Source organism: Denticeps clupeoides, chromosome 1, assembly GCF_900700375.1.
Source record: "Denticeps clupeoides chromosome 1, fDenClu1.1, whole genome shotgun sequence".
Taxonomy (NCBI): Eukaryota; Metazoa; Chordata; class Actinopteri; order Clupeiformes; family Denticipitidae; genus Denticeps; species Denticeps clupeoides.
Window position 1 is genome coordinate 36,537,542 of NC_041707.1, and position 262,816 is coordinate 36,800,357.

The 262,816-nt window shown below is 45.9% G+C and overlaps 25 protein-coding genes and 1 long non-coding RNA gene across 50 annotated transcripts; 14 read left to right on the forward strand and 12 right to left on the reverse strand.

Annotated features, from left to right (window-relative positions):
* Positions 1 to 6,420: 6,420 nt before the first annotated feature.
* Positions 6,421 to 35,813, reverse strand: LOC114801567 (insulin receptor substrate 1-B). Of its 4 annotated transcripts, none has more exons than XR_003751600.1 (5): positions 35,306 to 35,813; positions 24,816 to 25,072; positions 21,490 to 24,682; positions 18,806 to 20,384; positions 17,879 to 18,718 (listed from the first exon to the last, which is right to left on the reverse strand). XR_003751600.1 is itself a non-coding variant. In XM_028999615.1 (5 exons), exons 2-5 carry the CDS (start codon positions 35,652 to 35,654, stop codon positions 20,230 to 20,232), a joined length of 3,954 nt encoding a protein of 1,317 aa, XP_028855448.1. In that variant the 5' UTR covers positions 35,655 to 35,671; positions 35,769 to 35,807; the 3' UTR covers positions 17,879 to 20,229. The 4 variants fall into 4 exon arrangements, 3 of the variants coding, with proteins under 3 accessions (XP_028855462.1, XP_028855448.1, XP_028855446.1); XM_028999615.1 differs by having other exon boundaries at positions 17,879 to 20,384; positions 35,306 to 35,671; positions 35,769 to 35,807; XM_028999629.1 differs by lacking the exons at positions 17,879 to 18,718; positions 18,806 to 20,384 and adding an exon at positions 6,421 to 7,799.
* Positions 35,814 to 36,563: 750 nt separating this feature from the next.
* LOC114801656 (arf-GAP domain and FG repeat-containing protein 1-like) lies at positions 36,564 to 49,669 on the reverse strand. 3 transcript variants are annotated; one of them, XM_028999808.1, is made up of 14 exons: positions 49,475 to 49,669; positions 48,747 to 48,840; positions 46,365 to 46,480; positions 46,012 to 46,159; positions 44,941 to 45,061; positions 44,737 to 44,832; positions 44,595 to 44,627; positions 42,454 to 42,648; positions 41,360 to 41,438; positions 41,206 to 41,252; positions 40,586 to 40,675; positions 39,657 to 39,797; positions 38,468 to 38,538; positions 36,564 to 37,557 (listed from the first exon to the last, which is right to left on the reverse strand). In XM_028999808.1, the coding sequence occupies exons 1-14, from the start codon at positions 49,639 to 49,641 to the stop codon at positions 37,510 to 37,512; spliced, it is 1,446 nt and encodes a 481-aa protein (XP_028855641.1). In that variant the 5' UTR covers positions 49,642 to 49,669; the 3' UTR covers positions 36,564 to 37,509. The 3 variants fall into 3 exon arrangements, with proteins under 3 accessions (XP_028855641.1, XP_028855649.1, XP_028855659.1); XM_028999816.1 differs by lacking the exon at positions 44,595 to 44,627; XM_028999826.1 differs by lacking the exons at positions 48,747 to 48,840; positions 49,475 to 49,669 and adding an exon at positions 46,977 to 47,024.
* A 4,033-nt stretch (positions 49,670 to 53,702) lies between these two features.
* Positions 53,703 to 73,144, forward strand: acap1 (ArfGAP with coiled-coil, ankyrin repeat and PH domains 1). Of its 2 annotated transcripts, XM_028999656.1 has the most exons (24): positions 53,703 to 53,793; positions 53,886 to 54,293; positions 56,379 to 56,436; positions 57,925 to 58,044; positions 58,407 to 58,460; positions 58,546 to 58,601; positions 59,109 to 59,292; positions 59,782 to 59,826; positions 59,908 to 60,003; positions 62,021 to 62,095; positions 62,285 to 62,397; positions 62,521 to 62,572; positions 62,673 to 62,773; positions 63,030 to 63,141; positions 63,740 to 63,939; positions 64,231 to 64,300; positions 64,440 to 64,534; positions 66,394 to 66,587; positions 68,578 to 68,628; positions 68,715 to 68,887; positions 69,253 to 69,362; positions 69,919 to 70,029; positions 70,130 to 70,191; positions 72,693 to 73,144. In XM_028999656.1, the coding sequence occupies exons 2-24, from the start codon at positions 54,241 to 54,243 to the stop codon at positions 72,791 to 72,793; spliced, it is 2,286 nt and encodes a 761-aa protein (XP_028855489.1). In that variant the 5' UTR covers positions 53,703 to 53,793; positions 53,886 to 54,240; the 3' UTR covers positions 72,794 to 73,144. The 2 variants fall into 2 exon arrangements, with proteins under 2 accessions (XP_028855489.1, XP_028855500.1); XM_028999667.1 differs by lacking the exons at positions 53,703 to 53,793; positions 53,886 to 54,293; positions 56,379 to 56,436; positions 57,925 to 58,044; positions 58,407 to 58,460 and having other exon boundaries at positions 58,544 to 58,569; positions 59,036 to 59,292.
* A 651-nt stretch (positions 73,145 to 73,795) lies between these two features.
* Positions 73,796 to 82,879, reverse strand: slc16a13 (solute carrier family 16 member 13). Of its 2 annotated transcripts, XM_028999788.1 has the most exons (7): positions 82,633 to 82,879; positions 78,046 to 78,096; positions 76,857 to 77,072; positions 76,628 to 76,771; positions 76,121 to 76,377; positions 75,228 to 75,765; positions 73,796 to 74,785 (listed from the first exon to the last, which is right to left on the reverse strand). In XM_028999788.1, the coding sequence occupies exons 3-7, from the start codon at positions 77,068 to 77,070 to the stop codon at positions 74,463 to 74,465; spliced, it is 1,476 nt and encodes a 491-aa protein (XP_028855621.1). In that variant the 5' UTR covers positions 77,071 to 77,072; positions 78,046 to 78,096; positions 82,633 to 82,879; the 3' UTR covers positions 73,796 to 74,462. The 2 variants fall into 2 exon arrangements, with proteins under 2 accessions (XP_028855621.1, XP_028855629.1); XM_028999796.1 differs by lacking the exon at positions 78,046 to 78,096.
* A 1,639-nt stretch (positions 82,880 to 84,518) lies between these two features.
* bcl6b (BCL6B transcription repressor) lies at positions 84,519 to 91,867 on the reverse strand. 5 transcript variants are annotated; one of them, XM_028999745.1, is made up of 15 exons: positions 91,228 to 91,867; positions 90,923 to 91,005; positions 89,854 to 90,744; positions 89,520 to 89,577; positions 89,216 to 89,434; positions 88,730 to 88,963; positions 88,194 to 88,355; positions 87,747 to 87,873; positions 87,423 to 87,634; positions 87,182 to 87,309; positions 86,961 to 87,098; positions 86,752 to 86,882; positions 85,783 to 85,920; positions 85,536 to 85,643; positions 84,519 to 85,270 (listed from the first exon to the last, which is right to left on the reverse strand). In XM_028999745.1, the coding sequence occupies exons 5-15, from the start codon at positions 89,431 to 89,433 to the stop codon at positions 85,226 to 85,228; spliced, it is 1,641 nt and encodes a 546-aa protein (XP_028855578.1). In that variant the 5' UTR covers position 89,434; positions 89,520 to 89,577; positions 89,854 to 90,744; positions 90,923 to 91,005; positions 91,228 to 91,867; the 3' UTR covers positions 84,519 to 85,225. The 5 variants fall into 5 exon arrangements, with proteins under 5 accessions (XP_028855578.1, XP_028855586.1, XP_028855609.1 ...); XM_028999753.1 differs by having other exon boundaries at positions 89,854 to 90,525; positions 90,602 to 91,005; XM_028999776.1 differs by having other exon boundaries at positions 85,557 to 85,643; positions 89,854 to 91,005.
* Positions 91,868 to 94,235: 2,368 nt separating this feature from the next.
* LOC114801615 (thyroid receptor-interacting protein 6-like) lies at positions 94,236 to 102,952 on the forward strand. 4 transcript variants are annotated; one of them, XM_028999731.1, is made up of 11 exons: positions 95,426 to 95,671; positions 95,791 to 95,995; positions 96,192 to 96,408; positions 96,690 to 96,811; positions 97,005 to 97,109; positions 97,511 to 98,089; positions 98,757 to 98,847; positions 99,810 to 99,979; positions 100,526 to 100,704; positions 101,130 to 101,250; positions 101,401 to 102,952. In XM_028999731.1, exons 3-11 carry the CDS (start codon positions 96,201 to 96,203, stop codon positions 101,530 to 101,532), a joined length of 1,707 nt encoding a protein of 568 aa, XP_028855564.1. In that variant the 5' UTR covers positions 95,426 to 95,671; positions 95,791 to 95,995; positions 96,192 to 96,200; the 3' UTR covers positions 101,533 to 102,952. The 4 variants fall into 4 exon arrangements, with proteins under 4 accessions (XP_028855543.1, XP_028855554.1, XP_028855564.1 ...); XM_028999710.1 differs by lacking the exons at positions 95,426 to 95,671; positions 95,791 to 95,995 and adding an exon at positions 94,236 to 94,360; XM_028999721.1 differs by lacking the exons at positions 95,426 to 95,671; positions 95,791 to 95,995 and adding an exon at positions 94,251 to 94,368.
* On the reverse strand, positions 102,941 to 103,674 carry sst5 (somatostatin 5). The gene is made up of 2 exons (XM_028999960.1): positions 103,522 to 103,674; positions 102,941 to 103,402 (listed from the first exon to the last, which is right to left on the reverse strand). The coding sequence occupies exons 1-2, from the start codon at positions 103,654 to 103,656 to the stop codon at positions 103,217 to 103,219; spliced, it is 321 nt and encodes a 106-aa protein (XP_028855793.1). The 5' UTR covers positions 103,657 to 103,674; the 3' UTR covers positions 102,941 to 103,216.
* A 1,664-nt stretch (positions 103,675 to 105,338) lies between these two features.
* LOC114801671 (zinc finger protein 3 homolog) lies at positions 105,339 to 108,512 on the forward strand. The gene is made up of 3 exons (XM_028999840.1): positions 105,339 to 105,963; positions 106,763 to 107,053; positions 107,561 to 108,512. The coding sequence occupies exons 1-3, from the start codon at positions 105,618 to 105,620 to the stop codon at positions 108,142 to 108,144; spliced, it is 1,221 nt and encodes a 406-aa protein (XP_028855673.1). The 5' UTR covers positions 105,339 to 105,617; the 3' UTR covers positions 108,145 to 108,512.
* Positions 108,513 to 111,938: 3,426 nt separating this feature from the next.
* Positions 111,939 to 114,426, reverse strand: LOC114801681 (probable E3 ubiquitin-protein ligase RNF144A). Of its 2 annotated transcripts, none has more exons than XM_028999878.1 (4): positions 114,250 to 114,426; positions 113,242 to 113,330; positions 112,745 to 112,894; positions 111,939 to 112,528 (listed from the first exon to the last, which is right to left on the reverse strand). In XM_028999878.1, the coding sequence occupies exons 1-4, from the start codon at positions 114,356 to 114,358 to the stop codon at positions 112,472 to 112,474; spliced, it is 405 nt and encodes a 134-aa protein (XP_028855711.1). In that variant the 5' UTR covers positions 114,359 to 114,426; the 3' UTR covers positions 111,939 to 112,471. The 2 variants fall into 2 exon arrangements, with proteins under 2 accessions (XP_028855711.1, XP_028855701.1); XM_028999868.1 differs by having other exon boundaries at positions 111,939 to 112,554.
* Positions 114,427 to 114,492: 66 nt separating this feature from the next.
* LOC114801714 (bolA-like protein 2) lies at positions 114,493 to 115,539 on the reverse strand. The gene is made up of 3 exons (XM_028999972.1): positions 115,329 to 115,539; positions 114,847 to 114,944; positions 114,493 to 114,735 (listed from the first exon to the last, which is right to left on the reverse strand). The coding sequence occupies exons 1-3, from the start codon at positions 115,389 to 115,391 to the stop codon at positions 114,636 to 114,638; spliced, it is 261 nt and encodes an 86-aa protein (XP_028855805.1). The 5' UTR covers positions 115,392 to 115,539; the 3' UTR covers positions 114,493 to 114,635.
* A 302-nt stretch (positions 115,540 to 115,841) lies between these two features.
* Positions 115,842 to 118,615, forward strand: slx1b (SLX1 homolog B, structure-specific endonuclease subunit). Its single transcript, XM_028988561.1, has 5 exons — positions 115,842 to 116,180; positions 116,256 to 116,307; positions 117,364 to 117,687; positions 118,161 to 118,376; positions 118,453 to 118,615. The coding sequence occupies exons 1-5, from the start codon at positions 116,008 to 116,010 to the stop codon at positions 118,483 to 118,485; spliced, it is 798 nt and encodes a 265-aa protein (XP_028844394.1). The 5' UTR covers positions 115,842 to 116,007; the 3' UTR covers positions 118,486 to 118,615.
* Positions 118,570 to 121,088, reverse strand: LOC114795376 (uncharacterized). Its single transcript, XM_028988575.1, has 7 exons — positions 120,986 to 121,088; positions 120,684 to 120,808; positions 120,077 to 120,187; positions 119,878 to 119,931; positions 119,481 to 119,633; positions 119,277 to 119,399; positions 118,570 to 119,190 (listed from the first exon to the last, which is right to left on the reverse strand). Exons 1-7 carry the CDS (start codon positions 120,990 to 120,992, stop codon positions 119,149 to 119,151), a joined length of 615 nt encoding a protein of 204 aa, XP_028844408.1. The 5' UTR covers positions 120,993 to 121,088; the 3' UTR covers positions 118,570 to 119,148.
* Positions 121,089 to 121,173: 85 nt separating this feature from the next.
* Positions 121,174 to 128,124, reverse strand: cd68 (CD68 molecule). Its single transcript, XM_028986214.1, has 7 exons — positions 128,101 to 128,124; positions 127,857 to 127,976; positions 125,400 to 125,797; positions 125,173 to 125,292; positions 123,416 to 123,485; positions 121,951 to 122,124; positions 121,174 to 121,734 (listed from the first exon to the last, which is right to left on the reverse strand). Exons 2-7 carry the CDS (start codon positions 127,900 to 127,902, stop codon positions 121,595 to 121,597), a joined length of 948 nt encoding a protein of 315 aa, XP_028842047.1. The 5' UTR covers positions 127,903 to 127,976; positions 128,101 to 128,124; the 3' UTR covers positions 121,174 to 121,594.
* A 3,075-nt stretch (positions 128,125 to 131,199) lies between these two features.
* acadvl (acyl-CoA dehydrogenase very long chain) lies at positions 131,200 to 144,038 on the forward strand. The gene is made up of 20 exons (XM_028985970.1): positions 131,200 to 131,512; positions 131,711 to 131,780; positions 132,179 to 132,256; positions 133,285 to 133,357; positions 133,442 to 133,506; positions 133,594 to 133,728; positions 135,163 to 135,307; positions 135,478 to 135,607; positions 136,530 to 136,655; positions 136,939 to 137,137; positions 138,470 to 138,574; positions 139,336 to 139,422; positions 139,517 to 139,579; positions 140,595 to 140,696; positions 140,796 to 140,893; positions 141,831 to 141,903; positions 142,204 to 142,276; positions 142,376 to 142,448; positions 142,799 to 142,874; positions 143,020 to 144,038. Exons 1-20 carry the CDS (start codon positions 131,439 to 131,441, stop codon positions 143,155 to 143,157), a joined length of 1,983 nt encoding a protein of 660 aa, XP_028841803.1. The 5' UTR covers positions 131,200 to 131,438; the 3' UTR covers positions 143,158 to 144,038.
* Positions 144,039 to 144,087: 49 nt separating this feature from the next.
* Positions 144,088 to 146,254, reverse strand: LOC114793900 (odorant receptor 131-2). Its single transcript, XM_028986090.1, has 2 exons — positions 145,228 to 146,254; positions 144,088 to 144,991 (listed from the first exon to the last, which is right to left on the reverse strand). Exons 1-2 carry the CDS (start codon positions 146,166 to 146,168, stop codon positions 144,931 to 144,933), a joined length of 1,002 nt encoding a protein of 333 aa, XP_028841923.1. The 5' UTR covers positions 146,169 to 146,254; the 3' UTR covers positions 144,088 to 144,930.
* On the forward strand, positions 144,705 to 146,794 carry LOC114794146 (uncharacterized). The gene is made up of 2 exons (XR_003750309.1): positions 144,705 to 144,976; positions 145,185 to 146,794. It is a non-coding gene; the product is annotated as an uncharacterized LOC114794146 (long non-coding RNA).
* A 1,812-nt stretch (positions 146,795 to 148,606) lies between these two features.
* On the forward strand, positions 148,607 to 152,446 carry ponzr1 (plac8 onzin related protein 1). 2 transcript variants are annotated; one of them, XM_028986424.1, is made up of 4 exons: positions 148,607 to 149,653; positions 150,635 to 150,733; positions 151,756 to 151,904; positions 152,142 to 152,446. In XM_028986424.1, the coding sequence occupies exons 2-4, from the start codon at positions 150,637 to 150,639 to the stop codon at positions 152,274 to 152,276; spliced, it is 381 nt and encodes a 126-aa protein (XP_028842257.1). In that variant the 5' UTR covers positions 148,607 to 149,653; positions 150,635 to 150,636; the 3' UTR covers positions 152,277 to 152,446. The 2 variants fall into 2 exon arrangements, with proteins under 2 accessions (XP_028842257.1, XP_028842170.1); XM_028986337.1 differs by having other exon boundaries at positions 148,629 to 149,562.
* A 17,795-nt stretch (positions 152,447 to 170,241) lies between these two features.
* On the forward strand, positions 170,242 to 175,551 carry LOC114795987 (uncharacterized). 3 transcript variants are annotated; one of them, XM_028989780.1, is made up of 2 exons: positions 170,242 to 170,301; positions 170,379 to 171,810. In XM_028989780.1, the coding sequence occupies exons 1-2, from the start codon at positions 170,293 to 170,295 to the stop codon at positions 171,312 to 171,314; spliced, it is 945 nt and encodes a 314-aa protein (XP_028845613.1). In that variant the 5' UTR covers positions 170,242 to 170,292; the 3' UTR covers positions 171,315 to 171,810. The 3 variants fall into 3 exon arrangements, with proteins under 3 accessions (XP_028845613.1, XP_028845604.1, XP_028845596.1); XM_028989771.1 differs by lacking the exon at positions 170,379 to 171,810 and adding an exon at positions 174,040 to 175,551 and having other exon boundaries at positions 170,291 to 170,301; XM_028989763.1 differs by lacking the exons at positions 170,242 to 170,301; positions 170,379 to 171,810 and adding exons at positions 173,826 to 173,960; positions 174,040 to 175,551.
* A 6,200-nt stretch (positions 175,552 to 181,751) lies between these two features.
* On the forward strand, positions 181,752 to 200,867 carry LOC114800418 (breakpoint cluster region protein). 5 transcript variants are annotated; one of them, XM_028997781.1, is made up of 23 exons: positions 181,752 to 181,768; positions 186,202 to 186,257; positions 186,411 to 186,532; positions 186,777 to 186,878; positions 187,336 to 187,563; positions 187,663 to 187,770; positions 187,847 to 187,901; positions 188,012 to 188,064; positions 188,301 to 188,438; positions 189,331 to 189,446; positions 192,568 to 192,724; positions 193,076 to 193,195; positions 194,110 to 194,185; positions 194,419 to 194,514; positions 195,335 to 195,409; positions 196,714 to 196,811; positions 196,895 to 196,999; positions 197,374 to 197,540; positions 198,960 to 199,099; positions 199,168 to 199,302; positions 199,384 to 199,510; positions 200,022 to 200,163; positions 200,254 to 200,385. In XM_028997781.1, exons 2-23 carry the CDS (start codon positions 186,206 to 186,208, stop codon positions 200,341 to 200,343), a joined length of 2,502 nt encoding a protein of 833 aa, XP_028853614.1. In that variant the 5' UTR covers positions 181,752 to 181,768; positions 186,202 to 186,205; the 3' UTR covers positions 200,344 to 200,385. The 5 variants fall into 5 exon arrangements, 4 of the variants coding, with proteins under 4 accessions (XP_028853614.1, XP_028853605.1, XP_028853624.1 ...); XM_028997772.1 differs by lacking the exon at positions 181,752 to 181,768 and adding an exon at positions 185,988 to 186,103; XM_028997791.1 differs by lacking the exon at positions 181,752 to 181,768 and having other exon boundaries at positions 186,110 to 186,257; positions 200,254 to 200,867.
* A 4,278-nt stretch (positions 200,868 to 205,145) lies between these two features.
* ntn5 (netrin 5) lies at positions 205,146 to 219,021 on the reverse strand. Of its 2 annotated transcripts, none has more exons than XM_029000130.1 (7): positions 218,841 to 219,021; positions 211,660 to 213,026; positions 210,428 to 210,616; positions 208,710 to 208,859; positions 207,149 to 207,202; positions 206,848 to 206,928; positions 205,146 to 206,231 (listed from the first exon to the last, which is right to left on the reverse strand). In XM_029000130.1, the coding sequence occupies exons 2-7, from the start codon at positions 213,011 to 213,013 to the stop codon at positions 205,546 to 205,548; spliced, it is 2,514 nt and encodes an 837-aa protein (XP_028855963.1). In that variant the 5' UTR covers positions 213,014 to 213,026; positions 218,841 to 219,021; the 3' UTR covers positions 205,146 to 205,545. The 2 variants fall into 2 exon arrangements, with proteins under 2 accessions (XP_028855963.1, XP_028855972.1); XM_029000139.1 differs by lacking the exon at positions 218,841 to 219,021 and adding an exon at positions 214,949 to 215,109.
* Positions 219,022 to 222,182: 3,161 nt separating this feature from the next.
* Positions 222,183 to 224,347, reverse strand: cnpy4 (canopy FGF signaling regulator 4). The gene is made up of 6 exons (XM_028989289.1): positions 224,144 to 224,347; positions 223,928 to 224,054; positions 223,415 to 223,511; positions 223,153 to 223,275; positions 222,762 to 222,879; positions 222,183 to 222,690 (listed from the first exon to the last, which is right to left on the reverse strand). Exons 1-6 carry the CDS (start codon positions 224,331 to 224,333, stop codon positions 222,578 to 222,580), a joined length of 768 nt encoding a protein of 255 aa, XP_028845122.1. The 5' UTR covers positions 224,334 to 224,347; the 3' UTR covers positions 222,183 to 222,577.
* Positions 224,348 to 226,950: 2,603 nt separating this feature from the next.
* Positions 226,951 to 237,382, forward strand: LOC114792071 (calpain-5). The gene is made up of 13 exons (XM_028982901.1): positions 226,951 to 227,657; positions 228,981 to 229,146; positions 231,012 to 231,143; positions 231,218 to 231,429; positions 231,509 to 231,701; positions 232,620 to 232,810; positions 233,283 to 233,360; positions 233,447 to 233,897; positions 235,601 to 235,720; positions 235,867 to 236,063; positions 236,155 to 236,273; positions 236,547 to 236,683; positions 236,806 to 237,382. The coding sequence occupies exons 2-13, from the start codon at positions 228,982 to 228,984 to the stop codon at positions 236,977 to 236,979; spliced, it is 2,169 nt and encodes a 722-aa protein (XP_028838734.1). The 5' UTR covers positions 226,951 to 227,657; position 228,981; the 3' UTR covers positions 236,980 to 237,382.
* An 8,000-nt stretch (positions 237,383 to 245,382) lies between these two features.
* LOC114795923 (cytidine deaminase) lies at positions 245,383 to 247,401 on the forward strand. 2 transcript variants are annotated; one of them, XM_028989664.1, is made up of 6 exons: positions 245,383 to 245,436; positions 245,708 to 245,856; positions 246,037 to 246,147; positions 246,252 to 246,363; positions 246,635 to 246,692; positions 246,781 to 247,401. In XM_028989664.1, the coding sequence occupies exons 2-6, from the start codon at positions 245,850 to 245,852 to the stop codon at positions 246,910 to 246,912; spliced, it is 420 nt and encodes a 139-aa protein (XP_028845497.1). In that variant the 5' UTR covers positions 245,383 to 245,436; positions 245,708 to 245,849; the 3' UTR covers positions 246,913 to 247,401. The 2 variants fall into 2 exon arrangements, with proteins under 2 accessions (XP_028845497.1, XP_028845503.1); XM_028989670.1 differs by lacking the exon at positions 245,383 to 245,436 and having other exon boundaries at positions 245,604 to 245,856.
* A 159-nt stretch (positions 247,402 to 247,560) lies between these two features.
* On the forward strand, positions 247,561 to 249,833 carry fis1 (fission, mitochondrial 1). Its single transcript, XM_028989124.1, has 5 exons — positions 247,561 to 247,637; positions 248,073 to 248,205; positions 248,561 to 248,637; positions 248,721 to 248,826; positions 248,909 to 249,833. The coding sequence occupies exons 1-5, from the start codon at positions 247,593 to 247,595 to the stop codon at positions 249,007 to 249,009; spliced, it is 462 nt and encodes a 153-aa protein (XP_028844957.1). The 5' UTR covers positions 247,561 to 247,592; the 3' UTR covers positions 249,010 to 249,833.
* Positions 249,834 to 251,486: 1,653 nt separating this feature from the next.
* On the forward strand, positions 251,487 to 255,176 carry cldn15a (claudin 15a). The gene is made up of 5 exons (XM_028992043.1): positions 251,487 to 251,703; positions 252,156 to 252,320; positions 253,869 to 253,950; positions 254,871 to 254,978; positions 255,077 to 255,176. The coding sequence occupies exons 1-5, from the start codon at positions 251,487 to 251,489 to the stop codon at positions 255,174 to 255,176; spliced, it is 672 nt and encodes a 223-aa protein (XP_028847876.1).
* A 901-nt stretch (positions 255,177 to 256,077) lies between these two features.
* Positions 256,078 to 262,610, forward strand: dnajc3b (DnaJ (Hsp40) homolog, subfamily C, member 3b). Its single transcript, XM_028997944.1, has 12 exons — positions 256,078 to 256,529; positions 256,902 to 257,012; positions 257,835 to 257,959; positions 258,032 to 258,106; positions 258,236 to 258,379; positions 258,476 to 258,657; positions 259,760 to 259,879; positions 260,008 to 260,113; positions 260,567 to 260,687; positions 260,991 to 261,123; positions 261,217 to 261,365; positions 261,717 to 262,610. Exons 1-12 carry the CDS (start codon positions 256,445 to 256,447, stop codon positions 261,857 to 261,859), a joined length of 1,494 nt encoding a protein of 497 aa, XP_028853777.1. The 5' UTR covers positions 256,078 to 256,444; the 3' UTR covers positions 261,860 to 262,610.
* Positions 262,611 to 262,816: the final 206 nt, after the last annotated feature.

Consider the following 262,816-nt stretch of genomic DNA (forward strand, 5'->3'; position numbering starts at 1 on the left):
AACAATCATGTACAATTTAATCCCCAAACAGGAAGACCTTTATCAAGACAGCACGAAATACCAAGGAGTCGAGCAAGAGCCAAATATTACAAATGCTCCTCAGGGTTCCATAGCCAACAGCATTTTTCAGGTTGAAGACGTCCATGACGGCGTCCACAGCGAAGATGCACTTTATTCCGAAGACCGTGGATCCCTGGAAGGAAATGAATCATCAGTTTTCAAACCGGTAAACGTTTCACATGTAACTAATGACCCCACACTGATGACCACTCAACACCAAGATGTTCTGACAGAGAGTGAGTTTTATCCCACCAGCACTGAGATGGGGTCTGCTGCCACAGATGTAGCCAGGACAAGTGTTCCAACCAAGGATGTTATTGAGGATGGAAATGAACAATGGCAGATCCAATCAAATGACAGTGGAGGTCCAGAGCAAAGAGAGAACCTTGCTCCAACGTTTGGACTTCAGCGATCAGCTGGTACACAAGGTCAGAACACTACAGGAGCAACACAAACATCTGTCACTCTTGATGACTTTGCTGATTACGTCCCCACACAGGATGGGACAATGTCAGAGGATTTGACTGGCGCAACAGTGAGTAACCATGAGTTTCCTACTACTTTTGATGTTACAGCACCCTCTGCTGGTCCAAAAGCCGAGGACGTGGATCAACCCATTACGTTCAACTCTGAACCAGTTTCAGAGACTCTGGGTCCTTTTGTGACCGCCGGTTCCGATCTGGAGGAGGACACTGTTCAAAACGGAACCAGCACCACGCAGTTCACGATCAGCAGTAACGAACCTGCTCCTGTACTTCTGCAGTTGGCAACGGAGAACAGCAAATTATATGTAAGCGAAGGAGGAGCTCTGAACGACGCGGCCCACTCGGACCCTGCGATCACTGGCTTCACTCAGATTAGAAGAGCGAAAGGTAACGTGGTGGTTGGTCAGCCAATGGTGAGTTCCACAGGGCTCTCTTCTGCAAATGGTAACCAAAAAGTCACAATTCATTTCAAGCCAGTCGGCGTTTCTGACATCACCAGCAGCACGCTTTTCACTCCGTCTAACCCCATTGCTGGATGAGCCGCGGTCTCGCAGCTTTTCCCGCCGCTACATGTGATGCGGCTTGGACTCCCAAGGCGCTGACCAATGGGCTGACACCATTTAATGCACTCATGTTCCTCTTGTATGCCTTGGAATGGAGCTAATCTGCTGCGAGGGTCACGTTTCAATAAAGCCTTTGAAATTTGAAATGCCTTCATGCTCGGTTTCCCTCTTTTCTTTCGTCTCATTCTTTTATCTGATTTATTATGGTTTGTTTCCTGCAAAACGATCGTATTTCTGTTTTTAACCCGTATTACGTATCCCAAAGACAAAAGACCACATCAGCTACTCCTCCAAAGTCTTGCAGCAACCCTCCTCTTGTTCCGGGGGTTTTGAATCTGGTCTTACTGGAAATTTGATTGTGGTTAAATGTAGAATGTGCTCCCTCAGTAGATAAATGACTGGTTTTTCCCTTTGATTGATGCGCCAACGCGAGCGTTCCCATTGCTGTTTAAAGCATTTAGACGCATCTGTGGGTGTGTGGTTCACATCGTTGTTCCTTTTTATAACTTTTATTACATTACATTTTAACATCTAGTGCAGATGGTTTTGCAGAGGATCTTTCACCACTAGAGGGAGCCTGGAGGTCACGGTTGAAAGTTGCTGCGTTGGGGGTTTCTGGGTTTGTTTTTCCATTTTCTCCACGTTCGGTTGTTCGGGGAGCGCACAAGTAAACCCTGAATACAGTAAACTGGCCAATTAACCCAACTCGTCCTAATTATCTTGATTTTAACATTTGTGTCTGATCATTTTCCCCCCTTTGTAGACCGAGGCTGGGCTCATGCGTTTTGTGTGTGTGTGTGTGTGTGTGTGTGTGTGTGTGTGTGTGTGTATATATCAGGGCGGGTCGCGACAGGCGTGGGATGCACATGCATTCGTTTCAATCCGTAGTGACAGATAAAAGCTGGACTCCAAGCCTGGCTCGAATCAAAGCGGCGACGCTCTTATTCACGCGCCGCGGCCTTTGACCTTTTCCCACCGGGGGGAAGCCCGTCACAAGCTTAGCTTTTACAGAGCCCAACTGCCATACAGGCTCAGGGGTTGAGGGAGGGAGGGTGGCATAATGGGGAGGGGGGGGGGGGGGTGTCAATCTCCGAGCCACCCGCCCTCCTAACTTTCACTCACAGACTGGCGTCTGCATCAGTCGAAGTTTGTGTGAACATGCCCCCGCTGTACTGTTTTTCCGCCCGTTTTTCGTTCCCTCCCTCCCTCCCTCCGTCCCTCGGGCTGGATAGGGGAATTCTGTACCATGAGTGCAAGGCTCTCGGCGAGCTTTCAAGGAAAAATAAAATACGGAGGCCCCACAGACGCCCCTCTTCCCCCCCCCCCCTTCGGCTCTCCGCACCCTGTAATTCCCTCTCTCCCTGCCGCTCCGTGTGCCATTTTGTGCTCTGCGAAACACCCGGGCCGCCCGTCTCCCCGACGGCGGCGAGTTTACACAGGCGGCAACTGGGGCGACGCGGACGCCGAGTCAATAAAACCCATTAAATTTACTGTCCACTTTTCCCATGGGCCAACGAGTGCAAAGAGGGGGAAGCCGGGGGTGGGAGCTGTACGGTTGGGTGGGAGGGGAAGAGAGAGTGAGTGAGAGAGAGAGAGAGAGAGAGGAAAAAAGGCTTTTTGTTTGCTAAAGTACACTATGAGAAAGAGGGGGAAGGGGGGGTCTGGGGTGATGGTTGGGGGCCGACTTCCTTTTTTTTTTTTTTTTTAATGCCAAAGCAGAAATACATGAAAGCGAAGAGCCGTCCGGGGCGTGCCGAGATTAGATTACCTCGTGTGTCGCTGTGCCCTCTCCATATTGATCGGGCACAAGTGAACTCGTTCACCTCAACCACCCCGGACCCCCATGCATAGCATTAGAGTGGCATAAAAAGGGGACACGAGCTGTGTGGGAAAGGGATTAGCATCCGAGGGCGAGAATGCCACGCAAAATGTTGAGACTTTCGGGCCTGCGAGCGAACAATCAAGCAATTTAAGCGCCCCAAAAATAGTCTCTCAGGCCCGAGGTCCCAAACGCGGGGTTTATTGTGGCATGGCTGCCTCTGGAGTGGGACGGCAGCTATTTCCGCCTCATACACTGAGTGGCCTTCCTGTCTCTTCTGGCCAAAGAGGAAGTAATAAAGTAAGAGGACTTCCCGTAAAGCTGCCAGCAGGGTAAAGTGTGTGTGTGTGTGTGTGTGTGTTGGGGGGGGCTGCAGGGATGTGTGTATAGGCGCTAAGAGATGTCTAGGGAATGGGAAGAAGGTTTGTGTGGTGCAATAATGTTTTTTTGTTTCTTTTTTTTATGAAATAGGGGAGAAATAACTTCATAGGACATAATAAAAAAAAAAAAAAAAACGGTAGTTGTGAAACATTTAATTATTTAGAACCGGCATAAACTCCTTTATTTGGAACTCCCGTCCGTTACTGTATCTCAAAACATCTGAAACAATTGATAGTATAATTTAACTCTTCAGCCCCAACTGCGTATGTGCTCTTCAAATGAACAAAATAAATATATTTTGGTTTAGTGTAACGAATAAGAATTTTTTCATTATATATATATATATATATATGTGTATATATATATATATATATATATATATATATATATTTACATTTACAGCATTTATCAGACGCCCTTATCCAGAGCGACTTACAATCAGTATTTACAGGGGCAGTCCCCCTGGAGCAACTTAACCTTAAGTGTCTTGCTCAGGGACACAATGGTAGTAAGTGAGATTTGAACCCGGGTCTTCTGGTTCACAGGCGAGCGTCTTAACCACTAGGCTACTACCACCTTTATATATTCATTTTTAGAATGAGGCTGCTTACATAATACAGTTTTTTTTTTTTTTTTTTTTGCTTTTCTGGGAGTGATTTTGCTCAAAATGGTACAGAAGACTAAACCTAAACCTGGGAGTAGCCAGATGGCCCGCCAATATACACACACACACACACACACACACACACACACACACCTGCTAACACTGGGTTGGCTAGACGGCCTGTTCTCCAAACATGTGACATCAACGTCTGCCAGCCCTCCACCATACCCAGCTTGCACAGGGGCAGCGTCTGGACTCTGTGTTCTTCACCTTGCGCCATCTATGTCCCAGAATGCCGTTCTGGTGCAAGAACTTGGCCCCTGGCACTGATCAGCTGTTCGGCTCGGGACAAAGCAGTCATTTATTTTCCTGTTTTATTCTTGTGGACGGGCCATTGTTCGTTCCCTACCCCCTCATCTGCCCTCGCGGTTTCAACCGAGCCCGAAATCTCCACACACCAGAGTCTCCCAGACACAGAGGCATTGTGGGTAAAGGCCTTCCCCATTCATCCACGTGTTCAGGACAGTAGCAGCAGGTCGGTCCAAACCCTGGGGACGTCCCTGGCACAACGGGCGGACCCCCGGGTAGAACGGGTGAACAGAAGCAGGTAGACGCACCCGAGGGAGTGTGTAGGGGGGGGTCACGGGTGGAACCTGCGCCCCGCCAGCTGCTGGGCCTGTGTCAGCCCTCCTTGTACACGCAGACGGGGCCTGGCAACAATGCGAGACAGACAGCGACAAGAGCCGGGCTGAGGATGAGCTCGAGACCGGAGGAATTCTCTTTCAGCGCCGATGTCACACGATAGCGCAGGTCAGCGATACACACGGTCACACACGCCGCCGACGCGACAGACCCGGTCCGGTTTCCGGCAGCGAGTGGAGCTGTCAGCCAACTGGCGGAGTAATGTTAGACTGACCATCCTGATGTATTACCTTGTATTGATGTCCTCGCTCGTATGTCCAGTGTAATTGATCAACTTACAACACACACACACACACACACAAAAACAAATCAGACACAAATTGGGTTTACATGGGTTGGGTATTTTTCTCCTTCTTTTTGTACAATCAACAGAGTTCAACCTGTCCACAACACAGACAGATATAATCAGTACTGTACCACGAAAAAAAAAATCAAAACTGAAAACCCCCCACCCATCGAAGAGACGCTCCCAGGACCGGGTGCTTGCACGGAGCGGCGGGACCGGGACAGGAGGACGGGCGCAGGCTGGCTACAGGCCGTAAACGTGTCATTTAAGGGCTTGACCAAAGCAACCGTCCCGGGTGTCTGCCGTGCTAATGCAGCACTCTTGGCTTTAACTGGGACACAATGTGGGCTTTTTTCCCACCTCGACGGCGGAGACCACTGAGGGTTATTGTCTAAACCAAAATCTGGATGCAATAAAGTCGGTTCGTTATGCGTCATGTCCCAGAAATGATGTCATGCGTGCTGCAGAGGCCACACAACCAGCCAGGCCAACGCGGACTCGAGTAGCATTTTCACCCCGATGAGGTCAAAATTAAACTCTGGCATGAAGTCAGTCATGAACCTTGAAAGACACAAATTCACAATGTGTAGGAGCGCTTCAAGTACCATAACCGAGCGATTAAAATAAAACAACACAAATCCGTAACAGTACACTACCTACATCAGCTCCACAGAAACTGCATTCGTTTACGGCTTAGCGCGGCTTCAGCTTCTCACATGACTGCTTAAAGATGGTTAAAGATGCCATTTTGTCATCAGCAGCTACTACAGTTGTAGAGGAGGTTTAAAAAAGAATACAACAAAAAGGAAGGGTTTTTTTATATATATATATATATATGTGTGTGTGTGTGTGTGAAAAACTGTTGATAGAATTTAAAATTTTAAGAATTGAAAAAGAAACCTGAATTCATGGGGAACACACTATTTGGGTTTCATCGGCAAGGACCTAACATGTCATTTCAAATGTATGGTTTGTATGTATGGACACAAGAATTGCAGGCATTCTGTTACAATAATTGTACAGGTCTACCATTACGGATTTCGAAATGATGTGTGCACGACTAGCCTATGCATTTCTGTCATGTGGGGCCCTCACCTTCATGCCAGAGGCCTGCAGGAGGCCAGGGCTTACCACCATTAACAAAGTTACGTTTACATGTTCCAGCCAATGGTTCGGCTCAAAGCGTTCATTCACCGGTGGCTTGTAGTTTTTAAACGTTAGTTATGAGCACGCCACAGACGAAGAGACAAGTGTGTGTTTTCATAAAAGATGAAAGTCAAAGCCGCGTGAAGACTAAGCGATGGTCAGAGCGGTGACGTCTCGGGCACACGTACATTTTCACAGACAAACGCAAAAGAGTACATTTATGAATATGTGTTTTTTCCCCTCTTTTTTTCCCTTTGGCAAATAAAAACCCTAAAGCTTTAGTTTTGGTTTAGCACCATTTGATAAACAACTTTTTGATGCTAGAGGAAAAAAATGTTAATTGTTAATAACATATATATATATAAAAAAAAAAATCCAAATGTTTGTAAGTTTATTGATAACGATGACATATTATACCCCTTTGTCATAAAATAACACAAGGATTTAGCACCAGTTTTTGCAAATGTCATAAAACATCAATTGCCAATTGCACATTCATTTAGCAATATGCTTCAATGTATTAAAATGAAACCATTAATATGTGTGATTCTTAATTTACTGTCTTTCGTAATCACTTTCGGAGTCAAAAAGGGGGCAATATAAAACGTGTATTGCGTTGCTCAATTGGAAACTCGTTGGCTGGCTCCATCTAGTGGTGCATCCATATATGACAGCGAACGCCTTCACCGAGGTGCGCGAGTCTTAACGCTTACTGCAAAATAGCTTCCGACTCCAATGGAGGGGTGTGGTATAATAATGCAAATTGGGGAAGAAAAAAAAACTCATCAAATACTTACTCATCCCTAACACCACAAAAAAAGGCATCTGACGATAAGAGGGGAAAACACACAGAGAAAGACAGAAGGCACTTCATTATTTAATGCATAGCCAAAGCACTGAAAATGTGAAATTCCGGTGGTGAGGATGAAAAGCAGTTCGGATGGACTGTGGGAGTGTGAAATTGAGGTTAAGTGCTCTGCCAAGTGTACGCTGATTGTGTTTGCATTACTGACTTTGGACGGGAGGCTATTGGCTATGGGTCGAACTGTTCAAACTAAGCACTATAAGGCCAACTGGTTGCTAATTTCGTACACATCATTCATATATTACACTATTTACAATATATATACGCTAGCGATTCACTGCGTGTTTTCTTTTTCTTCTTTGCTGATTCTACGGATGAAAGTTCTACTTCAAATTTATAAAAATATCAAACCAACCTGTGTTAAGTTTTTTCTTTTTTTCCCTGTTAAAGCTAAACTGCAGTAGTTGGTAATAACATGGCTATTCACACGAACACAAGGCACTTCTGCACAACACCAGGGGCTGAATTTGACGGTGCTTGTCATGATGCTAATGAGTCTGGGCACCAAGCACGCGCTAAAATACAACCAAAAAAAAGAAAAAAACGCCATTCAGAGGTTGCCCTGTCGCTGTATCATCGTTGGCCGTTTGAAGACTGACGATGGAATCCTGCGCCACCATCTCTGAGGATCAAGAAACATCTCTGGCTCCTGATTGGCAGTCTGTCAGTACAGTCTGTTGTTCTCAGGTCTCTGCTGCTGAGAGACTTTTTTTTTTTTTTGGCACATTTCCACTGATTGCTGTCAGCATCCACAACAACAACAACTAACTTCTAAACAGGAATAAAAGTTCTGAATCCAAAGTGCTTGAGAGATGTGTTGGGCTCCGGACCTGAGAGCTCTTCGGATGTCCAAACTCCAGGGTGAAACGGATGAGGATATTCAACACTCTGCGTAGAAAAAGAGAGAGAAAACCGGTTTAAATAATAATAATAATAATAATAATAATAATAATACGATGACGAGTAGGACATGGAAAGCGTCTGTGTGGTACGAGCGTTGCCTTACACACGTGATCTCGTCTCTGTCCTTCAGTGAACCGAAGTGGCCTCGGCGCCTTCGGTAATCAACTCAAACCGATTAGTCCTCACGAATGGCCGAGGGAGATGGAACAACGCAACAACTGCTTCGACGGGGACGTAGCGAGGAGCTCATTAACACGCCCGCCTCACACAAACACCGCGCTGTTATGGTTCCCCATGTGCCGCTGATAGTCGGGTGGTGCTCCTGCCGCGCGAATGTTTAGGCTACGGGTGGAATGCTTTTGTGCATTTGAGACGGATGGAAACGTTAACGCCGTCGTCTCCTTTTAGCTCCTCCCATCAGCGGTCGCCACAGTGGACCAGCCGGTATGGTCCCCCCTCCCCATCACCCCGGAATAACCCGGGTTACCAGGTCACTGTAAGCATTACTGTCTAGATAACGCTGAAGCAAGACGTTGCAATTAGACCGAGGACCTATTTTGTTGGACCTTTATACTTCATTAACTTCAGGACTTCATGCATGTACAATAACTCGTAGTGGTTTTGCACTGACGGATACACACAGCATCGCGCGGCACAGTGAGATATCGGTGAGAGAACGTCCACCTCCCTGATTCAGTCCGATTTCGGCCGCCACGCCCTCTGCCTGAGGAAACCCTGGTTTACGACCAACAATCTCCGTTTACGCTCGACTATATTTAGTGCACCCCAACATCGCGAACAACTTCAAACACATACACAGTAGTGCACACTCGCTCGCTGTGCAGAAGAGCAGTGCTCACCACCCCTAAACATAATCCCACTTTTATAAACGTTTAATCGTGCAAATGCATACTTATTCCTATTGGGGGCCAGCAAAATGTCCCCACTGTTGCCAAACACACACTGAAATCAGTGTAAAAAGCATGCGCTGGACTACACACACACACACACACATGTGTGTGTAGTCCAGCGTGGTAGTAGCCTAGTGGGTAAGACACTCGCCTATGAACCAGAAGACCCGGGTTCGAATCCCACTTACTACCATTGTGTCCCTGAGCAAGACACTTAACCCTAAAATTGCTCCAGGGAGACTGTCCCTGTAACTACTGATTGTAAGTCGCTCTGGATAAGGGTGTCTGATAAATGCTGTAAATGTAAATGTAACATGCATGCACACATCTATCCACAAAAGTAACCAAAGTCCTTACACACTTTTTAGATATATTGTTGTACTTAAAAAGATTAAAGGGTGTGTGTGGATTTATTAGGCCAGTCTGACTCCACATATTTCCTAAGCCTACTCAGGGAGACAGTGCATAAATTGCTGTGTGTGTGTGTGTGTGTGTGTGGAGGGGAGAGGGAGGCGGTCCTACTTCAGCCCTGTTCCTGTCAATCACATAGCTGCCTCAGAGAACGTTCTTCAAATTGTGTAAGAGTATGTTTATACAGGTGTGTGCGTGTGTGCGCGTGTGTGTGTGTGTGCGTGTGTGAGTGTGTGTTTGTAGGTGTGAGAGTGTCCCTCCCTGTGCTTGCCTCAGGTAGACAGTGGACAACTGCACAAACAGAATTGCACACACACAGTCACTCCCCGACAGAAGAAGTTCCCTTATATCACACACACGCACACACACACACACACACACACACACAGTCTCCTGCTGTTTCTCTGTCTGTCTCTGCTTTCCACTCTTACTCAATCTGTGATCTGAGCTGCTACTTCTATATGGGCCTCCCAAAGCAGTGTGTGTGTGTGTGTGTGTGTGTGTGTTTACTGATTCTCTAGTGGTTCCGGGTTCTAGTTAAGGACATACTGTACCAAACTTAAGAATGGAGCTACAAAAGACAACAAAAGTAAAGGTAGCTGGCCATAAAATTGCAAAAACTGATCAACCAGTTCTGCCACTTTCTGCCCAGACCTTCACAGAAACAGCCAAACTAAATTTACAACCCGTCCCACTACACACTGCCACTGGTCTACCCTACACGTCCACTCGTGACACACACACGCGCGCAGTAGCGCAACATGCACATGCGGAGCATGCACTCTGAAGCCGCGCCCATGCACACACACACACGCACCTCACGCTGGGGCCAGTAACGGTGGCACTCGGTCACATTAGCGGGGACCACGGCTGCGTGTTCGTGAGCAGATCCCTGCTGGACTTGCGACTCGTCAGCGATTTCGACTCGGCCCGCCCCGGGTCACCGCGTTGCTTAACAAGGTTGACAAACATTGTGCAAAATGTCCCAAAAAAAAAAAAAAAGGTGCCAGCGGCCGACGTGTTGAGCAACCGCTCGCATTTCAGAGAACCTTCGTTTGTACTAAAAACCGCCGGCAGGCGTTTTTTAATTCTTGGAATAGACGAGTGCTGCAAAATGTGTGTGTGTGTGTGTGTGTGTGTGTGTGTGTTTCCTTTTTCCTTCACTAGGAGAGAAAGGGGACAGATGTAGATGGGCCCTATTAATAAATGCATGAACTTTATTCCTTTAATCTGTCTGCTGTAGACACACACACACACACACACACACACACACACACCTTGGTCTGCTTCCACACACACCTTCGCATTTGAAGAGGTTTTATGGCGCATCAGCTCGCTGTGTGCAAAGCTAAAATAAGGCGGAACGTTTGGTGCCTGCAAGCTGCGTGTGAATTTTATGCATGAAGGTGGTCATATTCCCACTTTCGGCGTTCCCGATTCTCCACGCGAACAGAATCATACGGCAAAGACGAATAATGAAGAAACGTAAACGTGATTATTATCCAGCTGTAATTATCCACATAAGCAGTGAGTTGGTTTTTCTTTCAGGTGCGAGGGTTGTTAGTTCACAATTTTGTATATTATTCCAATATTCGAGTAGTGACTCCAAATAGAAATTTAACACACACACACACACACACACACACACCATATCCACGTGCAATTCATAATGCATAATGGACAGAGCTGACGCATGTTGTTTTGCAGCGATTAAAAGCTCGACCCTCTCTGAGAATCAGGAACATTATGTGATAAGGGAAAGAACATGTGTCTGAGTGCCATTTTTAAGCGTGTGCACACACACACACACACACACACACACGGGTGGCTGAAACATCCACATAAATATACAAGGCTGTAAACAAATTGCAGGTCATTTTGTGTTCTTAACACTCTTTAACCTTTCTGTTCCCAGCCAGATCCACAAGTGCATTTATGCATGCACACACACACACACACACACACACACACACACACGCCTGCACTCTCCATTCAACTTCCATTAATGCCGCCCAGGAAGTGCTAATGAGACGGATGGCTCACGGTTAAGTGTGTGTATGGGTGTGTCTGCAAAAGAGTGTGTTTGTGTGTGTGTGTTCTTGCTTCCCAGCATCCCTATGATTTACAAGGCCACACACACACACACACACACACACACACACACACACACTATAGCACTATATACTGTTTATTCGCTCACTTAACGTTCGCCACCGCTGTTTCTGGCACCTGGCTTGAGAACTTTATTTAATTTCAAAGGCCATATTTCAAAACCGGAGACATCATGAAATATAATTGATTTAAGTTCTTACAACACTCCTCTCCATTTCCCAACTGCTATGCATCAATATCTATCTGTTGTAAAACATAATGCAACACTAATTATTACCTAATAAAATGAATGTATTGATCACACTGTTACTGTAAGGGCTACTGTTCTTAATTAACATCATGATAGAACACAGAACTCACAGAGTTGCAATGTCACTTTTAATTGCTCACCGCTAATTCTGTACAATGTTTGGATATTTGCGTGTTCTCATTGTACGACACTTTATTTTGCTACTTGTAACATTTGTGGTTCCTATTTGCTTCCCGCATACACACATTAAAAGAATAAAATGATTCATTGCAAACTTGATTTATTTGCAAAAAATAATTTGTAGCTTTTTTAGTTTTTACAGAGTCTATATTACAGCTGTAATCATCCCTAAAACGTTCGTCCCGACACGAGTTCAGTTTGAGCCCGACCTGAGGCGACTGTTACGCTGTGTGGTGCATTTAAATAAATGTGTTTTTACTGCGCGGTTTCCATACAGCCATGACCCCGTGAGTTCTTGCAATGTTCAGCTTTTTAAAAGCCCGGCTTTCTTTGTGCGCTACAAGCACTAGATTAACCGAGAAAGGAAATGAGCGGGCATAAAAAATTGCCAGCGGCCTGCCCCCGTTTCAACCCGTCAGCATCCATTTCCGCATCTCCCTCGCAAGAATTAAAAGGCCGAGAATCGCAAATCCAACCAACGTTTCATTAAATGTTTAATAAAGGAAACTTTCACCGATCACTGAAACCAATTTACAAGTAGCGAATCATACGGAAAGGATAGGTGCTATATACTGGACGTTTGCGTTTGCCGACCCGAGCACAGCTAAGACAATAGAAATTGAGTCGACCAGCCAAAATTTACAGCTCTAGTCTATATATCACACAGGATTATACAGGATATACATTATCCTTTTGGGTGCGTTCTTGTTTCTATATTTAATTTTGGTAACCTCATCGCAGATACAATTCTGTGCCTCTCTGCGATCTCTGGCGCCCCCCGGGCACCCCAGGTCGGGGACCACTGTGTTACAGGATGTATTATATCGACCAGGTTTATTACATGTATGCACTCAGTCGCTGTCCAACACCGCTTAATCCTACTCAGGGTCGTGGCTGCCGGAAGCTTCCCCGGGACAGTAGGACTGGGGCGGGTACTCACCCAGGGGGCGGAGCACCAGCTGACATTCACAACCGTGTTAGGACGCTGTCTTGGCTGCAAAGACGTATTAAAGAATTTTATTAAAAACCTTCTTTAATGTTCATTTTGTATGAGCACTATATGAAAATACCTGTTTTATAAAACGTAGCAAGCGGTTCTGGAGTGTGAGTGAACTTTCTGACCCTAAGGCGGCAACATAAACGGCTGTTTCATGCCCAGTGACCCTGCAATGACCTCAACGCCCCTCCCCCCGCACGCACATTCACCTGCTTTACACCCTCAGAAACACACACATACACACACGTATACACGGCTCTTTAGCAGGACGTAATCAGCTTTCCTCTGTAAGCTCTTTACAAACCTGCTTTCCTGATAGATTCTGATTCATTGACACACAGACGGGGTTCTAATTGAATACCGTTGCTTAATAGAGTTCTAGCTGAGGCCAAGAGAGATCAAGATAAACCGTGTCTCCACTTATCAGATCAGATGTACCTGCAGTGCTGTGCAAACACTGGCCGTCTTATCGTCTGGACACACACATGAACTCTAAATGTGGACCAGGAAAGAGCGCGTGGCGGAGGGGGGAGGGTCTGCTTCGCCAATCCTCTTTCCTGTGGTCTGATTGGCTAACGGCCATCTGACCCAGCGTTTATTTTTCACGTCGTGTACTCAATGTACAAAGCAAGCCTTAACACACACTTAAACACACACACACAAGTCCTTTCAAGTCCAAAGTTGACTGATAAAGACAGACTAAGCGGCTTCAGGCTGAGGCCTATTTACCGATCAGAACAAGGACCTAAGTTTGTGAGCAGTTATGTCAGAGTTATGCTGCACTCGCCAAGCTTATGTCAGGGTTACGTTGGAGGTGTGTCAACAGCACAGCCTGAAATAACTGTCTCTATTGGGATTGTGATTATGGCAATTAAAATAATCGACAACAACAGAGACATTACAGGAATACCCACATGCAACACAAACGTTGTCGAGTTGAAAAGTGAAGCCATTTTTGACATTTACCTGAATGTATGGGGGGGGGGTTTGTCTTAGAAAATGGCCTGTTAAAACCTAATCCATTGTTTCCGTTCAGATAAAAAAATGTAATATTTTGACTCTCAGTGCAAACACATGAAATCTATTACAGCAAAATCTACTGACAGAACCCACGACTTGCATATACATAATTAATAAGCCCAAGCCCAAATTGCATTGCCCGACGGCAATGCAAGATGTATTTTATTTGCAGTTCTGTTATTCCTTGTGAGATCAGACCTAGAACATTCAGATGCGGGCCAGCCAGTGGACGTGTGCACCGTGGCGTCATGCGCTGCCAAACTGAATTGTGCATATATTTGCATTCAAATTTATTTGAACATGTTAAATTCCTCTTAATTATGGAAGCATGTTGGCACTCTAACTACATCCAAATAAATGGCAGATACATTTACATTTACAGCATTTAGCAGACGCCCTTATCCAGAGCGACTTACAATCAGTAGTTACAGGGACAGTCTCCCTGGAGCAACTTAGGGTTAAGTGTCTTGCTCAGGGACACAATGGTAGTAAGTGGGATTCAAACCCGGGTCTTCTGGTTCATAGGCGAGTGTGTTACCCACTAGGCTACTACCACCTTAGGATGAGGATGAGCAGCCAATAAAGGATTTGTCTTGATCTATTTAATGCATGCATTTAATTGATTCTTTCATCCAAAGTGACTCTGCGATGAGCACAAAGTCACGCACAAGCACCAAATTCTCAGTGCATTGGGTTCAAAGTAAGTGTGAGAAAGTACAAATTGTCAAATTGGGTTGTTATGGGATTAGAAGAGCAGAGAGGGACGGCGCACAAGAGCAATGTCTGTTGGGACTGTCTTGTGAATGGGGGTGACAATGTCAGGCCGTGTTCCGTGAAGCCGCTCAGGATGGAGTAAAAGCCTTTAGAAATTAGTTCAGCTAGATGGGCGTGGACCATAATGGCAATGGCCGGATGCCACAGTCGGATCGCTTATCAGCGCTATGTTTGAAAAGGAGGCCGGTCTTGCTGGTTTTTAAGATGTGTAGCATAGATAATAATCCTTTCTGAAAAACGCTCGTTGTATCGCTGCATCTCCCATCACTCATCCATTCAGTTCCTCCTTTCCCCTCCCAGCGTCCTCCTCAAGAATGGAGAAAATCAGGTGTGTCCTTCTTTACAAGGAGACATTTAAAACATGTCACAACACACACACACACACACACACACACACACACTCACTCTATCTAACTACGCTTGCCCAGACAAAAGCCAATCGTGAGCCAAGCAGCCCACACACGTGTATCCATCACCTTGAAGCGCCATTCAGAACAAAACCATCCTAAATCGGATAGGTACCGGGAACACGAGGGCCGGAAAAAAAGAAGAAGAAATCAAATGAACTCCTAATAAGGGAGTGAGCGAGAACGGCGAGGAACCATGTGAATGAATGAAGCTGGCGAGAGTTGCCGATCATTACTATGGAAACCCTGCGGCGTTCGCTTCCTCTGACGTCAGAGCAAAATCAATCGGTGCCCGAGCGCACCCTGTATTCCAGTCACTCCAATGTCTGTGTGTGTGAGATCTTTTTAAATGAAGAACTGTGCATCATTTCACGTAGACAAGGAGACACACCGCTGTGTAAGAAAGTAATATCAGTGCAACGCAAGTCAAATAAAACAGAGCTTCTTTATTCTGCCAGAAGTGAGGGATAAAGAAATCCAATGAAAGGGCCTTTCTATAGGCAAAAAAGGGCTGATGATATGATACTCTCCCTGTATGTGTGTGTGTGAGTGTGTGTATGGGGGGAGTTTAATATAGTTAGCCTATGTGGCTGTGTTGGTAGATATCTGATCTGATGCCTCTCTCTCCATCTTGCCCCCGGATTAGTGCCTCTATTCATCCATTCCAGACCCAAAGCCTCCCATTTCCTCTTTCTCTCTTGCAGTAGTCAATGGGAGATTAGAGGTCGCGAGCCACTAGTTAGATCAGTGATGAACACACACACACACACACACACTCAGTATTCCATAGTTCTCCACGCCATGAAAAGGAAAATGATCCAAATACAGCCAGTCTGAGAACAAATCTATATTTTAGCAATGGTTATGATTAATAACGAGAGGAGCTATGGCGGCCGCGTGAGCCCTTGCCAGTAATTCCCGCTCTGTTCTGGACTGAACCGGCCAGCTACGCACTGAAAGCTGCTGCCCCACGCTGGACGCACAACATCATGCTGAGTTAGGCAGATAAGTAGAGGGGCAGATGGGGCGATGAGGTGATGGAAGGATCGAGGGAAAGGGAGAGTGGGTGGAAACATAGACTCGTCCATCCCTTATGGACATTATAGAAATAGAAGCCCCAGAATTGCATCTAATCATCACGTTCAATTAAGACAGAAAGACAGATGGGTGTCATTAAATACCCATATTCCACCAAATTGTCACCAATTAATTAATATATATATTTTATATACAGTACAGGCCAAAAGTTTGGACAATGACACCTTCTCATTCAATGTGTTTTCTTCATTTTCATGGCCATTTACGTTGGTAGATTCTTACTGAAGGCATCAAAACTATGAATGAACACATGTGGAGTTATGTACTTAACAAAAAATGGTGAAATAACTGAAAACATGTTTTATATTCTAGTTTCTTTGCTCTGGTTACTGCTTTGCACACTCTTGGCATTCTCTCGATGAGCTTCAAGAGGTCGTCACCTGAAATGGTTCTCCAACAGTCTTGAAGGAGTTCCCAGAGGTGTTTAGCTCTTGTTGGCCCCTTTGCCTTCACTCTGCGGTCCAGCTCACCCCAAACCATCTCGATTGGGTTCAGGTCCAGTGACTGTGGAGGCCAGGTCTCCACTTTTTGTTAAGTACATAACTCCAAATGTGTTCATTTATAGTTCTGATACCTTCAGTGAGAATCTACCAACGTAAATGGTCATGAAAATAAAGAAAACACATTTAATGAGAAGGTGTGTTAAAAACTTGTACTGTACTGTATATATAATTATCTGTCATATACAAACTCTCCTATTTATTTAGATGGACTTTTAATATAGTCTGGAATAATATAGTCTTTGATCATTACAAATCCAAATTGTTGGGAGTAAGGGTTAAGGTTTGTCTATATCAGGGCTCAGCTGTCAGGATTGCCTGCAGCTGGGCTCCACACCTGACTCCAATCCTGACGCCCCATAAATGCCGGATGTTTCCGCCCCTTCTAGATCTCCGGCATTTTTGTGAACTTGACATTGTAACCGTGTAGGTGTTCGTAATTTCAGTTCTGCCAATCGCCACACGCCTACGGGTTTGTTTACGTTCGTTTGTGTTGTTCCCTTTTATTTCCCGTTTTTGGCCACCACGCCATTGTTTCTTTGTATTTATTGTTTGTTATAATAAATCCCCTTCCCTGCATGTCAGACCTCTGCGCTTCCTTCCCTCGTAAGTCCGTAGTCGTGACATCAGCAAACTTTAACATTCAAAGAGCCACTTGGACCTGGTTTCCACAAAAGAGAACAGCAATTTCTTTTTGACATTATAGATAAATATTATTTTTACTTTTATGCTATGTATAAAAAACTAGGCTAGCGTGTTGCTAGCCTAGAAATTTTATGCAAAGAAAATGTACGCTGCCAGAACTAGCACGAATGTGTGTAGAAGCCGATGACGTGACGAATGTTTAATCACCCAGACAAGTGTAAAAACCCAGCTGGACATGATCGGGGAAAAGTAGGGGATCTGGTCACCCCAACTTAGCAGTGCTATGCTAATGCTATGCTACACAACTTACTTATCAACTTATGCTATTCATTAAACACTAAATATTGCAAACAACTGCTTATTCAACACAAGAGGAATCCGATTTTGAAACACTACTTTAATTGAACAAACTGATTAAAGGCTCTGGTGGGACTAGCGGTCATATATATATAAAAGCGTTAAACACATTGCATTTTAATGTTGCGTGATCACAATAACCTTCAAATTCTGAGTTATAATTAAATAAAATACATTCAAATTCTGATCTATTTTCCAAAATTGCAGGGAGCCACAGTGCCCCTGTCTATAATTTGAACTTGAAGTTGAGATTTATCGTAATTTCGGCGATAAATCTCGTTACCGTTAGACGGTACATAGTGAAACGAAATAACATTTCTCCGGAACCTGGTGCTACATGTAACATTTGAATGATTAGACAAAGTTATGTACTGACATAAAGTGCACAAACTGGGCTACATAAGGTTCAAACAGGGGACACGGGCAGTGCAGGAGTAACATTAACAAAAAACACGTACACAACGAGATAGACAAGCGCTAAACAGGTAAAATGAATAAGAAATAAATGTGTGAAGTAAAATAGTGCAAATATTACTGCGCAAAATGGAACACTGCATTAGTATATTATATTACAGATAGATAATCAAACAATATAATAGAGGTAGTGTATGTGTGTGTGAGGTCTGTCCGAAAAATGCTGATATTTACTTATAATCACATAAAAGAATTATTGCTGCGGACGGACAGATAGACAGACAGTTTCTTTATTGGCTTCTAACACATTTATTTGCGAGTGAAAGAGGAGTGAAGAGGGGAAAAAAACAGTACAATTGTGTTTCATTCATTCTTATGGACAAGAGCCAAGCAAGCAAGCAGAGTTTGAGACACTGCAGTTTCTGTTCATTCATTCGGTTCGTCCCAAAACGGACCCGCATCCTACCGGCGGCGCTAAAAGGATTTGCTCCTTGGACAGATTTAGTCTCTCTCTCTACATCGTCTCCACAGCCATTCTCTTTTCTGTGTCCGTTCATTTGCATTTTCATGCATTCTTTTAGGTCTTTGAATGCTAGACTGGTGTCTTCAGCTCGATGATGAAATAAATGAGATGAAAGAGGGGGGTCGTCTCTTGCTCTTCCTCTACCCCTATGTCAAAGTATCAGATGGAGTTGGCCTGAGGTTCTCTGGGGAAATGAAGCCCTGCTTCTGCTGTCCAGCTCCTGACTCTGGCAGGGGTCCGGCGTGTTGAGCCTCAGGAACGATCTGACGTAGGAGCTTGAGCACTCGAGGGCTATGAAAGGTTCCCTGCTCAAATATTTATACACCCGCTCAGCGTTAACCACATTAAATCAGCATCAAATATTTGTCCTCTGTCTATAGTTACAGACTTACATATCACGATTATGCTGGAGACAGATGAGGAATGGCACGGCCAGTAACGTGCGCACACACACACACAGACACACACACACTGTGGCATCAGGACCAGAAGCATGCCTCACCCAGTGCCGAGACATGAGTAAACAACACACAGAGCCCGGTCCAAACCCCGTCCTGCGTGGAGCTGCATACATTAACAGGGGGACAGAAATAGAGCCGGATCACCGCACTGTCAACCCTAATCCCACCCACACACAAACACACAGTCTCTATCTCTCTATCTCCATCCCTCACTTCTTCTCTAGTCCACTCTGCCACCATTCCGTCCCAGTGGCTGGCTGAGGTCCCCTGAGGGCCAGGGGGGCCCTCGACATTTTTTTTTTGCCGTTATAAAATGGCGACTTTATCATCAATATATGCATTATATTGTCAAGATATCATTTTGTGGAGCATCTCTCATTCATTTCTAAAGGCCAGTGCTAAAAACTACTGAACGCACAGCGTGTGATGTACGCTTTGGTGTGTTATTTTCATACATAATACATAAAGTGATGACAGCATTATTGTGAAATGAGCTGTAACAGTAAGAAGATCATATTAGCACCAAAAGGCTGATGTCAGAGAGTCGAAGATAGAGCATAGAGATAAAAAATGAAACCATGCATTTAAATGAGAGAGTGTGTGGCTTGGCCGTGTGTGTGTTATATACGTGTGTGTGTGTGTGTGTGTGTGTGTGTGTGTGTGAGCATGGGGCCTAGACGGGAGTGATTTACCCTCGTCTGTCTGGGGGTGCTTCATTTTACCCTGTAATCCCGTGTTTAAAAATGGCAGGTAAAGTGTGTGTTTGTGTGTGTATTTATACGATAATGAGCTGAGAGCTCCGTTTGGCAATAAATAAAATAAATCTCAATCTGAAACGTCCTTGGCAGGATTAAAAAGAAAGATGTGTAGAGGTCTCTTGAGAATATATAGAGAATGGTGTTAAGATTCAGGATTTACAATAAATTGTAAATGATGTTAGGTTCAGGATTTACAATAAATTCCCTATGGAATTATGAACACAAATGTGTATATGTGTGTGTGCGTTATGGGTTATAATTATCAGGCAGTGTAAGGCACACGTCATATCCAATGGGCTGAAAGTGTGTGTGTGTGTGTGTGTGTGTTTGTTCTGTCTGCCACCCAGTTACATAAACAGATAAGGCACCCAGAGCATATTAGACCTGCACCATCTTTTTTCTCTCCATCCTTCCTCCTGCACTCCCACCTTCTACCTTCTGCCCCTTTTCTGGCTCACGTTCTCCTGCTCAGATGTTGAGTGCCACGTGTACCCTGCCGCCTGCAGCTCTGTGGTTAAAGCTGAGCGCACACACACACACACACACACACACACACACACTAATCTCTCTTGCTCACACATACCCTTAGTGCCTTTCCTACTCCATCTTTCTGTCTCTCACCCTCCCACGCACACACACACACACACACACACACACGTGGACGTCCATCTTTCCGTGGCTGTGTTCCACTGTGGTGCATTCCTGTGTATGATCCTCGTTTCGGTACATCTCTTCCCTCATATGTGCAAAAGCTGCCAGTTAAAAACCCCAAAAATTAGTCGGGATCATCACATGTCAAACAGGGGAACACATAAATACACGATCTAACTTTTATTTTTTTATTAGCTCAGGGTCTCTGTGCCAAGCAAAGACACACACACACACACACACACACACACACCTTTCAATACAACAACACACACAAGTCACAAACTTTTTTGGGGGGTGGGTTATGGCATTGCAGAGTCCCGTTCAGTCCTAAATCTATTTTTAATCAGGCTTCAGTGGGCTAGAAATGATGGAAGGAGAGACATTGTGAAAATAGAAAGGAGGAGAGGAGCACCGCTCCGCCGAGGTTACAACACACACATGCAGTATGGCACGCCGAGAGAGGGGGGGGGGGCAAACAAAAGGATCATTTATTGCTCTCAGAAGAGGGGGGGGGCGCCCGGTGGGTCTTTACACAAGCATGTCTCCTGTGCCAGAGCCACCCTGGCCTCCTCTCAACATTCACAGCCAGTGTGTTACATTCCCTACCGCGCATTCGCACACGAACACGCCTTTTCTGAGGTGGCTGTTTGCTCCGACGGGCACTGTTTGGAGGCGGCATCCCAAACACATGCAACGCACCCAATCCATACTATGGTACTTCCTAGTCCCGCACAACGCACTTAACAGGCAAGATCATCTGTGTAAACAACAGTGCTCAATACGCTACGGCTCCAGACGACCTTTAAAGACTCGACATGTCTCCAAAGGACCAAAATAAGTCAGGCTAATGCTAAGCAGACAAAAGGCCAGGCGCAGCGCAATCAGATCTTTATGTGATTTTGCAGCTGGAAAAAAAAAAGACCTGGCAACCCCAGGCGCCAGCTGGGTACAAACACCAGAATGCGTGGGCACAGCGTAACATTAAACTGCATTACCTTTAAGGGCATTCTCCATTTCATCTGTGTTATTTATGCAAAGCAGGGATAAACTGTGCATGGAGAGAGAGAACCTTTAAATTTGTCCCGTTTATACGGTGAGAACATAGCTGCCGTTATTATCCTTACATTACACTATTATAATATAAGCATGCGTGGAAGGACAGATTTGGTTCCGGCATCAAGATGGTGACTCTGGTTGAATACTCACCTGTACCATCCTTACTGCTGCTCTGGTGCGTCCTCAGCTCCTCCGATTTATAAAAGTCGATGCTGGCATAAGTGTTGAGGCTTGAGATGGTGTTGACCCCACCACTCACGGCTCCTCCCACTATTCCCCCACCCATCATGGACGAGAAGAGGCGAGAAGATGCGGACTGGATAGGCGGAGCTGCATCACTAGCTGAATGGTGGCCTTCTTTGCTGACCAAGTCCAAGTCAATGTAATTAAGCCCTTGCTCTACTGATGAAGCCTGGACAGTGGGTAGAGATGGTGGCCCAGGGCTACTATACTGCAAGGGAAGGTCGGACGAGGCAGAAGCTCCATTTGCCCAGTGGAGGCCATCAAAGCCAAGGCGACGAGACATGGCTTGGGAATACTCTGCGACTCCGCCCGATGTGGAAGAGCCGGACAACGATGTTGCGGATGAGCAGGACGCCAAGAAGGTTTCAGAGCAGTGGCGTCTGCGTCCTTGTACATCTGCCCGGATAACTTTAGCACCATAATCAGGGTTGGGGCTAGTTTTGCCCAAAGGAAAGTCCATAGGCAGACCCAAACTCAGGCCAGACACTGAAGACTCTGGCCTGTCAGGTGAAGTCCCTTTAGGAGAGGCAGAGCTGGTGGTAAGAGTGGGAGTGGTCAAGCTGAACGCCATCTCTGTATAGTCCCCACAAGCTGTCGGGGAGTCTGGGGCTTGAGAAAACATCTTTCTGCCCTTTGTCTGCCTCAACTCTGCCCTTTCCTCTGCCTTGGCAGACCGTGGTTGGCACTCATCTCGAGCTTGTGGGGCTACAGCTGGAGCAGGAGTTGGAGGGGTGAAGGACGGGAAACCCATAGAGTTAAGAGAAACCGGGGACGGGGACGGAGAGGGACAAAGTTCCATGTTGACGTACTCCGATGTAGCTAAAGTGAGTATCGGTGCTACAGAAGTGGCAGGCAAAAACCCAGCCAGACAGGACACAGGACGGTTCTGGGGCCGGTTGGTGGACGAGAAGGTTGTGGTTCCTTGTCTCAGTCTCCTCCCTCCTCCAATTCCATTCATGCTTTTCTCACCCTTAAACTCTATGCTAACATACTCCCCAGGACTTTTGGGTTCGGGTGGCAGTGGATTCTCCCTAACACGAGGCAAAGTGTTTGCTTTGGAGATGTCTAAAAAGAGACTAACAGGCCGGCTTCTTTGGCTCGACCCGCCTTGCTGCTTCAGTCCTGGCCCTCGCACTTGTTGCCCCTCTTTAGCTCGATCTGCCGCTCCTCCTATACTTCCCCGGGAGACCTTTTCATCACATTCCCCTAAACTCTCGCTGCTGGCAGAGCTTGATGAATACGAGGAGGACGAAAGTGAGAGCTGCCGGCTAGATGGAGAACCAACCTGCCGCTCCTGACGTTTGCTGCTTGCTACACCCCTGAGTCCTGCTCCCACCACAGTTTTACCTCCACTATTGCCACCACCCAATTTCTTCCCCCTCCCCGGACCGTCATCAAAGGGAGCGGTCGGGTTGTGCTTGTAGGACCTGGGCAGTGAGTAGTAGGAGTACACCATCTTGGGCGCGGCTTGTTGTTGATGATGGTGAGGGTGGCTGTGATCTGTTAGCAGAGGTGGGGTACTGTTAGCAGAGCGGGTGCTAATGGGAGACATGTTCATGTAATCACTGCCTGTCCGGCTATCAGCGCTGCTGCTGCCCACCCATGCCGAGGGGAGGCAACGTTGATCTGGAGAGCAGCTACTGTTGGGTGACATCATCATGTATCCATCAGTGGTGGAAGATTGGCAAATAGTCTGGGGAGGTGACACGCTGTTATTTGGTGTCATGGCCATGTAGTCGTCACCAGCAGCTGTGTTCGAGGAAACTGGCTTGGTGCCATCGGAATCTGACACAGCTACCGCAAAAGAATGGGAGAGTGACACAGGAGAAGCTGTCACCCCAGGCAACATGGACATGTAGCCATTGTCTACTGCACTAGCACCTCCAACGGAGATGCCTGGTGCGCCAGACACTCCCTTATCACCTTTGAACTCAGCAGCCACATCCAAATATGCAGTGCTGCCTGGGCCTGTCGTGACATGAGAGGTGAAGGACTCACGGCTGGTGCTTCGTGACATCACTGCGTAGTCATCCTCCTCCACCTCGTCCTCCCCTACTCTATTATTTCCTCCGCGCCTTCGGTTCGGGACCAGGCGCTCCAAGGACATGGGAGGCAAAGAAGCCCTCTTGCTCAAGATCCTTCGCTCAGCTTCACACTCGCGGCTTGAAGAACGTCGCAGCACCCGCCGTCCCTGGGGTTGGGCGTACTGTGAAGCCACAGACTTGGATGTCCCTCTCTTCTGGCCCATGAGAATGTAGTTCGCAGCCTCATCACTTGGGAAATGTTCTCCACCGAGGCTTCCCACAGAACCCTGTGGAAGGCTGGAAGTGAGAACCGAGTGCTCCCCTGGGCTGGAGCCGTACTCATCTGAGGACGCATAGTCACTAAGGGAGCCTGAGATGGACGCATGCAATGAGGGTAAATGACTGTACAGATTATTGGAGGAAGAACTGCTATTAGCAGCACTGGAAATGCTCGGTATCATTGTTCCAAACGCCAACCCGTGACCAGTAAGAGCCGATGGGCTCGACGTCTGGGAAGCAGCGGCAGGCGTGGAGCTAGACCTCATCAGGCTGTGGGTATTTTTGACAGGAGTTGGGGCACGGACAGACGTGGATCTCAGGATGGGGGTTGAAGAGCATGAACCATTAGTAGCAGGGCTGGTGCTCTGGACAGATGCTGCTCCTGAAGGAGTTACGGCAGGGCAATTGCCCCCACCTCCCCCTCCATCCTCCAGCTTCCCTCCATCACTGGGAGTCCGTGACCTGGGGAAGCTGTGACGGGGTGTGGGTGAGGCGTTAGTACTTCCTGTGCTAGCTGCCGCACCCCCTCCAGGGGTCTCAGTGCGTGGCCGCCGTGTTAGTCCAACCTGACTGGGAGGAGGATTGGGGTGGTGACGGCGTGACGGAACACTAATGGGGTTGGAAGCAGTGCCACCTCCACCAGCTCCTGCACCCGACTGGGATTTGCTGCGCTGCCTAAACTCCTCACTGAGGGCCTTCATGGCCTCCAAAAGGGTTTCATGCATGTTCTGGGCCACCACAGAGTCCTCTACTTGCATCCAGAACTCACCTGGGCCAGTCACAGCAGAACGCCCAACCTACAAAAGAAATGCCATAGTAATGAAAATGTCATAAAAAGACAGATTAATCAATAACATTATCCAGAGTCTTTCACCAATGCACAGGGCGTCTGTGAAAATAAAATGTGCTCAAGCGCCTCCACCAACCCACCTCTACAAAGAAGAAGTTCTCTGAATGACCACATCGGCGAACATTCATGAGCTGCAGGACCACACCAGCAGCATCGGAGTTCAGTTTGACAAAGTTCACCGTCTTCTCGGTCAAACAGAGGCGGTAGATGCCCACAAGGTTTTTTGCCTGGCCCAGTCCCTTGGGCCAAACCTTCACCTGCCAGACCTCCTTAAATGCAGGACCAGGAGAGGGGACGCCATAATCTCCATTGCCACATTCACCAAAGGGGATCTTGCCTAAAAGAGAAGAAGAGGTGATATGTGAAATATGCTAGAATTTTGCTGTCCATGCTGTCCTTTGAAGTGAAAGTGAAGGGATTGTCACATGATACACAGCAACACAGCACACGGTGCACACAGTGAAAATTGTCCTCTGCATTTATCCCATCACCCTGGGCAGTGGGCAGCCATGACAGGCGCCCGGGGAGCAGTGTGTGGAGACGGTGTTTTGCTCAGTGGCACCTTGGCGGATCGAGATTCAAACCGGCAACCTTCTGATTACAGGGCCGCTTCCTTAACCGCTAGGCCACCACTGCCCCTCGACGAGAAACACCATGGCGTGTTGCCACCTACTTACCCACAGGCTTAATTTCGGTGACATAAGACAACATAATGAACTTGCACAATTCCCCAATAAACAGGCCTTAATAAACAAGGGTCCAGATGGGCACCACAACAACAACAAAAGACCTTCCCTAACCTTTCATTAACCCCACCACCCTACCCTGCAGCTCTCTTCATGAAACGGCCAAGCCTCAGCAATGGTGTCCCTTATCTTGCTGACCAACATGTTGACCGTCATGCTTCAGACATGGTGGGGGTTAAAGTGAGCATTTTCCAAGTTGTCGAGGACGAATTCGGTGTTACGTAAGATACACTGATAATCTACCCAACAGGGTAAAAACAACAAACCGAACAAGCAGCCTTTGCACTTTTTTCGTTCTCCCCTCCCACCTCTAACACAGAGACTGGGTGACCCCGGCTGAGTGTGTCCGTCACCTGCACCTGCATGGAAAAGTGCTGAGGGCTTTCGCAGGCCCCTTTCATCAGACGTCACAGTGAAAATGCAACGCTTCATAGGGGGACGGGACAGAAAAATGTAATGGCCTTGCATATTTTATCTGCGTGCTCTGCTTAGATTGTCTCGATAAGTTCCCCTAAAATACAATATGGACTTACAGATAACAAGGGGAACACAGTCCAGACCTTAAACCGGCCATTGATACTGGCTGCATGTGCCTTGCTGAAGGGGTCTCAAAGACACGTCCTGCAACCACCTTAGCGGGGTTGTGACAATGCCTTGCCTTGTTGCGAGGCTGGCATGTGGGTCAGGAGGAGCCCCCAAGCAGCTGCTTTAATAAATCAGATTGACGTTGTGGAGCGAGCTGGACAAGCTGACAGTTCATGTTCTCTCCCTTTCAAAAGCAGACACGCGCACTGCCGTGATGACAAGGCATCTTTGTGACTCCTCTCCTACAAAACCCCGCCGTGACACGCCCTTACCTGTAACCGTACACCTGAATTAAAACTCGACCTCGTCCACAACCCGTCCTCGTTCGTATATGCTTGTTTTTTTTTTTGCTTTTTTTAATCTGCTGCACATATGCTTGGGTGGAAAAAACAATCATTACCACATGTGCTTCTCGCGGTCCAGCTCGTTCTCCCGAATAACGCATCCGGAGCGCTTCAGCTGCGGTCTTCCAATGGGAAACCATTATTTGAACGTTCCCGTTGCTCCGTCTCTCTTGTTTTTCCAAATGGGATGAATTCTGAATTCTGAAGCCAAGGGACCAGTGGGGTTTTCGTAGTTTTTTTTCTTCCCTCCTTTGGTGTGTGTGTGTGTGTTGCGTGACTATGTCAAGAGTTTGTAGACAGGGAAGACAGTGTCTTTGTTTTTGTGTTGAAGAGGGAGAAACCCTGGGTATTACGCGACGAGTCAATAGCAGACATTAGGTGTGAAGTGGTCTACTGCTTGTATGGGTGGGGGGCCGTTTTAGCATAAGCATGTGATGGCGCCGCTGTGCAGATCATCAAACATCTCAGATTGTCGGACAGTCTTGATTAGACCAAACGGGAACTGGAGCGAGAGACACGTTTCTCTTTACTTATTTAAGCTACCGTGTCCCAGAAACTGTTCTGACTACCTTCACCGCGATGGCATCCTCAGGACTCCAGGATGCCTTAAGCCGCTTCTCCATGCGCATTCTGTGGGTTTCGGAATTATGCAGCACGTCCTTTTTTACGGCCTCGATTCGCGAAAGCTGCAATTAGTCCTCAACCCCATCCCTGACTGGCTAATGAACAGTTCTAACATCTGGCCAAATATGTGTTCTAGTGTTCTTTGTGAGGTGAGCGGGGACTACTGTTTCGCAGTGGTGCCGTTTTCAATGACACGGGTGTTCGACTACAAATGGCTTTTTTTCTTTCTTTCTTTCTTTCTTTCTTTCTTTCTTGTCCTTTCTTCTTGGCTCTTTTTGATGCCTTCTGCCACAATGGAACACATCAATAAACCCTGGCTGCTCTGCCATGCTACCGAATTCAAAAGAAATACTAGTTCTGACAGAAAGTGAAGGGATTGTGAAGGCACAGAGAGACAGAGGGAGAAATGAAGAACCAAGGAACCAAGACCTTTATAACGGAAAGGAGTATATGAAACAAGGGGCCCAGGAAGACAGGGGTTTTGTAATAGCCGTTTATTTTTAGGCAACAGGGGACGTGGAGTATGCGCTTCGTTCATAAATGCCGGCCTTGCCTTGAAACGCTCGATTTCCAGTCTTCCTGTAAATTACAGATCACTCGGTTTATTTGGAGCACCCGGTCCCTTTCCAAAAAGGCCGCTGAGGTTGTAAACACACCACTTCACTGTCACCGGCCCTCTGAGACGCTCCCTTTGATCCCAGGACCCGGAGTTCTCCTGGGCCGACCGCAAATAGAGCACGGTGGCCAGATCATGAAGAAAAGAGAACGCTAAATTTCCAGATTTTTCGCCCACTGCAGGATGATGCTAACCCCGCGTTGGCTGGGATCTAAATGTGTGTGTGGGACTGACTTTTATTAGCACACACACACACACACATTTATTTACAGTCTTACTGACAAATGTGATGTGCTGAGTGCTGCTCACCGTCTGTTGAAAATCTGTCGGCGTGTCTGTTGTGCCTTATGTAACGACTGCCGCTCCAGTGTTTCATACCCAAACACTCACAGGAATCCTCTGTCTCTCTCACAGACAGTCACACCTAAAGGTCACTCGTGACACATCAAATGGGGACTGTGGGAAATCCTTTCACAGGGCCAGCTCTTCCAAAGATCGGAAAGTCGAGGGGTCAGAGATGGACAGTAACGAAATAAACCCGCTGAAATATCTCAACTATCTTTTTACTCCACTACGTTATGCAAAATCTGTCGTTCCATTTCACTTATGAGTTATTACGTGGTGACATAACTGCTGATCTTATAATGCACAATCTGTGCAGCTCCGTCCCAAATCTGACTTTTTTTTGTTCACTGAAAGTTGGTGGGATTCTGCTATTTTGTAAAAGAATCATTTTCAAAAAAGAGTTCATTTTCCAAAAAGAGTGAATTTTAAACATTGTGGTGTGCGCGTTACGTTATCACCCCTACATATAATATCAGCCACATTAACAGTAATGTAGTTATATCTGATCATGAACATGGACTGAGCAACAAAAAAGGGTTTTGAGACGACACTACAATACAGTGAGCATTTCTTCCTCAAAGTTGGTGTTGTAACTAAACTTTTCATCTAATGCGTTTCATCTGATGGGAACGATTCTTTTACGTTACTTTACTTTTTGTACTTAAGTACATTTGCGCTTTTACTGAAGTGGAATTTTAAAGGGAGGACTTTTACTTCTACTGGAGTAAATTTTTACCTTGTGTATCTCTACTTTACGTGAATGGCTTGTGTGTTACTGTGTTACTGATCGTATGTTATCACGGCAATTAAAAAAAAAAGGTCATGTATGGACAACTTTCTGTTTTATTTCACCATGTTTTACTGTTGGGTCCAAATTAATTAATCTAAGCATTTAATGTTTTAACTTAATGTTTTTCAGTTTAAGAACAGGCCTTGTTACTTTGCCCATACAATACTGCTTGCTGATTATATATATTCTGTGGCACGTCCCCATTAGAAGTGCCCTCAGGGAAAAAAGTACTGTAACATTTCAGGAATGACCTCCTGCTTTTGTTTCTGTACTGATGCTCGGATGCTTCCAGTCATGCGGCGTTTGGCGCCATCAGATTTCGGCTACAGTCATAATGCCCACATGTGATTAACATGTGCTCCTAAAGACATTTCATGACTGACCCGGCACCCAACAACAAAAGTCCATCCTCTTAGTCACTAATACTTAACTGCCGCTTGACACACAAAGAGCCATTTTCAGGCGAGAGGAGGAAGAGCAGGTCTCGTCCCCGTCACTCTGGTATTTCTTCAACGGCCTCTTATCTCCCCCTCTGGCAGAAAGACCGTGACCGGCCTGAAACGCACGCACGCGGAAAAAAAATAAAGTAAAAATGTAAAAATGCCACCGCCCGAGCCCTCATCTGCTGGATAATTATCAACGAGCCTGACCTGCTAAGTCCCACCGACACGCTGATCACCGCTCAGCTGACCGCCCCACCCAACAACTCACCCATTAAAAGTGAAGCAAAGTAGCAAAGTAGGTCACACACACACCATATATATATATATATATATATATATATATATATATATATGTGTGTGTGTGTGTGTGTGTGTGTGTGTGTGTGTGTGTGTGTGTGTGTGTGTATATACATATATGTGGTGTGTGTGTGTGTGTATGTATATACATATATATGGTGTGTGTGTGTATGTATATATATATACACATATGGGGTGCGGGGACGGCGGTGCTCAGGGTGTCGAAAATGGGACACGGAGGTCAAGGGGTGTCAAATGAAATGCCAGTGTGGCGAGTATTTCAGCGCGGCGTTTTTAGGGCTTAGTGAGGCTCCGGTGTCCACCTCCGAGAGTGTCGGCCTTAATCTACGTCATAAATCACCCTTGAGCAGTGTGTTCTTGATACTGTGTACGTTTCTTGTATACACAGGCGTGATGAAGTGGGGCTGAGTCATTGTGCTGGGCTGCAACATTTTTCTTTTCTGCACACACACACACACACGGTGTTTCAATGCTAAGAAAAACGTCCGTGTGTAAATAAAACCCGAGATCCGCCAGGTTGCCAAGTGTCCCTGTCCGTCTAGTGACGGCCCCTCCCCTTTCCCGCCTCCGACAAGGTCTGCTTCATGCATGTGTTTTTTGTTATCAAGGACACACACAGGCCCGACTTCTCCCTCCCTTCCACCGAAACGCTCGGCGCGGTCCCGAAAAACGCTGCTTTGTTGGCCGAGGGCAGCTACACACACACGTCTGCGCTCCTTTTTTTGGTTTGTTTGTTTGTTGGTTTGATTACGGAGAGTTGCCTTTCTTAGCGACGGAGGCTCGCTGAGCGTTGACACGATGCCAAGCCCGATGTATGGCGGCGTTGAACCCGCTGGCCTCGGTGCCTCATTTCCCGTCTCCGTTCACAGCCTCCGTCCCGCCCCGGCAAACAGGGCCGCCCAGCCCAGTAGCCCACCGCCGTAAAAACAGACGCCACACTACCCCCCCCACCCCCCCCCCCACCGCCATGTGATCCAGGGACGCGGCACTGCTCTGGAATATTGCTTTTCACCGGGAAAGGCCTGCGGAATTCCAGGAGGAGTTCAAGAGTCGGGCCTTTTGGTTAAATATATATGGCGAGGGATAAAGCGGAAAAACGCGGCTGCCGTGTACGGTGGTTGCATTATATGCCACGTATGGTAATGTCTGCCTTCCGGTTACGCCGAAAGTTGAACCCGGTGACCCCTGTGGCCATCTCGGTAGATGGATACACTTTGTTTTAATGAGCCGTGTTATTGGCCGTCTCCCCTGCCCCCCGCACAATTTAACCCGAGACCGGAAACTTCGCCCGGAGCGGGCGGGACGAGCAACGTCTCGCTCGGTGGCAGGCGGGTGCGGCTTCTGCCCTCTCGTGCCGCACACAGCGGGCAGCGTCAAGAGCGGGGAGCCGGCTGCGGAGCCGTAACTCAGCCGGGCACGCGGCCTTGCCGGAATGGCGCAATCGGCCCCATTACCAGCGCTGCTCTTCATTGGCGTCGGTCCTGTGTAAATCCTGGCCAAAAGAAAATGGCCGTCGCTCGCCCGCGAGCGCCACGCCCGACCTCAGCCACCCGGCATCACTTTCAAGTAAACCGATCCCAGGTTCCCGGGGAAAAGAACGCTTCCAGGCGGAAGGATCCCGGCAAATCCCCACCGCCCGGGAGTCTGAAATAAACTCGGCACCCTCTATCCCCCCACCCCACGCGAGACGGTAATTACGGTATAATTAGGGAGATGAGCGCCGCTTACGGAGCTTTAACCTTTAAGCGTGGCGCGCCGGGAGCCGCTGTGCGGCGGCGCTTAACACTTAAACACGCGCCGGGAGGCTGTGACGGACCCGTCCCTGTTCAGACTTTCCGTAAATCTTTTCCCGCTACTTCACTACGTGGAGCTGTTTTAAAATTCCGCAGTTTGCCTCAGCTGTTCGCAAATGCTTCAGCGGCCTCGTGACAGACGGACCGCGCGTACGGCCCTCCCACTACGTAGAGGTCATCTGCTAATTCGCTTAATAAGCAGAGTTGTTCTCGCGCTAATGGACAATCTCATTAGCACATTAGGTCCTCGGCCAGCAGACTGCGGAATGCTTCCGTTCATTAATCGGATATTTCAGAAGGCACTGCGGGACGGTGAAATACGGCTGAAAGGTTGTACCAGTTAAAACGTGCATTCGAATACGTGACGATAATGATGTACTACGTTCCTGTAGTCCGGTAGTCGGCGAATAAACTGATGTGCGAGGCTTTTCAGCCGCTGAATGAGACACTTCGTCCCCAGTCAGCGTGCAGTATTCCAAAAAGCTTAAAACATTTCTGAGGTCTGGGCCTCGGTTGACCTCAGCGTAATTACGGCCGGGCCGACTTGGCAACGGGGTGTCGTGCACCTCACCCAATCACAAAATCTCACACTGTGCAGTCGTCTGGTCATGTCTACCGCGGCCTACGGAGTCGATTTCACCGAAACTCGCTCCCCTGGTCAGTCTGAAACCCGCTCTCCAAAATTAAATTATAAAATGAAGTGACTTGTCATTGTGATACACAGCAGCGCAGCACACGGTGCACACAGTGAAACGTGTCCTCTGCATTTAACCATCACCCTTGGTGAGCAGTGGGCAGCCATGACAGTCGCCCGGGGAGCAGTGTGTGGGGACGGTGCTTTTGCTCGGTGGCACCTCAGTGGCACCTTGGCGGATCGGGATTCGAACCGGCAACCGTCTGATTACGTGGGCCGTTTCCTTCACCGCCCAGGTGCAACGCGTAACCTGCTCTTGGCTGCAGAGGTGCGAGGAAGGAACTCTGGACCCGGCGGCCGAGACTCAGACCCCAGCTGTGTAAATACAGGCAGGTCAAGATCTTACTGCCAGGCCGCTGGACAAGGACGCCGCATTTTACACCGTAGGTTAGCCTTGCACGCGTTGCCCCGCACTGAGCGCGGTCCAAGGTGTCTTCACGATTCACATCAAGAAACAGATAAAAAGCGAATGAAACTCAATCTTTATTGAAATATTGACTTTAATGTATCGACTGGCATGGGTCATCGACCTCCAACCATTTTTAAATTCTGCTTATAGAGGCGTCATCAAAGTTTGTCTTCTGGGTGGCAGGAACGGTTAGTCGCCCACAAATTAATTTATCTGTTTAAATACATCTGACCGTCTGCATTTAATTGCAATAGAATACAAGGCCAACACTTAATGCGCAGCGCCGTTTTAAAAATAGTGCCCTGGGTCTTACTGGAAGTACAGGGCCTGCATTTACAGCAACGTGCATTTCTGCCCATTCGGGTGTAAACGGGTTCCCGAGTCGCCTCAGAGTATTCAGGGATCGTCTTCCCACTTCCACTGGGATTTTGCTTTAGACAAGCAGGCATTTGCTTGGTAGGGTGGTAGTACCCTAGCGGGTAACACACTCGCATATGAACCAGAAGACACAGGTTCAAACCCCACTTACTACCATCGTGTCCCTGAGCAAGACACTTAACCCTGAGTGTCTCCAGGGGGGGGGACTGTCCCTGTAACTACTGATTGTAAGTCGCTCTGGATAAGGTGCGTCTGGTAAATGCTGTAAATGTAAACGCTTATGGATTTGACTGGCAGAACACCAGTCGCCCCTACCGGCAACTGTTGGAAATTGTACGTATGACGGCATGCCGCCTTTGGAAATGTAATGCAACGTGTTTTTGTATTCGGGCAACCAGCTTATTCTCCGTCCAAATGGATCTCGCACTGTTTGTCCAAACGAACTGGTGTGTGAGGGAATGTGTGTATGTTACACATCAACCCAGCGCAACAGGCCAGTTTGAGTTTGGCAGCCGCCTAAACTGTTGTTTCCACACTCCTCGCTGTCCAAAGTTTTTTCGGCGCTGGCTGCGAACTGAAGAGCGAAGGCTGCGGCGAAGATACGTGTCAGAGAGTGGCAAAGACTCGCGGAGCCGGCCTTCGGTCAAAAACTCTTCCACCCGGCACAACTGGTTACCCACAATCCTCTATTCTCCCCATCATTTTGACTTTTTTTATGCACCATGACCATGTTGTGTGTGAAACTCATCCATTAATAACCGAACATATTCTGCACTACACGTTTGTTACACTATAGTGACTGGGTTGTATCCCGGTAAAGTTAAAAGCAACTTGCATTTACGTTTAAGTGGTTAAATGTGTCTCAGATTGGAGGGCAGGAAATCCTCCACTCGAACCCAGTGCCCACTTTTACTTGCAGATTATGTGCATGCATTCACCGTGCCACAGCACAGAACTCAAATGGTTCCAGAATCACCCTTCACAAGCGCACTTGCAAAAGCAGAGACCCCACGAATCTGCGCGCTAAATGAAAACGCACAGAAGAGGAGGTCTCCGTTGCTGCGTCACGAAGCGGCTCTGCAACTTTTGTCAACGTGATGGGATTTTGAATGTGATAAGACTGGAGATTTGCATGCTTAGCAACGAACTCGGCCTCAAAAACCTGCACGTCCGCACCAAAACTTCCATAGGCCCCCACCGACCATCACGAGGTGACAAGATGGACGCCCACAAAGTGGCTCCTGCACCGGAGCACCACAGACATTGGATGGTAGGGTGGTAGTAGCCTACACAGACGCCTGTGAACCAGAAGACCCAGGTTCAAACCCCACTTACTTCCATCGTGTCCCTGAGCAAGACACAGCGCACAGAAGTTGACAGCGCCCACCGCGGGAGTTTTGCCGATGGAAGTACGCGATCCGCCAGGCCATTAAAGCACAGGTGTCGGAGCGCCCTAACCCGCGGAACTCATCCGGTGTTTTACGGCCGACAACTGGTCCGTTTCGGGACTATTTCCACCCCGTTCCCAACACCCCGCCAAACTGCGGACCTGCGACCATAAAAAGCCCCGGCCGAGCGCTTCAGATTTGCACCCCCTCGTTTAATCTGTCCTTTTACGCAACGGGGTCGCACCCCCGCACCTCCAACCCCATCATTTGCCAAGACGGCGTCGCAGGCCGGAGGCGGCGGGCCGCGTCTCGCCCGCGTTTACACTCTCGGGTCCCCCCGTAAACCAGCATACGTGGAATTTCAGATAACGCAGCGCGCCGCAGCGTTTTCGGTGTCGCCCGACGGTCTCCTGCACGCCCTGAAATGTGCGGAAGCGGCAATCCGGCTCAGACGCGGCCTCCGGCTCAGATGGGCCTCTGCTTGCACATCTGATTGATTTCTGTTTCACAACCTCGATCGATGATGCACGTCCAGGCGCATTTAGAAAAGAGAGAGACGGCAGCCCGAATGGACTAAGGGGGGGAAAGGGGGGGGGGGGGGGGACATCGGACTCCGATGGCAGTTGGCACCACATCGCTTCTACGCTCCTGTGGAGTCGGGGGTGGGACCGGCCACCCCAGGGTGTTTTTTTTTCTCGATGGCACTGAAAGGGACCAGTCCTGTTTCTACCGTGCCGGCGTGAGGAGAAGGGAGACTTCCACATGAGCCATTCGTGCAAGAACTGAAATATGATCAAGCAGCGCTGCTTCATAGATACTTACAATGTGATGTGTCCATGCAAAAATATAAAAACTAATATGATATGTGTCCATGCAAAAATCTAAAAACTAATAGGACGTGTCCATGCAAAAAACTAAAAACTAATATGATATGTGTCCATGCAAAAATATAAAAACGAATATGATATGTGTCCATGCAAAAAAACATGAACTAATATGCATTACATATGCGTACTGATATGATTTAGAGGGGTTCCCTAAATTGTTGATCCCTCGCACCATGCACTTTCATTCGACAACATGCACGTGTTCCTTACTTCTGCACTGCATGTCCACCATGGCCTGGAACCAGTCGTCCTGGTCCGCCTCGCTGTCCGCCGCCACGGCGAAGCTCTCGGCCCGCGTGTACAGCACGATCATGTGCTTGTTCTTGGCGTCGGCGCGCTTGTTGATGTTCAGGCAGGTCTGGAGCTCCAGCGCCTTCTTGGGCGCCGGCGCCTTGCCGCGGAACTTCTTCTCGCTCTCGTAGTACTCGAGGCGCGCCGGGCCGCGCTCGGAGGCGGCGCGCAGCACGAAGTAGCGGCGGTGCATGGACTTCTGCTTGCGGAGGTAGCCCGCCTTGCGGACGTCCTCGTAGCTGTGCTGCTCCGCGGGCTGGTTCTCCATCTCGCCCTCTTCCTGTCCTGCTTTTAAATGTGTATATATATGTATATATATAAATATTTTTTTTTATACGTAAGTGTAGCACGAGGTTGCAAATCTCTCCGCGCGGAGCGTCACCGAAAGTCGCCCATGTCCGAGCGCGTCGTGCCCAAAACAACACGCCTCTCTCCCCGCAACGTGGTGCTCCCTGCCCCCTCCCCGCCCCGGCCGGCCGGCGGCAGAACCCGACTCCGGTCCTCCCGCGCCGCGCCGACAGAGCGCGCCCCCGAGCGCGCCCCCGAGCGCGCCCCCGCCGGCGTTGTTGCGCGCGCCGTCCGTGTGCGTCGTTTTTTTTTTTTTAATGTAAAAATAAATAACAATGAAAGGTTAAGGTTCACGGTGAAATTAACAAAACTTAATTTCCCACGCTCCCAGCAAAAAAAAAAAGACAAAAAACAGTTTATTTCAAGCTTTAACGGGGAAAGTTATCTAAATATATCTAAAAGAATTTTCTACATGTTGTATTCATTCGGTCAGTTAATGGTTAACCACCCTGGTTGCAACCTTCACACTTTTAAGATTCGAGAAGAAAGTGCCATTGTTTTGCCAACCAAACTCCCCCTTTGGTGCTGTACGACCGGCCCGGTTATTCACCTCACATTTGTTCGTGGTTGGCACACCTCGCGTTCCTTTGGGAGCGCGCTGTGCCCACTTTATTCTTTCATAAAACCCCCTTCTTGACAGTGTCAGCACATTTTCCACCTAAAAGATTTGCGGGGACCCGAGCGAGTGACACACATGCGCACAAGCGACACCTGCCGGTCGCTCCGAGTATTACAACAAGACTCAAACACACACACACACACACACACACACACACAGTCTAACCTTGGCCCCCTGAATCCAGCTGAATAAAGTCACGGCAACAGTGTCTCCTTTTTAAAACAATGGGATTTAATGGCTTATGGCAGTGCAAATCATAGCCTTTCACACAAAAATAGTATCAGAGAGTAATAGAATAAAAAATAGAATATTATGTAACCGTATCAATCACCTCTTTCAGTGTGAAGCGCCGAGCAAAATAAAACCTATTTACATTTGACACTGTGGCTTTAATACGGAGACGTAAACAAACAATATTCTTATATTTATATGATATGCGTGCGGTTGCTTTTATGGTTTACTTGCAAATTATTTTTTTTTAGAAATAAAAAAAAAAAGCAATGTGTCACCAGAAATAAAAAACTTAGCATTTGGTCCATTAATACCATACTGAGATCAAAAGTAGCGTTTTACATTCAACAGCGTCTCTTTGAGCCCTCCTTGAAGCACATGCAGCCTGAGTCTATTTTTAATTATAATTTTTTTTATACACAGCTGTAACGTAACAGACACAGCGACCGACAGATGCGCGTCACCTAAAAAAAAAATACTAATAATTATTCACATGGAAAGACGGAGCCGGACGCTTCTCATCTCATACTGACATGCATTGTGAACGGGGTGGTACGTAAGTGCACGAAGACGGTAGACCGCGTGTGATTTCGCTGAAAGATGGGACAGAAGTCGGGAGGTTCAGCCTTTGTTTCCCTCTGTTTATGGCACGCGATGCAAAAAAAAAACAAAAAACTCAGTGATGGTGACGCAGAAATGTAGAAGTTGGCAACCTGAAAACATACAGTAAACATAAACACGTAGAAAACACACACACACACACACGGGCACGCGGCATGTGTGCTACGCAACTTCATCTGTTGAAGGAAACACTCCGGAGGCATTGAAATGGCAACAGGTCCTTAGGTTCAGTAACGTGCTCCCCTCCCTCCCTGTCCCCAAGTCCCCTCCCCCTCCGCCACTGTGGTGGCCGGGGGCCCCGGAATCAGATGAAAGGATTCCGCGACGTTCCTCGGCTGGGATAAACAGTCCCCTGAGAGAGACAAAAAGGGAGGCATGGAGAAAGAGAGAGAGAGAGAGAGAGAGAGAGAGGGGTTAAGAGTAGAACAGACCCCTCCCCCAAAAAAACATCCTCTCATCCTCTTGCTGCCAGGAAATCAGGCATGGACCCCGCATGTTCGGCTTTTTAACCATCATAGTTTATGATATTTACAGAGATATCAGGAACTCAGAAAAACATTGCAAATCTTAGGTCTTTTCTAAGAACCCTGTCTTATTGGGAAGCAGTAAGATAATATCATACATTAAAATGCCAAGATTGGTTCTGAAGACCCTTTATATTAGTTTATATTAGATTTCGATTAAATGTTCTAAACGCTGAAGTATTTAATGCACATCTATGACATTGGCGATATCTCAAGACCACTAGCGACGATCTGTTTCCGCTTGCAATAAAAACCACAGCAGACTGTGGCTTACAGCGATTTCAGCAAGGTTACGGGCTGGTTTTAGGCACAACATTAAGGTTTCGTAGCTTTTATTAGGCAATTAACATTTAACAAAATTCTTCCACCGTGTCCTGTTGTTAAAAAACAGATTAGAATTAGGCAAGGATCGTGGCCCATTAAGAACTATGTATAGAAATGTTTGGACTGCTTTTTTATTTTCTTATAATACCATGTCGATAAGTATGTACAAATTCAAAATGTAAATGTGACCACTCCACTCCATTTTGTCACAGTTTTATGTTTGTTCTGAGATTTCTGTACCCGTCAGGATGGCTCGTGTCTTTCCACTCAGTGTTTTGGGGCCGTTATAGATGTACGCGCCTGCATGTGACGTGGGAAGTCATGGTGAGCACTGGCATACGGGGCTCCCAGAACGATTCGAACCCTGTCCACGATTAATACGATGGGGTGCGGTGTGTGGTGCGCAGCACTTACGGTGAAGGGGTTCACCGACATGGGCCGCGGAACTTTGGATGCCAATTCAGAAGCGGGGAACGTGGCAAAACCTAGAAGAAATGCATGATGGGAAAAACCCTTCAGCCATTAATGTTCCTTTCATTCACTCAGTACGTACAGAACAGTTAAGTTTAGATGTTTTTGCTGTGCGTGTGTTCCCCAGTCATTGCTGGACACTTGCTGTGTAATTCGTTAGGCCCTTGCTACAAAGGGGCCTTCAAGGTTGAACATTTCATCCCCGGCCAAATCACACAAAGTAGCTGGCAGGTAGGTGGATGAATGTGACGGTGTGTGACTTGGCAAATTTCACGCATAAAAAAAAAAAAGATGTCAAACAGCAGACTTTCTGTGGCTGGGTGGTAATAAATTATACTTAAAAAGTTTTAAGTAAAGTTTTATGCAGCCAAACAAATTCGGCGTTCAACTTCAACTTTTTTTTCCCACCGTAATGAACCCTACTGAGTATATGCACGCTGTGTGAACAGAGTTAGCGACTGCAGGCCAAGTGACATATAAGACACGTCTGATAAACTGCGCACAGCACTGATACAAGGCAATTACACATGAAAGAAGAAAGAAAGAGGAGGAAAGTCCTCTGCATTTAATCCTCAGTGGTTCGGGGTTTGAATGATTTACGAGTCCGCGTCGTTAACACCGCTGCCCCAAATAAAATGGCCAATGTGGATGTTTCAGATGCTTGTTTCAACTAACCATCATCAAATGAGTGTCAGGATGCAGACACATTTAAGTTCACTATGAATAATTGGTATCATATTTATAGGAATAAATAGTATGTAACTGAGTAAAAATGGAGATAGTGGGGGGGCAGGGGTTGGCCTAGCGGGTTAAGGAAGCGTACCCGTAATCTGAAGGTTGCCGGTTCGAGTCCCGAACTGCCAAGGGGCCACTGAGGTCCCCTTGTGCAAGGTACCTCCCCGGGCGCCTGTCATGGCTGCCCACTGCTCACCAAGGGTGATGGTTAAAAGCAGAGGACACATTTCATTGTGCCACCGTGTGCTGTGCTGCAGTGTATCACAATGACAATCACTTCACTTAAGACTTAAGATAAAAAAAAGTTTATCTACATATATATATGTGTGTGTGTGTGTGTGTGTGTGTGTGTGTGTGTTTAAACCTCGGCATGCTTAACACCCTGAGCCTGGCTCACCGTTAGTTTCCTGCTTTCCCGCCGGCTCTTGAGAAAACGCACTCTGGGTAGAGGGCAATGAGAAGGATGCTGACGGGGGGAAGACCGAGGAGGAGGAGGAGGAGGAGGAGGAGGAGGAAGAGACAAATGCACCGGAGTCACCTGTCAGTCAGAGGGACACAGCTGTCAGTCATTCAGTCTGAGCACCTGACCCTTTAGATGTCCAATTATGGCCTGAAGTTTATTAACCCGAACAGCTGAACAATGAAGCTCTGGCTTTTAGGACGCCTGTGATAAACAGAGTTGGCCATTTATTTCCCATGAGTCCTGCCTTGTCCTGCTGGAAACATTTTTTTTTTTTTTGCAGCATACCATAGCTGTAATCATGAATAAGAGACATTTTCTGCTGGTTTGCTCAGGACACCCGTGGACCACTAATTTCTCATCAGTAAAATCTTTGGCCCAGACACATTTTTCCCAGCTCCCATTAAATAAAATTATCTGTGGGGGTATGTGACACATTTCCAACCATATTCAACATACAATTCAACATATATCCATAATGTACCTTCATAAGATAAAGTGCACTTCACCACCAAGCCACTGTGGGGCATAGTAGAATATTGTTCCAGCTGAGCCTGGCATTGGAGCCCCCCAGAGACATCTCAGTCCCTAACGTTAGTTATTTTAGTTCCCTCCGCAACAAAGGTTAGCTCGTAACTTGAGGCCGAGAGAGTAAAGTGAAGTATGCCCACTGTTCCAAGATCCAATTTTCTTTAAGCTTCAGGCCACAAACCCACGAGTTTGGTATCAGTTCCACACAGTTCTGGCTTCAGACGCGCTACCATATACAACTGATCTTTATTACACAGTAACTGCATTGTATGAAATGCATGTGTGGTCCCAGGGGTTAAAGTGCACGAGCTGCGTCCAGATTATATTAAACCCACCTGGCGCTGCACTGTTGAACGGGTTGCTTGGAGACAGGACAGGCTGGGAGCTGGCAGAGTTGGAAGCAGAGTTGAAGGGATTGGGGAAATCTAGAGAAAATGAGAGAGAGAGAGAGAGATGAAGACGATGACAGTGATGAAGGACCGTGCTTAGCTCAATAATCCTTCATTATTAAATACGGCTGCAGGTCTAATCTCGCCCGCCCTGTACTCATTCGGGTTAAAATACATTTGCAGACCACAGAACAGATTCCCCCCCAACTCCACACAGCCTCTGGCTGCATTCTTCACTGAAGCCATGTGCAGCGTTTTTAAACGCTCCAGTCTATTTTCCTAAAATGCCAAATGAGCTACATCCCCAAACGGTCATGAATATGTATCATTTAAATAAATAAAACCTTTAATGGGTTGAAAGACTAACTTGGCCCAACTTGACCATGTCTGCCAAGCCTTCTGGGTGCAGTACAGGTTGTAAATCTGATTTCTTAATTAATTATTGTGCTTAGAAAAAAACCCACAAAATCTTGCCTCAAGTTAAATTCAGCGAGAGTCCAGTTTACAGTTTAATTATTTATTAATGAATGAGTCTTTTCTGTTGCGGTACAGGGGATTTGACGTACTTGCAAATGTTTGCCCGCTGGGTGCTGGATCTGCTACACTGGCAGAGCTGAGAGGAAAAAGAGAGAGAGAGAGAGAGCGGGCCTGAGCAGAGCTCCTTAGGACATAAAGCAATTTTCATGTTTTTTCAGGTCCAATAGGTGCCCTCTACCTTACCTCGCAGTAGTTCTAGTCGACGTTGACGTCACCTTGTTGCCATACAGGGTGCTGTAATGCGGCGGACCACCAGAGGGCGCTGAAAACACAGATTTCAACACAGACCAGACTTCAGACTTCCAGCACAGTGTTTTACATTTACAGAATTTACCAGATGCCCTTATCCAGAGCAGCCCACAATAAACACTCAGGGTTAAGTGACTTGCTTAAGGACAAAATGCTACTAAGTGGTGTTTCATCCAGTGATTTTGTGGTCTTCTGCTTCATATAGGCGAGTGTGTTACCACTAGGCTACTACAACTTAATTGGTGCTCCACCCTTATCCTCCAACTCCACCATTAACAGCTTACAACCCACCACATTCATTATTAAACCGCTCCAGTCGATGAAGGGGATGTGGGATTGTATCTGCATGGGATAGGAACAACGTCTCTGAATACGTTCAGATTGTCGGCCCAAGTCTGTTTTATTATTTGTAATTATCCAACATGAATTTGATCTTCCTGATAGACTTTTTAAATAGCTAATGGTCATGTTAGAGCTGTGCATTAAGTCATATTTATCTTTCCAATTATAAGTACAAATACAATTCAATTTGTACATTTTTAAATACAATTTGTTGATGGATTTGTAAGGTACTGATCTGATTTTTGACCAGTTTACAAAGAAATCTATTTTGAAAATACCTCAAAGGCCTACGTTTTCATATTTTAATGCCATTATTTCTGTTTTAGGAAGCACAACAGCTCTATCTGTGGTCTGATGCCTGCTGTGATCTCAGAGGTTTTTGCATAGATGTTAGAGCAGAATGGAAATGGAAGCAGCGAATCCATCACTGCCTGCGATATTAACGTTTATCCCCTGAAAGCCCCTTTCAGTCCACTGACTTACAAGCATTAGTAGGATTATCGTGCAAATGTCCCTGTGCACAAATGCCATCGAATTTGGTACGTTTGAGCGCAGGCACTCAGACAGAAATTACACACAGTGCCGTTCAGGCCACACTGAACTACGTTCTGATTGGAGGTTTTAGTCCAGCAAAGTGGCAATTGGTGGTTTTAGCAGCATTTCTGGGAATATTTATGACCCCTTACCTGTGGCAGACGAGTTATCACAGAACACACTGTCAAGCTGTGACAGGGCAGCATACTTGTCCTGAACAGGCAGGGCCAGGCTGGGAGGGGTGGGGCTCAGGGTGGAGTGCTGCTGACCCAACCCCCCGAAATCCAGACTAAGGGATTTGGGGAAAGCTCTGAATGGAGCTCCGCCTCCAGCAGACACTGTACGACCTGAACCAATCAGAAGAGAGAGAGTATATTGACCAAAGAACAGAGCGACTGATATGTTGATTGACTGATTGCAGAGGCTGGCTAATTGTTTCTTTTACAAGACGCTGAACAATATGTCTCAAACAATGTGTCCACGTCACCTTATGACCGAAAGTGACCGTGCAGTGACCAAGAAGTTAAGCCTAAAAAAGCTATTTATTTACATCCATGTTTCAAAGCCAATCATCTTGCATGTTTAATACAACTGCTGCATCGATATGTGTGAATCTTCTGGACGAACCACAGAATCTGGGACAGGACGCTTGTGGATCCTACATTCGCGAGATAAGCTGATCTGGGTATGTTCAGATGGGTTTTAAAGCTCTCTGGCAGGTCATTTTCTCATCAGAGTTCTCCACACGTTCCCTGTGAAACCAGTTCAAAGAGCATGCTCAGACCCGGATGGCCTGCTGTACTCCCCGCAGGAAGAATTTAAACGTGATGGCGGGCGGGAAGGTGATGGAGTATAACCACTTAAAAGACTCTAGGGACAGAGATAAGGACAGGAAGTTGAAGCAACAGGAGCCACGGGTTCTTATGAGACTAGAGCAAATGAATCTGCAAACCACACAAAGCACTCGGCAGCCATGTTTGGTCAGGCGAGAGCAGACACCAGTTAAAAAGAATGGGGAGAGAAAGGGAGCAAACTCTATTCTCAATGCATGTGACCAGTCAAATTTGTTAAAAAGCAATAAAAAAAAGATCTGGAGGAATTTACCCCCATAGCAAGTTTGTGTCATAGACTGACTCCAGGAGGGGGGAGTTTGTGTATTATCAGTGTTGTGCTCCTGATAGTTTTTATCTGTAGAGTGTTATCAATGTATGCCCATTCTATCGTGTCCTCGTTGGGTCCTTGGACGTCCGTCTTGTATTGTTGCGTCCATCTGTTCACAGTTTGCCAAAAAAAGCTCCATATTTATTCTACTTCTACTAAATATGAATATGCAATTGCATCATTGCAACAACTAATGTTTCTCCTTAGCTTACTCCTGGTCTGCCAAGTCTAAAGAAGACCGTTGCCATTTGAGGGGATCGGTTTTTATTTTATTGCACGTCTCTCTGGCCACACTGATGCAGTAGCTGCTGTTTTGAACTGACACCAACTGCAGGCTCACTCTACCCTGGAAGGGCGTCCCTCTCTGTATCACTCCTTCCCGAGGTCTCTTCCTTTCTGTTTTTCTCTCTCCTAGAGTTTTTTTTGTGTGGAGTTTTTCCTTGTGTGCAGAAGTGTGGGGGGTGTCAAGTGTAGGGCCTGTCAAAGCCCATTGAGACATACTGTATGTGATTTTGGGCTATATAAGTAATAAATGTTGTTGTTGTTGTTGTATTGGACGTGGCTGTCCGCGACAGGTCCTTTCTTATTTATAATGCATAACGTGGCTGTGCTCTGTAAATATAATAATGTAAAAAAATACGGAGTTAAAATGAGGATTTAAACGGTTATGGATGGACATTCCAGTAGGTGGCGAAAAACTAAGCGGAGTTCTGCTCAACGACCGCGCAGGCTGTGCAAACTACATAGTGTACATCTGAAAAAAAAAAAAAAAAAAAACTTTAGCTTTTAATACCAGCCAGCACTGTGGGTCTCCTGGACCCGAGTCCGATGATGTGTGGCTTAAAAGTCTGTTTCTGATTCTGAAGTCTGCGGGCCACCTTTACACTGTCAGAGCAGGGCGACAGCGCCCATTTTCATGATAATGGAATTCATCAGACCGCCAGCTATTTCAGGAATTAATAATAAATGTGTAACAAGCACGAGAATCAATCATCAGACTATTCGTATGCTTCAGAAAAGCTGTGTTTTCATCATGATATTCAAGGTGGTGATGAAATGAATAATAATTGTGTACACAGTGCACAAGAACTTGATGATGCCGCCTTCGACTGCACCTCCAGACGCATCTTACCTAAGGTGAAGTTGTTTTTAAAAGTGCTGCTGGCTGACAGGAGGACAGAAGCAACAGAAAAGAGAGAAGACACACACCCCATTATCACGTTATTACTGCTCGTGCTGATGTGTGTGTGTTTGTGTGTGTGTGTGTGTTGTACCACAGGGCCGAGGGAGTGCAGGGAAGGACGTTGGGTGATTCTGGGTGACGGACAATGAGCCCGGCCTCTGTCTCTCAAGCCCACTCAACATAGCATCTGACAAAAGGGAACAGAAGAGACAGAAAGCAACATAATTTATCAGCAGAATCACAGCAAGAACCGAAGGGAGAGCGAGGATGTGAGCGGACAGGAACAAGAACGCACCTTTGACTGGGGGGTCTCTGAAACTCTGCGAGCGGGTGGGCCGGGCAGTGAACATGTCGGTGCGGATGTCAGCCGGGGACACGGCAGCTGATCTGTCCCAGGAGGACAGCGGAGCTTGAGACTGAAAGAAGGGAGAGAGAGGGAGCCAGGCCACGTTCAACAATAATGGTTTTTATAGTAAAGGTCTTTTGGCATCTCATTTGGCATCTTAGGAAACTGCAGCACAGCACGTGGTGACACAACGGAATGTGTCCTCTGCATTTAACCATCACTCTTGGTGAGTGATGACAGGCGCCCGGGGAGCAGTGTGTGGGGACGGCGCTTTGCTCAGTGTCACCTTGGCGGATCGGGATTCGAACCGGCAACCTTTCGGTTACGGGTCCGCCTCCTTATCTGCTAGGCCAACACTGGTCCAACTTTTGGCCATAAAGAATAACTTACCTTTAAATACGTTTAAAAGCATACTGTGACCTAAAAGGTCACCGAGATGATTTAAAGGTTTTAGTCGTGCTGCTGATACCTACTACCATTCATCGATGGTCAGTTTAGGACCAAAGAGCCACTACTGGCCAGATTTGGTAGTCGGATGTAGGTGTTATGTTGAAACTGGAAACGGATGAAGGGCAAAACACCAACAATATATGTAACAGCTTAATCTAATTTCATATATAATTCAAAACGATCCCACTATCCCATCCCATGGTCTCCAAAGGCATTTAATTTTAATGTTACTGATATACTGATAGAATAATATACCAAACAATAATCAATAAATGTGTATTTTATAACATACCCAATACTTACCCAGAGCTACTAAGTAGGCCATTCCACTAAAGTAACATGACTGTATGATCTTTACATTTTATTTATAACTTTAAATTGAACATCTCTGACTTATGATTCATCTTTTCATTCCACAGGACAACCCACTAGCTCTCGTTTTCTCTCTGTCAGCATGCCTTTCTCCGTTCTTCTTTCAGAACATCAGACTGACCCGGTGCTACTCCACAATCCATCCCACCAGCATCTTTCTTTTCCATCCCTCTCGCTCCATCGCCATCGCTCTCTCACCATTGTGCCCATCAGCCTGGCAGAAGGGGGCAGGTTATGTCCCAGAGGCAGGTTTTGTGGGGGTCCTGGGTGGGCCAAGGGCATGCTCTGCACCCCGGGGCTCCACGGACCCTCCACTTCTCGCCGGTTCTTGCTCTTGGAAAAATGCCTGGAAAAGAATAGCGTGGCCTTTCACATCACATTTAAACAAAGCAGCAGAAGGCATGCATGAAACGACATGCTGGTACGGGCTTGGCAATCTGGGCTATGAATGGCCATATTTCCTAATACGATGTTGCAACACAAAAGTATTACCATGAAACTGCTGATAAAGAGAATGTTGCAGTGAATTGTGTCAGCGGAGGGTTGCGCACCATTTTTTCTTCTCATACTTGTCCTGGAGAAACTCCTTCATCTTCTGGGAGTCGTGAACATCAAAGCAGCCGTCCGTTTTCGGGTCAAAGGTGCAGAGCCAGGTCATCTTCCCAACCTTGGACCACAAAGACCTCTCAGTTCAAACTGGAGCAGAAGTGACCTCAAATGACCGGTGACAATCGACCACAAGAACCAGGGAGGGCGGGCGGGACCGACCGGCGGAACGTTCTGAAGGCCGCAACACTAAGGAATGCATCGACGACACGCCTGGCACATGAAAGAGCGCCGATCTTAACAACACCGTACCAAACACACCGAGGAACTAAGCTGCGAGACATGAGCAGGGGCGGGTACCGGTGACACGTCAACACGCCCCCGCCCGAGGTGATATCAGAATGTCGGAATGTTTTTTTTATACGTTTCCAGACTTGTCACACAAGCAGCTTTGAGGAACGGAAGATAAGCGCCACTCCGACTCGGCGGCATCGGATAATGGGTTGTCACAATTGACAATTATCTCGGATCACGAGCCACGCGTTGAGGCGGCCATTAGCGGACAAGCTTATCGCATTACATAGGTCACACGTGGACGCAGCCCGCCCGTCACTCACCTCGTTGCCACGGCTTCTCGTGCCGCTCCACATTCTTCTAATGGCGACGGCACTAGTGTAAATTAGCGTTCGCGTGACATTCGGCTGGAGCGGGTGGACGGCATATTTTCCGAAGATCGGAAATCAGAATGCTTGAAGTGAAGCTCTGATGATCTGTCAACATGTCTGGTTCGGTCTCGAGAAGACTGTGACCTCCACTGTGTACAAGGGGATAATAAATGGGTCCCCTATCATAAAAAATGCCACTTTGTGAGATTATTGAACATTAATACGAGTTCCCCTGGCCTGTCTATGGTCCTGCAGTGGCTAGAAATGGTGATATTTAAAAGATAAAGTGAAGTGATTGTCACTTGTGATACACACAGTGCGCACAGTGAAATTTGTCCTCAGCATTTAACCCAGCACCCTGAGTGAGCAGTGGGCAGCCATGACAGGTGCCCGGGGAGCAGTGTGTGGGGACGGTGCTTTGCTCAAGGGGACCTCAGCGGCACCTTGGCGAGTCGGGATTCGAACCGGCAACCTTCTGATTACGGGGCCACTTCCTTAACCGCTAGGCCACCACTATTTGTAAAGAGATCTGGAATTTGTCTCCTTACGTCCTAATAAGGGGAAAGGTAACATGATGTCCTGTCTGCACCGCTCTCCTCCTTATTAACATTTAAAGCTACAGACACCGAAATGGCGCGTCCTGCGGAAATCTCACTGTGGGGCTGGATCAAAGTGGCTGTAGTTCTGAACCCCGGCTGAATTCCGGAGAGAGACTTCAGATCCAGTATCAGGGGACGACTAAGACGTACATAAAAGCAAAAAAAAAAAAATTATGTCAGGGGACCTTTAAATTGTCCAGAATGAGGACGCAGGAGGGCAGTCTGTCATCCCTGCAGACTCCTCCCATTAATTCATGACAACATCATTAAAGGTCATCTACCGGGCGTCAGGGATAATAGCGCACCAACCAAAATGGCCACCTCGTCAAGATACCGCCAAGGGTGGTTGTAGCCCAGTGGGTAACACACTCGCCTATGAACCAGAAGACCCAGGTTCAAATCCCACTTACTACCATTGTGTCCCTGAGCAAGACACTTAACCCTGAGTTGCTCCAGGGGGGGACTGTCCCTGTAACTACTGATTGTAAGTCGCTCTGGATAAGGGCTTCTGAAAATTGCTGTAAATGTAAAATGTAAAAGATACAGGAAATCCAGAAGACGGTTTTACATTAGTTGCACAATATCTTATCCAGCACCACAAATTTCCGGGCCAGAGCGTGATACAAGGACACCGGCCTCAGTCCCTCAAATCCGAGGTCCTGCGTCGTTCCGGTGGCACTGGCTTTACGGGAATTGAACTTGACTGAGAAGACGACTCAACAGACACGTGAAACGTTTACGGCCTGCTCGCCGGAGTGCAGTATTTGCCACCGGCCTGGCCGCCGAGCTACATTCCGCAGCAAAGCGCCAGGTCTCAGAGGGTCACGTTGGCCGCAAAGCCTGTAGCAGGGACGAGCGCCGCATCTGGTGGCCCGGTTTGACGACGGGCTCTTTCGCGCACGCAGCGGATCGCTTTTCCCCGGATTATTTTCTCTGCACTTCTGCTGAATCAGCCACTCATTTCAGACGAAAAGGCCTTCTGGCCCTTGTCCAAGACAGGAATATTATATATATATATATATATAAAAAGATTAATTCGACAACTGGCTGCCCTTCAATCAAGGTCAAAGGTTACAAGGCGGGTCTTCATCAAGAAACAGCACGCAGGCCACCTGTCACTCACCTCGTTGCCATGGTTCTGCAGAAATTCCACTTCCTGTTGGGAGAAGGTTGTCATGGAGATGGACTTGACTCTGTGGGGAGGGTTCAGTCCTCTCCTGCAAGACGCAGAAGGGGCAGAGGAAGAGAAGTGCACACACACACACACACACACACACACATGCCAGGACACAACATGAAAGGTGATGCGGTGACGCACGGACACTGGTGCACGTGAACTGATGAAGGTGAGGAGAGGTGCACTGGGGTTTTTTTGGGGCTTTTTTTTTTTTTTTACGGAAGGCTGCAAGAGGGGGAACCACCCAAGTCACCTGACTCCGTGGGGTAAAACGTGCACACAGCATGACGGTGAGAACATGTCGGTCAGACAGCAAGCCTCACTCACACACACAACGCTGCGAAACGCCTGTACGTCTGCAGCCTGGTGGCCCCCCTTCCTTCTCACTCACACACACACACACACACACCCGCCCTCCCGCTGCCCGTGACATGCACACACAGGCTGGTGCGTGCCAAACCTGGAGCCATGACGACACGACACGTAACGCGCGCGCGATTAATGGGACCCCTGCAAAATAACAGAGCGGCGTAGTAAATACACACTCGGGGGACGGGGGGACGGGGACGGAGGCGGGGTATCCAACAAAATAAAGACGCGCACGCCCTGTGATTCGTAATAATAATACAAAATAACAAGAACGCGGACGACGACGGCGGCCGTCGCCTACTTACAGCATTCCTGAGCACGACGTGCACACGAAGCAGCCCACGGTGATGTCGATGTACGTCACCCCGGGCTGGCCGCACTCGAGGCAGTGCCTGTTGGCCCCGGTCTGCGCCAGCTCCCGGACCTTGCGGGCGCAGACCTCCTGGTTGTCCCGGTGCTTGCGGTTCGACATCGCCGGACGGTCGAGGCTGCTGCGGGGGGGGGGGGGGGGGAGCGCCGAGCTGGCCCTCCGTCTCTCTCTCTCTCTCTCTCTCTCTCTCGATCTTCCTCCTCCTCCTCCTCCTCCTCCTCCTCCGCCCCTCGGTCTCCGGTCCACGAGAGTGGAGTAGATGTTACGCGCGCCGCGTTACGAAAGCGATTATGCGGCGCCGGCGATCCGATCGGCCGGACCCGGCGGGCGTGGGCACTTTCTCTCTCTCTCTCTAACTCTCTCTCGCTCCCTCTCTTTCTCTCTTTCTATTTAAAAAAAATATATTTATTTTGGAGAAGGTGCGCGTCCCTCCTCCTCGTTGCCTCCGGACTCTGAAAACCGCCCGAAAGCGACAAAATCGCTGTTTTTTTTAGATATTATTATTTACTATTGCGTGTTTTTTTTTGTTTTTTTTAATAATATTTCGCTTCGTTTTATTTTCTGTTTCGGGCCGCGTTCCGGGCTGTCAGCGCTTTATCACGCCCATTGAATGACGTGTGGGACGAGCGGCCGTCTCTCCGCCACTCCGTTAACTCTTCACTCGAACGCCGAGCGGTTCCGCCTTGTTTTTCTGCGCTTTTCGGCAATTTCTCCTTCGTTTTGGGCAACGACGAGTTGCAATTTCAAATTCCGGTCCTGCTCCTTTAACCCAACTCACGTGGTCTGATCACAGGCTGTTCCAAAAGGCCAAAAATCTAGACCCATATGAACTTAGAAAGGTAGAAAATGTTCCTCAAGCTTTTTTTCTGTTTATTACACATGGATGGTAAAGCATTTCCAATTATTTATCAGTCCGACACTCAGAAGGTTGCAGGTTCGAATCCTGGTTCTGCTCCTTTAACCCTACTCACGTTTAGACTGTATTACACACCCAGATGAACTTAGAAAGGTAGAAAATGTTCCTCAAGTTTTTTTTTCTGTATTACACATGGATGGTAAAGCATTTCCAATTATTTATCAGTCCGACACTCAGAAGGTCGCAGGTTCGAATCCTGGTTCTGCTCCTTTAACCCTACTCACGTTGTCTGATCACAGACTGTTCCAAAAGGCCGCAAATCTAGACACAGATGACCTTAGAAAATGAGAAAATGTTCCTCAAGCCTTTTTTTCTCTTTATTACACATGGATGTTAAACAATTTCCAATTATTTATCAGTTTGACACTTAGAAGGTTGCAATTTCGAATCCCAGTCCTGCTCCTTTAACCCTACTCACGTTGTCTGATCACAGGCTATTCCAAAAGGCCGCAAATCTAGACCCAGATGACCTTAGAAAGGTAGAAAATGTTCCTCAAGCTTTTTTTTTCTGTATTACACATGGATGGTAAAGCATTTCCAATTATTTATCAGTTCGACACTCAGAAGGTCGCAGGTTCGAATCCTGGTTCTGCTCCTTTAACCCTACTCACGTTTAGACTAAGTATAGACCCCAGGTCAATCTTTCTGAAGAAAACAATTTATGATGATTGATATGAAAGTGAAGTGGTTGTGTTACACTGCAGCACAGCACACAGTGACACAACAAAATGTGTCCTCTGCTTTTTGTGCCATCACAGTTGGTGAGCAGTGGGCAGCCATGAAAGGCAGTTTGGAATTTGGACCCTCAACCTTTTGATATTAAGTACGCTTCCTTCTCCGGTAGGCCAACGCTGTTTCAGAATGTACAATGCTAAGGATCCAAAAAACAAAACCAACATAGGCACCAAATCTTGATTTTTGGCACAATCAGCTGATGTACATGGTTAAAACTATTTATCATGGTGTGCCCTTGGGAAACGTGAAAGTGAAGTGCAGGAATGAAGGATTCACTGCAATCTGTTGACCATCCATCCATCTTTCCATCCATCCATTCATTTTCTACTCACTCGTCCAGGTCAGCATTGCAGGAAGGCTGGGACAAGACCGAAACAGCACCCGGAGAGAGCAATCTGTTGGCTATTCTCTCACAAATTTGGAACAAGCATCAAGCCGGATGGTTCCTGCGCTGTGATGACATCCCACCGTCACCAGGAGGAGCCCTTTGGGATGAAAAATGCCTGCAGGCAAAAGTCGGATGTTCAGATTGATGAATATATACCGGGGCGTATGCACGCACAGACAAAGTAAAAGCAGCATTGCTTAGGGTCAACAGCACAAAGGCCACAAGCTGCAGCCTCTGCAAGAACGACTGAGAGGGAGAAGTCCTGGAACGGCACGTTTGCAGAGGCAACATGTTGGGATATGGGGGAGAAAACGCTATAATTACGGACGCTTGTCACGCAGCCACAGGCGCGCTTCTGAGTGCTGAGTCGGCCCTTGGTTATGTGACGCATGGAGACGCACCCAAGGCAGTCATTATGGCCGCATGGCATAATAACTTCCAGCATGCCGTGCTGAAGCACGGCGTCCATCTCTGCAATGATCAGCGTTAGTGTTGTGCTAACGAACGGGAGGGAGAATCGGGCCGATTCCGGGCGCGCACAGACGGTGGCACGCATTATGGTGCAATATGGAGATGTGAAGCTGGAGTCCATTCGAAATGGTCACGTGACAAAGCAATTCTGGCACTAAGAAGCTCGAGGTTGAGTGGAAGGAATGAAATAGGGGAATCTAGAGCACATCTTGGGAAGGGATTACAGGCTTCCTCCACGCTGAGTGGAAACCAGCAGAGACCAGCAGGTCCCCCTGCCGGGGTTATCAGGACCGGGTGTTTATTTCTCATTTTTTTTTACTATGTTATGTTCGGAATAAAGAGACAGAGGGAAGGGAACCTCACTGAAGCTTTGATCCATCTGTACATTCTTACAGTAAATAAATGTATTCAACTTACTACCATTGCGTCCCTGAGCCCGGACTGTCCCTGTAACTACCGATCATAGGTAAGGGCGTCTAATAGAAGCTGAGAAGGTGGATGTAGCCTAGTGGGTAACACACTCGCCTATGAACCAGAAGACCCAGGTTCAAATCCCACTTACTACCATCGTGTCCCCGAGCAAGACACTTAACCCTGAGTGTCTCCAGGGGGGGACTGTCCCTGTAACTACTGATTGTAAGTCGCTCTGGATAAGGGCGTCTGGTAAATGCTGTAAATGTAAATGTAAATAAACGACGCTAACGTATTGTTAAGAATAGGGAACGTAGCGTAGCCACTGGCCATAAACTGGGGTGAAACCAAAACAAGAATTCATTTGACTGAATGTAAATTTAAGGCAGGTTCATTTAGGCACGACTGACCGCTTCGCCCTAAAGTGCACCGCCGTGCATCAAACACTGCTACAGCGCACGGCGTTCATTCAGAATCTTTTGCATCCTCACAAATTCCACAAATATGTTAAAGGTTTTCTTAGATAAAGCAGGTTTGTATTATTTCCGGGCCATTCACAAGTATTATATATTTTTTTTATAATTTGGAAGCTAATATTGATATTTCCTGGCATTTCAAATTTTGGTGGCCACCTTATTAGACACACTGACCACTGCTGACAGACTCCTATCCAACAGAGCGAAAAGTGAAATGATTGTCATTGTGAAACACTGCGGCACAGCACACGGTGCACACAACGAAACGCGCCCCCTGCTTTTAACCATCCCCCTTAGTGAGCAGCGGGGACGGTCCCTTCGGTGGCAGACGGGGATTCGAACCAGCAACCTTCCTTTATCGGCTAGGCCACCACTGCCCCGCCAAAAGGACTAGTTTAAGGGTGTGCACACTTACGCAACCAGTTTATGGCACTTTTTTTTTTTTTTATTTGATTTGATTTTTTTATTTGAGTACAGGTTCTGGGCCACATCGAAGGTGTTGCTTTTACAGGGCAGGTTAGGGGTGGACTTGGAGGGGTTCGAACGTGTCACCGTCACCCAGAAGCATCTGTCCAGCCGATGGAGGTCGCGTCGGGGCCAAATACAGGTTACGCGGGTTCGATTTTTTTTTTTTTCTCGTCTAAACACACCCATCGTCTTTAAAAACCAAAAAAAAAGACCCAGTACCAACAACAACAAAAAAATGTAATCAGGCTTTTTTTATTACGCGCGCCTGGGCAAAACGGAGCTCCCGGAACACCCGGAACTGCTGAGCCGGGGGAGGGCGCACCGAGGCGCGCCGGCCGCGGCGAGGGGGGCGACTTTTCCTGCCGATGCCTCCAGAAGTGCCGCGTTCGGTTCGTGCGTAAAAAAAAATAAATAAATAAAAAAAAAGGCCGCAGTTCGGGAATTAAAAAAAAAACAAAAACTCTTTTCTTTTTACGAACAGCTGACGTGCCGCCTGTGACGCGGGACCTGTCGAAGTCGACGTCTAGGTGACAGGAAGCATTGCGATGCGACCTCGCTTCGGCCACCGCGGTGTCCTTCGGCTGAAGTTCTTTTTAATTTCATTCGGCGGTAAAACGCGGCAACCTTTTTTATTTTGAATGATGGATTTACTTTACAAGCGACGCGTCTCAGATGAAGTGTTTGTTTTTTTTTGTAATGAACTGCGAATCGGAGCAAATGTGAAGCGAGTGAATTAAGGTTTTTTTTTTAAATTTTATTAAGGGTAAGGTTTTTTTTTTTTTTACTTTATTCCTTGGATTAATACCCGTCTTCACGGGATCCTGGTTGGGAACAAAATGACCATTAAATTGGACTTCGAAGAGTGTCTGAAGGACTCTCCGCGCTTCAGGTAGGCGGATGCGCATGTGAACCCCGTTCAAACACACACACACACACACACACACAGAATTTGCCAGATCAAGCGATTTACAATCATTTTTTCCAGGACAGCCCCCCCCCCTGGAGACACTCAGGGTTAAATGTCTTGCTCAGGGACACCATGGTAGTAAGTGGGGTTCGAACCTGGGTCTTCTGGTTCACAGGCGAGTGTGTTACCCGCTAGGCTACTACCGCCCTACAATCACACACGGCGACAGGCTGGTGATTGCGGCCTGGCATCAGAAAGGGGCTGGAAAATGGGGCCAGACGGGACTTGGCGGTTTGGAGGAGGCTGATGGGGGCCGGAAACAGAAAGCGAGCACCTTGCCGCCCTCTTGTTTCTGGAGAAACATTAGTTCACCGGCGGAGGCCGAAGAGAAGTCGGGGGGGCGTGGTGTGGTGACCGGAGGTCGAGTTCTTCTCTCTGTCTCCCTTCCTGGCTGGAGCCTGTCTCAGGGTGACGTGCGGAAAATGTGAACGGGGTGCCAGAGTGTGTGTGTGTGTGTGTGTGTGTGTGTGTGTGTGTGTGTGTGGTGAGGGCCAGGAGGGGGTGGATGAATGCACCAGAGAACTAGGCCAATGTCCGTGCAGAAACACACACACACTCAAACACAACCGTGAACGGTCGGTGTTTCTCGAGAGGACGTGTACGCGTGATCTCACACGATCGTGCACACTTACGAAAGTTGGTTTTAAAGTGCAGAAGCACGAATGCGAACGTGAACCCGCACAGGTTACCGTGGTAGACCGATCGACGAGTGAAATGGAATAAAAGTTACACATGCGCGCGTAAAGAGACCATCACGGTGGGCGTGGCGAGTACTGCCTCTCCCGTTGCTAGGAAACCGGCATGGGGGGGTGGCGGTGGCGAGTTACAGGAAGTGAGGCGGCGAGAAGATGCAGCTGTGATAAACACAGCACAGGAAGTGTGTTTTGGGGCGGATCGCGACAGAAACCTCGGGCCTGTTTAACGCGCGGCGCGACCAGGTTCTACGGGTCGCAACCACAAGTCAAATCTCAATTTTTTTTTTTTTTTCTCTTAAATGTCTTTCTGTTGCTACGCAGGTGAATAAAACTCTTTAAAATAAAACAAGTTTCCTCAGATGAAACCTCCTGAACGTGGGAACATGTGAATAGAGACACGGCGCTGGTCCACTGCTTCTGTTTGTACGTTTGTGATGTGGCGCTCGTAATTGAAACGTAGGAGACGGGGTAAGCCACCTGGTTTGTGGAGGCGGGTGTGAGACACGCAGACGTTTTCGTGTTAGGCCACATTTAAATACGCCCGGAAGGTCATAAATGACCGTAAACTCGGGCCCGGGACAGCGTTAGGGCTTAATATTAATATTAATAGTTGGCCCCGTAATCGGAAGGTTGCCGGTTCGAATCACGATCCTGTCGTGGCTGCCCACTGCTCACCAAGGGGGATGGTTAAATGCAGAGGACACGTTTCGTTGTGTCGCCGTGTGCTTCACTTTCACTTTAAACCAGAGGAGTTTTAACTGTGTCTAATATGATTGTTCATACCTTGACTTATCCTTGTACCTTTTTTTTTCACTCTCTGAGAATGAATTCTTGCTATTTATGTCTCCCAACATTCGTAACCGCATCACACGTGTTAATGTAGCAGTGACCAGTTAGCTGTTGACGCTAGCTGACTGATGCTAGCTGACTGATGCTAGCTGACTGATGCTAGCTAACTCCATGCAGTTTTCATTTTTATTTATTTTTCATCTTTCTTGTCCTGCCAAACACACATTGTCAGGGTCAAGCATGCAATTTATGCAGCCATCTTCTCTAGCTAACCAATTTAGCCCCAAAGCCTAACGGTATTATGCAAATTACGGGCCGTTCGGCCACATTGCCTTGCCAAATGTTTTCGCGTTGAATCGCACGGCCGCCTCGACTGCTTTTCACAAGTTTGGAGGGGCGGCCTTGCCACACCGGCGTCGCGGGAGACGAGTATTTAACACAATTTTCTGTGGACATGTACAGATCAACGTTGTGCAAGCCTGTTGCTTAACTAAGACAGAAGTGCTGTTGGTTTCTTTCTCAGGGCGGATATCGAGGACGTGGAGGGGGACGTGAGCGAGCTGGAAACCAGACTTGACAAGGTGAGAGTCGCTGGCAATGAGGTGAAACAAAGTGGGACCGCCGAGAGATTACTCGGGACGTTTTCACTCTTCAGTTTCTCCCTGATGCTCAAGCTTGGGATTCCCAAGACTATTTATCCAAATACTGAGGAAATTGCAAATTGCACCCTCGGTGTCACATTCTGAATTGGGGTAAAAGGACCGTAGGATTTTTAGGATTCCTGTATTCCAGACAGGACAACAACATATGTCGCAGGTATATTTGTCGAACAATTAAACGTCTGGTGACTCATGGGCGGTGCTTCACGTCGGCTCCGTCCTGCCATCCATCATATTCAAAAATAGTTTTATCGGTGCGACACATGGCGAAGTGCATCCGGAACTGCTTTTAACAGCGGTGGCCTAATCAGAAGGTTGCCGGTTCGAATCCGGAGGTGCCGCTGAGCAAAGCACACTGCTCCCCGGGCGCCTGTCATGGCTGCCCACTGCTCACCGAGGGCGATGGTTAAAAGCAGAGGACACGTTTCGTTATGTCAACATGGGCTGCGATGCAGTGTTTCACAATGACAGTCGCCTCGCTTTCACTTTTTCACTTGATTATTGTTTTTTTTTTTCTTTGATAGAAGAGTTGCAAGTTATAAAGTTAAAGGCAACTAGGCTAGTAAAAAAGTGTGAGCAAATTAAACAAATAAATGCAAATATTTATTTTCAAAGAGAACATAAGACACAGACATCACTGTGCTAGTGGCTTTGGGTACCGCAGATTATTTAGCAGAATGCTAAATGATGAAATGAATGGGCTAGCGATGAGATGGACAGCCAACATTCGGATGGTCGGGGTGTGAGGTGTGGTGGCACGTCCTGGTTCAGCATCCATGCCGAGGATTGAAACCCGTTTTTTTTTCAATCTTCATTCAATTCTGATTTTATCCTGCACCCCAAAATGCCAAAACCCGAGCAGCTGCAGCCTCCAGTTATTTTCAGCCTGTGAAAAAAGGCCGAATGCCAGAGATGAGGATGCTGCGAAATTTCAGTGGTCGAGCAGTTGTAGTGAGATACGAAAAGAGATGGGAACGGTAAAGAGGAACCGCCCAGGGCTTCGGTTCTCCACCCCATTGTCACCTGAAAAGAGGAAACATGGAAAATCAATGACTCTCAGCCACTCGGTCGTTACGGTTCCCTTTTTAAGTTCACTTAATTACACTGTGCTGATGTACTTTTCCTCTCACCTTTACTCCATTTTCACCGGAGATCAAAAGATGCAGTGTGGTTTGCCACTTTAAGAGCTATTTGATGACTATGATCATTGCAATGAGAGTTTAAGACTGTAGCTAATGGGGCAGTTTATGTAAAACCCTGCAGATACAACATATACAATTTGCACAGTCACTCTTTGAAACGCCAGACATGTTTGTGTTTGGTAATTGATGCTTTTTGGATTATTGCAAATGTGCTGTTTTGTTTTTAAAAAAAAAAAAAAAAGTTCAAACTGCTATTTGTGGGTTGTAGTTGGTGAAGCAGTGCCACACCATGCTGGAAGCTGGGAAGGTCTACTGCAACAGCAGCAAGAACTTCGTAACTGGTCTCAGGGAGCTTGGCCTTCACTGCTCTAAAGACAGAACGCTGGGGGTGAGTCCTGAAGGGGTTCTGTCAGAGACATGGGCGGATATCATGCAGGCATTTAATTAATTTTAAAATATTCAAATTGTATTTAGACACATACCCCAATTTTTTCATTGCGATCTTTAGAACATTAATGGTTTTTAAATAGTAGTTATATTTTATTATCTATGGAAGTCCCAAGTTCAGTCCAGTTTCCTTGCACAGACATGCAGCTCAGATGAGTTGAACCATCTATCGTTCATGCTTTTCTTCTATTCGTCACCTTTAACCTGTCCGTATCAGTAACTGGTTCCCGCAGGGCACTTATCAGCTGTGTGCTGTACGGAGAATGTAGTCTCAGGCCTTCTGGCATTCCTTCTCCCTCACAGGAATGCTTGGAGAAGTTTTCAAAAAAGCTTGGTGCCATCACGGAAGCTCAGGAGGTGAGTCGGAACAGTTTTATATTTTACCCACCGGCAGCGTCGTTTGCTGGTCTGCAGACTTCCACAGGCTTCTTTCTTTCTTTAGGAGGCCATAAGCAGCACACAGAAGGTGAAGTGTAAACTGCAGAGCTTTGTTAAAGAGTGAGTCTGTCTGTCTGTGTTCCCGTTCTTTTTTCTTGTTGTTGTTTTTTTGTGCAACTTTGTTAAGCACTTTTTATTGTGCGAGTGTTGTGAAAGAGGCCATTTTTGGGGAATTTAATAGGAAAAGATAAAAAACTTTTTTACATTTGTTGTTGCCCATAATGAAACAACTTTAAACGACTAAAACATTGAATATTGATCATAATTAAATGTAGAAATGTCCATATTCATTGATAAAGTGAGTATTTGGTCCATTTACTGGCCTTACCCAGAGTGACTGGTAGTTAAAGGGACAGTCCCCGTGGAACAGCTCAGGGTTTCGTGTCTTGCTCGGGATGGTAAGTGGGGTTTGAGCTTCTGGTCCTGAGGCAAGCGTGTTGCCTACTAGGCCAGCATTTCTCAAACTGTGGCCCCTCGTAACGTCTGTGTGACAGGTTTGTAGGGAATGGCGCAAAAGGCGGGAACGCTGAACATTCATGGTTCATGGAGCACGTCTCTCCGGTGTAGGGATGTGAAGCGCCTTAAAGACGTACGGAAGGAGTTTGAGCGCAGCGGCGAGAGCTTGGAGGCGGCGCTGAGTCGGAATGCTCAGGCTCCGCGTAACAAGGCTCACGAGGTGGACGAAGCCAGCGCCGCCCTGCTGAACTCCCGGAGGGCCTTCCGGTCACAGGCCCTGGACTACGTCCTGGAGGTAAAACACGCATACGGCGGCGGCCTAGCGCTTAAGGAAGCGGCCCCGGTTGCCGGTTCGAATCCCGACTCTCCAAGGTGCCACTGAGCAAAGCACCGTCCACACACACTGCTCCCCGGGCGCCTGTCATGGCTGCCCACTGCTCACCAAGGGTGATGGTTGAATGCAGAGGACACATTTCGTTGTGTCACCGTGTGCTGGAGCCAATGATAATCACTTCACTTTCCATTGCACATTTGCAGCCTTGTTGTTAAAGTCAAAATGACTAAATGCATTACTATTTATGCCCTGTGTCTTTTTGGCATTATGCGGCAACTGTTGAGTGCCTGGATGTTGCTGAATGTGGGTCGCCGTTTGGTACATTGGGGTGAAAGGATATCTGAGGAAGTCACCTCTGTCTTTGACAAGGCCTCTTGACCGACGGCTTTTAAATACGCACAGCTAATACAGCAGCAGTAGCACCATCTCCTCTCTTCTCCTCTTCTGCAGATTAAGGTCGTTGAATCCAAGAAGAAGACCGAAATCATTCTTGCCGTAAGTCTTCTGGCATCGGCTCCTCTTCATGTTCCTTTCTCTGTGCTGCGTGTATTTCGAATTATTTGACTTTGCTGACAGATGCTGTCTCTGATGGAGGCCCAGGCTCAGTTCTTCCATAAGGGCCACGAATCCCTGAAGGAGCTGGAGAGCTACCGCAAGAGTCTAAATGAAGAGGTGAGCACTGAGACGTTGTAAAGACAAACAAGCCATGGGTTGATAAGATGACCAAATAAACATGGCAGCGTTGCATCATGGGAGAGCACAGGAATGTCGGTCACGGTGACAGGAAGCTGCCGACAGGATGATAACAGGAAGCGTTTCACATGTCTGTCACCAAACGATGGAACGAGTGCCGAGGCATGGTAATCATCTGTGAAGCCACATGACCACCTAGCTGGACAAAAACGCCGATAAATACCCACAAATGGTGTTTTGGTTGAGAAGTCACCTTTTTAGGCGTAAAATGGCTTATTCTGATGAGTCTACGTCTGTTTTAAAATGCTAGTTACTAGTTAAGAGAACTATTTACTAGTTAAGATGCATCTGAAATTAGATAGCAGCTGGATTCATATAGCGTTTAGAAAATTATTACGTATTGCAGCATGTTCATGACTGGTATTTACCAGATGCTGGTGTCTTGCTAATCTGCTGAAAGGTGGCAGTTCACATGTGTCTTGGTTAGCATGGTTAACTTTCATTGACTTGCAACAGAAATAATGCTTGTCCAAAACGCCATTAAACCAGGCTACATTAGCTAGCTGAAGTCCAGAATATGCTGGTATCCGGTCATTGCTGAAAACCCATCTTTAGCTGTTTTAGTTTAATTGGATGTTTCCACTGGGATTTAGAGGCAGAAGCTTTTTTCAAGTTCAAGTAAACTTTATTGCCATCTCTTCTATATATTGTACAGATATACAGAGAGACGAGAAGACGTGTTTTATTTTTAAAAAATGGCCCCGAATGTTGCAGATTGTACCTGAAGAATGACTGCAGATAATTTTTTTTAACGGTTCTGAGTTCGGGTGAAACGCTTGTGTCTTTGGTTACTAAGCAATATTTCTCAGGATACACGAGTGCAGTTTAGCAAGAGGAAGCACACTCAACCCTCCACGGGCCTTCTCCAACCACAAACGCTTCTTCAGAGTTTCCTGCAACTGCAGGAAATGGCAAAACGGAGAGGGGCTGAATGCACAGCTCAAGTGAAGGCAAGCAGAGGAGTCAGATGGAGACCCGGCGAGACCGAGGGGTCAGCTGTTCGCACTCGGCCCTGAGTTCTGCAGAGGAAATGAAGAGGATCAACACTTCCTGCTTCCTGTTTCTCTCGAAGAAACGTGGCCCGAAGTGTCCTTTTGACCCTAACCTCGACCATCTCCAGGATTCCTTTGCTTGTTATTTTATCCCACGTGTCGCGCAGCTGAAGACTAAAAGCTCAACATTGTAAACTATTTGAAGACATTGATGGTGACTGACGTGAGGCGATCGTCTGTTTCCAGGAAGTTTAATTTCCTGTGGGGGAAACGTACAGTGCTTTTTGAACGTTTTCACTTTTTACTGGTTTAAAGTGTTCTATCTTTTTTTCACTTTCTTGTTTTTTAGTTATGTTTCATCAGACTGAGTAAATTCCTTACACATACTAGAAAAATCATTGCTGAAAATGTCTTTTTTTTTTTTTAATCATTTTTTGAATCATGAATCATGACTGGATGGCTTAAGGTGACCCCACCCTTATCAGCTTATCACTAAGTAAGATCATATTAGTGTCACTGATTATCCTGGTCCACAGTGAGTTGTTACACCTTGTATTATATGAGACCGTTTGTTAGCTAGCTATGCCTTTATCTGGCGTGTACCACGGGCACCGGAATTTACGGAACAGCTTGGCGACATTATTTAAATTCAATTTCTACAATGTAGAAAATAATTCGCATTCTGTGCCACTGCTGTGTGTGTTGCCTTTCAGCTAGTAGATTTTTATGGCGGAGTGCGTACTAGTTTGATCTGTGACTGTACAGACAAAAAAATACCCACTATCTATCTGGAACATTGACAAAAATACGTTTTTGGCGTGATTGCAGAACTATTAAATTTCAAATCATGCATAATCATTCAAATTAGTGATGATGGTTCACAACATATTTCCGATTGGAGGGCTTTTTATTGCTCCCTTAACTTACTTTTATTCTTTCTTCAGCAAACTCAGCTTGTCCTGGATGCAGCCCGAGAGAAAAGGGACACGGAACAAAGACACAGTGCCGTAAAGAAAAAAGTAAAGAAACACACACTCGGCTGCCTGCACTAAGAATGAGAATAATTAATGTTCACAAGGCCCCTTGGTTTTGAAGATTTTGCCCCACATTACTGAATTGTTGATGTGCAAACTTGCATTTTCAGGTGGACCAACTGCGCGAAATGTTACCTCATTTTTTGTGGGCTGTGTGTTCCTGTTGGTTGACAGGATGTGTCTTATGACGATTCCCTTATGGGTTACTGCACCGAGCCAGCCAATGGGATTGCTATGGAGGGTTACCTCTACAAGAGAGCGAGTAATGCCTTCAAGACATGGAACAGGTGCCTTTTAGTGTCCAAAATGTTTTTGTAAATGTAAATATTGGTTTGCATTCCAATGAGTTTGGTGAACACTTGCACATGAAGTTTCTTTTTTCTTCTTTCCCCTTCTGTCCTGGAATATAGGCGCTGGTTCTCCATTCAGAAAAATCAGCTGGTGTACCAGAAAAAATTCAAGGTGAAATATTGAAGCGCACAAACACTGTAGACATATAGTCCTTTTGGCCAGTCTTGAAAGGGAATCAATCTCTCTCTCTCTCTCTCTCTCTCTCTCTCAGGAACAGCCCACTGTAGTTGTTGAGGACCTGCGCTTGTGCACAGTGAAGCCCTGCCCCGATCACGAGAGGAGGTTCTGCTTTGAAGTTGTCTCTCCTTCCAAGTGAGTTGCTCAGTGGCCGACGGAATGTCCATGGAGTGTGTGCCCTGTCATTTGGAGTGTTTTCAACATCAATAGAATGACATTTGAACGTCACAATGCACAATGAGGGTACAGCCGTATTTGCCCTTATCTAACATGTTGTGCACAGTCTTAGGTGTGGGCTAGACTGAGGTTGAGAGTATATGTGTTTTTATCACATGATCTCATCATCTGCGTGTGTGTGTGTGTGTGTGTGTGTGTGTGTGTGTGTGTTCAGGAGCTGTCTGCTACAGGCAGACTCAGATCGACTGCAGCAGGACTGGATCAGCGCTGTACAGCTCAGTATCGCATCGGCCTTCCAGGACCGTAGAGAGGACTCACACAGTCCTGTGAGTTACATATAAACATGCACGCACATGCGCACAGACACAGAACACGCGTAATCCAGTGTGTTGCACCTAGACGCACACACTATCAGTCAAAAGTTTTGATGGCGGCAGTGGAGACTAAGATGGAGCCATTTTGAAGAATCCGGTGCAAGAAACAAATTTGGCATTTTTGTAGCAGGAGAAAGTGAAGTATGTTTGATAAATCTGTTTTGTTCAGAGTCGCCTCTTTTTACCTTCATGGCTGCTTTGTTTACTATTGTCATCAAAAAGCCACTTCAATGCTCATTTACACGAGTGAATGATAAGAAAGTGTTCAGCATAAACCTTCAGGACTGTTGGAGACAACTACAGACGCCCAGACTGGTGTGGTTTATATACAAACTCAAACTTAATTCTGTGCATTGTGTATACAGAAAGTCACACATTCACATGTTGTTCAAGCATTGATAATATCTCGTAAACGGAGGCAAACATTCAACTTTTTCTCTTATTCAAATGCTGAATAATTTTTAAGTATTACATAAATATTTCAGGCTTTTACTTCATGTCTGGTTCATTGTGGTGTGTGTGTGTGTGTGTGTGTGTGTGTGTGTGTCAGAGGGACCGTTGCAGTTCGGTGTCTGTGGGCAGTGGAGTGAGTGCTGGGGCGGAGCAGGAGGTGGTGGTTTGCCAGGCACTGGAGGAGGTGCAGGGTATCCCTGGAAACGGGTTCTGCTGTGACTGTGGGGAGTCTGGGCCGGACTGGGCCTCCATCAACCTGGGAATAACGCTGTGTATCACCTGCTCTGGTATACATAGGTATGCACTCACACGCACACACACACTTTCTACATCTGTTAGTACCTCCTACGGTACTAACAGATATCCTACAGTCTATTTTTATGTATTAAATCTTAAAAACAGACATAATAGCATTTGCATTGTTACATGATATATACAAATGTGCAGCCCACACATCTAAGGTAATAAATAGGAATGTATAAATGTATGTACCACTACATAACAAGATTATTCTAGACCTGACCTAATTCTGCCCCAAAACTATTTAGCGGTTGTGTTTTTTTAAAGAAATAATATGTGTGTTAACAGGAGTTTGGGAGTTCACTTCTCCAAAGTACGATCCTTAACCCTGGACTCATGGGAACCTGAACTTATCAAGGTGAGATCTCCTAGTAGTCACACATGCACTCACAATATACTTTTTTATGTTGATCTTGTGGCTTTTGGGTGGATACTCTGTGTGGGTGGCGTGGAGTCCTTCTTGTCTTCTGTAATTGTCTCCACTCCTTCCTTCTCAGCTCATGTGTGAGTTGGGCAACACTGCCATAAACAGGATCTATGAGGCACGCATCGATGAGATGACGATTAAGAAGCCCCACCCCTCTAGTCCCAGGTAAGGGCTGCCTGTGTGTGCTTTACATTTACATACATTTACAGCATTTATCAGACTACTTACAATCAGTAGTTACAGGGACAGTCTCCCTGGAGCAATTTAGGGTTAAGTGTCTTGCTCAGGGACCCAATGGTAGTAAGCGGGATTTGAACCGGGGTCTTCTGGTTCATAGGCGAGTGTGTTACCCACTAGGCTACTACCACCCTTTAAATACGACCCTCAGCGCAGGTTAACACGGCCTCTGCTGGGTCTGAAGGGCATGTGGTATTATTAAATTGCAGACTTGTTCCGCAACTGTAAACCATGAAATTTGTCATTTTGGGCCTCAGGGCACGCGATGCTGCAGCATCCAGCAGTTGACCATGAACATTATGCTGCAAACACAATATACACGTTGCTGAGTAGTATTGGTGCACATTCACTGTACATGTTTTCTTCAAATGATAGATAAAGTAGTGTAAAGATCAGTCTTTTCTTGTCCACGACATTCTTATGACCGTAATAATTTAGAGATTTACAAGTATTACTAATACTTGCCAGCACATGTAATAACAATATATAGCATGTGATATAAATATACCTTTGGAATTAAAATTTTAAATATTGGTGTCAAAATTGCACCTCAGAATGATTAATAAGGACAATTGAAACATCATCATTGTATCAGGTAGTAGTTAAAGTAGTTGAGTAAAGACACACTCAAAATTGTGTTTAACTCTCATATGAAGTGCTCATCCTGTCCGGAGGTGCAGTGGTTTCCGTTTATCTTAATCTCAGATTTCAGATGAAGATCAAAGCTTTCACGATGAGAGCTTTTCCTTTTCAGGCATTTTTTTGCACAACACAATCTATGTTGTACATTCTTATTTAGTAATTAAGTAAATTTGGCAATAAGATATCTGAAAACCAGTCAGGAATTTATACTCACTATTGCACTTACAGGATTGTCCTTTTTATACAAGTAATTCATACATTCCTGCATCTGGGCTAGATTTCCTAATAAATAATCAGAAATAAATAGCATCATGTTAAAATTTACACTATATTCCACATGCATACGCAACAGGGTTCTCCTCAGTTCTTCTTGAATTGATTTACTCCTGTGTTTTTGAAAAAAAAAGTTTGCCCCCTACTGTTTGTAGGGGGTTGTTACAGCATATTTTCTAAATAGGTTTCGCGTCGAGGTTTACTTATTAAAAATTGATGAAGGTGCATCAAAGCAAAGTCCCTGTATACAGTGGAGGTTTTATAAACTGGCACATCTTATGAATTTTCATTTTTGCATTTGAAATTAGGTTATTTATGTGCTCTGTGTGTGTGCTCTGCTCAATTTTTTTTTTTTTTACCTCCACCGCTGCTTTGGTTGCACATCATACAGGAAGTTGCTCGGGTACATTTTTAGTGCATATAGACTTGCTACTACTCTCACCACAGAAACAATCGCTTCTTGTCATGTTGTGCACTTGTGTACGGGTGAACATGTCTGAACGTGGTGGCCTGGAAATCATTTTTCCTGCATAACCTCATTCATACTGACATCAGACAGCTAAACTGTGTCACAGACATCAAACGGTTCCAAGTTGTTATCTGGGTTCAGCACACTTGTCTTTATTGGTAATAATTTTTCAGTGATGTTTTCGAGGAGTGTGACCTAAAATAGAGGAGTTTTGGTATATGTGGTGAATATTTTCATAATTAAATAATTTGTCAAATTGCAATGTTATTTCTATGGCCATTAATTCACAAGATTTGTGAGTTTTGTCCATTTTCCTCCGTTGTTGAATATCGGCTGTATTCAGTACGGTTTGGAGGCTTTTCAGCTTTAGGTGTGATGTATTTTTCACATTTCTCATTATCAGGCAGGACAAGGAGTCATGGATTCGATCCAAGTACGTGGAGAAGAAATTCATCCAGAAGCTTCCGGAAACGGGCCGGGCGGTGCCCTTGCGGCGGTCCAGTGCCCGGAGGAACCGCAGCTCCACGCAGCACCCTGTCACCATGCGTCCACCCATCAAACCCAAACCCAACCGGTCCACACTGCCACGCCTCACAGGTAACACATACGCTGTGCAGAACAGATCGTAGGCATAGACCTAAAATGTGCATAAATAAGACTTAATAGCAGGGTTATTACAAATTCATATATGCCAAATTCACAAAACAATTAAAATGCTGGAAATCAAATTTATCAACCCATGGAGGTCTGGATTTGGAGTCACACTCAAAACACCCTACAGGCTGATCCAACTTTGATGTAATGTCTTTAAAACAAGTCAGAATGAGGTTCAGTAGTGTGTGTGGCCTCCACGTGTCTGTATGACCTCCCTGGAACGCCTGGGCATGCTCTTGATGAGGTGGCAGATGGTCTCCTAAGGGATCTGGACTAAAGCATCCACCAACTCCTGGACAGTCTGTGATGCAACGTGGTGTTGGTGGATGGAGCGAGACATGATGTCTCAAATGTGCTCAATTGGACTCAGGTCTGGGGAACAGGCGGGCCAGTCCAGCCACATGAGGTCTAGCATTGCCTCACATTAGGTGGAACCCAGGGCCAACCGCACCAGCATATGGTCTCACAAGGGGTCTGAGGATCTCATCTCGGTACCTAATGGCAGTCAGGCTACCTCTGGCGAGCCTTTGGAGGGCTGTGTGCCCCCTCCAAAGAAATGCCACCCCAAACCATTACTGACCCACTACCAAACTGGAGGATGTTGGAGGCAGCAGAACGTTCTACATGGCATCTCCAGTCTCTGTAGGGGTCCTGCTGCTGGGTTGATGTTCTCCAACGGCCTCCTCCACGTCTCCTGATGTACTGTCTCCTGGCAGCGCCTCGATGCTCTGGACACTACGCTGACAGACACAGCAAACCTTCTTGCCACAGCTCGCATTGGTGTGCCATCCTGGATGAGCTGCACTACCTGAGCCACTGGTGCGGGTTGTAGACTCCGTCTCATAATGCCACTAGAGTCAAAGCACTTCCAGATTTCAAAAGTGACCAAAACATAAGCCAGTAAGTACAGGAACTGAGAAGTGGTCTGTGGTCACCTCCTGCAGAACCACGCCTTTATTGGGGACGTCTTGCTAATTGCCTGTAATTTCCGCCTGTTGTCTATTCCATTTGCACAACAGGATGTGAAATTGATTGTCAATCAGTGTAGCTTCCTATGTGGAAAGTTTGATTTTAAAGAAGTGTGATTGACTTGGTGTTATATTGTGTTGTTGAAGTGTTCTCTTTATTTTTTTCAAGCCATTAAAGCCACTTAAAGCCATTTTTCTTGCTAAATTCATGCCATTAACTCAGCTGGGTGTTGTTTTATGGTAAGCTCATACATACACGTCAGTGCTGACTGAACAGGCCGGTTTTCATTATCTATTTGACACATCGGTTGAGAAACGTTGTTAGATCAACACACTGTATTATGGGTTGAATGGTGCTTGCCATTCTTCCGAAGGCCTGCATTTCTGCCTGGACCACAGACTGGGGCAATCGGAGGTTGTTTCTGGGTCGCCTGCAGCCCGCAGGTTACAAAATGGAAAAAAAAACTGATAAATGCCAATTTATAGGAGTAGTGGGTGGGTTAATTTTCTGATGTGAAAACAAAAAACACGAAAATACTGACTGTTCTAGACAACTGCCTACTGCGGAATGTGCACTTTTGCTGCTGATGGAAGTTCAACCGTAATGAACGGTAACCCAATACAGTTTTGTGTTTAAATCCCTTTTTGCATTATTAAAGTGTTAAACTACACCCCCAATTATTCTAGAGCAGAATAGAGGGTATTAAGAAGATTACCGCACTTTATATTGCAGCAGTGTGTCATCGTATACACAGTGAAGGAACACACCCAACTTGTCGTGCTTCAGAGGCTACACACACACACACACACCAAGCGCCCTCGCCGTATTTAGCTGCACACTTATGCGAAGAAAAATGGCGATTTATCATTGTTGCCAGACCTGGATTTAAGTGTGTGTTTTGTTGTACTGAACACATTGTTAAGGTGTAATCCAGACAGGAATGTCTTGTGCCTCGATCCCACAGGGATAAGCCCCAGTGACCTCATGCAGAAGAACAATACCGGCTCTCACAAAGGTGATGCGTGTTTACGCGCAGATGAACGTTCGATTTATGGCAAATGTGTGTGTGCCTGCTCATATGATGTAACCGTGTAACTGTAGACTCTGACGAGGAGGACGATCTGAGCAGCCTTCATCCTGGTGCTCTGCTGTACCGCTCAGCGGCGCTGCAGCACTTCCCGGTCATGGCCGACGCAATCGCCCACGGTGCCGACGTCAACTGGGTGAACGCTGCCGAGGCCAGCAGCACTCCCCTCATTCAAGCAGCCACCGCGGTGAGAAATATCCCGTTTATCACCACGTTCGCCAGCGCCGAGTACACGGGGCAGGACATGCTGCTACTTCTTTTTACTTTTTCAGACAATTAATAATAAATAAAAAAATCTATTGCACTCTTCATATCATAAGGATTATGTGTTTGAAATATGATGATTTCTCTTGAACTGTTGAGAATGATCTATGATCTAATTTTTTCTTGCTCTGTTAATTTTGTACTAAAAATATGTACGTGATTAAAGAATCTTGAAAATGTGATTGTTTAAGAGTGCCCTTGTGAAGTTTTTTTTGTTTCTTATTTTCTTTCCGAGAACCATGAATCTGTGTGTGATTGTTGCTGGACCTCTCTGGCGTCTCTCCCCAGAATTCCCTGGCGGCGTGTGAGTTCCTGCTGCAGAACGGCGCGAATGTGAACCAGGTCGATGTTAACGGCAGAGGCCCTTTGCATCATGCTACAATCCTGGGCCATACGGGGTATGTTACATCCTCGCATGTATGGAACTTAGTTAGTGTACTTTTTACTCTTCATAGTTCACGGTGTTAAGCCATTTGGACATAGAAATATAAAATCTGGGCTGCTTTGCCACATAAGTAGTAATCAAAAGCAATGATCTTCATTCCTTCACTCACCAAGGTCCACACTGTGTCCTTTAACCCTTCTTCTTTTTCCTTCAATCCTTTGTCCACGGAGTTTTCAGCAGACACTACAAATCTGTGAGATCTGTGCAGCTACAGGCCACGCCTACTACTAAGGCAGACTTGCAGATTATCTGTGCTTTGTTTCAAGCTTTCAGATGAGCAAACATTTGGCATCTGGAAAATTCCGGCATTGGCGTCAGTACATGCATTTGTGCATTTAAGTACAGAGGAACAGAGCAGCTCTCACACAAAGCTTATAATAAAAAAGCCTAGACCAACCCCATCAGTGTGCATATGTCACCAATAAACATGAGAAAATGGCCTTTTGTGCCTACTTGAATAATATTGAATAATATTTGGGAATCTATAACTGATAGTTTGTCTCTTTCAGGCTGGTGTGTCTATTTTTGAAACGAGGAGCAGACTACAATGCCAAAGATAAGACCCAGAAAGACCCAATCAGCATTGCCGTAGAGAGCGCCAATGCCGACATTGTAACTTTGTGAGTCATGAAGCCCTACGTCTGTTTGATTGTCCAATTTTTTTGACTGATTGTTTTATGATTGAACTCATTCATGTATTTTGGCTGCTCTCTTTGACAGACTCAGAATTGCCAAGATGAACAAGGAAATGCGGGAGATGGATGGCGCCTTCGGCCAATCAGGTCAATCTGGGGGACTGGGCTGTGAGGGAGAAGGGGGCGGGAACGGGTCTGTGATAGGTCAGACGAAGAAGGGCTTCCAGGCTCTGAAGACCCATTTCAGTGAATGGGCACTTGGGGGCCAGCATGGCTAGGAGGACTGGAAGGTCAATGTTTGTGGAAGGGGCTCAAAAGCAGGATACTAAGAGCACGATGTTAAAATGCAGTTGAAGGGTCATCCAAAGCAACACAAGATTCTAAATGGCTATGGGTATCTATTAGAAGAGCATGGGGATTTCGGCCGGTTGGCGAAAATGGGAGGACTGTGCAGGCACTTTATCTTTTTACACTGAAATATTGACTGTAAGCTGCTCAGAAAGCTACATTTCCTTTAAATCATCTGTCTGTTGCTTGTATATGCTATATAAGGTGCTAATATATGTTGTAGAGGCATTGGGTTGAATTCACCTTTTTGCAGTCCCCCACAATGCAGCAAATTTTTGCTAATATTACTCCAAAATCCTTCTTTTAAAGTCTCAACTGTTGTACAAAACCTGCTGGTGGAAGTATTTCCCTTGAATGACAGCACCGCTGTCACCTTCACACCTTTTCAATCAATACTGGCTAGCATGAAGAAGAGCGACGAGTTCCATTTCGGGTGATGTGATTCAGGCGATATATCTGTCTGCCCGTCTCCCACCCATTTGGTGTCTTGCTAGGCCTATGTGGACGCCACAAAATTGCAGAAAAAAAAAAAGTTTTTGCCACCTTTACATGACGTTTCATCCAAATGCTCTTTCCTTGGTGTGGTGTTGTGGTGTTTTTCAAATCTATGTATTGAATGTGTGTTTGAGGAGCTTGCCAGTCTGGTAGCCCTTTACAGTAAAGGTTATAGGAACTATATAGGAAGAAAAAATGTATTGCAGCTAGCGGGCAGGAGGTGAAATTAAAGCCATTTTCCCATCCTTCTTTTCCAGTGAGCCCCTGTCGCTGAGGACAGGCTGCTAATTTAATGCGGGGAAATCGATTGCCACAAGGTGCCAGCAGCAGCATTGCTGTGCAGTATAAAGTTATGCATGAAATGCGCTGACTCGCCTCACCTGACCTGAGCAGGACGATGCATTAAAACCAATAATGGCCTGGGGTGACATGACATGCACCTAAGTATCTTGAACTGTCTGTTTAAACAGACCCACAGTCTATTTTTGTGCAATTGTTGGTTGTACAACAGTACAATAACAACACGATTCCTTTTCCTCTTCCACGTGAATGTAAACACACTGCAGACACACTTTTTTGGGGTGGATTTTGTAAATGGGCTTATTCAAGAACGGTGGCGTGGGAGAAAATCTGGCGGAAATCGGTCATTGCACCGGACCTCCGGGGCTGATTTAGTATTGGATGGCCTGCGGCTTTCTTGACCTCAGTGCCTCAGTCGCCTCTTCGGTGCTGTTCTGGGATCAGGTATCTCGTCGCGCTGCTCTGCGGTCATGCGTCTGTAGACCGTTGCAGATGTAATTCCTTACACCACCAGGTTTCCACCCGGCTTCTGTGGTCTGTGTGGAGATAAGAATAAGTTAAGTTCCTTCAGTTAGATTTGTGAATTTATGAGATTATTCCAAATTGAATACAATTCTATTAAAGATCAATCCGATCTGATGCTTTTTAAACAATCCCCAGTGTTTCTGTTTGTTAAAATATATGTGTGTGCTCTGTTGACCTGTTGTTACTGTTAATTGGCATCTTCTGTCTGTGTCTATATATTTGTATATCCTGTGTGTGTGTGTGTGTGTGTCCACGGAGCTGGTCTATCTCCACTGCTTGCACAGTGTGCGTCGTCCGCACCCTGCCTGCGTGGCACAGGTAAATCATGACCCGCTCGGCCAATCAGCATCCTGCTCAGAAAACAGGCTCATTCCAGGGTGACCCGCTCACGCGTTTCCCTTCCGCCGAGGCAGCCGGTGCAATTCCTGCACTCCTCTACATGTTGCTTCGTTTCGAAATGAGGAAGTGAAATGTGAATTAGAATGGGCCTGTAATGTTGAAACCCCAAACCGCATGCTGAGGTGCAGTCAGATTTGCATGATTCACTGTGTGCATGTGTGTGTGAGTGTCTGTCTATGGCAGCCATTTTATGTCAAGAATTAGTCGGATTTCAACACTAGCAACATCATCTACAACAATCTAAAAGAAGCCTTCCTAACTGAATGTGCATTATAATATTCGTTCATAGTTTTATTTCACAAATTGTCCCTGAAATAAGTGAAAAAGAAAGCGTTTCTGACGCCTCTTATTTTTCTCTAGGGTTGTATGCGTGTGAAAATGCCGAGACTGACTAACCACACTAGCAGTGCAATCTTCTTTGCTTTTGTCGCTGTTTCTGCCAGTAGTGTAGGTGTTGCAGATTGCACGGGCAAAGATCCTCTAATCTAATAACCGCATGGAAGAATCTGCAGAGGATGTCATGGCGCTCTAAACCTGGTGATGATGTTTTTTTTTTTTTTTTTTTTTTTTGTGCGAAACAGGTGACGACACGTACCATGACATCTTCAGGGACTTCTCGCACATGGCATCGAACAACCCTGAGAAGCTCAAGCGCCGCAGCGCGGACATTAAGACACCCTGACCAGCAGGTGTCACTGTTTTATAACACACACACTCAGAGGTTTGCTTCTGGTCACTTTTGGTCATTAACAATGTTAATTTTAGACCAGGTTTTGCTTACAAACTTGTTGACCCTGAACTTTTATTTTATACATTTGCTGTTGCTAATGCAGCAAGAAGGAAAATATTTTGTCTTAGATTTTACATTTTTAATATCCTCCATATTCTGGAGATGAGGGCTTGGTTCACTTTCGATCTGTCTCTATACAAACATAGAAGCTCAAACACCCTCAACCTTTTTATATGATGTGTACATTCTAATTGTTTTGTATTGACATACAAAGGCAAAAATTAAATAGTTTTGACAAGATAACCCAGTGTTTGTTGCCTTCTGTTAGAGAGCTCAGTCGGGGCCAAAGGACTTTGGTCTTTTTACATCAGGCTGCCAAATACAGGGCAAATCCAGAGATCTAAGGGCTGATTGGACTCCCGTTAACATCTTTTTAGTAGAGGACCCCAGGACAACTTCAGAGGTTATGTGGAATCCATCATTTGCCGAGTCAGGGCTGATTTAGTGCCATTAGGAGTCAGTGAAATAACGGCTCGGTTTCAGGTGGTTTTAATGTTGTGGCTGATAGGTGTCATTTCAGTCCACTAAAACTAAGGCCATCGGCCTTTGCCCGGTCTTTTCCTGGTTAGTCTTTCTGGCTAGAATATGGCTACATCCAGGAGTTTTAGAAACTGATTTGGAACGTATTTATTCAGTGGATTTTTTTTTTTCATTTTAATAATAACATTTTGAAAACCTAAAAAGCTGACAAATGATTTGCGTGTTTCAAATATACCTTACTTGAGACTGAATATTCTGACAGGTAATGGGGCAACATAAGAATAACGGGACGTGGCATTTGAATACACAGTGCTTCTAAATTTGAAAGTGCAAGAAATGTAAATATTTGTAAATATTTATATTTCATTTTTGCTGAGTAGGTCTTTTGCAAGAGAGGTGTTCTCAAACATAAGAAAATAAGTGTCAATATGAGTAAGAAAATTCTTAAATTAAGATAAGACTATTGGGTCATGAGATGAGCATTCTAATGAGCTTTTTAATTTTCAGTTTGACTAGAAAACACAATACACACATGAACTTACCACACACACAGATTACGGTGTTCAGATATGAACTGTAACCTTACAGCCTAGAGGTCCCTGAGGGCATGTGTTACTTATTTAATCATTTCAGAACACCGAAAGGCACATTTCTTGCAGGCTCTTACCCCACACCGGAGGAGAGTCCCAAAGCACATTTTTATTTTTGCTCAAAAATTTATGTAAAAACGTAATGCAAGACTAAATTGTAGTGAAATTCCAATTCTTCACTAACCCCTTAAAAAGGAATTACTTCCTTAAAACTGTAACTTTTGTAACTCTTTCTACTGAAACCAATTACTACAAAAATAAATAAAACACAGAACTAGCCAATAAAAGTAATTTAACCAATTAAAAGAGATATTTATTATTAATAATAATAATAACCACTAATTGAAATTCCACAAAAGTCTGTGGTTTTAACCTTTTGTACACCATCACCTCATCTGCCAGCAGGAATCCCTCAGATAGACTCCGCCCCCTGTGCTAGTAGGCAACTCCCACAACCGTAAACTCTGATTACTGATCACGTCTTATGCCAGTCAGCAGCTGACATCATCCTCTGTCCTGCCTGAGGTGACACCGGAACGCTCCGGGTCGCCGACGGGACTGTGGATGTTTCCGTCCTCATCCTCCGACTCTACGGTTTCCATCTGGATGGGGGTGGTGGGGGAGGAAAGGCTTGTTGTGATGAGGCCTGACTCCAGGCTCGGCTCCTGAGCATCACTTTGGGCCTTGGTGGCCCCTGCTTTGGTACAAGTGCAGAAATTTGGCAGCGTAGTGGTTACAGCTGTACCCAGCAGGAGGAAGGTCCCGGCCATAACGAAAGAAGCAGCATAGGAGCCTGTCTGATCCTTCAACCAACCTGAAAGACGGCAAGGTCATTTATTAGCCACATATTCATACAGATTTAAATAAATATCATTACCATCGGTAATTACTGTACTACGTTGTTCCAGATAAACATTTTCAATAATCTAGTGATCTTCCTGAACACTTCTAAAAGGATGTACAAACAGTAACATGACCGGTGTTTCACATTTTATTATCATTATTTCACAGCTGTAGTATTCAATAATATATACTGTCACTGTCATTATTTATTCTTCTAATCACCCCAAAAAATCTCAGATCATCATAAACATCAAAAACTGTATTGGAATCTATGCATATCAAATTAATAAACAGTACACACTGTAATGGACGATCTTATGCAACTTATTACCATTTATTATACATTCACCCATATACACATAAAGCATTTTTCACCTTCAGCCTTTAATGAGGATACCAAAACCAAGACTCACCTGACAGCGGAGCTCCCAGGAGACCCCCGAGGCTCTCGATCAGATGGAGCAGCCCCAGTGCCCCCAAAGTGCGGTCCATGCCGACAATCTCTGGCACCGCAGCAAACACCAGCGGCGTCATTCCGCCGGAACAGAAGCCATAGGCCAGGCTAATGGCCATCAGTCCAGCGTACGAGCCGCCGAGCGATCCTAACGGCAGCAGGACCAGGAAAACGCCCACCAGCCCTGACCACACGGTCAACATGCGCGGCAGCCACACACGGCCCAGGTCCGAGGCCCAGCCCGCCACCACGCGCCCGATAATGTCCGCCACGCCCGTCGCCGACATCACGAAGGCCGCCTGGTACTCCGAGAAGCCTTCGTGACGACTGTGGGCCACCAGGTGGACATAGGGGACGAAGTAGCCAGAGTTGAAGAGCGTGACGGCCAGAGCGTACGTAAGGAAGGGCCTCTGGGTCAGCAGCGGAAGCTCAAAGTTCATGGACACTCGAGAGAGGAAGTTCCTGCAGGCAGATGAACGTCTGGACTCGGTCAGATTCTGTAGGAAACATCAATCCGCACCATAAACAGCTCTTCTATATTTCATTAACGCAGTAGCTACACAACATTAAATACGTGGAATGGACGTCTAGTCTGGCCTAGTATTGTTATTGAGGGAGTATATGCACAATTATGTATGTATACACTGCATCATCAGGATCATTTTGTTGCAATAGTAAACAATTAATGTTGCAATAGATATATATATATTTTTAAGTTGCAACATGCTTGGCCTGCTTTCATTTGCCCTGGTTAAACGTTAACAGATACTAAACCGCCCACTGACCTAGACACCTGCCGACAACCTTGCTTTATAAAGTTCCCGTGAGGTTCCTAAGTGCGGTTCTAATTACCTGTTTGACAGCCTTAGGGGTCGCAACTGGTCGAATAAGCGCCCCACAGGCCACTATGTTGAGGCTGAGCCCCCCCAGGACCAGCAGAGCCCCATTCCAGGCGTAGGTCTCCACCAGGAGCTGGAAGAGGGGGGAGAAAGCGAAAGAAGACAGGCCCACCCCGGTGAAGCCCAGCGCCATGGCCAGCGAGCGCCGCCGCGTGAAGTACTGCATTACCGACACGACGGTCGGGGTGAAGACGAACGCCCACCCTGAACCTGGGAGAACATGCGGATCGTGCCATTTGATTGGCTGAGAGGAATCACTGTGCATCTGCTGTGTACCTGATGACCGACTGAACAATCTTTCTTAGAAACAGATGGATGATAAAGGTTACAATTTTACACTGCAAAATTCTACAACCAGTTACAGCTGCCGATCTATAGCGCCAATATTGGTTATATTGGTTATATATAACATGATGTATCCATGTTAATATGACATGACGTGAGCTGTGCATGAGTATACCTGAGATAATTCCCATGGTGAGGTACAAGTGAGTGAGACTGGTGGCCTGAGAGGCCAGAATGAGCCCCAGTCCTGCCAGGATGCCACCGAACATCACTACGGGGCGAGCTCCATATAAATTACACAGAGCCGTGCCAAATGGACCTGCACATGCAGATAAGTGCACAATTACTCCATGTTGAAATATTTAAAAACCAAATCCAGACACACACACAGACACAGTACGTACTGAATAGCTGCTGGATGGCCAGCCCTATGGACGTGATCCAGGACACCGCCTGAGCGCTCTCGTCAAAGTACGACTCGAGCTCCACGAAGAAGACGCCCAGACTGCGGATCAAGCCGAACACCAACGCCGAGACCAAGAACAGAGCCCCCACCACCACCCAGCCCCAACCGCCCTCTGGGGCTGCCTGCCCGGTCTGGCCCTGGGGCTTCCCCATTACTGACGAGAAGGAGAAAAATCAATACAGTTTCAATGGTAAAATCTACCAAAAGTCATTTCATACTGTATATACTGTCACGTATACTGTATGCATGTTTATAATTCAAAACAGAAATTAGCCATTTCAGTCCTTAACAAAAGAGATGTGATCACCGCATCACCCGGCCCTACATGGCATGTTAGCGTATGCTTGTGTTTTGCCAGTCCATTTGCCGTCTGGTGGATTAATTGCCTAATTGCTCAATTATCCCACCAAAACAAGATGTCCTTAGCACATACCTGTGCATGTGAAGTCAACCGACTCTCATGGAACGAGACAATTATGATGCGGTGCCGAGCAGAGGCTTTCTCTGCAAATGTCATTTATTTTGCAAACTATAACCCATGATCGTGAAAATGTGCTCTACTGGGTGCAAAATGAATGCCAGAGGGGAAAAAACACATGTTTGTAACTGAATAATGGTAATAAAAAGAGCATGCTGCTGCAATAAATAGATGCTGCAATAAAAACGTACTTGGAATAAGACCAAAGACTACTCTTCAGGTGCCGAGGTCTTACCGTTGAGGAGGTACAGGCGTCTTTTTTTTTTTTTTTTTGTAAATCCCACAAAAATACAGTTTGTTTAGTTGAGCCAGAATTGCCCTGTTTTCCACTCATCAACTGACTAATTTTTTGCAGTTTTGATTACAGGACGAATAGCAACTGAACACGTAAAAAAAAAAAAAACTCAACTTATGTATTGCCAAAAGAAAGATAACGAAATTATATTATTACATTATCTTTTGTGTATTGCTTGCAAATGTACAGTTTCGCTCAGTCAATATCCCAATCACTTGTCTAATTATGTACTTTTTACCAATTAAATGACGCACACATGCCTTAATTCACAAAAAAAATCTCCATTATTCAATAACAAAGTCAGAAATGGACAGTACTTGTCTAATGATCATTTGAAACAGATTCTAGCCCTACCTGTTGCAGGTTCTGTGGTTGTCGCGAAATGTTCTCTCGTACAAAATCCACCTGAGTAAGGAGACAGCGTAATATATCTTTGCCCACAACGTCTCTCAGGATCAAGACATATAAGGAATACCCATCCCAGAAAGAAGCCTTGGCTAGCGTTCTGCTTCCATATAAAGGTACCACGCGCAGAAAAATGATACAGGAAACCGAAAGGGGAAATTATAACGAAACATTAGAGGTATTTTCGTTTTTATCAAATAAGCTAAGAAAGTATTCTATACCGAACCCCTGTCACTCAGCTTACAGACAGGTTCGAGGAAATTGCTGATCTTAATCTTGACTGACAAAGCCTTGTAATATTGACATCCTCGAGGAAGATCAGATGAACGATCCCACTCGGCGTCTCCACCTGCTTCCTGTGAGTCGGACGTGCGGCTCAGTGCGCCGCCGGCAAGCTTTGACCAAACAAGAACCTCAAAATCCAAAAAGGGTCATTGCCACCATGATCAAATATTCCACATACAGCATCACAATTTCTTTTAATTTGAGGAACTGTTTGGACATCATCAGAAAACCAGATTACTTAAATACAACTGGTTTTATGGTCATTTGGAATATTTTACGTTTCCAGGAAGGTCAATAAAATTCTTAAAATTACGCGAAAAAAATTACTTATCACATAATGAAAGCATTAAATCTTGTGTTTTGCAATACATTGACAAACCTGGCAGCCACATTTTCATTGAAAAATGTCCTGATATTATTTTGGAGGAAAAACAGTCCCATTATAGACATTCATTAATGTTTTAGAGTCAAAGTGACAGAAACGGGCAGTTTCAGGCATACCTTCCAAATAATCGTCTCTAAGACTTGGCCACCCCGAGATTGCACTTTCCCCAGTAATGCATGATCCCTTTGTTTGCCTTTGTTATAGGAGGATTTGCATGTGCGTGAACTTCCTCTTCCAGACAAGTTTTGTACCCGAACTTGCATTTTCACGATCCTACATGATTCCCAAATAAGGTTACTATGTAAATGGGAAAAACAATAATTGCGGCACATGCAGTTTTGCTGAAAATAATTTCTTGAGGGGGGGCACTTGAAAGAGTCAGCAGATTCTTCATGTAATAAGTCAGCTAATATGATCTGCAATGTTGTGGCTCTTTAAAAGGTCAAGTAAGGCATTCCTACACAATCTGGTCAAAGGTTACACAACGCGCTAACTCACGGACAGCGGCTGCCAATTCAAACTACAGATAGCTCTGACTTCACCTTTCCCCTTATTTTCTCGGGTCTAACACATTCATCAACACGATTTACCGCCTGATCCTACATGTTAACAGAAACATAAATTCTTTCTTTTCCTCAAAGCTGGGTAATATTTCAATTAAATATTACATTTATATTTTTATATTATATATTACATATATATTACATTTACATAAATATTACTTATCATTCCTGTATTAAGTGAAAGTGATTGCTTAGCAGCGAAATGTGTCCTTTGCATTTAACCATCACCCTTGGTGAGCAGTGGGCATGAAAGGCGCCCGGGGACCAGCGTGTGGGGATGGTACCTTAATCAAGGGGACCTCAGTGGCCACCACTGCCTTGATGGAATAAGGTGAGTAACCGGACTATTACACATGGTACACACAAAAAGAACCTGACTGTTCCAACTAGTCAAACTGAAAATGTTTTTTTTAAATCAATTGAATATTACAAAATATGATAAATGCCATTTCATCGCAGAAACCCCACCAGGTTTTCAGATTTCGTTTCCGTTAAAGTTTTAAAGGTAGTGGTGGCCTAGCAGGTAAAGAAGTTGAACCATAATCGGAAAGGTGCTGTGAAGCTATTGCAGCTACTAAGCTTGCACCTAAATCAACCATTTCTCAGATCATCAAGGTAGTGGTGACCTAGAGGTTAAGGAAGCGACCCCGTAATCAGAAGGTTGCCGATCTGCCAAGGTGTCACTGAGGTGCCACTGAGCAAAGCACCGTCCCCACACACTGCTCCCCGGGCGCCTTTCATGGCTGCCCACTGCTCACTCAGGGTGATGGGTTACATGCAGAGGACAAATTTCACTGTTTGCACCTTGTGCTGTGCTGCTGTGTATCATATGTGACAATCACTTCACTTAAAAAAAAAAAAAAAAAACTTCAAGGAGAGTGGTTCAAATGTTGTGAAGAAGGCTTCGGGGGGCCCAAGAAAGTCCAGCAAGCTCCAGGATTCTCTCCTAAAGATCATTCCACTGTGGGATCGGGGTGCCACCAGTGCAGAGCTTGCTCCGGAATGGCAGCAGGCAGGTGTGAGGGCATCTACAAGCACAGTGAGGCCAAGACGCTTGGAGGACGGCCTGGCGTCAAAAAATGGCCGCAAAGAAGCCACATCTCTCAAAGAGAGATATCAAGGACAGACTGATATTCTGCAAACGGACTGCTGAGGACTGGAGTAAATTCATTTTCTCTGATTAAGCCCCTTTCCGATTGTTTGGGCCATCTGGATTGTCCGGAGAAGAAAAGGTGAACGCTACCATCAGTTCTGTCTCGTGCCAACAGTAAAACATCCTGAGACCATTCATGTGTGGAGCTGCTTCTCATCCAAGGGAGTGGGCTCACTCACAATTCTGCCTAGGAACACAGCCATGAATAAAGAATGGTACCAAAACATCCTCCGACAGCAACTTCTCCCTACCATGCAAGAACAGTCTGGTGAAGAACAATGCCTTTTCCAGCATGATCGAGCACCGTGCCATAAGGCTAAAGTGATTGACATTTGACATTTTAGGTCCATGATCAAATCTCAAGAGGTGGGTGGACAAACAAAAACCCACAAATTCCTACAAACTCCAAGCACTGATTATGAAGGAATGGGTCTCCATCGGTCAGGATTTGGCCCAGAAGTTGATTGATGGCATCTTGAAATATTGACTCTTTGCATAAACTTGATGTGATTGTCAATAAAAAACCTTTGAAACATATAAAATGCTTGTAATTACACTTCAGTAAAACAACACAGAAGCAGCAAACTTGAAACGTGAAAACCAGTATTCGTCAAACTGTATATGCCACAACTGTGTGTCCACGTGTCTGTTGTCAAATACAACAGAGAAAGTAATTTATTTAATTTATTTGTTGAAAACCCATTTACATTTACAGCATTTATCAGACACCATTATCTAGAGAGACTTACAATCAGTAGTTACAGGGACAGTCCCCCCCGGAGCAGCTCAGCGTTAAGTGTCTTGCTCAGGGACACAATGGTAGTAAGCGGGGTTTGAACCTGAGTCTTCTGGTTCACAGGCGAGTGTGTTACCCACTAGGCTACTACCACCCCAAAACACCGCCTGACAGGCAAAAGACAAGATGATACCAGTAAGGCTGGGATTTATAGAGGGACCTGCATGCTTATAAAAAGCGAATAGTGAAAGTGAAGTGATTGTCATTGTGAAACACTGCAGCACAGCACAACGAAATGAGTCCTCTGCATTTAACCATCACCCTTGGTGAGCAGTGGGCAGCCATGACAGGCTCCCGGGGACCAGCGTGTGGGGACGGTGCCCTGCTCAGTGGCACCTCAGTGGCACCTTGGCAGAAAGGGATTCGAACCGGCAACCTTCTGATTACGGGGCCGCTTCCTTAACCCCACATGCCCCCTAATATTGATGTATAAAACGTACATTTTACCAACGTACATTTTATCAATAATAATACTGATGTATTGAACGTACAATACAGGCAAAAAGTTTGGACGCACCTTCTCATTCAATGTGTTTTCTTTATTTTCATGACCATTTACATTGGTAGATTCTCACTGAAGGCATCAAAACTATGAATAAACACATGTGGAGTTATGTTCTTAACAAAAAAAGGTGAAATAAGTGAAAACATGTTTTATATTCTAGTTTCTTTGCTCTGATTACTGCTTTACACACTCTTGCCATTCTCTCGATGAGCTTCAAGAGGTCGTCACCTGTAATGGTTCTCCAACAGTCTTGAAGGAGTTCCCAGAGGTGTTTAGCACTTGTTGGGGTCCAGCTCACCCCAAACCATCTGGATTGGGTTCAGGTCCGGTGACTGTGGAGGCCAGGTCTCCACTTTTTGTTAAGTACATAACTCCACATGTGTTCATTCATAGTTTTGATGCCTTCAGTGAGAATCTACCAACGTAAATGGTCATGAAAATAAAGAAAACACATTTTGGCCTGTTCTGTACTTTTTACCAGGGTGTTTATGTGTTCAGCCAGCGGACGTACAGCTGGTTTGAAGAAGAGCTTAAACTGATCGATATTACTTATTAAACCACTTGATTCTGTGTCTGTGTGCCCATGTGCATTTTTCCGGCCGCCTTTTGGCCGTTTCGGCGCCTCGTACTCGGGCGCTTCCGGCGCCCCGGTCCTCACCCCGCCGGTCAATAATCGGTATTTACCCTCCCGGAAGCGGCTCAAGACGGCCCGTTCCAACCGAGCCGGTTCCTGGCGGACCGAAAGCGCCGATCGAAATTTAAGGCCATGTACATGCAACAGCAAAGTCATTTATCACGACTCTTATTACATGGTGTAATGTGGTTTTATATATTTACAAAGCATCTTACCGCCCTCACGTCCCACGTCTTGTGACGCCAACCCGTGTAACTCGGCCTGTCGGCGACATGGCGACACCTGACCTCCTCCACGGTTCCTCCTCTCCTAAGTCGGGTCCCGCCGCGCGCTTGTCATTTAAGCGGTGTCGGGGACGGCCACGCGCGTCACCCTCCGCGACAGAGCTGACCCCTGGCGGGCGTGGAGGGACGTGGGCCGTCAAACATTAACCCGCCTGCTCAGTGCGGGGAGGTGGGCAGGGTGTCTGATGTGCAGAGAGTGTCACGGGTGTGGCTACTAGTTAGTGAGCTACTAGTTGTGGCTTAGTTGGGCTGCCCTAGTTAGGGTAACGGGCCACCGTTGCACAAATATACCACTATAACCACATTTTTCAGTACCAGTCGTACGATGCAACCGCTGCTTCTGTTTGTTCCCTCCGAGACACGGAATCAAGCGCGCAGACCACCGGCAGACTCCTGAAAACTGCTAAACGAACCAGAAGGTCACCACCACCGTAACAACTAAAGCTTCAGGGATCTTCAAATGGACCAGCAGCATAATCATGAACACGTAAGACACTGGACTAAAAAAACCTACTCTGCACTGTCCAGCACCTCCAAACATGGACAGGTGCTCTTTACTACACTGTGGACTTCTCCACCTCTACAACTGTAGGACTTGTTCTCTTATTGGACAAATCATCACAAACACCAAGCGCAGGCTCACTCTGTCCTGGAAGGGCGTCCCTCTCTGTACCACTCCTTCCCGAGGTTTCTTCCTTGTGCGCAGAAGGGTCCAGTGTGGGGGGTGTCAAAGCCCATTGAGACATACTGTATGTGATTTTGGGCTATATATATATATAATGTTGTTGTTGTTGTTGTTGTTACTATAATAGGGACGGACGGACTATAAGAATGGATGTATTATGTGTAATACAATGCATTTGACAATTTATCTAGAGTGTGTATATGTTTTTGTCCCATTAAAGGAGCCGTTATGAGATATTGTCAGACGCAGCACCTATCAGTGTTCTGCAGCTGGCCACCTCACGAAGTTTATACAGATTAGGGGAGTAAAAACGATGGGTTAATGTCTACGTGTGTCTGCACGTTCTTTACATTCTTATCATGATCGCGTTCGAGGCAAAATTCAAGGATGGATGTTTCTAAGGAAGAGGCCAGTTGGGTCAAAAGGTCACGACAAGACTGACAAGTTTAAGTACTAAAGTGATTTCGGCAGAGGTTCCGCACCACCACCTCGCAGGAAGTGGAAACGGCAGCGGCCCGGTGCCCCTCTCTGGGACGGGAAACTGTCTCCTGCGCAGATGTTGACACACTCGTCGCACGGTGTGTCCATGTGTGCCCTCCTTTTCAAAATGAAATGGGAAATCTCACACACACACACACACACACACACACACCCTCACAAGGCCTGGAAACAGGTGCCCGGGACTCTATTGTTCCTTCCCTTCACCAACACCCACTGAGAGGTCTTAGCAACCCAGACGTGAGAAGCCATGAGTCACCGGCCTTAGTGCCGGGATAATGGCAGGAAAGAGAGGCTGAAGGCTTTCTCGGGGCAGTGGTGGCCTAGCGGTTAAGGAAGCGGCCCCGTAACCAGACGGTTGCCGGTTCGAATCCCGATCCGCCAAGGTGCTACTGAAGTGCCACTGAGCAAAGCACCGTCCCCACACGCTGCTCCCCGGGCGCCTGTCATGGCTGCCCACTGCTCACCAAGGGCGATGGTTAAAAGCAGAGGACACATTTCGTTGTGTCACCCTGTGCTGTGCTGTATATCACAATGACAATCACTTTCACTTCAAGAAAGGTCACTTATTTCGAAAATGGAACACAGATGCCTACGCTGGCACCTACTGAACGACCAATAAGGGGGTCAAGACGACACTTCAATTAATTTATTTTGTAAAAAATGTTTCTTGTCTTTGTCCAGCAAAAGAGCTCAATATAATTTGAATAACCTTATCATATTAATCAACCTCCAGTCTTTACAGTTTGCATTACTCGGATAGAATAGAAGTCCTTGACCTGCTCGGACCCTTAATAGATAATCATTACACATCTTTCTCGGGTTATAACAGATGTTAAGAAAAGAACACAAAAGCCAAATGAGCATAAGTTTCAACAAGCTCTCTGCAAACAACAGCGGCTCCAGGCCTGACAAATCAGTACATATAAATACGGAAACATTAAAAAAATACGTGTTCGGTAAAAAAAAAAAAAAAAAACACTTAGCATTTTCCAATCTACAACATTCTTTGTCCACCAGAAATACTTTCTCTTCTTTCAAATCTCCCGTTCACCGTGTTACCAGTTTTGCAAGTCATTCAGCGTTCACAAATCCATCGTGTATTTCACCTATTAGCTCCTTCCACGGCTCCACCACTCACTGCACAAACCATCCGCCATGTCTTCCTTTTCTTTCCTTAAGTTGTCGGCACGACTGCGTGATTCTGAATGTGACCCATCTATGACCATAATCGTGCTGGACAATCTGTAATTACACATTTCTTCCGAATTTTTACGTCTTGAAACCACAGTCTGCAGGCTTCCATCATTCCGATTTATTCTTCACCCCTCCTCCAAGGCTTCAGCAGGCCTGCAGCATGGCTGGCTGGTAGGGACCATTGAGGACCTTCAAGAGAGTGTTATTGTCAGCACAACAGTCTACACAGTGTACAGTGTCTTGAACACAAAAGAAATGTATAGACCGCTCCAAAAAACTGAGGGGAACACTTGAACAAATCAAACTGTCCGCTCAGGAAGCAACACCGATCGACCCTCAATTTCACATGCAGTCGCGCAAACGGAACAGACAACAGGCGGAAATGAGCGGGAATTAGCAAGACGTCCCGAGTAAAGGCGTGGCCCCCCGCGTATTTAATCCGTGAAAAGATTACCCGCGCCACCTTGTATCGGACCTTGGTGTTGGTGACGGCGCCGTGCTTCTGTCTCAGGTGGAGGCGGAGCTGACTCTTGTGACGGAAGTGAAGGTCACACTTCTCACACTGGCAGAGAGGGACGGCGAAATAAAACACAGGCCTCAGTCAAAGAACATGACGAACAAAAGAAAGCACGAACTATATACAGATGCGCACGTGTGTGTGTGTGTGTGTGTGTGTGTGCGTGCATGATGTGCACACTCACGCTGTACGGCTTCTCCCCGGTGTGTATGCGCAGGTGGCTCTTGAGCGTCTGCAGGTGGCGGAAGCGGGTTCCGCAGGTGTGGCACGGATACGGCTTCTCCCCGGTGTGGATTAGGACGTGAGCCCGCAGGTGAGCGACCTGTCAATCAAACACACGGCGGTGAGCAACTGAGCGATTTGACCTGTCAGATTAGAGCTAAGCATCCAGCGTCTGCAGCAGGGCTGGGGCGGAATGGCGGTTTATCGCGATATACTTTCCAACATTGAAAGGTTTGATTTTCATCACAACTTTTTCTGAAATTGAAAGACTGGTACCGAAGACACCAGAGATAATCAACAGCTAAGAAACGTACAAACGTCACGTGGTGCTGCATGTGTGACATCTAAAGAACTCGCCTGAGATGAAATGTGTTCTATGTTTTCAAACGAAAGTTATTGTAACTTATAAATCAAAGCCTGCCCGACTCAAATCTGATTGGTTGATTTGCTAAGTAAACCAATCAGGATGCTCTTTGTCCAGTGCTTTGTCTCTCTCATTCCATTGCATACACACGGTACTCTCTCACGTTCACTTTGCATCAGGGAGCTGCTGTCCATAAATCGGGAGACTCCCGAAACGTCCGGGTGACATGGGATGTCCACAAAATACACTAATTTCATCTACTTTTACCTAGATCGTGGTAGGATGGTAGTAGCCTAGTGGGTAACACACTCGCCTATGAACCAGAAGACCCAGGTCTTCTACCATTGTGTCCCGGAGCAAGACACTTAACCCAAAGTTGCTCCGGGGGGGGGGACTGTCCCTGTAACTACTGATTGTAAGTCGCTCTGGATAAGGGCGTCTGGTAAATGCTGTGAATGTAAGTGGACATCGAGCTCGTATAGTTGCCCAGCACTAATCCACCAAGGGGTGTTCTTACAAGACAGGTTAGCATGCAAACTCCAGCAGTTTCATGCGTCTCGTCCATACCTGGACAAACCTGGCTCCACAGGTGTCACAGTGGTACGGCTTCTCCCCCGAGTGGATGCGGGAGTGCGTCTTGAGGTTGGCTGGACGGTTGAACTGGGCTCCACACACGCCGCAGCGGTAGGGCTTCTCTCCTGTGAGAGGCCAGGATCCCTTCTCAGTGGCCATACATCCAAACCGTCTACAATTCCCCAGCATGCATCAGTGCGTACCTGTGAAGCTGGCCTTAGGGGGACCCTGGTTTCTGCTGTAAGAGATTGGCGAGTGGCTGCCCTCTCGTTTGACTGGATGTTTGTTCTGATCTGCAACTTCCGGCTCAGGTGAAGGGTGCTGATAAAGAGATCGACGGGCTACGAGGGAAATAAGAAAATTGAAAATCTCAAGCAATTACATAGCGATTCCATGTGCAATGTTGGGGGGGGGGGGGGCTGACCTGGATCTCCTTTTAACAGAAGTGTCCTGGGTTGCAGGATGGGGTCCAGTGAGTGGGCTAGAAACCCTTGGAGTGGCAGGAATGATGGTTTTGGGCGTGACAAGCCGCTCAGAATGACTGGTCCATGTCTGAAAAGTGATGGCGTGATAAATGATATAAGTAAAATCAGTAACCTTTACCCCAACCATCTCTCACCACCCAAGGAAGCATGCTTTGAGGTATGCTAAATCAACCAACTCACCTGTCACCGACCTCCAGGTCCGCCTTTGGCAAATCCTTGTTGGTCATTTTGGGCGTGGCCTCCATGCTGCTCTCAGCGGGGGGAGAGCAGATGCAGTCCTGCTGCCCGTCCCCTGGTCCTTCTTCTTTGATGTTTGAGGCGCAGAGAGGGTTTAGAACAATGTACTTATACTTCTTCCAGTTACAAGCCTTGGGGTCAGGGACAGGCTTACTCTAAAAACAAAAAACGAATGAACCTTCAGTTTGGGCATGTTGGACAGTGGCGGTTCTGAGCAGTTCGCCCATATCCATGTTGGTTACGGTGTACAGGCTTAAGAACATGTACCCTCAGATTGGGGCTGAGGTTGCAGCTGCTGAACTCGACGGGTGAGTTGGGATGGCAGCCAGATTGAGAAGGGCTGTCTGGTGACCGAGTGCCAAATCCAGCGGCGCCCCGCTGATCTCCGGGGACCCTGCGGGAAAAGGTGTAATGTTGGCTATTGGTAACGTAGTTCTAGAAAGTGAAGTGAAAGTGAAATGATTGCACGACAGCACAGCACACGGTGCACACAGTGAAATTTGTCCTCTGCATTTATCCCATCACCCTTGGTGAGCAGTGGGCAGCCATGACAGGCGCCCGGGGAGCAGTGTGTGGGGACGGTGCTTTGCTCAGTGGCACCTCAGTGGCACCTTGGCTGATCGGAATTCGAACCTGCAACCTTCTTATTACGGGGCCGCTTCCTTAACCACCAGGACACCACTGTCCCATCTGATCCTCTTGCTCTTTTCTCACCTCGCCGTGTCCCTGCACTCCTCTGCCTCGGCTGCCGGTGCCGTGGGTGTGCGGCAGCTCATGCTGGAGTTAGACAGCGCTCCACCGGGGGGCGCTCTGAGGACAGCTGAAGGGATGGCAGATAGATCCAAAAGGGGAGGACTGACTGGGATTCTGTCGCTACTGGAAACAACGCAAGGCGACATGTCAATCATAACATCTCATATGTTGGTAGTAGCCTAGTGGGTAACACACTCGCCTATGAACCAGAAGACCCGGGTTCAAATCCCACCTACTACCATTGTGTCCCTGAGCAAGACACTTAACCCTAAGTTGCTCCAGGGGGGGACTGTCCCTGTAACTACTGACTGTAAGTCGCTCTGGATAAGGGCGTTGGGTAAATGCTGTAAATCTCATACATTTAGCTTTTCACAAATTCCAGTCACAGGTTGGACAGTATTTACCAGTCTGTAAATTTGATCAGAATCGACTGCTATAGTCTAGTTTCTCCGCTAGATGTTAAAGGGAATGTTCCCTTGGTGCGGGTGCTCTCTGACCTCTGTGCCACGAAGGCTCGGCAGGTGTTGGCCACGTGCTCCATTTGGAGGTAGGTGGCGGCGGCCAGGACCCCGGGCACCGTTCGGGGGGTGAGGGGCAGGCGCGAGGTGTACATGAAGTCCAGCAGCAGAGACACGCTGGCCGCGTCCAGGCTGTCAGGCAGAGGGAGGGACATGCCGCGCTCACCGCCGGCGCCCAGAACCCGCCGGGAAAACAGGGTGTAGAAGAACTCGCTGAGGGAGGGGAGCGTGAAAATTCAGATGTGCGCAAGGAGAGGCTTGGATTCAGCAATATGATTCCGCAAGGTAGGTGGTAAACACGGTTAGCTGAGGACTGAGCGTGCAGGAAACGTTGAGGTTTCGTATGAAGTTATTCATAATTAGAAAATTATGAAAAATTAGAAAAAAGAGGAAAAGAATTGCAAGATGACTGAACCGAAAGGGGCGGGGAGGAGAAAGAGAGGAGTCTGTGTACTCAAGTCCGACCTGCAGGCGATGAGCACGGCACAGTGGGCCCTCAGCCTGGCAGTCCCCACCAGCAGGGTGGCATCAGTCAAAATGTCCCTGTGCCTCAGCTCGTTCAGGTTGAGCAGCACGTCGTTGGAGTGGCGCGTGAACTCCTTCACGTACCCCTCCACCGCGTCCCCTCCAGCGCCGCGCGTTCCATTCACCCGGTAGCCCTCCGCCACCTGCATTTTACTCATCCTGGTCAAAATCAAATATTACACACTATTTCACACATATTGGTGAAAAAAAAACTTGCACCATGGTTCATGCATGGATTATATACCTTGTTTAGCCAGACAGCCAGCTCTGTGTACTTGGGGAGACCAGCTCCCTACTCGTACCTGAAGGGTAAGAACGAAAAAACAAAGTCGCATATTAACCTTGAACCCTGGACCTCAAAACCCCAGGAAGAATGCCCATGCACACTGCTGCAACAAATTTGAAGTAGAAACCACATGCAATGGAGTCGAATGGACATTCTTTGGATCATTTGTTCTGGTCGAGTACGATACACGGGTCACAAAAAAATTACAGCGCGCCACTTTGGAATTGCATCTGAGGGTGCCGAGCATCTCAATCCTAGGGGCACACGCGCATGCATGCGTCCGTCCACTCACCCCGACCAGCAGGGACGAGACAAAACTCGTCTTAGCGCTCCCTCGGCAGCCCTCTTGACCGTTCAGGATACCAGCCCAAGCCACAAGTGAGGGGTTCCCTCCTGCCCCTGCCGTGGCTCAGTGACAATGGCCAGGGCTGTCGTTGGGCGGGGAGTCTTTATAACGTCGTGCAGGAAGCCCCCCATGCGGCCAGGGGCGGCCATTTCCTCCTTCCGCCAGCGGCCCACGCGCCGACCTGGAAGCTTTGCAGGAAAGGTTGCGGCGCAGAGCTCCAGGTATTTTTAGTCGACTACTAGTGTTAGTTTAACCTTAACTGCGCTTCATCTTCAGTGTTTAGGGATCACAGGAAAGGATCCTGTTTGCTTTTGTGTGCGCGCGTGTCGGTTCGCGATGAATGCGAGAGCACCGGATTGGCCAGCACACGCCTCGCGCCGTCAGCTATCCTGCATGTCAACCGGCGCTGTCTCCCTACCCAAACAAGCAACCTCAGGGATAAAAGAGACCGAGGGGAAGTCCGAAGACACTGCAGGAGCTCCACGTCCACAACCCGAGACCTTCTGCTCCCTTGCCTGACTGTTGGCCAGCCAACTGGACTTTGCACGCGACCTAGTAGCACAAGGCCAAAGAAGCCAATGTTTAATTTTGAAGCATTCAAATTCGAATCAGTCCAACCTGGAACAGGAAAAAACGAGTGAGGAATGGAGCCTCTTCATCACCGGTGATCAGAAATAATATTGAGGAGACCCACCGGAACAGCCCTGGTCCCTCAAGGCATGGACTCCACTAGACCACTGAAGGCGATATCTGGCACTGAGACGTTAGATGCTTGTAAGTTACGAGATGGTGTGTCCATGATTTTGGACGTGTTTACCAGCAGTTTTTGACAACGTCCTGCTGAAAGAGGGCACTGCCATTTCCATGAAGGTCAGCATCAATGTTAAGGCAGATGACACTTATAAAAGTAACATCCACATGAATGGCATGCCCAAAAGCATCATGCTGCCTCCATCTGCTTGCTTTATTTCCACAATTCATCCTGTTGCCATGTGTTCTAGTGGCAGGCACACACCTGGCCATACAGGGGATAAGGACACCTGCTTGGTCCAGTTCTGATGCTCACAGGGCCATTGTAGGTGTGCTTGGCAGTAGACCCTGACAAAAGACAATAACGTTACCCACGTCACCTGATCGTAACATTACAATTCTACAATTCTCAATAAAGTCATGGCAAGACTTCATCCACACAACATGATCATATAGCATCTTCATATAGCAGATTTGTCCTGTGTGCAGTGTACAAATTTCTAAAATACAGTCATGCATGGCCCAAAGCATTTCATATCAGCTTATGTACTGGTGAAAAGCTGTCCTCACCACTATCCATAGAAGGTGCCGGAAGCTTCTGTCCAGCTTCCTGACTCAGGAGGGGTTAACCATCTTATGTGCTTTGTTATGGGCACTCGGGGAAGGAAATGGAGAGTGAAAAAAATGATTTGGGGAGATACCCTTTCACAGCTGAAAAACAACCCCACCGCCGACATGCAGAGCGATGGAGTCGACAGATGTGCAGGAACTTCCCCCCCCGGACTGGCTTCTGAAGGCATCCTGTGACAGGCAGACACACTGAGACAGGGATAAAACGCCCGCGCAGGACATCCGGCACGGTACAACTGGGAAGAGGGAAGAGAATGAGGACCTCGGTTAACCAGGAACCGCTGGAAAAATGACCTCATCTTAAACAATACACGCCAACGCAATGCATGCAGCTCGTTCAACATTTTCAGTAATAACCATAGTAATAAATGAATAAAAGTAATAAAATGCATAAAAGTCTACACATATAATTATGCCACAGCTCAGGGGAGTGAACATTAGTCCATACGGAGATCCCTTAACGCCTCGTGCAAACGAACGGATGCGGCCAAAAATTCCCTCTTCGAATGGACAGCCTCCTGTTTACTAATGAGAGTCGGAAACTCTGGCTTTGCACTGGGGTGTTGAGTGCGTGTGTGAGCCTGTGTGCCTTTATTTGTTTTGGTGGGGGCGAGGGGGGGGGGGGATCAATTGTCTGCAGAAAAAAAAAAAGAGAAGAGAAGAAAACAACAGAAAAAAAAAAAAAAAAAAACATAAGATGGAGATGTAGGTCTAGGCAACTTCCAGGCATTGTGCAAATAACGGAAGCGAAGGGGCGGAGGAGGAAAAGTGAGAACATTACCAAACGGGTTCGCCAATTAGCGGAAGCCATCCAGTCTGCTGAGCCCGGGCTGCAGCGCCGGCCTCGTGAAGAACCTCCCTACATGCTGCAATAACCAAGATGTCTTCTCCTGCTATCTTAATGGGGTTGGAACTGACCTAAAAGGTTAAGTTACACTCCTGATAAAACTCTCATGTGGCTTTATGCATCCGATAAGTCTCCTTTTTAAGTAAATGTGTAATGTAAAATATCACGATATATGTATATATGTAAAGTAGGCCTGTTAGAAATCATCGATACAGCAGTATATTGTGATATATTATATATATATATATAGTAGCCTAGTGGGTAACACACTCGCCTATGAACCAGAAGACCCAGGTTCAAATCCCACCTACTACCATTGTGTCCCTGAGCAAGACACTTAACCCTGAGTTGCTCCAGGGGGGGGACTGTCCCTGTAACTACTGATTGTAAGTCGCTCTGGATAAGGGCGTCTGATAAATGCTGTAAATGTAATGTAAATATATTACAGTGTGATATTGTATCGATACAGGGACATTAAATATAAATATCTTTGTGTACAAATTCAGTTCCGAGTTATGTTGTTTTGGCTGAATTATTAATGTAATTTGATCCACACAGATCGTAGACCGCAACTGTAGACTATCGCAATATGTACAGAATCACAATATATCGTGACATAATCGTATTGTGAGATCCAATACACACCCCTTCTAGTAGCTGTTTTATATATATATATATATATATATATATATATATACACACACACACACACACACAAATACACACACACACATATATGTATGTATATATGTAGCTATATAGATATATATAGAGAGAGTATCTGTGTGCTAATGTGCATTATCATTCATGCACCTATAGTATTATTACAAACATTATGATAATAACATTGAACTTATTTGCCGCAGTTTGACTGATTATTATAACCCAGAACGCCACTGAGTCTGAAACAATGACTAGTAAGAGCTGTACAAGTTTCCTGCTCATGCTGAGAGTTTTGCACATATAAGGTAAAACCGTGGGTGATGTCCGCTGGGGGGGGGGGGGGGCTGCGGATTGTTTGTCTCTTTAAGAAGGTGGCGGAGGGGGGTGGAAACGTAAAAACACCAATTAAAAGAAAACAAAGTCAAATTGTGAGAAAGAGCTTTGTCTGATACAGGCAGGGGGCGGTCGACCGAGTGGTGCGTGTGCAAGAGGGGAAACGTCCTCGCTGGGGTGCCACCCCACAACCTCCATCAATCGTCCAAATATGGTCACAACTTCACATTTCCCCCCAGTTGCTGGCTGTCACCACCCCACAATGTAAAATGGGTGGGACTGTAGTGGCGTGCGAGACGTACGAAACACTAGACAACAGCATGTTCTGCTGTTTGGGGTCTTTAGGTGGTTTAGAACCTCGTAATCGGGCCGAGAGGGATTCTGAAAGCGGCTGCTGCTAAACGTGGGGCGGGCCAGAGGTGGCACGGGGTATTTCAGGTCACGGGATCCACTTTCATTACAGCCGCACCTCAGAATAGAGTTATATTTCGCACGTTCTCAGCTTTCAGCGTTTGAATGCAGACCTACATGTACACGGTGTATGGTCCAAATATTGCATATTATTAATACCGGTTAATATCTCCGTACCGGTGGCATCTAGCAGGTAGCCAGTCTATATATCTGTTCTTTTTTTAAAACATCCACTTTCGACAGAACCCACGGCCTAACCCCCCCAGGCGGTAAGAAGGTTTATTCCAAGTGGAAGGATGCGGCCAGAAATTTACATTTGCATTTACACCATTCATTAGACGCCCTTATCCAGAGCGACTTACAGTCAGTGGTTACAGGGACCTGGAGACACTCGGGGTTAAGTGTCTTGCTCAGGGACACGATGGTAGTAAGAGGGGTGTGAACCTGGGTCCTTTGGTTCACGGGCTACTAGGGACAAACGTGTTTAAGAAAAAAAAAAAAACCAGCAGGCGTACAGGACTAAATCTCTCCAGGAACAGAGTGTGTGTGTGTGTGTGTGTTTTTTTTTTGTTTTTTTTGTAAGACCAGATGGATGTGCGCCATCTGTCAACCCAACGCGGGACAGACGGCGCGGCGGCGCGACGTCACGCGTTTGGAATGTCGTGACGTGTCGCTGGGCCCGTGACGACAGGAAAAAAAAAAAAAAAAAAACGAAATGAAAGTTAAGATTTTAAAGCGAGCGTCGATACGCGCGATTTGACGCACGTGTCGTCATGTCGCGACACCCGCGTCGTTCGCCGGCGGCGTTCTGAGCAACAGGTACGAGCGTGAGTGGATTTTTCACTCCAAACCAGAACCAGAAACGAAGGGAGCGCGCGGCGTGACGGGATTTCGCGGCGAAACGCGTGCTTTTCCACACGCAGCCCGGCGCGGCGTGGCGTGACGCGGCGTGGCGCAGACGAGCCTGAAGACCGGGAGGCTGTGGATTTATGGGAAGGTTTTTGGGGGGTTTTTTTTTTTGGTAAAGAGGTAGGCTACGGAAACCGGTCGCCGTTCCATTGTTCCGCGTTCCATTGTTCGGCTGTTCTGGTTTATATTTTCCACGCAGGAGCGGCGGCGGCTTCTCGTGGGTCGCGAAGTTTTTTTGGTCCGCTGAGCCGGCGACGCCTGTGTCGCGTCCTCGCAACTTCGCGCCGCTGCTCTCCGGCCCACCAGACCGCGGGTTTGGGTACCGCGTCGGCCGGATTCGGGCGCTGTGTCGTGGGAAGTGGGTGCCTCGGAATTCCTGGAAGATCCCTGCAGACGTTCCCATAAAAAAAAAAAAAAAAAAAACCGGACCGAAATACCGACACGAACAGAACAGGAATCTCGTATTAATACAAATGATCGACTCGTCGGCGTGTACAAGCCGTGACGAAATCAATAACTCGACGTTGACGTGTGACATGACGTCACCGCACGATGCTGCAGAACGAGTATAAATCTATCAGTAAATATCAGCAAGTGAGTTGGGACATGCAAGCAGTGCCAGAACCGATATGTCACGACGTGCAGCGTGTAAGGGGACGAGGGGAATGTCAGAAAGTGTCCCCCCCCACCCCACCCCAGAAATGTAGTGTCACCGGAGTATAATTTATTGGGGGTGTCGGAAGACCTCGATACAGCAACACATGGCGACGTTGCATCGTTCTGGTTTTAAAAATTATGCTTTTTTTTTTGCCAGAATCATTAGTGTAATATGAAGTGATTGTCACTTGTGATACACAGCAGCACAGCACATGGTGCACGCAGTGAAATTTGTGAAATATATGTATTTGTCCTCCACATCCTTGGTGAGCAGTGGGCAGCCATGACCGCCGCCCGGGGAGCAGCGTGTGGGGACATTGGCGGATCGGGATTCGAACCGGCATCCTTCTGATTACGGGCCCACCACTGCCCCTGAACATCGGGAACAATATAGTCAGGTCGCGTTCGCCGAAGACTCCGCATCAAATCCCCGACGCACGAGCGGCGTTCTGGTTTTAAAAATAGCCCGTGTGTGTGTGTGTCGTGTTGTGTCCTGACCTCAGCATTCCGAGCGGCTCTGCGGTCCCGCTGCAGCCTGTCTGCAGTGATCTTGGGCAGCAGTAGGTTAGTTCTCCGTGGTCGGGTGTCATTGCCCTCGGTTCTCATTGTAAGATGAGAACCGGATCTGTCATTACACAACATTTCCCATCATTTTCTGCGCTTGTTTTCTGCTCATTTTGAAGCCCCAGAAACAATGGCCATTGTACCAGGGCTTAGTGGACCAGGCAGGGGTCTCGCACCTGTGGGGCCATTGGATTTCGCCCAGCGGCCGAGACGGACTCCCTTTTCCTGCTTTGAAACTTATGAGGCAATTCTTAAACGTGGTCACTGCAGGTTGCCATAGGAAACCAAAAGAGGAGGCATCTTCCAGGTTTCCATGGTTACCTGGTAAATAAACACATGCGTATACCCCATCACTGTTTCCTGCGGGGGAAAAAATTGTAGTATTTTGCTCTGCAATAAAAAAATAAAAAATGGCGATGGTGTCCCATGAACAAGTAGGAGTGAGATCACCAGCTATTTTGTGACCAAGGTCTGCCAGAGGTGACCACAAAACATGCATCCTCACATCTCTGTTCCTCAGAGTTCCGTTATGTCCGGCCCGACGTGGTTGCCTCCGAGGACCCTGGGTAGCCCCGAAAGAACTGCGCCGGCAATGTCGCACACTGGACCGTCCTACTACAGACCCCCGAAAATGGTCCCCGCTGACCAGAGGCCAAAATATGGCATGTATGAGCAAAATGGAGGACCAGGGGGAGGCGGGGGGATGCCGACCCGCTATCTTGCCACTGGACCCACTGGTAAGATCATGGAAGTACTGGCTGTCACGGTTTTCTTCCACGTATATGTGATATGATCTATTATATTTCTTATATCTTAGCGTCCTTGTGTTGGAAATGTACTCTGATTTCATGAAATGCGGTAATAATTAAACCACGATTAACCACGGAGCTGTTAACCATTCTTCTTATTATAAGACCAGGCCAGACACACGAACTAGAGAAACAGCTGAGGTCATGTTTGAGTATTTGAGGCTGGGAAATACACTTCTGAGTGAGTGTGTGTACGTGTGTGCTTCCAGGTGCAACCATGCAACACCCTGAGGCACCGGGGCCCGCCGCGTTTCAGTCCGGCGAACACTACTACCCCCCGACCCAGGAACGGTTGGCCTGGAACTCTCCCATGGGGCTCTACGACCATCAGGTGGGCTGCAGAGGTCCAGACCTTTTTAGAGGAATGTCGACTGCGTCTGACAGGCTGTCAATTAAATGATAAAATATAACATCATTGAGCAGAATTTTGTCTAATTTGTTAATGGAGAATTTTGCCTGTCTGCGCTTTAATATATGTGCTTAATGACACTTTTTTTTTTTTTTTTCCTCCCTGGTGATTTTAGGGTCGAGGTCCAGAGAAGCATCACTCCAACATCGATGCGGAAATCGACTCCCTGACGTGCATGCTGGCAGATCTGGACAGCCATTCTCACAGTTCTGCTGCACAGGTGATTCTCACACGTACACAATGCATCTATAGATACTTACATAAGTATGTTTTACATTTCGCCAGCTTTCGATCAGGTTTACGATGGGCCAGTCAGCCCCGTAAGGGTGGTAGTAGCCTAGTGGGTAACACACTCGCCTATGAACCAGAAGACCCGGGTTCGAATCCCACTTATTACCATTGTGTCCCTGAGCAAGACACTTAACCCTGAGTGTCTCCAGGGAGGGACTGTCCATGAAACTACTGATTGTAAGTCGCTCTGGATAAGGGCGTCTGATAAATGCTATAAATGTAAATGTAAGTGAGCAGTTACCCAAGAATATTTCATTTAGTCTGTTGGTTTGGTCTCCACATGTCTCCTGTCTTTTGATATGGAACTGTGTTCTTTGTTCTTATTCGCAGTTCTATGACAACGTGCCTTACAACAAGCACCCATCGGGGGACCGCTACAAACCCGCAGCCTCCTCACAGGGGGTTCTGTCCCACGGCCGGCCATCTATGGGCTACCCCCCTCACCCCCAGAATCAATACCATGCGTCCCCTCCGTACAACCCTCAGCCCGATTATTCCTACCAGTCCGCCGCCCCGCACAAGCCCTACCCTCAGCCGGTGCCGGCGTCCTACACCACTGCCTCCACTCCGACTGGGCCGCGGTTCAGCGTCCAGGTCAAAACCGCACAGCCCGTCACCACGTACTCCCAGACGGGCCGGCAAGCGGAGCAGGCGTACACCCCGCCCGCCCCGCGCCAGCTGGCGTCCCGCCCCTCCCCGCCGGATCGCCCGCCCTACCCGGACCACCCCGCCGCACAGGCCTGGTACCCGCTGCCCCCGTCCTCCCAGGAGCCACACCCAGGAGATCCCGGGTACTCAACGGGCGCGGCCGTCGGGCCACCCGCGCCCCGGCCCAGCCAGGGACCTCCCCCAGGCAAGAAGGGTTTAGAGGCCGCAGGGGTTCAGAGTGCTGCCTACCAGCCCGGCAAGGTGAGTCCTCATTCTGGTCCAGGGGTCCCGGAGGACACCGGTTCCGGTTCAGCACCCCTGACTCAACCTCTGCACTCATGCAACTCAGGAGTTGAGTTCCACCAAGTTAGGCGTTGGTCAGGCGTGCTAAATGAAGGTGAACGAGGTTCTAGACGGAGCTAAACTCCTGATGAATCCATTCACGTCCTCACCTCTCTGTTAGAATGGCGGTCAAAGCTGGAACCTTCACTGGTCTCACGATGCGATTCGATTAGGATTTTCAACGCCCCACTTACCGATGCATCCCATCGATCTTTCCACATCACTAACCGTGACGTTTTCACAAGTGTCAGTGAGAGGAGAATTTAGGCCTCGTTCGCACGGACGTCTGAACCAGGCGTATTTCTGCCGTTCGTGGCGTCGGGTGAACGCAACCGTTTTTCTGCTCATTGGAGCAAATCACGGCCGACTGTGCATTCGGATGAAGCCAAATAAAACATTTTTTTTTCCTACTCAGTCACTACCGGCGCTACTTTTTAACCAAAAAATGTTATGCCGCTACCAGAAAATGACCAAGCAAGGTCACTGTGATTTAACCGATTATGTTCTGCGCCGCATGAGGTTCATTTCAACACCCCTAGACGAAGCAACCTTTGAACGGGCACTCCTCCTCCTTGTCGAACTCTAGGCATCGATGCCAAGGCCAGAGGAGGAACTGGACCGGCTCACAAAGAAGCTGGTCTACGATATGAACCACCCGCCTGCCGAGGAGTACTTTGGTAAGCGGCGGCGCCATTCGCCTTTGTTCAAGCAGGCTCTCTTTTGCATCCTAAAACCGGCAAGCCGCAGGACTACAACATCGGGATCTTATTGGCCGTTTACTGATTTACATCTACGATTGCTGGAATGGCAAGTGGTTAAGTAATAAGGATAGTTTGAGCCGTGAGCGGTGCCGAGGATGCCGGATTTAACGGAAGGACATGGATTTGAGTTCTCGCTGGGCGCTGTGCTGACTGGTCTGTGTCTTCTAGTCCACACGCCGCTCCCCGGGCGCCTGTCATGGCTGCCCACTGCTCACTATGGTGATTGTTAAATGCAGAGGACACATTTCGTTGTGTCACTGCGCGCTGTGCTGCAGTTTTTCACGATGACAGTCACGTTCACTGAGGCATTCAGCGTGGCACGGACCAAAATTCTAATTTTACTTGTCACGGTATGATATGCAGTGAAATGCTTTTGCGACTGCTATAGACCACAGCATTGCAAGTGCCGCAAGTATTCAGGTGAAATCTTCGAGTCCTATCGTCCACTGAAGAGCGGAGCGTCCAGCTATCGCTGGACGTTGAGCCCTTGCGTTGTGACTCGCTGCAGAATGGGGAAGAGATTGAGTGCAGCAGCGATTATAAGTGGATTTATAGAGATTTAAATCAACTATAGACCCTTTCTTCAGTTTGTTAACCGGAGAAAATGAGGTATAAATATAGTGATAAAATGTATTATTTGGTGGTAAAACATTTACATTTACGGCATTTATGAGACGCCCTTATCCAGAGCGAATCAGTAGTTACAGGGACAGTCCCCCTGTAACTTAGGGTTAAGTGTCTTGCTCAGGGACACAATGGTAGTAGGTGGGATTTGAACCCGGGTCTTCTGGTTCATAGGCGGGTGTGTTACCCACTAGGCTACTACCGCCCTGACCGTTACTTGATGAAAGAACTCGACTGTCACCATTTTCTGACAGGCCGCTGTGCGCGCTGTGGCGACAACGTGCTGGGCGACGGCAGCGGCTGCGTTGCCATGGAGCAGGTGTTCCACGTGGAATGTTTCACCTGCATCACCTGCCACGCCCGCTTGCGCGGCCAGCCGTTCTACGCCCTGGACAAGAAGAGCTACTGTGAAAGTTGCTACATAGTGAGTGTTACTGGCTGTACGTTAATGCTGGGTAGCATGTTTAGAATTTAGCAGCCAAAGAAAACCGAAGAAGAGTCAGCTCGGTCCCTGATGTCTCCCTGGAGTGTAAAGTTTATCATGAAAAGAGTCTGTAGTGACAATTTTGACATTTAACTTTTACTGAAACTAAAAATTATAACAAATCACTGCCTTACATTTACAGCATTTACCAGACGCCCTTATCCAGAGCGACTTACAGTCAGTAGTTACAGGGACAGTCCCCCCCTGGAGCAACTTAAGGTTAAGTGTCTTGCTCAGGGACACAATGGTAGTAAGTGGGGTTTGAACCCGGGTCTTCTGGTTCATAGGCAAGGCTACTACCACCCTTATTTACTGTGTATGTGTATATAAATGTATATATATATCATCAAATATTGATTTGTATGTGGGTCACATCAGATCCTAACATGCTAAGAAGTTCTATGTAATAGTTCATTTACTTTCATCTTGGGGGGGGGGGGGGGGGATACAACAGAAACATTTTTCTACTCTCCCTCGTCTCTGCAGAGCACATTAGAGCGCTGCTCCAAGTGCTCCAATCCCATCCTGGACCGGATTCTGCGGGCGATGGGGAAGGCCTACCACCCCCGCTGCTTTTCCTGCGTGGTGTGCGGCTGTTGCCTGGACGGAGTCCCCTTTACCGTGGACGCCACGTCGCAGATCCACTGCATCGAGGACTTCCACAGGTCTGCAACGAGTCTGCTTCCTGGCCAAAGCGTTAAGCTAATGCAGAGCCAGGGGTGTCCAACCCGCAAGATCCCTCTGTATTATAAGGCCCGGCGATATGAGGCGCTGATGACACACAAACTACAGATCCCATAATGCAGTGCTTTAGTTGCCTTGCCAAGCGTGAGCTTTTCACCGCAGCTGAATCTGTCACCAAAGCGCCTTTAGAACTCATTTTGTCAGCAAAGTGCACCGTGCATTATGGGAACTTGTTATCGGCACATCACCGGGCCATAATAGAGTTATAAGAAGCGATCTCGTGGGCCTCGAGTTGGACACGTGTGTGCTATGCCATTTGCTTGACACGTTAGGTAGGTTGAGTTCATTATACAAGGCTGAGGCGAACCAGCATTTTCACGATGGAATGTCACTTCCTGTCTTACAGGAAGTTCGCTCCACGCTGCTCTGTTTGTGGCCAGGCCATCATGCCGGAGCCTGGCCAGGAGGAGACTGTGAGGATAGTGGCACTGGACCGGAGCTTCCACGTCAACTGTTACACATGTGAAGTAAGAAAATACTCTTTGTCCCTTATACAACACCCCTTTTTTTTATTTACTGTCATTTGTGCATCTGTTTGCATACATCAGATAGTCCAAACGTAATAAATTGGTATGCCTGAAATGCAAAGTAATGTTTTGGGGGTTTTTTTTCGGCAGGAATGTGGCCTGCTGCTGTCTTCCGAGGGAGAGGGGCGGGGCTGCTACCCGCTCGACGGCCACATCCTGTGCAAGAGCTGCAGCGCTCGTCGCATCCAGGACCTCTCTGCCAAAATCTCGACGGACTGCTGACCTGCCCCTGGACCGATCCGCCCGCGTCCCCCTCCAGCACTGTCCCACTGAACGTCCAAAGCTGTGGAATCAGGGTGTGTGTGTGCGCGCGTGTGTGAGAGAGAGAGAGAGAGAGATTTATTTTGATTAAAAGAACTACCAGCATTTCACTCGTTCTGCTGCGTCTTTGTCGGCAGATGCAGCGAGGTTTAACGGTTGGGAATTAAGGTTAATCCCCACGTTTTTCCCGTCCTGTTCGTTTATCTGAGCGCTAAGCCCCCCTCTTTTTTTTTTTTTATTTTCCCAGCTGTTGTATTGTAACCCTGTTCTGCCGGCAGCAGGGGTCAGTCCAACCCTCCTCCGTGGGTCTTCTTTTCTTTACAAGTTCACATTCAGATTGCGGCTATTTATTGGTTTTTATTTTTACCTCTTTGATTTTCCATACATGACTTATGCACAGATATGCTGTGTGCTGACACCACTAGATGCATTCAGGGTTATGGGCAATGTTCTGTAAAACTGACCCCAACCATAAAGAATACATAACATAATCTCAAGATGTAAACAGTGTAAACAACAAAATTGACGTCTTAATGTTTCTTTTTCATTAGGGGGTATTTTCATATTTCTAGCCCTTATAAAACAAACTGAATCATGGTGGAGTGGATGGTGAAGTGAAGTGAATGAAAAAGACTGATGGCAATAATTGCAAATATTTTGAAGATGTTTCACCCAAACCTTGCATATGGTCTGGTTTTAGCGCACATCCATGTCTGCTTATCGTTACAAATGAAGATGACGGTGAAATGAAGTGAAGCCGGACGGACTGCTGCATCGCAGATGTGCTTTACATCCGCTGCTTGTGTGTGTGTGTGTTCTTCCCTTTTTTTCGTTAAAGCTTGATGTGTGTTTCTCTGGTTTGGGTAGAAATTACTCGCACTAACCACTATCCGCAGCGTGAACTGAAACATTTGGAAATTGATTGATGGCTTCTGAATGCAGATGTCAATTATACAGATACTAAGGCGGTTAATATCAACACTAGTTCACAGGCATTTTAGCCTTTATACACCTTTACAGACTTCTCTGAACTGCGGTTGTGCAAAAACAAGCGTATGAATTGGCTTAAAGTTGCACACATTTATTTATTATCACTTCATTTGAATGCCTTCGTTTCCTTTTATTTTGGTAACTAATCCTTTTAATTCTTTTTTTTTTACTTTTTCCATTTAAGTAGTCAGTCGTCAGTTTTGCAGTACTGATTTCCTGGTCATTTGTATTTTTCTGTAGCAGGTTGTGTTTGTATGACAGAGAGAGAGAGTGTGTGTGTGTGTGTGTGTGTGTCAGTGAGAGAGAGAGAGAGAGACATTGCCTTTCTGTTTTGTAGTACGTCCCCTGCGTAAATCCATCCGAATAAAATATTGTCATATTTTTGCCTTAATTGCTTTTATTACTATAAGTACATTTTTTTGGTCTAGTAGTGGTTTTCTACCTCTGGTGGTAACAAATCCTTGTACCTTAATACACATTTATATTTTATTTTTAATTACTGTGATGACCACAACTGTTGTACAATACATTTAATTCAGCACAAGAAACTCATGTCTGTACACTATAAAGCATGTTGCATTTTTTTTTATAAAGTGAGCCTTGAAAATATATAAATACCTAAAATAAATGAATAATAGCCTATGCACTTTGGTGGCTAACAGGAGGTAAATGTTTTCCAGAAGAAGTTCCGGCAGCCGGCCTTGCGCTCCCGCTGGGAGAAGGGCAGCTGGCGCGCCACCTCCTCCCGCACGTCCAGGTTGTCTGGAGGCGGGAGGATCTCGCCATCGCCCTGGGCCATCAGGTCGGTCAGAATCCTCAAACGCAGCATCTGCGAGAGGTCCTGCAGCACCAAAAGACAAATCCCATGAAGACGAGCTACTCTGACGGCGGCTAACTAACTTCTAAAAGTTGTCTTCTATTGTCTGGGGGGGGGGCAGTCCGCGCATCTCTTCCTCTCACCTCTCTCGACATGCTGCCGGAGTCCGTCTTAAGGAGCCGGGACAGGGCGTCTGGCTGAGGGGCGGCTCCGGTCCTTCCCAGCAACGCACACGAGCCGAGTAACAGCAGCAACGCCTGGAGCTGAGAGTAGAACATCACCCCTGGGAGCGTGCAGGAGCCTCCACGCGGCAGCGCCAGAGCGGCCCTCCAGTTATATAGGCCCGACCTTGCCTGAAGACTGGCCGTCCGATTGGCTCTTGGACCAAGTGCGTAAGGGAGATGTGCACCGGGGCGTAAGGAATCGTCGGGGCCGTCAAGAAATGCCGAAGTGTCACTTTTGCCCCGTCGAGTACCTGACCTCTCCGTGAGGTGGTCCCCTCTCTGCTAATGGTAAAGGGGCGAGGCTGTTGACGTCTGACTCCATTAGCGCCGGCGGTGTGTCGCTTGCAATTAGGCGTGCCGAGCGTCCGGCGTGCGCGCATCTCTCCATGTGGTCAAGCACGGCAGGAGGCTGGTTATTACAAGATGTGACTCAAATGTTAATTGGCCTGAGTGCCCACCGGCACCTTGTCACTTGCATGAGTGAGTCACAGTCGTCCATTATGGCGTGCAGTGATCCAAAGTCACGGAATTTGCTCTGTAGCGGCTACGTTTGAAAGTGAAGCGTTTGTCGTTGGGAGACACTGCAGCACGGCACACGGCGACACAACGAAACGTGTCCTCTGCTTTTAACCGTCACCCTTGGTGAGCAGTGGGCGGCCACGACAGGCGCCCGGGGAGCAGTGTGTGGGGACGGTGCCCTGCTCAGTGGCACCTTGGCAGCTCGGGATTCGAACCGGCAATTACGGGCCCGCTTCCTTAACCGCCAGGCCACCACTGCATCATCACTCAGCGGCCGTCCTAAAAAGCTTGGGAAGTGTTTCTCTCCCCAACATCTCCGACTATACGATGAGACCTCATGTTAATGCGAAGAACCCTTCGAGATTAACGCCTCTTAGGATCAGATGGGCTTCTTTCCTCCAGTCTTGGGACCCGAGGCGGCTGACGAACACAGATTGTGAATTTTTGGCCAATGGTCCCAACCGAATCTACAATCACCACTGTATTAAACTAATTTAGTAGAAGATGCATGCATTCTTCATTTAATGGATAGAATAAGAGAACACAGCACGGAGGTGCAATAGTAAATATTCAGCGCAAAGACATTGTTGTACTTTTTTTTTTTATTATCCTGCTCCTCTTCCGTCCTTGCTGTGGATGGGAAGTGATTGGGAAGAATTAAATTGTGGATATCTGCAATACATATCCATTCTAGATATAAAATGTTGTTAAGTTACTTTTAAGGGTTTAAATTGTTTTTTTGATTAATTCTGAAGGATAGATTTACAGATACAAGTACAACTTGATGTTTTGAATATCATTAAATTACCATTTTTTGGACCAGTATATATACTATTAAAACTACATCTAGTGCTTCCTTGACCTGCATCTGGCCACGTCCTGTTTAAAAATGTAACATTATGCAAAACGTGCAGTTTTGGACGAGCATGAACTATTCCTGGGTGTCTCTGCGTACGTACAGACGACAGATTCATGCGGCGTCGTGGTAATGGAGTGGCGTCTTCCCTTTTGTGACTATTATCTCAGTCATTTTTTTATCATCGTGTCTAATTTACGCGAAGTTTCTATAAATTCCAATCTTTAACAATAAAACCACAGAGGGCCGAAATGATACCCTGGCTGTCTCCCTACACCCAGGTGTAGTCGGATTGTAGTTTATAAAGTTTATTATTTTTTGTTGCGATTCTTACACAACTATACGTTAGAATCAGAATGAACCGAAAAGAAAAAAAAGAATTAAAGGAATAAAAATAAAACCCATCGGCGGGTTGCGTTGTCCAGCAGCTTCAACGCGGAACCGGAAGTCGGTCCGCGTCTCGTTTATCGTAAACCGACGACAGTCGCCGTTTCGCGCACGTTACTCATGTTTATAAAGTGCCTTCCACCAAGTATGCGTCCGAATATTTCTGAAACGGTGGTCCCGTTGGATTGCTTTGTTTTATTTGTGGCCGTGCTGGAGTTGTAGTTTTTAATTTGGGGGGTTTCTTTCGCGCACAATGAGCATGAGACCGCGCTTTAAACCCGGCGGCTCCGCGTCCCCGCCGGCCGCCGAAGTGTCCCTGTCCTTCCACGACGAGCTGGCGGCCACCATCCACGGCGCCTTCGAGGTGGCGCTGGAGGTCGCCGTGCTGGAGGTGGCCAAGCTGGTGGCCCAGGCGCTGGGCGACGTGCGCGACCAGATGCACGAAACGCTGCGGGAGAACAAGGCGCTGAAGCGGCGGCTGCGGGCGGCCGAGCAGGCGCCGCGCTCCGCCCGCGGGAGTCCGGACGGCGACGGGCCGGACGGCGCCTTCAGCGAGATCTGCGAGGACGGCCGGGTGTGTTCCCACGACGTGGAGAGGGGTGAGCCTGTCCGGTGCTCTGTCGGACTGTCCTACCTTGTCAGAATTCCCTACCGCAGCAAGGTTTTACAGCGGCTGTTCCCGCTGGCTGTACAAATGCGATGTGCAACTTGTTTATATAATAATTATACTATTATACTGTCCATAAGCCACAAGTAGTATGTTGTGGTATCTCAGAAAGACCCATCAGATTGTCCTACCACCAGTGTGTGACCCGTTTTATTACTAATTATTGTCCAAAAACCACAGGTATATTCCGATAGCTCAGAAACACGAGTATTTGGTGCTGCACGTACCGTGTTTTCCCTTAACTACTCTCAACTAAACTTTGAAAACCGTGTGATGGCAGCATGCGTCTATGGGCGTGCGCATGCGCAGTTGCCTTTAGTAGGACGTTTCGATAAGTCGAGGATGAAATGCACCTGCACCGATGCATTCATTCACAGAACGGGTGTATATCGGTGGTCTTGTCATCCGCCACAATGCAATCAAATCGGACACGTTTTTATAAAAGGAATGGCTCCTGTGCCTTGGGTTTTACTGTCATTTACTGAAATAAACTGAATCAAAATTGGAACACATGGATGGAGAAATCAAGACACATGTAACATCTCGACTCCTTTTATATTTTTGTATTTATTTAATGCTAACTAATGCAAGCACCATAAAGTGTCAAGTCATTTCCACCACCGTGTTCTCTTGTGGTTATATTGAAATGCAAAGTAAATGTATTCCCCTGGATCTGTTTCTACACCGAATTGACTGGAAACAATATGACTCTCTCAAACCTGACTTCACAGCCCCCTGCCCGGAAAACCAGACGGCTGCGGTTCCAGATGCACGCGGTGGAACGCCAGCGGAGCAGGCTGAAGTGAAGGAAGAGAAACCCGACGTGGACGCTGGTGCCGGCTCAGACTCCGGTTTGGAGCTGGTGCCAGGCTGTGGTTATGACGGAGGAGATGATGAGGCTTTTGGCTCCGACAGCCTTTTTCTTGCCCAATCCAAGATGCTGGAGGACTGGAGACCTGACCCTCTGGATCTGCCCAGCTGCGAGGGTCACACTCTTGGCCAGAGCAGCATACAGACCACAGGTAAGGCTAGTGGGTAACATGCCCGGCTATGAACCAAAAGACCACCGAGACCCAGGTTCAAACCCCACTTACTACCATTGTGTCCCTGAGTAAGACACTTAACCCTGAGTGTCTCCAGGGGGGGACTGTCCCTGTAACTACTGATTGTAAGTCTCTCTGGATAAGGGTGTCTGGTAAATGTAATGAAGTGAAGTGATAAACAGCACACGGTGCACACAGTGATGGGTTAAATGTCCTCTGCATTTAACCCATCACCCTGAGAAAGCAGTGGACAGCCATGACAGGCGCCCGGGGAGCAGTGTGTGGGGACGGTGCTTTGCTCAGTGCCACCTCGGCGGATCGGGATTTGAACCGGCAACCTTCTGGTTATAGGGCCGCTTCCTTAACCGCTAGGCCACCACTGCCCCATGTGAGAGTATAATTTGGCATTGGGAACATTTTGCCGAAGTGGACGGTAATTGAAGAAGATCTTTCTAATATTGTGCTGTATGTGCTGTAATCTTCCAGACGACTCTCTTCCCACAAGCTCCTCATCCGTGTGCAGCAGTCAGGTCTTCCCCACACCCCTGCCTGGTCTGTACCAAACCGAGGACGCAAACTCGCTCTCCCACCCGGCGCCGCCCCACTATGCTGGGACAAACCTCCCCGCCCCAGGAATGCACCCCTGCAAGATTTGCGGGCAGCCCTTTAACCGGCCCAGCGACCTGCGCAGGCACCAGGGCCAGCACCACCGCTCCAAGCCGGCCAACAGCACCAACCCCCCGGCCAGAGCCGGACCCAGGCAGCTGAAGCGGCCCATGTTCCCGCCGGGGCGGAGCCCCTTCCACTGCCACGAGTGCGGCCGGGACTTCAACCGCATGGAGAACCTGAAGACGCACCTGCGCATCCACACGGGCGAGCGGCCGTACACCTGCTCCGTCTGCGGCGTCCGCTTCCGCCACTCGGGGGCGCTGACGCGCCACTTCCGCATCCACACGGGCGAGAAGCCCTACGTCTGCAGCCAGTGTGGGAAAACGTTCCGGAACTGTGGGGGGCTGCGCTTCCACCAGCGCTCACACAACAGAGAGCGCAACGGCATGTTGCCGTCGTGAAAAGTGGAATTACGAATTCTGCTCGCCAAGGAAGCGTCGTTACACTTACAGGTGAACTGTGAACTCTGCAAGAAGTTGCTGCAGTCGAATAAAAGTGAAATTATGACGCCACCTAAAAACTGCCACCACTCCCTGCCTCTAATTACTCTTAATTATCAAATATCTCATCTCAGTTCTCGTCTTGATGATCAAACCGAAGCGTGGAATGGGATCGTGTTAGTTAGGGCAACTTATTGACGGATAGGATCTGGCCTTCCGGTCCTGTGCCGTAAGGACATCACGTGCCATCAGTCTGTCACAATGTCATGCCGTGGGCGTCATAATTACTATGACATTCAGGTCCGACACAGAATAAAGTGAGAAATTTACAATTTTGGTCAGACTAAAACTTTTTTTCTTAAATCAAGAAATCGGGAAAGTCGGGAGCCTTTTGTATTGTGTTCCACAGAAAATTGAATAGGGCGTGTATGTGATCATGCCCGAGAGACTGTTGCCCTTCAAAACTCTTTTCTCCATCTATTCATTTGTCCGTCCGGGAGGATTAAATCCAGAAATATACTTGCTGTGAGCTACGTATGCGTATCCGAGGGTTGCCTGTTCGAAGGTGCCACTGAGCAAGGCACGCTGCTCCCCGGGCGCCTGTCATGGCTGCCCACTGCTCACCAAGGGTGATGGTTAAAAGCAGAGGACACATTTCATTGTCACCTTGTGCCGTGCTGCAGGGTTTCACCAAGTTGCTCTAGATAAAGGCATTTGATAAATTAAAATGAAGTGATTGTGATACACAGCACAGCACACGGTGCACACAACGAAATGTGTCCTCTGCATTTAACCCATTACCCTTAGTGAGCAGTGGGCACCCGGGGGGAACAGTCTGTGGGGACGGTGCTTTGCTCAGTGGCGCCTTCGAACCAGCAACCTTCTGATTACGGGGCCGCTTCCTTAACCGCTAGACCACCACTGGCCCAAACATATATGATACATATATGATCATTTCAACGATGAGCAGAGTAATTATTGGATATCCACTTTCACTCAACTAGAAATTTTAATGGAGGTCTCCTGCGTTTACTGGAGTAAAATTTTACCCGGGGTAAGTACATACTGTAGATTGTGTACTTCGTTCACCACTGAACCTGGATTACATGGAGATGTTTAAAAAGGGCTCTGGACGTGGTCCACTGTCACCACAATCACCTCAAACATTTCTGATAATATGAATTCTAATTCTATTCATTCTATTCTAATATTAATGAAATCCATATGGGCTGAAACCGTTTTGTTTCAGTTCAGATGTAAAAAGTATGATGTAAAGATTTTTTTTATTAAGGTGTACAAATGGGATAGACTTTATTATTTTTTTTATTCTGTGTCTGGAAGTGAGGTTCGCTGAATAAAGTAAATCATTGTCAGTACTAATGTGTTGTGCTCCCATGAAGGGGAGTGAGGCTTTAATGAGAAAACAGCTGGAGGGCGACTTAATGCAGTCATTAATTGTTTACGGTTTAACCTTTCATACGCCCGCCTCAGCGTGCTGCCAGGGCCACGAGAAAAAAAAAAAGTCCCTTAAAAAGTCCCTTTCTTAAATATTAAAAAGATGTAACAGATATATATATATATAAAAAACGACATTGATATAGTTTTTCTGGTACGCTCTATCATGCGTCTTCATCCACAGGTGACAAGCCGGAGTCTGAATTCTCTAGTGCCGCCATGTGGGCTCTGAGGAAACTGCTGACAGTTCCACAACTCGGTGATGGGACTGGCTGATCCTTGCACGTCAGCAGCTAAAGCGCATATTAGATGATGTGAATCACACTGTTGCAATGCGAATGAAGGTGCTGCCTGTAAGAACACTCACCGGTACCCGGAGAAGGGAGCAGGCGCAATAACTTACACAACATAGTCACATACAGTACAGGCCAAAGGTTTGGACACACCTTCTCATTCGATGTGTTTTCTTTATTTTCATGACCATTTACGTTGGTAGATTCTCATGGAAGGCACCAAAACTATGAATGAACACATGTCGAGTTATGTACTATCTGAAAACATGTTTTATATTCTAGTTTCTTTGCTCTGATCACTGCTTTGCACACTCTTGGCATTCTCTCGATGAGCTTCAAGAGGTCGTCACCTGAAATGGTTCTCCAACAGTCTTGAAGGAGTTCCCAGAGGGGGCTCTTGTTGGCCCCTTTGGCTTCACTCTGCGGTCCAGCTCACCCCAAACCATCTCGACTGGGTTCAGGTCCGGTGACTGTGGAGGCCGGGTCTCCACTTGTGTTCATTCATAGTTTTGATGCCTTCAGTGAGAATCTACCAATGTATGTTTTGTAGGTTTTGTATGTTTTGTCTCTCTACCTCTGTGTTTTGAGGGAACACATGTAATCCACTGACAAGCTCCTTCCTGTTTCTTCAGCCTGTTGATGGAACAAGTCAAGGTTAACAAGAAAACATTGATATCAGAACATTTAACTGAACATTTGGCTTAAGTGTTATTTATGTGTGAAATATTATGTATAAGACTGGACCTGGATACTTGATAATAAAATGAAGTATATTCTAATGTTTGAAGCTGCAGCCGATCATAAACTTTCTTCTTGTGAAAATGAAGTGATTGTCATTGTGATGCACTGCAGAACAGAACGCGGTGACCCAACAAAATGTGTCATCTGCTTTGAACCATCACCCTTGGTGAGCAGTGGGCAGCCATGATCTTCAGATTAGGGGTCCGTTTCATTACCCACTAGGCAAGGCTTTAGCTGTCACTGCACCATCAGGAGGTGCAGCAGAAACGTGGGAAGCAGCATCATAGGTCGGCGGAAAGCCTGTGACAGGTGGAAGAGGAACTGTCACATCTGGTTCCCTCGGGGAGCTTTATAATACATGAATAAGGTTCCATAAGCCATAAAACATTTATCATAACGATCAATTCTACTAGACTGTCAATTACTTTTAGAACGGATAATTACTAACTGAAGAATGCAGGCTATTTTTTCATCTAAATTATGGTTTGACATGTTTCACTTTTCACCTATATTTTCACCAGCTTCAATATTTCAATATTTAAAAATTGCACGTAGGCTATCCTTCAGGTATAGTTTACCTTGAATCAAATTAGCCCATGAATGCACCACATTTTCAAAAATTCATTTTGCAAGAATACGGTAGAACACCGTCACCAATTATTGGATATGTTAAAAACAGACCGCTCATTGAAGGGCGGCAGTTTTAAAATACAAAGTACGTGGCACGTTGGGGAGGGTTCAGGGCCATCCGCCCACTGTGACGTGCCTGAAAGAGGGGCGGTGGCGACTTCTCAGTGATTGGCCAGTGGTGGTCTAGCGGTTAAGGAAGCGGCCCCATAATCGGAAGGTTGCCGGTTTGAATCCCGATCGGTCAAGGTGCCACTGAGCAAAGCACTGTCCCCACACACTGCTCCCTGGGCGCCTGTCATGGCTGCCCACTGCTCACTCAGGGTGATGGGTTAAATGCAGAGGACAAATTTCACTGTGTGTATCACATGTGACAAGCACTTTATTATTATTATTCTCCGAGTGGCATCGTAACGACACGCCCAGACCACCGCAGCTGGCTCTTTATGTTCTTAGTCTGTTCTTTTTGACAATTTATTCGTGTTGATGTGCACATGCAAAAAAGTAATTCACAAAATAGTTTTTATTTGTGTTTTGCAAAACACAAATAGACAAATGATGTTTCATCAAAGCTGTTTCACAGAAACATTGTATCTACTTAATACACACACAATACAGTGCTACACGTTTTACGTGTCCTTTAACATTTTAGGAAGACAACATAATTACTGTAAGTGCACATATTTTATTGTCTCAAATGAGTTCAAATAAATAGTCATGTTCATAAATGTCTTTTAAAAAAGTTAAAATATGTCAAGTCATTTTTCTTTTATATAAAAACATGTTTGACTCAAGTGTTTTGTGTTGGTACTTCAGTACAAAGATGTCATTCCATTCACATTCGTTTAGTCACAAACCTCTGCCTATCAGCTTTCCGCTCTATACAGATTTGATCGCCATATCTGATACAAAGCGATACTTCCTGGAGGCAAACGAAGCAGAATCCATGCATGCATTCCTGGCACACCTCATACTTGCCACTTTTTTTGGTGTGCATGACAAGAGCATGACACTTGGGACACGCCCGTAACTGTGGGCAGCCCTCTGTCACAGTGTCACAGGACAGGAGTGAGGCCGCCACATAGCACGAGGCATTGCTGCACTGCCCGGCGCCGGCCTCGTCTGGGAAGAACCAGGGGGCCAGGCAGGCCCAGCAGAAGTGGTGCGTCTGGCTACAGCGCGGACAGCTGGAGAACGGACACGGCTGGCCGGTGCTGTCCAGCGGCCGTCTGAGGATGCAGCGACATTTAGGACACTGTTCGCAGGGGACACAGCGAAATTTAAATGGCGGGATGGTAAAGAAGGGCGCACGGCTTTAACATGGGCCAGAACCGAGACATTAATCATGGAAAACCATCTACCAGTCATCTATTACCTGCTATTCTCATTTTCTTGATGGACATCAAAGAAGCGAAAATGTCGGTGGCAACAGCCACACTGCCCACCTTTTTGTATTCATCCGGCAGCTCCTGCACAACGCTGCTGACCTTGGCCTCCAGTTTACTGGTTTGAGACAGAGAAGGTCCAATCTGCTCCTTCACATGCTCCCAGTCCCAATGCTCTCCACAGACTGGACAGGCAAAGTCCAAGGTTTTCTGCAGCACGGGGTCAATAGCATCTTATTATTAACATTAATGAAGTCTTTGTGCTTTTTGGAGTAACATTCAGAATTAAAATCTAAATTGCACTAAGCTGTGTCAGAAAAATTACGTATTATCTGCATATATATTATATATATATATATAGTAGCCTAGTGGGTAACACACTCGCCTATGAACCAGAAGACCCAGGTTCAAATCCCACTTACTACCATTGTGTCCCTGAGCAAGACACTTAACCCTGAGTGTCTCCAGGGGGGGGGACTGTCCCTGTAACTACTGATTGTAAGTCGCTCTGGATAAGGGCGTCTGATAAATGTAAAAAAAAAATGTAATCCTCTCACCTTTCTTAGGCACAGGTTCACCATGCTGGTAACTTCATATGAAGTAACACAATGACCACATGTGTCAGTAAGAGGCTGGACCCTGGTTCCTAAACAGGCACATTGTAAAGGCAACAGGCAATATATTCATTTATTCCAAGCACAAGTGTTCCATTCATAACCTGGTGAAATGCATCCATACGAACAAAAATTTGTGGTTAAGAGATTTGCATTAAAGTAATTTCTGAACTTGACAATTCTCACACCCAACAAAATCAAGCATTAAGCGAGAAAAAAAAACACACACACACACACAACAAAGAATTTTTCTTTTTGGGTTCTGAGAGAGAAATATATATATATATATTTTTTTTCCAGTCCTCAACTGGAACCATTGCCTCATGATGGCCTTTTTGGCTGATATCAGTACAGCGAGTCACATCTGGCCATTATCAGATCCACAGATAATGTACATACACTACGCATGACACATTTCCCCATTTAATTCATAATCAAAAACCCAGAAGACCTTCTTTTTTTTCTTTTCTTTTTTTTGCTTTAATTGACGCTGGGACCAGAATTTGCCTCGGTACGGCATTTTTCTTTACGTCTGTCGCCCCCGTGCGGAATCACGACGAAACTACATCTCGTTCATCCAGCCTGTTTTTCTCTTTTCCGCCTCCACATCAACCCACGAAAACTGCACGTCACGGAGAGGAATTTCCACGTGTGGACAATGACGCTGGGAAGCGTTTCAATAAGCAATTTCTTCGAAATGTTGAGTGAACGTCATGACAGGTCGAGCAGAAGTTCCTGCACGTCCACCGCTGACCTCACACAGTCTCTTTTAAGGTGTTTGTCCGAAATACAGGTGTTTATGGAAATTTGAGTGCATTTGTAATATAACCGGTACTGATATAAACACTGGAACAGCTCCACGGGAGGAACTTGGAAATCTGGATACTATTTGAATGCTGATGGAGCTTTTAAAAGGAGAAAGACACTCATTTTTTTCTTCCTGGTACTCACCCACTTGTGTCAAGCCACTGTGCGCCTTGCGTCCGTGTTTTTGAGGTCCCAATTTAATATTCGTCACTAAAGTCTTCGTCTTTGCGATAATGTTGGATAATTTCTCCATGCCCGTCCGAACCCTCACCTAACGTCTCTGAAACCTCCGATGGGTGTGAGCGGCGTCAGTGGCGGAAAGCGCATTCTGAGGGCAGAGGGCCGAAAAAAAAAAAACGAAACAGAGTTCACCCACACAGCAGGAAGCAGGAACCACACAGGCACACTTTTATTTTGTCGCTTCGGGGAAACACATGAGAAGCCAACGATGCGACGCGGCACGTTTGCAGCGAGGAGTTATTTTTTTCCAGAATAAGTGTCCAGGTTGGCACGTGGGGGGGGGAGCCGAGTCACTGGGCCCTCTGTTTTTCCCACTGCTCCGGCGTCAGAGTCTTCTGCTCGAAGGCATGTATCTCCTTCAGCTCCTCTGCCAAGCAGCAGTTCACCATCCTGGATAACGCAGAGCGCACAAGGCACAAGGGGCGTGAAGGGTTTTTTTTTTGTTTGTTTTTTCTTGCCACCGGCCCGGCATTAGGTCACGGTCGCCCCGCCGGCCTTTACCTGTGCCTCTGCAGGAGCGGTTTCCCCTCGAACTGCGGCGACACCACCAGCACCTTGAAACTAGCCGCACATCTGTTGGGAGATGTGTCTTCGACATCCTGCCAACAACAAAAAAAGACTTTTTGCATTGGAGCCTTGCCAGACGCAGGGTTGTGTCCACACACTGAACTGTCTGGTCGGCGTTTATAACTAGGCGACATGCTGCGGCCCCCGTTATCAGAAGGTTGCAGGTTCGATTCCCGATCTGCCAAGGTGCCACTGAGCAAAGTAAAGGGTGCTCACCAAGGGTGATGGTTAAAAGCAGAGGACACGATTCGTTGCGTCACCGTGTGCTGTGCTGTGTATCGCTTTTTACTAATTCCAGCACTAATTCAGCCACACTTAATTACACCATAAAACGGCTGCTGCCCTCATCATGTTCATCTTTTTTTTTGCCGACGACAGTAACATGTGCATTCAGAGCGACACCGACAGCCACATACCACATGAACCGCTCCGATTTCCGCTATGAGCTTTTCGCGAATGGCGTCTGCCGTCACCGTCATGGTATTTCAAATGAAGGTAGCCTAAACTATGCCTAAATTAACAAATATTTAACTCGCGCTAATTAGAAAAATACGCAATATTGTACAGTTCAAATACACTCGCTTTCGTTTATGAATGAGCCGCGGTCGCTCTGTGAGTGGCAGCAAAAACAGCGAATCAACTCTTCAGAACGTGTTTCGGTCAGGAAAAGTAACCAATAGAAACATTTATTGCTCCTGGAGGGCGGGACCAAAACCCAAACAGGGGTCCTTTATTTAAGTATTCTCGAATATTGCCGCTGTACTTCTTAACCATAAAACAATTATATTTTTGCATCAGATATTTTTTCTTGACACATATTTTTTTACATATATTTTTTCTCCCTTCGTAAACTTAAACGCTTGTGTTTTCATGTGTGTGTGATCAGGCGAATTTTGGGACAGCTAAAGAGGCGTTTCTTTTTTTAAATAGTCAAAACGACCCCGTTCGTGATGAATTATCACGCCGTTCTCTTTATTTCCCAGGTGCGACGACCTGCAAACGGTACAACGCGGCAGCGGCCGCACCCGCTGAAAATGATTTCTTCGCGGCGAGTGGAGGCCGGGCGGGACCGGACCTCTAGCGTGTGACCGAACGATGGTTGTCGAGGTGGAGGGCTTCTTCGGGGTCTATATGCTGTTTTGCACCAACCCCAAGTTTAAAGGTCGCATTTACATCGGGTTCACGGTGAATCCGGAGCGGCGGATCGGACAACATAACGCCGGGCGGCACAAAGGCGGTGCAAAGCGGACCAGCGGAAGGGGACCGTGGTGAGGAACAAGTCGGTCGTGAACATGCGCAAACCTGCTTGTATCGTCTGTTCTAACCTTCTATTTCCTGATCAGGGAAATGGTGCTGATCATCCACGGCTTCCCATCAGACATTGCGGCTCTAAGGGTAAGAACGTCAAGTCAGGACAGGCTGTTCATATTTCATCTTAGGGATGTTAATCGTATAATCGATGCAGTGCAGAATATAATCGATTATATCATAATGCAGCACATGATCTATTATATCACAATAATTGGAAGGTTTCTGGTTCGAACCCCGAAACACCAAGGTGCCACTGAGCAAAGCACCGTCCCCACAAAGTCATAGATACAGTAGAGGCCAAAAGTTTGTACACCTTCTCATTCAATGTGTTTTCTTTATTTTCATGACCATTTACGTTGGTAGATTCTCACTGAAGGCATCAAAACTATGAATGAACACATGTGGAGTTATGTACTTACCAAAAAGTGGAGACCTGACCTCCACAGTCACCGGACCTGAACCCAATCGAGATGGTTTGGGGTGAGTTGGACCAACAAGTGCTAAACACCTCTGGGAACTCCTTCAAGACTGTTGGAAAAGCATTTCAGGTGACGACCTCTTGAAGCTCATCGAGAGAATGGCAAGAGTGTGCAAAGCAGTAATCAGAGCAAAGAAACTAGAAAATAAAACATGTTCTCAGTTATTTCACCTTTTTTTGTTAAGTACATAACTCCACATGTGTTCATTCATATTTTTGATGCCTTCAGTGAGAATCTACCAATGTAAATGGTCATGGAAATAAAGAAAACACATTGAATGAGAAGATGTGTCCAAACTTTTGGCCTGTACTGTACATTTACATTTACAGTTACAGCATTTATCAGACGCCCTTATCCAGAGCGACTTACAATCAGTAGTTACAGGGACAGTCTCCCTGGAGCAACTTAGGGTTAAGTGTCTTGCTCAGGGACACAATGGTAGTAAGCGGGATTCGAACCCGGGTCTTCTGGTTCATAGGCGAGTGTGTTACCCACTAGGCTACTACCACCTTGTAGTAGCCTGTAGTTCTGTGTGGTCCAAGGTGCATAAAACAATACAGCAAACCTACAACCGTACACATTTAACTGTGTGTGGTCGCAGTACACAACCCATATGCAAGAAAAGCAGTCGTACCTGTAAAACTTCTGCTTCTTCTGTCAGTTTGAGTGGGCGTGGCAGCATCCTCACTCCTCCCGCCGCCTGACGCACGTGTCTCGGCGCTCGCGCCGGGAGTCCAGCCTGCAGTTCCACTGGCGAGTGGTGTCCAGCATGCTGCGGGTGGCACCGTGGAACCGGCTGCCCCTCACCGTCCGCTGGCTGCGGCAGGAGTACCTGCTAGACTTCGAGCCCACCCTGCAGCCCCCCCTGCACATCCCAGTGGCCTTCGGCAGCGTCCGCGCCAAGAAGCAGCCGCAGACAGCGGCTCACGAGGGGGACCGCAACGGGAGGAGTGAAAAATGCCACCTCTGCCTGCAGACGGTGCCGGTGAGGCGACCAACTTTTACCAATTCACAATAAAATTCATCTTGATGCTCATGCGTAGGAGATGAAACCTTTAATATTGGCCATCATTGTGTCAGAAATGAACAACAATCAACAAAGGACTGGTAGTAGCCTAGTGGGTAACACACTCGCCTATGAACCAGAAGACCCGGGTTCAAATCCCACTTACTACCATTGTGTCCCTGAGCAAGACACTTAACCCTAAGTTGCTCCAGGGGGGGACTGTCCCTGTAACTACTGATTCCCTGTAACTACAGTCCCTGTAAATGCTGTAAATGTAGTTTTGGGGTGAAGTTACATGTTTGGTGCCCAGGAGATCTGGCAGTTAATTGACAAATAATTAGAAGTTTGTCGCTTGGCTAGAGTAGGCTTTTTTTAAGTCTGTCTTTTTATCCTGTCTACCCACAACATTGATGTAGTTGAGGTTTCCTGACATGGAACCGTATCTTTTTCAGCCCGACGAGAAGCTGTCCTGCTTCCACCACGCTTGTCACATGATCTGCCACCTGATCTGCCTGGCCAGGCACTTCCTCAAGTCTGAGCCTGACTGTATGATCCCTATAGAAGGGCAGTGTCCAGGATGTCACAGTTCGGTGCTGTGGGGGGATCTGATTCGGCACAAAAAAGGTTGCTATGGTGACTTGGAAGAAATCACGTCGTCTTCATCTCAGGTGGGACATTGAAATAAATAAAGATCAGATGGTGTTTGATGTTTTCATGAACGTTTTGCACCTTTTATTCACTCAGGAGCACTGGGCAGATGAGCTGCAGATGTATTAACCACCAGGAAGGACCTGTAGTCCCCCCAATTCTACAAATGACACGGACCTTTTGGGACCTTTGTCGGATTTTAAATGAAAGATGGACAGAAACAAGGCCTTTTTATTTCCAGACTTTGGTCACATCACAGTCATGCATTTTTTTTTTTTACAGTTCTCAAGAACATAATAAGCTGTATAAAAAAATCAAGTCAGTATTAAAAGCTGTTCTTGGATTCATGAGATTTTCTAAATATGTCATGTGTATGATATATGTAGCATTTTCAAAAATAAAGTTATGAAAACAGACCTGATTTGATTAAGCAAAGAGTACCGTAGCCTGACCCTAGTCTTCACTACAACGTTATAACTGAGAAGCTTCTTATAACTTCAGCACCTTTTTTTTTTTTTTTTTACAGCAACAAAAGTCCAATTATAATAATTTCTCATTATGTGTACCATGATAGCATTTCACACTGGAGTTCCATTTTAAAAAACATTATTCATGCGTATTTTTTGTATTTTTAAAAAAAAATTTATAGTAGATGTTTTGTCCATAGTAGATACAGTCTTGACTTGCCAGTCATTCACTAATTCAGATGGTTAGTGGTTAGTAAATGTGCGTATTTACATTAAAACACTTGGTACAGGAGACTCTTACTTTTTCTCCACCACGTGCCCATTTCTACGCCTGCTCAGTCAGCGGCGTGTTGACCGTGATCACCGGCTGCAACGAGTAAACACAGCGACAGGTTAACATCCAACTTACAGCGTGTTGCCATGGCAACATGCACGCTCCGCCGCATCCCTCACCACGTGAGCGGCCGGGGTGCAGCAGTGGATGACCTTGCAGCAGTAGCTTGCTAACGTGGCCGAGATCGTGATGAGCGCGACCTGGATCACAATTTTCTCTGTGCTGAAGTGCTCAATGGCGCCCTGCGTGAGAAGGGAAGCGGGTGAGAATAGAGTAGGTTCTAAGTAAGACGCGTGTAGACGGCATCCACCAGGCACACTTACAGCCAGTATGTAGCAATCGGTCTCGTTCGCCGTGTCGTTGTGATGGAGCGTAGACCAGCATTTATACGTGTAGTGTATCGTCGCAGAGACAACGAGACAGGCAATGCTGGAGGCCGTGCAGGCGACGATCTGGAGCCCCAGACAGGCCTTCAACTGCGGCCACAGGGAGCCGTGGAGAAATATGCATACATTACATGCACATGTATAAAAACGTACATTCACTCTGAAATGCATCATGTCCACCACTGAGTAAAGCACCGTCCCCACACACTGCTCCCCGGGTGTCCGTCATGGCGGCCCAAGGGTGGTGGTTAAATGCAGAGGACACATTTCACTGTGTGCACTGGGTGCTGCGCTGTGTCACATGTGACATTCACTTTGATATGAAATAACTTACCAGAGTGAGGTTAAGATTCCGAGCTGCAACAGCCACACTTCCAGCAATAATGCCCTAAAGGGAGCACGTGTAAGAAATAAAATAGTTAAATAATGTAAGTGACTCCGAATGTCTTACTAGTTCAACCTCAGTTTACATTTAAAAATCATGCACTCATGCACTTACAAGGGGGGGCTGTGGTTATTCCCTGGACACTTACCGTGCACGCACATCCAACCTCTATCAAAGGGAGTACACCTTGTCCCACGTCCACCATATAAGACATTAAGGCCGAATTGATCTGGAACAAACTGAGCATGATCTCAGTGATCTGGCAACAAAGGCATACAGACATGGCCATAAGTGACATTTTGTCAACTTTACAGCAGAGCAAAAACACATAAATGGCAATAATCTTATGTAACTTTGTGTGTTAAGTTCTTTTTTTTCTAAACACGTTCGTTTAAACACGTGGATTGCAATATACATAATGAACAATATTTTACATTTTGTTTAAAAATTGCCTCTGTCTGTTCAGCGTTAAGTAATTAGGTATTGGTTTAATGAAATTAGTAAGGATTTATTCATAACCAATTTATTCTTGTCACCTGTCACTATGTAACTAGTACGTTTATCACTCACTATTGCGTAACATATGAATCTAACGAACAAAACAAACGACTCGTTCACCAAAACGACTCACCGAGAGTCGTTTGTCTGCAAAAGACAAAACGACTGCGTCAAACCCGCTCGAACCGAAGGCAGATGGTTCACGGCGCCGTTAGTGGATAATGTGGATAATAACGCGTAATTACTGCAGCACGTACCCCTAAAGCTTTGGGTTCCGACTCCAGGTATTTCTTGATCTTGCCATGCTCCTTTTGGAAGAAGACTCGGACCAGCGGGCCTGCCTCGGGCGGGCCGGAGTCCGGGGCGTCGGTCGCCGAGTTCTCTGAACCGAACCCCGCAGTCAGTTACTCACCAACACCAACACCGCCATCGCAATTCATTAACTTTATTTATTTAACCAACTTCATCAGTCCACGGGGCGATCGACATATTGCACTGAAATATGAATAAACGCCGAGACCGCGTGCATTTTTTGAAATGATTTTCCTCTTCTTTTTACCTGCCATGACTGCGTGGATTCTCTCCGCGGGTTTCGGGGTGTGAAGTTTCGTATCGGGGGTCCTGTCCTTTCTCAACTCCGTTATTCTCAAGTCCCGCCCCGAATGGAGTTTAGCCCCAGAAACCCCGCCCCCAAAACCCCTGGCTGCACATCTGGCTACGTTATGAAATCGATGATTCAGACGGAGGGTTTATTAATAAGGTTTATTTTTTTTTTTGGTGAAACCTATTCAGCACAGAATTAAAACACCCAAAGACTGTAAAAAAAAGAGAAGGATTCAAGGCATCGGCTTTTAAGGGCGGAATATAAAGTTTGCCAAAATATGAACAAGGGTGTAGTAAACACATTTTAGGATCGTATAAATTAATAACTAGCCTCTATGAAAAGCATGAAAAACTTTAAAAGCACAAAATCCCTTTAAGTTCAGTGTATTCTATTTAAACATGCTTCACATGAAACGGGTCTTTGATCAGCTGCAAATTTACATTTACAAGGCACCTTATATCTCGTACATGCGAAGGCACTGATTTTAAAGCTTGATTAAATCGTGTTCAGTAATGAAGATGTACACGGTGAGGGAGGGGAGTCTCGGAGCGAGGTGACCTTCCCTCAGAGAGGCTGGTACCCTTCGGATCTTCTCCTCCTGCTCAGCACGTACACCAGGACTACGACAAGGATGAGGACGAGGAGGATGATGCCCACCACGATAGGCAGAGTGTAGTTGGGCTTGTCGGCAGGGCAGAGGTCAACTGTAACATCAAGCAACAGAAAACATCTGGAATCAACCGGTCTGACAAGTCAGTCTTGTACCTTCCAGGCATCAACAAGAATGTTCCCTGCTCCATGTGATTTACAGGAAGGCTCTGCATGGTGGCAATTACAAGCAAATCCGTTTTTTCCTAGACAAGGCCGATGGTTGCGTTTTATCTGGCAAATTTAGAACCGGGAGACTCTCAGATACCCACTTTCACCAAACATGTCCCGGGTGAAGTTGTAGGCCTGGATCCTGTCCTGGCTCACGTCCAGATAGATCCCGTTCCCCAGGAAGACGGATTCGTTTTTGCAAGAGTAGGAATGGCTGGCTGCTGCTTTGAACAACTCCAGCGATCCGTTATTGGCCTGGAAGAGTGACGCGGGAGCTGCAAAACGGGAGCACGTCAGTCGCACTCTCCTGTAACACCTCACAGCAAATGCATTTGTTCTTAAATGTATTCAGTGATTCATTTTGTTACAGTACACATTATCCACATCTGTATTTGAGGGTGTGTCTTCCTTTAGCTGAGTTTATCGTTAATACTGCCTTGTAAAATGTTTTTTTTATTGTGTACATCATTGCATGTTAGAATGATACTGATGCTGAACTGAATTGTGGGCGAGATCATAATGACAGCGACGTGCACCTGACGTTAACAACACTTTCTGTTCAGATGTGCACCGACGATCGCATTAATCTATCAGCGTTGGGCAAACAGCTAAAGCAAACAAAGCCTGCGATTGCTCGAACCTGCCCCTCTTTATTCAGCCAGTGTTTTTCCCTGTTTATACTTTACTGATCTACATAAAACTAAATACATGTTCAAATGTTCACACATACCATGCAGGAATATCTGATGATATTTGGGGTCTACTGGGTCCTTTTACAGCTTCCTTTTCGGTTGCTTTTAATGCATTTTGAGCTGGGATTCCTTCCTTTCTTATGTGATTTTTTTTTCTACAGGGTGGGCCATTTATATGGATACACCTTAATAAAATGGGAATGGTTGGTTACATTGAAGCCATTTTAGAAGTGGTCAGAAACTTGTAAATATCTCATGACATGACCATTGTTTTTCTTTTGAAATTACCAATAAATTTTATGTGTCACATGACCCTCTTCATATTGAAAAAACAACAGTTGGATCCAAGATGGCCGACTTCAAAATGGCCATCTTGAAAAGTTTGCCCCCTCACATATACTAATGTGCCACGAACAGGACGTTAATATCACCAACCATTCCCATTTTATTAAGGTGCATGCATATAAATGGCCCACCCTGTAGTTCCCTGTGCATGAGCTGTCCATACAGCCTCGCTACCACGCACAACACAGCTAAACGGCCGAGACTTTACTGCCGCCGTGGCAGGGACACGGCTGCAACCAATGGCAATGACCCTGCCGACCAGGGAAATGAGTTCGGGAGTTCTTGGTCATCTTCCTTCCTGCTTCTCTGTCACTTGCCTCCCTTTGTTACCTTGAAGTTAACTTAAGTTGGTTGGTAATTGACATCTTAACACTTGCACAACCCGCGTTTATTATTTATTGCATGCAGTTTTCAGCACTTCATTGGCATGAATAAGCTGCAGTCGCAGAGAGGCGAAGAGAGACCATGGAATGTGGTTCCGGAATGTGTTTACGAGTGGAAACCAGCAAGACAAGAAGAGTGGCATTACCTCCCTGCTGGAAGGAGTAGGTCAACATCAGGGCGAGGGAGCTGGCGTAGACGGTGCTGGTGCTGGCGTTCTGTCGAAGGAGCAGAGAACGGCAGAGTGTAACAACGCAACACAACACGCGTATCCAGAGAGGTGGTTCCCGATGGATTCCTGAACTTTTTACATTTACATTTAATGCCTTTGACAGACGCTCTTATCCAGAGCGACTTACAACGTGCTTTCAAGTTACCATCGAACTTACCAACTTTTACCAACTTTTGAAATTTTCAGATTAATGTGTTAACTGGAGCAGCAGCCAATCGTTGTTTCTTGAAATGCCCTAATCTATAAATACCTCGATACCGTTCTGCAGCGTTTGCCCGCACTGTGGTAGTAAAAGAACATTTTTTAATTTTAATTAGTGTATTTTTAAGACACTAATTTAGCTGCTCAACAAGGACGGAATACAACCGAAAAGTTCCAGTTACTGTCTCAAAAAACGTCCCCAATGTGCAACACAAATTCCAACTTCAGTTTCGGGTTTTCCCAATCAGATTTTTCTTCCGCGGGGGGGTCAGATTAGGCAACCGCAGATATGGCCGGGTTACACTTCTCAAATAGTGGGCCGATGCCAGGAAGGCTCCGTTGGCTCTGTTGAACGTGCCTTTTTGATCTGAGTAAAATTAAGTTAAAATTAAGTTAAAAAGTTTTCTCTTACTCATTAAACAAAAAAACTTGAAATCTCCACTTTCACAAATTTATGCATGTCTGCAAACTCACACACGTTGGTTCATCAATTGCTGCAGCCGCACTTTTGATGCTAGGCAATGTTTCAAAATAATAGTTCCAAATTAAAGTGAAAGTGAAGTGATTGTCACATGTGATACACAGCAGCACAGCACACAGTGAAATTTGTCCTTTGCATTTAACCCATCACCCTGAGTGAGCAGTGGGCAGCCATGACAGTAATCAGACAGGCGCCCGCCGAGCAGTGTGTGGGTATGGTGCTTTGCTCAGTGGCTCCTTGGCGGATTGGCATTCGCATTTCGAACCGGCAACCTTCTGATTACGGGGCCGCTTCCTTAAGCGCTAGGCCACCACTGCCCCACTAGGCCACCACTGTATTAATATCCATTAATACAGTGTCTTTCAGCTTGGGGTCAAACTACACATGTAAATTCATCAGGCACTTTCACACTTGTGAAAGACGTATATAATAGGGTTAGGTTTAGGTTTATGTTTGGGGTTAGGGTTCAGGGAGCAGGTTCACGGAACATTTTTTACATTTACAGCATTTATCAGACGTCCTTATCCAGAGTGACTTACAATCAGTAGTTACAGGGACAGTCCCCCCCCCGGAGCAACTTAGGGTTATGTGTCTTGCTCAGGGACACAATGGTAGTAAGTGGGGTTTGAACCTGGGTCTTCTGGTTCATAGCCGAGTGTGTTACCCACTAGGCTACTACCACCCTAGTGTTTTCCAAGTGTTTCCTGACGTGTCTCCAGCTGTTGCTGCTGGAAGAATCTTATCTATTCACATTTGGACCTGATGTTGGGCGGCCTAGCGGTTTAGGAAGCGGTCCCGTAATCAGAAGGTTGCCGGTTCTAATCCCAATCCGCCAAGGTGCCACTGAGCAGCTGCCCAGTGCTCACCAAGGGTGATGGGTTAAAAACACATTTTTTTGTGTCTGCAGTGTTTCACAATCACTTGACTTTCACTTTCATGTTGAAATTGCGCAATTTGAGGTGAAGGGCAAATGTCAGTATTTCATGCTCACCCTAGTGAAGGTAAAGTTAATGTAGCCCTGGGTAAAGTTGACTGATAAGTTGACGGTGTCCTTCGAGCAGTCTCCTGCAGGGTTGCTCTCGTCCGGCTGTACGATGAAGACGCCCACAGCCTGAAAGAGAAAATGCAGAGAAAGTTCCAGACGGAGCGTCTGTCTGCAACCAAACCAGCATCTTTAGAGCAGCAGCCACAATTTTGTGTGATGTACGGACACAATACCTGGCTGTTGTTCACTCGAACCTGCAGCGCCATCTGGGCCATAACACACAGACTCGTCCCATTTCTGAGAGTGTAGTTCCCCACTGTTAAGTTGGTTGGAGGTGTAGGACCTGGTATTGTGGGTGCAGGCGTGGTTGTGTTGGGCGATTTGGTGGTTGTGGTGGGTGCAGGTGTGGTTGTGGTGGGTGCAGGCGTGGTTGTGTTGGGTGATTTGGTGGTTGTGGTGGGTGCAGGTGTGGTTGTGGTGGGTGCAGGTGTGGTTGTGTTGGCCGATTTGGCCGTTGTGGTGGGAGCAGGCATGGTTCCAGCTGAGGTAAGTGGGGTCTGAGAGGTAAATTCAGCAGGTGGTTGAAGACTTGCTGATGGTGTATGCCTCCTGTCTTCTTGGCCTGATACTACTAGATAAATAAATAAATAGATAGATAGATAGATAGATAGATAGATAGATAGATAGATAGATAGATAGATAGATAGATAGATAGATAGATAGATAGATAGATAGATAGATAGATGAACATAAAAGGGGAAAAATTTTATAAGCAATCACATTTTATAATATAGGATACCCTGTTTGTCTTTCTTTGGTCCTATCTTTCATCAATAATTTACCTCACAGTTTACTGTATCTGGCCAAAAGTTATGATGACTTGCGATTAATTAAGTGGTTCCCCCAGAGTCTCATTTCCTGCCTTTGTTTTGTGTCATTCATTAATTAATTAGACAATTAATTGGATAATTAATTTGATAATTGACGTCCCCAAACACTGCACCTGTCATGGCTGCCCACTGCTCATCATGGGATTTTTTTGCCATTGGTTGTATTGTAATATAAATGTGTAATAAGAAAGTAAAGTAAACAGAAGTTGACACTAACTTGGGAGAAAAAAACGAAAGCATCACTGTGTGCTGTTTTTGCTGTGCTTCACAATGACAATCACTTCACTTTCACTTTTCATCACCTTCACTGCAAGAAACATTTTTAGTATATATATTTTTTTATTTAGTAGCAGGAGAAAGTGAAGTATGTTTGATGAATCAGTTTTTTCAGAGTCGACTCTTTTGGCGGCTTTTGCAAAACCCGTAAAATGAGTATCTGCATCCAAATTTTGTGTGTATGTGTGTGTATACATATACACAGTAGTTTAGTTGTAAAAGCAAATTGGGGGGATGGTGAATTTTATCATTGTCATTATGACACACAGCAAGCACAGGACACTGTGTCACAACGAAATGTGTCCCCTGTATTTCACCATCACCCTTGGTGACCAGTGGGCAGCCATGACAGGCACCCGGGGAGCGGATCGGGATTCGAACCATCAACCTTTTGATTATGGGGCCGCTTCCTTAACCACTAGGCCACCACTGCCCTATGACCGAGACTACTTGCTCTGGACAGGTGTTGTCGGTGAACAAGCTTTTCAGGCTACAGAGACCCAGCATTGGAAAACTGATGCTTACTATCTTGGCATCATTCTCTAACAGCAGTCAAGTTGTCATTGTTTGTCTCAAAAAAGTTGTGGATTTGTTGTATTATTAAAACTCAGTGCTTGAAGTGCTGCTCGGAGTGCCTATGAATCAGAGTGCTTATGAATGATTTTGTAATAACTCTCCGAATTCCAGGATGGCTTTTCATTGGTGGTTATGTCGTATCTTAACCAGATACTATACTGCTATTTTCTGATTTTTCTTTTATTATTATTATTATTATTTTGATTGGCTGGTGAGATACAGGCTCTAGGACCCAGGGGAGACGCGCTTGTTTCACAGTGTGGCGCTGCTGAGAAATACTGGCACCTGCGGCATATATTAGCCTCTCTCTATCTCTCAGCATTTTGCTCAATATACCTATGCATTGATAAAATTGATAAAACAGCACAAGTGATGAAAGGATGGGGGTTGATTTTGACTTTTCAGTTTACTCCCTCAACTCCGGTGTTGCAGGTGTAAAGATGCTGCGTTACGCTTTATTTCGTCATTGGTCTGTACTGTACTCTGCTTATATGACTCTTCCTCGTAGGTCAGCGTTGAGATCACAGGAAAACATGTGAGTGTGAGCTGTAACGTGGTTAAAAAATGGGGAAACTGGAGTGCGCATGCGCAGACCTGCATGGCAATAACGCGTTCGTGTTGCTATAATACATGCGCTACGTTTTTAAATTGTAAAAAAAAAAAAAAAAAAGCCCAGGGAGGAGCATATGAAAGGAGATAAAGAATCAAAAGTGCAAAGACCACTGATAAGCGGCTAGACCTTCCTAAACTCAAACGAAGCGTTTTATACACTCATTTTAAAGCTGATGGAGCTGAAAAAGCAATTTAAATAATAAAACTTATAATAATAAAACACCTTCATCAAAAGAAGACGGAAATGAGCCACGCGGGTCGCGACGCAGGAGTGGAAGATGAAATATAGTGAAATCACGGTTTATGGTTGAGAGATGGTTTGATGAAATGACCTACCTGAGGCCAGCAGGTAAGCAGTGATCAGCAGACCCGGCCCCCTCATCGTCGCTGGACTCGCTGCGACGCGGCGACAGTTTCTGGAGGAAGGCAGGTGACCCGGGCGCAGCTGCGCTGTGGCTGAGGGGCAGAAACGAAACTGAACAGAATGTAAGGAAGTAGCGGCGCTCATATTCTCTCTCTTTTCCTCTCTCTCTCTACCTCTCCCTCCCTCTCTCTCTCCCTCTCTCTCTCACTCCCTCACTCTTCTTATCCTGGCCTCTACTGGTTCCAGTCATACCAAGAACAAGTGTACAAAACATCCTCAATGCAGGCCACTGCTTGGTGGTCACGTGACCATGTTTCATACACACACACACACACACACACACACACTTGCTTCGTTTAAAATATGAAGATTTAAAACATTACTCTGTAAGACTAGTGTCCTCTTCTCCTCGCGTACCAGCATTTGTCTGCTTATGAGTGAGATTAAAGATTCCAACCATTCACCCACAGCAGCTACACTCTAACATGAGAGGAGGATGAGCACTTCAGCGGCACTGCATGTGACCTACAGGGAAACAGGAAACAGAAACGTGTGTGTGTGTGTGTGTCAGAAAAACCTTTCATCATGTACAGTCTAAAATGCTTCGTAAGAGTGAAATTCAGTCACATGAGGGAAATGAAGATCTGCTGTTAAAGTGAACTATTAGATGGGTTAAACCGCGGTTCTCTCGTGGACAACATTCTCCAAAGTTTACAAAGCAGCCGAAACAACATCATGTAATGAGATGATATTATTATATACGGTACAGCCCAAAGGTTTGGACACACCTTCTCATTCAATGTGTTTTCTTTATTTTCATGACCATTTACGTTGGTAGATTCTCACTGAAGGCCTCAAAACTATGAATGAGCACATGTGGAGGGTGATGGGTTAAATACAGAGGACAAATTTCTCTGTGTCCACCGTGTGCTGTGCTGCTGTGTATCACAAGTGACAATCACTTCACACTTAAAAAAAAAAACAAGTGGAGACCTCTACAGTCACCGGACCTGAACCCAATCCAGATGGTTTGGGGTGAGCTGGACCAACAAGTGCTAAACACCTCTGGGAACTCCTTCAAGACTGTTGGAGAAGCATTTCAGGTGACGACCTCTTGAAGCTCATCGAGAGAATGCCAAGAGTGTGCAAAGCAGTAACCAGAGCAAAGAAACTAGAATATAAAACATGTTTTCAATTATTTCACCTTTTTTTGTTAAGTACATAACTCCACGTGTGTTCATTCATAGTTTTGATGCCTTCAGTGAGAATCTACCAACGTAAATGGTCACGAAAATAAAGGAAACACATTGAATGAGAAGGTGTGTCCAAACTTTTGGCCTGTACTGTATCTGACACATTTAGTCAGGCATGTTGTGAAGTGAAAGTACGAAGCCCTACGGTGAACAGACCTGCCCAGTTACAGGCACATTGTAAACGCATGCCTTTGTGTGAGGTGCTGGGGTTTGGGTTTGAAATGGAGATACGTTGAGATACGAGGTGTAAGCGAAGCGCCGGGAACAGTATAACGCACTTAAACGGCATCGGTTCACACGGGCCAGTGCAGGTCAGCAGTAACCTGTAAGCGCTGAACCGATGTGGCCGCGTGTAGCTTCTCAGAAGCAGCCAGAAGAGCGGTCTCAGTAGAACGACCTGCTCGGATGCCAGACTGGTTGAGATCCAGGAGGTTGTTCTGAGACGGATGGCGTGAAAGTGAAGTGAATGTCATTGTGAAACTCTGCAGCACAGCACACGGTGCACACAGTGAAATGTGTCCTCTGCTTTTAACCATCACCCTTGGTGATGATTACGGGGCCGCTTCCTTAACCCAGACATGATAGCTGATTGTAGACACAGCGCTCAAGGACTTCAGGAAGGAATGAGAGACAGACAACTACTTCTCTGTAGTTGTTGAGGTCTGCAGGATTGGAAGAACCTGGCTGTGTTAAAGGCATGTGGTACATGACCAGAATACGGTCAGGTGAGATGGTTTGGAGGACTGTGGAGGGGATTGGGTCCAGTGGACAGGTGGACAGGTGGTTGGATCGCCTGTAGACGTGATCTGGAGGATTTCATCTGCTGTGAGTTTTGGGAAATTGCTCTAGGGCAGTCGTCGATTCTTCAGAGGGTAGAGTAGTGGTTGTGGTGGTGGAGAATGTCTGCCAGATTCGTCCTCAATCTTCCCTTTGAAAAGGTTGGCAAAATCTTTAGCGGTTACGCAAGATGGAGCCGGGGGAGTTGGAGGGTTCAGTAGAGATGAGAAGATGTTGTGGGGTTTTTGAGGCTAGTGGAGAAGTTGCGTAGGGGTTTCTGCTAATGCAGCAGGTCTGAGTCAAGCTGTGATTTCTTATATTTCCTCTCCGCTGCTCTTCGTTCCCTTCGACTGCTGCGCAACATCTCAGAGGGAGCAGGGGGAGAAGTCGTTTTTGGATTTGGAAGAGAGAAGATCCATGGAAAGGGAACGTGGGGACACGGTAGAGTGTTAGTGGCTGTTTCCAGGAGTAAGGAGATGAGTGAGTCAGACGTTTGAAGATGTGAACGAGTGGAAGATACAGATGAAGGTGAGACAGAGTGAAGGTTGTGTCGAATGAACGATGGATGGTGGTCAGTCTCGGATCCGGCAGGGAGAGTGAGGGTAAAGGACAGAAAGTGGTGGTTGTGAAGTGGACGTGAAGTGGAGTGGAAGAAAGGTCGGTAGGTGGAGAGGGGCGACTGGAGACCGGGTCCAGGACATTCCCTCTTTGGTGGGTGGAAGAGCTGCTGCTTTTGGCCAAGGTGAAAGAGTGGAGAAGGGGGAGAAGGCAAGACGATTCGCCATCACAAGTCGAGCTTGGTACCGATTCGATACTAGAAGTAAAGAAGAAAACATAATCTCAATCTCAGATGTAGTTTAAAAGCAGGGCACACGTAGGAATGAAGTAAACTGGAGTGGATTGGTGTAGGGGGGACAACGTCACAGGCCGACGACCTGTCAAGAAGGTCAACGCCATCCCATTACCGCCCTCTTGTGGCTACTGACTTCCTTCGCTGCCTTTAATCGCTCCATCCCGATGGAAAACAATTGAACACAAACACGCCTGCTTTCAATCAGGTTTAGAGTATTTTCACAACAGCGAGTACACTAGCACAGTTCCAGGAAGTGAGGTTAAATTTAAAAGGCGCAATGCGCGCACACATCAAGGATCAAGAACCACGAACGCGCCCAACTGTTGCCACGTCCGTGTATATTAAGCGACATTAAACAAATAATGTTGTTCGGGTCTAACCGGGGAATTTTAGTAACTTGTCCGATCCTCGCACTACAATAACTCCTACATCAGCTGCCAAGGTCTCCTCTCGGTTTACTTATTTTGGCCGGTTGCGGAGATGCGGAAAGGTCGCGCGTTCTCGCGAGATCTGGCAACATCGCCCCTTCGGCGTCACCTACTTCCGCCAGTCATCCAAGGACGACAACAAAACGGGAGCAGCGCTGCACACGTAACCGGGACTTGTCCGAGCCAGCGACCCTCTTCTCCTCTTAAAAACACCCGATTACAAACGCGCTCCGTGGCCGAATCATGCTGCTGCGAAAGTTGACCCAGAGTCCCGCGTTGTGCGGCACGGTCCTCCGCCTCCCGTCGTCAGTTCCCGGGTGAGTGATCGAAAATTGCATTTAAACATCACACACGCATATTATTACATTCCAGAGGTCTGTAGTCGTGTGTATCTCGTAATCGTATTATTAATATTATCATTTTTTTTCTAAACGAGGCTAGTGGCGTAGATGCATATTCATCACGTTCACCACGGACGGGGCTCGAACTCAAGATTTTTTTTTTTTTTTTTAAAGGGTCCAAGCTCAGCCCGCAGCCCTCGTCGCCGCGCAGAATGGCCGGAGGTACGCCAGCCAGGCAGCAGAGGTATGGCGGTCTAACCCGGGCTCGGGGGGTGCAGTGTTCGCTAGACGCGGGTGCGAGGAGTTCTGCGGTCTTTATCTGGGGGAAAGGTCGCGGCGCGTCACGTGGTCGCATGGAATCCGGGTCAAAGGTAAAGCGGCGCCGTAAACCGCGGCCCGCTTTCCCGATAAGAATGCATGGAGTGTAATGTTGCTGTCCCGGCTGGCCTGGTGCCCTTGGCCGTGTCCTCTGGTCCAGTAGGACAGGTCCCGAGGTGACGCTGTGGTGCAAACGATGTAAATAATGAAATGGATGCGTCAAGAGACCACTACGCTGTCCTCTTATTTAAAAAAAAAAAAATGTCCCCCATGTCGTGACATTGGTGTCAGTGCCATGCAGCTTTGCTCTCCGTCTCCCACCAGGCCGTGCTGGACAAGGCGGAGGTGGGCAGCAGCGCCGCCGCCAAGGCAGAGAAGATGGACCAAAAGGCCGTCAGCATGGTACGTAGACGACTGAACGTCCCTCCCCCGTCCTTCTCCTGGGGTGCGTGTGAACTGGAACCCGCTGGGGTTACAATACGACACGATACGATTGTCACAGTTTATTGTGATTCTGCAGACATTCACTGAAAATTTAAACGCAGAGCTGAAATCCAAGACACTGTGATCGGTCTGTCATGTTTTCGCGACTTCACTCTGCCTGAAAATGCCCAGCAGTAATTCATAGTAGCCAGCGGTACAGCGCCATCTACAGGAGTGGAGGTTGTGGTCACGCGCTGGTTGTCACCTCTGCCGACCTCATTAAAGAAGACGCTCAACACCACCAGCCGGTGGACTAAATTTGTATACAACAATATCGGTCATGGATGTCTCTCTATCGATGCAATTTCACCACGTAAAATATCCCGATATGTTGCTGTATCGATGTTTTCTAACGCCCCTAGTATTTTATGAATTTGTTTGCGATCAAAAAACTATTTCCAGGGTTGTAGTGGGTAACACAAACCAGAGGACCTCAAGGCGACGGGTTCAAACCCCACTTACTACCATTGTGTCCCTGAGCAAGACACTTAACCCTGAGTGTCTCCAGGGGGTGACTGTCCCTGAAACTACTGACTGTAAGTCGCTCTGGATAAGGGCACCTGTTAAATGCCGTAAATCCAGTGTGCTACAGAGCAAACAATCTAAACACTAGGTTCTATGGAGCCAGAATTGTGCCACGTATGCGTATTTTCCGGTTTGCACCCGTAAAAAGTAGTTTGAAAAATTTGAGATACGAGAGATATATCAAGTGATCTGTATTTGTGCGCATTTTCAAATGCAAAGCCTGTGGTCTTTTAAATAGATTTAAATTCTCCAGAATTAATCTCAAATATTAATCTCATATATAATTAAAAGACACTGAACTGTTTTTTTTTTTTTTTTGTTTTGTTTTATTACATTCCAAAGTTAAATATTACTAAAAATGCTGTCAGAATGTTCCACTGTTTACTGTACAGTTATTACACTGTTATTACTCCCTCCCACAGGAGTCAAAGTCCTTTGCCGTGAACATGTTCAAGGGCCAGATCAGCACAACCCAGGTGTTTCCGTTCCCTTCCGGTACGTGGCCGCGTTGTTTTTTTTTTTTTTCCCCTGTGCATTTTGTCCGCGGTCGAATGCTCTCACTGTCGCCTTCACTTTCAGTGCTGAACGAAGAGCAGTCGCAGTTCCTCCAGGAGCTTATTGGGCCATGTGGCAAGTTCTTTGAGGTGTGGATTATGTCCGCGAGTGTCTGCTCTCGACGCGCTTTCCTTCGTCGTCGTCTTCTTCTTTTGACTTTGTGTTTGTGTCCGTAGGAGGTCAACGACCCAGCGAAGAACGATGCGCTGGAGAAGGTGGAAGACCACACCCTGCAGGGCCTTAAGGACCTGGGAGCCTTCGGCCTGCAGGTTCCCGTCGCCCTGGGTGGCGTTGGGCTCACCAACACGCAGGTGGGCGCAGGGTCGCGGGTCCGCCATTGTGTTGTCTGAGGCGAGGAATCGAGCGAGGCACGAGCAGCTGCTCGTGCTGTAGCAGCAGGGTGTACGTGTGTGTGCAGCGCAGCACAGCCCGTGGGAGCAAACGGCCATTGTGATTTATTGAAAAGGTTGTGGTGTTCGCACAGCAGGCTTGGGATCCATGCTTTTTTCATGCGGTGATCATTTTCCTAATGATGGTCAATATACAAAAAAATTAAGTCCTTAATTCTGAATTTCAAAGTGACAAGATTGAGCTGTCTGTGACCTTGTCACGCAGGCAAGGTCGTGACAAAGTTGTATACAAGCCACTAATTCCAGATTACGAGCAAAAACACCATTCCATATCAGGGCCATGGGACAGTATTTAATATTGAAAGATTTGTGTATTATGGGGTAGTTGGCCTGAAAATTGAGACTTTCTGGTTGATGTCATAAGGCATCTGATATATTTATTGAATTGTGGCCGATCATCATCCATCTGTATTTTTTTTTACTCAATATTTAGTCCTTGTAAAGCACGCAAAGCATGATGGTAGTCCTCTGCTGCTCAAATAAATTGAAAAAGAAGACATGGCAAGGAGACATAAGAAATATCAAGTGAAATATTCATGTTATAATATTCTATGATAATGGGCAGTAATTGGCCGTGCGGGTTAGGAAGCGGGTCTGTAACCGGAAGGTTGCCGGTTCGAATCCCGAACTCCTGAGGTGCCACTGAGCAAAGCACCGTCCCCACACACTGCTCCCCGGGCGCCTGTCATGGCTGCCCACTGTGATGGGTAAAACACAGAGGACACATTTCATTGTGTCACCGTGTGCTGTGCTTCACAATGACTTTCACTTTTGATAACTGTGAGACCCTTTTTATTGACATTGCTAATTTTAGTTTTGCTCAGATAAGCATATCATCATACAATGTCAAATATGTCTAATATTTGTTTATTTCAGATGCATAAGTAAATCTGAATTGCAATAAATAATTCACTTCTTTCAAATGGATGTGAATTTAAGATTTAATACCTGCATCCAATCAAGTTTTTAGACTAGAATTGTTTTGAAGAGCATGTGTGGCTTTTTCAGGGTGGCTTTTATAGGCTAGTGACGCGTCACTGGATCACAGACACTGTCAGGCGGTGTGTGGGGTTGCTGTTGGGCCCCAGGAAGGTCATGTGGTCTTCTAGTTATTTTAAGGCCTTTTTGTGGTGCATTGCTACACTGTGCTATGTTAGTAACACATGCTGTAACTCGGTCGTGTGACTTCCTCCCTCATGTGGACATCTCATCTACTTGATCTTGGTTATGATCACAGGTTATTGTAAAACATCAAGAATGGACAGTTTGGTTTTATTAGAATATGAGGGTCATATATAATATACTGAATATTAATTAAATCTATATACATTCCAGTATGCTAGGTTGGTTGAGCTTGTGGGATTGAATGACCTGGGTGTCGGAATCACACTAGGTGCCCACCAGTCCATTGGTTTCAAAGGCATCCTCCTTTTTGGCAACCCTGCTCAGAAGGAGAAATACCTCCCTAAACTGGCCACTGGTAAGAGTTTACAACATTCATGTCATGTGAATGATGCAAAAGCGTTTTGTTTCATTTTTTCCACTTATGCCCTTCATGGAATCATTATTGTTATATATATATTTTTATTTGTCTTATAAATAATAAGTCATTTATTAAATTATTTTTTTTTTTTCCCCTCCTCTTTTCAGGAGAGCACATTGCTGCCTATTGTCTGACTGAGCCTTCCAGCGGTTCAGATGCCGCCTCCATCAGGTCCACTGCTGTGCCTTCCCCCTGTGGGAAGTATTACACCCTTAATGGGGGGAAGATCTGGATCAGGTGGGCTTCAGAATGACTGACCTCTTTGCAAGTTTTCATGGCGAAGTAGAGAGCACCCTTGGAATTGGAGATAATTATTTGCAGCGGGTATATAAACAGACTGTGTTCACTAGGGGGCAGTAGAGTCTAAATCATTATAACCCACAAAAACATGATCGTTCTGTCAGCAAGGTTCTTTTACTCATAGAAGCATGCTTGGATGTCACAATTGCAGCTGATCAAGGCATAAATCTGATAAAGTAAATCTAAATGAGATCTTACATCAATTAATAGCCACCTTTTGTTGGCCAGAATAATGTATGCGAACCCCCTGGGTTATTTGATAATTCTAATTTTTTAATTTGTGAGAAAAAGCGTGACATCTGTATCCGGTTTTGAGAAGAACAGTTTTGGTGAGTAAGTTTCATTGTGGTAAATGTGGTTGGAAAGACTTGAAGATGCTTCAGTTCTGGTGCAGAATACTGAGGATTTTAGGGCAAATCTCCCCAAGAGTGGGCGTCCTGCACAGATTACTTCAGAAGTGACTTTGAAGGTGACCAACAAATGTAGGCCTACAAGGTCTGAGTAGAATTGAACCGATCTTTCGCTGCCCAACGTTCGGTTTTTAATACGCTGGACCAAAATTAACTCCACGCAAATTAATCCATAATAATATATACAATGGAATTAGTCTCAACTAAAGCAGGGAGGCCCTCCCCCTGTGATTCAACCAATCCACTCCCTGCCTCTCCAGAACACCACACCCAAAAAAGGTGAATCAGCAGAAAACTGCCGAATTTCTGGCGAAGCGTGAATTTCTACTGTTACTTTCAGTGGCAGCAGCCTGTACCGTGCAGGTTTTTTTTTTTTTTTTTTTTTTGTCTATATTTACGTTTTTTCCCGTTGTGTAACTTGCAAGCACTCCTGTTTTGTGTTTCCACAGTAATGGTGGCATCGCCGACATCTTCACGGTTTTCGCCAGGACCCCGGTGAAGGATGAAAAGACTGGCGAAATGAAGGACAAGATCACGGCCTTCATTGTGGAGAGGAACTTTGGCGGAGTGACTAGGTGGGGTCCATGGCCCAGCCTTGGCTGCAGTTCTGCTCCCAGTAGTCAGTATTTTTTCATGCAGAAATCCAAGCGAGTCTTTCCATGTTGTAACTGGCAACTTTTTTTGAGGAAGTGGTAGTTTGGTAGATGGTACACATATTTACACGGGCCATCACACAGTGGAAATGCGTTGCTCACTAATGGCCTCAAAAATGCCGCCGGATTCCGGTTCGCTTGATAGTGTGTCCTTATTTTTTAATTTTTTTTTTTATTAATTTCTCATGTCTTCTGCCCATCACAGTGGCCCTCCTGAGAAGAAAATGGGCATCAAGGCATCAAACACAGCGGAGGTGTTTTTCGACAACGTGCGCGTGCCGGCTGACTGTGTGCTGGGCGAGGTGGGCGGCGGCTTCAAGGTCGCCATGAACATCCTGAACAACGGGCGCTTTGGCATGGCAGCCGCCCTCTCTGGAACCATGAAGGGGGTGATTGCAAAAGCGGTGAGACCCCCCAGGCTCTTCTCAGGGTTCTTACGGTTATTACAAATCTCGAAAAGTTTCGAATACGAAATAAACACACACACACACACATATATATAACGAAGTACATAGTTCCCACCAGACTGCGTGAGTAACGTTTTTTTCTACGTTTGAAACCAGCGCAGGTCAATAGTATCTTTTCTGGCTTCACGAGGTGGACCGCGTCCATATTCCTTTTAATGGTGACTGGGGCCAGTTTACTCGGAGGAAGAAGACGCGCTGTCGGTTAAGTTAAGGTTTTCGGGGTCGTCATAAGTTGAGTTGGACAATATTCACATCTACACAGAAATTTCAGAGAAATTTCACAGCGTTCATGAGAACCTGCTGCGCCCTGGTGTTTACGCTTCGGCCCTGCGTGCGTTCCGTCGGAGCCCGCGCTGCGGTCGAGGAGCGTCTTTTCTCTTTCGGTTCCTGCTCGTGTGCTGCTGCCTCTCGTATTGTGTGTGTGTTTTTGTTTTTTTCTCGTCTCGTACCCCAGTGCTCAACCAGCGTTGCCACTGTCGCTTCCTCTTCTGCGCGGCAGGCGCGGGAAATTCCCCGGCCGGCTTTGCAGTAGCATCTTGACTTCCTGCGAGAGAGAGAGAGAGAGAGAGGGCCCGCCTGCCGCGGTTTTGGCGGTGTTTAACCTGCGTTTACGGGAACAGGACTCCGCTGCTGACTATATGCGGTGTAAAGCGGGATTCTGGACTCTTCTCGTCCCACCATTACTGTTTTGGGCCAAAGTCTGTTTCGTTTCAATGTCTTTTTTTATAACCTTATATAAATTATTTCTTTTTTTTTTTTGTGTAGGGCGGTTTCATACGGAGGGGAGGGGGTGTAGACTGCCGTAAGACTGCCGGGGCTTCGCATCTTCGTTCTGGCTTCCTCTTTCACTCAAATTCAGCATTTTTATTTCCCCCCTTCCGTTCGCACCGCCGCCTCCGTCTTTTCTCTCTCCTTTCCGACGTGCGTCTCGCTTGGCCCCTCTCTCTCTCTCTCTCTCTCTCTCTCTCTGTCTCTATTTCAGCGCGGTTTCAGTACTTGCGTGGGCAGAGTCTAGAATTAGTTCTCTGCGGGTCCCTCTTTCCTCCAGCGGCCCTCCCACATTGTGGGGGGCGGTGATGTTTGATTCGGTGATTTTGGTGTTTTTGTTGTGTTTGTTTTTTTTTTTTGTGAGGGAACGCGTGTGTGTGTGCGCGCGTCGTTTCAGGATATGAAAGCCCCCGTGCCTCCAAAACGCGGAACGAAATCCAGAAACGCTCCCTGTCTTGCGCTCTGTCCTAAACCTCCACCTTCTGTGTGATTTGTCCCAAGGTGGACCACGCAGCCAACCGGACCCAGTTCGGAAACAAGATCCACAACTACGGGGTCATTCAGGAGAAGATGGCCCGCATGGCTATGCTGCAGTACGTGGCCGAGGTGAGCGGGGTGACCGTAACAGTACGGTCCACCTTGGCCTTCCAGCACATGTCCTCACGCAGGTTACACCACGTCCTGTGCTGAGGTTGTGTAAATCCTTGAACCGCACAATTCACACTGCACTTCTACACAACGCGCTTCTATCTGTAAAATCCGCTAAGTTGTTGGGGATGTTTGATGCAGTACTGTGCAAATCATTTCATGGTTTTATTGTTCCGTAATTGATTTATTTTCTGGTTTAACATACCAGTTCTGTAAATTTAGTCATTGTCACCCTCTGTGACGGACAAGATGTCTTTTTTTTGCATGCATGCATTTGTTTGTGTTTAAATTTAACCAACCAAAACCCACCCAGCCCACTCAGTGCACCTTTATAGTTGTTCTGTTTTACATTTACATTTTACATGTACAGTATTTATCAGACGCCCTTATCCAGAGCGACTTACAATCAGTAGTTACAGGGACAGTCCACCCCTGGAGACACTCAGGGTTAAGTGTCTTGCTCAGGGACACAATGGTAGTAAGTGGGATTTGAACCTGGGTCTTCTGGTTCATAGACGAGTGTGTTACCCACTAGGCTACTACCACCTATTTGGTCACAAGGACGTGTTTAAAATGCACGCAGACCGTGGCTCAGTTTTTCAGCCCCTTATCTCCCCGCCGTCTTGAACGCTGTCTTCACCACCTCAGAGCAAAACGAAGTCCCTTTGCTGTTTTATTCGTACGAGTATGAATGAGCACGTCTCTCTCTCTGCCTGTAGTCCATGGCTTACATGGTGAGCGGCAACATGGACAGCGGCGCGGTGGACTTCCAGATCGAGGCGGCCATCAGCAAGATCTTCGCCTCGGTGCGTGAATTCAGGATGCAGCTTGATATTAGATGGCAAACATCCGCCTTTTTAATTTATCATTTTTTTTTATATGTGTTTTTTCTTTCCCCAGGAGGCCGCGTGGTTTGTGACCGACGAGTGCATTCAGGTCATGGGAGGAATGGGCTTCATGAAGGTGAGCGTGACTTCTGATTGGTCGATTGGCGAGGTTATTGATTCCACCCTTAGCTGAGGTTAGGCTAGCATACGTCAGTGAGGCCTCCGTGAAGAAACTCGCTCAAAGCTAAAGCTCACCATGTTCTTCTTTTTCTCTGGACTGTGTTTGCGTGTCAGTTTAATCGTTGATGTGTTAAAACCAGTTTAGCGGGCTTATCGCATGATGATGAGCTGACGCTCCGTAGTTTGTGGCAATTTTAGAACGTGTCACATGCATTTGCAAATTTGATTTAAGCACATTCATCCCATGACGAGTAAGGCTTTAATTGGCTGTAGGTAAAGCCCAGCCATGTGTTGGCAGACGTTCTGTGGGTCATCATGTGGGTCAGCTCTAGTTGCTCTGCCTGGTGCATTGGGCCGATAGGTGCAAAGTAGGAAGTGAAATGTCTTGAGGAAACATGTCAGCAGATCTATTCACAGCTTTGCGTCTGATCTTCCTCTTCGCCGGTGCTCTGGGTGCTGGGTTAGGTCATGTGCCTGTGATGGACCCGTCTGAAATAGCCGTACGTGTTCCACTCTGCATGACTGTCTGGCTTAGTTTGGCCGACAGGGTTTTCCTCAGATGTGCATTCTTACAGAACATCATGGCTCACCGTAAACTATTGCAGCTTTACAATTTACAATTACATCATTTATCAGACTTACAATCAGTAGTTACAGGGACACGATGGTTGTAAGTGGGATATTTACATTTACATGACATTTACAGCATTTACCAGACGCCCTTATCCAGAGCGACTTACAATCAGTAGTTACAGGGACAGTCCCCCCCCTGGAGCAACTTAGGGTTGAGTGTCTTGCTCAGGGACACAATGGTAGTAAGTGGGATTTGAACCCGGGTCTTCTGGTTCATAGGCGAGTGTGTTACCCACTAGGCTACTACCACCCTATGAACCCGGTCTTCTGTTTCATAGGCTACTAGTTTGACCAGTACCGTTTTGGCCAATGTGTGGGTGTGTTTAACCCCTGTGCAGGACGCAGGCGTGGAAAGGGTCCTGAGAGACCTGAGAATCTTCAGAATCTTTGAGGGCACCAACGACATCCTCCGTCTCTTTGTGGCGCTCAACGGTTTCCAGGTATCAGGATGACTGGACGAGTCGTCTTACACGGCGCGATGTGAAAACAAGATCAGTGCGTGCAGAGTTTCGTTTTTTTTTTCTCTTTTTGCTCCACAGAATGCTGGTAACCAGCTGAAGAGCTTACAGAAGGCCCTGAAAAACCCATTTGGCAATGCGGGCATCCTGACAGGGGAGATCACCAAAAGGGCCAAGATGTAAGAGATTACAAGTAGATTAACTCCATCACTAATCTGTGACAAAATGCTGTATTTCTAGACATTTAAAATGATCTCCATATGTTATAATGGCAATAATTATTACAAAACTAATCATGCATTACATATAATGCAATTATGATTGCTGATGTTCACATAAATCACTGTAAGAGTCAAGAGATCCAGCAGACTGTATGACCAACGGATCTCGAACCGTTGGTTAAAACGGAAGATGCATTTGAAGCCACGATGCTTGACTTGTGCAACTTTTTGCATCATGCTTATACAGCCCTGTGGTAAGTGTGTGAGTCAAGCATTTTATTGGATCACCTAGTGTCTAGATTCAACATGTGCGCAGAATTCTTTGGGTGAAAGGGTGTGAAATTAGCATTTTTACCACTGGAATAAACACATTAGAGTAGCAATTAAAGCTGCTATGCGAATTAGCAGTTCTGAAATTTGACTGTGGGGAAACAGCATATCTGCTGGTGAGATCACAGATTTCCTGCTAGTGTCCAGCCTTTGAGAAGAGCATCGCGAGAAGCTGATCTCACGTGAAATCGTGATTTCCAAAGGCAAGAAAGCAGTGATGTCGCAGTGTAAAGACACGAAGAGCTGAGCGGTGATGGTGACAGGGAAGATGACTGTTTATTAAATGTGTGTGTGTGTGTGTGTATATATATAATCATAAAATAAAGCTCTCCTATTAATAAACTGTACACTGGATAAGGTAAGAACTAAAAAATCAATAGCAAGTTACCGTTCTATGGCTGTCTGGAGTACTTCGTTCTGGTAACAGGCCTCGGCACTCGTGTTAACACGTCGTGATCTCACTACACCAAGACCAAAAATATATGAACGTCTTCTCCAGATCATTTTAACTGGCCGACTGGCATGACCTGAGACTGAAAAACTTACTTAAACTTGTCTTGAACAGGAAGGCTGGCCTGGGAAGCGGTTTGACATTGCAGGGTCACATCCACCCTGAGCTGGCCCATAGCGGAGACCTGGTGAGACCCTTTGAGATTTTTTTTTTTTTTTGACTCATTAAATCTGTATTCCCCCCCATCCCCCTCGGGAAATCCCAACAAATTCTTAGATCCTTTTTTCCCACCCTCATTCCTGGTACTATCCCACGACTGCGTGACTGGAAGTCATTCCACATTTTGAGTAAAGTCCACACACCCACCCGAGCTGCCCTGAGCAAGCTTGAATGAATCCAGCTGTGCAGTCAGCTGAAGAAGAATGCGGATGGATTTGAATACTGAACTCTGTTCTAAAGAAGTCTTTGTTATTTCCGTTTTGGGTAGACCGTAAAAGCAATCGAGCAGTTCGGCGCGGCCATTGAGGAACAGCTTTTGAAACATGGCAAGAAGATTATTGGTAAGAGGCATGCTGGGAATATTAACGAATGATGCAAACTATCTTTCTCTCTCTCTCTCTCTCCATATGGATAACGGATTGGGTTTTATGTTTCCTCAGACGAACAGTTTGTGTTGAAGAGAGTGGCTGACTGTGCCATCGACCTGTACGCCATGGTGGTGGTTCTGTCCAGGTAATATTTGCTCGAGTTTCAAGAATGACCTTCATGGTTGTCCATCTCAAGTTGACTATGGAGAGATTTTGTCCGAAAGCAACTCATTTCATTTGATTTATATGGCTTTTATGATTACACAATCCACAAAATCCTCGCATATTTGCTCAGCTGAAGAGTTTCCCTGAAATAAGTTAATATGAAAAGGCTCGCTGGCACATGTTCAAAATAAGTATCAAAACCGGTAATTTTTTTTTTTACATGTTTAATTGTATAAAAAAGGGGGTGAATTCTGGAACATCTGAATTTTATGGAACTTATCTTGTTAAATAGTTGATTTTCCGTTGCATTGATGTTGTTTCCTGCCACAGGGCTTCCCGGTCCCTGGGCCAGGGGCACTCTTCTGCCCAGCATGAGAAGATCCTGTGTGAAACCTGGTGCATTGAGGTGAGAGTCCACCCACCCACTTTTTCCACCCTATTTTTATTTTTTTCTAGTTTTGTTCTTTCCCTGTCGCCGCCTCCCTCTTTTTGAGGTTCTTGAGGTTTTACCATCTTAATTTAATGTTTGCGCTTTTCCTCTCTTGCCCCAGGCCCATGACCGCATCATGGACAACGTCAAGTTTTTGAGATCCGGCAAGTCCAAGCAGGTCTTTAAGAACCTGAGGTCCATCTCCACAGCCGTGGTGGAGAAGGGAGGGGTGGTCTCTCCACACCCCTTGGGATTTTAAATGGCCCACTTTTGTCACCTTGTCCCCCCTATTTTGTTTCACCTCAACACATTAACACATCGGTCATGACTCAATGTACAAAGCGAATGTAGGATTATCTCTATATACGTGTCCAGTTGTGTGTACTGGAATAATTTAAAACCATAAATGAGTGGAAACAGGGTGTGTTGATCAGTTTTTAGGTTCTTGTGTTGATTGTACATAATAAATGCAGAGTAGTATTGTTCATATACATGCTGTGGTATTTAAATGTGCAAGCTGACTTCAGTAGTAAATTTCTGCCTTACGTCAGTCGCCCAAAGCTCTCCGGTACTTGCAGGATTTCAATAAAGGATGCATGTAAGTATTAAGCAGGGACATTTTGGTCGATTTCACAACGATATGTGGCTTTGAAATCCGTTAAGGCGGTCCAGTTTCAGGAAATTTGAATGCAGTTTGTTCACAGTTGCCATTATTTCAATAGCCGAAGCGGTTAGCGAAACGAGCCCTATGAAGGGTTACGACATTGTCAATGCAATAAATCCCATCCTCCTGCTCAGCCTGCACACCCCAGAGACCTTTTTACACTCCTAAAAAGGAAACCTTCTATTATTTATTTCACAATCGCTGTGCATTTCAGCTCGTCATTCCTCATTCCCCCCTCCTCCCCCAAGCATGCGGACCCCCAGCTTTTCCCCCCCGAGCGTGTCGGTCTGGAGGCCGGCGTGCGGTTCATGCCTCCACACACCGCGGGTAAAGAGAGGACAACGAAAGTCCCCCCGTCCTTGGTCGTCGGTTGGACGCGGGTGGTGAATTAACGTGCGAGTTGGTGGGCGAGTATGCCACGTAGGTCGTGTGTCTAAATGTAAAAAGAAAAAGTGAAATAAAAGTTCTGAGAAAAAGATTCCTCCTCTCTGTCTTCTGGATTCTGTTGTGATGAGTCAATTTGTTTTATTTAAAAAGTTTTTATTTAAATTGATTTAAAAGTGAATCCAGCATCGGTATAAAAACCCTACTCTCACATACAAAATAATTTATGAACCAGTATTTACAGCGATGGGAACAGTAAGACACATTAAGTGCTGTAAGAAAATGACTTGATCACACGACTTTTGAAAGCTAACCACGGTTGGTTTCCTTAAGGCAAGATCTTACGTGGACGTATAAAACAGTTCCATTTACTTTTACAGGATTTATCAGACGCCCTTAACCAGAGGGATTTACAATCAGTAGTTACAGGGACAGTCCCTGGAGACACTCAGGGTTAAGTGTCTTGCTCAGGGACACAATGGTAGTTAGTGGGGTTTGAACCTGGGTCTTCTGGGGCACCCACTAGGCTGGTTCAAGCCATATTCCTTTATCTGAACTCCCATCCTGATTTCCATTCATGAACGCGATTAATCCCAGTTTGTTCTTGGCTGGGAGCAACGAATCAGCACTGAAACCCAGTGGTGTCTGGAGACGTTTTGCCAATGTTGACCGCTCCTGGGTCGTGTCCCAACGTCCGGGACAAGTCCGTTACGCAACAGTGTTTGCATGGAAGTTTTGCGTGAGCAGAAGTGATTATGTTTTAATCCGGGTCCCTGCTTGCACACCCAGTCCACTCGCAGCATCCCAGTAGCACGTGCCAACCCGGAGGAGGCTTCACACCGTGGCTCCACAGGCCGGCCACACCACCGGCTCTTCGAACCCCGTCGCCACGGAACGGGACAGTCGCTGACGCACCTGCTGGGTTCGCCGACCCTTCTCCTGGTCTCACCCGCAGGACACACCGGTCCCGACTGTCCTGAGCGTTCAGACCGGTGACTGGGGTAGCTCCAGTGACACGAGCGTCTGGGAAGTGAGTCTTCTTTCCCTATGGAAATAAAAAAAGGATTATTTTTAATTCAATTAAATTACATTTAAGGCATTTGGCAGATGCCCTTATCCAGCTTTCATGTTACCATTTTTGTGATTAATCACAAAAAATCACTAAAATAATCACAATTTCCAATTTTTGTGATTTTTTTTAGTGATTTTTTGTGACTAGTGATTTTTTTTTTGACTAGTAAATTCGAATTCTCAGTTGGAAGTCGGTTCGTCCCCACCCACCTGGAGTGGGGGTACCGCGGCGCCGCCAGACGCACGGTGCGCTCCAGCACGGCCTTGGCGAGGTTGCCCCGGCGCAGCCGCTCCAGCAGCTCCTCCTTGCGCAGCCCGTACACCACCGGCGCGATGCACTGCGCCAGGCTGAAGAAGGCGAACAGCACGGCGGCCAGCAGCTCCCTGGTGCCCTCGCCGATGTAGCAGCGGCGCGCCGCGACGCGCAGCGCCGCCAGGACGAAGCTGGGCAGGATGTAGGCGGCCAGCTGGACGCCGTGCCACGCGATCGTCCGGCGGCCGGTCCGGTTGCGGCGGCTCAGCACCCCGAGGCGGCGCCCCTCGACCAGGATGCGGACGTAGCTGTACAGGATGATGGCGGAGCAGGCGCTGATCAGCAGCACCTTGTGCACCGCGCCCCTCTGCAGCCGCTCCCGGCCGCAGCCCGCGCCGCTCCGCTCCCCGCCGGGCCAGAGGAACAGGCTGAGGGGGATGATGGAGGACAGGGCCCAGGTCAGGAGCCCCGTGAGCCACGGCCAGCGCCGGGTGCACGTGGAGTCGTAGCGCAGCGGCAGGCAGATGGCCCAGTAGCGGTCCAGCGCCATGGCGGTCAGGGTGAGGAGGATGTTGGACGCGCTGGTGATCATGGCGGTGATCAGGAGGGTGCAGGTGGCGCCCGGGGTCCGGACGTCCAGGTAGATGAGCAGGTTGAAGAGCCAGCACACCGCGAAGTAGAGCAGGGCGGCGAGGAGCAGGTGGACGAGCAGCGCGAAGCGCGCCTGGCCGCGCAGGCGCTGGTCGCGCAGGACGGTGCCGGTGATGAGGATGTTGAAGAAGGCCAGGACCACGAACGCCACGGCCGACGCGCACACGCGCACGTGCACGTAGCTCGCGGCGGTTCCGTTCGGGCCCGCGTGGTGCGCGCACTGGCGCGTCGCGTTGGCGCTCTCCATGGTCTCCGCGCGGTCCGCTACCCCATCGCGTCGCCCCGCCGACAAGTACGATCCTGCTTCTGCCGAGTCGGAGGAAGGAACAGCGACGCGGAACCCTCCTCTCCACGCCCACCCCGTTCCACACCCACCCCGTGACGCGCGCGTCACGAACAAAATCACGATTCACGATGTATGTTTATTGTCGCGATCTGGTGCAAGGCGGAGGCTCTGAGTTCCGACAGGTCGTGGGATGAAGCTGTTATAATTGTTGCTTTCACAAAAGTAATATATCACGTCGGAGGAACAGATCCGATATGTCAATGGCGGTGAAGGGCGAAATGAAATCTCTCGGTCGGCAACCTTTGTAGAACAGTAGATGAGATTTGGTGCCTGTGTCCCGATAACCTGCAAGTGAGCTGCGATTATTTTGATGTCGTCATTTTGAATATTGTTTTTTTTATTTTTGTGCCTGTGTGGTAATTTCCTCAGGGCAGAAAAGTTTATTTGTTAACAGCGGCCTCTGCTGGCCGTGTCTCGCCATGGCAGTTCTACCTGTTGCCTTGTGAGAGGAACTACGAAGAAAAATATTGAACAACTATTTTTCACCAAAAAAAATAACATAACAAAAAAAAAAAAAAAAAAACAAATCTAATAGGAAGCTAACATTGAATATGCCATTTAATATAATTAAAAAAAACATATATATAAAAATAAAAAACAGATACAGGACAGGACAGCTAGCCTTCATTTCATTATCTAGGAATGAATGAGTAGGTACTTGTGTGTCCATATCTGGAACAGTGGTGGCAGAGGTGGCCTAGCATGTAAGGAAGCGTACCCGTAATCGGAGGGTTGCGGGTTTAAGCCTCACGCCGCCAAGGTGCCACTGAGCAAAGCTACCGTCCCCACACGCTGCCCCCCGGGCATTTTACACTTAAGATCTGATTTACATTATGTACCCAAAAACACGGTGAATACAGTGTTTGACATGATGTATACTTCGAGTGTTTTGGTAAAGGCTTGTGCCAGATGATGCTCGTGAATTGTGGTGAAAAAGGTCATTTGTTTAAACAATTACTGATTATGGGGCCACTAGGCCACCACTGCCCTAAAATGCATGGCCAGTACGGGATCAAATCCACAACATTGGCGTTATTAGCACCACGCTCTAACCAACTGAGCTAACCAGCCCATTTGAAGATCCCTGAAGCTGTAGTTATCTCTGTGGTGGTGGCTGTGGTGACCCTCTGGTTCGTTTCATGCTAAGTCGTCGTTTAGCAGTTGCCAGGAACCAGGATTTATATGCTGGTCTCTGCCGGTGGTCTGTGTGCTTGATTCCGTGTCTCGGAGGGAACAAACAGAAGCAGCGGCGGACGGTGGCATCATACGACTGGTACTGAAATATGTGGCTATAGTGGCCCGGTACCCTAACTAGGGCAGCCCAAATAAGGTGGATTTTACACTGTCTGTGCTTAACAAGGGGGACTGTGTGATAAAGTGGACTCAAAAATTGACACTGTGTCTGGGACTTTAACAGAAGGCCCGAGAAAACAGAGGAAACAGTTTTCAGTCCAACCCTTGCTGGGCTTGCCAGGTGTGGTCCTAGCTGTGGTCATCAAAACATGGCGGCTCCCTGATGCACACATAGTGACCCCCAGTGAGAGCTTCTGCAAACTTGGCGGATCCCAGTGGGAGTGAATCCCCAGGCAATCCACCGCTTCTTCAAAGGAAGAATCCATGATCATGTAAGTCTCTGTGACCATCCCTCACATCCCATCATGTCAAGCGGCTACCATATTGGGTGCGCTTGACCTGGAACAGCAAAAACAAGATGGTGCATTTGAGCTCATAGTGTTGGGTGCACTCCAAAGCATCAGCAGGTTCACAGTGAGTTCTTTCCATTTCAAATGATACATCCTGAACCTGAAACATCCACACAGAGCTTTATCTGTGCATGTTGGTTTTTTCCAAATCTCCTCCAAAATCATTGTGAGATGTTCAGGGACGGCAAACGTGACACAACGGTGTCCGTGTTTGTTGTATATTTACCTCAACTGGAATTTTTTTGAACTGCCCTTTGTCTTCGTGGTCAGGAGGAGTGTGTGTTTTGACTCACCCATCAAAAGAGATGGTTAGATAGTGTTGAGAGGTGTGATGCATGTAGGGGTTCCTCCAGCACTTACACTCTCACATCTCTCCATGAAGACTTGTGTAAGTGTAAAGTGTAAAGTGAAGTGATTGTCACATGTGATACACGGTGCACACAGTGAAATTTGTCCTCTGCATTTATCCCATCACCCTGAGTGAGCAGTGGGCAGCCATGACAGGCGCCCGGGGAGCAGTGTGTGGGGACGGTGCTTTGCTCAGTGGCACCTCAGTGGCACCTTGGCGGATCGGGATTCGAACCAGCAACCTTCTGTTTACAGGGCCGCTTCCTTAACCGCTAGGCTGGACAGCTTATGAGTCAAGCAGGACAAGATTCTGTTGGTCGTGCCACTGAGCAAAGTATCGTCCCTACACACTGGGTGCCTTTCATGGCTGCCCACTGGTCACCATTGTGTCACGGTGTACTGTGCTGCAGTGTTTCACAATGACAATCACTTCACCTCATTTCACTAGATGGCACTGCAGCATTAGGAAAATGACTCCTACAGCTACCACCAGCCACCAGGTAGAGCGATAGCATCTTCAGCTGTGAACAGCAACACTCTGGTTGTGCAAAGAGAGGTAGTACACAGGGTGGTAGTAGCCTAGTGGGTAACACACTCGCCTATGAACCAGAAGACCCAGGTTCAAATCCCACTTACTACCATCGTGTCCCTGAGAAAGACACTTAACCCCGAGTGTCTCCGGGGGGGGAGGACTGTCCCTGTAACCACTGATTGTAAGTCGCTCTGGATAAGGGCGTCTGGTAAATGCTGTAAATGTAAAAAAAAAAAAATGCACATCTCAGAAAGCGAAACCATCCCTCTAAACAAATGCTTCCTTTTTTTTATGGTGCTTGACTCTCTGCAAATGCATTTGCATTCACATATTTACATAACCAGTAGTAGATACAATACTAATTTTAACTGAATTTGAAAAATACTGGTATGTTTTAAATATATAAAGTTTTGGTCAATGTCCATCTAGGACTGTAAAGTTGTGTTTTTATTAAAATGAACACATTAAAACCTTTCAATCTCCCAAAAAGGCTGTGCCTTTATGGCACATAAGACCTGCCCCCTCCCACACACTCACACTTTTCAGTGCAGGGCATGTTGTGAAAGGGTCTGCAAGCTTCTCTGAAAACGAAACCTAAGGCTTGAGAATTTGGGGAAAAAAGAAACTTTTCTTTTTCAGCCCAACCCTGGAATACTGATTTCCCCTCCACTGCTCCTGCACATTGGACACTCGGGACAGAACAGAAACTAAGGTAACTACAAAATCTCCCACTCAGCATTTTCAATTTGTTCTGATCTTTGATAGCACGAGAGAAAGGGGCATCTCCTGACCCCCCTCAAATGGTAAGTTTTTGAATGTCTGTGGCTTCTGGTTAGTCTAAGCGAAAATTGCTAGCAGGGGTTAAATGCCATAAAACTGTTTAGATGTAACCCTCATCACCTCCAACAGCAGTGAAAGTGAGGGGAATTTTAATATATGAAAATGAGAGTTGCTTTAGTATTAAAACAAGGTGAACTTGTTGCCTGCCGAAGCTGATGTCTTTATTTTGGGTACTAGAGAGAGCTGACACTGGCCACAAAGGGACATTGAAGTGGACTGACCTGTTCTCCTACTACAGACTATATATTTTTCCAGAGCAACTTACAGTCAGTAGTTACAGGGACAGTCCCCCCCTGGAGCCATTCGGGGATAAGTGTCTTGCTCATGTGGGATTTCAACCTCGGTCTTGTGGTTCACAGGCGAGTTGCTACCATGTCTATAGGTCTCTCTGTCACCTCCTATCTTTCGTTAGCCTTCCTTCCTGGGTTTATGCCAACTGTGAGACAAAAGGACCCGTACAAAAGAGGGTAAAAACCGAAACAGGCACAGAAATGAACTCACAGTTGGAATAAAACCAGGAAGGCAAAAAGAGAACGACATGAAGGTGAAAAAGAGACCTATAAACATAGGAAATAGGTAAACCAGGCCAATAAAGACAAGCCCAGCCCAAAAATGCTGGTCAAAGGTCGTGAGAAAGAATCTGTTATGATCTGTTAATGCTGAGTCTCAGATATTCTCTATAAACAATCAATTCAGAAAGATTTGACCTTGCACATCAAACGTTGAAGCTTTTTTCAGTGGGAATCAGGTGATGAACCAGCCCTTAAGCAAACAAACTAAAGATTTTTCATCTAAAAAAAGACCATGTTATCTCCCCCTCGCTCCCTCTTTGAGCCTCTAAGCAGATGAGAAAAACATTCCCCTCCCCGCCGCGACTGAATACTCAGTAGAAGCTGCCGTGGTGAACAGGGTGGACGTGTGTAACGCGCTCTCTCTCTCTCTAGTCATGGCAGTCCAGCAACAGATTACCACGGTGACATCCGCCAACACATCTGGAACATGGGCCACCGGGATCTGTGACTGCTGCGCAGACCTGGGCACTTGTAAGTTCTGGAATGCATGATGTTCATTTGAACTCGGCCTTGGATCGGAACGCAACACAATCACTCAGGATTATGACGTATTTTTCATATAACACACTCCACTTGGCATTCTCTCGATGAGCTTCAAGAGGTCGTCACCTGAAATGGTTCTCCAACAGTCTTGAAGGAGTTCCCAGAGGTGTTTAGCACTTGTTGGTCCATTTGCCTTCACTCTGCGGTCCAGCTCACCCCAAACCATCTGGATTGGGTTCAGGTCCGGTGACTGTGGAGGCCAGTTCTCCACTTTTTGTTAAGTACATAACTCCACATGTGTTCATTCATAGTTTTGATGCCTTCAGTGAGAATCTACCAAAGTAAATGGTCATGAAAATAAAAAAAATATATTGAATGAGAAGGTGTGTCCAAACTTTTGGCCTGTACTGTATATGTATGTGTTTTGTTTCTCCTCAGCACTTTTTGTCTTTCCTTGTTTTTACATGGTCTTATATTTTATGTAGAGCAGTTCACTTATGAAAGTTGACATGTAGAAAAAAACCTTCTTCTTATTCTTTTACTTCTTCTTTCTAGTCGAAGTGAAAGCAGGCTCATGATAAATGATGGATATTGTGTAATAGAGGCAATGTGTGATTCTTTCTCTTCAAGCAGTTTAAGATTTTGTTTCCTGTAACAAAATCTTTCATTTTAGAGCAGCCCTTGCTGACAGATTAGCTGCTCTCCCCTTTAACGTTGCCGTAACATTAATCGGTTGCACAGTTTGTATAGCAGTGAACAGCATGTGGCCCTTTCTGTTCTTCACACTCAGGGCGACCCCATCAACACATACACAGAATCTTTACTTATGGGCTCAAATCTGGGAGAACGTTGGTGTACAAAATTCGAATGTTAAAAAGTGTCTGGTCTCACATGGCACAGATCTTTTTTTTTTTTTGTAGATATGGACTTGGCTGGGTACACCAAGATGAGGGACTGATCTGATGAGGGTCTGGTTTCACTGATCGACTTTGTGTTTGCACACGTCCCAGGCTGCTGCGCCCTGTGGTGCTTCCCCTGCATGCAGTGCCAGACGGCCTCTCAGTTCGGCTGGTGCTTCTGCATGCCCCTGCTGGACACGTTCTGCCTGGCCGTGTCCTGCTGCCTGCGCAGTTCCATGAGAGACCGCTACGGCATCCACGTAAGCAAAAGCACACAGGAGCTCTCGGGAAACGGAGGACGGTTCAGCAGTGTAGAACACTGAGAAACACAATGGAACAATTGCATCTTTTGCATGATGATTTGCACAATGAGAATGATATGAAACGAGTGGGAAGAAGACTGATTGCTCATCACGATGACATTTATATAACCGCAGAACTGCATTCAAACTGGAACCTCATTACGAGTTGAGAATTGCTCTTTCTTCTCCTCTCAGGGTTCATGCTGTGACGACTGCTGCATGATTTGTTTCTGCTACCCATGCGTCTGGTGCCAGATGTCCAGAGAGGTGAAGATCAGGGGCCGGGCGACGTCCACCACGGTAGTCACCCAGCAGATCCGGACAGCCTGAAGTTGAGCAGAACGTCTGAACTATAGCACTCCACGCGCATACGCTTTGTTTAATGCATAGTGATCATTTAGTAGTTTGGGCATATCACATTTTATGCAAAAATATAAATAGAATTTTATATAAAAACCCCAAAATTTTTGCTACGTAAGTAAATTTTTTTTGGTAATTTCCCTGTGACTCTTTCTTTATTTCTACATGCCACATGAGTTACACAGTAGGTAGTTTTATTATAACAAATATTATTTATTAGTTATTTTCACAGAAAACCATACATGACTGAAACAGCCATCCGGTAACAACAATAAAACATTAATTGAGGAGAAATGCTACCTCCATTTCTGTGATCTCATGATTCTTTTTCTATACATATACAAGGATAATTTCTACATTCTCAATGAGCCTGCATACCAACAATGAGCTAAAATGTTAATCAAATATGTTTCAATATATGTATAAATGTAAATGTAAAAAACATATTATACAGGGAGTGCAGAATTATTAGGCAAATGAGTATTTTGTCCACATCATCCCCTTCATGCATGTTGTCTTACTCCAAGCTGTATAGGCTCGAAAGCCTACTACCAATTAAGCATATTAGGTGATGTGCATCTCTGTAATGAGAAGGGGTGTGGTCTAATGACATCAACACCCTATATCAGGTGTGCATAATTATTAGGCAACTTCCTTTCCTTTGGAAAAATGGGTCAAAAGAAGGACTTGACAGGCTCAGAAAAGTCAAAAATAGTGAGATATCTTGCAGAGGGATGCAGCACTCTTAAAATTGCAAAGCTTCAAGCGTTTCATTCAAAATAGTCAACAGGGTCGCAAGAAGCGTGTGGAAAAACCAAGGCGCAAAATAACTGCCCATGAACTGAGAAAAGTCAAGCGTGCAGCTGCAGTTTGGCCATATTTCAGAGCTGCAACATCACTGGAGTGCCCAAAAGCACAAGGTGTGCAATACTCAGAGACATGGCCAAGGTAAGAAAGGCTGAAAGGCGACCACCACTGAACAAGACACACAAGCTGAAACGTCAAGACTGGGCCAAGAAATATCTCAAGACTGATTTTTCTAAGGTTTTATGGACTGATGAAATGAGAGTGAGTCTTGATGGGCCAGATGGATGGGCCTGTGGCTGGATTGGTAAAGGCCAGAGAGCTCCAGTCCGACTCAGACGCCAACAAGGTGGAGGTGTAGTACTGGTTTGGGCTGGTATCATCAAAGATGACCTTGTGGGGCCTTTTCGGGTTGAGGATGGAGTCAAGCTCAACTCCCAGTCCTACTGCCAGTTTCTGGAAGACACCTTCACGCAGTGGTACAGGAAGAAGTCGGCATCCTTTAAGAAAAACATGATTTTCATGCAGGACAATGCTCCATCACACGCGTCCAAGTACTCCACAGCATGGCTGGCAAGAAAGGGTATAAAAGAAGAAAAAATAATGACATGGCCTCCTTGTTCACCTGATCTGAACCCCATTGAGAACCTGTGGTCCATCATCAAATGTGAGATTTACAAGGAAGGAAAACAGTACACCTCTGAACAGTGTCTGGGAGGCTGTGGTTGCTGCTGCACACAATGTTGATGGTGAACAGATCAAAACACTGACAGAATCCATGGATGGCAGGCTTTTGAGTGTCCTTGCAAAGAAAGGTGGCCATACTGGTCACTGATTTGTTTTGTTTTGTTTTTGAATGTCAGAAATGTATATTTGTGAATGTGGAGATGTTATATTGGTTTCACTGGTAAAAATAAATAATTGAAATGGGTATATATTTGTTGCCTAATAATTATGCACAGTAATAGTCACCTGCACACACAGATATCCCCCTAAAATAGCTAAAAATAAAAACAAACTAAAAACTACTTCCAAAAACATTCAGCTTTGATATTAATGAGTTTTTTGGGTTCATTGAGAACATGGTTGTTGTTCAATAATAAAATTATTCCTCAAAAATACAACTTGCCTAATAATTCTGCACTCCCTGTATATCCAGAATTAGAAAACTTTATCGTTCTACAAGCAGAACAGAGCCACAAAGATGCAACTTTATCATAAAAAGAGGAAAGCCAGTGCACCCCATGACATCAGGGGTAACTCTTGCTCCTCATATGGGTTCAGTTTAATTAATAAATCAGGATAGAACTAACATAAGAAAGGTGTAACTTTTATTATGTAAATATTATTATGTAAAATGTATCAAATTTTGTTTCTGAACCTGAACAATACACTGCTGGAACTGTACAGTTGATGGAACATTACTGCCTTAGATCCAGGCCACTAAAAAGCAGTCATTCTTTGTGGCATGTGGCCTGAGATTAACCTCATTGTGTGGGCCAGATCTGAACTGAATCAGACTTTCCTACAGTACAGGCGAAAAGTTTGGACACACCTTCTCATTCAATTTGTTTTATATATTTTCATGACCATTTCCATTGGTAGATTCTCACTGAAGGCATCAAAACTTTTTTTTTTAAAGAGTTTTAGAACTGTCCTAAACCTTACCCCACAGACTGTGGTACAGGTGTGGTACATGATAATAGCTTGTGCCGGATATTCCATTTCCATTTCAAGGGGCTCTGTAGTAGTGAGCAAGCTGCTTGCAAAAAACTCCCTGCCGTGCACACCAAAAAAAAAAAAAGTATATGTGGCCATGCAAATATACTCTGTGTGTTCTGTAAAGCCAAAGTAAATTACTGCCATTTTTGTGGACATTTACGGACATTTCTTTGCCAGCTTCGTTATGATGCGATGTGTACAATGTGTGGACACGCCCTGTTGTCCGATGTGGCACTGGGTCATGCCTTCTTTGTTATAGCAACCAGACATGATTCATTTAAATGTAATTAAATGTTATGGGGTATATGTTTTTGTTTTATTAGATGCCTGATGAAAATATGAATATTATTTATTGTTTATTCACAATGCAGTAATATCCAACTTCTGAGAGTTTCTTTCATTTGTACACATTTTTTGGGGTTTAAATTAGATTCGATTATAAATTATTGTCCCTGAACCTTGTACAGATACCAGTAGAATGAAATTCAATATTTCATTTAACCAAAAGCCCAGTATCATATTTGATCAATTGCAAGGGGAACAAATACATGACATGCTGAGCTTTGTGCATAAAAACAAGAAACAGAACACAGGCAAGCCGCCAAAAGCACACCGGAACTATGATCTCTCGGGCGGGTCTGAAGTCAAACAGACCATACTCAGAGACATGCATAACCAGCGAGCAGCCAGGAATGAGTGAAATTATATATGGGAGGTAATTAATCACTGGGATAAGATAAGATGGAGATATACAAGGTCATGGCTATTACATGCAGAGAGTTGATAGTTGTTGTCTCCTTTCGGCTTCTCAATAGAGGCTGGTTGGTAGTAGTCTAGTGGGTAACACACTCGCCTATGAACCCAGGTTCAAATCCCACTTACTACCATTGTGTCCCTGAGCAAGACACTTAACCCTATGTGTCTCCAGGGGGGAGACTGTCCCTATAACTATTGATTGTAAGTCGCTCTGGATAAGGGCGTCTGATGAATGCTGTAAATGGGTAAATTACAGAGTAGGAGATGGGGTGCAGAAGTGGCTCATTTGTTAGTAACTTTAAAGTGCAAAGACGCATTAGTAAAGGAAATGTAAAATATTGTTGAATTATATGTTGTAAGTCACAAGCGGAAAAGTCGCAAAGACATTTACAGCACAAACATCAAGCAATCTTTGCTGGTGTGATTAACACCAGGAAGGTGTGGGATACATGTCTCAACCTGACAGTCATGTAAGTTGACGTAAAATGCATTGCTGTATGTACATGAATGGCCTGATCAGTTAGGAAAACTAAATATGAACATTTATGGGGAAGCTGTGGTTTGGTGGTAAAAACGGCAAAATTTATTTGAATGCTTGCAGACTGATGGCAGATGTGAAAACAAGATCTGCTTGTTGCATGAGTTCCTTTCATGATCTGATTGTGAACTGGTCCTGGGTTTCATGTTGTCGATGTTGTCCCCCTGATTTCCTGATTTTGTGCATCTATGGTTCTGAGTATAAATGTATGACTGCGATGTCATGTCCTTGTTGGGTCATTGGTCTCTTTACGTGCCTTGTATTGTGTTGTATGAAATCCCCTTTTTGTCAGTGTTTGCATCCACCTTTTTGACCACCCTGCCATTATTACAGTTCCTTTATCTGAATTCAGAGTTGGAAAAAAAGGCTGTGAGGTTGTGGGAGAAATGCATTTGGTTAGTATTTGAAGTTTTCATGACAAACAATACAGAGAAAAGCTACCCGCGGGGTGGAGACTCTAACAGAGCGGGATGCACACACACACACACCCCTATGGTCAAGTAAGAGATGCCTATCTACCCGTGTACATCCATTTGTACAGCATGAAAACTCCTCACGCCACGTCGCTACCATGTGGTCATCAGAAAGAATAAAGAGAGACAGAGAAAGAGAGATATGGAACTAGAAAGAGGAACTAGAAGGAACATGTTTTCATGTCTCACTTTTTAAATGCTGTAACTTTGCTCCTCGTGTACACTTGTTAGTTGTTAGAAGTTGGGTCAGCCTTCCTCCACTGTCACCAATGTGCAAATCTGATGGTAACTCCGGTGTATATACACACAGAATGGTTTTGTTTGATGCATGAAATGTATTACATTTCTAATCACTAAAAGCAAACACAGTAATGGATTCTTCTTATGTTCGGTCACTGAGGTTTTCCGCAAAGAGAGAAATGAAGCTACTGTGTGTCCACCCTCACACTGTACTCGGTCTGGTTAAACGTTAACAGAAAGCAATGATAATGAGGTCCCTGTGCGTTGGTTGCCTTGGATGTTAGACCTGCATTTCAAAATTCAGCATTTCTTAACTCTGCAAAAAAGACATCCTGTTTCATATCCTGACCAGAAATGTTGTCCTTCCTGTAATTTTGCATGTAAAACTAACAGGCACAGTGTCAATCCAGGCTAAAGACGTACGTTTTTTGCCAAGTATTCCATAGTTAATGGTTAAACCCACAAATACCTCATGTAGGCTGTCCTAGACAGGCACTGGGGCCATTGTTACACTTAACATGTAGTTAATATGGTCTGAGTAACTATACATCTGGGATCCTGACACAGAGCTGCTGCCGAGACAAATGATCCTGGACTAGATGAAACCTGCTTTGCACTGGGCAATACCTTCAAACACGGACAAGTCCTTTCTCAAATGCAAAATGTCGTTGGACTATTTTAACACCAACCTTGCATTACATCGATTGTACCGTTCTCCGGGCCAAATCATTACCAACCCTGCACTGACACCTGCTGTGCATTGTTCTCATTATGCAAATCGCCAGGAAGTGGGTCCCTCTCTGACTTTTAGGGGAATTTTTCCATGTGTGTAGAAAAAGGGTCAAAGTGTGAGGGATGTTGACAGGAGTTAATAAATGTTATTGATGATTATAAAATGTCTAGACAGATCGATAGGAGGACAGCAGCATAAATAAATAAATAAATAAAGGTGTGTGTGTGTGTGTGTCTCAAAAGGCCCCAAAAGATTAGTTGGCATCCAGAAGGGTGAAAACTGATGCCGTTCTGAAATGAGAGCAGGATATATAAAAGGGAAATGGGTGAGGCACACACTAAAACCATAAGCACACAATCAAGGAAGCAGAACAAAAGATTGCCTTGTGTGATAACAGGCAACAGGACTTGGCCAGGAGAAATGGCCACATGCCCCTCCCCCTTTCCTTTATAGCTGCTTTTTTAAATTATCCACGTCATTTCATACGGCGAGTCTTCTTGCTGTTCATTCGTGCCTCACCCGAGTCGAAATGCACCGACTTTCATCTCGTTTTCAGTCAGCAGAAGGTGTGAAATGTCCACCTCCAACCTGTGAAGCAAAGTGCTTTGTCAAATTACAACGTTCTGTTTGCGCCCTCTGGTGGCGCATAAAGAACTGCGTCGCTCTCCTTCTCTGACAGTGGTACCGTTTTTGATCTTTGGTCTGATTAAAGTCAGGCAACAAAAGAAATGCAGTTGAAATATTTTATGTCCTTCAAGTGTCTTATTATTATTTGTTGGTCGGTCTCATTTAGAACAGTCCATTTTGTTATGCATTATCCACACGTTCTGTACACAAGCCATAGTCGTATTTATCAGCGGCACACATTTTCTGGAGGTCTGGCCACCGAGTTTATCACCTGAAGTTTATTCCAGTCTGCCTCTTAAAGTCATCTCACCATATACAGTACAGGCCAAAAGTTTGGACACACCATTTCATTCAATGTGTTTTCTTTATTTTCATGACCATTTACGTTGGTAGATTCTCACTGAAGGCATCAAAACTATAAATGAACACATGTGGAGTTATGTACTTATCAAAAAGTGGAGACCTGACCTCCACAGTCACCGGACCTGAGCCCAATCGAGATGGTTTAGGGTGAGCTGGACCGCAGAGTGAAGGCAAAGGGGCCAACAAGTGCTAAACACCTCTGGGAACTCCTTCAAGACTGTTGGAGAACCATTTCAGGTGACGACCTCTTGAAGATCATCGAGAGAATGCCAAGAGTGTGAAAAGCAGTAATCAGAGCAAAGACACTAGAATATAAAACATGTTTTCAGTTATTTCACCTTTTTTTAAGTACATAACTCCACATGTGTTCATTCATAGTTTTGATGCCTTCAGTGAGAATCTACCAACGTAAATGGTCATGAAAATAAAGAAAACACATTGAATGAGAAGGTGTGTCCAAACCTTTGGCCTCTACTGTACAGGTACAGGCCAAAGTGTGTGCAAAAAGACATAAAAATGAAATAACACACAACACAAAACATGACAAAGGACATTGTGCACCGGCTCATAATATAGTGCAGGTCCAGAAAAACTAGACAAACCAGGCAGACACGTGCAGCAATATGACAATATATCAGTGTATATATTTAATGTATAGTGTATATGATATACTATGATAATAATGGTGGTAGTAGTGACAGGATATGATAATAATAATAAGACAGCAGCACAGTGTGAGGTTGTAAGAAATTAAAGTGCAGACTGCAGTACTGATGTTCAGTTTGTTATGTGCAGTTTCCATGGAAATTTTTTTTAAAAAGTCATCATCCGCAGATGATTCAGCTGTTCCTCAACCTGGCAGATCTGGCTCTGATGCTGCGGTGGTCTTCACCATCCTCCGTAGGTGCTTGCAGTCAGAAGTGTTTCCACTTCAGCTTCCGCAGGAAATTTTGTGAGATCTGTTGTGCGTTTTTGATCAATGTGAGGGGGTGTTGACTGTCCACGTGTCCTTGGTGCTCTTCACAATCTCCACTGCTGAACCATCTATGATGAGTTCACAATAATCTCCTTTGTCTTATTGACATTCAGGGACAGATCTTCTCTCTGTACGCCGACACATCATCCCTGCCTATCCAGCACCGTCGTATCATCTACAAGTTTGATGATGTGGTTGGTGGTGTCTGCGCAGTTGTGAGTCAGCAGGGTGAAAAGCAGGAGAATAAGCACGTATTCTTGTGGTCAACCTGTGCCAGTCTGATGATGGATGCTCCCTTCTAGCTGGTCTACCTCTATGTACCATCCGACCCCTACAACTAATACAAAATGCAACCGCAAGACTGATCTTCAACCTTCCAAAATTCTCCCACACCACTCCTCTGCTACGTTCAATGGGGCAGTGGCGGCCTAGCAGTTAAGGAAGTGGCCTCATAATCAGAAGGTTGCCGGTTCGAATCCAGATCCGCCAAGGCCCAAGGCCCGAGCCGCTGAGGTGCCACTGAGCAAAGCAAAGTCCACACACACTGCTTCCTGGTCATCGCTGCCCACTACTCACTAAAGGTGATGGGTTAAATGCAGAAGACAAACTTCACTGTGGGCACCGTGTTCTGTGCTGCTGTTTATCACAAGTGACAATCACTTCACTTTCTCTTCTTTCTCACGTTCCCTCCACTAGTAGCTGCATGCATCAGATTCAAAATACTGATGCTAGCCTACAAAGCCAAACATGGATTAGCACCATCCTACCTCACAGCCTAACTTCTTAACCTTTTTTGCGTCACTTAAAGGTGACTGTGTGCAACACGGAATGTAACATGGTTCCTATCCATAAAGGAAAAAATGTTTATAAAAAGAAGAAAATAAATAAAACCCAATAAATTAAACAAATTGACATAATTTACATTTATGGCAGTTAAACTCCCACCAAATCTCAATTTGAGATTTCCCTGTTCATTTGAATTATGTGAAGGATCCAAGAAATTGGATCCTTCACATCCTTCAAATTATGAACATTTACTACAGTTCAACACATGCTTATTCTGCTTAAACCAGTAGAACTATTTTTTGTACTGGCCTATCAAGATAAACTAGCTTAGATGTGCGTTTTCCCTGTTTGTCTAAGGTTTACCTTTTTGACCCTTCCATCAGAGCTGGGATACACCTCTGTGACTCTTGCTAGTCTCCAGTGATTTCGTGGAGCACTGTCCTCTTGAAGTATGACATTAACCTTGGTATATCTGTTATCCCTTTGCTATATCTGTGTTTGCTGAAGATTAAGAAGATACTCCCTTTTCCACCTTGTCCAAAACTCATTTGCTAGGAACTGCACCTGACGGCATCTCTTACGCAGGTATAGATCTTGACTCACAAACTGACCAGGGGGTGGCAATATTATGTTAGACTTCATCAGGAGAATGTGATTTGGTGTGAGACCTGTTGGATCATTTAAGTGCTCTGTTGTCCGAGGTCTGCTATTTATAATAGCCATCACTTCATACAGAAATGTTCTAAGTGAAGCACTGTCAAGTCTTCTAGCAGACTGATCAAGGATTGCTGTTAGAACACTTCTGATTGTCCTTACTTGTCTCTTCCATATGGCTTGATGATGGGGGATTCATTACAAACTCACAGCCATTTTCCTTCAACTGTTTATGATCCATGTTCTTCATTGCATCCATGAACTCTCCTTTTGCACCCACAAAGTTGGTACCTTGATCACATCTCAACTGTCTCACATTCCCATGTATTGCAATGAACGCACGCAATGCATTGATGAAAGCATCTGAACTAAGGTCATCAAGCATTTCGATATGTATGGCTCTGCAACACATACAAGTGAAAAGAAGACCATACTTCTTCAGTTCCTTTCTTGGATCCTTCACATAGAATGGTCCAAAGCAATCTATGCCACAATATGTGAATGGAGGGGTCATTTCCATTCTGTCCTTTGGCAAATCTGCCATCGGTGGATCTTGTGTGTTCCTTCTATACTTCCTGTATGTGATGGACTTATAGATGTGTGAGGCAACTGCACTACTGCATCCAATGACCCATATCCCATTGGATCGCAATTCATTTACAGTCATACCTCTTCCTTGATGCTGTACTTTCTCATGATGATGCTTGATCAGTAAAGAAGACACGTGACTTGTTTTTGGCAGAATGGCAGGATGTTTAACGTGTGGATGAAGACCAGATCTTGTCAAGCATCCACCTACTCTCAGCACACCCTGCTCATCCACAAATGGACTTAATTTGTGTAGCTTGTTTACTTTGTCTTTAGATTTTATGTCCTTGCATTGTTGTAAATCTTTGATTTCACTGCTGAATGCTTCTCTTTGGACCAATCTGCTTATGAAAATTTCTGCTTCTCGTCTTTCTTCAACACTTGTACTTCCATTTAGTTTAGGATTAAGACATTTGACTTGCTTAGCATGACATTTAAGACAAGCAATAGCTTTAACAGCTCTTCTCCAGTCATAAAACTTAGTCAGGCGGTCCAACAATTTTCTATTAACCTTTGTGCTGGTGTTGAGCACCTGAACCTTTCGAAGCTCTGGATCATTATCACTAACATGTTCCACCTCAGCATCACTTGTGGGTAGCTCCTTTTCCCATAGTAAACCTGGTCCAGTAAACCAATTTGAAGCAACAAGCTGATCTACTGATAGACCTCTGGTCTATAGACGTCTGGCATCATTAGTAATATTTAAAAAGACTGATTCGAAAGAACAACTTTCGAATCAGTCAAGTAATATTCTTGAAGGTTGTCTATTTCAAGCTCATGTTTTAACACAGCACCTATCCTAGCAGCGACCACTGCTGCGGACAGCTCAAGCCGCGGAACTGTTGTAACCTTAGTGGGGGCAACATGCGCTTTCCCCATGACAAGTAAGCAATGAACATTGCCATTGGTGTTGACTGTTCTAAGATAAGTACACTCCCCATAACATGTGATGCTCATACTGCTTGACACCTATGAAGTTTGCTGGTATGTAGCACCTCTTAATCTTTACTTGAGACAAGTTTTGGAGATCTCGTAGCCATGATTGCCACTGTTATCTGAGCTCTTCTGGAAGTGGTTCATCCCAACTAGCTTTCTCTCTACACTGTTGTTGCAAAATTAACTTTCCATGTAGGACAAATTGTGCTACGAAACCCAAAGGATCGTAGATGGAAGCTACTGTGGATAGCACTTCTCTTCTCGTCATTGGGTGTTTCTTGACAGTAACTCTGAACTGAAAGTCATCAGAGGATACACACCATTGCACCCCAAGTACCCCAAGAGTGGCTCCCTTAAATCTATGTCCAGTTCTTTCACACTGTCAGCACACTCTTCCTGTGGTATTGAACCCAATACCTTCTTGCTGTTGGAAATGAACTTATGCAGTCTAAGCTTGCCTGCACTGCAGAGCTCTCTTGCTTCCTTGATCAGCTTGATTGCCTCAGCATCAGACCTTACACTCACCAGTCCATCGTCAACATAAAAATTTCTTTGGATGAATTTAACAGTGCTTTGGTTAAATCGATCCAGACCTTCTCTGGCTAGATGTTTAAGTGAAAAATTGGCACAGCCTGGTGAGGAAGCTGCTCCTAATAAATGGACTTTCATCTGAAAAACTGATGGCGGAGACTCCAGATCACCATTATCCCACCATAAGAACCTCAAGTAGTCTTGGTCTTCAGGCTTTACATGGAATTGATGAAACATTTGTTCCACATCACACATAATAGCGACTGGACCCTTTCGAAATCTTCAAAGAACTCCCACCAAAGTGTTTGTGAGCTCTGGCCCTGTAAGAAGGTGGTCATTCAATGATATGTCTTGAAATCTTGTAGAACAATCAAAGACCACTCGTATTTTCTCTGGCTTTTGAGGGTGGTTTACGCCATGGTGGGGGATATACCAGGCTGGTTGTTTATCGAGCTCTTCTTCTGGGACCCTTTCTGCTTCACCACGACTAATAATGTCTTTCGTGAAATTCATGTAGTCTGACCGATATTTCTGGTCTCTCTTGAGATTCCTTTCCAAGCACATGAGGCGATGAACAGCACATGGCTTGTTATTTGGTACATCTGGTCTGTCTTTTTTAAAAGGCAGAGGCATTTCATAATGACCATCTTCTTTGTGCTTAATTTCATCTTTCATCTTAGTCAAAAACCGGAGATCTTCTTGAGACAGATTTGCCTTTTCTCCAAGTCTTTCACTGAAGTCAGATTCCAGCACCTTAAGTACATCTTCTGGAGCAGTCATTTCTTTGATTCTTGTTTTGCAAACATAATGAACTTCACTCTTCAGCTTACCCATTACTTTGGGTTCAGGGGTCACTTGCTTTACAATGATGCGGTGACTTACTCCAATTGAATCACTGTAGTGTTTGCCTGGATCACTGTAGCTCACTATGCTCCAACCTAAGTCTGTTTTCTGTGTAAAGGGTTGGTTGTCCTTATCACATGCAACTTGTGTGCAGTTATACCCAATCAGAAGACCGATTTCACATTCCTTCTGTGGGGCAAAGTGTTCTGCAAGATGCTCCAAATGAGGCCATGCCCTTGCAGTCTCTGGTGTCAGAATGTTTGTATGATTTGCAGGTATGAATTCACAAGTGTAAACCGTTGGCACTGTGATCTTCTTAAGAGAAAATAACCCTCTTATTTGTAGGTCTTTGAGTCTCTTACATGGTACAATCGTCCCATTGGACGACATTGTAGACAGTTTCAACTTAACTTGTTCTGCGCTAACATCTAGAACATCTGCTACTTCCTCAAGAATGAATGAAGAGTCACTTTGTGAATCTAACAGAGCATAAACAAGGACTTCTTTGTTTGAATCACTTGGCATGGACACATAAACAGGAAATATCGCTGAAGTCTGAGTGCTATTACTATCATGCACAACCCTATTGGATGTGGTTTCTTGAGTGGTGTCTTGTGGTTGTGGCAATTGTGGCTTTCTTTCCTTCTTGTAACTTGCAATTCTTGGATTGATGGCCAGGACTCAAACAGCCGAAACACAGTTTCTCACTCTTGAATGAACTTGATTTGATCAGCAACTGGCTTTGTGGTTAGTCTGCGGCACTTGTGTAAGACATGTCCTGTTTTCTTACAAAACACACATGTGCTTATGTTTTTCTCAGTAGTGTTAGTTGTAAAGATTTCCGCACTTGCTGCTTGGTTCTTAGAGGTCACTACATTCTGAGGTTTAGACCTGGTCTTTTCCGGCTCCCCTTGCCGCAAAGCATAGTAAGATGTAACAGGGTTACAAGCAATACGAGCCTCCATTGTCAGGAATGTTACAAAATACTTGAAATCTGGGAACCTTCCACGCTCCAGCTGGTACTGTGTGGCTTTCCGGTTCCATCTGTTGCTTAACCAGTCAGGTAACTTGGCTGTCAGTTTTTGATTTTCAACACCATCATCAAGAACATGTAAACTCTCATTGTGAGCCATGGCACATTGGCAACTGCGTAAAAAGTCCACAAATTTCCTTAAGTCAGAACTCTCTCTTGATGCTTTTTTTGGCCAGGCATGTAATTTGTGTCGAAAGGCCTTGGCAATCATAAAGGGCTGGTCATATTGTTCATTGAGCAGTTCCCATGCAGCAGCATATGCAGTATCTGAACAGATCAGAAAATAACCTTCAAAGTCCTCTCTAGCTGCTCCTCCAACATATTTCTGAAGGAAGAATATCTTCTCTGAACTTGGAATGTTTTTCTTTTCAATTAGTGTTTGAAAGGATGACTTCCAATGATTAAACTTGAGTGGATCAACACTAAAAACTGTGGGCTCTGGAATGGGTAGCCTGTTTGCTTATATAGCCTCAGCTAAGACTTTCACAAGCTCTCCTGTGTCATCTTGAAGCATGCGTTTTGGTGCTGCATCCTTTAGTGGTTGTGAGTGCTGGTCCTCAGGATTCACCTGATTTACTGACTGTCTAACTTAATGTAGCACAAAGCTCTGTGGAGTAACCTCTTGGGTTGGATTGAGCTCATTTTCATCATACACTTGAAGCCTTGCTTTGACTGCATTCAGCATTTTAAGTTCCTTCAAACGCTCAAGTTCTCTCTTTAGGTTCTTCTCTCTCTTCAGACCTTCTTCTTGCAGCATTCTCTTCTTGCTGTTTCTTTAAGAAAGCAGCCTCTTGTTTCTGTCTTTCTAGCCTACGTTCAGTTTCTTCCCTTTCTCCTTCAAGCCGACGAGCTAATGCAGCTGCTTCTTGGTCTGCAACAATCAACCTCTTTTCAGCTTCAAGTTTTTGCAGTTTCTCTTGGTGGCCCTCTTGTTCAGCCATAATCTGTAATACAGCTTGTGTAGCTGCATACTCAGCAGCAGCTTCTTGTCTTTTAACTGAGGACACATTAGAGCGAATGGAAAACGCTTTAGAACCAGTAGAGGCAGGAGGTGAAACACTGGAAGCTGAGGATGAGAATACAGAACTATGATCTGGCCAAGTCAACTCCTCCGCTGTTCCCTGCATTTCAGATTGAGCATTTTGTACTACAGTCTTAGTGATCGAGATGCAGTTATCCATCTTGCAACGCATGTTATGGGCTGGACGATCAATTCTTCGGTAATCATCATAAGCAATATTCAACTCAGATAATTCCCTTTGAATACTGACACTGTGTTCTTGTAGGATGTCACTATGATCCTGTTTTAACACAGATCTTTTAGCTACCTTAATCAGAGCTTTCCATCATTCGTATTTGCTGTCAAAGCGAAGCAATAGTTCTACGCACTGCCTGCAGCCGATGTGAGGAGAACCCTCGCCAAGGTTGACCCGCGAAAAGCTGTAGGTCCAGACAACATTCCTGGTCATGTGCTGAGAGACTGCGCTGATCAGCTAGCCGAGGTGTTCACAGACATCTTCAACACTTTGCTGAGCCAGATGATCGTCCCAGCGTGCTTCAAGTCCACCACCATCATCCCAGTGCTGAAGAAATCTTCAGTTTCCTGCCTGAATGACTACCAGCCCATCGCTCTGACCCCCATCACCATGAAGTGCATTGAGAGACTTGTCATGGCACAGGTGAAAAGCTACCTCCCTCACTCACTGGACCCTCTGCAGTTTGCTTATCGCACAGAGGACTGAGGACGCGATATCCACTGCACTTCACCTTTCCCTCTCACACTTGGACAATAAAGACTTATGTTAGATTGCTGTTCATAGACTTTAGCATTCAACACCATCATCCCCCGGAGACTGTGTGTGAAACTGAGCGAGCTGGGACTGAGTACCTCACTCAGTAATTGGATACTGGATTTCCTGTCAGAGAGACCTCGGTCCATCCGAATCGGCGAGAACGTTTCCAGCACCATCAAGCTGAGTACCAGAGCTCCTCAGGGCTGCGTTCTCAGTCCACTATTGTTCACACTCCAGACTCACGACTGCACCGCCCTGCACAGCTCGAACCACATCATCAAATTCGCCGATGGTGGGACTCATCAACAACAACGATGAGTCGGCTTACAGAGATGAGGTACAGCAGCTGGCCGCCTGGTGCAGTGAGAACAACCTGTCGCTGAATGTGGACAAAACAAAGGAAATGATCGTCGACTTCAGGAGAACTCGCCCCACCCACACCCCACTCAGCATCCACGGCTCCACGGTTGAGACTGTAAAAGACACCAAGTTCCTGGGAGTCCACATCTCAGACGATCTCACTTGGACCACCAACATCACCACCATTACCAAAAAGGCCCAGCAGCGTCTCCACTTTCTGAGATGGCTGAAGCGAGCCAACCTGCCCCCTCCCACCCTCACCGTGTTTTACAGGGGCACCATAGAGAGTGTCCTGACCAGCTGCATCTCCGCCTGGTTCGGTAACAGTACTGTTGCCGATATCAGGCAGCTTCAAAGGATCATCAAAGCAGCTGGTAACATCATCGGAGCGTCTCTGTATACACACACACACACACACACACACACACACTAGAGGTGGGCATAGATTAATTTTCATAATCTAGAGTAAGCAAAATTATTCTAGATTAATCTAGAGTAAACAAGATTAATCTAGAGTAAACAAGATTAATCTAGAGTAAACCAGATTAATCTAGATTAATCTAGATTAAAATGGTTTATTTGAATTCTACCGAAGGCATTCAGAATATGTGTGCTACCCAAATAATGACTAAAAGTAAGTCTTTGAGAATGGGTTTCTCAAGCCAGGTGGCACATTAGACCAGGGGCTCATCTCCTGTTTCCAAAATGCATCACAAACTGCTTGAGAAAGCTGTTCTACTATGATAATTGGTGATGAAAATAAATTATGTTCAATAAGATGTACTTGTGTTTACCAACTGTTTATTCAGTTAAATAGCTGCATCCATGTTACCACGTCACGTTTGATGTGGTAATTTCACAGTTCAAAGACTCGTTCTCGCCCCCTACAGTGCATTTCGGCCAGGTATACATTTACATTTACAGCATTTGAAAGTCATCATAGTGTAGCGGTTCTTCTTCTGCGTTGTGTAACTTTTTGATTTCGTTTCTTGAACCACAAATGATGAGCTGACACCCAAGAGATTTTCTGTGCAAAGTGTATTCTGTACAAAAAGCAAGGTCGCGTCAGAACATTGCGTCACACATCGCGTCTTTCTGCACCTCTCTCTCTCACAACTCACGCCATGTGTCCAAGAGAACTGAACATTAACATAAAGCATTCACAATTTACAATACTGCATTCCTGTACAAAAAGCAAGGTCGCGTCAGAACATCGTGTCTTTCTGCACCTCTCTCTACAATATACAGTATTAAAAGAACATTAAAAAATTTTCACAAAATAACACACATGCAAAATATTCCTAATATGTACATAAATTAAAATGAAAGAAATAACCTTTTGCACACAAACCCCACGCACCTCTCACAGCTCACGCCATGTGTCCAAGAGAACTAAACCGGGTCTCAAAAACAAAATAAAAGTCTTTAGAAAATAAGAAAATAAAAGACACAAGAAAAAAGAAATATACTTATAAATCTAGTGTAACCATTTAACTCCGGCACAATAGCTTGCGTAGTATAGACCCAGCTCCCAACCCAACTTTGTGAATAGATTAACAGCGATATTTTTTTTATCGCCCGATAAGAGTCTCACGTTAATGCAGCACGTTTTTATCGCCCGATAAGAGTCTCACGTTAACGCAGCACGTTAACGGCGATAACGGCCCACCACTAATATATACACAGGCAACAAAATTCGCAAATACTGAATAAATGGGCTTAACTAAATGAAATCACTGTCCTTCAAATTAGCCCATATACATCTGGAATATTACAGAGTAAATTACACTTAACAGAGTTCTTATTATAACCTTGTCACACACTGAACTTGTAAAAGTATATATGTTCAGTTGAACATGAATTTACACCAATTAAGTAAATGCACATTCATGTATGTGAAACACCGTTGCTGTCAGTCTCTTGTAGTCACTTTTCAGTCCAACTCTTGTGTCACTTTTCTACAAACTTTAGAGTCTGACTTATAGACTTATTCATGAAAACCTTATGAGCCTATGTGTCCTTTACGTTAAACAGTGGCTTATCTGTGTTCCCGTCTCGACGAGCTGTCGGATGTGCAACGGTCGGGCGAGTCTGGGCAGGTTTGAGTTTGACTATCACTCCCTCCAGGTAATACACGACACTGCGGTTCATTAGTCACAGATGGATTTATTCCTTCATTGCACTTCTCCGCCAATCCACCATTAAATCCACCTTCAAACTGTCATTACATAAATGTACAGAATGATCAACGTAAATATAACAAATAAACATTTAAACTAAAATTGACAAATGCACAATAAAACAGAATCCCAGTTTAAAGTACCTCGCTGGCTGCATGTAACCGTTACGGAATAAGTTCGCTTTAGAAACAAAAATTTAACAAGAAACACTTCCAACTTTTTTTCCCTCTTCTTTACAGCTTACTTTCACTTTGAAACAGCTTATTTAATCTTCTTTATGCCTTCTTTAATTTACGGCTTCTCCTAACTTCTTAACCTTTTTTGTGCCCCTTAAAGGTGACTGTGTGCAACACGGAATGTAACATGGTTCCTACCCATAAAGGAAACAATGTTTATAAAATGAAGAAAATAAATAAACACAATAAATTTACATTTACATTTACATTTACAGCATTTATCAGACGCCCTTATCCAGAGCGACTTACAATCAGTTACAGGGACAGTCTTCCTGGAGCAACTTAGGGTTAAGTGTCTTGCTCAGGGACACAATGGTAGTAAGCGGGATTTGAACCCGGGTCTTCTGGTTCATAGGCGAGTGTGTTACTCACTAGGCTACTACTACCCTATTAATTAAACAAATTGACATAATTTACATTTATGGCACTTAAATTCATAGTTGGGGGTCCTAGTGAACCAGAATTGATCACTTCATTGATTGTAACATGGAAGCAAGTTGCTTGTTGTAAGTCGCTCTGGATAAGGGTGTCTGCCAAATGCCTTAAATGTAACTGTAAATGTAAATGGAGGGGGTGTTGCTGCCCATCCAAACTGCTTGGGGCCTGGACCCAGTTGCAGATATTTTTCTCTATACGACAGCAATAGTGCTGAGGTTACATCAAATGATTGGTGTCTGACGGTGTGATGAGCAGCTAGGCAGATGTGAATCATGCTGGGTGTGTCTAAAACCGCTCTGCATGCAACACCCAGAGCACTGTGTCTCCGACATTCAGCTCGACAGACACGGAACTGAAACTGAGGAGAACCTGAACGATGGAACAGGTATGAAAACTTCTCTCTGCTTCAAGATAACATAATTAAACATGATATAATCCTTCTTGTGTTTCCATTTTCTACAGAGGAGAAATATTAGGACACCTGGGAATGTTATTCAAAGAGAACATGTAAATCTACAAACTCTGCGGGAAATACACCGAAATAATTACTTAGAAAAACAATGTGAAAATGACCATGAAGATGCAGAGAGAATCGGACGTGCTGGTTTTAATTTAGTGCCACGTTATCCGGCACCAGTGGAGTTTCATGTGTCCAAAGTTGCCCATGTTACCACTCAGACCAACATGGATGGGATTTTGAGCTCCCGTGGCTTCAAAGGCAACGAGGGACTTGTGTGGTGGGGACTTCAGATTGGACAAGAGGAGATCGATGCAGCAGAGGAGCGTTACCTGGAGACCCTGTTCCCCAACAGAAACCCAGAGCAGAGAGAAGCTCAACGGCCGTTTCTTCAACAGTTCACCACCTCTCCTGCGTTCCTGGACAGCTCTCGCTACGGAAACTTTCGTTTCTCCTTCCAGCTGGATGAGCTGATGAAGACCTACCAGGAGCAGATATGTGGAGGACAGGAGCCAAGACTGAGGGTCCATAAGACTGTGGTCTACAAACAGGAGATCATGTACTCAGTAGTGGTTCATAGTCCTGAGGTAGAGGACTATAATAAATGTCCAGAGCTTCAGGATAACGATGCTGTTTGTAGCTATACGGAGGGGAAGATTATCTGGCGTTCACAAGCCATGAGTGAAACACACCATTTCAGACTAATTCAGAATCGTTTTGAGCAGCACGTTAAGGCTGAGCCTGCTTGCCCAGATGTGTATTATGTGTGGGACCATGTTTGTCTGGCCTTCCACATCCCAGAGGACAAAATTCTCACCTTCCTCCCCAAGAGTTTGAAGAAGAGCTTGTCTGCATGTGATATGGAGATTGTAAAACTAAATGATCATGTACCGTTACATGAGGCAAAGTCAGTAGTAGACAAGGTGAAGTTGAGAGACTAATACAGGCCAGTACCAGTGGCAGGTTCTGCTAAAAGTGGCCAGGCTCAATTTTCTCAAGTTGAAGTTGAGTTTGTTCAAGGTTTCCTCATCTAGTGAATGGCCTGAGAAAACCAAATCTTAAATAACTACCAGTCAACATTTTGGACAGACCTACTCATGTATGGAGAAGTAAAGAGCAATGACTCTGAACAACATGATTACAATCGCTTCACTTTCACTTATTGTTGGGGTTATTTTGTATTCTTTTTTAAGTTTATTGTGGTGGATTAGAATAATTTTCCTTCATTTTTTTGTTAGTTGACCTGCTCTTAGGTTAGATCTTAGCTTTTGTATTGTTTGTTATATTTGTATATCAGTTTGTTATATTTGTGTGTGTGTGTGTGTGTGTGTGTGTGATGGGTATATTTGTATAAGAGATGTGTAACTTTCTTTTTGATTTAGTATATTGTTTCTTTTTCTATTTCTACAACATTAAAAGATATTTGTATTAATTAAAGTCACATCTCCCGCTTCATTAAGTAAAACTGTCACGGTCCAAAGGACCAGAATGTGAGCACGTGTAGGAGAAAATGAGGAACCGCGGTGTGGACAGTCACACTCTCTCTTCTGTTCACACTGTTCACACCCACGCGCAGTTGGCATGGGTGTCGGCGGTCATGTTGGGCCAACATCCGGTTGGTGAAGGTGATGAGAGCCGACCGCGCTGTTCTCCAGGCGTTTCGGCAGCCACGGATCATCTGACGGACCAATGGGACCCCACCTGCGGGCTCCTGCCGGGTGAAGATGGCGGGTTGAAATCCGTAACAGACCTCAAAAGGGCTGTGTCCGGTGGCAGAGGAAACCTGCAGGTTATGGACCAGCTCTGCCCAAAGAAGGTAACCGTGTCAGGTGCATTGATGTCCGATGCAGAGCACAGCAGGTATCGTCCCAGCTGTTGGTTTGGTTCTCTCCACCTGGCCATTGGTCTGAGGGTGGTAGCCAGAAGAGAGACTGCAGGTGGAACCGGCAGAAGACCTTCCACACAGCTGAGACAAATTGGGGTCCCCAATCGGAGACAATGTCATGGGGGAACCCGTGTAGGCGGACGACGTGTTGGAGAACAAGGTCAGAAGTTGTGATAGAGGACGGTAGGCTGGGCAGGGCGACCAAGTGGACCACCTTGGAAAAGCAATCCACTATGGTCAGGATGGTGGTCATTCCGTTGGCTTCCGGGAGACCAGTGTTGAAGTCCACGGCGAGGTGGGTCCAGGGACGATGAGGAATGGGAAGAGGACGCAGGGGACCAACAGCAGGAGTGTTTGGAGTCTTTGCCCGGGCACAGACGTCACAGGCGTCCATGTAGGCCTGTACATCCCGCCATAACGATGGCCACCAGAACACCCGACGAGCAAAAGAGAGAGTCTGTTGGCATCCTGGATAGCCCGAGAGCACCGAGGAGTGACCCCAGTGCATCACATCGAACCAGCAGGTGTTGGGGACGTACAGGCACCCTGGTGGGATGATGGCTGGGCCAGGGTTTGACGTTTGGACAAGAGGAGATCCATGCGGCACAGGAGCATTACCTGGAGACCCTGTTCCCCAACAGAAGCCCAGAGCAGAGAGAAGCTCAACAGCCGTTTCTTCAACAGTTCACCACCTCTCCTGCGTTCCTGGACAGCTCTCGCTACGGAAACTTTTGTTTCTCCTTCCAGATGGATGAGCTGATGAAGACCTACCAGGAGCAGATATGTGGAGGACAGGAGCCAAGACTGAGGGTCCATAAGACTGAGGGTCCAATCAATGACTGAGCGGCTGGCAGTGGCCATCTTTCCATGTTACCTCGTTTCCGTGCTGCTCCCAGTCACATGGATGGAATCGTGTGACAAAAACAAACCTGTGTAGCAAGAAAAGCTTGCACATACACTACTTTTCCTTTGCATATTCACACTTTTGTTTAGTACATGCACTATATTTTTGGCCGCACATACACAATATAGCATTCAAAAATTAACAACATAACGTCATTGTCAAAAACTGGGATGAATTAGGTCCATATTTAATGACATTATGAAGTTAGTTTCTTATGACGATGCCATTATCATTAAATTAATGGCTTGACTCAGTTCTTCCTCTCGAATGGTTCCTGCCATTTTACCAGGATGGTAGAGTCCGCTGTCGCTGTGCAGTCTGGATGTCCAGAGCTGTTGTCCTGTGGGCGGGACCAGCTGGGCTCTCCGGCCAATGGCAATGCTCTCTGCATGGACCTCATTATATTATTACCTTTCACACATAGTGTGGTAGAGGACTTGTACTCTTTCTCAGCTGTGTGGACTGTGAATGTGCTGTACTGTACTTTTCTGGTGCTCAAAGTTCTAAAATGTTTATTCATGTTCAGTTTGTCTGCTGTTTTTATTTTTAAAATTACTCGGACAGCCTGTGCACCCTGGTTTAATAATTTAACTGTTCACAAACATGACAAGGTTCATCTGACTGTGTTCCGAAATGTTTGGTGTCTGACGTAATGGTGTGATGAGCAGCTAGCCAGATGTGAATCGTGCTGGGTGTGTCTAAAACCGCTCTGCATGCGACACCCGGAGCACTGTGTCTCCGACATTCAGCTCGACAGACACGGAACTGAGGCTGAGGAGAACCTGAACGATGGAACAGGTATGAAAATTTCTCTCCCCTTCAAGATAACAAAATTAAACACTGAATCCATTCTTGTGTTTCCATTTTTTTTTTACAGAGGACAAATAGAAGAGGGGTAACTGAGCATTTTGTCAAAAGCCAACATGTAAATCTACAAACCCTGCGAAAGATACACAAAAATGACTACCTGTGCAAAGATAGAGAAAATGAAAATTGCCTGAGGTTGTCTTCTGAAAATAATATAGTTCCACGTTATCCGGCACCAGTGGAGTTTCATGTGTCCAAAGTTGCCCATGTTACCACTCAGACCAACATGGATGGGATTTTGAGCTCCAGTGGCTTCAAAGGCAAAGAGGGACTTGTGTGGTGGGGACTTAGGATTGGACAAGAGGAGATCAATGCAGCACAGGAGCGCTACCTGGAGACCCTGTTCCCCAACAGAAGCCCAGAGCAGAGAGAAGCTCAACAGCCGTTTCTCCAACAGTTCACCACCTCTCCTGCGTTCCTGGACAGCTCTCGCTACGGAAACTTTTGTTTCTCCTTCCAGCTGGATGAGCTGATGAAGACCTACCAGGAGCAGATATGTGGAGGACAGGAGCCAAGACTGAGGGTCCATAAGACTGTGGTCTACAGACAGGAGATCATGTACTCAGTAGTGGTTCATAGTCCTGAGGTAGAGGACTTTAATGAATATCAAGAGCTTCATGATAACGATGCTGTTTGTAGCTATAGGGAGGGGAAGATTATCTGGCGTGCACAAGCCATGAGTGGAACACACCGTTTCAGACTAATTCAGAATCATGATGAGCAGCACGTTGAGGCTGAGCCTGCTTGCCCACCAGAGTATTACATGTGGGACAATATTTGCCTGGTCTTTCACATCCCAGAGGATAAAACTTTCACTTTTTCCCCCCCGGAGATGCTGGTGAACAACCTGACAGCTTGTCACATTGGGAGCGAACCACTGAGTCCTAGTATACCGTATGATGAGGCCCAAAAAATAGTAGAAAGTAAAAAGTTACATAAAGTTAGTAATTAGTGAGATATTGCGATGCATGCTACATGCTGCATACCCAGGCATTCATGACATATAACCTTAATACATTTTTAATAGTTTACTATTTCGTAGAAATATTTTTCAGTACTGTTTTTAACATACTGAAGTACTGTTAGTGTAACATCATGTGGATTTGGGCATGGTCAGATAATAACACTGAATCAGCACAAGATAAGTAAATGTAAAATATATACTTTTTTACATGTACAAAATCACATGCCACATGCTAGAAATATTTTCATCTGGTCATGCCTGATGTTGCATCCGTGTCATTGATCAGTCCCCATGTGGAAATTGTAACCTATTCTGGCTTTGGGCACCATCTGATGGATCACAATACATTGCAGCTGTAGACAATGTTAAAGGTTTATTACTTGTATAACCATGTTATTAATTTCATATGTAGGGTATTTGGGTTTTGTTATTTACATTGTGTCAATTTATTTTCCAATCGTAGCATTATAATAATCCTTATTTTATCCAAGAGATATCAGAGTCTGATGAAAGGCTTGCTGTTTTGCGATGGAAATACAATTTTTATGAGGAAGTAAATAAGTGTGTTGTGTCACAGTGAACCTATTACAGTGGACTCACAATCAAATGTGAAACTTTACAATTGACAGTCTGGTATGAACTAAATATATTTAGAGATGGTCTAGTCTTTCTGTGATTTCAATCATCAATTTCAATCAATTTCAAGTTGCTATAAAATGTTTGTAAATTATTATTCATATGCAAGCATACACATACACAGGTAAAATAGAAAACCACATGACCATACAGATGTATCATTGAAATGAGCATGTTCAATGAAGGGGGGACCAGGTATCATGAAACTTTTTCCTGTCTATGCCACACTGATAGCTTCTCAAGGGTCATCACGGCAAGCACAGTCTTAACCCACTTGTTTGAAGGTAGAGGGTGCTGGCCTTTGAGGCATTACACAACTTGTGTTCTGAGATTATATCAAAAACAGCTACCATAGGATCGGGTTCAAGTGCAGTACCAATATGACAGGATAAAAACACGTGACCAGTTGTTGCCAGACTGCAATAACATCTGAGATATCTTTTTTTCTTCCTAAAAAAAAAGTCATTTAGCACGAGTACCAGGGTAAATTCAACCTTTCATTTGTGTAATTTAGGCGATTAACTATCTTAAGCTGTTTAAGATAGAGTTATAGGCAAAAGTGTACATTTGCACAATAGCATGTTGCCAAGTCTCGTCACATTTATTGTACATCTGGGAGTTTGTGGAGAAAATTGGAAATATCTCATGATGAAAATATCTAAAAACGTAGGTTCTTGGAATGTCATAGTTGGCTTGCAGCTTATCAAATGACAATTGTATTGACAATAATAACATAATTGCCAATTTTTATGCGCTGTGTCATTTTGGGAGGGTGGAAATAAGTGGTTACTGAGTAAGGGAAGACAATAAGTAACTAGTAGTTACTAATTAGTAAAACCAAAAGACGGTCAATATTTTAACCACAGTTTGAGGGCTGTAGATTCAGAATGACAGGAAAGGCACAAGCCATAAATGTTATTGGAGATAACTGATATGATATGGTTTCATATGGGATGATATGAGACTGATATGGTATGGTTTCCATAGTGGGTTTTCCACACAAGGCCCTCCCCCATTTTGTATGTTGAAATTTAAAAATATTTGCAGACCATTCGAACAACACTAGAATGGGTAGGATCAGCCCACCTGCTGATTTAGGTAGTTCCAAGTATGCCTTTCTTGTATGCACGCTGAAAGTGAAAGTGATTGTCATTGTGAAACACAGCAGCACAACACACGGTGACACAACGAAATGTGTCCTCTGCATTTAACCATCACCCTTGGTGAGCAGTGGGCAGCCATGACAGGTGCCCGGGGAGCACAGTCGTCTAGTGTTGTTTTCTTCATCAAAATCAAGGAGTGAACTCTTAGAGATGTTTCAAATGATAGAGTGATGTTAGTCGGGTAGAGTAGTAAATTGTTGGCATTCAACACCACTTTGTGGGTTTCCTGAAATCTGTTAATTACAGAAATGTTTGTATTTTGTCTCAGTGCAATGGCTAATGGTTCAACGACCAGCTCCAAGCAATCCTGCCACGTGACCGCATTCAAAAAGACAAATTTAGGTAGTCAGGTATTCCCACTCCACCCTGTTAAAAATCTATATAATTTCTGCTTGCTGAGTAGAGTAGGAGGAATAAAGGACATTGACGTGTCAAATTCAAAGTCAATTTTATGTGCAATTGGAAAAACATGCAACACAAAAACATGACAAAGGACATTGTGGACATTGTGAACATTGTGCACCAACCCATAACATAGTGCATGTTGAGACAAACTTGACAAACCAGGCAGACAAGTAGCAGTAATATGATACTTTATCAGTGTATGGATGTATTTAGTATATAGTGTATATGGTATACTGTGAGAATAATGGTGGTAGTACTGATATGACAAGATATGATAATAATAATAATAATAATAATAATACAGCAGCAGAGTGTGAGGTAGTGAGAGATTAAATTGCAGGGTTTAACACAAATTAAAAAAGGATTGTCTACCTTGATTAAATCCAATAAGATCTGGTGTATTATGATAGAAATTATGGCAAGGAAGGTTTATGTGCCTTTACGAGCCACATTCAAGATGATCCTTACACTTCTTGTGTATTTCTGTTACAGTCGCTCGTGACATGGTGTAAGGTAGCTTTTTAATTGATACAATATCTTCAAACATAAGGCAATTCATTCAAAGGTATTAATTTGCAGAAAATACTTTATGAAATTCTATTGGAAAGCCATCTGACCCAGACGCCTTACCACCCTGCATTGAACGTATTGCATGTAAAATTTCCTGGTTTGCTATTAGGGAGTCAATGTTCCTCAAAACTGACTTTAGGAATTTGTAAATCATCTAAAAAACTATGAATGACACATTTAGCGGTAGACATTTGGGACAAATATAGCTTTCAATAAGGCATTTTGAACTGATTGTTAATATTTGCTGTATTTCTAGTTACTTTGCACCAGATGTGGTACCGATTTCTGCAATCGTTCAGCGTGCATTATTCTGTTTAAGATGATGTGTGAGCCTTTGTTTGCTTTCCCACTGTGCTCATAATACAATTGCTTGGTTTGGAGAAGAAGCTGTTCTATTGGGAGATTATTGTATTCAGTGTGCAGTAGTAGACATTCTTATATGTTTAAGGACTGGATGCACTTGGTACAATTTGGTCTAGTTTTTTTATTTAATCAGATAGGTCCGTAAGACGTAGATTATGTTTCTTCTTCTCATAAGATGTACAAGAAATGATTTGCCCCCTGAGACAGGCTTTAAGTGCCTCCAGTATTGTAGTAAAAGACATGCCAAGAATGCTATTGAGTTCTATGTACGTATCTATCTGCTCAGTAATATATACAGTAATATACTGCTATTGTGCGGTAATAGCAGAGGACGGGAGCGACTCGTTGAGGATCACATTGCCATCTTTGTTGTAACCTGGTATTATCTGGAAATGTTAAATCTATTTGTACAGGACTATGATCAGATATTATTACGGCATGACATTGGCAGTTAGTGACATAAGAAAGTAATGATTGGTAAATTATATAAAAATCTAATCTAGAATATGATTTATGAATCATTACATAGAATCCATGGATCGCAGAAATTGTACAGGACAGTATGGATTCTCCAGACTTAAAGATTTTACTGTCATGTTCGGGGTGTAATTTATCTAAGGTTGTGTCTAGTATACGGTTAATATCACCACCACACATTAACATATGAGAATGAAGGTAGGGAAGTTTAGACATAAAGTTTGCGAAGAAACAAGGATTATCCCAGTTATGGCCATAAAGATTAGCCAAAATTACTTGGTGGTTAAAAAATGTCCCAGTCACTATAACAAACCGACCATTCTCATCCGGTATCACTGTGGAGACTTTGAACTAGCTGCCCTTTTTTTTATCTGTATAGCTGTTCCACATTATACTTAAGGTAAAATATTTCATCTGACCAATCTTTTTTTAAACTTTTTGCGTTTATATGAGTGTAGGTGGATTTCCTGAAAGAACCGTTCTGCCACCGGTTGGCCTATCGGGTAAAGAATCGGACCCGTATTCGGAAAGTTGCCAGTTCATTCTGATTGCTGAAAACTCATGAAACACATAAATACCACGATCACTCTCTTGCGTAACATAAAATATTATTAGAAGATCATGGCAATGGCAGAATTAGAAGAGAACAGTTTTTTTTTGGCCCATGATGATGACTGGTTCATATGCCGGTTTAGATTACTTTTTTGAGCTATGTGCTCTGAACTGGGTGAGAGACCAACCTGGCACATCACAGGTACTGACTATCCTGGGATTCCTCGCAACTGGCTGTTACCAGTGGGAATTAGCAGACAGGTATGTATTATAATTAATAGAATTGTTCATTTGTCCTAAAGCTTGATTAGGAAACATACTCTAGGATAACATTCCATCGGAGACTCAAATCTATTTTTATTTGTGATTTGCATTTACCATGCATGGCGTGTATCTACAGTTGAAACCAAAAGTTTTCATACACTGTTTATAATAACATATTTTATCTTACTGTCTGATATTAAATTATACAAAACCCTTTCAGTTTTAGGCCCGTTTGGATTCCCAAATAATTTCTATTTGCTAAACGTCAAATTAATGTGTGAGAGATTTTTTTTATTACTTTCTTCTAAGTCCAAAGTTTACATACACTAAGATTACTATGCCTTTAAACTGTTTGGGAAATCCCAGATGATGATGATGTCATGGCTTTTGAAGCCATGATAGGTTTACTGACCCCACTTGAGTTGAGTTGATTTAAAGGCACAGCTCAACATATATAACAAGTAACTAGTTCTCAACCACCGGGTAGACTTGACAGCCTGAGGTTTTATTCAACATTGACGGAGCTGGGAAGTGATAAAACTGGGATTACTTCATTTGTGATAACATGACTACGCATTCCAACATGTACTAGTTTTCATTAAATCAGCTACTTTAATAATAGATGCTGGTTCTTGCATGTACATTTACATTTGTGTAGCACGAATGTACCGTACTGTACTTTACAATACTACACAAAAAGCATCAGCTGGCTGCAGCCTGAAATGTTTCGTCCCGTACGTGTGTACCATGATGTAAATCATGGTGGGTGTGAAAACACACGGAAACAACAACAGCAACATTTATTTCTTATATAGCCCAAAATCACATACAGTATGTCTCAATGGGCTTTGACAGGCCCTACAGTTGACACCCCCCACACGTCACCCTTCTGCACAAGAAAAACTCCACAAAAAAAGAACTCTAGGAGAGAGAAAAAAAGAAGGGAAGAAGCCTTGGGAAGGAGTGGTACAGAGAGGGACCCCCTTCCAGGACAGAGTGAGCTAGCAGTTGGTGTTTGTGATGATTTGTCCAATAAGAGAAAAAGTCCTACAGTTGTAGAGGTGGAGAAGTCCAAAGTGTAATAAAGAGCATCTGTCCATGTTTGGAGGTGCTGGACAGTGCAGAGTAGGTTTTAGTCCAGTGTCATGGTGTACATTACGTGTCCATGATGATGCTGCTGGTCCATTTGAAGATCCCTGAAGCTTTAGTTGTTACGGTGGTGGTGGTGGCTGTGGTGACCCTTGTTTAGCAGTTGCCAGGAACCAGGATTTATCTGCTGGTCTCTTCACTGGAGTCTCCCAGTAGTCTGTGTATATTTGTGCAACAGTGGCCTAACTATGATGGCCTAACTAAGGTGGATTTAACACTGTCTGTGTTTGACCTAATGACTGTGTAATTAAGTGGACTTTGTAAATGACACTGTGTCTGGGACTTTAACAGAAGGCCAGAGTGAACAGATGTGTTTTCAGTTTAGATTCAAACACTGAGACTGTGTTCCACAACTGTGGAGCTCTAAATGAGATAGAGATAACATATAGAGATGTGAAGTGAAAGTGAAGTGATTGTGCTTTTGTGTGGACAGTAATTTTAGTTACACTCATTTCAAATTCAATTTCAATTTCAAATTCGAATTTGAATTTGAAATTGGTGTAACCAAAATTCCTGTCCACGCAAAAGCACTGTGTCAGCATTCAGACAGACAGAATAGAAGAGAAAGATCAGACTGAGGAGGACCTGAACGATGGGACAGGTATGAAAACCTCTCTCTGCTTCAAGATGACATAATTAAACACTGAGTTGATATAATCAATCTTGTATTTCCATTTTCTACAGAGGATAAATATTAGAAGGACAACTGAGAATGTTGTTCAAAGTGAACATGTAAATCTACAAACTCTGCAGGAAATACACCAAAATAATTACTTAGAAAAACAATGTGAAAATGACCATGAAGATACAGAACGAAACAGACGGGCTGATTTTAATTTAGTTCCACGTTATCCGGCACCACGTTATCCGGCAACGAGGGACTTGTGTGGTGGGGACTTCAGATTGGACAAGAGGAGATCGATGCGGCACAGGAGCGTTACCTGGAGACCCTGTTCCCCAACAGAAACCCAGAGCAGAGAGAAGCTCAACAGTCGTTTCTTCAACAGTTCACCACCTCTCCTGTATTCCTGGGCAGCTCTCGCTACGGAAACTTTTTTTTCTCCTTCCAGCTGGATGAACTGAAGAAGACCTACCAGGAGCAGATATGTGGAGGACAGGAGCCAAGACTGAGGGTCCATAAGACTGTGGTCTACAGACAGGAGATCATGTACTCAGAAGTGGTACATAGTCCTGAGGTAGAGGACTTTAATGAATATCAAGAGCTTCATGATAACGATGCTGTTTGTAGCTATACGGAGGGGAAGATTATCTGGCGTGCACAAGCCATGAGTGAAACACACCATTTCAGACTAATTCAGAATTATGCAGTCACATGGTGTTACTGGTTATCATATCTCATGTGCTTTAGTGATATGACGTTATACAGGAACAGTCATGGTGTCACGTCTACGGACTTACGGGGGAAGGAAGCGCAGAGGTTTGACATGCTGGGAAGGGGGTTTTATTAATACAAACAATAAAGAAATACAAATAAACAGCGGCGCGGTGGCCGAAAACGATTTAACTTAAATAACGAACTGAAACAAACCCGTAGGCGTGTGGCGATTGCCAGAACTCAAAACACATAAAACTAAACAAGGTCAAGTTTGTGCATAGAGTTCACGAAAATGCCAGCGACCCCGAACGGGCGGAAACTTCCGGCATTTATGGGGCGTCAGGATTAAAGTCAGGTGTGGAGGCCAGCTGCAGGCAATCCTGACAGAGCCCCCCCTCCAAGGGCTACGTCCTCGGAGCCCCAACAGTACCATCAGTGGAGGCGGCGGGGTGGACGGCGGCAACCACAGGGCTCCTGCCCTGCTGTATCCTCCCCTTGGAGGACCCGGTCCCTCGGGCTGGCTCCCCGGCGTGGTCAGGCGTGGCGGCCCCGGTCCCTCGGGCTGGCTCCCCGGCGTGGTCAGGCGTGGCGGCCCCGGTCCCTCGGGCTGGCTCCCCGGCGTGGTCAGGCGTGGCGGCCCCGGTCCCTCGGCCTGGCTCCCCGGCGTGGTCAGGCGTGGCGGCCCCGGTCCCTCGGCCTGGCTCCCCGGCGTGGTCAGGCGTGGCGGCCCCGGTCCCTCGGCCTGGCTCCCCGGCGTGGTCAGGCGTGGCGGCCCGGTCCCTCGGCCTGGCTCCCCGGCGTGGTCAGGCGTGGCGGCCCCGGTCCCTCGGCCTGGCTCCCCGGCGTGGTCAGGCGTGGCGGCCCCGGACCCTCGGGCTGGCTCCCCGGCGTGGTCCGGCGTGGCGGCCCCGGACCCTCGGGCTGGCTCCCCGGCGTGGTCCCGCTTGGCGGCCCCGGACCCTCGGCCTGGCTCCCCGGCGTGGTCCCGCTTGGCGGCCCCGGACCCTCGGCCTGGCTCCCCGGCGTGGTCCCGCTTGGCGGCCCCGGACCCTCGGCCTGGCTCCCCGGCGTGGGTCCCGCTTGGCGGCCCCCGGACCCTCGGCCTGGCTCTCCGGCGTGGTCCCGCTTGGCGGCCCCGGACCCTCGGCCTGGCTCCCCGGCGTGGTCCCGCTTGGCGGCCCCGGACCCTCGGCCTGGCTCCCCGGCGTGGTCCCGCTTGGCGGCCCCGGACCCTCGGCCTGGCTCCCCGGCGTGGTCCCGCTTGACGGCCCCGGACCCTCGGCCTGGCTCTCCGGCGTGGTCCCGCTTGACGGCCCCGGACCCTCGGCCTGGCTCTCCGGCGTGGTCCCGCTTGGCGGCCCCGGACCCTCGGCCTGGCTCCCCGGCGTGGTCCCGCTTGGCGGCCCCGGACCCTCGGCCTGGCTCCCCGGCGTGGTCCCGCATGGCGGCCCCGGACCCTCGGCCTGGCTCCCCGGCGTGGTCCCGCATGGCGGCCCCGGACCCTCGGCCTGGCTCCCCGGCGTGGTCCCGCATGGCGGCCCCGGACCCTCGGCCTGGCTCCCCGGCGTGGTCCCGCATGGCGGCCCCGGACTCCCGTACCTGCACACAATAATCAGGGCCGATCCATCTGGGTACGTGTGGGCCCTGTCTCCACATGTCCCCTCTGACACATCTTGTGTCACCCCCTGCACCGCGCAGGGAGATTGTCCCAGAGCCTCCGGCGACTGTTCCAGGCACCCCAGGCTGGTGCCTTCTGGGACTATGCAGCCCCTCTCGCTGCCCGGCCCTGGTGCCAAGGGGGGGGCATTGCCAGACCATCCGGCTAGCCCCTTCTGCGTCCGTTGGGACAAGCAGGCCCTCTTCCTGCCTGTCCCAGCTGGGTCCTCATGCCTACCCGGGGGCTCTATGGCGCTCCACCCCTCTGGAGGCAGACGCAGGCCCATGCCTGGCCCGCCCTCCTCACTGGCTACCGGTGGACCCAGCTCCATCGCTTCCCCACCTCCCCTCCCCTCAGGAGGAGTCCCCAACCTGAACTGCACCCCCCCAAAAAATTCTTTGGGGGAGCACCCCCCCCGGCTGGACTTAGGGGTACCTTGGGGCTTGTCCACCTCGCCTTGGACCAGCACATTCAGGTCAGGAACCTCCTCCCTGGGGTTCGGCTCCGCGGCTGGGTCGCCATCTGGTGGACACAAAGAGGGGAAGTGGGGGCGACATACGGACACATATGCCACACAGACACACACACACAGAGACAGACAGAAGAGAGGGTCGTCTGGCTCCCTCTCTGGGCTCTCCGGGACCTCCTCAGGGGGCACAGCCAGGATCTCGGGAGGAGCGACCTTCTCGTCGCCCACCAGTGCTGGGTCTTCTTGCCCCGGATCCTGACTGGCACTGGATGTGGTGGAGGGGCAGAGTTCGATCCCTGGCTCAGGCCGATCAAACTCCGCCCTCAGTCTCTGTTGGAAGTCCCGAAAACTCCTGTCTGTCTCTCCCTGCTGCCAGAGGGTTGTGCTCCAGCCCCATGCTGATCCAGTCAGACACGTGAGGATGGTAGTGATCTCGTCTGTGTCTGCTGCCCCACTGAAGGGTCCCGGGACAATTGGGCGGTCCCACACGGGGCTGGGCACGTCGCTGGAGATGGTGGTAGGTGTGTGGTGTGGAGGGGGGTGGACGTCTTCTCCAGCAGGTGTGGACGCTGGTGCTGCGCTGCCATTTTGCTGGGGAACGTCCGGGCAGAGGGAAGGCGGGTCGGCGACTGGAGCAGGAATGGAGGATTCCCTGCGAGGCAGTCCCGGCAGCGCAGTTGCTGGCTGGCGACCTCCCGTCGCCCTCTTCCACCAGCTTTCCTCACACTGCTGGGAGGGACGTGGGTCTCCACGGACCTCGTGACGCTCCTGGATGGGCGCGATGGGCGGAGCCATCCCGGCACCGACTGCCCAAACGGCGTCATCCTGGTCGTCGTCCGTGTCAACCTCGTACCCCCGGAAGTCACATGGGTCATCACGGACGCCGCGATGATCTCGGACGCGCACGCTGGGCGGAGCCATCCCGGCACCGACCGCCCACCGAAAATCCACGTCATCATCGCTTTCGTCATCCGTGTCCTCCCACCGGTGACTCCAAGGGTCGTCCACCCTGCGGACATCCTGGACCCATGGCGCGATAAGCTCCCATGGGCAGTACTCGGGCCATTCGGGCTGGAGGCTGCCCACCTCCTCGCTGGAGGAACGCCGCCGTTGTTGTTGCCGCTTCTCACCCCCCTGGAAGTGACGTGGGTCCCCACGCACCTGTTGACGATCGCAGACTGGTGCGATGGGCGGAGCCCAACTCTCGTCTCCTGTGCTCTCGTCGTCGTCCGTGTCGTCCCAGTCCACAGGGAGCCTTGCCAGCAGAGCGCAGAGTTCTTGGCTCGACATGCCGAAGATCGTGGGGGTCGCATCTTCTGAGCTCGCTGCCCACGTCACTTCCTCGCTGCTGCCGACGCCAACGTCCTCGCTCCGCCCACTCACCCGCCGACGTTGTCGCTTCCGGGTTTCGCGGAGTTTCCCGGGGGTGACGTCATCACGCGGCGCCGCGTACCACGGCTTCTCGGGGAGAAAACGCTCCACCAGAACGGGCGGCGCGTCTCTCCCCTGGCGTCCGCGTTCGCCGCGCCGGGCTGCGTCCTTCGCGGCGTTTCTTCTCCTCTGCTTTCCACCTCTGCGCTTTTGGGGGGGTCGCTGGCATTCTGTCACGACTACGGACTTACGGGGGAAGGAAGCGCAGAGGTCTGACATGTTGGGAAGGGGGTTCTATTATAACAAACAATAAAGAAATACAAATAAACAGCGGCGCGGTGGCCGAAAACGATTTAACTTAAATAACGAACTGAAACAAACCCGTAGGCGTGTGGCGATTGCCAGAACTCAAAACACATAAAACTAAACAAGGTCAAGTTTGTGCATAGAGTTCACGAAAATGCCAGCGACCCCGAACGGGCGGAAACTTCCGGCATTTATGGGGCGTCAGGATTAAAGTCAGGTGTGGAGGCCAGCTGCAGGCAATCCTGACACATGGTTTCACCTTGGAGAGCAGGGTGATGTGCTCTTTCACCAGATGGTGGCAGCAGACCTTCAGTTTTCATACATGAGAAGAAACAAAAAAAAGTGTGACAACAGTGACAGAACAGAAACAGGAAACTACCACAATAGAAAGAGTGAGAGAGAGGGAGAGAGAGACTGCAAAAGAGAATTACCAATTAAAGTGGTATTTGTGTAGCTCACCCCGGACCGGGCGTCTCTGTCTGACCTCCAGAGCTATGGACCTGTACGAGGAGGCATTGGACTATCTGCACCAAGAAAGAGTGGCAGGTGCGTTCCTACATTCATAAGACTGATGTGTTTGGTGAAATTTTTTTTTTACATAGTTAGGAAAGTGTCAGAATTTGCCACAAGGCATTCAAAAAGCGTCCAAATTTAGACTGCTGAAATGTGAGCAATTCTGAGCTTGTTTGCCCATCACAGTTGAAGATGTGAGTGATGACATTGAGGGATCAGATCTTCTGGAGGATGTTTTTGTGGAGGAGGCAGACAGATTTTCCCAGAGCCCCCTGCAAATGCGGGCTTTGGATATTTCAGACACACCGGTGAGCGATCAGCGTTTCGTCATTTAAGATAAGATAAACCTTTAAAAGTCCCTCAAGTGGGAAATTTGCATTGTCACAGCAGAAAGTGGAAAGAACAAAAGTAAGAGCAGCGAAAAGGTAAGATGGTGATGGACCAAATGGATGCAATGGTTCACCTATGATGTTCCTCTTCCTGGGATGTTCTCTTCATGGATCTTTGCATTGCTAGTCTGGTCACTAGTAGTTCGATTGGTTTTTGGTTCAGGTGGAGAAGACCCCTGAGAACATGGAGAAACGGTTGATGGTCCTGAAGGAAATCCTGACCTGTGAAGAGCTTTATTTGAATGAACTGGAAACACTGCTGATGGTGAGGTCTTTTGACATACAGTCATCCCCAAACCCCCCAAATACACACATACTGTTTAACCCAAACTCACAACCCAACACATCCTGCTATATAAAAATAAATGAATAAAAAGAATGTATCAGCCTTGGACATTTCTCATCAGTTATTGTAGATATGTGAGAACCTAGCCATAGCCAAGCCTTCACACATGTGAGTGTTTGTGTGAAAATATTCAAATATGTGGGTGGGCATGTGTGAGTGTGTCTGTATGTGAGTAGTTTGAGTGCTATTTCAGGCCGAGCACACATCAATAATTAGAAGGCGATACGGTAGTTCTCAGCTTGTGGACCAACTTCTCCTTTCACCGCTATCGCTTCCCTTTCCTCTGATGGCAATGGGGAAATTGTGCCTTGTCAAACGAGATCAAATGAGTAGGTCTGTGTTAAATGTCACGCATACTCTACTCAATTCTCTGCAGCCCATGAAAGCACTGAAAGCCTCAGCCGGGACGTCCCAACCAGTTCTGTCCAGCCAGGACGTCCAGACGCTCTTCTACCAGGTACCTGAGCTGCTGGACCTGCACCAGGACTTCTGCAAGGGCCTCAAGGCCAGACTGGAGATGGTCATGGCACTAGAAGAAGATCACACCATTCAGCTGGACCATGGGAGCAGTCAGCTGTGTGTGGGTGATCTCTTTCTCAAGATCGTGAGTTTGTTTTCTTCTTCTTCTTCTTCTTCTTCTCTCTTGCTTGAAGCAGTCTACATGATGGCCCCTGGTAATGATGAGAGCCGTGTTGGCGTGCAGGTCAGCCAGCTGGCGGTGTATCGGGGGTTTATCGACAACTACGAGAGCGCCGTGGAGACTGTGCGGAGGTGCTCTCAGTCGGACCTGCGCTTTAGGACACTGGCAGAGGTACGATACATACAAAAGCTCATGTTCCTTCGGCCTCCCTTTTTCCCACGCTGCCTCATGTTTCCCTCTCTTCAAGAGCATGAAGTCTTGCAAGGGTTTGGACAACTTTAAGACCAGGTACACTTTTGAAGGTAAAGTGTTCTAACGAAGCCTCTCTGACATGAAATTGTAAGAGCGCTGTACACCAGACAGGGTGGGGGTTCAAGACCTACATTCACCACTCTTTATGTTCACTCTTCAGCTCTACTCTATAAGCCCTTGGACCGTGTGACCAAGACCACGCTGGTGTTGCATGTAAGATTCCATAAAGATGGATTGAACTGGAGTTTGACTAAACCAGCCTAGAAGAACGGACAGCAATTCAGTATACAGCAGTGTTTATAACTAGAAGTGCTAAAACCCTTCTTGAGCCCCATCGGTTCTGCCCCTTTAAGAGAAGTATCTAGTCTCAGATCAGGGTTCGTTTTAGAAACTGAGACCTTTTAGATTACAGAAAGCTTAAGTGAATTTATGGCTCTCTGTTCTCTCAGGACCTGCTGAAAAACACCCCACCTGACCACTCAGACCGCAGTCCTCTGCAGGAGGCCCTACGCATCTCCAGTAACTTCTTATCAGGCCTCAATGACACGTCTCACTGCAAGAAAGCTGTCACTCTCAGCAAAGGCATGGTTAGTAATCACTATCATTTTGGCTAGTTGCCTAGCGCCCAGTGTTGGATTAGTTGTAGGACTATGTTAGGACAGGATCTTAATCTTGGCAGCGAGAGCCATCCTTTCCATCAACAATCCTTCTTATTAGCATGTACACTCACTGGCCATTTTATTATGTTCACACTAGTACCGGTTTGGAAATCCTGGTGTATTGGGGCAGTGGTTAAGGAAACGGCCCTGTAATCAGAAGGTTGCCGGTTCGAATCCCGCTCTGCCACTGAGGTGCCACTGAGAAAAGCACCGTCCCCACACACTGCTCCCCGGGCGCCTGTCATGGCTGCCCACTGCTCACTCAGGGTTATGGGATAAATGCAGAGGACAAATTTCACTGTGTGCACTGTGTGCTGTGCTGCTGTGTATCACATGTAACAATCACTTCACTTTATATTTTGCCGGCCTGGCACCAACAACCATGCGGTGTACAAAGTCAATAAAAATCCCTTTCTTGTCTAGATGCCTGAATGCATTGGGTTGCTGCCATTCCTGATTCATTATTGGTGTCAACAAGCAATTTAACTGAAATTAGGGTGCCTATAAACCAGTAACCCACAGTCACAGGTTCAAACCCCACTTACTTCCATCGTGTCCCTGAGCAAGACAATTAACTCTGAGTGTCTCCAGGGGGGGACTGTCCCTGTAACTACTGATTGTAAGGCGCTCTGGATAAGGGGCGTCTGGTAAATGCCATACATGTTAAGTGTAAATGTTAATGAACAATTATACCTGATAAGGAGGCCAGGTTCATACACGCATACCTACACACATATATATTTCTCCTGTCACAATCAAACAGGAAGTGTCTACGGCTTTAACCGTTGGGATGAATAACTGCAGTAACTGTTTGTCGTAGACGCGGCAGTTGATGCGCGACGGTTTTCTGGCGTGTGCGTGTGACGGGGGGCCGGGATTGCGACACCTGTTCCTCTACACAGACCTGCTGCTGTGCACCAAACTGAAGAGTGCAGGGTGAGTGCCAACCACAGCTGGAGAACTAGGAGGTGCACAAAAATATTCTTGTTAGCAACTCTGCTATGGTCTCACAGCTGCCATTGCCATCACATAAAACGTTCTGAGCGAAAACAGCCACCGCTGAGATGCTATGGACGACCTCCAAAAAGCAAATGGATAATGGCAACAAAAAGCAAAAAGAAAATGCCAACAGTGTGAGGATATGCCTGTGTTAATCTATGGTGGTCCCACTTCGCAGTTCTGGTAAAGAGGTCCCACTTCAGGGTTTTTGGTGAAGTCCATGTCAGAAGCCGTTTAGCGCTGCCTGAGGCCAACCTAAATAGTATTGGACTAGGGGTATCATGTAGACTAGTGTATGTTTTTGGATTAGTGCTCTGTGTTGTCACAGGTTTTTACAGTTTTTCTCAGTCGCTTTGGTGCGTTTCTTAGAACACTATTAACATTTGCACAGCAGTTAGTGCATTTCTCAAAACAATTAGTGCAAACTGCAAAACCTAGTGGATAGCCTGCAAAAGCACGTCACATGCTCAAAATTGATAATCCATTCCTCAAAAGCAAGTATTCATGTCAATGAAACTGTCAGTGCCATCAAAATGAAAAGTCTTGACACCATCTTTATGAACAAGATAGTCAAATGGCCTTGTCATGTTTTCACTATGACAGTTTATAATATATGTTTTCCATTGCAAAAATATTTGGTGACACCTGAAAATGCTCAAGACAGCACTATGCCCTACTTGTACAGCCATTTGAAATGTGCAGTAAAGTTACTGTAGATGTTATGGGAGTTTTGGGAGTAACTGAGACACTGAATACGTACGTTTTACATTTTTGCTGTATAGAAGTGTTTGTAATTCCACAGCATTGTGCAAAAGAAAAATATGCTACAGTCACTTGTTTACTGTAGAATACATGTAAACATAAAATCACCCTTTTGGTAGAGCTGTGCACAAATGTGAACAATATACAGTACATGTAACAGTACATACAGTATTGTACAGTACTGTAACATACAGGTACAGTAAATCATTCTGGCACATCCAGACGTTCCTGTCTGTCTGGCCACATATTTTCATCTACATCACAACGCATGTTATCCCTCGCAATGCAGCGAGGAAAGTATCTCCTGGAGTGGCGAATCCATCCTCTGCAGGACTCTGCTGTGATGTGGTCACATGCTGCATCCATGGCTGCTAGCAGGGCCATTTGTTCATGTGGATGCCGGTCATAAACTTTCCACCTCCAGGCAGAGAAAAACTCCTCTATTGGATTAAGGAATGGGGAATATGGAGGGAGATATTCAACCAGCATTCTTTCATGTGCTGCAAACCACTCTCTGACCAGATGGGAGTGGTGAAAACGGACATTATCCCAGACCCCTCTCATCCACCCCTCTCATTCTCAGGGACTAGGTCCCTGTAAAGAGTGTCCAAAAATGTCAGGAGATGTTTGGTATTGTATGGACCAAGAAGGGGGATATGGGTGAGGACGCTGTTGTCTGAGATGGCTGCACACATGGTAATATTCCCTCCGTGCTGACCAGGGACTTCAGTGGTTGCTCTCTGTCCAATGCGATTTCTTCCACGCCTTCTGCCTTTGGCCAGATTGAAACCTGCCTCATCAACATATATGAATGTGTGCAGTGGTTCCCTGGCTTCCAGCTCCAGTACATGCTTTAGAGAGAGACAAAAATGCAATTTCACAATTGTCCTGTGTACAGTAACAAACAGTAATGCATGCATTTGGTAAAACACATTGTAGAGTATGTTTTGTAGAATTGCTAGTGTACTGCATGAAACTACAAAGTACTGTAAAGCAGTTTACAGTGCTGAACATAGAAGACCTGCTTTACCTGCACATACTGGTGACGGATCTCCTTCACCCTTTCACTGTTTCGTTCAAATGGCACTTTATGCAATTGCTTCATGCGGATTTCATTTTTTTTGAGAAATGAAACAGATTCAATATAGCCAAATACCGTGTTATTCTCTATGACAGCACTTTGTATTTCTCTCAACTTTATTGCATTGTTTGCAATGACCATTGCACAAATGGCTTCCTCTTGCTGTGGGGTAAAAAGGGGCCCTCTTCCACCTCTGCGAGGTTGTCTTTTAATCCTATGTGGTGCGGAGTAAAATTACAAATACAGTACAGTAACATGAGATATGTATGAGATGGTACACTGTATGAGTGCATACTGTATGCACACCTGTTTTCCCTACGGAATGTTTGAATGATTGAACTGACAGTAGTTCTTCAAATATTGGGTTGCACCCTTCGACCAGCCTCCTGGTGAGGCTGTGATTGACAACATGGTCCACAATTGTAGCCCTAATTTCATTAGGAATTTGCCTATATCTGCCTCTTCTCCCTCTTCCCCTTCCCCTTCCTCCCTGCATCCTCACCCCTCTTCCACGATGCTGACATTCCATTTTGTGTCACAGAAGTGTAGAAAAAGACACTAGCTCCTGCTCAGTTCATATATGCTTGCCAATTGAGGATTCACAGGATTCATCCATGATTGACAGTGAACAAGTTTTTTGTTATTGGTTACAGCTAAAATTTCACACACCTCCTCATGAGTGACAGCTGAAATTCACCTGAGATCAATTGTTCAATTTAGGAGACATTTCCAGGAAAAAATGATAAAGAAAGGTATAGAATTTGCTTGACAGATGACTAATATTTGACATTTGATAACTAGTTCAACAATTTTGTGTGTAATGACTCAAGCAATAAAAGTGAGACTATTAGTTTTATTGAGAACGACTATTCAGCATCCATAAGTATAATTAATTTTGACTGACATGACATAAGCAAATGGAAATGTCAAAAAACAGCAGAGAAATGTATGAAAGCAACTGTTACATGTCCAAAATCATTTGCAGTTTTTTCAGAGAAAGGATAAATTGCTATGATGATGTGCACAAATGACTAAATGTTGTGGAGGTTGAACTAATAGTTATGAGAATTTTAATTCTGATCTGAGAAACGCACCAAAGCGACTAAGAAAAACTGTAAATGTCAACAATGGGATTTGTGGCATGAACAAAATAACTTCAAATTTTATGTCGCAAAATCATACGGTCAAGAACTTCTGCTTTGTGTATGTATGCAGAAAACACGCTCAGTACCGGTATAACTGGCACGTGCCATTGGCTGGCCTGAAGCTGCACTGGGCTATGCCACTCGAGCAGCCAGCAGAGCTTCAGCAACGCATCACTAACACCAGGACCAAGATGTACCATCTTCGACAAGACTACCAACACCAGAAGGTGCGAATGCAGCGTTACTTTCATTTGCTTCAATGCAATGTGCTTTTTTTCCCACAGGCCTGCCTCTAAACCACGCCTTCTGAAGTTCTTGAGTTATTTTACGTGGACAGAGGTGGCCTAGTGGGCAAGGAAACTTCTGAAGGTACCTCTGAGGTGCCATGCAGTGCTCCCCGGGCACTTGTCATGGCTGCCCACTGCTCACAAGGGTTAAAAGCGGAGGACACTTCACTTTCACCTTCATATATCATAGTTCATAGGCCACCAGCTTCTAACGTGTGATGTGTATGTGGTGTATATTCGTCAGGGGGAGATCATTTTGAAGTCATGTATGTGTGTGTTTTTGTCTGACAGAGTAAAGGTGTGTACTCTCGCACTCTGGACCGGATTCTCAAGAAGCTGCAGGAATGTGAGCTTTGGCTGCTGACATACTCACCCAGGCTGCAGCTAGAGCTCCACAGCCTCAGTGGAAAAGTATGTAAACACTAATACACGTTTACACACTCAAATATTCACACCTTACACACACTGTACAAGCACAGATGCAAATATATGAACAAAAACCACACAGACAAGCACAAGAACGCTCAACCCAAAAACGCATGTTCACACACTCACAGCGGTTAATATACTGTAAAAAAAAAAATCAGTATATACAGAAAAACACAGTATACTGTGCCTATAAATGGATCAGCCTTGGCTATGCCACTTGTTCACCATTTTTCCTCCCTAAGACCACTTTTAGTAGAATCTGACCTCTGCAAAGCAGGAACATCCCACAAGAACTGGACTTTTGGAGATGCTATGCTATTCGAATCCTTACACTTGCCATTTTTTCTGATTCCAACACTTTCATCTCTTGCTGTCTGAAGTATCCTATTCACTACCTAGTCCTAATTTTATGGCTGATTGGTGTGTGTATAAATATAATGACAGGGAACTGAATATATGGAATGAAACTTGAATATATGGAATGAAAGTCTGAATATATGGAATAAAATCTGACGTCATGAAATCTGACACTGCTAATAATTCCGCCAACATTCAGCATAGGACTACTGATGAAGAGATTTATTCAATGTTTCCACATCAGTTTCCCACCGCCATTCCTACGTACAACCTCTGTCCACCAATACAACGTGTTAATTTTTACTGCTGACACTTGTTCTTTCCGGGTGTTTGCCCCTGTAATTCCTCACTGTTTACTTACCTCCTTTCCCCTTTGCCGTGTTGTATTGATGGACGGAGGTTGTACGTAGGAATGGCAGCGGGAAGCTCGCCTGATGTGGAAGGCCTGTTTCGGTCAGTCCGGATGCTTGACGGATATATTTAAGTTCTCAGACAGTATTTTTTTACACTGGACCCCTCTCACTCGACATCTTCCCCAGATTTACACCCTTCTAATGTCAACCCTGTACGAGCTGGAGGAATGGAGAGAGGTGATGGGCAGGCTGATAAAGGAGCGTGAGTGTCCTACCCACTTCAGAAACCTTTGCACATTAGATTTATTGTGCGTTCGTTTTGGGTTTGATATCCAATTTGCTGTCTGGTTCAGGCTTGCTTGTGTCAGATTGCTGTTGCCCTCCATTAAAAACATGCAGACAAATGAGAATAAGAATTTAGAATCAGTCGATCAAAGTCGGCATCAAGATTAAAGTCTTTCAGAAATAATCCTTATTGTATCGCGTGTATCGTAGATGCTGAGCCAGTTCCCACAGACCTTCTTACCCTGACAAACTCCTGTATGAAACTCAGAATGACCCAGAATCCTCACCTCCACAGCCTACAGCCCGGTAAGACGCACTGGCTATTGGTAGGATAGAAATGTACAGTTGTAATTAGCAGTACTTTGGCAGTACTTTTGGTAGCACTGTTAGCGTACAGTCTCTGTTTCTTCGGTTGCTAAATCTCTTTCGCCGCCGACGTGAGTCGCTAAACAGCTTGGTGCTCCCAAGTGAGCTCAGGAGAGAACCGGAGCAGAACCTGTGTTCTGCGCCTCAACAAACGTGTCCTACTGTTTCCCTCTGACTTCATCTTGTTCAGATATATTGCAGAATTTGTCTTTCAAGCATGTTATTACCACTGCAGGTCCAACTCAGCATTCCTTGGATCTCAATACAAAATATATTGAGCAATATCGTAGATGTGGGTGCACTGAACACAAATGTTTATTGTCACATACAGATAGAAATTCAACATTGTTACCGGTAATGAAATTCTTAGTCTTTGAGCCACCTCTGTTTTACACAGAAATAAATAATCAAATTAATAGGAAATTTAAAGCATTAAACTAACAAAACATTTTTTAACATGCAGTATTTTTAACTATAAGAATATGAATTCTGAATGTACATATTCATATTCCAGCACACGTATCAGACATGAAATGTCTAATTGTTTAATAGGGACAAAAGAGTCTGGTTGATGTTCGTGTGCAGTTTACCAGCAGATAGAAGGTCTATGGCATAATGGGTATATGACCGAATATTCACAGTTAATGGCTTAAATGCAGTTATTCACTTTTGTGTATAAAATGAACAAAAACACCACGTATATTCAGGTACACAGAAAGGAACCCGATACACTGAGATCCCTGTCTGCCCTTTCGCACAGAAAAAGGCGACCAAGCGCTGTGTGGTACCCTCAGCGTTGTTATTCACTCCGCCTGTGGTCTACAGCATCCTGCATGTGAGTCGACACGCCAACACACACGTTGGGGCTAATAATCATTTGATCCCTATCTCATTTTGTACGCTTGTCCTCTTACAAAGAAGTGGTCGGTTGATAATTTCAGCGGTAGCTTTATTTGAACCGTGAGAGACAGAACAATAACAAGCGAATACAGAAAAATGCATTTCAAATCAGTCGTGAATTAATTTGTACAAACTCTCGTACTAATTCACTAATTCACTATTTGAGGGGCAATTTTAGCAGGTTCAGTTGAGCAACGCACACAAAAACGTTGATGACACAGAATATGAAGCCCCGTCCCGGTCGACCACACAAGCCGTGACCTGGATCAGCAGGAACGGAGAAAAAGGTTGATTAGATGAGGAGAGAGGAGGGGAATTAAAAAAAAACTACAATAGGGAGTACTACATTGTCACTACACTTTACAGCATAAAAAGTGAAGGTGTGTATGTGTGTGTATCAGCCTAGTGGGTAACACACTCGCCTATGGGTGGGTGGTAGTAGCCTAGTGGGTAACACACTCGCCTATGAACCAGAAGACCCGGGTTCAAATCCCGCTTACTACCATTGTGTCCCTGAGCAAGACACTTAACCCTAAATTGCTCCAGGTTGCTCCCCTGTAACTACTGGTTGTAAGTCGCTCTGGATAAGGGCGTCTGATAAATGCCGTAAATGTAAATGTATCAGGTGTCCTTGGACGGAGAGATCTCGCCCTCCGGGGGAGAGATGTTTGAGTCAGGGGGAGTCCGATGCAGATATGATAGGATTGTTTGAGTTTCTAAAGTCCCTCTTCGCCTCCGTCCTTATTTCTACGCAAAGCCCTGAGCCTCTCCAGATTGCGATCAGTGCCCACGGCTCTGTCCACTCCATCAATCAATCCGGACAGCCTGGCGCGGCTTTGAGCGGCTGACTTCGTTTGCTTCAGTCTTTGAAAAGCCAGTGCCTAGTTCAGTCAGCAGGAGTCCTGTAATCATGGTTCCGAATAGGTAGATGTCTTCGATGTCCTCTGCGAAAAGAGCAGCCAGGCACACGACCCTCCATTTCTCCCATCCGTCCATCGCGTAGCCAGCCGCATACGTTCCAGCAGAAAATGGCATCAATAGCGGTGAGGGACCAGTTGATCAAGAGCATAACACAACACTAGACGAGACAAGCATAAAGTTCTAGCAGGTATTTTATCTCCAAAACGATCACAATGCGTTCCTCCTTAGAGGGAAGTGTGTGCATTTTATGGTGCAAGTGTTCTGAGCAGTGTGTGTGTGTGTGTGTGTGTGTGTGTGTGTGTGTGTGTGAACATGCAGGTGTTTGGGTCTCCGTGGAAGTCGATGGCTTTGAGTTCTTCCATAACAAAGCCAGGACCCACCCGTCTGTCAGCACCAGTACACCGCAGTGGAACCAGGTGAGCGGCAGACCTTTCCGAACACGCGATGCGTATCGAGCGCCTCTCCATCAGGGGTTCAACGTTTGCACGTGTGGTTGCAGGAAATCTCGTTCCAGGTGGACGGAGCGCAGCATCTGATGCTGGTGTGTGTGGCCCAGTCAGACCGGGGCACGGAGGACTGGACACTGGGCAGGTGTTCCATGAAGGTGAGGAGCAGAATTTGGACATTTGAAAGTGATGTGATTGCCATTGTGATACACAGCAGCACAGCACTAGGTGCACACACTGAAATTTGTCCTCTCCCCACCTTTGCCCACTCACCCTTGGTGAGCCATGGGAGTGGGCAGCCATGACAGGCGCCCGGGGAGCAGTGTGTGGGGACGGTGCTTTGCTCAGTGGCACCTCAGTGGCACCTTGGCGGATTGGGATTCGAACCGGCAACCTTCTGATTACCGGGCCGCTTCCTTAACCGCTAGGCCACCACCGCCCCATCACACAGCGCTCGGCACGAGAGCGTCTGCTGAAGGTTGTAAATGTTCACGGGAGCCCCCGTTCAAATCAGTGTGCGTGTGTTTTGCAGTTGGAGCCGGACCTCGTCCCGAAAAAGTGGCGGAGATTTACCTTGAACTCCGCCGAGCTGGAGCTCACGCTGTCCATCAGATACCTGCCCCACCCACTGGACCCCCCCAATGCCACCCTCGCCCAGCAGCTGCCAGTCTTCAGCGTACCCATCGGCCTGGTGGCGCGGTGAGTGCAATGACCTTGCCTGTAGATGAAGTGTCCCGACCTCTCGGCCTTCATTAGATCACATCGGGTGTATTTCTACACGCCGGTCACTCCTGAGCGAGGACCGTTTTCACGTGCGTTTCGTACAGGAAACTTTTGGGAAAAGAAAGTGGCCCAGTTTCGTCAGACAGGACTATGAGTTTCTGTAAGATTTCTTGAAAGCGGAAGAGACACCGTCTGTGGCAAGATTGGAGCGATGCGTAAAAGGGGAAGTGGAATAAATGCGCTGGATATTTAAAGGCTCTCATTTGGCATGTGAGTGCTGTGCCACGCGTTTCCCTGACGAGAGTGTGAAATGCTGCCATCGCAAATCTTCAACTATTTTCTGTGTTGCAAACAGCCACAACATTAAAACCACGTGTCTGCTATTGTCCTACATGCGTTATTTACAGTACATTCCACACATTTAGTGTTCTGATTACCACGCGCACAGTTTCCTACGTGGGCCTGAGGATTTGCTCTCGATTCTCAGTAACCAGAATGAGTTCGATATATATGTATTCAAAAATCTTTAAATTATAACATATTACGTATATTATATAAATGATGGCAAATCCACTGTCACTACCTACTCTACAGCAGTTATTCAGACTAATGCTTGAAACACATTTAGCATATTTGTAGCAGGATAAAGTGAAGTCGCCTCTTTTTACCTTCATGGCTGCTTTGTTCATCTTTGCTATTGTCATCATCAAAGGCCGCTTGATGAGATGCTGAGAGTGAATGAGAAGAAAGCATTCAGCGTAAACCTGCAGGGCTGTCGGAAACCGTCCACGTTGTCCAACTTAAGCTGGTGGAGGGAAGACAAGAGTGTGAAATGCTGCCATTGCAGAAAACTTTTTTCTTTATTTGCAATTTTTTTGGTTTATTGCATAACCTCACGTGTGTTATTCAATAGTTCTGCCTCTTCAGTTTTGGTCTACAGTTTTTTTTCTATACACGATGCGATAGCTCTTCTTATTTTCATTCACGGTTGCATTTGACTTGCTCATTAGGGGCATTTTTTTAATTTGATTCGGAGAGTTCAGTGTGGGTGGGGACTGCGTGGCATGAGCAATGCTATGGCAGAATCGAACCCTTCATTGTTCTTTAAGTCGATAAATTGCTTTAACTCAGTAAATTACACCAAGTCGCCAACCTTCCGATTACGGGTACGTTTCCTTACCCGCAAGGCCACCACTGCCCCGGACGTGGGTTGTGTGGTATTCATTTGCATCAACGCTCTGGACGGCTTTGAGGAAAATACCGTGTGCATCAGTAAGCTTGAGCAATGCAAATAAATGTGCTTCTTTCTTCATTTTTGGTGAAAAAATACCTTTTAGTGGTATGAAGTCTCTGAGATGGCCGGTGTGGGTTGATTGTACCTGTGATCTCTGACAGGCAGGAGGGCGTGCTGGTGCCCCACATCGTACGTTCTTGTGTGGAGGAGGTGGAGAGGAGGGGAATGGCTGAGGTGGGGATCTACAGGATCTCCGCTTCCACCACGGACGTCCAGAACCTCAAGAACAGCTTCAACACCGGTGAGTTCATGACGTTCTCTCCCCCTTCCCCTCCCACCTTCCCGCTCATCCCCATCTCTCCTCGTTAGATCTGTATGAGGCTGTGAGGTCCATGAGGTCCATGGAGGTGAATGTGGTGTCGGGGACGTTGAAGCTTTACTTCCGCGACCTGCCAGACCCCCTCGTTCCAAGAGAGTTTTTCTGGAATGTGAAGGAAGCCTTAGGCAAGCTGGATTACAACTGATAATTATAATTGATAATTTTTTGTTTTAAACTGTATATAATAATGATATTTCTTCTGACAGATATCCCTGACATGGACAGCAGACTGGGCACCATGCTGACTATTCTGAACGCTTGTCCTGAAGTCAACCGTAACACGCTCCTCTACCTCCTTCATCACCTCAAGCGGTCCGTCGCACTCACGTCCTCGTAAAGAAACATAATATTCCGGATTCCAGACTCTGCTTTCTTGTTGCCAGTTTGGATTGTTTTGATGTCAAATTTCACTTTCCATATTGGTCATGTACATACTTCTGAAAGTGTCTTTTTTTTCTTCTTTTGGAGTGGAATGGTGGAGTCTGGAGCTTTGCACTTCAATTGAAATTTGAAAAATGTAGTGATGGGAAGAATTCGTTTTTTTCCTTAAGTAGAAGTAAAAGTATTGGTCTACATTGCTGTGTCAGTTCACTCTTTAGGCCCAGAGTAGCTATAAGTGTAAATGTAGTAAAAAGCTCTTACCACTTTAAAACAAGTTGTCCCCAGTAACTTTAACCAGAAGATCTGTAGAAAGGGAATCGAGACTTTGCATGATATGAGAGTGTGAACTATATCAGAAGTGATATACTGTTTGCACTCTTTCATTGGATGAACGGCTGGTGCATTTAGGACAGGCCTGACCGTGTATTTCAGTGTCTTCTCTCTCTCCCTCTCTCTCTACCAGGGTAGCGGACAAAGAGGAAGTGAATAAAATGTCGCTAATGAATCTGGCCACCGTGTTTGGCCCCACTCTCCTGCACCCTCCCCTGGCGAAACTGGGCTACAGCGGTCCACGGGTGGACATCTCCCAGGAGGTGGTGGTGCAGGTCAGGGAACCTTTGTTTTGAATGACTGGTGAAATTTGCCACATTTCCACCACTGAACCACGTCACTCACTCTCTCTGTGTGTGTGACAGGTACAGGCGGTGTACTTCTACCTGCAGTGTAACGAACTGCCAGCACCCGCAACCACCCTGCCGCTGGACACGGAGGATGAGCAGCCGTGAACTACATTACCCCGAATCCAGTGGCAGTGCTCCCGTATTTTTATCAACCTTTACCTGTAGAAAGGTGTAGAGTGCAGCCTTGCTGCCGGTGTGTCTGAAAGTTTATAATTTAAACTTTCATTTTTTAAAAATCCACCAACACTTCAGCCCCCAATTTTTTTTGACTGTATAAATGAAGGTACTTTTCTGAAGTGTCTGTATTGTGAATGTTCTATTTAATTATTTTCTTTCAATCTATAATCGTCTACACAAAAAAAAATAATTTTTTTTTAAGATGCGGAAGTTAGTAAGAAATATTTATTGTCAAAGGACCATTAGGGGGGGAAGTGTGTGGTTGTGGAAGATAGTAGAGGGAAGATCAGAATTTCCCTTCCAGTTGAAACGGGAAGAGAAAGAGAAAGCAGGACTAATTATGTATTCCCACACATTTCATCTTTGCTGAGACAATACCGCTAAGGTCTTTGCTGAGAATTTCAAAGCTCACTTCTACTGTGCAGATGACAATAAACGCTTTGCATCTTGAATCGTGGGTGGTCATTAATGTGAGCATGTTGGTTACTGCAGGGGGCCAAGGTTTAGGGGCAGTGAACGAGAGGAGCTGGGTGGAGGTGGAGCAGTGGAACGATCTCAGCTTTCGCATGTGTGCGTGAAGGGAGAGCGGTGAACCACGTTTCAGGGTGACGTCACCAGGAAAAAAAAATCACTTCTGCCACGGTTCAGACTTGACAAGCTGAAGCTCAGCCCAACACACAGCCCCACTTCAAAGCAAAAGCTCCTGCTCCGTCCTGGCTGCAGCTGGGTGTAGCTTTCCAGCCCTATCTGTTCACCACCTGGGCTGGAGGGGGTCTTGGGTTGGCCCCCCTCCTATTCTTTGATCCGTAATCCGGATCCCGGCATGCGCCGGACCAACGTTCCGGGCTAGACTCAGACTCGTAAATCACCTGCCCCACACTCGTGGAAAAAAAATGACCAAGGTTCTTGTTGCACGGTGGGGTGAGGGTGCAGAAACAATAGCTGTGGAATAATCCAGGACCCCACAATAAAGAGGATGGAAAGTGGGGAGAAAAGCACACACCAGCAATAACCATGACCGAAGCCTCCGGTGTTACTGCAGACCCAGGAATTTTAACCAGGTGGCCTAAAGTGGAGTCAGACACTGAGTCTCAGCACGGACCTATTTTATATATATATGTGTGTGTGTGTGTGTGTGTGTGTATATATATATATATATATATATTGGTCAAAAGAAGGACTTGACAGGCTCAGAAAAGTCAAAAATAGTGAGATATCTTGCAGAGGGATGCGGCACTCTTAAAATTGCAAAGCTTCTGAAGCGTGATCATCGAACAATCAAGCGTTTAATTCAAAATAGTCAACAGGGTCGCAAGAAGCATGTGGAAAAACCAAGGTGCAAAATAACTGCCCATGAACTGAGAAAAATCAAGCGTGCAGCTGCCAAGATGCCACTTGCCACCAGTTTGGCCATATTTCAGAGCTGCAACATCATTGGAGTGCCCAAAAGCACAAGGTGTGCAATACTCAGAGACATGGCCAAGGTAAGAAAGGCTGAACACAAGCTGAAACGTCAAGACTGGGCCAAGAAATATCTCAAGACTGATTTTTCTAAGGTTTTATGGACTGATGAAATGAGAGTGAGTCTTGATGGGCCAGATGGATGGGCCCGTGGCTGGATTGGTAAAGGGCAGAGAGCTCCACTCCGACTCAGACGCCAGCAAGGTGGAGGTGGAGTACTGGTTTGGGCTGGTATCATCAAAGATGAGCTTGTGGGGCCTTTTCGGGTTGAGGATGGAGTCAAGCTCAACTCCCAGTCCTACTGCCAGTTTCTGGAAGACACCTTCTTCAAGCAGTGGTACAGGAAGAAGTCTGCATCCTTTAAGAAAAACATGATTTTCATGCAGGACAATGCTCCATCACACGCGTCCAAGTACTCCACAGCGTGACTGGCAAGAAAGGGTATAAAAGAAGAAAAACTAATCACATGGCCTCCTTGTTCACCTGATCTGAACCCCATTGAGAACCTGTGGTCCATCATCAAATGTGAGATTTACGAGGAGGGAAAACAGTACACCTCTCTGAACAGTGTCTGGGAGGCTGTGGTTGCTGCTGCACGCAATGTTGATGGTGAACAGATCAAAACACTGACAGAATCCATGGATGGCAGGCTTTTGAGTGTCCTTGCAAAGAAAGGTGGCTATATTGGTCGCTGATTTGTTTTTGTTTTGTTTTTGAATGTCAGAAATGTATATTTGTGAATGTGGAGATGTTATATTGGTTTCACTGGTAAAAATAAATAATTGAAATGGGTATATATTTGTTTTTTGTTAAGTTGCCTAATAATTATGCACAGTAATAGTCACCTGCACACACAGATATCCCCCTAACATAGCTAAAAATAAAAACAAACTAAAAACTACTTCCAAAAACATTCAGCTTTGATATTAATGAGTTTTTTGGGTTCATTGAGAACATGGTTGTTGATCAATAATAAAATTATTCCTCAAAATACAACTTGCCTAATAATTCTGCACTCCCTGTATGTACCATCCGACCTCTACAACTAATACAAAATGCAGCAGCACAACTGATCTTCATCCTTCCCAAGTTCTCCCACACCACCCCTCTGCTACGTTCCCTTCACTGGCTCACAGTAGCTGCACGCATCAGGTTCAAAATACTGATGCTGGCCTACAAAGCCAAACATGGAGTAGCACCATCCTACCTCACAGCATCAACGCTCTGGACGGCTTTGAGGAAAATACCGTGTGCATCAGTAAGCTTGAGCAATGCAAATGTATGTGCTTCTTTCTTCATCTCACACTGCACCTCGTATACTCCAAGCCTCCAGTACTGCTCGCCTGGTCCCCCCATCTCTGAAGGTAAAAGGAAGACATTCATCTAGACTCTTCTCCGTCTTGGCCCCTCGGTGGTGGAATGAACTTCCCCTCGAGGTCAGAACAGCTCAGTCACTGAGCACCTTTAAACGACAGCTGAAGACCTTCCTCTTTAGAGAATATTTAGATTAACTTTCTTATTGTCGAACTTGTGTACAGAATCTACAACAGAGTGAATAAAAAGATTGTATTCATAGTTGGGGGTCCTAGTGAACCAGAACTGATCACTTCATTGATGATAACTTGAAACGTTGTAAGTCACTCTTTGATGAGGACAATATTGAACAAAGCAGCCATGAAGGTAAAAGAGGATAAAACACTTTTTCTCCTGCTACTAAAAGTACTAAATATATTCCTTGCATTGGATTCATCAAAATGGCTCCAGAAATGCCACAGAGAGAGAGAGAGATATGTATATATTTTTTATTTATTTATTTATTTTTTAGTGTATAGACTGAGACTGGCATGTACTGCTGTAAATGCGGGTGCAAATGTTCAGTTGATAAGAGGTTGGGGTCTCTCTGCTGCTAATGTAGGACGCTCGTATTGAAGAGGCATTAACACATAGATCATTAGTCAATTAGGGTGGTAGTAGCCTAGCGGGTAACACACTCGTCTATGAACCAGAAGACCCAGGTTCAAACCCCACTTACTACCATTGTGTCCCTGAGCAAGACACTTAACCCTAAGTTGCTCCAGGGGGGGACTGTCCCTGTAACTACTGATTGTAAGTCACTCTGGATAAGGGCGTCTGATAAATTTTGTTTTCTTCCTTGTGCGTCAGTGTCATCTTGAACAGTTTTTGCTGCGGTGATCCCCCTCCGGCGGGGTGGATGGGTAGGAGCAGGTGCATCCTGATCTTACCGAGCAGGTGCATCCATCGCTCTTGCTCTCTCGCTTCATTTCCCCTTTTTCCCTGTGAAGGCGGAGCTCCACTCTCAGGCTGCATCGATTGGACATAGATGTTTGTTTTTAAAGTCAAGACGCTGGCGGGGCAGCACAAACAAAATACCCCTCCAGCGTGACCTTTGACCCCTGTTTACCAGGACCAGGAGTTTTGTGGAAGTCTGAAGATAGGTTGTGTCTGAATACAAGACCCACTGAAGCATTGTGTAATTTTCAGGGAAGTATTTCTCCTCATGAGATTTGTTTCTAAGTTTCTAAGCAAAGTGATTGTCATTGTGATACACAGCAGCACAGCACACGGTGACACAACGAAATGTGTCCTCTGCATTTAATCCATCACCCTGAGTGAGCAGTGGGCAGCCATGACAGGCGCCCGGGGAGCAGTGTGTGGGGACGGTGCTTTGCTCGGTGGCACCTCAGTGGCACCTTGGCGGATCGGGATTCAAACCGGCAACCTTCTGATTACGGGGCCGCTTCCTTAAACACTAGGCCACCACTGCCCCATGGTTTGGGAATCGGGTATTTTATAAAACACATTTTCCTTTCAGGGACATCAATACTTATTTATGTTTGATTTAACTTGAAATATTCTTGTGATAAAAAATGTTTTTTTATTTCTTTCTTTTTTTTTTACATACACGTGATATGTAATTATATATAAGACCAAAATTTATTTTATATGACATTGTCTGTATTACATATTTATTTATCAGATTTTTAAATATGTATTTGTTGACTTTATTTCAGGCATGAATTTCAGTTGTATTTCCACTGCTAGGATTTTATTTTCCTTTTAAAGTATTTAACATGTTATTTTTTGTTTAAAAATGTTATAAATACGATGCTCACACCCCTCAAATGAATTTCTGACCGACCATGTCCTCTTCTCATGCTGGTGTAGGAGGAACAGTCCGGAAATAATAACACCGGTAACATCCTCCCTTTACCAAATCAGGTAGTCTACAAACACTTGACATGACAACGTTTCCGGCGCAGATTTAGGTATTTTTCATTTCACACTTTATTTAAAATGCCTTTGCTCAACTGTGCAAATCGTTACTTCACATTTTTTTTAACTGAGCCACGGTGAGCATTCAGTATGAAATGAAAAATAAAAAAAAAAAAGAGATTACGATGACGTCTGATAAAATAGGGCTGGGCAATGTAGTTTACAACAAGACTACTATCCTCAAAAGCCAGGGGAGGAAAAGTTCAAAGTTCATAGATTCTGATCGCATCTTTGCACGGAGCCCCTGAAGCCCCTGCCCCGCGGTTAATGAGAGCAGCCACGGACTCTTCAAACACCTCCAGGAGCTTCTAGAAGGATGAAAAAAGGCACTTTGGCCCAGAATCTGTTCACAGCACCAGCAGCCGTGTGCCGCCTTTATCTTTCTCCTTCTGTCTGCTGCGGAGAAGGGAGCGTTGGGCAGGCAGTGGGGTCGACAGGAAAGGCCGCGTACGTTGGCGCTGGCTGGTCTCGCGGGGGATTCTGGGTATTTTCAGCCAGGACAGTCTCGCGTTGGCCGGGTTTGTGCGCTTTGTGGGCGTGCTTATGTGGTCTGTGTGCGCGGTGTGTGCCCTCTGAGCGCTGGGTGTGTGTCGCGTGATGTGTGTGTTGCTCATTGCACAGCTCGGGCTGCGCGGGCGGTTTGTGCATTTCAAGGTGAGGAGGCGTGTACTCCTCTGCTGGCGAGGGCGCGTGTTTGGGTCGGCTGGTCGAGTTTCCCTGAGGGGCCGTTGGGCACTTGCCCCTCTTGTCCTGCCCTCGAAAGCCTCGAAGTTTTGGGCTCCAGTGCTCCCTCCACTGGAGGGCAAGGGTGGAGCGATCCGCCACGAGCCGCTGCTCCCCGGGGGCCCAGGCCTGTCCCCGCTCCTCTGCACCAATCAGGAGGAAGGTCCGGCCCACCTGAAGGGCGGGGCAGCCGCAGCCCAAGTCACGATCGGGCACCCACAGGGCCTGCTGCCCCCGTCGCACTCGGGCCGAGCCGACCCGGAACACTGACTGGACCCACACGGAGAACTGCCACCAAGGCCCGGAACGTTCCATTCCCCTGACCTGCACCTTCAGAACTGAGGAGAACAGAAAGGAATACTGCAGGTCTATGGCATAATCACATCGTCACTGGAAATAATTTAATTTGGTGGAAGAATCTCAAAAATGGTTGTAGCCTAGTGGGTAAGACACTCGCCTATGAACCAGAAGACCCAGGTTCAAATCCCACTTACTACCATTGTGTCCCTGAGCAAGACACTTAACCCTAAGTTGCTCCAGGCGGGGACTGTCCCTGTAACTACTGATTGTAAGTTGCTCTTAATAAGGGCTTCTGGTAAATGCTGTAAATGTAAATGTAAAAAGGAAAAAAATATATATATAAAAAAGCTGCATTCTTTGCCCTGAAACACTGAATGCTTCATTGTAACGGTGCAGCCGCCTGCATCAGAATGGTCAGCGGGTTTAACTCACGATGGAGAACCCCAGATTTCAAAGTGTTTGGGTACGGGGTCAGGCTAAAAGGTGGCTCCAAAAATGCGATAACATAGCCTAACATTAAACGTGAACTAATGGATGAGCCGGCTGACTTTGCATCAGAAGACGAAAGGTTCGAGTGCCTTTTCGTGGATGCAGATGACGGCTAGCATTACTTTACGTTACTTGTGTGCAACGTAGCGGTTCTTTAATACGTACCATAGTCCTTCAGACAGTATGTGTCCAGGTTCATCTTCACTTTAACCAACGAAGGCTGGCAGTATGACAGACACTCCTCCGCTATATGAACGGTTTTAAAAAGTGTGTTAAAAAAAAAAATTCAATAGGAGGCCAGTTAGAACAGAGGGCTTCAGTCGCTCCAATTAAAAAGCGAGCCGTGGCCCTTTGTCAGCACAGTATCCCCAGTTTCACCCAGCCGCGTTATACGACCCGGCCACTAGGGCGCAGCAGATTGCAGCAGAAACCAATGAAAGGCGTTCGTCGTATCCTCAGACCTCACCTATACTGTACTGGGGCTGGTAGACGGGCGTCGGGGGGGCGATCTCCTGTATTCCTGCACAAGAACACACAGACATACAAAGTGTGTATGAGAGAGAGAGAGTGAGAGTGACCGATGTGATATCATGGCCCTGAGAGATGAGCGTGTAATTGGTGTGTCTTTGAATTTGTCCTTCCTCGCACCCACACGTCCACCACTTTTAGGCAGTAATCCCAGTAGCAGCTCATTAGCGCATTCTGTGCCTGTGTGTGTGTGTGTGTGTGTGTGTGTGTGTGTAATGAGAGAGAATGTGGATATGCTTGCTATGCCCCCAGTGTGTCCCTTGCTGATTCTGGGTGCGTATGGAATGCCCATGTGGAGAATGTGTGCGAGTGTGTGTCTGCTCAGGCGAGTTCGAGCGTGTGTGTGGTCCTTTGGGGGGGCTCACCCTGCGGACCCTAAGTCAACCCTGTTAAGAAGCCAAGTAAAAACACACTCGCGCGCGCACACACACTCGCAGACATGTCTGTAAAAGTGTTTCTGCGCGTCCGTTTTATGTTACGCCGCACAACCCGCCATCTGAGACGCCGCAGCGGCAACTGTCTGTTTAAAGTTAACACACAGACATACACACACACTCAATCACGGTGCCTCGCGGGCCCCGGCCATGAAAGGCCTGCAGCGGCCGGGCGGCCGTATATTACCCAGGCGTCCCAGCTTCTGCCGCGCTTCTGTCCCCTTCCCTGACACAACTGGGGCAGACGTGACACCCAACACCTCGTCCCCTCCCCGCAGGAGCCTCCGCACGGACCCCGTACCCTCCGCGCCTCCCCCCTGCGTGTGTAGGTGACGGGGCACGTTAACAAAAATTATTTTTTTTTAATAATTTCTGTCACCGTGCATGGCCAGCCAGCGGATACGAAACGAACGTTTCTGTAGGGACAGAAGGGGCATGAATTTACCCGGAGGACGTGGGTCCCATTGTACGGCGCGCGTACTTACACCCAGGCCCTGCGCTATTCCGGGCCGGTGATTAATGGCGGGTGTATTTCCTCTTCCTGTTCCACTGTAGGTGTGCGGTTTGTTTTTAGACGCGGCTCGACTCCGGCGGCCCAAAGGGACTCCGCAAATAACCGCCGGCGGGCCGGACGAGAAAACAAACAAGGTTTTTCTTTCCCCGGGTCCCTTCAGCGGGAGAATTATGCGTCTGCCCTGGCCCCGGCGACCCGCTTAAGTGCCGCGACAGGTGCCGGGCCGTGTCCGCAGGCCAGTCACCTGATGGGCCCGGCGTGCTTCGGGGTCTCGTGTCTGAGGCTGGAACAAAGCTCACGGATTACCGAGGCGGGAAGGACGGGGATGAAGGGCCTGAAAGCCCAACGCGGGCTCCTGCAAATCCGGCGGAAAGCCCGGTGCCTGCGTGCGCCGCGGTGAGAGATGGGGTGTTGAGTGAACGGACGCAGGCCCCCGGCGTAATCCCCCCCGAAACACACAGCGCCGCCTCACCTTGTTAATCTGATTAATTCATTAGACGGAACCGGGTCAAGTGCAGGAGAGGTCGGCATGAGACCGGCGGCCCACTTACTGAGGCAGGGCCGGAGGGGCGAGCGGCCCTGTTTGTACCCCGGGGCGCAGCGGTTGCACCGGAGCCCTGTCACCCCCTCCCGGCACAGGCACTGGCCCGTGGACTGGTTACACCAACGGCCAACTGCGCCCATCGGATGGCACTGGCAGGCTGCGGCAGAGAGGGGGAAAAAAAGAAAGTTCCGAGTCAATGAAAATCACGAAGAATGGAATAAGGTGCAAAAGAACCGATGGGTTCGGCATGGATGGAGGGATGTGAAGGAAACTGGCAAAGAAGCGACGGATTTTGGTAAACGACAGTGAGCAATCACTGTTTAAAATCTGCACGGCACATTTAAACAAACTCAGCCCAGTCCAGGAGCCGCCAGAAACGTCACCGGCAGGTTCCTTTTTACGTGAAGGCATTTTTTCACAGTGACGGTACTTTAAATGTCAAGATGAAATTTAATTATGCCGACATGTGTCTGCCGCGTCATTAAAACTGACAGGTAAGGTGAAGAACGCTGACTATTCGGCTACGGTGGCACCTGTTTAGTATTAGGCAGCAAGTTCTTGAAGCTGACGTGAACGGGAAAAATGAACAAGAGTGAGGAAGAGTAGTAGAGTAAATTTCAACCCATTTACATTTTACATTTACAGCATTTACCAGTGTCTTGCTCAGGGACACAATGGTAGTAAGTGGGATTTGAACCTGGGTCTTCTGGTTCATAGGTGAGTGTGTTTCCCACTAGGATACTACCATTGGGATACGATGGCTGACTCGTCTTGTGGGAGCCAGAACTGGATCATAGAGCAAAGGAAGAAGCTGACCTGGTCTCACCTATGACCCAGGAAACCACAGTGTCGCAGGTTCAAACCCTGCTTTACTACCATGGGGTCCCGGATCAAGTCACTTGACCCTTGAGGGCCTACAGGGGGGCTGTCCCTGTAACTACCGACACTGTTCTACATTCACGTCACATGCCACCCAGGCTTATCACGATGTTGTCAGTATTTCTCAATCGTAGTGTGGGGAGCATTGGCCAAGATTCTGGCTCCGGCCTCAGAAAAAATCAAGCCTGACCCTTCTACACGACTGTTAAACAGCAGTTATGAGGCTACTCGCTAGCACTGGCCAGTCAACCAGGAATCCAGAGCTGGCCGTCTAGCCATAACATAAGCACACACGTTCGCCCACAGAGCGTGAAAACGCGCCCGCCATTCCTGACCAGCAAATGCATGGTGTGCAACCAGGGCTGACACAGCCTGCAAGCAGTATTACCAACTGCAGTGGTTGCTTGGTGTAGCCCCACAATGAGGGACGAGGAGCAAACGTTCGAAGCAGTGTAGCGTAAAGTTGTACGTGTCACCGGTACATCGATCCAAAAAAAAAAAAATGTTAAATGTACATCGATCCGACAACTTGTTTTTTCTGAAGATGTCTTGTCATAAGAAATTACTTTTGTCCTCTGAGCACAGGAAAGACCTTTCAGAGTTTAGAATTTCCACAATGTTTCGGGCATTGAGAGACGGTAATTTTTTTTTTTATTGCAACATTATCTCCTTGTCTAATAAAAATCCATGTCAAAGCTCAAAAGAAAATGAAATCTGTGTCTGCAGACTGTGGCCAGAGGATAAATCCTACTTTGAAGATCCCCCCCCCCCTCTGGATTCAGAGGCGTGTTGAGACATAGAACACCGCCGCCGCCCCGCCCACGAGACCCGCACGCGGTGACTGACGTTGGCAGGCCTTGCGATGGCTGAGGGGCTTGCCGCCGTCCCGGGCGTAGCCGCTCTGGCAGAACTGGCAGTGGCGTCCGGCTGTGTGGTGCCGGCATTTCAGGCAGACCCCCCCGCTCTGCCGGCCGGACTGCTGGTACACCTCCATGCTGAACCGGCACTTAGTGGAGTGGCCGTTGCACTCGCAGGCTGAGGGATCGAGGCAGACAAAGAGGAAGGGGAGGGGATGAGAGAAAGTAGCCATTTTAATAATCCGGTTACAAGACAACATACCGCAGAAAAAATGAAAAACGAACAAAATAAAACTGCAGATTTAAGGAATCAAACTAGATGTCTGAGTTTTTCGCAGAAGTAGTACCTTGGTTGATAGCACCATGAATAGAAACGTAGAAATGTAGAAGTTGATTCTCTCTGTTTTATCTGTTTTATTGGTTCCCAAATTGATTCCACGAGTCATTGGTTTTGCATCAATAATATTGATTTACTGAAAATATGAAATGTGGAAGGTTATTGGTTGACTGCAACATGGGCAGAGGGCGGGACAGTAGGGTGACCAGATGGGAGGCGGCCCAGTAGCAGCTAAATCTCGGATGTCACGTAAACGTTGGCCCCTTTTTTAATTCACAGAACAGTTTTGGTGACCCAGTAAAAGGGTCCACTAGTCCCCACTGTATTAAAAGTGTCTAAAAACTGAATAAAAACTTATTCTTTGTGGTGCTGATACTGCCAGCTGTAGCTTTCACCTCATCTGCACTTCTGTTACCTCAAATTCACTTATGTGGAGACCGGGTGAAAGACACCAAATGTATGGTTCTGAGATTGTGTGGCTCTTTTCCGCACCTTGACACAAATGCAGACAAATGCATGAACGTGAAGTGACTGTCATTGTGAAACACTGCAGCACAGCACACGGTGACACAGCGAAATGTGTCCTCTGCTTTTAACCATCACCCTTGGTGAGCAGCGGGCAGTGTGTGGGGATCAAGGGGATCTCAGTGGCACCTTGACGGCTCGGGATTTGAACCCATAAACCTTCGATTGCGAGTCTTTCTTCCTACCTGCCAGGCCACCACTGCCCCTACGATATTTGACCATTGCCAGAGACTCTGGATGAGGCCTTCACTGCTCTCCTCTTAACTACTGGATGTAGGTGCAACGTAAAGCAGGACACCTGGCCACCAGGTGACGGTAGTCCCCGACAGACAGAATCAGGCGGACTAAATGAGACTCACGGACGCACGGGTGGGGTTGCGTGGGTGTGGCGCGCTGCCACGGACGGTCGTAGTAGAATGGTTTGCACGCGTCGCAGTCAACTCCAGCAGTGTGGTGCTCACACTGGCACGCGGCTTTCCCTTGGTTGTCACGGTGACAGCGGGAGGCGTGCCCGTTGCACTTGCACCTGCCCCCCACCTGTAGGTCCGACAAGGACAGCGGTGGGTGGGTGGGCGGGGCAGAGAGCGAAGAGGGGGACATTTGTTGGGGACGCGAGGCTCTGTCCCCACCGTGGTTGCGTCTCCTCCTCAACTCCTGACGCTTTCTGTTCCTCTCCTGTCCCTTGACTGACCAATCACAGAGCCCATCCTGACAGGGCAGCCAGTGATGGACCTGCTTCTTCCAACTGCTGGAAGGAAAGGACGTCTCACTTCCTAGAAGACCATCTTCGTTTCTGGTAATGTTATTTGAGGAGATCTTGACTCTCCCATTTCTCCTCCTCTCCTTTCTGTCCATTGTTTTAGTCCTCACCTCTTTCTCCTCAAATCCCCAGAAGGCCTTGTCCATCTTTCCTCCCTCGGCCCGAGCCCCTTCTTCATTCTTAGATTCCGCTCCCCACCTCAAAGTCTCACCCACACTTCCTGTGTGGCCCCGCAACACCTCCTGCTTCCGCCCGCCCCCCTGCAGCTGGTGGAACACCACCCTGATGTCCGTGGCCGTCACCCAGTCCTGCAGGACCGGGCTGAAGTCCAGATCTGCTGCCGAGGGACGTCCGTCCAGGGTGGAGAAAGCCAGCACCACCCCCCCTCTGTGTTTCTGCAGGGGCCGGGGGTCCGAGCAGAGCGGCTCGGTCTCTTGATGCCGGGTGAGGGCCACGGTGCGAGCGTGCTGGCCGAACGTCGCCAGGCAGTCGGCGGAGTAGAACTGCATGGGCTTCCAGTTGTGCCCATGGTCCATTGACTTAAGGATGGAGATGGAGAAGGAGTCGGGGGGCTCCCCCTCCTGACAGAACTGCAGGCTGATGTAGGTGACCTCAAAGCGCCGACCCAGGGGCACCGTGAGCGTCCAGTCCCCGTCCGCGGGGTCCCGTCTCAGGCACGTCAGGTTGTGGGGGTTGTGGAGGTCTGTCAGCAAGCTGCTGTTCTTCTCAGGTCCTCCACGGGGCTCCCCGACACGCACTGGCATCCCGTAGGCCGTGTTGATGAATTCAGACAAGCAGTGGCGGGGTCGCCCGTCCAAGTGGTAGCATGGGTCATGGGGGGACGTCCAGCGCAACAGGGAGTTGGCGGGAGCGGGGAGTGATGGAGGAAGGAAGATGAAGAGGAGCAGGAGAAAATGGAGGAGGGACGAGGGAGGGGAGTGAGGGGAGAGCATGATGTCATCGAGCCTGTAAAAAAAGCAGAGGGAAAGAAAGGGGCCATTAAAAAAAAAAAAGGACGTAAAAGGTGGACGCATAAAAAAACGAACGATTCTGATGGATTTATTGGACGCGATCTTTGAAGTTAAACGAGGCTAAGCAGGCGTATATCCGTTTCCTGCGTGGACCACGTGCGGCTCGTAGGTCAAACACGTTGGCTCCCAACTTAATGTAACACTGTTTTACAACCAGGGTCCCAACCAGGGAACCCAGCCATGGAGGCCATTCCGCTTTCGCCGAGAACTGCAGTCCTTTTAAAACCTCTTCCCAGTTTCGGTTGGAAACGCACCTCGCCCCTCGTGTTCTGAGGGGTCCGGGAAGATGGGATGAGGTGGCACGAAGGCCAGGGGCGCACAGGGATCTGGGAAAGATGACAAGGAGGGCCTGGGCAACAGCTGGCTCTTGTACCGCCGCAGGCCCATTAATCTTATTTACGATCATCCGACCAACTCCCGGACTAAGGAAGGATCTGAGTAGAAAATGCGAGGAAGGGGGAGCAGGAGGGAAGGCGGAAGTACCAGATGAGACGCGTGACAGAGTTCACGTGTGTAATAGAAAAAGACAACTGGCGCTCGGGGAGACGGGTTCCTCTGACGACGACTTGTGGGTCCTCTCCGAACGTCTTCCCGGAACTTTTCCCTTGTAACTCTTGGCTTGGGCGTTTCATTCGCTGGCCTGGTTTGTCTCGTCCTGCACTATATTATGGGTCGGTGCACAATGTCCTTTTTTGCTGGGTGTTATTCCATTTGCACTATTTGTCTTTTGTGTACTTTTTCATCTTCACTTTCTCATTGCTTTTTCAATCCTAAAATTTATTCATTGTGATTACTATTAAAAAAAAGCAATGCGAAGCAAATTAAATATATTTCAGCTATGAAGAAAATACGAAAAAAAAAATGCTTAAAATTAGGAAAGTGGAATTGGAAGGAGGATTTTACAGCTGCAAGATTTATGGCACCAATGGTGGAAGAGGGATGAACGCTCATCCGGCCACTTCCTCCAAACAAGCCGAGCTGTGTTCTGCCTCGGCGCTGGAACACCCCGGCTCGTCCGTACGCATGAGCTGCCGACACACGTAATCTGTTGTCCGGTGATTTCACGCCACTGGAAACAATTTCGCCGCTTCTGCCTTTAACGGATGATTTAGGACGGACGATAATCACAGCCATGCTGATTCTATAATAAAACAAACATGTCAGCAGTACGTCAAGTTGGAATAGTCTGTGCAAAATAGTTAAATAAATTTTAGTATTTTAAAATCGGGGTCAGTGCATTTCATTTTATTACATTTTTTGGGAATAAAAAGAAAGGAAGTGCACTTTAATGGCCGAGTTTCTTTACGGATGTATTAGAAATATAATTTTTCTCCCGTCTGTTGTCTAGACTGCATATAAAAGCTTTGACCTTTCACATTTAGGCCCGTGGTTTTATGGCACAGCTTTCCCAGCTAGCTAGGCAGACAGATGCGAAATTGCTTTTTCGCATCGGCCGACGTTGTCTCGGGCTGCTGATTGCATCACTGCCTCATGCCTCTTTCACAGACAAAATATATCGAGCTGTGGCCACATTTTTCACTCCACACTTCTGTTTCCTCTTAGTCCTCGGTGCACTTCTCCGTCCCTCGCACTCTCATTCCGGGAGTATTCCTAAGTGCTGAGGATTGACGACCTCCTAACAAGCGTTTGACACTGACAGCCGAGTCAGCAGGGATGCATAAACCAACCCCGTAGGAGCGGGGGCCGATCCAGCAGGGCAAAGGGGCAGAGTCACCGCACTCAATTAGCCCAGCGGCTGAAACATGAGGCGTCCCCCAGGGTTGGAGAAACTGAGGACGAGAAGGGAAGGAGGGGGGGCATGGAGGAGAAGGGGCTGGAAAAAAAAATGCATCGCACCCCACTGAATCCCGATCCCCTTGTGTCCCGCTCCAAAAGCGTGTCTGTTTTTGGTGTCACTGTTGGAAGCGCCGCGCACGGGGTGTCGGGTGAGGGGTGTGCCGAGCGCCCAACTGTGGCACTACTGGGGTCCAGTGAAGGTCTCCCGAACATGCAACAGGTTGCAACATGCCCCAGGGGAAACTGGAGCAGCCTTTGGAAAAAAAAAAAAAAAAAAACCAAATTATCAATCGACTGATTAAATGGGTAGTGGACGTAGGGGCAAATTTCGACTAAATTCACTGCTATGAAGTAACCCCTATTGGCCAAAAAGTACATTTTTCTGCTACAAAGTCACACAAACAGACCTAGGAACATGGAGAAAGAGGCGGGGATGCACATAAGTCTGTGAGGAAGGGATCAAGGGATCATGAGAACACTTGCTCTCGGTCCCAATACTAATTAAACATGGCCAATTACCAGCCTCTGTTGGATTGTCGGCGAATGCTCAGTAGATGCATTACGGAAGCTCCAACACGCGAAAGAAAGCCTCATCCAAGCTGGCGGTGGCAGTCGGGATAAGGTTTCCCGTGATTTGTCTGCGTCTTTCAATAAATTCACACTTTGAAGGCAGGGCGTGAGCGTTTAAAGGCGATTCTGCCACGTTCCCTAAGATTGCCGCAATAAGTCAACACGTAGTCACTTAGAAATGAGCAAAATGAATCTGTTTGCATATAAGGAGATGTGTTATTACAAGAATTCAAATGTCCAGGACGCGCAACATGTCTGCTCATTTTAAGAAACACGACGTCAAGGATGAGAGCAACGTTCCTGTAGGTCGTTTCTTTTACTGAGTCCCGGCAGGGCCGCAGCAACCGGGTAGGTGAAGAAAGGCAACTTCAGCCCCGAGAACAGCTGATCGTGTGCTTATACCACAACAATCGTTCTGCTCATTATCCGGCAAAGGACTCCCACCATTGGATTTTTCCTGGTGCTACTGAGTTAGGGACCGTCATTTTCTTTTATTTTACAAACGTTTTTTTAATTTGCACACTTTTGCACTGTCTTAAGACATCTAAAAAAAAAAAATCCATCCATCTCTTCAAACGCGTGATCAAACAAACTGCAATTAGTAAATTAATTTCACCCACATGACGAAATCCTGGGATTTTGGTTCCACGTAGGGCATTTTAGGCCCCTTTTGCCTCACAGAACATGGACGAACTGAGCTAAAATCATATATAAATCTTTTTAGGCCAAATGGAACATGAACTGGAGGGAAATCCTGACACAAGTTGAAGGCCGTAAAATCTTTGCGGCATCACAGCAACACTGCTTTCTTGCCATAACAATCAGACAGAGTGAACCGTAAAAACGGGTCCCATAAAGCCGAATTGTTGGAACTGGGATCTCGTGACTTACGTGTGGACATTCTGGACCGCAGCGGACGTGGAGAGTAACGGGGTCGGGGAGAGGATTTATCTCTCCGCTGGTGTAACCACATGCCTTTAAACTCTTTACAAGAGTAAAAAAGGGAGCGCCGGGCGCTCTTTCGGAAAAGGGTCCAATATCGAATTTGTCAGCCGGTGGTCGGGAACTACAGACATGATAAGGGGAAAAGATTTGCGGCTCTTTGTGAAACCGCGAAAACATGGGCTCCCCGCCCCTGAGCGTTTCGTTGGGACTGGAGAAGTGACAGGAGGCTGATGCGTCTGAGGCGGGGACTTGCCTGCGGCTGGTTCGGTGTTGCCGAGCAGATGAGCAGGATTTGAGTTGTCTCACACTTTTCGACTATTTAACATTCCTCGTCATGGAGAGCGGAGCGGCCAGGGTTATACACACATGGCATAATTCATATACGCACACACACACACACACACACACACACATAAACCACATTAGAGATTTTCTCCCTACTTTAACCACTTCATTTCTTATTGCACCATAATAAAAAAAACAGTAAATTGCACATCCTGTACACATCCCGAAATTCCCTTAATACTATGACAATACATTTCGGGGACATATACATTTCTGTAAACCCAAATCACTGTCACCATACATTTAGTAACAAAAGAACATATATTGATTAATTAACGCAAATTAAGTTGTAATGCACTCTTACAATCTAACTCCCACTACACTACAACAAGGAGTTCATATTATTATACGTGCACAAACGCAGATTATTAATAATTGGGGAAATATGGTAAAAGTGAAGCTTGTGTTTTTGATTCTCTGTTGCTCGCATACACACACGTACACACAGAGAGAGAGAGAGAGAGAGAGAGAGAGAGAGAGAAACACCTGTTGGTTCATGTCAGCAGCCCACAGCAACACCTTTGTTAATTTCCAATTGTGCACAACCCGCACGAAAGCCAACACTGAGCAAAGCCCAACAGAGGCCAAAACAACAATAATAATCACTTTTAAAAGTGGACATTTCCTGTCCTGGCTCCCATACACCGTACGGCAGGGTGTCGTTCCAGTCTGAGGGGATGCCTGTGGGTGTTTTTTAGGTGTAGAACCTGCCGCGTGCTTATGTAAACCACGGCCTGTATTTGGGCTACAGCCGGAAAGCGCGGCGGGGGACTCTGTACGTAATTACGCTGTTTTGGACACACCGCTCACCCTCAGCATGTGTGTGTGTGTGAGTGAGAAACCATGTGCAACAGAAGGGGGGAAAAAAAATCTAAAATTTAAATGAAACACACACCCACACAGACACACACAACACACGGCTCTCCCACGGTAGTTTAATGCCGCGCTGGCGGTGGGTTCCCCTGCGAGGGTTCTGCTCTCTTGCTCTCTCCAGATGAAATGGAGATTCTGCGTGTTAAACTCGTTCCAAATACAACACAAAGTCAGAAAGATGGACACCGGCGTGGTTTTTGTCTCCCCCCCAATCCCGGCCATTCCGAACAGGCCTACAAAATTGCCAATCAGCCACAGGAAATAGTCTCATGGCAAAAACAATTAACGATGCAATATGTGTAGACTGATTGAGCGTGGACTTCGTGGGGCACCGGGAAGAAGAAACGTGGCTGAGGAGCAGACGTCGGTGGGACCCCCCTTTGCAATAAAAACCTCCGCCATAAATTACATCCATTTTTACTCCTAATTGGACCTGACCGCTTAATAACTATCCAAAAAAAAAAAAAGCCACCGCAGGTGCTTTTCCAGAGGAAATGAAAATTTTGCAGAAGGCGCGGAGCAACGTGGGAAAGCGACTTCTGACGTCTGATCGAATTGCTGCAAATTTAAAGTTTAATCGGGCATTATAATTTTACGTAATCTCTCCACTATAAATAAAAAGAAAACAACATCGTCGATAATTAAAAAAAAAAATTATAATTCGACCGTTGCGATTATTATTTTTGTAAAGATTTATAACTGCAGTTTCGACGGCACGACTTTTTTTTTATTATTATATTAAGAATAAAGAATTTCGGTAAATGATTGGCCCTAATTGTGGATAAATGATGAGTGGTAAATAATGAAGTTTAAACCTCGTCGCGCTCGATTGGCCGTAATGGCGCAATTATTCGTTGCGCCCTCGCTGTGCCTCCGCAATTAAATCATGGAGCCTGAGTCAATATTATTCTTTCCAACTCACAGTCTAACGAGCCATTAGTGAAATAATGTACGGGGGGGGGTTAAAAAAAGACAAAATATTCCATATATATTCCATATAATCTTCAGTGGTATATGTATTTTAAATAAAACCTCTCCAATTCCCATGTTTGGAGCGTTTTAGAACATAAAAGCCCACGTGGCCCACGTGTCGGAATTAAACTATATAATTTAATATAGTCCGGGGGAAAAACAAAAACTCGATTTGCGGTGAAATGAATTCTGAACTGGTTGTTAGGTGTCGATAAGAAGAGAGAGAACGCAGCTAATCACGACTCACCATGTGCGCCTCGGTCCGCGACCTCCGCTCTCCGCGCGTCTCGCCGGGTCTGGATCAGTTCGGCCCGGCCGAGCAGGGCGCACTGCGGCGCGGACGCTGCAGGGGGCGCGCCGCCGCGCCGCGCCGCGACGTCGGAACGCGCGGAACGCCCTTTTACGCGCCGCGGAACGCGGGCGCGATCGGCGCCGTTTCTGGCCGAGCCGCGTCGTGAACGCGCGCACGTGGAATAACGGGAACGATCCGAACCCTCCGACTCGAGCGGCGTCGATAATTATTTCCATTTGGCGACGATTCTTCGTCTGGGGATAAAAAATAAAGACGCAGGCGCCGAGTTCTTGACTTTGTGAGGAAATACATCGGTAAAATCCAGACAAAAGTCTCTGAATGAAGCATTTTTAACAATATTTTAATAGATATGAGTGTCTTCTGTTACATCACAGTAATTTTACCAAAAATAAGAGTCCTTTAGAGACATAATAAATCACCTACTTTTAATGCTTGAGAACATTTGAAGGCAAATACTTGGGCTCAAGTGGAGACTTGAGTTGTCTCACGCTATGTCCTTGTCCTTTAGTTAAAGTGGAGGTGCCCAGGGCAAAATAATATGGTCTTAAAGAGAAAAAAAATCACTTTGTGAGATTATTTAACATTAATATGAGTTCCCCTCACATGGTCCTGCAGTGGTTAGAAATTATGAAATATTTTGGCCATTCTGCTTGGTCGGATCTGGAATTTGTCCCCTTATGTCATCATAAGGGGGAAAGGTTACCTCTCACGTCCCATTGCCAGCCCTCCCCTAAAAAGGGAACTCCACCGACCATCATGGCTTTAAAAAGTGTGAACCATTCCAATTGCTCGGTGACTGGATGTAAAAAGTGTATATTTTAGTTCCGTCTCGTGAACGTTGTGGTTGGTGACTGCATTTCCACGAATGCCCGCCCTCCTCCTCGGCCAAACCACCTAGTGTACGTGCCTTTGGGCAGCGGGAGGAAACCGGGGAACCCGGAGGAAACCCGCGCCAACACGGGGAGAGCGGTCCACACCTCCTTTTGAAAGTCCGTTTACTGGATCGATTGCCTTTGCCGTTGCCAACAGGAGAGCGGGGAAATGCGTGGTAAAAGGGCAAGTGAATTTGGGGGGGTGGGTGGAGGGAGACGATGTCACTCAGGAAACCATGAAGCAGATTGATGGCTTCCCTGGAGGAATGTTTCCCAGGTGTGTGTGTGTGTGTGTGTGTGTGTGGTTGCACGAACTTGCCGAGAGGTGCTTGGGATTGATGTTGTTGGAAGGGGGACAAGCGCAATAAAGCCGAACCTGCGGAGGAATCGGCGTGATCGAACATATCACGTCCTGGCAGCCCGTGGCCGTTGTGCGAGCGCGGGCCCCGGGGCCCCGGGGCACCGGGCTGGTGGGTGGGGGGGGCGGTAGAGCATTCCTCCGGCCTGGCTGCTGGATGGATACGCTACACCCCGGGGAAACAGATGGCGAGGATCCAGGACGGAACCCTTTACCAGGGGCCGGCCCTCTTCTTCACGGCCGCGGAGGCATTTCTTCTCCGCCAGGTGCCGTTTGGTTTCTTGGCGTCGTGGCTCTTGCGAAACGTGGAGGTTTCTTTCGAGTCTTCCAGCGCCAACGTAAACGTTGGAGAAAATTACACGGCAACAAGAAAATTACGATGAGTACAAAATAAAGAAATAAATAAAGAAATAAATTCTATCCTCTGGCTATGATTATGAAAAATAATCCTGCAATGAGCTACAGACAGAAAAGCCATTGTTGGGGGAGATTGTAATTTAATTAAAAAAGAATAAAAAAATGCAAAAACACAACACTGGGTTGTTATGGGATTATTTAAAAAAAAAATGAAAGACAGAATGATGAACCAAATTTTAGCATGATTTATTGAAGTGAATATAAAATAGAACTAATAATAACGTTTAGGTAAATGTAAATATCAGCATTTTATCAGCATCCTTGAATGTGAGCAGATCTCCATCCAAAGCAGACATTTCACTCTTCATTTATCCCAATTTATCTTGAAGTGGGATTACTGCGATATTGTTTTAATAAAAGTAATTAGAAAAGTGGAGCCATATTCAATATTTATGCACCTTAAATTTTAGAAAGATTTATAGTTTAACTGTTGAAATGTACAAATCTCTTTTGCAACAATAAAACAAAAACGTGAACTTCAGGCTAAACAGTAAAAATATTACTGTTAATACCGTTGCTAAGCAACTCGCCCATTCATCAGTCGCGTGTCGTTAAGAAACGACGTAAACCCGACGTAAATTCGCTCTAAACTAATGGAATCTGGCCTGTACTCTTTTCTACTGTACTGTTAATACTGATTATATCTTGATATATAATTAGTTTGATGAAAGGCTACATCTATGCAAACGGGCTTAGCTTGAAGTAAAATGTGACTTCACGAGGAAGGTTATACATGGATTCACCTAAACCTTGTCCTACACCTTGTATTTAACTTATATTTAATTCACAATGACATTCACGTTCACAAGAGCATACAGGCGTACTAAGCTATTTAGTGGGCAAACTGTACATATAAAATGAAGTTGCTAAACTAAAACTGTAGCAGGTATCTTTTACAACAAAATACTATGGCAAAGCTAGAAAAGATTATAACATATACTACAGGCCAAAAGTTTAAAAACACCTTCTCATTCAATGTGTTTTCTTTATTCTCATGACCATTTACGTTGGTAGATTTTTACTGAAGGTATCAAAACTATGAATGAACACATGTGGAGTTATGTACTTAGCAAAAAGTGGAGAAATAAGTGAAAACATGTTTTATATTCTAGTTTCTTTGCTCTGGTTACTGCTTTGCACACTCTTGGCATTCTCTCGATGAGCTTCAAGAGGTTGTCACCTGAAATGGTTCTCCAACAGTCTTGAAGGAGTTCCCAGAGGTGTTTAGCACTTGTTGGGGTCCAGCTCACCCCAAACCATCTGGATTGGGTTCAGGTCCGGTGACTGTGGAGACCAGGTCTCCACTTTTTGTTAAGTACATAACTCCACATGTGTTCATTCATAGTTTTGATGACTTCAGTGAGAATCTACTAATGTAAATGGTCATAAAAATAAGGAAAACACATTGAATGAGAAGGTGTGTTTAAATTTTTGGTCTGTACTGTACCTCTTCACATTACGTGATCGTGACTAGGGTGGTGATGGCATTAGCTCTGGCTGCAATTGCTGCTGTCGGCCACAAGGTGGCACCATCGTAACGGTACAAGGGGACGGAGTGACAGACTATCCATCCGTCCAACTATTTACATATAGTATCGATAGAATCATAAGGAGAAAACTTAACTCATGTTCAGAGTAATTTATCCTATTTTATTCAAAAGATACAAAAATGTTGGCACTTAAAAACCAAGAAGACAATACTGGTATAAAATTCGCAACAGCAGCCTCAACACTGACATGACTGCATCTCACTGTAAACGTAAATATTAAGTGTGTAGTGTGTATGATGCTTTTGTGCATTTTGTTGCAACGTAGAGTAGGTAAAAAAAATTGCACAATCCTGCAAAATCAAGACAAGCAAGAGAACGTTCTGGTTTCCTCTCTGTTCTAGATTTTCAATATGAACATAACACAGCAGCATAATGATAAAGTCTGTTCCCTTTTAGTGATGCTAAAAGTGATCATGGTACATTACTTCATTAGTCAGATGCTCTGAACCTCCAGGCAGGTTAAGATTTTTCTTTTTAAAGTTCGCTTGCATCGTGTGTCTTCCCTTCTTCCTCTTCATCTTCTATTTCTTCACTTTCAGTGCTCTCTTTCAACCCGGTGTCTCCTTTCCACACTTCCTTCAGGCATTCTGAGTACAGACACATAAGAATTGGATGAAATGTTGACTGTGTGTGTGTGTTCAATCAGACAGACCCTTACCCTTCTCTGAGCTCCTCAGCACGTGCGCCTCACAGAGGAATTGCTCCAGTTTCTCCTCCTGATGGTGGAAGTACCAGTCCTCCACCACCTCCTCATACTCCTCCAGCATGGTCTCACACTGCACGTGCGCACACACACACACACACACACACACACACACACACACACACAGATCAAGTGGGCGTTTCCACTTTTATTCACTCAAAACATGTCTTGGCATTGTAAACTTTGCATGCTGTAGCCAAACTGAACATGACCAAGTAAATCTTTTACACTTCCTATCTCTTTATACTTATATTAGAGTGCCCATTCAATGTAAAACATAATCTCGTTGAATTACCTGTTGTCCCATTCATTCAATGTATTAATTTTTTTGTTAAATCAAGGTTACCTGTCTCTTCATGTCTGAAACCTCAACGGAGGGCTCGTCCCAAAGTTCATAAGGCAACCCCAGCTCCACCTTAACCCCCTTATGCACCAAGTTCTTCAGCGTAGCCATGGTCTGACTTGTTCCCTGTTTGAGGAATTAAAAATAAAATGATAAAAACACACCTACGTATGCTTTCATTCAAAAAACATTTAAATATGTTTTGCATTATATAAAAATGAGTTGAATGCAACATATAAAAAAAAAATGTAAAGGTTATGGGTACCTTTGCATATCTCATACTACCAGGTCTCTCAGCGTGGACGCTGTACTGCAGGATGCGTTCGCAGATGTTATCGACCGCCTCGGTGAGACGCGTCTCCCTGGAGAACACCGGTGAACACTTACACCATGGCACGGCAAGCAAGAAGGGTTATAATTCTCCGTGTTTTCAGCGAAGTATCAGAAATAAATGTGCGTGTGTGTGTCTTTGTAAGAGCTTGGAAAGGGGGCGTGGCTTCCCGGGTACACCTCCACGACTGTTGTGGAATAGCTGGATTGTGCAACATATTGACATATTACATTAAAGTGGCAGGTATGGGATGGTTGTAGCCCAGGTTCAAACCCCACTTACTCCCATCGTGTCCCTGAGCAAGACACTTAACCCTGAGTGTCTCCGGGGGGGGGGGACTGTCCCTGTAACTACTGATTGTAAGTCGCTCTGGATAAGGGCGTCTGGTAAATGCTGTAAATGTCTGATAAATGCTGTAATATGGTAGTTTCCCACACGAGGCCTTACGACGTGTTGTACTTGATCTTCCGTCGGCGCTTCCCCGAGTCCAGCACCTCGCCCACCTCCAGCACCTCCTTGGACCTGCTGCTCTTGTCCAGCGCCGACTGCAGCTCCACCGTCAGGAACTTGCACACTGTCGACAGAAGTCCGAAACGAGTCGACTCGGTCGTCAGAGCGCAGGCAAGTGCGGACATCTCACGCTGCGACGGACGCACCACTCACCCTCGCATCGATTTGGCAGCCTTTCTTCCTCGTTCGCCGCCGCGTCACTGTAAGCCCACAGCAGACAGAACAGAAAGAGACGCATTTTTTTTGGCTGAAATGTTGAAATGTTTGGCTGTTTTTCACTTTTAAAAAGTTCTGTCTGTATCAGTGAGCCACATCGGCACTTTCGACGCCCGGCGCCACGCATGCGCAGTCGGCCAGTGACGCTGCCAGAGGAAGGGCAACGCGGGGATCGCGACAAATCGATCGAGGCCGTGTAATCGAGAATGGAAACATCGAACGCTGTGCACACAAGAAACATTTAGGGTCAAGTTGAGGCTTGTGGTTAGGAATGGAGATTGTGGGCTGGGACGGTCATTTTTTTGGCAACAGGGCTCTCAAGTTTCATACGGAGAAAGGTCCCATCTGTAAGGGGCGGCGCCACCGAAAATACTTCCCAATATTTCCATTTATATTCAGCCAATTGTTCATAATTGACCACTGTCTACAGGCACGATGTGGAGCGGCTGACAACAACCAACACCTGAACCTAGAGATTGTTGTGGCTTTCAGGAAGAGGAAAACCACTTTACAACAGTGGGGACGATGTTGGACATCCGCATCACGGAGGACTGGTCCTGGGGAGTGAACTCAACAGAGCTGGTGAAGAAGGCTCAGCAGAGGCCAAATAACATCTCTCAAAAACGGCTACTGCCTCTGCGCATGGCTTTCTAGCTGCACTGCAGCGCAGAGGAAATCACGGCAGTGGATTGTGAAGACTGCCCAGGAAATCACTGGCTGCTCTCTACCCTCTATGGACAAACTGCACAGCTCTCGCTGCCTCAAGAAAGCAGAAAACATAGTCAAAGAACCCCTCACGTCCCGCTCACGACCTGTTCAAAGGATAAAGGAGCTTTAAAACAGACTTTAACAGCAGTTTCTACCCTGTTGCCATCAGGGCAATGAATGACATGTAATCTCGACCTCCCAATTCAATCCAACTACTGTATCACCTGTGTAAAACTCTCTCTCTCTCTCCACACAAAAGCACTGTTAAAACCACTCCATCTTGATGTTACCCGGCAGAAAGAGGCATGGCACAATAGACCTTAAAAGGATGAACAGTTTCTAATTTATTAACACCAGTAAATTATTATTGCAGTTACATGTGAATATTGCATGTAAAACAGGTACCAATGTTACAGAGAAAGCCGAAAATGAAAAGAAAGAGAAAAGAGAGAGAAAAGCCATGAGAAAAATAGGAAACACTCAGGTACTGATGGAAAAGAAAATGGAAGTCCCCCAAAAAGCACAAGTGAACATTCTTTATACATTTGACTCACAGGAAGTTGCTACAGACCAATCAGAATTAGTTGTTTCTGTCGTCACGCCAGCAGAGCAGGCAATCTCAAAAAACATGGCTGGTGCTTCACACCTATTATTTACCAAATGGTCGCAAGAACAAAGAATAGGAGACCGACCCCCTCGGACCATCACCACCAAATGGCCACAAGAACAAAGAGATGGAGACCTCTCCACAAGGCAAAGTTGCAGAAGTATCATGGTCCTGCAGAATGCCCCATCTTACACCTGCAATAAAGATTCATGTGCAATAAGGTTGTACCTCATCCTTTAAATTTAATTTTTTTTTTTTTTATTTAAATTTTATATCATATAAGTATATATGTAGCAGCTTTTTCCTTCTTTATTTTCCTTATTATTTATTCATAGATACCTCTCTGGCTCAGGGACAGCACCTAATTTCATTGTACTTGTTACAATGATAATAATGATATTCTGATTCTGAGTCAATATGAATGCAGTGGGATCACATGAAACTGATTTCTGCAAATTTTCCAATCTATTGGACTGATAGTATGGTATATTTTTTTGCATTATATGTTTGTGGGCCTTTGCATGACCCTCCACCCAAGTTCAGTCTAAACTTTTATATGCCCTTTCAATGAGATCATACGCTCACATGCACACCTGTAGAAAACTCCCTCAAGGTTGAAGGCCAACCCAGGCTTGGGAGGGTTGGAAAATGAGATAAGGCCCAGCCGAGGCCAAATAAATATGGGGTGGGTTGGTGTGGCCAGAAGAAGGCCGACAGTCACAAGCTGGGTGTACAATACTTAATTGTAAACTGTTTATGACTTTTTGCTGACACAAAAGATATTGGCCAGGCATCAGCAGCCAGAAACTGAATAATGATGACAGATGTGCGATGTGATCAAATCTTCAGCAAATCCTCCACCACAATAGGTGGCTATTAACCCTGTAACTGGTGACAACTATGAACCCAGCAGATTACTCTTGTCAGTGAATTTCGCGTAACAGAACTCCTTGGTGGGTGCCACCTCTTTCTTCTCAGCATGAGAAATACAAGTAGTAGTGTGTGAACTGGTTGTACTTGCACTAGAATATGCTAAATAATACAAGAATTACAAAAATTAGTTTCTTACTGCATTCAAAAGCATTAGGCAAAAGATGGATGGAATTCTGATGAAATGAACTAACATCCTTGTAATTTACAGAAATATTGCTTAGCAGGTTTACTCCAGGTTGTTTGTGCTATTAGTAACATTTAATTACAAAAAAAAAAGGGCGGCATGATCTTACAGAGCAGGGAGAGGTGGAAAGGCCCAGAAGAAACAGGGATCTAGTCATCTGGAGCCGAGGTGGGCTGGGAGGGAGGGACAGTGGGCGGTCTCAAAAGGGATCTGTGTCAGTCCATCAGTTCAGCATGTTGCAACAGAGTGTGAGGTCAGCAAGGGGACAAATCCAGCTTGGACCGGGCGCTGTGGACAGAGAGAGTGCCACGCGTGTAGCAGGATGGAGGGACGTGCACCAAATACAGCCCAAGGCCAGCTCTGGTGGACACGCATTTGCATTAGCCACGCCTGCGTTGGGCTGCACGTTGTGAGGGCGGTGTTCATCGAACCGGGAGTCGTCCGCTGTGTCATTATTCTCCGAACTCCACGGGATGAGGTTACCGCCAACGGAAAGGGAGCTTGCCTGATGTAACCAGGTGTCTACGTCGACACCTGAGACCCATGGAGTCTTACCCATCCGCAGAGAGCATGCACACGACACTTCTGCACGCTGCCAATGGACGCGTCCTGACATTTTGGGGCGGTTCTACCGGCTGACAAACGTCTGAATTATTAAGTATATTTGGGAGGCGGACACAGACGGAAGAAGAAACACTCATTCTTGAACACGGGTGTAACAAGGAAACACACACGGTGTGTAAAGGTGACAAAGCAGATGTCAGTGAAGGTGGACTTGATATGACACTGATGACTGTTTCTATGGAGACCCCGATAAGGGCTGTAACAACAGGACACACATGCCCCTCAACGATGTACAGCGCTGTATATATGAAGACGCGCGGGGACTTGGACGTGACGAATCCTCCACAGCTTCTTTCAGTGAAGACAAACGCGAGAAGGACATTCTGAATGAGGTCGTATCTACTCAGCCATTAGTGAGGAGCGGGCAGGCGGTAAACCTGAGAGGCCGTGTGCAGGTGAGAAATGATCCCGTCTTCATTTCTGGTCTGTATACCGAGTTAATCTGAATTCCTTACTGAGAGTCCATCTCATGCAGAGCCTTCAGTTTTTAGATGTTCAAATTTTTCAAAAGGTAGTACATTTAATCTGTATTAATATTACACAAATTTTAGAAATACTAATTTGACTGTTAACTCCAACATGAAACTTTTTACATTTTTGCAACTTAAAATAACTTGAATAATTCTAAATGGTGTATTTTGTGTCAATATTTCCTTGTAAATGTGGCTTAAATGTGGGCTTGTACTATTGCCTCAGCATACAATAAATCTATTAAATCAATCATCATAATTACCTTTTTTCCCCTAAGTGACAGAGGCATGTTTTTTTATGATGCAAATATACAAGCATTATCTTAATACTTTCAAATTAAATATTTAAAATGATTTACAACCAATGAATGTGGCTAAACATATCCTGCATTAATACATTTGACCACATGTGTTACCATGTTTGGACAGTTTTAGTCTTTGGGAAGATTTTAAAAGCCATATGGTTTACATGCTGGTGTTTAAATTACATCTGTTACTGCCAACTGGCAATTTTGCACTTGTAATTCTACAGACTATTTAATATATTGTATTTTCTATGTTTAGTGAGTTGCTTTGTATTCAGAGTTGAAACGCACATGTTTTAATGGTGCTGTGCTGTAATAAGAGATTATCTGCCATTAATGAAAGTCTTCAATTTCCCTCTAAGATCAGCTTTGGCCTGGGTGGCATTTGTGTGTGCGCGCACTCACACACACACACACACACAGACACACACAGCAGTGAACCCCACAGAGTGATTCACTTGCACCTGCACACACACTCTGCCCTGGCACACACTATGATACTGAATCATACTGTCATGGATGGCACCATGCCTCTGCTTCCTCAGCACTCAGCGGATAACCCGACCCCCGTTCCCCCAACACTGCACCCCTACCATGCCCCTCCACCACACGCCTGCTTTCACCATTCACCGTCGGGCTAGTCGCTCAGTAGCTGGTTCTTCACGTTCATCTGGATGATTTCACACCAGCTCACCATGACTCATCATGGATATATCACACACAGTGGTCTACAAAATCTCTCCAAGATCGAATCATTCATCAAGGGTGCCAAACCTGCTGTTATTCCCACCATTGATTTATTAGGATCGGGTAATTGTTAACAACCCAATTATGTAAGTGGCAGGTTGTAATCACAGAATAACGGAGCCTTCAGGTACATCTTCCATATCTAGAATGCTGGACTCTTATAGAACCTTCATCTTTACCATCTTTTCCTCCACAGAATGCGAGAGCGACTGCATTTGTTCCAGGGTCAAAGTTACTCTAAACTGAAGCGCTCGTGCCTACGTCAGGGAATACTGTTCAAGGACCCCTTCTTCCCGCCCACCACCCAGTCCCTCTTCTACAATCGCCCCCCACCGCCTGGCATCACATGGAGGAGACCACGGGTAATAATAATAAAATAATCAATCATTTAATTAACAGCTCACTCCCTCTGTCAGTATAAGTAACAGCTCAATCCACTGTGGGGTTGTGGCTGCCCGAGCCTCTCCCCAGACCCCAAGGCAGGGACTCGCTCTGGACGGGTCGTCAGCCCACTGCAGGGCATGAGTGAATGGACGAATAAATAAATACGTACATAAATAAGAGCTGGAGCTCTTGGAAGCAGGTTGAAAAATGTCATCAGTGCAATCCCATATCATGAAAAAATGCTTTTACTTTTTTACTTTTGTCAAATAGTCTGGAGCATTTTTCGGCCCTATTGCTGTTTTTCGATAAAGACTATTCCTGTGCCAACTTACAGCCTAGCGAAATCCAACCCAGTGGAGAGTGTGGAGCAGATTTAGATTCGGGGGTTTAAAAACATCCAGTTAAAATAGCACAGCTTTATCCTGAAACATGGCCGGTCCTTATCAGGGCACACAGCATGCCACGGTGCATCAATTTCCCCCTAAAATAGAATCATTTAATAATCGAGCATAAACAAGTATAGAATGTCTGAAATCAGCTTCACTGCGTAACGTATCCGATCGTGGTGTGCTTTTTAATCAGAAACTGGCCTGCACTGGAAGGTTACAAGGCGAGGTGCAAATGCATTGGCATGAGTTACCAGTCACATGGTGTCCAGAACTTTTCGTTGCAGAAATGAACACTGGGAAGCGAGAAAAGGCTTCGTGCTAAACCAGTTTCACTGGGAGGGGCCTGTGCCATGACATATCTGGTAGTGGGGGTGGGGAGTGGTAGTAGCCTAGTTGGTAGCACACTCACATAGAAAACTGCAAAGTGACGGAATCAAACCCAACTTACTACCCCACTACTGTCCATTTAACTATTGATTGTAAGTGGCTCTGGACCAGGGCGTCTGATAAATGCTGTACATGAAGAGACCCATAAAGAAAATTAGAAAAAAAGAGAAAGACAGAAAGATGGAGAAAAGCGGTGGTGGTGTACGCCATATACCATGTAATAATGCACTTATTCAGTCTGCAATTCAAAAATACAGTTCATCACAGGGTCTTTCTACAATGCTCAGCGCTGGATTTTCAGAATTTGACCTCTGTGATGATTAAACTTTTCTGTGATATGTTCAACTTTGTCGAACACACGGGTAAAATACACATGGGAATGTTAAGCATGCGTCCAGGAGGCGTCAGCTGATAGGATGATGTCAACACGCCGAAGCAATCGTGCACTCTGCTGTGTTCACATTGACCGCAGTACAGGCAGTTATGTGATATGCAAACGTATCGTAGCTAATCTCTGAGCGTTGAACTGCATCCTTTGTTCTTGCTGCTTGTATGTTGCATAATTGCACGTGCATTTGTAAACGTGTGTGAGTGTGTGTGTGTGTGTGTGTCTATGCTCCGTAACCCGACTCTGGAAGACTCCAAACGAGAGTACTTGAGTGTCCAAATGCAGATCAACAGCTTGGGCTAGACAGAGCCCCACTCTTTCACACAGGACCAGGTCCAATGACAGCTAAAATCAAACAAACCACTAAAAATCCCTTTTAAACGGTACCTGATGCATTATAATACTCAAGGCCATAAATAATGAATTCTATATATTTTGTGTTAATTATTACTAAAATGATAACCAAAAGTACACTGGGATGTAAAGCACATTTAAAGTTTACAGTACACTAAACTAAAATAAGATTTAAAATAACATGGAAATGTGTAGGACAAAGTTGAGGTCAGCCGGTGCGAAGTATATCTTCGAGCTTTAAGAAAAAAAGAATAAAACGATCAACTCAGTATGAAACAGCCAGCCGGCGCGAGGATGGGGGTAAAAACTCGTGTCGGTTCTGCAGGAGCTGTGTAAAAACCCTCGACTCTTCGTGGATGGCATCAGCACGCGGGACCTGCACCAAGGCAGCCTGGGCAACTGCTGGATGGTAGCAGCCACTTCCTGTCTTGCTGCAGAGCCATCTCTCTGGAAGAAGGTACGAGGAAGACAAAAGAAGGCCGGGAAAAACGCGAGATGCGATATTACTGCTGACACGCCTGCTTCTTACAGGTAATTCCAGACCCCACCGAACAGGAGTGGAACCCTAAACGACCTGACCTCTATGCCGGGATCTTCCATTTCCGATTCTGGCGCCTGGGTCGCTGGACAGACGTCGTCGTTGACGACCGCCTGCCAGTCAGCGAGGACGGAGCCCTGCTGTTCTGCCGCTCGGCGACGGCGCAGGAGTTCTGGAGCGCCCTGCTGGAGAAGGCCTATGCCAAGTGAGACCGGCAACCTCTGCGTAACTGCTCTTCACCCCTCCATTTTCTCCCCTCTCCCTCTCTCTCTGTTCCTCTCCAGGCTCAACGGATGCTACGAGGCCCTGGAAGGCGGGAACACGGCCGAGGCGCTGGTGGATTTCACCGGCGGGGTCTCCGAGCCCCTCAGTCTGGACCGGACGTCTCTGAGTCGGAACCCGGAGCAGAGGAAGGTCCTGTTCCAGACCCTGGCCAAAGCGCACAGCCACCGAGCGCTCATCACCTGCTTCATACGGGTCAGAGACACACCGAGAGAGGGGAAGGAAGTGAGATCAGACTATAGGAGAAGTTCGTACACGTGCAGGGTGGGAAAGTGTTATACTTTATTCAACAACACACAGTGATTGTCATTGCGAAACACTGCACACGGCGACACAACAAAATGTGTCCTCTGCATTTAACTCATCATTCTGTGGGCAGCCCCACAGAATGATGCCACGAAAGGCGCCCGGTTGGGGGACGGTACCTTGCTCAATGGCACCTTGGCGGTTCAGGAACCTTCCGATTACGCTCCTCACCCACTAGGCCACCACTGCCCCAAACTCAATGGCCTGTACGGGGATCAAACCTGCACGCTAACCGGCTGATTAATTGACAATTTGGTTAAAACTGAAGCATTGTCATGGAAATTATTTTCATTCCTCATTCAACACGTGCTGCACAAAATTGACATTTGTGAAAAATATGCCAACTGCATACATTGTCAGTTTACTTGGAACTGTTTTACACTGATAATAAACTCATTTGGTATTTACTACAACCAGTTTTTTGTTTCTTCCACTCAATACAACGGACACATTAAGCCTATTTTCTCACGCATACATTTTTAACTACACTATTTCTCAGATGTTTAGTTACTCCTCTGAATGAGATCTCTGGACTGGATATCAAAGACAACGTTGTATTTATCTCTGTCAGTGAACTCAGTAGGCTCCTAATGTCTTTTACACTATATTCAGGTTTCAGTAGCCAAAAATACCCTCTCACCATTTGAATGTATCATTTATAGTTTCTGAATTACAGAAATATTATGGATCACATTCATAATTACGAGACCATTCAAAGCTTCATATTACGTTTTCATATCCAGCCGATTGAAGGTTGTGTGCTGGTCGCTGGACGACTTCACCATCTAACACTTGTGTTTGCTGCAGCCGGCGGACGGTGAGCGGGTGGAGTCAGTGCTGGAATGTGGCCTGGTGCGTGGCCATGCGTACGGGGTGACGGCTGTCCGGAGGGTGAGAGGCGAGCACCAACAGGGCGGGGGAGCGCAGCCCCGTCTGTGCGTGGTGCGACTGAGGAACCCGTGGGGCACTGCTGACTGGACCGGAGCCTGGAGCCAGGGGTGAGAGAGATTCGCGAGTAGAGCCTCGTTCAACCCGTCGCTGGGCCTTCGACTCCATTTCATTTGTACTAAGGGGTCAGTTAAACACAGACTGGGCTTCGGACTGGGGTGCAGTGTTCTGCTGGGTCCTGGCATTTAATTCCACTTGTGCCACCAGATGATTGTTAAAGGCAACATGCAGATCTTCAAGGAAAACCCTTGAAGATGGCAACTTGGCAGTGGCAACTTGAACGACCTATCAAAGTAGATTCAGGTTGGAGTTGGAGAATCGAGGTGTTGAACTGACACAGGACACCACAATATATTTTGTGTAGGCCAATGCGTCAAACGGATCACAGACATTTAGGTGGCATGAGGGTGACCTAGACAATAAAGGTCAGATGGCGTCTATTATTCATCAACATAGCTGCGCATTTACTGTACATACTTTGTTCTGTTCGGTTCTTGCATTTAGTTGTGGTGTCCCTTGCAGGTCCCAGCAGTGGAAAAATTTGAGCCGCGTAGAGAGGGAGAAGATGGGGCTGACTGTCAGAGACGTGGGGGAATTCTGGTAGGTCAGACATGACACAGCAATATCAGGATATTTACCATCCATTGCGGGAGGCATGAAAAACGGGTTTATCTGTTTGTCCGTAGGATGGACTTTGAGGACTTCTGCTGCTACTTCACGGACATGGTTCTATGTCGACTGGTGGAGACGGCCCTGTTGTGGCCCAAAGAGTGCTGGAGAGAGGTGCGCTGCCCAGGAGAGTGGACTCCTGCCCCTGGCCAAACGGTGTCACCACACCTTCCGGTTAGCAAGACTCCAGCGCTGGCTAAACCAGCACCTCAAGGTGGACACGCACAGCGGGGGGACCGCAAGGAAGCGAGACTAGGAGAGAGGAAGCAGGACTGGCCCATGGCTAAGGGGGAAGACAAAAAGGTCATGACACAGAGAAACAGCACGATGGAAAATAAAAAGGTGTCTTCTTTGGATACGGATGCATCGAATGAAGCTTCGGACAGGAGCTGGGAGGAACAAATCGACAAGAGAAGCAGATGTGGAGGCTGCATTAATCATCGGGACACATTTTTGCTCAACCCACAGGTAAACCATCAAGTGCTATAGCTATTCTTTGCATGTTCGTGGTCGGACCGCCATGGAAAGCAGATGGAAGTTCTATCATATTGGTAAAAACCTTGCAGAAAAAGGCAACACAACCGTCTGAAGCCGCCTAAGCTGACATACCAGTTAAACCTGTTAAAACGTACAAAGGCAAGCTAACTATGCAGCTGCCAGGACTATGGTGGTTTTTGAGACGTGCCACTGGTGGCATGGTGACAGCCACTAACATAAAGTGATGTTTGCCAGTGGTGGAAGCTGACTTCTGCTTTTGAGTCAAGACAGCTAACAAATCACTCTTGCCATCCATTAACTAACAACATTGGTCTTTTTTAAGTCTAACAAGGAAACACGGATTAAGAATTGCATATTTATTGTGTTATGTCCAATGCTAATGCAACATAGCACAAGCTACTCAATCTGACTCGAAGGACTTGGTCAATGCTAATTAGGTGAAGAAAGGAAAATGAGGAACACTACCCTATTCAATTGCAAGTTTTTTTGCAGCCTTTAAAGGGCTGTTAGGGGGCTTGAGGTTACATTAGGGTTGCCAACTTTCTCAACCCCAAATGCGGGACACGTTCTTGCAGGTGCACAGAGGAGCTGAATTTTACTTGGTATTGGATCGAAAAGGAATTCTGTGGTATGGCACATCCCTAGAAGAAACTACAACGTTTGGCAAGGCAACTAAAGCATTGCATTATGGGATCTGTAATTTGGGCGTTATCCGTGTCTCATCTCGCCGGGTCATGCTAGATCTATATAAAGCAATCTCGCAGGATGTGGCCAGTGCATGAGTTTGCATGAGTTTTGCAATGCCTACAGTAGTCTAGTATTGGCTGATAAGGCCCTGGAAATCAAAATCACCCATATTTTGAGATGTCCTGGACAAGACGGGTGGTTGGCAACCCTAGGTTACATGCAAATTAGGCAAACTCCTGCATAATCAAAATAATTGTTCTATACAGAGCAAGCTCTGTTAAATGGCAATATAATTTCAATACATTTCAATTTTGGTTGATGTTCTATCATTCATAGACTACATCTCTGCAGTTGCTGCCTTTAGGCTTCTGTATCTTGGTGAAGACGGGGCAGATCGATTGTCCCCCGTCTTCGCAAAGAGCAACAAGTGTCATTCCTGTGCCCTTTTTTCAGAAATTTTGGACTTGCCAGTTTTCTGGAATGCTAATACTGCGTAGCACAAGCTAAACAAACTAGTACTTGCCGAACGAAATTTACCGTATTTGCTAAGTGAAATATGCAACGTGAAAAGGTTGGACATACTACTACCATAATTCTACTACTACTGTATCTTTAATAATCATACATTTTTGCACAATGTTATTATAGTTCAAGTTCCGTTATCTGTGTGCACAACAGATTCGAATATTTCATACCAACGGCGATGTGTCAGTGGAGCGAGGGTTCTGCCACCGAATCATATGCAGAAAAGTACAGGAGTCAGAAACGGACACTTCATCTGTAGCCTTGCATGTTTCTTCCTTCGTAAGGTCTTAATTATGACCTCTAATAAAACGCCCTGTCGTTCTTTTCGTCCTTGTTTATTGAGCTCTGAGCCCGTCACAGTCTTAACAAAAGTCAATCTAACCCTGCGGGGGGCTTCACTGCTCTCTGGTTACGATGGCTAATCTCTCTTCTCGCCACTGTCTCGTGCCTCGTGCGTCCAGTTCATGTTTGAGGTTCAAGGGGAAGAGGAGCTTCTGATCTGCCTTCAGCAAGAAGACAGACGAATGAAAAGACGTGAAGGAGAAGGAGAAAACCTCCCCATTGGGTTTGAAGTGCTGAGGGTGAGAAACGCAACATTAAATGCATGTTTATTCTGAACATGTTTTACAGTTGACAGTCTTTTCTTTACAAGTTGTTTGGTGCTGTTTTGGGCTAGTCATAGTCCGCATGGTCAGAATGACGCGTGACACTTTCACCCGATAATAAGGTGGAGGTGAACCGCGTGAGCCGGGTGCAGTGTGTCGGGGAACAGGCCGCCAGCTCCATCTACATGGACTCCCGCAGTGTGGCGCTACGCGTGACCCTTGGCCCCGGCCGATACGCCCTCCTTCCCACAACCTTCCATCCGGGCGCCACCGGCCACTTCCTGATCCGCCTCTTTTCACACAGGCACATGCACCTGAGGTGCGTGAATGTTAACATATACGCATGCATTCTCTCCTATACAGCTAGTCTTAACATTTCGTCCTAATCTTCCTCTCTCTCTCTGACCCAGGGAGCTGAAGGAGGAGCTGCCTGTGCCCTCTGTCTGGCAGTGTTGCCGGGCACAGCCCTGTATGGTCACCACGGTGCACCTCCGGCGGGCCTCGGGCCTCGGCCAGCCCAAACAGAAAGGTTAGGAGTTCCACATGTCATATTCCTCCTGGCTGAGGTGTTCCTGTGGTTTTCGAGGAGGCTCATTTTACTTATTTAAAAATGCTTAATTAAAAAAGTGCTCGGGTTTCCCCCGTAAAGGGGATTTAGTTACAACACCAAAAAATATTAATCATGCACTCATACACTATGTCATTGTCATATTGGATGACAGAAGGATTAGGTACCATGGCGTCATCCTGAGCTCTGTTTGTGTGTGCGCGTTCTGTTTGTTTTTGCACGTGTGACCTACAGCTCCTGACGTGTACGCCATCATTCGCTGCGACGGCGGCACAGTAAAGACCCAGGTTTTTAAGAAGAACAGTAGTCCTGAGTTTAACACAAAGGCCATTTTCTACAGAAGATACCCAGAGGTGCCCATCCACATAGAGGTGAGGTAGCAGTCTATCAGGAAGTAACATCTTCACCAACATCAGTACACACTGTGGATTGCATTTTTAGAGACTAGAACTTAATTTTGTCTATTTATTCGTTTTTTGTCTGTTTTTCATAGTTGTGGAGTCATGGGTGGGTATGGGACACATTCCTAGGCAGAGCCAGGCTCCACACCAGAGACGGTGAAAAGGAACAGAGCAGAGTGATGGAATTACGCGGAGGACAGCTCTGCACATCTCGGGTCTTCATATATGTCGAGACGTCCTCCAGCCTGTGCCTGGCAGACCTGTGATTTTTTTTTAAAATCTGCCACTGGTGCCATCTGGTGCCACAATGACGGTCGTTTTGCGATCTCATCAAACTGCGCCACGGACAAATCTTATTGCCCTTGGAGCGAAAGGTGTTACTGCTGGAGGAATAAAAAAGCTACAGACAGACAGTTTTGTTATTTCTTTCATTCCTGTACATTTAGAACAAAAAGTAACAAAAAGTAAAAGTTATCATTTAAATTAGTATTATAAATGAAAACTGTATCTGTATTTTTGTTTTCTTTCAATTTTAAAGACACTGGACACTGGACACTGGGTGGCACCTCCAAAATCAGCTCTTAACATTTCTGGTATTTCTGCCCGTCTTCACTCAGTGGCCTTCATTTATTCCTCAGGTGTAGTGAAATTGTGGGACAAGGTGAAATAGGATGCATCTGATGCCTAAATGTATTTCATGCATTTACAACTAATTTAGTAATAAAAAGTAAAAAAAAAATAAATACCTTTGTCCTTGTCTTTATAAAATTAGTAGATCCACACACTATATAATGAACATCTTCGTCCGTGCTGATAAGCACTTCATTTGCTCTTGGTCTCCACGTGCATTTGTCTTTGCAGCAAAAGCCCTCAAACCTCCAAAGCAGTCACAAAGCTGGTGGGCTTTATCAGGCAACAGACCTTTCCTGACCTTACATCTTCAGTTTGGCGACTGGAAAGGGTAAATTTATCTTGTTCTCTACTCTTTTTTTTTTTTAAATGTCTTTTCATGTTGGAATCTGTGCACTTGAATTTGTCAAGAACATTTCTGTATTTGTTCTAAATGAATTCAAATGCTGAAAAGAAGTCACACAATTTGAGATGGATAAACTGTATGACAGTTGCTGTGTAGGAATACAGGAGTTGCACATATTGTAACATATTTGTACATATATATATATATACTGTTGAATAACTTTTTTGCTATAAATTAGAAGTAGTAACAAGTAACAATTTTGGTCATTAATAACAGCATCAGTTATACCAAACAGTCTCCTGTAGTGTACAGCAGGCAATATTCCTCTCCAAGGCCTCCAAGTTCACGGTGTATAATAAGCCAGTCACACACATTCATACGGCAATGAACATTTATTGGAATGTGTTATTTGTTATCTACATAATATATAGATATTAATCCTATAATCAGTCCCTACAGAATGTATTTATCAAATGGACAATTCCAAATCACTGCAACCTTTACACAAATTTGGCAAATAAGCGTTGTGTCTTCAATGACTATGCATGCACACAGACCAGAAGGAAGGAAGTTGTAGTTTTTAACTGCAGTTATCACACATGTTGTTGAAATACTATTTCTGTTGAACATCATGTTATTATGCAAGCATGCTTTAAAATGTATTTTAGGGTCAGTTTCCCATAATGGTTTGAAAATTAAATCTAAATATTTAAATTTATGCATAAACAGACCAGGCAGCCACGTGTGACACAAACGTCTTCCAGTGTGTGCTGTTTTATTCTTGCTGAAACAAGTTGTCTTTTGAATGATTTTTAATAATTATCCTCCAATTTTATTGAAAATATATGCCTAATGACATTGTAACATGCACCACACCTCCTGTCCAAAAGCTGCTGCAAAATCAGGCACAAATCATGGCGTTACGAGTACTGACTTTCATTTGAAGGCGGTGGGTGGTAGAGGAGGTGCTGAATTCAGGTGTCAGGATCGTGGTCACATGAGTGAGTGAAGATGCTCTCTGCAGGTGACCTGCTGGGAGGATGAAGAAGAACAACCTGCTGCAAAATATTGGAGTGTCCTCACAGCTCAGCCACCCAGCTCTGAAAGCTGTAAGGAAGGGCGACACAAAATGACAAAGACCTGCTGCTGTAACATTTTATTTGTGTTTATAGTCACATTTTAATGAAATCTTTGTTAATTATTAATGGTGCCTGCATGCACCATTGCATGACCATCATCACCCTGTTCCTGTTCTGCTGGTTCATCGCCGGTGAGATAATTCATTCATGATTATAATGGGGGAATGAAGATTCCCCTGAGCAGGACAACTGAGTGGTGATGGTGGCAGAGAAGACACAGATGTGGACGTTGTTCAGAGACAGGCTCCATTTATTAAATAATATCTCAACAAAAACTTCAATAAATGGACCAAACCATTTATCGGAACAGACAATAATCAATTATCTTAACATGAATCTTTACAACAGTTCAGAAATATCTAATTCCCCACTCATAGCATAATAAACTAATATACAGTTCCAATACATACTCACATTCATTTATAACTTATTTTACACAGTTACCAATCCCCCTCTCACCAAACACCATTTTGTAAACCCTTACATTATATGTTCAGAGTACTTATACTGGTAACAGGCACCAGATCTGTTACAATTGCCCATGAAGAACTACATTTTCATGTCCACATACATTTAGACACTAAATTTAAACATTTACATTTACGGCATTTGGCAGACGCCCTTATCCAGAGCGACTTACAACGTGCTTAAGTTACCATCGATGAAGAGATCAATTCCGGTTCACTAGGACCCCAACTATGAATACATCTATTTTATTTACTCTGTTGTAGATTCTGTACACACGTTCGACAACAAGAAAATTACAATTTAATCAGTCGTGCTGCTGCATTTTGTAGTAGTTGTAGAGGTTGGATGGTACATAGTGGTAGACCAGCTAGAAGGAAGTTGCAGTAATCCAGTCGTGAGATTACTAAGGACTGAACCAGTAGTTGGGTGGCCTGGGTTGACAGATAAGGGCGAATTTGTCTGATATTGTAGAGAAGGAATCTACATGAGCGGGAAAGATTGCTGATGTGATTTGAGAAGGAGAGTTGGTTGTCTATTGTTACCCCAAGGTTGCGGGCTGTTGTAGAAGGAGAGAGCTGCGAGTTGTCAAGGTAAATAGCAAGATCCCGATGTGGTGAAGAATCTGCTGGAATGAATATTAGTTCAGTTTTGGTGGGATTGAGTTGGAGGTGATGGGCTGCCATCCAAGACGAGATGTCGGTTAGACATGCAGAGATTTTGGAAGCAGCATGTAGATCAGAGGGAGGAAAGGAGAAGAGGAGTTGTGTGTCATCAGCATAGCAGTGGTAGGATAATCCATGTGAGAAAATGACCTCACCAAGTGATCTCGTGTATAGGGAGAAAAGGAGAGGACCTAGCACCGAGCCTTGAGGGACACCAGTGGAGAGTCTACGTGAGGTAGAGGTGGATCCTTTCCAAGTCACTTCGTAAGATCGCTCATCAAGGTAGGAAGCAAACCACTGCCATGCTGAGCCCCGAATTCCAAGCCTCTTCAGGATTGACAAGAGAGTCTTGTGGTTAACGGTGTCAAATGCAGCAGATAGGTCGAGGAGAATAAGAACCGATGACAGTTTTGCCAATCTGGATGCATGTAGCTGCTCGGTAACCGCCAAAAGGGCAGTCTCGGTGGAATGAGCTGTTCTGAAGCCAGACTGGTTTGGATCCAGGAGGTTGTTCTGTGACAGCTGGTTGTAGACACAGCGCTCAAGGATTTTGGATAGAAATGAGAGGAGGGAAACTGGTCTGTAATTGTTAATGTCTGTAGGATCAGCAGTGGGTTTCTTTAGGATTGGAAGAACCCTGGCTGTTTTGAAGGCGGATGGTACATGGTCAGATGAGATTGAGCTGTTTATGATATAAGAAATGAAAGGGATGAGGTCAGGGGAGATAGTTTGAAACATTGCAGAAGGTATTGGATCTAGTGGACAGGTGGTTGGGTTGCCTGTGGATATAATCTGAATGATTTCATCAGATGTGAGCTTAGAAAATTGATTTAGAGTAGTTGTATAATTTTCAGAAGGAAGAGTAGGATTAGTGGTGGAGAATGTCTCACAGATTTTAGCAGCAGTGAGGTTAGTGGAAAATTTGCGCAGAAGATTCTGGTAATACAGGAGGTCTGAGTGAAGTTGAGATTTCTTGTATTTTCTCTCCGCTGCTCGAAGAACTCTTCGATTGCTGCGCAATGTATCGGAGAGCCAGGGCGCAGAGGGACATTTAGGCATACTGCAATAAGATTGTCTATCTGTATGGTTCCTGGACAACCTCTGTGCTGTACATCATTCTGGGCGTAGTGACCCGTGCCGACTGGTGTACCCACATGTGCAAAAATTCATTCGCAGCCAACAGTGACGGGGTGTCACCCTGAGGGGAAATGTTGAGTTTATTAATAATTGTTACTTAATATGTGGACATAAATTAAAATAATATACATAACAATGGTCAAGAAACTGGCTAATGGTATTTTTTTGCTGTGTCACAGAAAGTTACCTGATTTTTTTTTTAATCTTGTTGTGCTTTTTACAATGTGAAGCATTAATAAAATGTTCGCAAGTCAATATAACCCCTACTATGTCTAAAAACACATTGGCAAGAATGGGCGTATGCTTCTACCGTCCCCTCTGAAGTAGTGTGAAAAGTGAAACGGGATCGCAGCCTTGCAAAAAGATTGACACACAACACACTCACAAACACATGCAATGATGAAACTGGTTTCAACAGCAACGGTTGCTGGTTTGTCAGCTGCCTTAGATCTGGTGATTCCAGTCTAAACATAAGCGAGAATGTGTTATCCTGGCAGTGTTACTGAAGGAAAACTACCATGTTCACTCTGAAATGGAGTACGTTTTAGATTCTCTAAACTCCTTGGTCATCTTACATAATGTAGACTTTGCATACCCTTACCAAACAGTTACTGGCTATTCAGATGCACAAAGATGAGCTTTACATTAAAGACAGTGAGATTACTTGTGAGCAACTTGCGAGACATAAATACAATATTAGACATGATACAGATGAAAGGTTTGGCTGCATGCTTTTGCACTGGTTTGAATGGGTCATAGGTCATGAGGCAATCTTATGCATTAACCAGGCAATCTTATGCATGTTAGCAATAAAAGATGAGCTTCTCTAATTTCATACAACTCCCGACATGGGCAAATTATTTCTGGGACATTTTAAAAGGAAAATATATAGGCCTTTTGTTTTGAATTCATCCTTTTAACAAAAGACTAGAGTTTTTTTTGTTTTTTTTTTTACTGTTAATTATAGTCCCTACAGGAACGGGTACCCGTAAAGCAGGAGCAGCAGGTAGCAGCTACAGTTGACAACAGGAGCGCAGCATGCAAAAGACATGAACTCAGATAAATGGTGCAATCAAATATCTCCATCTAAAATGCACAGAAAACGACTCGGTTTGCTGAAAGTCTGTGTGTGTGTGTGTGTGTGTGTGTGTGTGTGTGTGTATTATGGATGTGATCATATTTCTTAGTATATTACCATTTGTCTTGATGCTCTTCATATAACTGTTCTGTAGATTGTCATCATCTAAATAGTGCGGCACATGCGTAAATTACAGTGTGAACATTAACTTAAAATGCCTGCAAATATACATATAGAAACTAGGTAATGATATTTTTTGCACTTCTTTAGCATCCAACCACTAAAGAGGAAGATGCTGATGAAGCAAATGATGAAGTCACACTTTTACCAAATTCATATCGCTGCATCCCAGCAGCAAAATGTTCATTCGCCCCAGACCAGAGGTAAGACACATGTTAAAATAATGCTGTTTTGTCATTAGTAATGCATATGTGTTAAATTAGACTGTGTGGAATACATTTATGAATTCATTCTTTTATTTCAAGAAGTCATTGCTGTGTCTTCCAGAGCATGGATCAGACTCAAAAGTCACCTCTGTTCATAGCAATAACTGGTAACTGAGTATTCCAATTTGTTCATGTATCCATTACGTTTTACAGCTTAGATGTTTCTAAAGTGATGGAATGTGTAATGTCTGTGAATGCATTTCCTACCCAGTCATTGTAAATATGATTCTGTGGATGGTGGCGCTGACAGCTGTCGGACTGGGCAAGTAAATTCTATTCCCATCTCCTTCATTATAAAACAACATGCAGTTTCGCATCCACTTACCAGCAACATATAACATCCAAATTGTGAATATAGAAGGTGTGTGTGTGTGTGTGTGTGTGTGTGTGTGTGTGTGTGTGTGTGTGTGTGTGTGTGTGTGTGTGTGTGTGTGTGTGTGTTTAACAGTACAAGAACTGTTTTGGATTTGGTACAACTGCTCTATAGGCCATGATGGTAGTGGCCTAGTGGGTTAGGCACTCACCTATGAACCAGAAGACCCAGGTTCAAATCCCACTTACTACTTGTGTCCCTGAGCAAGACACTTAACCCTAAATTGTTCCAGGGGGGGGACTCTCCCTGTAACTACTGATTGTAAGTCGCTCTGGATAAGGGCGTCTGATAAATGCTGTAAATATAAATGTGTGTGTGTTTGTTTAACAGTACAAGAACTGCTCTATAGGCCGATTTAATCATTTACTCTTTGACCCCAGGTTCCCTTCACCTGCATTACTGCCCGGGCCAACCCAGCGTGCCCACTTCCCTCGTAGTGCTGGGGGCTTCTGGGCTGATGTGTTTGGTGCTGATGTACCTGAGGAGCACAGTCAGCGAGGGGGTGGCCAGCCGGCTGTGCTCCACGTGCTGTGTCCTGTGCCTCGTCTTCAACTTCTGGCTTCTGGTCGCAGGTGACAGACGAACGATAATAATTGTTATTATCAATGGCATGTGAAGAAGTTACCAGAGATATTTCCTGAAGTTAGCATGCTAACAGGCTGGTATCAGCCCAACCTTTCTCACAATAGCAATTTGTGACACTATTTGTTTCCTCAATTTGTTTCCTCATGTGACAGAAGTGACACTAAACCTAACCCTACATTTCCAGCATTTTACAGACACCTTATCCATAGTGCCTAACGATCAGAAGTTACAGGGACAGTCCCCCCCTGGAGACACTCAGGGTTAAGTGTCTTGCTCAGGGACACAATGGTAGTAAGTGGGGTTTGTACCTGGGTCATCTGGTTCATTTACATTTACATTTACAGCATTTATCAGACGCCCTTATCCAGAGCGACTTACAATAAGTAGTTACAGGGACAGTCCCCCCCTGGAGACACTCAGGGTTAAGTGTCTTGCTCAGGGACACAATGATAGTAAGTGGGGTTTGAACCTGGGTCATCTGGTTCATTTACATTTACAGCATTTATCAGACGCCCTTATCCAGAGCGACTTACAATAAGTAGTTACAGGGACAGTCCCCCCCGGAGACACTCAGGGTTAAGTGTCTTGCTCAGGGACACAATGATAGTAAGTGGGGTTTGAACCTGGGTCTTCTGGTTCACAGGCGAATGTGTGACACCCACTAGACAACTACAAATCTGTCAGTCGTACTGTTAGTCAGGGAATGGAGCAGTCTAGGCCGAGTGCCCTGTCATGTCTGATAGATAAGAGATAAGATAAGATGATCCTTTATTAGTCCCACAAGTGGGAAATTTACATGATTTGTATCAAAGCACCAATTTACATGAAATTTACACAATTTCTGTGCATGTGCGGAACGGATCTGATCATGCACCTGGTATATTTGGGGGGATTTTCTGTTTGTGTGCAATGCTGATCATCACTTGACGTTGTTAGGGGTGGGCAGCGTCCTGGGGAAATACTGCTCTCTACGGGACGAAGTTGCAAGGCGGCGAGTTTTTTTTTTTCATTAGTTAAACAATCGTTTACTACAGTGGAACAAGTATGAAAATGTGGCTGAGAGATACACACGAAAGCTATGAATCAAGAATAAGAATCATAATTCCGTACTGAGGTCAGAGCTAATTATTCGTATATATATATATTTTTTTTTTCCACATGTCTGCAGGAAGCAAGCGAGTCTACGCCATGGACGATGCGGAATTAACCTGCTCTTCTAGAGATAGCTGCTGTCAAAAGAAGCTTTACGTCTTCGCCATCATATTTACCTCCTTCTGCTTCGTTGTCTATATTTTTTTGTTCTCTGCGTGTGCTGCCTTTACGCTGCATTCACTGTGTTTCGCAGGGAAACGTGGCTTCTTTGTGAAAAACAAATTTTACACACAAGTCTAAGGAACTAACATCACAGGAAGATTAAAAAACTGTAATCTCTAAACACTGATAATACAAATTTTGATTATAAGTGTATGTTCTATGCTGTGTATTAAAGCTAATAATTAGACTTTGTTGTATCGTTTCCTTGTAGTGATACAGCCTCCATGAAGTTCAGCTGTTTAAATCGTCAGAATTTCCGCTGGCATACGTTTTGTCGCAGTTTTCTCATATATACAGTACAGGCCAAAAGTTTGGACACACCTTCTCATTCAATGTCTTTTCTTTATTTTCATTGGTAGATTCTCACTGAAGGCATCAAAACTATGAATCAACACATGTGAAGTTATGTACTTAACAAAAAAGTGGAGACCCGGCCTCCACAGTCACCGGACCTGAACCCAGTCGAGATGGTTTGGGTTGAGCTGGACCAACAAGTGCTAAACACCTCTGGGAACTCCTTCAAGACTGTTGGAAAACCATTTCAGGTGACGAACTCTTGAAGCTCATCGAGAGAATGCCAAGAGTGTGTAAAGCAGTAATCAGAGCAAAGAAACTAGAATATAAAACATGTTTTCAGTTATTTCACCTTTTTTTTTGTTAAGTACATAACTCCACATGTGTTCATTCATAGTTTTGATGCCTTCAGTGAGAATCTACCAACGTAAATGGCCATGAAAATAAAGAAAACACGTTGAATTGGGCTGTACTGTATTTTTTGCTTTTTGTCGTATGAATTATTCTGTCGCTGGTATGAAGTGACCGTGGGCGAAGTTAACGCCACGCGGTGACGCGCGTGTACGCGGGCGCGCGCGCGCGCGCCGCCGGCGGCCTGGCCTCAGCTCCGCTGTCCAGCCTCTTCAGCCTGTCCAGCCACGGACCCACGGCGGCTTGTCTGGAAATGGCCGGTGAGTCTTTTTTTTTTTTTTTAGGGGGGTCCGCTTTGCGATTCGTTGTCCCGAATCGCGACCGCATCGGTAATAGTCGCCGTTCGCTCGCGCGTAAATTCTAACGGGGCGTAAAGGTGTAGGGGTGCAGGGGGCGAGGGACTCATCCCCACGTGTCTCGTGTTCCCGGCGCCACTCCAGTTGCGGAGCTGGTTCTGAGGTGCCTGCAGGCACGTGACGCGGCCTACTGCCCCTACAGTCGCTTCCCGGTGGGCGCTGCGATCCTGACGTCAGGGGGCGCTATAATCACAGGTGCGCTTCCACCGTTCTTTTGCAGCCACTGCGTCTTCTCTGCATGCACTACACTGTGTGTGTGTGTGTGTGTGTGTGTGTGTGTGTGTGTGTTTTCCACGCAGGCTGCAATGTGGAGAACGCTTCCTTTGGCCTCACGGTGTGCGCGGAGAGGACAGCCATTCAGAGAGCCGTGGCCGAGGGACACAGAAGCTTCACGGCCATCGCCGTGACCTGGTAAAACGTCGCGGGCGTCAGGAATGACTGAGTGACCTTGTTGGCCAGGGTGCATCGGAAATCGTGTCGCAGTGTCGTAACTGTTTATCTCTGTGCACTCTTCATTTATTACCGCCATTTATTAGCGTGGAAGTACTTTGACCGTCTTTTTTCCTGTCATTATTAGCATTAGTTGGCCCTGGAAAACTCACTCGGTGGGGTGGGTGCACTCATATCAGTATAATATTTCATTTTATTACAGGTTATTTGTGTTTTTCCTTTTTTGCTCCAGTGACATCAAAGACAGGTTTGTAGGACCATGTGGAGCCTGTCGACAAGTCCTACTTGAAGTACGCCTTTGATATATTGTCACTTGCATGAACTAATGAATGAATCTTGGAATAAAATGCTCATGGATGACTTTCATTTTTCCCCCAGTTCGGATCTGAATGGGACATTTACCTGACCAAGTCAGATGGATCCTACAAAAAGACCAGCCTCAAAGAACTTCTGCCTTTACCCTTCTCGCCTGCCCATTTAGGAAGGCCTGACATGGCAGTTAAGCTATAAATGACGTACTATTAAGAGTTGGGCCATGTTTTATAAGACTTTTTCTTGATTTGACGTGTTGTTTTTTTTGTTCACATCTAACATGTTTTTTGAAGAGCCAAAGTGCTGACTTATTCTCAGGTAGTTTTAACTGGATTTATGTCAGTGGGTTCACTTTTCCACTGTGCGAGAACAGGATGGGTCCATATGGGGAAGAATGCTATGTACCCGGATCTAATTACATTGGCCTACACCAATGCATGCTTGTCAGCATATGCTTGAATAGTATTAACGTGTTTGGCACTTCTTGTGTACATGTCATTTCAAGTGGCATATACAGTACAAAGCATGTGTTATGATATTTAGGATTAGTAGTAATACAGCAGTGGTATAGGAAATCTTACAACGAGTTGTGCTCATAATTTGCTAATTTTTCATGGAGTTCATGGTTATAAACATGCCATTTGAATGCATTTCTTTGACTTCTACATTAAACAGTATTAAACCATAGATTTCAGTTGTATGGTACTCTATGATGGGTCAGTTTGTATTCTGTTAAAAAATAAAATAAATGTAGAAATACATACATCTTTTTTTTTAAGCGCGCGTACACGAAACATTACGTCGGTACAATCTTGTCGGTGGCTTTTTTAGAAGAATTACGGTAAATTCCACTGTCCACATCCGTCGCTTCCGTGAACATGGAGGAGGTTGTGACAGACACTGTGGCACCCGAAGACCTGAAGGTAAAATTCTGTGTTGTTAATCACCGTTCAGATGTACGGTTTCTGTACTCCTTGTCGGGTTAAAGAAATGCTATTACACTGAACGTTATTACACGTTGAACACGTAGAAAGATAGAAGGATCAGTATGCTAGCTAATGCTAGCAAGTTGCGTGTCACAGCGTCAAACTTCATAACATCGGGACTATATTTTGATGTCTCGGATGTAATGCTTAGGGTAATGTCATTTTTTACTTTCATTATATAAATATATGTGTACATGGAATATACGTATTTATTATATATGTATTTATATATTATATATTTAATTGAAAATGGGGTACAGATGCGAGGAAGTTCGTGACAGTGACGTCAGCGCGGTTTTATGGACGTGCCTGCAACATCCAAGTCCTTGAGTCCAGGAAAAAAACGCGTTTCCCCCCCGTGTCCCTCTGTAGAAATTTGAAAAGAAATTTAACGCCGAGCTGGTGAAAGGATCCGTGTCCAAGGAGGCGCAGTTCGAGTATGCCTGGTGTCTGATCCGGAGCAAATACACGAATGACATCGTCAAAGGGATCCAGCTGCTGGAGGGTGAGTACTGATTGTGACAAAGGAGGTCGTGATATTCGTCGTGTGGAACCATATTCCAAAATTAATTTCTAGATGCAATAGTTATAATAGTTTTCTTTGTAACACAGTAGTCTATTAGGACTGCAAATTATGCAAGAGAAAATTAATGCCCGGGGACAGTGGTGGGCCAAAAGGTAATCAGAAGGCTGCGTGTGATATATGTGTGCCACCGTGCAAACCACCGTCCCCACACGCTGCTCTCCGGGCACTGTCATGGCTGCCCACTGCTCACCAAGGGTGATGGTTAAAAGCAGAGGACACGTCTCGTTGTGTTTCACAATGGCAGTCACTTGCACATGCCTTGTTATTATTGCAGAGCTTGTCCATAAGAGCAGTAAGGATGACCAGAGGGACTACTTGTTCTATCTGGCTGTAGCAAACTATAGGCTAAAGGTGAGGTGCCTTGTCTGGGTCATCCCTCCATCCATTTATGTGTTCTTTATTTACTCATTTATTTGGTTAATTTCTGCTTTCAGGAGTATGAGCGTGCGCTGAAGTATGTGCGCACTCTGCTGAGAAATGAACCTGGCAACAAGCAGGGCTTAGAGCTGGAGAAACTGATCAAAAATGCCTTGAAGAAAGGTAATAACACAGAAGGAAACTGTTTGTCTATCTGTCAGTCTGTCTAACTATTTCATGTGTTTCATGTTTTCTGTTGATGCAGATGGACTAGTTGGCATGGCCATTGTTGGAGGGATTGGTCTGGGCGTGGCCGGACTGGCAGGCCTCATTGGTTTGGCCGTGTCCAAGGGTGCCAAGTCTTAAACCTTGGAGAGGAGGACAGTTCGGTGGATCTGAAAAACAAAAAGACTGATTCAGCCCCTGTCTGTCACAAGCACAAATCGCAGGAGGGGGTTTCTGTTCCGAAGAGAAGATTAAGAACATTAATCGTAATTTTTATTTTGTACATTTATGGGCTTTCCTACATGTTATTTTCTTTGTCCTTTTGGTTACACAACCCAGTATGCAATATTAATATTTTTTTCGAAAGGGAAGATTGACTGTAATCAAGTGGCCAGATATGGGTTGGTATGCCTTATTTCAGATTTCCCATTAATTAAAAACAGTGTTTGTTATGTGTTCATTTTAATAAATTATTTAGCATTTCTGTAAAATACCTCTGGGTGCATTTGTCTTGTCTAGTTTTTAATCACATTTTCTTGGAATGTCTAATGTTTTATTTGGGTCATACAGCTCTGGGCATCGATTCAGGACACTAGACAGGCTTCCCATTGAACGTTCAAAGTCCACCTTCCTGGTCTTGCTTTTGGTCGATCACCACAACTCCATGTCTTTCTTTATCTTACCTCAAGACTGGACATGCGTTGTCTTATCTTTCCTGTTTTATAGCCTCTGTATTCATATAACTGTATATATATATGTTTTCCTCGAGTTCCTATATGTTAGTTAATTTGTCTCGGCACTTGCATGTGTTCATGCATTTGTGCCGTTTTACATCAGGAAGGTTATGGCTGTCGTTAGATGTATACTTTTATTACTTCACTGGTGTTACTTATTAACAAACGGGCACTGGCGAAGCACATGGATGCAAACTGCGATAGACTAGTAATAAAAAGTGTTTGCTTACAGATTTCTGCATTGTACATTGGTGTGCAAAAATTTGTACAAAGTTACTGTGGGCAGAAGATGAAAAAGGAAAAGAAGATGACAATTTTTAGAAATGTTTCACTTAACAGACACAAAAATGTGGGCACACGAAATGGTTAGTAATAACCTTTTCCCCTTCGATGACTTTTACAGCCTTTTAGGCTTTGGAGATTTTTGCCCTTGCAAAAGGCATCTAATTCTGGAAGAGTCTTTAAGCATCATCCATGCACTGCAGTTTTTTTGTGATTTTTAAGTAGGAGAATCCATCCTCAACTGAACTTTTCTTTTGCTTCCATAATTTGTTAAAATAATTTTAAACCAATTTTTCTGTCGATCAATGAAATGTTGCCAGTGCCTAATCATGCAACAAGCTTGTAAAGATGACCTTTATAATTGTCTGTCTTCATGAATTTTAAAACCCTGTGTACTTGAAGGATGCTTATATGACAAATGTCTGTGTGTGTATATATATTAATCTGTACATTTTCTGAGGCTTTAAAAAGATTCCATACCATCAGATAAATATTCTGATAAATATTCAAGGTTGCCTGGACAAACACACAAATAGGATAAATCACACACAAGTCCTCTGAAAATACCTGAACAGCATTTCGTTTTAAAAGAAAAACTTTACAGCATAACATAAAACACCTATAGTGTACCTTCCATAATCATGTGTCATAACCACAACTGCTGAGGTCATTGCAGACACTTTTCATAGCTGCCTGTGCAAAAAGGGCTACAGCCAATCTTCACTATTTCATTTAGGAATATTCTGTAAATGTAATATTCATTTATGATCACTATTTAAAAGTTTTAATGTTATAATAATAATATTAAAAAATATTATACATTGACAATTTGTTAAACGCTTTATTAAATAATGCACAATGTGTAGACATTTTAACAATTTTTAACAAATGAATCGCAATTAATCACTACTTCTTCACTAAAACTTCCTATAGTATTTAAAAATACCAAATTACAAATTAAAACAAATACGTTTGTTTTAATGCATTAAATATTTAGGATTAATGTAGTGACTAACAGCAATTTTAATAATAATACAATATTATTAATACTGGTAATAGTAGTCTATAGCATGGTCTGTAGGACTGAACTGAACGTGTGATATATGATTTAACTCCTTTTTTCCCACCTCTCGAATCATCTCCAAGCTCTAAGCACTGCTTCTCGAATCTTCTGCACATGGCTTCATTTTTTGAGAGGACTTATGATTGCAAACGTCATGATTATTAGAGCCCCTTAATGTGTTGTATATGCATTCATGTGCTGCTCTGTTCATTTTACTGTCTTCACGGTTCTCACAATTATGGCCAGAATAAAGTCATAAAACCCGCAGAGACCGGCTGCGGCGTGAGGGAGAGTCTGATATAAACACAGACGGTGGATGAGGGCGCAAGGCCATCATTGCGACCATTGGACTTTCGGGTCTGATAAGCACCTGCTGGGGAAGGAAGGTGACGAGCGCAAACACAAGAGGGGTGGAGAAAGGAATCAAGTGCTAATAAATCATTGATCCGGTATTGTTTTAGCGTGTCATCTCACCGACATCTACCTCATAAGCACCTTCCACCACAAGGCACCTCGCCGGCAAAGCCAGACAATCGAGCATGGATCCCATTGTGGAAGTGGTGGCCCTTATCCTGGGATTCTTGGCCTGGGTCATGGCCGGGGTGGCCTTACCGAACCGCTACTGGAAACAGTCCACGGTAGACGGCACGGTCATCACCACGTCCACCATCTACGAGAACCTGTGGATGTCCTGCGCCACCGATTCCACGGGGGTCCACAACTGCCGCGAGTTCCCATCCATGCTGGCACTCTCGGGTAGCGATATTTCAAATTTCCTTTAATTTTAACATGCAAAATCGTCTTTTCAGGAATGCAGGATTTGTTGATGCTTTTTAAAAAAAAAGTTTGACAATTTTATTACAATTAAAAGTAAAAATCGTTTGAAAATCATAAAAGCTCTTAATTTACAAATTCATTTCATTAAATTTCTATTTTAGTTGATGTTGATGTTTAAGTTTTTAAGTGTACAATGATTCAGAGCACAATTTTTTAGCACAATTGAAATTAGTTTTAAAATCAAGAGTGGGCATTTTGTGCTAAAATAGAAACTTTAGAAACACCAGACTGGATCACAAACCAACAAAGCTGTTTCTGAGTATTATCTATCATGCTTTTTTTTATGTATGATTCATTTTATTTAGGAATTTTGTTTCGATTCTTGACACGACCGCACTGTGCTTGCTAAAGCATCAGATATTTTTCATTAGGGTACATCCAGGCCTCTCGGGCATTGATGATCGGCTCGATAGTGTTGGGGACGTTCGGACTGGTCGCAACCTTGGTGGGGATGCAGTGCTGCAAAGCCGGGGGCGAAAATTATGTACTCAAAGGCAGGATTGCTGGAATTGGTGGTGCCTTTTTCCTGCTGCAAGGTAACCATGTTCACATCTAGTGTCTTAATCCATTCATTTCCATCATGCTGTTAGTTACTGTTTGGTGAAACGTTGTGTGGGTGAAGCGTGGCATGGAGTTGTGGATTCCTGGAGGTAGTGTTGTATTGTTCGCAAACGATTCGTTCAAAAGAACCAATTTTTTAAAAGAACGTACTAAACCGAATCACTTTCTCAAGTAATTTGCTCGTTTCTCAGTTCAGTTGATCTGACAGCCGGCTTGCCACTGGAGGGAGGGAGGGACCGCGAGCGTGGACTTTGCTGCGACGCCAACGCCTGACTAAACGAATAACTCTCCTGAATCATTTTGCTCTGAGGGTGACCAGATTTACAGATTTGGTTTCCAGATAAAATAAACTAAAACGTTAGACTTATGGGTGGACATGTGTGCATTTTAACACGAGTTATGGCACAATTGGCCTTCCATAGAAATGAGATGAGAGTGACACTCATCAACTGTAGCAGGTACTAGGCAGGAGTCGAGGCGGGAGAGAGGGGTTCAAGATTCAAGATTTATATTTGTCACATGCAGAGTTATAGCAGTACAAGACACACTGAAATGTATCCTGAACCACTCTACTTGGACTGTGCATAGTTAAAGTAGAAGTTATAAAAAAATAAAAGAACAATAATCCAAACGAGAAGTGACAAGACTGTGAACCAGTATGACAGTATTATGGTGGGTGAGGGAGGGATGGAGGAGACTGATATTAAGAGGATGACAGCATGCAGACCGGGTAATGTTATGTATATGCGATTGAAGAGAAAGGGATGAGGATGGGATAAGGATACTCTTTAGGATGACATCTACACTCTTAACCTGCTGAGAGAGGGAGACAGAACAGTTATCAATATCAATTGAAATACTGTCAGTTTTGGATAATGTTTATTCCTAATTAATTGAAGGAAATTTGAGTTACAAAATGCATATGAGTACATATAAGATGGTAGAGAATCCGGGGGGTTGGATAATGTTGTTATTCAATGACAATAGTGACTTTGTATTTCCTTCATTAGAGCAGATTAAACCAGCGGAGTAGTTGTGTTTGTGTGAATTACACAGTCCTTGTAATGGACCAGTTAAATAGCATACTATAGGACAGGACACTTAAAACATCATGATTTATAGTGTAGTTTTTACAAAGGTAAAAAAACACAGTCACAGTCACAACACTCAGTTCAGGAAGTCAGATTCTGTGATTCTTGAACAAATCTTTTGGCCGAATCTTATTAGTGAAGTGATTCTACGTATTCAGTACATCTAAAAGAACTGACGTGCCCATCACAACGTGCAGGTATGCTGCAAGGGACATGAAACGGTGCAGAATAAAGAGACAGATAACAAGCGAGCTACAAACATTTCCTGGTGATGACTGTTAAGTTCATCTAGTTCTCTCTGTTTTGATGAACATAAGAAGCTGTAGTAGAAGAAGCATCTCGGCAGTTCATTATAAATCTGTGGACTGTGAAATTTTTCTGTTCATTTAGCAGAATTTCTGATATATTTTTTCATTCTCTACTTGCTCACAGGCTTGTGCACAATGATCTCGGTGTCCTGGTACGCGTTCAACATCACTCAGGATTTCTTCAATCCACTCTATCCAGGAATCAGGTGAGTTATTGACTTGGCCTGGATGTCTTCCCCCCTGTGACAACCAGAGCACCTTACAATCAGTAGTTACAGGGACAGTGCCCCCTGGAGAGAGTCAGGGTTTAGTGTCTTGCTCTGGGACACGATGGTAGTAAGTGGGGTTTGAATCTGTGACTTTGTGGTCTTACCCCCTAGGCTACTAACACCCCTACCACATCACAGTTACAGCAGGGTATGGCACAAAAACAAGAATTCGAAACCACACAGAGGTCCACAGTCATTATTTCTCTATCACACCGACTGTAAATATGTATCTAAAAATCAGGAGAATTCTAATAGTCAACTAATACACGGTTAAAGTTCTGCAAATCAAATCCACTTATTTTAAATTATTTTAATAATCAAAAAAGGGTAAAGACACACCCACAACATTTGAAATTACACTGTGTATTGAAAACCTCAACTATACAATCTGCAACAATATGCTTTGCGGCAAAAATAGTCTTATGCAGTGAAATTATTTTTTTTTGACGTTTTATATGACAAACTCATTTTGATTAAAATAACAAACTTGATTTTGCTACATTTGCATTTGCTCAGTTTTTATTTTTGCATTTCCTGTTGAATACCCTGTGAGTTTGAGAATTAGGCGGGTAAGGAAGCGGACCCGCAAACGGAAGGTTGCCGGTTCGAATCCCGAGCCGCCAAGGTTCCACTGAGTTGCCACTAAACCAAGCACAGTCCCCACACACTGCTCCCCGGGCACCTTTTTATGTATCAAGGGTGATGGTTAAATGCAGAGGACACATTTTGTTGTGTCACTGTGTGCTGTGCCTGATGTGTTTCAGAATGATAATCACTTCACTTTCAAATAAAAGTGTGTGAGAAATTCATTCAGGAGAGTTTATGGGCACACGTCTGTGTGATTTTATATATAACAGGTATGAGATTGGAGAGGGCTTGTACATCGGCTGGTGTTCTGCCACGCTTGCCATCTGTGGCGGGGCCTGTTTGGTATGCGCCTGCAGATCGGACACTGAGGACAAAGTGTGAGTTCCCTCTTTGTCCTTCTCTTTATCTCGCTCACTGATGTGAGATACACGATGCACATCCAGGCCTCCAATCCCCTCTGATTTTTCCCCTACAGTCCCTACCCCTACAGTGCGACCGGTAGAACTGTGTACTCTGCAGCGGCTACGTCCAGACGGGACGGGCCCCCTACCTACGACAAGAATGCGTACGTCTGAGGACAACCTCCAGTGTCAAAACTCAAAGCCAGGTCCGGGACAACTCTGCAAGCTTCTCTGTACTATAATCATCCTCGATATACAACTCTATGTAATGCAGATCATTAAGAAAAATGCAGTTTTAAATGTTCTCCTTTGGTTCTGTTATCATTCCTTGTCCATATGGCATTGTCATAATTTATGGAATTATTAGAGGACCGTCTAGATGAAAGCAGCCTGACATCTGATAAATGATATGCTGTGACATGCTATGCATAACATGGTTGGTCCACGCATATGGAGATGTATCAGAAAACATCAGACCTGACTGGTAAAATTATTTCATTTTATTTGCAAGCCCGGCATGTTACGAAAAAGAAAACCACATTTATTGTTGCTCCAGATCTTTGTAATTTATCAATACCGATCTTGCACGATTTCTGCGTAACAGTGGCCATATGAGTAAATAAATAATGAACTTTAGTTTGCAATTTCAACTATAATTGACAGTCATTTGGGACTGATCTGCTGCCTTCTTCCCTGGAGTTTATTATTATTTTTTAAACATAGTGTACTAAACTGTATATAGTGTACAAGAGTACAGTATTTCCACTTTTTTACAGTAATTGCAACAATTGTAATATTTGTGAATTTTAAATCATTTTATACGTGGAAGCATTCATTGAATACCATTTGATAATAATGTGTTATTAAAAATGCTAAGAAATTGACTTTTTGTAAGCCTCAGTGCCCATGTGCTGTTGTTTTCTCTCCTTTTTTTGCGAAACAAACCCTCCGTGGAAGTATTTCCGTGGCGCTTCTGCGCGTCGCCACGGGACGTGGGCGGGGCGGGGCGGGGCGGGGCGGGGCGGGGCTGGGGGCGTGTCCGGCGCGCGCTAAACCCGCTCGTCCAATGACGCGCCACCACGTCCGCGGCCGGACGCGGATGTGCGCCTGTCGGCGGCGGCGCTTCTCGCGGTTCAGCGCCTCGCGTCCCCGGACGAAACGAGACGACATGTGAAGGCGACAGCGAACGACAGAACGTTCCGGGTCAACTGTGCTCGCAGCGGGCGGACGTAGGAACCTTTCTCTCCGCCTTCGTGGCAGCCCGCCGGAGACACTTGTGGGACGGACCACAACTACTGGGCTGTGTTTGACGGGACAAATGGCCGTCGACCGAGCGAAAGATGCTGCGGTTTGAGCGACAAAGTGGAGTGCGAGTGCCATTCTAGTCGTTCGGGGGTACAGACTGCTCGTGTAGTCGGGCGACGTGTTCTGCTTTTGTGACGATGGAGTCCGGACGCCGGAAAGGTCTCAGCGGCGTGCTGTCGTCGCTGTCCCTGCTCTGTGTCGTGTTGGACTTGCAGCTGGATGGTAAGGCTGTAAAGTTTCCCCGCTGGCCACGCACACCGTCGAATAAAGTAAACGCTTGCGGGCACATTGTACAATTAACGTATTTTAGCGTTGTCAAGATTTTATTGTTAATCTAGGGTTTCATTGCAATCGAATGATTCTCAGTAGAAGGGTGTCATTCAAAAGCATGGCCATGTGACACACATAAATAGACCCTGTTATGGTCAGCTGACATTTGAGACCGTCCCTCCCTGGATCCACCTCATGCACGGTCACTCAGCCACAGTTTTAGTGTCACAGTTAGGCGTGGACGTTGTGCCACGTCCAACTTGGCGGTGGTGGGGTCCGATTGGCCGAACGAAGAGTCGGATGACGCTGTCCTGTGTTTTCCAGGCGTGCTGGGGGCCACTCCCGTGGAGATCGAGCACCACCTTGAAATGGGCCGCAAGCTCCTGGCGGCGGGGCAGCTGGCAGAGGCGCTGTCACATTACCACTCCGCAGTTGGTAGGCACGCTTGTTCGAAACAAACGTTGAACTGAAGTCTAATACTTCAGTATTCGGGGGGGGGGGGTTATATATTTAATGCATTAAATATATAAACTTAGGGTTAAGTGTCTTGCTCAGGGACACAATGGTAGTTAGTGGGATCATAGGCGAGTGTGTTACCCACTAGGCTACTACCACCCCATACACTGCTTGTTCAATGTATATCCGTGTATGGTTTGGTGTGATTTGTGATAGCATGTGGAAAGTATGCATAATTTAAAAATCTGTAAATGCAGAGACCAAAAAAAAGAGTTTATGTCGCTGTCAATTGTATACTGACACTGTGCAAGAGCATGCTCATAATATTTAGATTACAGTCTTACATTAGAAGACACGTAGGAACACGCATACACACACGTGACCACAGGATACATGACTAAGTGGCTTATCGCTATAATGGATGAGAAATCAACGATACAGCCTGCTGTGCTGTCAGATTTGGATTTCATGTGATTTTTAACATTTAAATAAATGTACAAAACACAAACAACAGTATTGTAGTAAAACTTTGTGTAAGTGAAAGTGATTGTCATTGTGAAACACTGCAGCGCAGCACGTGGTGACACCACAAAATGTGTCCTCTGCTTTTAACCTGACGCCCTTAGTGGACAGCCATGAAAGGGCAGCAGTGTGTGGGGACAGTATCTTCGAACCTGAGACTAGAACTGTGAGATGAATAATGACAGTAGAATCATTTACAAATGGAGCAGGGGTCTGAAAGCATTCATCTGTCCACTATTCTGAAGTTTTCCTTCGATAAAAATCATGTCAAACTTTTAGAGGGGGACTCTAAGAACTACTTGACGTACTACAAGCGTGCCGCTGTGTTCCTGGCCATGGGGAAGTCAAAGTCAGCTCTTCCAGACCTGACGAGAGCCATTCAGCTCAAGCCTGACTTCCTGGCTGTGAGTGTCCATCTGTCCATCCTCGACCTGTGCCAGTTCAACCTCTCTCAATCCCTCACCTTCACTTTTCAGGCCAGACTGCAGAGGGGGAATATTCTTCTAAAGCAGGGAAGTACTCAGGAGGCCAGAGAGGACTTCCAGGCAGTGGTAAATTGTAATTTGTAAATTTTCAGAGCTTATCAGACACTTTACAGATCATCTCAGGAGGCTTGTGAGAAGCACTCTTGTACATTTTTTCACACGTTTTACATGTTGTACGCGTTTTTCTGTCCATAGCTGGAACGTTCTCCTGATCAGGAGGAGGCTCAGAATCAGCTTCTAAGGGTTGATGAGCTGGAAGAACTGCAGGAGCAGGCAAAACAGGCCTATCAAACTGGAGACTACACCACCACCATACAGTTTCTGGAGCGGGTCATAGAGGTACTCTGCGTTCACGAATGTGGTCTGCAGGGGAAGAAAAAATTAATTACTGAAGACATTTGGGGAAAAAGCAACTGCTTCCTGTTGTCCCACTAGCTCTCACCGTGGGACCCGGAGTTGCGTGAGCTACGGTCTGAATGTTTCATCCGCCTCGGCGATCCCCGGAAGGCCATCCAGGACCTGACTCCCGCTGCCCGACTACGAACGGACAACCGAGCAGCTTTCTTCAAACTCAGCAAACTGCACTACAGCCTGGGAGAACATCAAGACTCCCTCAGGTGAGCGAGTTGCACGCACCTGTCCCACGGACTCTAGATCCAGGTTCTGAAAGTCTGGTTCTGAATACACATACATATAAACCTTGGGTCAAAGGACGGCTGGTATGTTGATCAGTTCTGGCTGAGGATGGGCGTCATTACATTATATGACACGGAAACGGAATTGTAATTTTGCCGCACATGGACGCAGTGGCTTGGTGCTCTTCTTTTCAGTGTTTAGTTTGTGCTAGTATTAGAGAGAGAGAGAGAGAGAGAGAGAGAGAGAATTGTGTTTTGTTTTCTAATGCACTGCAAAGTTGCACATTAGAATTCATTGTACAATGTCTCATTGCTACAATGACAATAAAGAAGAAGAATTTAGAATTTTGTTTGAATAAACAATGTGATTAATCGTGATTAATCACAGACACTCATGTGATTAATCACAATTTAAATGTTTACTCATTGCCCAGCACTAGTTTCCGTATATTCGCTTTAGATAGTTACTTTGTATGGGCAGAGGTTATCTTGCGTATTTGTATTCAGATAGATTATCTGGAAGCAGTACCTGGGGCGTAATCTGTCCGTGGGGAACCCATGGTCTGTCGGGCCGCCGAAACGGTGGTGCTTGATGCCGATCGTCACCGCGGAGCGGTCCGGCTGGAGGGCCCAGCGGCTGGAGAATAGTCATGTCGAAAGGGGTCGTACCGGGAGAGCGAGGATCGTCCATGGGGCAGGCAAAGGCAGCGTCGTTGGGAGCACAGGGGTCAAAGATCTCTGGGGTCAAACACGAACAGGCAAGGGAAATCCATAAGTGAGGTTGAAGATGAATCAGTCATGAGATTGCTCAAAGCACAACGGAAATTAATCGGCGCATGAGTTCACACTTATTGTTTGTTTATACTGCCCTTTTATGGTGTTTGCAGTCTTCCAGGCTTGGGGTGGTACCGGTGCCCCCTGGTGGCCCGGTGGACTGGTGACAGCCATGACAAGCCCTTTTTAGTTCAATAGTTGTGATTGGCACAGTAGTGAGTGTGACCTTATTGAATATGCCCAATGCACATCACGTTTTGTCACCGCCCTGGCTGATGTGAGACTGTCTGTCACCCCTCTCTCTCTGCAGCCAGGTGCGTGAGTGTTTGAAGCTGGACCAGGACGATAAGGAGTGTTTCGCTCATTATAAGCAAGTGAAGAAGCTCAGTAAGCAGCTGGACTCGGCCGAGGAGCTCATCTCGGAGCAAAGGTCTGGATTTTTTTTATGTATTTATTTGTTTTCATTTAGTTACATTTCACTTTCCCCTATGAATCCCAGTGGCATCAGAATCACACCAGATTTGTTTTTTTGTTTTTTTTTTTATCCGTTTGCCATAGGTTCCAGGAAGCGATAGACAAGTACAAGTCTGCCATGAAGACAGAGCCCGATGTTGCCTTCTACACCAATAAAGCCCAGGAGCGGATCTGTCACTGCCTGGTCCAGGTTGGTAGGCGGAAGGGGGTGAACCATCAGGCAGATCAGGAATTTTCACAGATTTTAAGTGCTGTGAAATACACGCTATGCTGGTTTTACACGAGTACTCTAAAATATTCACATTTTCATGTAATATTATTATTATGAAGTATAAAACTAATAAAAATATTAAAAAACAGCATGTTGTATGAGATATACAAAACTCCTCCAACAGAAGGAATAGATAAGTATCAGAATACACAAGGTAATTATAATTTTCAGCATAAACCATAATGAGAGGACTAGGGGTGCAACGGTACCAGGAACCGAACCCCAAAAACCGATTTACGGATTGTATCGTGGGATACTTGTTCTGTTGCACTACTAGAGGTATATCAGTGATGATTCCAGCTTACACGGTATGAATACATGTTATTAAACGTTTCACGTCGGCATCATATATTGTGCTTTATTTTTCCATAGATTAAGAGTGCGGAGGAGGCACTGGACGTGTGTACGGAGGCTCACCAGAGAGACCCCCGAAACATCCACGTCCTCAAGGACCGAGCCGAGGCCTTCATACAGCTGCAGGATTATGAGAAAGGTGCGGCCCAGTTTCATGGCCTCCTGCAAAGGAACTCCGTTATAATGCAGCTTGGTGGTCGTACCCTTCATTTTTCTTTTCACACCCCTCAAAAATCTGTCCGTTTCGTAGTCTTGCCAATTTTTAATTCGTTAGTTGTGACCCCTGTTGCCTGTATGGTTCCTCTTGAGAATTTATAAACTACAGTTTGAGGAAGTGCTTCATTACTGAGCTGTTTTTTTATTATTATTAAGAAGAAGACAGTTATTTCTTAATCCATTTCCCCTTGATATCCCTGTCCTGTTCCTCTCCGGTTATGCGCAGGCGTGGAGGACTACCAGGAGGCGCGGGAGATTGACGGGGAGAACCAGGAGATCCGCGAAGGGCTGGATCGGGCACAGAAGCTGCTTAAGATTTCACGGAAACGGGATTATTACAAGATCCTGGGGGTGGGCAGGTACGGCTGACTGCCTCCCTCTGTGGAGCTCTGGGATGTTTTCATCCCTCGTTTAAATCGCTTCTCTTTCTTTCTTTTCTTTTTTTCCTGCAGGAACGCCAACAAGCAGGAGATCATTAAAGCCTACAGGAAGCTGGCCCAACAGTGGCACCCAGACAACTTCCAAACGGAAGCACAAAAGAAGGAAGCCGAAAAAAGGTTCATCGACATCGCCCACGCCAAGGAGGTCCTCACAGACCCAGGTATGTTACTATACTGTGATGTGTTTTTATGTGAATTGGTTTTCTGTTCCATATTTTGTAGTATGTGTGTACAGATGTTTAACTAAATCAATAATTATTCACACACCCTAACAGAATTTTTTAGAAGATTGTGTTTATGCAGATTGATGATTGATTATATGAGAATGAAACATTAACATATGCCTTATAATAAATCAATAATGAAGCCAACTAATAATCCCTTTCAAGACTAATTTTAAACAACACTTAAAATGAAAACTGTAATTTGATGTGGAATAAATGCAAATTACTTTCTGAATTTAGTTTCTAGTATAGAGGAAATATTTTTATCCTCCTCTTCCTCCCCTGCAGAACTGCGTCAGAAGTTCGATGCCGGCGAAGACCCACTGGACCCCGAGAGTCAGCAGGGTGGTGGTGGCGGACAAGGCTGGCCGTACGGTTTCAACCCGTTCGATTCGGGCGGAAGCTTCCACTTCAAGTTTCATTACAACTAGAACGCGACAGAGTGAAAATAACTAATTTTATTTTTTATTTAATGAATGAAGGATGTGCAGCATGGGGCGCATTGAAAACTGCCTTTTTTTTTGCATGGGGACGAAGCAGAATGGGCAGCTTGCCCTTGTTTTCCTATGGTGTCTTGATTTGGGAGAGGTGCTTGGGACCCTTTAAGATTTTTGTAGAAAAATGACTCCATGACTAAACAGATTATGCTTTTTTTTCTTCTTTTTTTTATGTCCGTTCCCTGGAATGGATAGAAAGGGACAGGTGAAGAATGACCTTCCACAAAACAACCTTTCACCTCTTAATCGAGTGGTGTTGCTCTTTGTGTGCCATTTTTCTCTTTCTCTCTGGCTTTTTCTGTGTCTTTTGACACCCCATTCTGCTTCTTGCACAGGCTCTCCAGTAAATCTGCTGCTTTTTTGCAGTGCCATGCCCTTATACTTCAGCAATCAGCACCTTGCGTGGTACCGGTATTATCCCCCAACCTCGCCATTGCAGGAGATTTCTACTATGGCATCAGTACAGAAACTGCGTTTTTTTTTCTTTTTGGGGGGTATGGGCTCATTGGATCACATACTGGGCCCTTTAAATGGAGGCGCTGTACTTGACAATGAGACTGGCTCAGACGCTTCGGTTGGATCCATAAAGGTAACCGCTGTGTTACGTGTTTGGTATTTACATGCGAATCTGGGTCGGACTGAAAACCACTGGTGTTACTGTAGTAGAATAAAATATTCCCCCGCAGCCCTTGTGTCTCTTATTAAGTTCCTGCTTTCACGTGATTTGTCGTTTATTGTGTCAGTCAAGACTGTCTGTCTCATTTTCTTTTCTATTTTGACACAATTCTCCGGAAAATATTAAACTCCTATGGTGTTACTGATCTGAGTCCCTAGACTCAGTCCATCTGGTTCTGCTGGTTGTACAGGGTGGGCCATGTATATGGATATACC

Coding starts and splice junctions, on each gene's coding strand:
- LOC114801567 (XM_028999613.1), bottom strand. CDS start 35,654: ATGGAGAACCAGCCCGCGGAGCAGCACAGCTACGAGGACGTCCGCAAG. Junction 24,683..24,815: donor AGAACTTCTTCTTTGTAGAG/GTGGGTTGGTGG, acceptor TTTCTTTTGTAG/GTTGGGCGTTCTGCTGTGAC. Junction 20,385..21,489: donor CAGCAGTAAGGATGGTACAG/GTGAGTATTCAA, acceptor TTTAACTGGCAG/CTTTTGCACATATGAGGGAA.
- LOC114801656 (XM_028999808.1), bottom strand. CDS start 49,641: ATGTCGAACCGCAAGCACCGGGACAACCAGGAGGTCTGCGCCCGCAAG. Junction 42,649..44,594: donor TAAAAACAACTTCACCTTAG/GTAAGATGCGTC, acceptor TGATTGGTTCAG/GTCGTACAGTGTCTGCTGGA. Junction 40,676..41,205: donor CAGCGGGCAAACATTTGCAA/GTACGTCAAATC, acceptor CATTTTCTCTAG/ATTTCCCCAATCCCTTCAAC.
- acap1 (XM_028999656.1), top strand. CDS start 54,241: ATGACCATTAAATTGGACTTCGAAGAGTGTCTGAAGGACTCTCCGCGC. Junction 59,293..59,781: donor CCCTGGACTACGTCCTGGAG/GTAAAACACGCA, acceptor CCTCTTCTGCAG/ATTAAGGTCGTTGAATCCAA. Junction 68,629..68,714: donor CAATACCGGCTCTCACAAAG/GTGATGCGTGTT, acceptor GTGTAACTGTAG/ACTCTGACGAGGAGGACGAT.
- slc16a13 (XM_028999796.1), bottom strand. CDS start 77,070: ATGGGGAAGCCCCAGGGCCAGACCGGGCAGGCAGCCCCAGAGGGCGGT. Junction 75,766..76,120: donor CCCCTAAGGCTGTCAAACAG/GTAATTAGAACC, acceptor TGTTTCCTACAG/AATCTGACCGAGTCCAGACG. Junction 74,786..75,227: donor CCTGGGAGCTCCGCTGTCAG/GTGAGTCTTGGT, acceptor GCCGTCTTTCAG/GTTGGTTGAAGGATCAGACA.
- bcl6b (XM_028999745.1), bottom strand. CDS start 89,433: ATGAGTAAAATGCAGGTGGCGGAGGGCTACCGGGTGAATGGAACGCGC. Junction 86,883..86,960: donor CCCTAAGGCCAGCTTCACAG/GTACGCACTGAT, acceptor GGCCTCTCACAG/GAGAGAAGCCCTACCGCTGC. Junction 85,644..85,782: donor CCGGGGAGAAGCCGTACAGC/GTGAGTGTGCAC, acceptor CCTCTCTGCCAG/TGTGAGAAGTGTGACCTTCA.
- LOC114801615 (XM_028999699.1), top strand. CDS start 96,165: ATGCATCCTCACATCTCTGTTCCTCAGAGTTCCGTTATGTCCGGCCCG. Junction 97,110..97,510: donor CTCACAGTTCTGCTGCACAG/GTGATTCTCACA, acceptor TCTTATTCGCAG/TTCTATGACAACGTGCCTTA. Junction 100,705..101,129: donor TGCATCGAGGACTTCCACAG/GTCTGCAACGAG, acceptor CCTGTCTTACAG/GAAGTTCGCTCCACGCTGCT.
- sst5 (XM_028999960.1), bottom strand. CDS start 103,656: ATGTTCTACTCTCAGCTCCAGGCGTTGCTGCTGTTACTCGGCTCGTGT. Junction 103,403..103,521: donor CCGGCAGCATGTCGAGAGAG/GTGAGAGGAAGA, acceptor TTGGTGCTGCAG/GACCTCTCGCAGATGCTGCG.
- LOC114801671 (XM_028999840.1), top strand. CDS start 105,618: ATGAGCATGAGACCGCGCTTTAAACCCGGCGGCTCCGCGTCCCCGCCG. Junction 105,964..106,762: donor TTCCCACGACGTGGAGAGGG/GTGAGCCTGTCC, acceptor CTGACTTCACAG/CCCCCTGCCCGGAAAACCAG. Junction 107,054..107,560: donor GAGCAGCATACAGACCACAG/GTAAGGCTAGTG, acceptor GTAATCTTCCAG/ACGACTCTCTTCCCACAAGC.
- LOC114801681 (XM_028999868.1), bottom strand. CDS start 114,358: ATGGAGAAATTATCCAACATTATCGCAAAGACGAAGACTTTAGTGACG. Junction 113,331..114,249: donor CAGTGGCTTGACACAAGTGG/GTGAGTACCAGG, acceptor GTGCCTGTTTAG/GAACCAGGGTCCAGCCTCTT. Junction 112,555..112,744: donor TGCCGGATGAATACAAAAAG/GTGGGCAGTGTG, acceptor CCCTGCGAACAG/TGTCCTAAATGTCGCTGCAT.
- LOC114801714 (XM_028999972.1), bottom strand. CDS start 115,391: ATGACGGTGACGGCAGACGCCATTCGCGAAAAGCTCATAGCGGAAATC. Junction 114,945..115,328: donor AAATCGGAGCGGTTCATGTG/GTATGTGGCTGT, acceptor TGTTGTTGGCAG/GATGTCGAAGACACATCTCC. Junction 114,736..114,846: donor CCGCTCCTGCAGAGGCACAG/GTAAAGGCCGGC, acceptor TGCGTTATCCAG/GATGGTGAACTGCTGCTTGG.
- slx1b (XM_028988561.1), top strand. CDS start 116,008: ATGGTTGTCGAGGTGGAGGGCTTCTTCGGGGTCTATATGCTGTTTTGC. Junction 116,181..116,255: donor ACCAGCGGAAGGGGACCGTG/GTGAGGAACAAG, acceptor TTTCCTGATCAG/GGAAATGGTGCTGATCATCC. Junction 118,377..118,452: donor TCACGTCGTCTTCATCTCAG/GTGGGACATTGA, acceptor TTATTCACTCAG/GAGCACTGGGCAGATGAGCT.
- LOC114795376 (XM_028988575.1), bottom strand. Junction 119,634..119,877: donor GGAATCTTAACCTCACTCTG/GTAAGTTATTTC, acceptor CTGTGGCCGCAG/TTGAAGGCCTGTCTGGGGCT. Junction 119,400..119,480: donor CCGATTGCTACATACTGGCT/GTAAGTGTGCCT, acceptor CTTCTCACGCAG/GGCGCCATTGAGCACTTCAG.
- cd68 (XM_028986214.1), bottom strand. CDS start 127,902: ATGAGGGGGCCGGGTCTGCTGATCACTGCTTACCTGCTGGCCTCAG. Junction 122,125..123,415: donor CTACTCCTTCCAGCAGGGAG/GTAATGCCACTC, acceptor CCCGTTTTGCAG/CTCCCGCGTCACTCTTCCAG. Junction 121,735..121,950: donor CCGGGACATGTTTGGTGAAA/GTGGGTATCTGA, acceptor TTGATGTTACAG/TTGACCTCTGCCCTGCCGAC.
- acadvl (XM_028985970.1), top strand. CDS start 131,439: ATGCTGCTGCGAAAGTTGACCCAGAGTCCCGCGTTGTGCGGCACGGTC. Junction 133,507..133,593: donor CATGTGGCAAGTTCTTTGAG/GTGTGGATTATG, acceptor TTGTGTCCGTAG/GAGGTCAACGACCCAGCGAA. Junction 135,608..136,529: donor GGGGGGAAGATCTGGATCAG/GTGGGCTTCAGA, acceptor GTGTTTCCACAG/TAATGGTGGCATCGCCGACA.
- LOC114793900 (XM_028986090.1), bottom strand. CDS start 146,168: ATGGAGAGCGCCAACGCGACGCGCCAGTGCGCGCACCACGCGGGCCCG. Junction 144,992..145,227: donor CCGCGGTACCCCCACTCCAG/GTGGGTGGGGAC, acceptor TTATTTCCATAG/GGAAAGAAGACTCACTTCCC.
- ponzr1 (XM_028986424.1), top strand. CDS start 150,637: ATGGCAGTCCAGCAACAGATTACCACGGTGACATCCGCCAACACATCT. Junction 150,734..151,755: donor CTGCGCAGACCTGGGCACTT/GTAAGTTCTGGA, acceptor CACACGTCCCAG/GCTGCTGCGCCCTGTGGTGC. Junction 151,905..152,141: donor GAGACCGCTACGGCATCCAC/GTAAGCAAAAGC, acceptor TTCTCCTCTCAG/GGTTCATGCTGTGACGACTG.
- LOC114800418 (XM_028997781.1), top strand. CDS start 186,206: ATGGACCTGTACGAGGAGGCATTGGACTATCTGCACCAAGAAAGAGTG. Junction 189,447..192,567: donor ACCAAACTGAAGAGTGCAGG/GTGAGTGCCAAC, acceptor GTATGTATGCAG/AAAACACGCTCAGTACCGGT. Junction 197,000..197,373: donor TGGGCAGGTGTTCCATGAAG/GTGAGGAGCAGA, acceptor TGTGTTTTGCAG/TTGGAGCCGGACCTCGTCCC.
- ntn5 (XM_029000130.1), bottom strand. CDS start 213,013: ATGCTCTCCCCTCACTCCCCTCCCTCGTCCCTCCTCCATTTTCTCCTG. Junction 206,929..207,148: donor CCAGCCCCAGTACAGTATAG/GTGAGGTCTGAG, acceptor CCGTTCATATAG/CGGAGGAGTGTCTGTCATAC. Junction 206,232..206,847: donor ATACTGTCTGAAGGACTATG/GTACGTATTAAA, acceptor TGTTCTCCTCAG/TTCTGAAGGTGCAGGTCAGG.
- cnpy4 (XM_028989289.1), bottom strand. CDS start 224,333: ATGCGTGGCGCCGGGCGTCGAAAGTGCCGATGTGGCTCACTGATACAG. Junction 223,512..223,927: donor AAGATCAAGTACAACACGTC/GTAAGGCCTCGT, acceptor GGTGTTCTCCAG/GGAGACGCGTCTCACCGAGG. Junction 223,276..223,414: donor GTAGTATGAGATATGCAAAG/GTACCCATAACC, acceptor TTCCTCAAACAG/GGAACAAGTCAGACCATGGC.
- LOC114792071 (XM_028982901.1), top strand. CDS start 228,982: ATGCGAGAGCGACTGCATTTGTTCCAGGGTCAAAGTTACTCTAAACTG. Junction 231,144..231,217: donor AGCCATCTCTCTGGAAGAAG/GTACGAGGAAGA, acceptor TGCTTCTTACAG/GTAATTCCAGACCCCACCGA. Junction 236,684..236,805: donor AGGTGCCCATCCACATAGAG/GTGAGGTAGCAG, acceptor TGTTTTTCATAG/TTGTGGAGTCATGGGTGGGT.
- LOC114795923 (XM_028989664.1), top strand. Junction 246,148..246,251: donor AGGGGGCGCTATAATCACAG/GTGCGCTTCCAC, acceptor TTTTCCACGCAG/GCTGCAATGTGGAGAACGCT. Junction 246,364..246,634: donor ACGGCCATCGCCGTGACCTG/GTAAAACGTCGC, acceptor TTTTTGCTCCAG/TGACATCAAAGACAGGTTTG.
- fis1 (XM_028989124.1), top strand. CDS start 247,593: ATGGAGGAGGTTGTGACAGACACTGTGGCACCCGAAGACCTGAAG. Junction 247,638..248,072: donor TGGCACCCGAAGACCTGAAG/GTAAAATTCTGT, acceptor GTCCCTCTGTAG/AAATTTGAAAAGAAATTTAA. Junction 248,206..248,560: donor AGGGATCCAGCTGCTGGAGG/GTGAGTACTGAT, acceptor TTATTATTGCAG/AGCTTGTCCATAAGAGCAGT.
- cldn15a (XM_028992043.1), top strand. CDS start 251,487: ATGGATCCCATTGTGGAAGTGGTGGCCCTTATCCTGGGATTCTTGGCC. Junction 251,704..252,155: donor ATCCATGCTGGCACTCTCGG/GTAGCGATATTT, acceptor ATTTTTCATTAG/GGTACATCCAGGCCTCTCGG. Junction 253,951..254,870: donor CCACTCTATCCAGGAATCAG/GTGAGTTATTGA, acceptor TATATATAACAG/GTATGAGATTGGAGAGGGCT.
- dnajc3b (XM_028997944.1), top strand. CDS start 256,445: ATGGAGTCCGGACGCCGGAAAGGTCTCAGCGGCGTGCTGTCGTCGCTG. Junction 257,013..257,834: donor ACATTACCACTCCGCAGTTG/GTAGGCACGCTT, acceptor TCAAACTTTTAG/AGGGGGACTCTAAGAACTAC. Junction 260,688..260,990: donor GCTGCAGGATTATGAGAAAG/GTGCGGCCCAGT, acceptor GGTTATGCGCAG/GCGTGGAGGACTACCAGGAG.